At 47.4% G+C, this 288,358-nt stretch overlaps 2 protein-coding genes and 1 long non-coding RNA gene across 4 annotated transcripts; 1 reads left to right on the top strand and 2 right to left on the bottom strand.

Annotated features, from left to right (window-relative positions):
• Positions 1-141,762: 141,762 nt before the first annotated feature.
• LOC135918739 (uncharacterized) lies at positions 141,763-167,617 on the bottom strand. 2 transcript variants are annotated; one of them, XR_010569755.1, is made up of 4 exons: positions 167,106-167,617; positions 166,048-166,174; positions 164,243-164,376; positions 141,763-141,934 (listed from the first exon to the last, which is right to left on the bottom strand). It is a non-coding gene; the product is annotated as an uncharacterized lncRNA (long non-coding RNA). The 2 variants fall into 2 exon arrangements; XR_010569756.1 differs by lacking the exon at positions 164,243-164,376 and having other exon boundaries at positions 141,766-141,934.
• Positions 167,618-167,771: 154 nt separating this feature from the next.
• On the top strand, positions 167,772-173,292 carry mRpL15 (mitochondrial ribosomal protein L15). The gene is made up of 2 exons (XM_065452397.1): positions 167,772-168,295; positions 172,492-173,292. Exons 1-2 carry the CDS (start codon positions 167,858-167,860, stop codon positions 172,927-172,929), a joined length of 876 nt encoding a protein of 291 aa, XP_065308469.1. The 5' UTR covers positions 167,772-167,857; the 3' UTR covers positions 172,930-173,292.
• A 9,551-nt stretch (positions 173,293-182,843) lies between these two features.
• On the bottom strand, positions 182,844-287,634 carry LOC135918724 (uncharacterized). The gene is made up of 4 exons (XM_065452377.1): positions 287,281-287,634; positions 235,714-235,865; positions 229,478-229,676; positions 182,844-185,289 (listed from the first exon to the last, which is right to left on the bottom strand). The coding sequence occupies exons 1-3, from the start codon at positions 287,348-287,350 to the stop codon at positions 229,515-229,517; spliced, it is 384 nt and encodes a 127-aa protein (XP_065308449.1). The 5' UTR covers positions 287,351-287,634; the 3' UTR covers positions 182,844-185,289; positions 229,478-229,514.
• Positions 287,635-288,358: the final 724 nt, after the last annotated feature.

The raw sequence follows: 288,358 nt of genomic DNA, 5'->3' as shown, positions 1-288,358 counted from the left end.
GCCCATAGAAGCAGCAGAAGTACGTGAAGCCATCCTCGCATTCCGCCCTAACTCAGCCCCGGGACCTGATGGCATTACTAATAAAATGCTTCGCAACCTAGATGAGGATTCTATACTAGCCCTCACAGCTTATTTTAACGCATACTGGGAAACTGGAAACCTCCCCTCACAATGGAAAGAAGCCAAAGTTATTATGATTCCCAAACCCGGGAAGCGCCTCCTACTCGAAAACCTCCGCCCTATCTCCCTGACTTCATGTGTCGGAAAAGTCCTCGAGCACGTCATCCTCACACGCTTACACAGACATATGAACGACAACGACCTCTTCCCCAATACCATGATTGGCTTCCGCCCGAAACTTTCTGCTCAAGATATCATGATTCAGCTCAAGCACCAAATTATCGATGGCGACAAAACCTCCAGGCTGGACACCAGAGCCATCTTGGGGCTAGACCTAACCAAGGCCTTCGATAACGTCACGCATGAGGCCATACTGAACCAACTGGCACAACTCCAGGTTGTACATCGAACCTATAACTACGTAAAGAATTTTCTTACAGGTCGCACAGCCACCATTACCATCGGAGGGTTGCAGTCGCCAATTATTCACTTAGGCAGCAAAGGCACGCCGCAAGGATCGGTTCTATCCCCTTTTCTGTTTAACGTGGCCTTGCTCGGACTACCGCCTGCATTAGCTAGCATCCCCAACCTCAAGCATAGCCTATACGCAGACGATATCACCCTGTGGGTCACCGGGGGCAGCGACGGAGACATCCAACACACGCTGCAGCAAGCCATCAACGAGGTCGTTGCATACGTAGAACCGCGCGGCCTGGCGTGTTCCCCACAGAAATCGGAGCTCCTTCTGTACAAGCCTAATTGGGGAGGTCGACGTCCAGACCCTCACCCACCCGAGATTGAACTCCGCGTGCACCAGCAACGCATACCTACAGTACCTAGCATTCGTATCCTTGGCTTACGCATCCAACAAAACGGCAGAAACACGGACATACTCAAGCAATTAGATAATCATGTACACCAAACCACTCGCCTCATTGCACGCATCGGAAATCGACATCACGGCATGAAGGAAAGCAACCTTATACGCCTGGTAACCGCCTACGCCTTGAGCAGGATCACCTATGTCGCCCCGTACCTTAGCCTCAATGCAACTGAGAAGTCCAAACTCAATACCATGATCAAGAGGGCCTATAAACAAGCCCTACATCTTCCCATCACCACCTCTAACGAGAAACTGGACGCCCTAGGAATTCATAACACCATAGACGAGCTTATTGAAGCGCACCGTATTATCCAATACGAACGACTTGCCCATTCCACCACGGGCAGGCACATTCTAGGCACCCTAGGCATAACCTACACCACCCAATTCGGACCAAAAGTACCCATCCCTCCAAACATTCGTGATCAGCTAGTTATCCCGCCCATACCTCGCAATATGCACCCTGAACACAATCCGGAGCGACGTGCAGAAAGAGCTAAACAACTACAAAAGCGCTACGACCAAGCCGCTGACGTAACCTACGTGGACGCAGCAGACTACCCCAACCAAAACGCCATGGCGGTCGTCGCAGTCGCGGGTTCGCAGTACCACCTCTCCGCGGCCGCATCAATATTCACCACGCAACCCGAAGTAGGAGAAGAAACGGCCATCGCTTTGGCCTACGCGGCTACCAATGCACACTGCATCATCAGCGACTCAAAAACGGCCATTCGTAACTACGCAAGAGGACTAATAGCACCCCAAGCGCAGAAGATTCTCTCTGGGACTCCTCCCTCAAGGCAACGCCGCGTGCAGATCATCTGGGCCACTGGTCACTCGGGTCTGGCTGGAAACGAAGCCGCACACGATGCCGCCCGAGCTCTCGCACACCGGGCGCATCATCCTTCTCCTGCGTCTTCCGATCCCGACCAGCCCTCTGTTCTGCATCGCGGTCACGCGCGGGACCGAATGGTCACGTTCGGAGAAATTCTACTGCACTACCGCAGAGAGCGGTTACGCTACCCCCGAGCACACAAAACACTCACTAAGTCTCAATCCACCACTTGGCGACTCCTTCAGACACGAACTTTTCCGAACCCCGTGCTTTACAACCGCATGTACCCCGATACATACTCACCACTCTGCAAAGCGTGCAAAGCCCGCGCCGACCTCAATCATATTATTTGGCAATGCCCCAAAGCCTCACCCACCAACACCTCCCGCACTAACACACGCATCATTAGTACGGCCGAGCAGTGGGAGACATTGCTGCTCAGCTTAGACCCAGAGGAGCAGCTCTGGGCCGTCCGGATGGCCGAAGACGCCGCCAGAAAGCAAGAACTGGCCGCCGTCTGAGGAAAGGGGGGATCGGGGGTTAGTCTCCCGACCCCCGCCACCCCTTAACCCCATCAAGGACACAATAAAGTTTTATCTCTCTCTCGACGCTCTCCGTGTGATAGGTGGGCGCAAAGTCCGATGCGGGGCGCCTCGTAAGTGATCCCTGCGCCGTAGCGCATTGTCTTACACCCCTTGGCGGGTCGATGGGAACGCTGTCGCGTTCCACTCTTGAAGGCGAAGCTTAAGCGTCCTCCAATTTTTTTTTTTAACGACCCTGTACATGTCAAGTGAGCAAACTCTCGCCGCCGGTGAGGCACAAGCGAAAGACACGACGAGCAGTGAAATCGAGCTACGCCTCAGCTATCGTAAGCGGCCGCAAATAAACCGAGTTAACAGAGCACAACACTTCGCGGCGCTGGCGTCACTCCAAGGCGGTCTAGGCCACGCTGCGGAGCGTTCGTGTTAAGCGTGCTGACGGCTGTACTACATTAGTGATACAGACATATAATAAGGTTTGGCTGCGTGATGTTACTCGTGTTGGCAAGGTTAAAATGTTCGAGCATGCGTAAGAATACAGCAGCTGATTATATTCTCGTGTTATGGTATTTTCAGCCATCTATCCATGTTCGAATCGCCTAGTATGGCAAACATTTTGCCGATGCCGCTGAGAAAAGCTAGCACCTTATGCACAAAGGAAAAGTTCATTTTTGTTACCACAGGGTGGTCTGTAGACTACTGAAAACGGCCCTGCTTGAAGACGAATAGTGAGCAATTCATCGTTGTGATTAATTAGGGTGAAATCTGCAATTTTCACCGAGTTTAGGTAATTTCCTACATATGCTGCTAGACCGCCACCGCTTGCATAGGTACGGTTTAGTACGTGATGCCTATAGCTTTCGAGTCGTATGGGATCATCATCATCATCAACATCATCATAATCAACCTGGTTACGCCCACTGCAGAGCAAAGGTCTCTCCCATACTTCTTCAACTACCCCGGTCATGTACTAATTGTGGCCACGTTGTCCCCGCAAACTTATTTATCTCATCCGCCCACCTAACTTTTTGTCGTCCCCTGCTCGCTTCAATTCCCTTGGAATGCAGTCCGTAACCCTTAATGGCCATCGGTTACCTTCCCTCCTCATTACATGTCCTGCTCATGCCCATTTCTTTTTCTTGATTTCAACTAAGGTGTCATTAACTCGCGTTTATTCCCTCACCCAATCTGCTCTTACCTTATTCCTTAACGTTACACCCATCATTCTTCTTTCCATGGCTCGGTGCGTCGTCCTCAACTTAAGTAGAACACTTTTTGTAAGCCTCCAGGTTTCTGCCCCATACGTGAGTAAGGGTAAGACACAGCTGTTATACACTTATCTCTTGAGAGATAATGGCAACCTGCGGTTCATGATCTCAGAATGCCTGCCAAACGCACCCCAGCTCATCCTTATTCTTCTGATTAGTTCAGTCTCATGATCCGGATCTGCGGTCGCTACCAGTGCTTCGCTACCTATCATAAACTGCTGTTCTCTTCCGAGACTGTTAAACATTACTTTAGTTTTCTGCAGATTAAGTTTTAGACCCACCCTTCTGCTTTGCCTCTCCAGGTCGGTGAGCATGCATTGCAATTGGTCCCCTGAGTTACCAAGCAGGGCAAAATCATCAGCGAATCGCAAGTTACTAAGGTATTATCCATTAACCTTTATTCCCGATTCTTCCCAATCCAGGTCTCTGAATAACTCCTGTAAACACGCTGTGAATAGCATTGAAGACAGCGTATCTGCCTGCCTGACGCCTTTCTTTATTGTGATTTTGTTGCTATCTTCATGGAGGACTATGGTGACTATGGTGACTGTGGAGCCGCTATAGATATCTTTCAGTATTTTTACATACGATTTATCTACACCCCGATTCCTAATGCCTCCGTGACTTCTGAGGTTTTGACTCAATCAGACGCTTTCTCGTAGTAAATGAAAGCTATATATATAGGGGTTGGCTATATTCCGCACATTTCTCTATCGCCTGATTGATAATGGGAACATGGTCTATTGTTGAGCAGCCTTTACAGAATCCTGCCTGGTCCTTTGTTTTACAGAAGTATAAGGTGTTTCTGATTGTATTTGCGGTTACCTTAGTAAATACGTTGTAGGCAACGGGCAGTAAGCTGATCGGTCTATAATTTTTCAAGTCTTTGGCGTCCCCTTTCTTATGGATTAGGATTATGTTAGCGTTCTTCCAAGATTCCGGTACGCTCGAAGTCATGAGGCATTGCATATAGAGGGTGGCCAGTTTTTCTAGAACAATCTGCCCACCATCCTTCAACAAATCTGTCGTTACCTGTTGCTCCCCAGCAGCGTTGCCCGTTTGCATAGCACCCAAGGCTTTCTTTAATTCTTCCGGCGTTAGTTGTGAGATTTCAAATTCCTCTAGATTATTCTCTCTTGCATTATCGTCGTGGGTGCCATTGGTACTGTATAGATCTCTATAGCACTCCTCAGCCACTTGAACTATCTCATCCATATTAGTAATTATGTTGCCGGCTTTGCCTCTTAACGCATACGTCTGATGCTTCCCTATTCCCAGAGTGTTCTTCACTGCTTTTAAGCTTCCTCCGTTCCTGAGAGCATGTTCAATTCTATCCATATTATACTTCCTTATGTCAGCTGTTTTACGCTTGGAAAGTTCTGCCAGTTCTATTGTACCTGTAGGGTTGGAGGCTTTCATACATTGGCGCTTCTTGATCAGATGTGTCGTCTCCTGCGATAGCTTACGGGCATCCTGTCTAACGGTTTTACCACCGACTTCCATTGCAGACTCCTTAATGATCCCCATAAGACTGACGTTCATATCTTCAACTCAAAGGTCCTCTTCCTGAGTTAAAGCCGAATACCTGATCTGTAGCTTGATCCCGAATTCCTCTATTTTCCCTATTACCGCTAACTCATTGATCGGCTTCTTATGTACCGTACGGTACATAAGAACAGGTAGTCCTTATTCCGTATGGGGTAGTCCTTATCGGATAACCATGTCTCAGTAAAAAGAACATGGGAGTAGTGTTGGTATGATTGAAATATATTTTTGTAAACCCGCAGATATATTTGCAAATGAAACGTAATCATAATATAAAGATTTGTCGACTAAAGCCATATATGGACTTATACCCAATAAGAGTGCTTCTCATGAAATAAAGCTAAATATTAGGTTATCTTGCTGGCTTCTTCGGCGCTGAAAATATGTAGAATAGGAGATGTTGCATTGCGCCTTGCCATTACTTTCCCTCCAGTGGTCCAGACATATTTCCAACCAACCTCATTCTTCTTTTGTTTCGTAGTACTTAGTAACTGCTTACCTTGTAAAATTCTCATAAATGAATATAGGACGATTCTCATCAAAGCCAAGCATTCTAGTATTAATTTTTTTCCTTTCGTGATTTAGCAAGAAAACCGTTTCTTTTGACGCGGCGCACAAATCAAACAATTATGCTGTGTTCGTTATGCTTCGCTGTCGGTACTTTATGGCTTGCATCAGTATCAGAATCTTGCACTTCCTCTGCAAGAAGTTTGCCAATATTCTTTATAATAGTTATTGGCTCAGCATCAACAGGAACACCCATAATTTCTAAGTTGTTGGAACGCTGGTACGTTTCAAGCTCCTCTATTTTACGCGTAAGCTTATCATTTTGCACAGTAAGTACCTTGTTCACTGTTACAATGGCCCGGATTACTTGTTTCAATGCTCCTAAGTCTATAACTTGCTGTCTCAGTTCTTTTAGATCTTCGAGACTTTCTCTTTGCTGAGTTCATCAATTATTTCAACACGCAATTCTTCCACAACTTTTTTTTTAACATGAGGCTTCTGGACTACGACACTATTTCACGCTTGCGAAGTCTAGAATGATTCAGATGCAGTTTCGTGCAGCCCGGCGACAGTGCACAAATTTGAGAAGGAGGAAATCGAAAATGCATAGCGCTCACCTGCAAAGCATATAGACCTTTAGTTTTGGGCTCATGATTCCTTGCTGCCGAACTGCACTCCTGGTTGTCGATCCGCCGCTTTTTAACCCAGCCGTGCTGTCCTGCTGCCCTCTTGTGGTAGAGAAGGCGCCAAGGGGACCACGTAGGTGTCCGATAAGCGATACAAGGCCAGGGCGATGTAGCTCCGCACTCTTGTAGACGTCACATCACTGTTTCACGTGCGGCAAATCCAGCGACGAAAGCGATCAGCTGCAAAGCAGATAGATATTTGGTTGTGTGCTCAAGATGCACGGCTGCCGCACTGCTATGTAACCGCGAAAAACGCCTTTATCCCTCCGCAAAACACTTGCCAACTGTCACACTCTGGTGTGCATATAAGTACGCATTCGACACGTACGTAACAGTGCTAAAGAATGCCCTAAAACTAACTTTCTATCTAACGTACTTCCATCTATGTTAAATACTAACGTTAAAACGTTTTGGTGTGTAATCAACCCCTTGCATGATGAGAACATAGCCCTGCAAGACCAACTGTGCATCCTTATACCCAAGGAACAGTGCGCTGCCACCATTCATGACGCATTTGTGCGAAATGTTTCTGTCCCCTACAATGACCACCTACCTCCTTCTCGTCAGTACGATTATGTAGTTATGCCTCCAGTGATCGTGGCTACAGCTGGCGTTGCGAAACTAATTGGTACCCCGAACCAACATATCTCCTGGTTACGACTCCATTAACTCAAAATTCCTTAATACTGACAAGTGAACTCGTTTATCTTTTACGGCTGAGCGCTTTTAGCGTCTAAGAAATGTTATCGCTCAGCGCAGGACACGTCTACACGTATCGGAAGTTTCTAGAACGTTATCGATGCTTCTATCCACTGTCGTCGACGAGCCTTGTGTAATCTGATTGCACGTATGCGCGACGAGAATGGTGTAGAACTTCGTGGAAGGCACGCGGGTCCCATCGATTTCTCTGGAACATTCGACGACTGATCTATAAAAGCCGACGCGCTTGAACCGCCGATCAGATTTTCGACGATCGCCGACTGTGTTCGCCGCTGTCGTAGTGCTTTAAGTGTAGCCTGTTTTTGTGGGCACACGTTCACGCAATAAAAGTTAGTTTTGTCTTTCACAGTATCGCTACTGTGTTCTTTAACGTCACCACCACGTGACAATACCAACGCCCTTAGGTCAATTATATTAACAAAACTTTTTCAGCAATCACTGGGTAGGCCTACTCAACCTAGCCAATGGAAAATCGGGAAGGTAGTTCCACTGCATAAATCGGGTAACAAAAATTTAACAGTTAATTGTTGCCCCATCTCAGTCTCAAGCACTTGCTTTAAACTGCTGAAACATATAATCTTCAAACATCTTCTTTGCTTCCTGTAATTCCATGCATTTTTCACACCACTCCAGTATCATCATCATCATCATCATCATCAGCCTGGTTACGCCCACTGCAGTGCAAAGGCCTCTCCATACTACCCCGTGTTAAGAATGGCGAGCTACAAGGCAAAATTGCCACCCGATTACGACAAGGGGGGCAAGACGCGCATTCCGCACCCTCTCCCTCACTGCAGCTAGGAGGCGTTCGAAGAAGCGGCCTTTGTGCTGAAAACCGCCGCCTTCCGCCAGCCCCATCGACATTGTGACGGGACGAGTTCGGTGTGTGAACAATGGTTTCGGAGTTCCCCAACGTGGACCTGATATGACACGCATGGACAAGCTGCCGTGGGGAGGCCGTATTTTGGTGCTTCTCATGCTCGTCCAGACGCAAGACAACGAGCTACGCACGATGGGCGCCGATACTTCCCGGAACGGCACCCCTCCAACGCCGGCGTCGGGCATCAGAACGCGGTTGCCTTTGTGTACGTAAACTGATCTGTGGAGCAGCGGCGAGTTGGTGATGAGTAAACAAACAGTCGCCGCCTCGTATGGCCGGCGGACCGAGTGTATAAAAACTGTTGCTGTGCGAATGCTGGAGACACTTCTCTTGAGCAGTCATGTTAGACTGATTCACTTCTCTCATGCAGTCATGTTGGACTGATACTCTTTTTCTCAAGCAGTCATGTTAGACTGATTTAATTTCTGTAAATAAACCCATTTTCCTCGTTCTCGATGAGAAACAGTTCTTCACTTCATCAACGACCTCAGCGTAAATAAGTTGGACGACGGCATGGGCCAGCTACCTTCGAATTCATGCCGTACTCCAATCTTGGCAAAGGACCACGAGCAATGGGATTGAGCCCCCAATCCTGACACCCGGTCATGTACTAATTGTGGCCATGTTGTCCCTGCAAACTTCTTAATCTCATCCGCTCACCTAACTTTCTGCCGCCCCCTGCTACGCTTCCCTTCCCTTGAAATCCAGTCCGTAACCCTTAATGACCATCGGTTATCTTCCCTCCTCATTAGATGTCCTACCGATGCCCATTTCTTTTTCTTGATCCAGCCCTTGATTTTTCTTGGTCCAGCCCAGCATAGACTTAGAAAAACATTTTCATGTGAAGCTCAGCTTGCAATCTTTGCGCACAAATTGCATCGTATTCTCGATCATTCGTCATTTGCAGATTGCATTTTTTTTGTAGACTTCGCTAAAGCGTTTGATAAGATCTTTCATAACGTTCTACGTTATAAACTAAGTCAGCTGAACCTTGACACTAATATCCTGAAATGTATTAAATGCTTTCTATCTAATCGCTCTCAATTCCGGGCTGTAAACGACCACAACTCCCCACTTCGAAGCCTAACTTCGGGTGTACCTCAAGGTTCGGTACTAGGGCTTCTTATGTTTCCGATTTATATTACCGACTTCCCTTCGTCACATCATCTAACATTCCCTTATTGGCTGAAGATTTCGTCATCTTTCGTGAAATAACATATGCAGAGGATGCTAACCACCTTCAGTCTGATTTAATTAGTGTAGCAAACTGGTGCAAACATTGGCTAATGGAACTAAACGTTGGCAAATGTAAAGTGATTCGGGTATCATAGAACGCTACCGGAGTGAATTTTAAATATGTTTCTGCGGCCACACATCTGTATTTGTTTTAGGCGGTTATTGGTGAGGCGGTAATTGGTGGCACGCACGTGTTAGAAGCAAAATGCCATATTAAAATGCTGCTGCCACGCAAAGAAGTGACGTCGCAGTTGTGACCCCGTGATTGTGACGTTATTTAAACAAGTATGGCGTGTTCCGGTTCATAGTGTTGCGCGCGCTGCTATACCTGGAGCTACTTAGCTGTTCAGCTTAACGAAAACAAAATTGTATGGTTTCTTACCGTATTGTGAGCTAGAATGTTGTTCAAGTTAGTTGCGCTGTCAGAACCGGATGGTGTTCGAGTTAGCGATGCCGAGCGACCCTTGGGAGCAACGCTCGAGCAGTTCGTTTCCTTATGTGCCTAGGGGCGCGTTCATGGTTGGTAGTGTGGTCTTGTGCAGCTCCTGTTAAGTTTTTCAGTGCTGTTGCTCTTGTTTGTTGAATTTGCTATTATGAATGGGGCCCATGTGTGCTCTCAGCTTGGCAGCACTTCTTTCTCTTATGGCGAAAACCTTTAAACTCGTTCTAAACCCTTGTTGCTGCAGTGGCCGCTTAGTGTTGTGCATCGATCGCAAAAAAAAAATTTTTTTTCATCCTTCGTGGGATTGCAGTTGAGAGAGAGAGAGAGAGAGACAACTTTATTTATCCCATCTTAAAGGAAAGGAAGTGCGGGAAGAAGGCGAGGGAGGTTATCCTACTCGCGGTAGGCCTCCTCTACCACCTCAGCCCACCTCAGGATAGCTTCCTGAAGTTCGGGGTTGTAGCTGCGCATGGCAGCCTCCCACAGCTCCCTACTACTTAAAACTCTACAAAGGTTAGGGGGAGGGGAGTGGTTCTTGCATTGCCACATAATGTGGTCAAGGTCCGCTCTGCTAGCAGGACAAAACTTGCAGGCTGAAGTAGGGTATATTCCCGGGTGAATTTTGTGACGTAAGGCAGGAGATAGAAAAGTGCGAGTCTGTAGTTTACGCCATAGTACCTCGTGTATGCGTGACGACCGAATCATTAAAGGAGGGAGGGTTAGGCGACCTAGGCGGTAATGCCCGCAAATGTCGTGGTACGTAAGTAATCTGTCTTTGGAAGTGAATGCTAGAGGGAGATTATTGGCGTCTGAACCGTCCCCTGCCTGTGCTCGGTTCGTGAAAGCTCGAGCACTTACGTGGGCCGCTTCATTGCCGATTAGGCCTGCGTGAGCAGGTGTCCAGATTAAATTCAGAAGTTGGGCTGGCGGATTGTGAGATAGAATGGCCAGGGCTGTCCTGCAAACCCTACCCGCTCCAAAGTTGTGTATGGCAGTTTTGGAGTCACTTACTATGACAGAGTAATTGGGTATTGTTGCAGCGAGTGCCACCGCCGCCTCCTCTGCCTCCTCCGAGGAAGAGGCTATAATGGATGCTCCCGTCGCAATACTGCCACTGGAGTCAACGACTGATATGGCAAATTTATGTCCACATGGATACTCTGCGGCATCGACATAGAGCACGTCTTTGTAGTTAAATAACTTTTTCTGCAGGGCTTTAGCTCGTTGTTGCCTTCTATGCTCGTGATGAACAGGGTGCATATTCTTAGGTAGAGGAGGGATATGAAAGTGCTCATGTATCGAGTGGGGAATATTGAATTTCTCATTGGTCATGGGTGCTGGGGCAATACTTAGGGAGTTTAGGATGTGCCTACCAGTGTGGGTGTTCGATAGGCGCTGGTATTGAGCGGTCAGGTGGGCTTCTGCGAGCTCACTAAAGGTATTGAAGGTACCTGTAGCCAAAAGTCTCTCAGTAGAAACTCTACTTGGCACTCCAAGGGCAAATTTGTAGAGTCTGCGCATCAGTGAGTTAACTTTATCTTCCTCGGCCCTAGTTAAGTGGAGATAGGGTAGGGAGAATGTGATTTTACTGACAGAAAACGCCTGTACCAGTCTTAGCAATTCTGCCTCGCGGAGACCTCCGTGCGTATTGCACACCCTTCCTATTAGCCGTGTGGTATGACCTACGCTGGCAGTAACCGTTTGAAGTGTATACGTATTGAGTCTGTTAGATTGAATGTGCATGTCAAGTACACGGATTTTGTCTACTACGGGAACTTCCTTCCCGTTAATGTTAATCTGAATGTTCGGCGTAACACGTTTATTTGCGGATAGAATTAACAGCTCAGATTTGGTAGGCGAGCACTCGAGGTTCATGAACCCAGCTCTCGTAGCCACTGCGTCTGCAGCCTCTTGTAAGGTATCTTGAATGTAGCCATCCGAGCCACCCTTAATCCATAAGGTAATGTCGTCTGCATATAAAGAATATTGGAGATCCGGTATTTGTGCTAGCTTCCCAGCAATAGACCTCATAGCTAGGTTAAATAGAAACGGCGAGAGCACAGAACCCTGAGGAGTGCCAAAGCTACCTAGGGTGATTGGGGGCGAAGTTTGATCATTGAGACTTATGATAGCTGTGCGATTGGTAAGAAATTCGCGGATGTAGTCATGCATTTTTCTACCGCAGTTAATAACATTCAACTCACGTAAGATAGATCCATGATCTATGTTGTTGAATGCACCGCGAAGGTCGAGTCCTAAGATGGCTTGGGTGTCTTTACTAAACGTAGGAGTGAGAAGGTCATGCTTGAGCCTTAGCATGGCGTCCTGGCAAGAAAGCGACTGGCGAAAGCCAATCATCTCCGGCGGGAATAACTGATTGTCTTCCGCGTATTTATTGACGCGATTGCAGTTGAAGATATTGCCCGAGTGAAGTGAGCTTTGCATTTCTTTATGGCACTGGATGCAGCATTTACCTCTACTGTGTCTTGTCTTCCATGTTCATATTAGATAGATTTAGTTGAGGGGACGAAAGGCGGTGGGGCCCCTAGCGCTTAGATGCGTTTGCGTGTCGGTATGCAAGCAGAAATACGTTATATTGTCACGTGGTGGTGACGTTAAGAACACAGTAGCAATACTGTGAAAGACAAAACTAACTTTTATTGGGCGAACCTGTGCCCACAAAACAGGCTACACTCATAGCACAACGATAGCGGCGAACACGGTCGGCGATCGTCGAAAATCTGATCAGCGGGTCAAGCGCGTCCGCTTTTATCCAGCAGTCATCGAATGTTCCAGACTAATCGTTGGGACCCGCATGCCTTCTACAATGTTCTATACCATTCGCGTCAAGCGATGAAATCAGATAACACAAGGTTCGGCGACTTTCAGACAGCGGATAGAAGCATCGATAACTTTCCAGAAAGTTCGGATACATGCAGGTGCGTCCCGCGCTGTGCGATAACATTTGTTAGGCGGCTAAACGTGGTCACCCGATAAAGATAAGTACACGTGTCATTACCCCCCTCTTAAAAAGCATCGACCCGATGCTGCAAACAAACGAAAGTAATAAATAAGCATTCGTAGCAAAGAAAACAACAAAATAAGGGAAGTTCGTTAGCGTCCGGAAAAAACGTTTAAGACGCTCCACGTGGACCACTTCAGGTCGTGCGCGGGGCCGCTGTGAATGCGAAATGCCGTCTGGCATGACCTCATAGTCCAGTGCGCCAATACGTCGGATGACCTTGTAGGGTCCGAAATAGCGTCGCAGTAGTTTCTCACTCAGTCCTCGTCGGCGTATCGGGGTCCATACCCAAACACGGTCGCCGGGCTGGTACTCGAAGCGTCGTCGGAGGTTGTAGTGTCGGCTGTCGGTACGCTGCTGGTTCTTGATCCGTAGGCGGGCGAGTTGTCGGGCTTCTTCGGCGCGCTGGAGATAGGTAGGGACGTCAAGATTCTCTTCGTCAGTGACGTGCGGCAACATGGCGTCGAGCGTCGTCGTCGGGTTCCTGCCGTAAACCAACTTGAACGGCGTGATCTGTGTTGTTTCTTGCACCGCCGTGTTGTAAGCGAATGTTACGTACGGCAGGACGGCATCCCACGTCTTGTGTTCGACGTCGACGTACAGGCTCGTCCACTCTTAGGGTGAACACGGCTCACCGTGGCCGCGCTCCGCGGGGCGCCAGTGTGTCCGGCGCGGCGGCGCATCGAAGCAAAGCGGCGCAGGCGCACACGGACCCAAGGGAGGTGCCTCGCGTCGTCTGCTACAGCGCTGGAGCGCGCCGCCGCTTGCTTTGCTGTACACTTCGCTAGAACCAGGTGACTGAGTGCCCGAGGCGGCATTGCGGGAGGGCGCACTTCACTAACTGGAGCATTTTCCAGCTGGTTCCGTCTACAGCTTGTGAACAGCCTGCTTAATCAATATACATAAACAGAAGCAAGCTTCTCACCACATAAGTCACTTAGCATGTTTTTCATAAGTGATGAGGGCAAAAATACAGTCATTTTTTCGCGCTCTTCATTAGGCTGGGGCCCTCTTATTTTACTCTCACAGCACTTGGTGTAGTGCATACCGAGAAACCTATTAGGCGCGCTCTTGGTTGGAGTCATCATGGGATGAGCCTAGCGCGCCGTTTCGCGCATGTCTTGATGCTATAACGAATGTGCTTAATTGACTTAAGAAAACGACCGAAACCCGCTATAAATTTCGCAGAAAGTTAGAGAGCGATTGTTCAATCACGCATCATCATGTTTGCCATGGATTTTACCATTAAGGAGGGCAATACTATTACTTCGACAAAAACTAAGAAGTGATCTCAGCTGCTTCGCACTCTCTTATTGACGCGTTAATGTCGCTGGTAGGAGAGCATGGAGCGCTTTACGCGATGTAGGAAAGTGCTCTCCCCGGCATAGCAACTGATTTGGCGGTGATTTTACTCCCCCTTTTCATCGTTCTGCATCCTATAAAAAAACTAAATTCATTTTTGCTGTCACAGCTTGTGTAAAATCACCGAAGCGGTGCCGGTCCTCTGACGGCTACCTGACGCGAGATGTCGCATTCTCATTTTGAGGAATCGTCGGTCAATTATTTGATTACATTGATTAGGGGAAGTAAAACATATAGCGCCGACGTATTTTTTTGGTTGTTTTTTTTTCTCCTTGGAATCAATGCACGCCGCATGCGAATGCTGTTTCCGTCCATTTATAATAGGTAATTAAAATGGAAAATCTATAATCTACATGGGAGAGCACGTTGTTGGGCGAGTCGGTCGTACATACTTAAAGAAGGGAATTGCGCTAAAAAAGACACGGACGAGTAAGGACAACACAAATATATGTACCTAGATTCTTATTGCCTAATCATTGCCTAAGCGCACATGCCAAGAACGTTTTTTCTTTCTTATACAAATTTATACTGGAATCGCTTACACAATCATCACCTGACTTATCAATGTAAAAAGCTTCTGCGAGTTTACGTGCTACCTGGTTACGACTGCGTCTTAAGATTTTGGTTCTAGCCAGCAAAGGCTGGCATGCTTTATCAGGCGTAGCCAAAGGGCATGCGCCGCAATGTAAGGGCAAATTTGACCCTTTTTCGTTAACCATAGAGAGCTTGTGTTCCCTTAGTCGTTCATTTATACAACGGCCCGTCTGGCCAATGTAAACTTTTCCACATGTCAGGGGAATTTCATACACAACCCCGACCGAACACCTGACAAACTAGGTGGCGTGACGTTTGGTGCAGTCTCGCACGCATTCCTCGCCGGAGACAATCCGGGGGCACAAAGAGGCCAACTTGCGCGGGGCAGAAAATACCACCGGCACACCGTAGCGATTGGCTACATTCTTCAGGTTGTGGGAGACCCTATGAATATAGGGGAGAACCGCCGGTCTGGTCTTCGGTTGACCGCCACCATCTTGAGGTGTTCTAGGTTTCAAGCTTTGCAGAAGCTTCTCTGCCACAGCAGCCACGACGGAAACGGGAAAACCAGCCTTCTGCAACCTGCCAATCTGATTGTTGAGGCTGTCATTTACCAGGTGAACACATGATTTCTGCAGGGCTTCCTTCAGACACAGCATAACAATGGCGCGTTTTACCGTCTTAGAATGAGCGGACTCAAAAGGCAACAGGTCTTTCCGGGCTCGTGGTGAGTACATCCAACACGTGTGATCTGGTGTTAAAGTGATGTTAATATCTAAAAACTGCAATCTATCTTGTTCAGGTAATTCGTGGGTGAAGGTTAGACCCCTCCCGTGTCGTTTAAAGACAGATAAGGTCTCTTGCACGGTAACCGTGTGTGTCAAACCAGGTTGCTTCTTAAACATCACCAAATAATCGTCCACGTATCTAAAAACTTTAAGAACCATCTTGTCGTCCAAATAACACACCAGATCACGATCAATGCTGGCCAGGAAAATGTTAGCCAGTACCGGCGCCACACAAGACCCGATGCAAATGCCCTGACTTTGAACATGAAAATGGTTGTCAAAAGTTACAAAAGTGGACTCAAGATAAAATTCCAGTAGCTTCATGAAATTGTCCACGGTTAGGCCGCTAGTATTCTGAAAATCTACTACACCATTTTCGTCGATGCAAGACCTAACTGCACAAAATAGGTCATCATGCGGTATAGAAAAGAACAGGTTTTCTATGTCAATTCCCTTCTTTAAGTATGTACGACCGACTCGCCCAACAACTTGTCCTTACTTGTCCTTACTCGTCCGTGTCTTTTTTAGCGCAATTCCCTTCTTTAAGTATGTACGACCGACTCGCCCAACAACGTGCTCTCCTGAATTACGTTTCTTCTGCAGTGGGCCCTTTCTTTTGTGTTTCCCCGTCAAACTGTAATATACCTACTTTGATCAGCTCCATTGTGTCTGCGACCTGCCGTGCTCGTTTTTTCGGATATTGCCTCAAGAAGAATTTAGTACCGATAGAATTCACAGCTCTTTTTGGCCACGTGTTACCGTCTGTTGGTCATTTAAAGCGCCTCTGCAAAATTTTGAGATCGGAGCTATGGCGCCAAATCAGACTTTTAAATCACTGGCTGCGAGTGATCGCCTATAGCACAGACTCCGAGTGGATAGGTGAAGCCAGGTTACAGTCCTATCGGCGACAGACTTCCCAAGCGGTCGAATTTTGGTGGGGGTGCCTTTTGCTGCGGCTTCCAAAAGGCAGGCCTAGAGAAAAAAGTCTTGGTTGTGCGATTTCTCTGCTGGCCGACACGGTACTGCCACCCACGATAGCCGATGTGCTAAAGAAAGGACCTAAGTTCAGCATGGAGCCTAATGTACCAGCGCACGAGTTGCTGTCGTTGAATCGACAAGTGGCGCGCAAAACTGGTGAAGAGGACCGTGAAAGGTGTCTTCTTGATGGGGTCGAGTGCCTGCTGCGAACGGCCACCAAGCCTCGAGTGTCTGCGTGCCTAAGACAGTCAACTGTGAAAAGGGACGCCGAAGAAGTCGTCTCTTTCTTCAAAGAACATCAGCTGATGCTTCTACAGGCGGACAAGGAGGGAGGATTTGCCGTGCTACCAAAGGGGATGTTTCATGACAAAGCCGTTGAGGCCGTCGGAAGGAACTTTGTCACCAAGAACCTGAAGACTTCCAAGGTAAAGGCTCAAGCCATAGAACTGTGCAAGGACTTGGCTTTAGATAGACTTGCAAGAGCTATTAACAACTGTAAGCGCAATAGCCTAGAACTGTTTTTTACCGTGAAGACGCACAAAGATGACAAGCCGTTCCGGTGTATTGTGAGTGAAAGGGATACGTGGCAACGAGAGATTAGCTCTTTTCTCCAAAAGTGTTTAAGGAATTTAGTTATACAAGACCCTTTTGTTGTGAAGAATTCAGGTGATGTGGTTTCTTTCCTACAGGGTTCCTCATCTTTAGGTTACGCTGTCTCTTTTGACATAGAAAACCTGTTCTTTTCTATACCGCATGATGACCTATTTTGTGCAGTTAGGTCTTGCATCGACGAAAATGGTGTAGTAGATTTTCAGAATACTAGTGGCCTAACCGTGGACAATTTCATGAAGCTACTGGAATTTTATCTTGAGTCCACTTTTGTAACTTTTGACAACCATTTTCATGTTCAACGTCAGGGCATTTGCATCGGGTCTTGTGTGGCGCCGGTACTGGCTAACATTTTCCTGGCCAGCATTGATCGTGATCTGGTGTGTTATTTGGACGACAAGATGGTTCTTAAAGTTTTTAGATACGTGGACGATTATTTGGTGATGTTTAAGAAGCAACCCGGTTTGACACACACGGTTACCGTGCAAGAGACCTTATCTGTCTTTAAACGACACGGGAGGGGTCTAACCTTCACCCACGAATTACCTGAACAAGATAGATTGCTGTTTTTAGATATTAACATCACTTTAACACCAGATCACACGTGTTGGATGTACTCACCACGAGCCCGGAAAGACCTGTTGCCTTTTGAGTCCGCTCATTCTAAGACGGTAAAACGCGCCATTGTTATGCTGTGTCTGAAGGAAGCCCTGCAGAAATCATGTGTTCACCTGGTAAATGACAGCCTCAACAATCAGATTGGCAGGTTGCAGAAGGCTGGTTTTCCCGTTTCCGTCGTGGCTGCTGTGGCAGAGAAGCTTCTGCAAAGCTTGAAACCTAGAACACCTCAAGATGGTGGCGGTCAACCGAAGACCAGACCGGCGGTTCTCCCCTATATTCATAGGGTCTCCCACAACCTGAAGAATGTAGCCAATCGCTACGGTGTGCCGGTGGTATTTTCTGCCCCGCGCAAGTTGGCCTCTTTGTGCCCCCGGATTGTCTCCGGCGAGGAATGCGTGCGAGACTGCACCAAACGTCACGCCACCTAGTTTGTCAGGTGTTCGGTCGGGGTTGTGTATGAAATTCCCCTGACATGTGGAAAAGTTTACATTGGCCAGACGGGCCGTTGTATAAATGAACGACTAAGGGAACACAAGCTCTCTATGGTTAACGAAAAAGGGTCAAATTTGCCCTTACATTGCGGCGCATGCCCTTTGGCTACGCCTGATAAAGCATGCCAGCCTTTGCTGGCTAGAACCCAAATCTTAAGACGCAGTCGTAACCAGGTAGCACGTAAACTCGCAGAAGCTTTTTACATTGATAAGTCAGGTGATGATTGTGTAAGCGATTCCAGTATAAATTTGTATAAGAAAGAAAAAACGTTCTTGGCATGTGCGCTTAGGCAATGATTAGGCAATAAGAATCTAGGTACATATATTTGTGTTCCTTCTGAATAAAATCAGTCGCGAGTTTGCGCCCGTCCATGTCCTTACTCGTCCGTGTCTTTTTTAGCGCAATTCCCTTCTTTAAGTATAATCTACATGTCTGTTTTCCAGCTTAAATTACGTCTTGCCGGGTAATTAAGTAGTTATTCGCTTCTATTTCATTTCAGTACTTCCTCAGAATGGGCCATATGCATATTCTCACTAGCATATAATAATTTGCTAATTGTGCGGTATACGTCCCCAAGCGACGCATGGAGTTACGCCATAGAGGTGGGCATCGGATAAATTTGGAGATTAGGAGGAATTTATTTCTTTTTTTTTTAGGGGGTAGGCGGGGGTGGGCTATGCTGAGTGGGTAAAACCCAAATATGAATACGGCACAGGAACCCTTGCCGCGGACAAGCGATGCTGTTGCCGTCGTGGGGAAGTGGCCGGTCCGTGTGTTGTACGAAGGCGGCCACGACATTTAAACCGACGGTCATGAGACCGGCATGGTGTCGTCCGCCCACAGCATGCCGGTGGTCGGCAAACGGACTCGCCGTTTGTAAACGCTAAGCCCGGCCCAAGCCAGGTTGCTATGTTAAGGCCAGTCTACCTTTTAACTGACCATGGGCGTCAGCCCAATCAACCGCTGAGCCCCCCCCCCCTCTTTTTTTTGCGTAGGTTATGCTACCCCATACTAGCTTAATATGATGATGCGGTGCAGCCAACGACTACTCAACTGAGTGACTCGCCACTCAGGAGTTACAGATTCTGGGATGACTCGCCAAATCAAAAGACGCCAGAGGTGTTTCCATTAAACCCATTTCCGTCGACTTTCATGATGAATTTCATTTTGTTCGGTTGCTGTTTGCCATGGCCCTTCGGCGATAAAAACGCTGTAACAGTGCAGGATAATTTCATTTCCCCGGTGCGCTTTGTAAACTAGCCATGTCGCGGGTAGTGGAAAAAGAAAGACGACGCATTGTAGATCTGTGCCTACAAAACTATTCTCAACGCATTATATAGGAGATGACAAAAAGGCCGCTGAAAACTGTAAATAGAATCGTCCAGGCTTACAAGAAGGATAGAAGAATTGCGGATGAATTGCGGAAGCACGGCAAAGAGTGACCATTGTTGCGGCGGCTGCTGTAAACCCGACCGCCACCGTTCGAGAAATTAAGAACAGCCTCAGGCTGTCTGACGTCCCTGCCACGACTATCAAGCGTCGCCTCTACGCCCCACCCAGCCTAATAAAGAGCGCGAAAAAATGACTGTATTTTTGCCCTCATCACTTATGAAAAACATGCTAAGTGACTTATGTGGTGAGAAGCTTGCTTCTGCTTATGTATATTGATTAAGCAGGCTATTCACAAGCTGTAGACGCAACCAGCTGGAAAATGCTCCAGTTGGTGAAGTGCGCCCTCCCGCAATGCCGCCTCGGGCACTCAGTCACCTGGGTCTAGCGAAGTGTACAGCAAAGCAAGAGGCGACGCGCTCCAGCGCTGTAGCAGACGACGCGAAGCACCTCCCTTGGGTCCGTGTGCGCCTGCGCCGCTTTGCTTCGATGCGCCGCCGCGCCGGACACACTGGCGCCCCGCGGAGCGTGGCCACGGTGAGCCGTGTTCACCCTAAAGGGCCGTTTATAGTCCGACGTAACGCGCGCGCGCGCGCGCGCTCGCGCACGCTACGTTACGTTGGCGAAAACAACTCCTTCTATAGTCCGACGCACTGCAGCGCCGACGTAACCGGCGGCTTCCAGCGCGCACCGACGGGCCCGGCGCAAATTTGGCTCCTGCTCCATTCGCACGCCGGCGCCGCCGGCGCCGCCGACTGCGTCGACCCACAATGCATTGCGCGCGAAGAAAAAGGCGCCAACACAACTCCGCAGACGGCTTTTGCGGACGGCGCGCAACTTGGCGAAATCTCTGCGCATGCTCCGAAGATAGCAGCCGACGGCGCGCGCGTTGAAGTATAGAGGGGATGGCATCTCGGCTGGCGCAGCGCAACTGACGTAGCGTGACTGACTGCGAACGACACTCGCCCGCGCGCCGATAACGTCGGTCTATAAACGGGCCTTAAGAGTGGACGAGCCTGTACATCGCTAGCATGTCGGCGAGGGTCTTATTCAGGCGCTCCGTGAGACCATTCGTCTGCGGGTGGTAGGCCGTTGTCCTCCTGTGCCTTGTCTGACTGTAGTTCAGAATGGCTTGAGTGAGCTCCGCTGTAAAGGCCATTCCTCTGTCGGTGATGAGGACTTCCGGGGGCGCCATGTCGCAGCAGGATGTTTTCGACAAAGAATTTCGCCACTTCGGCTTCGCTACCTTTCGGCAGTGCTTTAGTTTCAGCGAAGCGGGTGAGGTAGTCCGTCGCCACGACGATCCACTTATTTCCGGTTGTTCACATCTGAAAGGGTCCCAGCAGGTCCATCCCGATCTGCTGGAATGGTCGGCAAGGAGGCTCAATTGGCTGTAGTAATCCGGCTGGCCTCGTCGGCGGTGTCTTGCGTCGCTGACAGTCTCGGCATGTTCTGACATAACGGGCGACGTCGGCGGTCAGGTGCGGCCAATAATACTTTTCTTGTATCCTCGATAGTATCCGGGAAAATCCTAGGTGTCCAGCGGTCGGATCATCATGTAGGGCGTGCAATATTTCTGGACGAAGTCCTGACGGGACAACAAGAAGGTAGTTGGCGCGGACTGGGGAGAAGTTCTTCTTCACGAGTAGATTGTTTTGAAGCGTGAAGGAAGATAATCCGCGCTTAAATGCCCTGGGGACAACGTCGGTGTGCCCTTCCAAATATTCGACGAGGCCTTTTAGCTCCGCGTCTGCCCGTTGCTGTGCAGCGAAGTCTTCTGCGCTTATCATTTCAAGGAAGGCGTCGTCGTCGTCGCGCAGCATTTCGTCGACTTGGTGTCTTATAGCTTCGTGTTCTCGCGTCGAAACTCGGTAAGGGCTCTGGCGGAGTGGTCGAGCGCACTCTTCGGTTATTATGCCATGCTTTGCAACTGGGGTTTGTCGAATCCTCGATGACGTCGAAAAGCAGTGTTTGTATCGTCAAAGCAGACTTCTGAGCTGTTGCTTCTTAATCACGGGGAGACTTGGATTTATGTCGAAGTCTGGCTCGGGAACTACGGTCGTCGGGGTAGATGCGACAGAATCCGAGAAGACAAACGCATCGCTGGTTTTCTGAATTTCCTCGATGTATGCGATCGTCGTGCCCTTGTTGATGTGCTTGAACTCCTGGCTGAAGTTTGTCAGCAACACCTTCGTGTTTCCTCCGTGCAGTCGAGCGATCCCTCTTGCGACGCAAATTTCACGGTCGAGCAGTAGACGTTGGTCGCCTTCGATGACGCCTTCTTCGTCAACGGGTGTTTCGGTGCCGACGGAAATAATAATGCTGGAGCGTGGCGCGATGCTCACTTGATCTTCGAGCACACTCAAGGCGTGATGACTACGACAGCTCTCCGGCGGTATCGCTTGATCTTGTGACAACGTTATCGATTTCGACTTCAGGTCGATGACTGCGCCATGTTGATTCAGGAAGTCCATGCCGAGAATGACGTCTCGTGAACACTGTTGGAGAACAACGAAGGTAGCAGGGTAAGTCCGGTCATGAACGGTAATTCTTGCTGTGCAGATTCCAGTCGGCGTAATGAGGTGTCCTCCAGCGGTCCGAATTTGGGGGCCCTCCCATGCAGTCTTAACCTTCTTTAACTGGGCGGCGATGTGTTCGCTCATTACGGAGTAATCGGCCCCTGTGTCGACTAAGGCAGTGACTGCGTGGCCGTCGAGAAGCATCGATAACTTTCCAGAAAGTTCGGATACATGCAGGCGCGTCCCGCGCTGTGCGATAACATTTGTTAGGCGGCTAAACGTGGTCGCCCGATAAAGATAAGTACGTGTCAATATGTTAGTGGCCCCAAACGCAAGCCGCACTGGAATCGAATGCGCTCGCAGCACCATCAAAGTCTTAAGGCCCGTTTATAGTCCGACGTTATCGGCGCGCGGGCGAGCGTCGTTCGCGGTCAGTCAGGCTACGTCGGTTGCGCTGCGCCAGCCGAGATGCCATCCCCTGTATACTTCAACGCGCGCGCCGTAGGCTGCTATCTTCGGAGCATGCGCAGAAGGTTCGCCAAGTCGCGCGCCGTCCGCAAACGCCGTTTGCGGAGTTGTGTTGGCGCCTTTTTCTTCGCGCGCAATGCATTGTGGTGCGAGAGTTCCGCCGACTTCGACGCGCGGATGGCTCCGGAGCCAAATCGGCGCCGGGCCCGTCGGGGCGCGTTGGAAGCCGCCGGTTACGTTGGCTGCGCCGGTGCGCCTGACTATAGAGGTGTCGTTTTCGCCGACGTGACGTACCGTGCGCGCGCGCGCGCGCGCGCGTGCGTTACGTCGGACTATAAACAGCCCTTTAGAAAGGAGTGCGCTTGTGTATCAGCCTTATCTTGAAGACAACCTGCTAGTTGCTCGACTGGCAATGAATCGATGAATTTGCTAGACAGCTTGCCAGACAGCTCGTCGGTATTCCGGGTGAGATGTCTGGCCGAGATAACGGCCCCTGCAAAGCTTCCGTTGGTTTTCCTTTCTTCATCGTTTTTTTTAATTATTATTTGTGTACCACTGCGGACGCGGGCTTCCGTATAGTCAGCGTTATGTTGCCTGTGTTTCCTTTGAACCGATGTGATGCAATAAGAGGAAGCTTTAGCTCGGGCCCTTCTTCGGTGCCGGCTACTCAAATCCACGTGAAACGCAGAAATGATTTTATCAGAAAATTGCTCAACCGCTCAACCGATCTGAATGAGAATTGTTGAATTCAAGACAGAATATTAGATCACAGTGATCACTGCAATAATAATTTTGATTAAGCGATGGCATTGAATGAGACTTGTTGCATTCAAGATAGAGCGTTAGTTCACAGTGATCGCTGTAATAATAATTTTGATTTAGGCCATGGCATTATTGACAAGCATTATCAGAAATTGGCAAATCTGAAAAAAGAACAGAAGTACTAAGTTTACCAATCCACCAGTTCGGATAAAAACTGCATCCCTTGGAGCATCTCAATCGGCGAATTCGATGTATGAATTTATAACTTATGTGAAGTTGTTACAATGCTTGTAAAGATTTTCCGAATGCCATATTCAGGCGTTAGTGGTGCATTTCATGGTTGCATACGATATATCATCTTTGTCCGCATTAAATGAAATATTAGGTGCAGCTTGCATAATTTTGATATCGTTTTTAGTTTCTGAGGTAGGGTAGTATATTTCAAGTATTGATTCTTGAAATTTCGCATTTTTTAGAACTTAAAGAAGTAGAAGCTAAATAGATATTCGCTTTCTGAAATCTCATTTTATCTCTTTCCTTTAAGTTCAACATAAATCATGAATAGCGGTGCAGTGCTTGTCAGAAGAAAGCATTGCTCATTTCCCATGTAGGAGCTAAAGCTTCCCGTTAAGTTCTGTTTAGAGTGATATTTTTTCTCAGAGAAGAAGCGAGACGGGTAGCGCATTTACATTATGCCGGCCGCACTTCGATGGGGGCAAAATGCAAAGACAACCGTGTACTTAGTATTTATGTACTTAGTATTTAGTACTTAGTATTTAGGTGTACGTTTAAGAAACTCAGGTGGCCCAGGTGAAAATCAGGTGAAACTCTCTTGGCACGTCAAACTCCATAATTTATTTTTTATTTACGGAATGTACAGTAATTTACGGTAATTGACAAAGCTAAGCATACAGCAGGCTAGAGATTGAAGCGCTCACTTCTTCAGATATAAGCTTATGCTCATCTTCCTATCTTCCTCAGCGTTATGCAGCGCTGCGCAACATATTTCCACTTGGCGTGGAAACGCCGTTCCACTGTTTTTAGGGAGCGTATTAGGCGCCTGACCTGAACGAAGTGATGGGAAGTCCGGATGAAGCGAATAGTAGGTGCGACCGGAGACATCTCGTAGGTTACGTCGGTTACCTGACATAGGACCCGGTAAGGGCCGGAGCAACGGGGCATCAGTTTTTACGAGAGGCCGAAGCGGCGGGTGGGAGATCACAGAGGGACAAGATCTTCGGGAATATCATCGGCGTCCCGGTGACGACTGTCACAAATGCTTTTCTACTTGTTCAGAGAAGCACAAACGCGATGGCGAGAAACTTGGCGTGTTTCTTGGGCTCGAGCAATGACATCACTTGTATACTGAGACACAGACTCTTGATTGGTAGGCAGTATTGTATTAAAAAGCAATACTGCGTTTCCGCCGTACAAGTAACAATATGGTGTGCAACCTGCAGTGTCGTGGCGTGATGAATTGCACGCGAATGTGACAAAAAAGAGAGAGCAGTATCCTAATCACGATGGTTATCAGAAACACACATGGAAAAATTGGTCGTTATTGTTCGAATGAGCCACTCCGTAAGACCGTTCGTTTGACGATGGTATGTTATACTACTTTTGTGTTTGGCAGAGCCGGAGCGGAGCAAGTAGTCCACAACTGTAGAGAGGAAGGAGTGGCTCCTGTTGGTAAGAAGTCAACGAGGAGTGCCGTGGTGAACAATGATGTTGTGCAACAGGAAGTAGGCAACTTCTGTTGGAAGGTCTGTGGTGAACGCGAACAAAGTTGTATAATCAGCTGCGACGGCAATCCACTTGTTACATCAATCATATGAGGGGAAAGGTGCCAAGAGGTCTACATCAACGCGATAGAAGGGTTCGACAGGAATGCCAAGACCAGAGTAAACTAGCAGTGAGCACAGATGGCTTCTTCTGGCGTTGACATAACTCGCAAGAAGCGACGTAGTGGTGGAAAGATCGGTACAGACCAGGCCGAAAGAATCATCGCCAGACATGGTCGTAGGTACTGAATCCCCGAGGTTAGCAAAAGTTGGTAGATAGTACAGCTTGGACAGAACAGTGGTGCAGAGATGCCGGAGAATGACCAGTACCATCTCAGATTCACTAGGGTACATGCTGCGCCAATGTACAGTGCCATCCTGGAATAGGAACATGCCAAGAGAAGGAGCACATGACCTAGATTTAAGGTTGTCCATGATATCGCGTATGCTTCGATTTTCGCACTGTTCGGTAGCGAGGTCAGCAAAGCAGATAGCGAAAATACAGAAGCGGAAGCATAGGTGCCAGGAACATCAGTAGCATCGTCTGGGTGGTAATACAAGCAGTTGGCATCTTGGTGTAAACTCGTACAAGCAACTGTGTACGAGTATTTCTGTAGGCGTAGCGCCCAGTGACCCAGGCGATTGGTTGGGTCTCTGGGGGACGAAAGCCAGCAGAGCGCATGGTGGTCTGTGGTGAGTGTAATGGGCCGACCACATTGGTAAGGGCGAGATTTCGCCACTGCCTAGAGAATTGCAAGGCGCTCACGTTTAGTAATGAAATAATTCCGCTCAGCTGGAGAAAGCAGATGGCTGGCCTAGACAATGATGCGGTCATGACGTCGTTGACGTTGGAAGAAAATGACACTGATTCCATGAACACTGGGATAAGTGCCGACTTCTGATGGAGCAGTCTGGTCGAAGGAGAGAGATAAGCTTCGAGAAGACAGCTGCTTGTTCAGGTACCCAAGAAAATGAAACGTCTGCCTTCAGAAGAGCAGAGGGCGGGTGACTTCCACAAAATGATGCATGAAGCAGCGGAAGTACGAGCGCATGCCCACAAAGCTCCGGACATCTTTATCACATGTTGGCACGGGAAACATCTGTACGGCACGAGCTTTGCCTGAGTCTGGGCGCACACTAGATGAATCAACAAGATGACCGATGATAGTAATTTGGCGGCGTCCGAAGTGACATTTACACGAATTAAGTTGAAGGCCAGCACTACGAAAAGCAGAAAGAACGAGCGAGAGGCACTCCTTGTGCGTGGCAAATGTAGGAGCAAGAACGACGGCGTCATTTAAGTAACAAATACAGATGGGCTACTTGAAGTCATGAAGCAGAGTGTCCCCATGCGTTCAAAAGTAGATAGAGCATTAAATAAGCCGAAGGGCAAACATTTTAACGTGCATCAACCAACGGGTGTTATAAAGGTGGTTTTCTCGCGGTTTTCTCGCGGTTCATGTTGTCGACGGCAGTCTGCCAGTAACCGGAATCGATGTCGATGGAAGAAAGTACTTCGAAGAAGTAAAACGAAGGACACCGACCAACATAGAAGTGCTAAAAAATGAAAAAATCTAAAAGACGTTTCGGCTTCGCTACGGAAGCCTTGTTCACAATGGGATGACGGAAGGTTCATGGAAGCTTATGTATGCCTTAGAACGTGACGTAAGGAGCGCGTGTATGACGGGGGGAGGGTCCCCTCATTTCGATTAAGCGTGTGACGTGTTTTTTGTATCTCCAGTGATTCCAGATACAGACGCGATTTTCGGTTTCTTTCTTGGCCGATAATTCTCGAGCGATCCCAGTCGATATTGTGGCCCGTTGCATCCGCGTGCTCGGCAAGGGCATTCGACACTGTACGCTTCTTTTCGACATCTTTCTGATGCTGTCTCAGTCTCTGTTTGAAGTTGCCCAATTCACCGATGTATGCGTAGTCGCAATCTGCGCAGGGTATCTTATATACCACGCCGGGAAACGATTCTCTCGGAAGCCTGTCCTTACCGCCGACGAGCGCTTGCCTCAGCTTACATACGGGCACGTGCGCCACCTCGACGTCATAACTGCGTAGAACGCGAGACAGGGTTTCGCTTATCCCTGGAACGTAAGGTATGGCAGCACGCTTTCTTGGTCGGGGATTGGTCGGACGTGCTGGATTGGACAGACGGCGCTCCACAGCAGTCAAAAAGGCGCTCACAGACGCTCACAAAAGGTCGGTTGCTGCCTCACTGCTCAACCGTACAAACCGCATTTGCACCACAGCAGAAAGCCGTTCCACTGACTTGGACCACGTGCGAGGTGATCTCTCGGCAAGCGGCTACCCCACATCCTTTTTGACTGCTGTGGAGCGCCGTCTGTCCAATCCAGCACGTCCGACCAATCCCCGACCAAGAAAGCGTGCTGCCATACCTTACGTTCCAGGGATAAGCGAAACCCTGTCTCGCGTTCTACGCAGTTATGACGTTGAGGTGGCGCACGTGCCCGTATGTAAGCTGAGGCAAGCGCTCGTCGGCGGTAAGGACAGGCTTCCGAGAGAATCGTTTCCCGGCGTGGTATATAAGATACCCTGCGCAGATTGCGACTATGCATACATCGGTGAATTGGGCAACTTCAAACAGAGACTGAGACAGCATCAGAAAGATGTCGAAAAGAAGCGTACAGTGTCGAATGCCCTTGCCGAGCACGCGGATGCAACGGGCCACAATATCGACTGGGATCGCTCGAGAATTATCGGCCAAGAAAGAAACCGAAAATCGCGTCTGTATCTGGAATCACTGGAGATACAAAAAACACGTCACACGCTTAATCGAAATGAGGGGACCCTCCCCCCGTCATACACGCGCTGCTTACGTCACGTTCTAAAGCATACATAAGCTTCCATGAACCGTCCGTTAACCCATTGTGAACAAGGCTTCCGTAGCGAAGCCGAAACGTCTTTTAGATTTTTTCATTTTTTAGCACTTCTATGTTGGTCGGTGTCCTTCGTTTTACTTCTTCAATGCTTCATCCCGACCAGACGGGCTTCCGTCGAACCCTCGATTTCAAGAAAGTACTTCGCACCGTGGAGGCAGTCGAGGCTTGCTAGAGGATAAACGACCTTATTGGTGATCTTGTTGAGGTGCCGGTGATCCACACAGAAGCACCAGCTGGCGTCCTTTTTAATTAGAACGATGGGGTACGCCCAAGGACTGGATGATCGTTCAACGATTCCTCGAGAGAGAATCTTCTCGACCTCTCTTTGAATGACTTGTCGTTCCTGCACGGACCAACGGTATGGTCGCCATATTGTGTGCCGTGAGAGAGGTCTGGCCTAAAGGGTGACCCAGCTGAAAAATGTCGCTTAACGCGGAGAGCAGCTGGCATAAGTAGTTGGCATGGTGAGGCGGAAGCAAGCCCATGACATTCCCATAAGGCCAACGAGGCCGATTTTCGCAGGCGACGCTAGCGCCGCCTGGATTCTAGTGGTAGTTGCACTGATACCAGAAAAATGTTTACTTACTAATGATAGATAATATTTTGAATATTATTCCCTTTCAATCTAAATTTAGAAATGAAAGGCGACGGCTGAGTAATTTCTAGTTGCTTAGAAAGTTGCATGTGTATCGAAAGCGCAATGAGGCTTGTGAGGAATACCGCACAGCAGACGACCGACACCGGCGTCGTCTGCTTCTGCTATCACTTTTGCGCTGCCCGCTTGCTTTGGCCAGGTATTGGCCTCGAGCTCCACCACTGGAAAAGCTGGCGCCACCGTCGCCGTGACGTGCTAGGAGGGATCACGTGGACATAGCGGCCGCGTCGGCTGCTTCGGGCGCGCCGAAGCAAGCTGAAAACAAGTTTAAATTCCCTCGTACGCTGCGGTCCTCATTTAGTGGTGAAATTTTCCCGCTTCGAGCGTCTCCTTTACAACGCTTGAAAGCACTACAATAGGTAGTGGCTGCCTTTCAAGGCGCGCAACATGGTAGGCTTCTGCTCGGTGCCGCAGGGCCGGACGCACGTAACGGAGGCCGGTGTCAGCCTTGTTCACACGTAGCCGCAGGACAAGAAGCTGCGTGAAGCTTGGATCGCGAAACATAAAACCGGCAAACAGTCATCGGCTACAACTCGGGTATGCAGCAAGCACAGACGCGAGGAAGATTTCTGCTATGGCACCCGGTCTGCAATGTTCTGAAAACGCGCACTGAGACGCTCGCCCGAGTCCGCTGCTCGACTAATGTCATGACGGTTTGGTCTATGAACTTGTCGATGCTATAGATACTGGCAAGTTCAGTGGAGTGGAAAGGCAGCGGTAAGAAGCACATTTAAAAAAAGCATGGCATATGGTCATGTTTATGTTATGAATTAATGCACTGGGTTACAAAAAAGGAGCAGCGGGAAATTGCACGCTGAGAACACCGATAAACATACAGTGCGACGCAACTCGAGAAATAATATTGAAAGTTCAAAGAATTTAGAAGAAAAAAAAGATTGAATCGTCGCGACGGCACATCACAGTCCCCGTAGGCGCCGAAGTCTCTACAATGAAATTATTTTTGAACAGCTCTGATAGCGCCCACGCAACAATGGTTGCTTGGATACTGTCAAATGCTCATATTCTGCGGCCTAAAGCTCATGACACGGTGCGAAAACGCGCGCGCGGGGAAACCGAAACAGTGCGCGGACAAGCATGCAGACGCGCAGTCGGTCGCTGCGAATCTGCGCGATCGCTGCATTGAGGCTTCGTTTTATTACACTCCATTTAGTTATACAAACACTATAAGAACATATTTCACATAGTTTGCTCTCAGCGTCTACCTACCTTTCACGCAAGAAGCCGGTTCGGGAGACTCCATCGCGGCGACCGCGCGCAGTGGCGTTCACTGTACGTATTCGGTAAAGAGATACCGTCTGTAAACGATTGTGTGCTTTCACAGTTTGCCCAAGATTATTATTTAGACAATAAGAAACTTCTCTCGTTTCGAAAGTAATTACAGAAATGTCCGGGATAGCTCGCGCGTGGTGTTTTCAGTGAGCGCTGACAGCAAAACCTACGAGGAGCGCGCCACGTGATCCCTCATACTACGCCAGCGAGGTGCTTCCGATAGATGGCGACTCCGTAACTCCTCGCCGCCAATATCCCACTATATATATATATATATATATTCTTATTCAGGACTCAGAATTATCTTGTACGTTTACCTTTGAATGTTGGCACTGCTGCACAGGCAGAGTGAAATCACGACGCTAATCACACTAACTTCTTGCCAACAAACAGCTTTATTAGAACATGATCGATGTTTACATGAAATAGAAAGCACGTGAATAGCGTTTCAAAAGATATACTGGTGCGTAACATGCATTGTTGTTTATGTACAAAAAGATACTACGCACAGTCTCGCCACACATTTCCGGTGAACACAGGCTGTCCGCTGCTGAGTGAAGAAATACGTCCGACCACATAAAGCCGTCCCACGCTGGTATGCTGCTAAAGTTCCTCCAATTTTGTAGGTGAAGACATCACGCCGCTTCGTTCACAATATTCATAAACTGCACCTTGATTTGAGCGAGTGCCTCCTGTTTGAGCAGAAACACATGGCTTTCACAACGGCGAATTCTGTCGCGACTGTTCGTCTTCTGATCCAGAATGCCTGTTCTCTCTCCCTCTTGCAGTTAACCATTCGAGAAGTCACGTTATAAAAATTTTAAGCGTTTAAGCTGAATTTGCTTCGAAAAGTTTATAATTTCAGATATAAATGTGTTTCTGTGCGTGCTGTTTTGATGCGTTGGAAATAACTTTTACATAATAAAGGCTTAGCTGGCATTTCGATTACCGCCGCCGGCGGTGCGCTATCGTCGTTTCGATGGTGGCGCCACCCGAAGGCTTGGACAAGAAACGCGCCACATGCCACAGGCTTGGCGGAAGTGCGGGAGCAATAACGTGCTTGTGGAGAGGAAGGACAGCCGGCAAAGAAGAAGAGTCAATGGGAGATGACGTAATATAAGCAGCCGAGGCTGAAAACAGGCAAGCTTGGGAGGAAGACCACGTACCTAAGACTATGACTTGTTGTAGGACGTGGTCACTGATTCCGAAGATGACGAGTTGAAGGCTGGTACAGTTGTTGGTGATACTGACGAAGGTTTGCGGAAGAGCAACGTGATGAGCAAGGAGGACATCCGCGAGAGGAGACACAACACAGTCACCATCAGGCACTGGTGGAGCTGTATAATGCAGGACGCTGGTCATGGCTTGCGGGGCAAGTCGAATGTGCTCAGCGAAGAAGAGCCTGTTGGGAGCTCTCTTAGGAGGGTCTGGACAAAGTAAATCAAGGGGAAGAAGTCCCGTGGAGCAGTAGATAAGGGCGGAATGAGCGGACAGGAAATCAAGGCCTAGAGTAACGTCACGGGGACATTCTTAAAGAACAGTAAGCAAAACAGATATTTGGCCGCCACAGACACCAACGCGAGAGGCACACATTCGTATTGGGGCCAGTGTTCTTCCGATATGCTTTTCATCTGTCAAGTACCTAAGCAAACTATCGCATGATACGGCACTAAAAAAGTAGCATTCACCAGATTTTTCTCGTTATCATTTGCAATAATGCGAATCTTTTATGCAACTGGGCTTCTTAACTTGTCTTCCCCGAAGTGAAGACTGCTTTGATTACACCGGGAATTGCATTCACCAGTTCATACTCATTCTTCAGAAGAATAAATGATAGCGCATATTGCAATGGCTATTCGGATAGAAACTTTGAGAGACAGGGATATAGATGCAAAAAAAGAAAGGCAGAGACGTTTACCGGAACAAGAATCCGACTCGCTGCTCGTCTCTTGGGAGTGGGGGAGGTGTACGTACAGAGATGAGGAAATGACACTTTCAGTGCTGTCGCCCATTCTGCAAAGGCGAAAGTTTCCCCCCGCTATCGCAAAACTAGCTAGGCTAAATACCTTTCTCACTGAGCAAGATCTTGGTGCCTTGGTCTCGTACGTCACAGCTTCAAAAGGCCACAAGTGTGCTGCGGCGATGGGGAAAGTTAACCATTCCATTACGCCGGCGACTCCAATACACATCAACAGTGGGATTTCTCTCCTTCTTTTAATCTTTCGTTTTCCATTCCTTATCGCCAGTGCAGGGCTTAGCCCTGATTAACAATCCCGACCTTATTGCTTCAATCCCGATATATTGATCCATGGCATGAGAGCCCACTTCAGACCAAAGGAGGGTGGATCAAGTTCGCACAACTGGACGTTGTTAACTCTCAATGGTGTGATTCAGATTTGGCATCGATAATAACCTTCCCCGGAGATAAGCGTTGCGCTTCCAAATTTTTGCAGCGCGAAAAACTGTCTAGATGCCATTCGACCAGCAACCAAGGTTAATGCCATCTTGTAATCCCCTCGACCATGCGTCTGAAATCCTGCGCGCCATTCATGATAACCCGGAAGGCGGACACATAGACCCAGGAGCTAATATTTGTAAGATCCAGGAACGTTTTAAGGTGTAAGCCTTTAGTGGCTCATTAGTGTCCGTGCACAGTCCGTGGTGGATGCATGAAAGCGGTGATCAATCACAGCCGGTGACAGCTGTGAAAGCGCATGATGTATTACCCTAGGTGAACAAAGGGTGATCAATCAGAGTTGACAGGTGGCCTTAGGTGAACAATGGGGGATCCATCAAAGTTGACAGGTGGTTCCGAGGCATGCGACAACAGAACAGCACAGAGCAGCATTGCCCGCTGCAGAACATCATAGATCGGCTGAGGAACAGCACAGCACGCAAAAAAAGAATATCCGAATCAGTCAGATGTCTCCAAAGGGCGTAATGGGTTCGGATTCCACCGGCGGCGTATGGGGAAGAAAGGAAAAAAAACTACAGTACGAAAAATATATTCAAAATGTTTTTAAAAAACACATAACAAGAATAAAAATAAACAAATATATATATATATATATATATATATATATATTGTAAGGAAGATGACGAACGTGCGCGCAGTCAGCAGCATCGGCAGCATCAAGCGCGCAGCAGAAGCTCGTGCTCGGGGACTGTGCTCGGTGCATCGTAGAACCAGCGGTCGCTGCGAACCCGAATAAACCTCCTTGATAAGTGGTGGAGCCGTGCGGGGTAACGTTCCACTCTACCATCCTGGAACTCCGTTCTCGGACGCTACCCTCTGCCATGCCGGACGCCGACCAGCAGACTCTTCCATCGCCACCCGTCCCTTGCGCTGGCACCGTTCGCCAGCGGGAGCCTCCCATCTTCAGCGGAACCGACGACAACGACGTTGAAGAGTGGCTGTCGTCCTACAAACGGGTGAGCGTTCACAACAAATGGAATGACTCGGACAAGCTGGTCTACGTCTCATTCTACCTCGCGGGCGTGGCCAGTCTCTGGTTCCGAAATCATGAAAGGGATATCCGAACGTGGTCGGCGCTCAAGGCGTCCATTACAGAAGTATTTGACCGACCCGCCGTCAGCCAACTCCGAGCCGAGCAGCGTTTGCGTACACGCGCACAGGACACTGGTGAGACATTCACCAGCTATATAGAAGACGTTCTCGATTTGTGCAGGCGCGTGAACGCTGCCATGACGGAAGCGGAAAAGATCAAGCACGTCATGAAGGGAATCGACGATGACGCGTTCCAAATGCTTCTGGCCAAGGACCCGCGCACTGTTGGCGACGTCATCAGCTTGTGCCAGAGCTATGATGAATTGCGTAAGCAGCGAGCTCTGACAAGGCGACATTCCACGCCAAATGCGGCATCACTCTGCAGCCTTACCACCGGCCCAGAACAAGCCTCCTTGATAACGCAAATCAAGGATTTTGTCCGCAAAGAAGTCGCACGACAGCTATCTCTGGTGTCCGTCACTCCGGAGTCTGCCAGCACTTTGCCGTCTCATATCCGTAACGTGATCCATGAAGAGGTCGCGGAAGCGCTGCCGGCTGTTCACCAGCAGGATGTCGTGACTACGCCAGTCACTCATGCTACGGTTGCTGCAATGGCCCCTCGCAGTGTGCCCGTGCGTCGCTTCCCGCAGCCTGTGCACCGCCCTCCCCCTCCCGTCCCCCGGACCACCACTGCCGTCGCTAACCCGTGGCGTACGCCGGACAATCGCCCTATATGCTTCGCATGTAGGTATCCCGGTCATGTCGCAAGGTTCTGCCGCCGCCGATCGCAGGCGTTCGACGACGATCGCCGAGCGCCCTATGTGCCGCCTGCTGCAAATGCGCCTTACGAACCCTTCGGCCCATCACCAGCTCGCTCCCCGACTGATCGCCGTCCTCGCTTCGAACGCCTACGGTCCCCCTCCCCACGTCGTCGATCGCTTTCCCCTATGCGTCGACGACCCGTCTCTAACGAAGAGGGAAACTAGACGACGCAGTTCCTGAGGCAAGAACTGCGCAAGTGTCGACATGCCGAAGTCCTCCTCCTTTACCTGCCAATGTCATTGATGTGTTTATCGAAGATGTCGCTACAGTCGCCTTAGTCGATACCGGTGCCGCTATTTCAGTTATGGATGCCAGGTTTTGCCGTTCGCTTCGCAAAGTGACGACGTCTCTGTCTGGATTGTCGCTCCGAACTGCGAGTGCTCAACCCATTCGCCCTACCGCTGCTTGTACTGCCCGTGTGATCATACAGGACGTTTTGTACACGATTGAATTCATAGTTCTTTCATCGTGCTCCCACGCCGTTATTCTAGGCTGGGATTTTCTCTCACGCCACAATGCCATCATCAATTGCGCTCGGGCTGAGATTGAACTTTTCCACCTTGGTGACCTGGCCTCAGTCGATGCTCATCCTGCCGCTAAAATTGTCGTGAGAGAAGACACCTGTATCCCCCCGTGCTCGTCAGCATTCGTACCAGTCTTCTGTAGTACCATATCCGATGGGACGGTCTTCTTCAGGCCCTCTCATCACTTTGTTAACCGAAAAGCGCTTCCTTTGCCCTTTGCAGCTCTTGACCTTGCCGCCGGTGTGAGCACGATGCCGATTTACAATCATCTTTCATCGCCGCTATCACTGCTCCGCCGCGAATGCCTTGGTTACGTCGAGTCGGTCGATTCCACACGAATTGTCTCCGTCCTCGACGAATTGTCTTCTACTGCCGCCCATGAACTGAGTGCCCTCTCCGTACCAGACTCAACATCGACTGGTGTGTTCAGCCCATTCATCGCCGAAGATCTGACGCCTTCGCAGCGATCTCAACTTGTGGCAATCCTTCAGCACTTCCGCCTTTCTTTCGACGTTGCGCAAACCTCCCTTGGCCGCGCATCGACAGTCAAGCATTACATCGACACTGGCACTCACTCACCCCTACGACAAAGACCATATCGCGTGTCCGCTACGGAACGTCGCGTCATTGCAGACCAGGTCGATGACATGCTCCGTCGAGGCGTCGTTCAACCTTCCCAAAGCCCATGGGCCTCTCCCGTGGTCCTCGTCACAAAGAAAGACGGTTCCATCCGCTTCTGTGTTGACTTTCGACGGTTGAACAAGATCACGCTGAAGGACGTCTACCCATTACCACGCATCGATGATGCTCTGGACTGTTTGCAGGGAGCCGAGTTCTTTTCTTCGCTGGATTTGCGGTCAGGCTACTGGCAGGTTCCGATGGCAGAGGCCGATCGCCCGAAAACTGCCTTTGTTACACCAGACGGCTTGTATGAATTCACCGTCATGCCTTTCGGACTTTGCAACGCGCCTGCTACGTTCGAAAGAATGATGGATAATGTTCTGCGTGGCCTCAAATGGCAAATATGTCTTTGCTATCTTGACGACATTGTAGTGTTCGCCCCCAATTTCCCAACCCACCTGCTCCGCCTCCAGCACGTACTCACTTGCTTGACCAACGCCGGTTTGCAACTTAACTTGAAGAAGTGTCGATTTGCTGTTCGTCAGCTAACAATTTTAGGCCATGTCGTGTCAAAGGAGGGCATTCGCCCGGATCCTGAGAAGCTACGTGCTGTTACTGCGTTCCCAAAACCTGCTACTATGAAAGAGCTACGCAGTTTTATCGGCCTCTGCTCTTACTTCCGGCGATTCGTTCGAAACTTTGCGTCAATTATATCGCCTCTCACGCAGCTCCTTGGTGGCGCCCGAGATATCTCATCATGGTCTCCAGAGTGTGACGACGCCTTCACAACCTTGCGCCGTCTTCTCACGACGCCACCCATTCTTCGCCATTTTGACCCACAAGCGCCAACCGAAATCCATACCGATGCAAGCGGTGTAGGCCTTGGCGCTGTGTTGGCACAGCGTCAACCTGGACACCCAGAATACGTCGTCGCATACGCGAGTCGCACGTTAACCAAGGCGGAGACCAATTATAGCGTTACCGAAAAGGAGTGTTTGGCCATTGTGTGGGCGCTTGGCAAGTTTCGCCCATATTTATACGGCCGATCTTTTGACGTAGTGACCGACCACCACGCACTATGTTGGCTGTCGACGCTCAAAGATCCATCAGGCCGCCTTGCCCGCTGGGCATTGCGAATCCAAGAATACGACATACCGAAAAGGAGTGTTTGGTCATTGTGTGGGCGCTTGGCAAGTTTCGCCCATATTTATACGGCCGATCTTTTGACGTAGTGACCGACCACCACGCACTATGTTGGCTGTCGACGCTCAAAGATCCATCAGGCCGCCTTGCCCGCTGGGCATTGCGAATCCAAGAATACGACATACGCGTGGTGTACCGTTCCGGGCGACAGCACTCCGACGCTGACGCGCTATCCCGTTCACCGCTTCCCCCGAAGGCCAGTCAAGACTCCCCCTGCGAGTGCACATTATCCTCTCTGGATGTTGACACTATCGCTGCTGCACAGCGTAATGATCCCTGGACTGCATCTCTGCTCGACCTTCTGACGGATACGTCGAAAGTTCCAGCGTCACGCACGCTTCGGCACCAAGTGCCTCATTTTGCGATTCGCGACCAGCTACTATATCGCCGCAACTATGCCCCAGATGGACGCACCTGGTTACTCGTCATTCCGCGAATCTTGCGATCAGAGCTCTGCTCCTGGTTCCACGTCGACCCTCAGTGTGGCCATGTGGGAGTCTTCAAGACCTACGAAAGACTTCGACACCGCTATTACTGGCGCGGAATGTATAATTTCGTTCGAAAATTCGTCCGCTCTTGTCATGAGTGCCAACGCCGGAAAGCGCCACCACACAACTCCACCGGTGAACTCCAGCCTTTACAATGCCCATCCCGACCCTTTGATCGCGTGGGCATAGATCTCTACGGGCCACTTCCGTTGACTCCTGCCGGCAACAGGTGGATAATCGTTGCGGTAGACCACTTAACCCGTTATTCGGAGACTGCTGCTCTACCAAATGCTACAGCGCAGGAGGTCGCCAATTTCCTACTTCGCCGATTTCTCCTTCGTCATGGAGGTCCACGTGAACTTTTAAGCGATAGAGGCCGTGCCTTCTTATCTGAAGTCATCGCACAACTGCTTGCTGAATGCGCTATCGTTCATCGTAAATGCACTGCTTATCACCCACAGACTAACGGTACAACGGAACGCTTTAATCGAACTCTTGGTGACATGCTCGCCATGTATGTCTCACCTGATCACTCTAATTGGGACCTAGTTCATCCGTTTGTCACCTACGCCTACAACACCGCGACTCAGGCCACTACCGGATTCTCACCCTTTTACCTTCTATACGGCCGTCATCCTTCGCACACCATCGACACCATTCTGCCCTACCGGCCGGACCCATCCGAATGCCTGCCGATCTCGGAAGCCGCCAGACAAGCAGAGGAATGTCGCCAGCTTGCCCGCCGATTCACCTCGGACGACCAGCACCGCCAAAAAGCCGTTCACGATGCCCAGAACTCGACTCCCACTTTCCTCCCAGGCGCTCTCGTCTGGTTATTAGTGCCACACCGCACGCCTGGGCTCGCTTCAAAGCTCCTTCCGAAGTACGACGGTCCATACCGCGTTCTCGAGAGAACATCAACCGTTAATTACCTGGTTGAGCCGCTAACGCCGCCGTCCGACATGCGACGTCGTAACCGCGAAGTCGTTCACGTTCAGCGTCTCAAGCCGTACCACAATTCTACCGTCCTTCCAGAAAACTAAGTCGCCCGGATGGCTCCTTTATTTCCGCGGGGCCATTGTAAGGAAGATGACGAACGTGCGCGCAGTCAGCAGCATCGGCAGCATCAAGCGCGCAGCAGAAGCTCGTGCTCGGGGACTGTGCTCGGTGCATCGTAGAACCGGCGGTCGCTGCGAACCCGAATAAACCTCCTTTATAATATATATATATATATATATATATATATATATATATATATATATATATATATATATATATATATATATATATATTGCCGCGACGCCATCAGCGCCCGACCACGTTGACGAAAAAGACGACGACCTCATCTGTGCAAGCGAGGCGCTAGAGAAGAAGAAGCCTGGCCTGAGCGCTTGCCCTAACTCTCTCGAATAAATACCGCTCTCCTTTCTTGTCTCCAGTGAGCCGTGACACTGGTGGACGTGCTGGGTATCGCATCATCACCTAATGATAGGGACGACTCCTGCGAGTAGCCCTGCATCCAGCCCTTCAAGACATCATCCACGCGTCGAGACACCTGTGCACCGCGCAAGCCGCCGCCTGCAAGGTCTGTGCCCGGAATTCGGCCTCTTCCAAGGCACGTTGTCAGCGACCTCACCGACTCAGGAAATGGCGCTTGCAAGTCCAACACAGGTGACTGTTCAAAACAATCTAGTCCCCACTAGCTTCCACGGTGACACGTATGAAGACGCCGAAGACTGGCTGGACCAGTACGAACGCGTAGCTAAGGTCAATCAGTGGCGTCCGGACCAGAAGCTTTCCAATGTGTACTTTGCTCTTGAAGGTAGCGCAAGGACGTGGTTCCAAAACCGCGAGGCACATTTCACAACGTGGGACGAATTTTGCCGTCGGCTACTTGACACCTTCGGAAGCACTGATCGCCGAGATAATGCACAACGCCTTCTCGAGTTGCGCATTCAGAAGCCAAACGAAAGTGTTTCGATGTTTGCCGAGGACATGTCTCGTTTGTTTCGCCGCGCGGATCCCAACATGCCTGATTCCAAGAAGCTGAGCCATCTCATGCGCGGCGTCAAAGAACAGCTATTCGCTGGTCTCGTGCGTAACCCGCCTACAACTGTAGACGAGTTCATTAAGGAAGCCACAGCAATCGAGCGGGCGCTGCAGCAGCGTTGCCGGCAATACGAACGCCTGACTAACGATGCGCCTGCAGGAGCCGCAGTATTGACAGCGACAGACGAGACCTCACTACGTGAACTAATAAGAGACATTGTGCGCGAGGAGATTGCGAAGCAAACTGCGACACCGAAGGAGTTCACTGTTGCTTCGGTCGCTGAAGTTGTCCGCCAAGAAATCCGGCAAGCATTTGCATCACCTGAGCCACTCCCTCAACCGTGTCCCGAGCCACGCTTAGAGCCGCGCGCATACAGCTACGCGGACGCTGTTCGACGCCCTCTTTCTACCGGGCCAGTACAGCAGTACCACCAGCGGCCACCTATTGCTGCCTGGATACAGAGGGAGCATTTCAGGCGACCCCAGCTTCGCAGGACCGACGTATGGCGCACTGCTGATCGCCGACCATTGTGTTTTCAATGTGGCGAACCAGGGCACATTTATCGTTTTTGCCCTCATCGCCAAGGTGGCATCCAGGAAATGCCACCTGCCACCCCACGACAGTTTCCTGAGAGACATCGACGCTTCGACGACAGTGCCACTCGGGAACAAGGCAGCTCAGCTAATCTCCGGTCGCGCTCGCCGTCTCCGTTGCGTTATTCTTCGCCGAACCGTCGCAGTTTCGCCGACGTGGTAAGAGGCCGCTCTCCAAGCCCACGGCGGGGAAACTGAAATCGGCGACCTCCGGGGGGAAGGTTGCAAGTCGTCGAACCGCCGAAAGTCCCCCAACATTACAGAGAAACGAGCAGAGCAGCCCGGAGAATCGGAACGCCGACGAATTTGTGAGTTCCGACCTACTTTTAACGATTGATGGGCACGACGTGACAGCTTTAGTTGATACTGGCGCAGACTTTTCGATAATGAGTGAGCAGTTGGCAGACCGGCTTAAGAAAGTCAAAATGCAATGGACGGGCCCTTATATTCGAACTGCCGGGGGCCAGATAATGACACCTACAGGAAAATGTACTGCACGACTCCAGATAGGAAATACAGCTTTTGTCGCCACTTTTATGATCTTAAAAGAGTGCTGCAGATCACTCATCCTTGGAATGGACTTCTTGAGGGAGTACGGTGCCGTCGTTAACATACGGGATGGCGAGATAACCTTGTCAACTAGTACAGAGACGAGCCACGACGAAGAGCGCCAACGTACATCGTTACGTGTCGCCGACGACGACGTCTGCATACCACCACTATCATGCAGTCTTGTCTCCGTCAGTTGCGGAGAACAGTTTGACAAGGACGGCGTAGCCGAACAACTAACTGCACTTCTGTTCCACCAAGGTGTTGCCATCGCTCGCGGTATTGTCAGCCTAATCGGTGGTCGCACAGAGATACTTCTGACAAATTTTACCAATGAACGCCGCCACATCAGTAAAGGCACCGCTGTGGCATACTTTGATGAAATTGACCACGTTCAACACTGCTTTGCTGTAAAGGAAGAATCGACCACCGATACGATGCCACATGCACCCGTCGTCGACGTTGACCCAGGTTTAGCGCCGCAAGAGAAACAAAGTCTCAGGGAACTGCTTGCCGATTTTAAGGACTGCTTCTCTACAACGTCCCGAGTGCGTCAAACACCACTGACGAAACACCGCATCATTACGGAGGAAACAGCAATACCCATCCGACAGCATCCGTATCGCGTGGCTGAGAAAGAGCGTGAAGCAATACAGCGGCAAGTCAAGCAAATGCTAGAAGATGATGTCATCCAGCCGTCAAAAAGCCCTTGGGCATCGCCCGTGGTACTCGTTAAGAAGAAGGATGGTAGCCTGCGGTTTTGTATCGATTATCGCAAGCTCAATCGGATTACAAAAAAAGATGTGTATCCCTTACCACGCATCGACGATTCCCTCGACAGGCTACGGCATGCACGGTACTTCTCATCGATGGACTTAAAAAGTGGATACTGGCAAATAGAGGTCGATGAGCGGGATCGCGAAAAGACTGCATTTGTAACGCCTGATGGGCTCTATGAATTCAAAGTTCTCCCTTTTGGTTTGTGTTCCGCGCCAGCCACGTTCCAAAGACTAATGGATACTGTACTCTCAGACCTTAAGTGGAAGACTTGCTTAGTCTACCTAGATGATGTCATTATTTATTCTGCCACATTTGATGAACATCTCAGACGGCTACGGTCGGTTCTTCAAGCCATACGGTCCGCTGGGCTTACCTTAAAACCTGAAAAGTGCCACTTTGGATATGAAGAACTACAGTTTTTGGGCCACGTAGTAAGTCACACAGGTGTCAGACCTGATCCTGAGAAAATCGCAGCCGTCGCAAAGTTTTCAAGGCCTACAGACAAAAAGGCAGTCAGACGCTTCCTGGGCCTATGCGCATATTACCGGCGATTTATTGCGGGTTTTGCACGCATCGCCTCACCGCTTACCTGCTTAACCAGAGATGATGTCACGTTTAAGTGGGGCGAGGAGCAGGAGGCGGCATTTAACGAGTTGCGGCACCGTCTACAAACTCCGCCTGTTCTTGCCCACTTTGACGTGGATGCGCCGACAATGATCCACACCGATGCCAGCAACGTAGGTTTAGGCGCCGTCCTTGTTCAACGGCAAGACGGCGCTGAGCGAGTCATCGCTTACGCGAGTAGAACATTGTCACGTGCCGAGTCGAACTACTCCACCACAGAGAAGGAATGCTTGGCTGTAGTATGGGCAGTTACCAAGTTCCGTCCGTACATATACGGCCGCCCATTTCAAGTTATAAGTGACCACCATTCTCTCTGTTGGTTGACCAACATGAAAGATCCATCTGCACCTTTGGCACGCTGGAGCCTACGGCTTCAAGAGTACGACATGACGGTGGTCTATAAATCGGGAAGGCAGCACTTAGACGCTGATTGCCTTTCCAGATCGCCGATCGAGTCGTCCGGCGGAGATGATGACGAATCCACTGGCTTTTTGGGAGTTGTTGATGCGGCCACCATCTCTCAACAACAGCAAGAGGACCAGGAGCTCGCGTCACTAATTGATTTCTTAGAAGGCCGCACCACAAACAAGCCCAGATTGTTCTCGAGGCACCTGTCATCATTCTGCCTACGCAACAGTGTTCTTTTTAGGAGGAACTTCTCTTCAACAGGGAAGAAATATCTACTCGTCGTCCCTAAAACACTCCGCAATGAAATTTTGCAGGCCTGTCACGACGAAGCTACCTCAGGTCACTTAGGCTACACAAGAACATTAGCACGGATCAAAAAGAAGTATTACTGGCCACGGCTCGCAGCACAGGTGAAGCACTACGTTCGAACGTGCCTTGACTGTCAGCGGCGAAAAGTGCCACCTACGAAACCTGCCGGACTATTACATCCCGTTCCAGTGCCTGCAACACCGTTTGCACAAATTGGGATGGACCTTTTGGGCCCATTCCCAATATCTGCTGCCGGAAATAAATGGATCATAGTCGCGACAGATTACCTTACGTGATATGCTGAAACCAAGGCACTTCCTAGCAGCACAGCAGCTGAGGCAGCAAAGTTCTTCATCGAAAACGTCGTCCTGAGGCACGGTGCTCCAGCGGTCATCGTAACCGACAGGGGAACCGCGTTCACGGCTGAACTTTTGCGAACTGTACTCACCCTCAGTGGCACGGCACACAGAAGGACGACAGCCTATCACCCGCAAAGCAATGGACTTACGGAGCGCCTCAACAAGACTCTCGCAGACATGCTTTGCATGTATGTCGATGTGGAACACAAGAACTGGGACCAAATATTACCCTACGTAACGTTTGCTTATAATACGGCTCGGCAAGAAACAACAAGAATGACGCCATTCAGTCTCCTCCACGGTCGAGAAGTGACTACAATGCTGGATGCTATGCTTCCTCATGACTTCAGCGATTCCGAGACTGACGCCGCAGATTTTACAGAGCGCGCTGAAGAAGCAAGACAGCTCGCGCGCGTTCGCATAGCTAGCCAGCAAGACCGTGATGCCCGACGTTACAATGAACACCATCGATGCGTCGTCTACCAACCCGGGCAAAGAGTGTGGGTTTGGGCTCCAGTACGCCGCCGAGGCCTCGCGGAGAAACTTCTGCGACGATACTTCGGACCGTACAAGGTTTTACGACGCCTTAGCGACGTCAACTATGAAGTCGTTCCTGACAGCCCATCCTGCTCGAGGCGCCGTCAGGACCTGCCTGAGACTGTGCACGTGGTGCGCATGAAACCGTATTTTTCTGAGTGACATGGACACGCTCTGGTTTGCTGGACACCAGATGCTACCCGCCGAGCATCGGGACGATGCTCTTTCTGCAGGAGGGCAAATGCCGCGACGCCATCAGCGCCCGACCACGTTGACGAAAAAGACGACGACCTCATCTGTGCAAGCGAGGCGCTAGAGAAGAAGAAGCCTGGCCTGAGCGCTTGCCCTAACTCTCTCGAATAAATACCGCTCTCCTTTCTTGTGAGGAAGGGTATGAGCCATGGTATTTGCTGACGTGTCTCACATGTGCTCCTCGATTTTTCGGCAAAAGGCCCGGTAATTCGCCCCAGCTCATGCAAGGTCTCACACAACGGCATCCGTGAAGTTATAAGGACCGTGTGGATACCGAAATCTGAGGTGCGACACCATTTCTCTCCGATTTAGGAGGATTTTTTCTACGAGAACAGTGTCGCTGCGAGCTAAGCCTGAAGAAAGCAGGACCTAGCGGCCGTGCATAGGCGTGGTCCGGCGGGGCCATCGACCTTGCCGGGGACCTAGAGGCGACGTGCTTCAAGAAAATGGCGTCCGCTATGCGTGTGGAAGTGGACGGTGAAGAAATAATGCCGGAGGAAGTTTCTCAGAAGTTTGGCTGGCGCGTCGCCGGTAAGAAGAAGACCCAAGAGCAAGAGAGCAAGCTAAGTCTAACCCCGGTCAACGGGGGGCCGGCGGCTGCCGGGCATCGTCGCCCGCAGCGGAAAAATTTCAAGAGCAAGCTACTCAAGGCAGCGAGGATGCCTGTGTTGCCGAGGCAAGATATCAAGATCGTCATGCGTCCCAGGGGAGGTCTGGACATTGGGGAAGTATCTAGATTCGAGATCAGCCGAGCCATCGTCGCAGCTGCGAATGTGAGTGGCGAGGAGGTGACGCAAGATGTTGTTTGCCCGAACAAACAGCAAAACATAGTTGTTGTCAGTACGCCTAAGCGAGAGAACGCGGACCGCTACTCGGCAGTCAAAAGCCTCACTATCAACGGCACGGCACACGAAGTCAGCGCCTACGAGACCGCCCCCCACGGCACCGTTAAGGGCGTCATCAGGGGTGTCCCGATGACGGACACTATTCAAGAAATCAACGACTACATCGTTCAAGAGTATAACCCCACTGCTATGCAAGCCAACCGCATCGGCAAGACGACAACGGTGGTCATCGCATTCGACGGCGACAAGGTCCCGAACTACATCAGATACGGCAACCTGCTGGTCGAGTGTTCGTTGTATCGCAAGCAGATCGATATGTGCTACCGTTGTGGTCGCCTCGGTCACCGGATGGACGTTTGTCCTAACCCCGAAGAGAAGATATGCCGCGGTTGCGGCATGAAGAATCCCGAAGAAAGTCATGTTTGCAGTAACCCCAAGTGCAGCCTCTGCGGGGGCAACCACTTCACCGCGGACAAGGAGTGTACAGCGAGGTTCAAGACGCCATACGTCGTTCGAAAACGGCGTTGGGAACGTCAGCAACGAGAACAGGTGCAGCAGCAGCGGCAGCAGCCGCGGGGGCCAGCGTGGCAACAGACAGCGTGGCAGCCACCGAGCGGGCGTCGCAGCCGCTCCCAGACCAGGCGAGGGAGAAGCACGAGCGATACCAGGTCACCATCGGCAGCTGGGGCTCGCAGGCGAGAATCTCGTTCGAGGTCCAAGTCGAAGACCCGGCGGAGCAACGGCGCCGAGAAACAGGTGGGCTGGGCAGCGGGGTCTCCCGTCGCTCTCGACAATAGCAATTTCCCTCCCCTCCCCTCCTCCCGCCCTTCCAAAGACAACGAGTGTAGACACTGTTTGGAACTCAAGGAGATGATAGAGAGGCAGAACAATCAAATCAAGGACCAAAACAATCAGATAAAAGCAATGATGGAGCATATCGAGACGCTCAGTAGAACAAAGAACAGTGATAATGACGTCATTGCAGTTAAAAGGAAAGTACCCAAGAGAGACACCACCAGCGCTACTCCAGCGGTGACGAAGCTGATCACGTCATCGGCGCAGATCACATCACCGGCGTTGACGCAGTCAGTGACGCAAACTCCACAGACAGAAACGGCAGTGGTTGCCATGGAGGAAGAGAAGGCTGAGGCCGCCGTTGCTCCGACAATGGAGTCGGTCATGAGCATGCTTACGCAAATCTCCAGCCAAGTTTCCCAAATGTCTGCGCAAGTGAACAATCTAACAGTAAGAATGGATAATGTGGAGGCCAAATGCAGCCAACTCTCCGTTAGAGTCATGACGATGGATGCGAGAAATAAGCATCTCACCGTTGCCAAGATGAAGTCACCACGGCTTAATCTACGGGTCAGGCCGCGAAAAGTTGGTTCCGTGCGCAAATCTACCGCTCAAAAAGTAGAAAATGACGAAGACTAAAGGAAAGCAGAAAGAGACTGCGGTGTTATTTCAATGGAACTGTAGGAGTATTAGAAACAAGATAGGGGAGTTACAACTATTCGTTGATAAATTGGACCAAAAACCGGATATCATAGCGTTACAAGAGACCAACGGCCGGGCCAAGCTCGCGGGATACATTACGTATACGGACCCTAGCGAAAAGGGTACTGCGATCTTGGTCCGCAGCAACGTGGCGGCCACACAACACGTGACCGCTCAGCGAGGCTGCGAACATACGCTCATCGAAATTCACAGCAGAAGAGTGGGGGGGGACAAGAACTTTTTCGTCCTGAATGCTTATTGCCGACCGTCCAGCAGGGTCATTGACTTTGAAGGCACCATATTGGACTGCATTAAAGAAGCAAAAACAAGACCGATTTTATTGCTAGGAGATTTTAACGCCGCCCACACGATGTGGGGTTATAAATATTCGTCCAAAAGAGGAAACCAATTGGTTAAAGCTATAGAGGACCACGACATGGAGGTGGTTAACGAACCGGGCGTACCAACCAGGACAGGCACTAGCACGGTCAGAGACACCACACCTGATCTGACGCTAGTTCGGGGGAACCTCGACGTAACTTGGCGTAACACGGGGGAAAATCTTGGCTCGGATCACGATATAATTTGTGTTACCCTCGGGGGGACTGACATCAAGGCGAAACTGGGTCAAGCCAACATTACAGACTGGGACCGGTTACGTAGAAGCGCAGACAGTGAAGGCGAGGACGAAAACCAAGACACCAAGACGTATGAGGCATGGGCCAAAAAGCAACGCGAATTTGTAAAGAAATTTACGCAGAAGATTACTACTACCACGCAAATTCCATTCGTAGACAGCAGGCTTAGTCACATGTGGGCGGCCAGGCACGGTCTTACTCGAAGGTGGAAGAGGCAAAGACATAACAAGAAGCTTCGCAGACGTATACACGCGCTCAACAAGCAAGTGACCGAGTATGCGGAACAACTATGCAGGGAAAACTGGATGAAGATGTGTGATGACCTGCAAGGCACACTGTCTACGAAGAAGACTTGGAAGCTGTTGCGACACCTCATAGATCCATTAAAAAGCAAGAGCGCATGCGTCCGAGACCTCACAAGAACGATCAACAGTTACGACGGGGACGGGGAGAAGCTCATTCGTGAACTCACAAGTAAATACCTCAAGACCGAGAAGAGCGGTAACCCGACTCACGAGTATGAAGGCGATAGCAACGTCGAGATGGACGAAGCCTTCACCGAACTGGAGCTGGTTGCGGCCATCGATGAAAGTAATCAAGGCAGCGCACCGGGAATTGACGGCGTTACATACAAGATGCTAAAAAATATGGGCGACAAAAGCCGAGCTGAACTGCTAAACCTCGTCAACGCGTCCTGGGAGAAGGGTTCGTTACCAAAAGAATGGAAAGAAGCGGAGGTGCATTTCATCCCCAAGCCGGGGAAACCACCCCACGTCGACAATCTACGCCCCATCTCCCTCACGTCATGTGTAGGGAAGGTGGTCGAGCGTATGGTGTTCAAGAGACTTCAGAGACATTTGGATGTCACTGATCAGATGCCACCGACCATGTACGGATTCCGGAGGCACCTGAGCACGCAAGACGTCTTGGTGCAAATACACGAGCTGGTTATCAAGCAAGCGAAGACCCCTACGCCAAGAGCTATCCTGGCGCTCGATCTCAAGGGGGCCTTCGATAACGTCACACACGAAAGTATTCTTCGTAACCTGCACCAAACGGGATGCGGAAAGCGGACATTCAAATATGTGCAGGATTTCTTAACCAATAGAACGGCAACCATCAAAATTGGAGAGGAGAAGTCGGAACCGATAGCCCTGGGAGACAGAGGCACTCCGCAAGGATCGGTTCTTTCGCCGCTTCTCTTCAACCTGGCACTCCTCCCTCTCCCGACTTTGCTTCAAGACATAGAGGGCATAGATCACGCTCTCTATGCAGACGGTATCACTGTGTGGACGTCGAGGGCAGGGTCGGAGAGTTGGATGGAGGAGACCCTTCAGAGAGTGGCAAAGACCGTGCACGAGTTCGCTAAATCGTGCGGCCTCAGTTGCTCACCACAGAAGTCCGAGTTACTCGTCATCAAGCCAAGAAGAAAGAAAGGAGACCAAGAGAACGTATGCATCACCATCGACGGGACGACCATAACACCAACCACGCAAGCACGTATCCTGGGTGTCATCTTCCAGAACAATGGCAAGGCGGGAGCGTCGATCGACAAAATCAAAGTTTCAACGGAACAAATTTCGAACATGATCAGAAGAGTCACAAACAGACAAAGGGGATTGAAGGAGGACGATGTACTGACGCTCGTCCACGCCTTCTTGACGTCGCGCATCGTTTACGCGGCGCCGTACCTCAAGTTACTGAAAAAAGACAGGGACCAGTTGAACGTCATTATACGAAAGGCAACCAAGATGGCGCTGGGCATTCCGAAGCATTCTTCGACCGACAAGCTTCTCGGCATGGCCAAGCACAACGTCGTCGAAGAGCTAATAGAAGCTCATCTATCTAATCAAAGAGTTCGGCTCAGTCAGACGTCGGCGGGACGTCGCGTTCTTGCCAAGTTGGGCTGGCAAGAGGCAGAGCGGAAGGAAACGGGGCCGTTACCTAGGTTGTGGGTGCATAAAATCCACAGTAAGCCACTGCCTAGAAACATGAGGTCGGGTCGTAACGACGGCCGCAGAGCAGCTCGTATAGCGGCCTTGACGGAGACTTTGGGTCAAATAGTAGAAGAGGAAGAGGGGGTCACTCTCTTCACAGACGCTTCGTTACCCAAGTTTTCATCGAAAGCAACGCTGGCAGTTACGACGCGGGATGTGCTCGTAACCTGCGCCTCCATCAAGACGTCTTTTCCAGAGGTGGCAGAAGAGGCCGCTATAGCGCTAGCACTCGCGCAGCCCAAGGTGGGAAGAATTGTCACCGACTCGCAGAAGGCGTATAACAACTACAGGAAGGGGTGGGTGTCTCTTGCGGCACTAGATATTCTCCAAAGTAAACGCGACGTACCTAAAAGGAAAGTTGAGTTAATATGGACACCGGCTCACTCTGGGCTGGAGGGCAACGAACTTGCCCACCAGTTCGCCCGAGAGATGGAACACCGGGTTGAGGAAGATGAGCCACAGTCCATATTTACTTACAGAGACATTACGAACCATTATAAGACGGAGAGGCGCCGTTACCCCGATCCTCACAAATCGCTTAGCAGAGAACAGCAAGCTATCTACAGGCAAATACAGGCAGGATCCTTCCCGCACCCTTACCTTCAAAACAAGATGTACCCGGAAAGGTACGAGAAGGATTGTAACTTCTGCAAAACTCATTTAGGCACGCTCCAACACGTCATTGGAGTATGCAATTTCATCAAGGCGATCCCCCCACCTCTTAACTGCCCCACTACCCTACCCCATGCCTCATCCACCCTTACCGAGCGATGGGAGACCTTGCTAACCAGCACCGCCCTGGAAGACCAGCTCGTCCTGATCTCCAGGGGCCAGGCGGCTAGGGAAGCATATGGGTCCCGTGAAGAGGGAACCACTTCCATCAACGGCGTCTAAGAAGATGTCGAGCTCGGCTCAATAAAGTTGTTTCTCTCTCTCTCTCTCTCTCCTTTGTTGTCTCCAGTGAGCCGTGACAATATATATATATATATATATATATATATATATATATATATATATATATATATATATATATATATATATATATATATATATATATATATATATATATATATATATATATATAGTCAGGCGGATGACTTCGAAGAGCGCGCGCTGACGGCGCTTTCATCCCATCCTCGCGGTCACGGCGGCGTCCGTTCGCAGAACAGTTGAGACTACAGCAACAGAGGCAGTCATAGATAGGCTTTCGTCTATCGCAGCTTGGCTCAGCAAAGTGCCCATAGATTTTAGGTGGCATAGGATGGATAAGAACATTCCGTCGTACGTCAGAAGTGGTGAGATGAGCCAAAAGCACAAATGCCGCCTGGGATGCCAACCTGGGTGGGGATGCCAACCCATTCCGCTCCCTGACACTATTCTTCACAAATCACATTGGCCCATTAGCAACTACGCCAGCGGGCACCCGGATCGTGGTAATCGCAGTGGACTGCTTATCGAAGTTTGTGGAACTCACTGCAGTGCCTTCTCTCGTTGCTCACTTTGTCACAAATTTCTGCAGGACAGGCGCTGAATGGAAACATGGTCTGCTCAAGGAACTCCTTCCAGAGAGAGCGACCTTTTACAGCAGTCGTAAACTTTAACATACCTCCTGAATGCTGGCGACGAAGACTGCTTCACTTTAGCGTAGCATCCACAAGCGCACAGATTAACTGAGAACCACAAGCAGACCCTATAGGCTCGACTCATTCCTGAATGCAACAAGAAACGAAGTGAAACGGACTGCGACCACCACATCGAAGCAGCACCTGCATACGCACTGAATACTGCGTTTCAATCTCCTATTAGAACTTCACCTAATGAAACTGACTACAGGCTTATTTCGAAACCACCGGCCCTCGAAAACTTCGACACACATGTAAACGAAGGCCGTACCGCTTCATGACAAACCCTCTGCCTGAACATTTGGGCTGAGGTACGCAAAAGGGCGACCGACGAGCAAAGGCCCAGAAACGATACTACGGCCGCTCTCACCGACCAGCGTCACAATAGCCGTGGCGAACCAAATAGTTGTACGCATAGTTGGAGTGGCCTTTCGTGATCGCCAAGAGAATGGGGGGAGATAGAGAATAAACATTATTGTAGGAAAAAACTCCATGGGGTTAATCTGGGGTGGCGCATTCTTGTAGAGCCCCACTGGCAACAGCGGCTCGCCGGGCCGGCTCCAGGGTCGCCAGTTGGTTTCCCAGTGCCCGCTCGGGAAGCCGTGCCTCCCAAGACCACGTCATTAGTGTTTGTGATGAGCTCACCAGCCTAGATACTGCCTGGGCTGGGCGCTCCGTACACTGGTAAGTAATGTGTGTCAGTGTGGCTGTGTGGTCGTTACACCAGGGACATATCCCTGTTGTGTATACCTCTGGAAAGATTGCGTGCAGTCTCGATATATGCGGGTATGTGTTTGCTTGAAGGCAGCGCCAGTCCCTGGCTTGTTGGCTGCATAAGTTGGGATGGGGAGGAGCGCACTTCCGTCTGGTCAGGCGCTGATACTCCAAAATCTGCCTGCTAGTGATGGTTTCCTCATGGTAATCTGAAGGGGGTCCCGAGGAGGGTTCTGCAGCTTGGCCAGCAAGTTCTCGAGCTACGCAGTTCGCCTCCTCGTTGCCCGCCCGTGTGCCCCAAGCACCAGGCGACGGCATGGTGCTCAGTCAGTCCGGGGCCCAGGATATCAGTGACGCACCTGGGAAGTGTGCCTCTGAGATATAACCGATAGGCGGCTTGCGAATCTATCAGGATGTATGCGGGGCGACCCCATCGTTCTGCTTCTCTTATTGCGAGGGCTATTTCTGCTGCCTCCGCGGTGGCGCTTCATCTGGTTCGTATACACGCGCAGGACACCACCTTGCTTTGGTTGGTTACTGCCATTGCGAATGTCGGTTTTCTGGGGAGTTTTAGTGTTGTAGAGTAAAGGCTAGAGTCGGTGTGGTAGGTATCAGGATCATTCGTTCTCTGGAGGAGTTTCCGTGCTCGCGCTTGCCGCCTCTTTTGGATGTAGAGCGGATGCATGTTCTTGGGGACCGGTTCCACGATGATACGTTCCCGTAGGTGCATCGGTACGATGACCGTTTCGTCTTCGCAGTATTGGAGGATGAGTGGGTACCCCAGTCTTCGCAGCAGTTTTCAGCCCTGGTGTGTGGTGTTGAGTCGTTCTCTTTGGGCGATTAGCGTGGCGGCAGCCAGTTCTTCATATGTGTTATTTATGCCGATCGACATGAGTCTGTCTGTGCTCGTGCCGTTGGGAAGTTACAGTGCAGCTTTGTGTGCGATTCTAATGAGCTTGTCAATGTGTTCGATTTCGGTATTCCGTGTAGCTTGAAAGGGTAAGGCGAATGTGATTCGGCTGAGGAAGAAGGTCTGTACGAAGCGTAGTGTCTCAACTTCTGTCATTCCATCTTCTTGCTATTGTGGCTATGAGGGTTGTAATACTCTTAACAGTGTGTTTGAGTGTGTATTGCCGTCTTGCGCTGTTATTTTCTTGTACGTGCATGCCCAGGATTCGCGCTACCGGGCTCCTGTTGATGCCCTGTCCGGCAATCCTCAGGTGAAGGGGGGGGGGGGGGGGCGCATGGTTTCACTTGGTGCGCAGTGGTCTTATTTGCAGGTATTCTTATTTGTTGTGGGCGCATGTCATACCTGCTGCCTGAAGGCAGCTTTGAATCTTGTCTATAGCGGTTTGCAGTATATCTTGCCATTCTCCATAGGAGCCATTGATTGCCCATAGTGTAATGTCGTCCGCGTAAAAGGCACAGCCTAGGTTTGGTATATCCTCCAGTTGTAGGACTAGTTTTCGGAGGCTGATGTTAAAGAGAAACGGGGACAGAATGGAACTCTGGGGCGAAGAATGCGCGATGTTGTCGAAGGCTTTTTCGATGTCGAGCTCAAGGAGTAAGTTGTCGAGGCTGCCTGGAGGTGGGTTGAGCACCTCCTCTTTGAGCAATAAGAATATGTCCTGGGCAGACATCCCTCGCCTTAATCTGTACATAGATGTTGGTAGGAGCCCTCTTTCCTCTGTGTATTGTTCGAGACCGGCGAGTATAACTTTTTCAAAGATTTTGCCCATGCAGGATGTCAGTGAGATTGGTTGTAGCTGATCAAGGCTTCTCCGCTTTCCTGGTTTGGATATGAGTACAATCTGTGCCAGTGTCCATTCTGTGGGTAGTTTTCCACCCGGTGTCCATATTTCCTGATTGAAGTGGTCCGTGATGGCTTGTAATGTGTCAGTGCTAAGGTTCCGTATCATGGCGTTTGTAATGCCGTCCAATCCGGGTGTTGTGTTCCTTTTGAAGCTTTGTGCTGCTACATACACCTCCGCAAAGGTGATGGGTGCGTCCAGCTCGTGGTTGGGTGTTCCTTTGTATTCTTGACTTGGTATCGGATTCGCGCCTCGCTTCAGTTCCCCCACGTACCGCTGTTTCAGTTCTTTTATTAACTGATCCCGTTCCCCTTGAAATTCCCCTGACAATCGTCGGAGGGTAGCGTTTGTTTCAGTTCTTGTGGTAGAGGGGTCCGAAAAACTCCGTAGGATGTTCCATGTCTTTTTCGGGCTTAATGTACCTCTTAAGGAGTCCCAGAATGTACGCCAATTGTTGTGACAGAATTCTTGGGCGTATGCGTTTGCTTCCTCTGTCATTTCCGCTATTCGGATTCTGAGTTTTCTGTTTAGCTTCTGTCGGCACCGCCGCTTGGTGAGGCCCTGACAAGCTTCCCAAAGGTGTGTCAAGTGGTTGTCAATGGCGGGGCTGCCTGCCGTAGTCTTATATATTATATTGTTTTGCTCATAGATTCCGTTGATGTAGTGAGTCCATTCAGTTATTGTTTCTGGTTCGGGCCCATTTCCTACTTGCTGTTGCTCTTGATACTTAGTACAGTTAGTGAGTTTGGCTTTTCCGAGCGGGCGTCGTAGTTGAGCTGTTTCGTAGGTTATTTCCACTATATTGTGATCGCTTCCCAGGGTGTCGTCTAACACATTCCAGTACATGGCTGTGGCATTGTTGGCGATTGTAAGGTCGGGTGTGGTATCCGTGTTTATGCTGTTTCCCATACGGGTTGGCCTGCCCGGTGTCGTGAGGAGTATGTAGTCATATCGCTGTATCGCCTCTAGGAGTCTCGTACCTTTGGGTCTGTCTTTGGCATATCCACATGTCGTGTGCTATGCGTTGAAACCCCCTGTGATGATTAAGCGGTCGCGTGGTTGAAGCATGGTGCTCAGATGTTGGAAGATGTGGCCAAGCTCTGCTTTCTGGTCTTGCGGGGGACTATATAGGTTGAATGTTACCTGCTTTGGTCGTCCCTTGTTGGCTGGCCAGATCGTGACTATGTGGTGCGGAGTTTGTTCGTGTGGTACCCTTGTAGGTGTTACTCCCAATTCCTTCCGGACGAGTGTCGCTACCTTCGGGTGGTTTGGCTCTATGTGTAATCTGTAGCCCGTAATCGCCTTGGGCCTAGCTCCCACCTCTTGGCAGATTATGTCTGGAGGTAGCAGCGCCGCCTGTATGTACAGTGTGAGTGAAGCGTGTTTGTTGTGCAAGGAACGACAGTTCCAGGATCATATTGTGAGATTCTCTTTTGTTCGAGGCCGCCTATTTGCCATGATAAGAGGTGGTGGTTGTGCTTTCAGCATCCGAGATTAGCATGCTTTTGTAATCGGACTCCTGAGAACGCTGTTTGGTGTGCTCACGTTTACGCTTCGATTCTTTGTTAAGGGTTTCATGAACGTATCGCTTTAGTTCCTGAAATTCTACCACGAACTGCTGCATTTGTACGTGAGTTTGCTGCTGTATTTGTTATTGAATTTGTTGTAGTTGTTGTTGTACCGTGAGGTTTGCTTCTGGTTATTGTGTCCCTGTGTGAACCACAGTATCTCCAGGTGGTGTAGGTGTGGTTGTGTGTGCCCGTTGTCTGGGTGGTTTTTCTTTTGGTCTACTTATTTGCTGTTGTGTAGCCTGTACTATGGATCTTGTTGTTCCCATAAGCTAGGCCAGCTGTTTTTTTAGGTAGGCTATTTTGCTCTCATATCTGTCTAGGCGTTGTTTAAGTTGTTCGGTTTCTGTAATTACTGTTTGATGCTCTACGTTTTGTGTGATGGGTGTAGTATATGCAGGTTTGGGAGCCACAACCTCCGCTCAGCTTACCCTGGCTGATGGTGTCTTTTGAGGGTGTCCATGGCTCCCGGCGTCTTTCGCGACCTGCTGCTGGCGAATTGTTGTGGTGGTTCTTCTGCAAAGTTGGGTGTTTGTGCCTTGTTCCTTGGTGGCGTTCGGGGTCGTCGGCCCGGGGACCGCGAGCGCGACCGGCAACGGCGCTTGTCGTCACCCGACTTGTAGGCTTCTTCTTCCTCTTGAGAGCAGAACCAGTGCATACTCATCGTCCTCTGTGGGTGGTTGTTGTTGTCCCGGGGGGTCTTATGGGCGTAGTTTGCCTCCTGTTGTGGCTGTCGAGGTTTCAGTTGCTTAAGTCTCTTTTTGCAAGTTGGGTCCCCTGTGGGAGGGGCGTCCCCACTCGAGGCGCAACTAAGAGCACATGGGTGTCCATCTGTTGGATCGGTCAGTCCACACAGCCAGTAAATAGGGCGGTCCGGATTTGGGCAGACGTCCGTGCAGTGTTCTTTTTCTCGACAGACCTTGCAAACTTGAATTGTGGGTCTGAAGGGGTAGCAACGGAGCTCCCCTCCATAATAATAGACTGTTCGAGGTAGCGTGGGACCGAAAAAGGCGATGGCTGCACTTTTGGCTGCGCTGATCATTCGGGCTGTGATGATCTCTACCCCTTGCGTTCTCACTCGGAAATGGGCCATGAGAGTGTCCGTCGAGGTGTTCATCGGTACACCGTGAATGACCCCTTTTAGAGTGTCGTCTCCGTTCGCAGCGTAGGCGCGGACGGCGTGGGCCCTGCCGTTCAGTACGAGCTCGCGTATGAGGCGTGCATTGTCCGCAATTTCCTCGTGTTTGGTTGATAGGATCGCTATGTTTGATCCAGAATTAATTCTAAGGATGAATTGGTCATCCTTGAAGCTTGCTTGACATGCCTCTACGATTGCTCTTCATATGCGCTCTTGATATCGGCACGCAGGTCGACACTATATTTAAAGATTTTTTTCAAGGCTATCGATGATGTAATGCATTCTAATCTTTTATTAAAGCTTAGTATAATCTTGAAAAATTCTCACTTGGTTAGCTGGATTGGCAGTTTCCTTTCTCATCGGTCACAATTCGTATGTTATAATTCAACTAATTCTTCTGTTGACGTGTCATCTGGTGTACCCCAAGGGTCGGTTATTGGTCCTTTACTATTTCTACTATACATTAATGACTTACCTCGAAACGTCACTTCACACATACGCCTTTATGCTGACGACTGTGTTTTGTATCGCGAGATTAACATACCAGAAGATCATCTTGAACTAAATTCCTCATTTGTCAACTTGCGCACCTGGTGCAACACTTGGCAAATGAAAATAAATTTTACTAAAACTGTGATAATGTCATGTTCTAATAATGCCTCTCCTTCATTGATCAATTACACTTTCAACGACTTATCCTTGCACAGGGTCCCAGAATACAAGTATATTGGCGTCATATTTACCACCAACATGTCCTGGTCAAAACATATTAATTTCATTTGCACTAAGCAATCCGGAAGCTTGGGTATTTGAGGCGCAATTTCAACAATTCTCCAAAGGAAACTAAGTTACTAATGTATAAAACTTTAATTCGCTCAATCCTAGACTATGCTTCTCCTGTCTGGAACCTTGATAAGCAGTGCGACATTAACTCCATTGAGAGCATACAGCGAAAATCTATTAGGTTTGTATATCCTCGCTATGATCACTATTTTTCACCCTCTCGTGCCTTATCTTCTTTGAACCTAACCACTTTATCCATACGCCGTCACATTGAGTCATTGAAGTTTCTGCATGGTATCGTCAATTTTTCTTATCGTGTCTCGCATTCCATATATATTCCTTCAGACATTCCTCGGTCAAGTAGGAGTCACCACAGCCTTAATATTAAGCCATACTTTGCTCGAACTAATAAGTTTAAATACAGCTTTTTCCCACGTACTATTGAATTCTGGAAGTTAATTCCCAGAACAATTAGGTCACTACCACTAAATGATTTCATGTTAAAAGTTAACTACACCTGATTTTATGTATTTTCTTGTTGTTACAGTGTATTGACTCATTCTCGTTTTGTACTGACTCTCAGTGTTGCTGTTATTTTGAGTTTCATTTGTGTCATCTGCCTTATTTCTTGTGAATTTTTAATATGTTATTGTTTACTGGCTTTTTGTATTACTTCTTTTTGTCTAACCCACTCCTGCAATAGCCCCTTAAAGGGGCTGCAGTATGTATAAATTAAAAGAATTGCTTGTGCAAGCGTGGGAGTGGGAATGTTCCTTAGAGGGAGGCCCTGGTTCGGGCGAATGACGATTTTGTAATCGTCCCTCGGCAATGGCGGTAGTTTAGGCAATTTCTTATAGGTTGACGTGCTCGTCTGAAATTGGTTTTGGGACCCCGCGTCGCCGCGTCTCCGCTCCAATGCCTCTTATTTACGTTGTTTGGCGGATTTCACTTCATGCCAGTTAGCGTTCTCTTCTTCACGAGAGTGAGAGTTAGCGTCTTGACTCAACGAGTCATAGTAGTCTTGAGCTTGGTCCTTTTGGTCGTCCGCTATTCCATCCTGTTGTAGGTGGCGGGATTCTCGCTCGGTTGCCGCGTCGAGAACCATGGCGCTTGACTTTCACACCTCCGACATTCGACACTCCACATTTCCGAAATCTCCGGCATCGGTGAAGCTGCCGTCGGCTCGCCGCGCCAGCGTTGCGTTAGCGTTCACGTGGTGGCGAGCTGTCTGGAATCCTCCTGTCCTTCCAAGAACCCGCAGGCCCACTTGGGTGACGTCCAGGTGTTCCTAGGAACTTCGTGGAGCTGGTGGTAAAGTTTTACGGGCGTTTTCAAGCGCAAACCTACTGAAAAAAAATGGCTGTGGCTTAGGTAAGGTTAAGCCCAGGATGCGAAGCATACTAGCCTTTATTTTAGTTGTTGAACCACTGTTTAGCCTGCTGAACTGCTGTTGCTTGGCTATATTTGGTTCGGCTAGACGAAGAAACAACTCATGCGTTACTCTGCTTCGCCTTGGACGCCCCGCATTGGACGCGGTGAGCGTCGAGCAACGCAGCGTTCGGCGCGGCAACGAAATGTGCGCCTGAGCAAGCGACGCACGCCTGAGCCTTAGAAACAGCTCGTTTCTAAGGCAACACCGCATTCACTAGAGGCGCTTTTCTATCGCTTTGAAGCATCGTACTCGTGGCTCAGTGGTAGCGTCTCCGTCTCACACTCCGGAGACCCTGGTTCGATTCCCACCCAGCCCATCTTGCAAGAGTTGAGCCAAAGCCACTTCTCCTCTGTCGTGACGTCACGGTGTCACGTGGTATTCAAGGCGACACCGCCGCGCCTGAGGAGCTGGGTTGAGCCCTCGTAATATGCTTCGCATAAAAATTATGAAAATGCAGAGCGCGAAGAGAGCACGCTGGTACTACTTCGCGCCACCCGGCGGCTCCACGAGAATGAATGGCCTTTACACGAGGGCTTTTCGGTACACGGCTAGTGAAACCGCTGTGGACCAACTCAGGAGAAAAGTTTCTTGCCGAAACTTCTGTACTGATTTTCTTGGGTGCTTAATAAAGATTATTATTATTCGATGTGGGAACACATATATTTCACAGAGATGGAAATGTTGCAAGAGCAGCTTAGCCACAGCCGCCCAGAGGCATAAAAAGGCTGCCTGCTCTTTAAGAAGGAGGGAATATAAAAAGAATTTGAAAATGGAAAAAAAATGTTGAGGGGAAAATTATACTTGCTTCGTGGAGATTTTAAGCTTTTCGTAGGTTACTTTGATTCATTTCTTCATTCTAATTTCTACTTTTTTTAGAATTAACTGCAATTTCGCCTGACACCATCCGAATCTTGGACGATCACTCGAAGGGCGTATGCTCCTAAGTGTAGGAAAACGAAAGGAAACTAGAGAAATAAAAAAAAATTACCGGCCATACCGGCAAAAGTAAAACAACGGCAAAGTATAGAGTGTTCCAGTATGAACCGAAACCATGCACGAGAATAAGAAGAAAAAGCAAAACAAATACAACAAACCTAGCAAGCCCCAGCGATTACAGTAAAATGTAAAATCAACGAAAACAAGAATAGAAAAATTGCGTCCCTCCGATAGAAAAAGAAAAGGCTTTAGGAACGGTAAAACTAAGTCAGTTTCTTGTAGGAAATAGGCAGGTCACCGTGGAGTCTGGTGGCGTCAAAAACCAAAACCACTCAGGGTGGTCGTACTTGGTCCGCAATGTACGAAATTCAAAACGATAATATGTACGTAAAACGGCACCGGTTTCAGTGTGCATTAAAGGATGCTGTTCTCGCAATTGAATTGAAGATTGCGGTCCATTACAGCGTACGCCACCACAGTCGATGCTCACTCCTTAAAACAAGGCATGTATATATTCACGTTGACAAGCTGCCACAGACCAAGGCTTCATATAAGATTGCGACAAGTGTCTAAACTTGCAAAAAAAAAAGAGATCATAGCACCGGGCGCATCTGAGACTCACATCGTTCTTGCGACGCTGGAACTACCCCTATCTCCTCCTTAAGCTTAAGCTGGATTAGATATCTAAATACGGAGTGATAATGTTTAAGTTTTAAGGAACTTTTTTTGATATCGCAGGTAGCAAGGGCACTATAACTCTGAGAACAAGTATAACTAGTATAACTCTAAGAACAAGAGTTCATATAAAAGTCGAGAGGTGTGGAGTCATTACACTGTCAGCGTGCTTTGGACGGCAACAGGATCAACAGTGCTTATCCGTGCTATACAATTAACGTACGGTTGCTTGGTAGACTGGGTGATTAGTTACCTGTGAAATGTTAACTGTTGAAACACATTGTACTTTAGCAGATAGCCAGCAAGATTTGCAAACTCTGGTTAATTACTGTGGAGACGAAGGAGACAGTTTAGGTTTCAACTTTAGTGCAGCTAAGTCTGGTGGGATGTTTTTCAACTATACAACTGATCAGGAGCTTACAATACAAGGCCATTAAATATCCCGAGTGACCGAATACAAATATCTCGGGGTATGGATAAACAAAGGGCAGATGCACACGGAAAAGCACGAACAGTCTCTCATAGCAAAAGGGCGACGAGATGCCGGGATAATGAAACATAGGGCATTGGGGGGGAACAACAGGTATGAGGTACTGAGAGGTATTTGGAAGGGAGTAATGGTGCCGGGGCTTACTTTCGGGAATGCGCTCCTGTGTTTAAGGGCAGATGTTCAGTCGAGACTAGAAGTAAATCAGAGAGCTGTGGGAAGATTAGCACTAGGCGCCCACGGAAAAATTACAAACGAAGCAGTGCAGGGCGTAATGAGCTGGGCATCGTTCGAAGCACGGGAAGCTCAGAGTAAAATTCTATAAGAAAGACGTCTGAGGAAATTGGACGATAACCGGTGGGCAGCTAGGCATTTAAACAGCTATACAGAAAGAGCGTTGACTCACAATGGCGGAAAAGAACTAGGAAACTAACCAGTAAGTATGCCAGACACGAGGACGAAGAAAGACAGAGCCTTAAACGACAGGTTAAAAACGCGGAAAGTAAAAATTGCATAGATTCAATAGAAAAGAAGCATAGTGTGGAACTATATCGATACTGGAAACAGCAAATCAGGAAGGAAGCGTTTTATGATAACTTAAGAGGCAGTGCCCTACTCTTTGAAGCTAGGTCAGGATGTCTTAGAACGCGGAGCTATAAAAACAAATTTCGCGAAGAAGACACATGTACTGTGTGTGATAAATATGTAAAAACAATAGAACACCTCATACTAAAATGAAATGGTATGAATCCCGATGTCGATGCCTATGCCACAGTCGCGCTTCCCGAGGCCCTCTAGGGTTCAGAGATAACAATAGTCATGCAAATAAATATGCGGTGGAAATTAGCAAAAGGCGATAGGAGGATTGGTGGTTCAAAAGCAGAGAGGTGACATAAGGTTAAAAGGGTAGGAAGACGTATTGAAAACAAATCGCGAATTTTAATAACACACAACACAGGTAAACAAAAATAAAAGGCAGAATAAAAAACTGAGCATGGTGGCAACTGCCATCACCCCGTTTCAAAGGGGACGCTCCTACCTTCCATCCATCCATCCAGCCAGCCACCACCGCGGTAACGCTAAGCCCAGCTGCTTCGACGTTCGCTACCAAGCTTCTTGCTGTTCGACGCCGTGTTTTTCATTAAAGCAATTCGCCGCTGTCAGCAATGTTATCGACTCCACCTTCGTCATCCTTGTCTTCGAAGCTCGTATTGCACGACGCGTTGCATAATGCCGGTTTCCGAAAGTCAGCTTCGCCTTAATACAGCAGTGCTGCGCGGTGAACCATAACAAGAGTGGAAAGAGGCAATTGTCACGGGACACAGTATGTATTCCTTAATTATACACGCGTGCGCCCGCCATCTCCTGTCACAGTACGAGCACCAATATGCCTAATAAACATACTGGCAGGCATTCAGAGCTTTATCGGATATGCCTCTGGTGATTTGAGTCCAAAAGGACCCCTCACCAGGTATGGCCATTTTGAGCTGACAAGCTTCACACCGCAGGAAGAGAGATGCACTTTCGTTTCATCTGCTTGTTCACACGTCGTGCAATCGCCCGCACAGAAACCGAAAGTGCGGGATCATGCTCTGTGATCCGCTTGTGTCTGCCTCAGTACTGGTGTAGCACTGACTTACACAGCTAGTCAGGTGCCCTCGTACACAGTGCGCAAAGTCGTGCTCTGCGCGAAACGAGACAATTGCAACAACTCGCGCGCGACACCGTCAGCGCAAGTGCACAGCGTCACAAAAAAGAAACGTGGAAAAAAAATGAAGGCGGGGCCCTTGTCGTATGTGTTACGCGATCCTCGAGGTCCGTGTGGGAGGACGCAGGGAAGGAATTTCGCTTGCGGAGGTTAGATGGGGTGAGTGGAGAGAGTGTCTTGCTTGGCTGTGGAGCTCACCTCCTGAAATCATGGGTTGGCGGCACTAAAATATTTCTATCTCGGCTATATTATTGAGCCCATGGGATTTTCTTGCCGCAGAACGCTTCCTAGAGGACACGTGACAACTTCTAACATGTCAAACAAAAATTTGTTAGGGGCCTGGTGAGGGGCAATTTAAGGGCAGTAAAATACATGAATTCAATTTTTTTCGAAATGCCCTATTTTTTGGACGTTTTCGCGGACCCTATAGGGAGTCTGAGAAATCGGACGTTGTACAACTGACCAAGAGGATGCTTCAAATGGTCTGTGGGGCGAACGCGTGGCAGAAGGAAGACGAGAACAGAAAGGACCTACGCATAGAAAAATGAACGGGAAAGGAAGCGTGCCACCGCTTCCTTGAAGGAGCTTGAGTTCACACACAAAAAAATGAAGTGTCGGCTGATGTCGAGATGCAGGTGCAACTCGTGCAAACAAAATAAACTCTTTAAAGCAGCGAAACGCAACACAGGCATTGTGCGCGGGCTGAGAGTATGTGAGAACTGTTGAGGTTTACTTAAAAGCTGTTGTGAGAGAGAATATTACTTGTGAGAAAGTTCTCGCCTCATACGAATGAGCTTGCTATCAATTGATAGAAATAGCTCACATTGAAAATATTTGCTTCCACATACATCTCATTTTTATTCGTGTTTTAAAATGTTCAAGTCGATTCGCAATGGATTTTACCTTCTTTTTTTCGACGGTATCTTATTTGCTATGCATTTCACAAACCCCTCCCTTCTGTTTTCTTTACACTACTCCTTACTGTTAAAACTGGGCTAAGTAGTTTTTCTTTGTTTTTAAGATACTTATTGGAGAGTGACAGCATCGGGTGACATGGTATCAGTCCGTCTTGAAATAAAACAGTTCTCTGTCACTCAGGGAATTCGGAAATGTCAACTTGGTAGACACCCTGCGCATACCTTCCAGGAATAACAACACTATTTGCGTTGCATATGCAGTCTGATTGACCACACAATGTCTACGTCAGCACAGACAAAAGATAAAATCAACAACAATCGAGACTGTTCTGATACATGCAGACACGTTTTGCGCTGTGCTATAACTTTCATCATTTGTTAGTCAGTGACAGAAAACTAATAAACATGAACGCATGTCAATGTTGCGGCATTTCAATAAACAGAATTAGCACTGAAAGCATGTGAATGATTTTTTTTCTTTTCTTTCAGGAAGAACCACGATCTGAAATGTTTTCAAAGCCTTATCCAAGTGTTAAATTTTTTTATGCAAAGCAAATGTGAACGATGTGCCAAAACACCATGTCATTTTCTCCTTTTGTAAAAACTTGCAGCTGCTACAGTTTCTTCTCGATGTTTAACCTTTCTTAAAACAGTGTTAATAGAGTGCATGACGCATGCTGCTGTGCCCCTACAGATGTTTCTCAGTAAGCGAAACTCATGTTAAATTGAACATTTTTATATATTCTCTTGAGGGTCTGTTGAATGCAATAGCACAGCGTAATTTACTGGGTGAGTCTACTCATTTTGTACAAAACCTCAAACATGCAAATCCAAGGCAGACATTTTTGCCAAAGTGACCAGCAAAAGGTCTCCTGTTGACTGTAATTGCGCGTCGCCTGTGCACAGCACAGGTTGGCAGAATAAGTGAATACTCGTTCGCACTGGCTCATCAATATTTCGATAGGCTATACTTTCACTCACACGCATGTGCGTTCGTAATTATCGGTATACACTCGGGTTCATAATTGCACCCGCTGAGAACCACCAACACTCGCTCGTGTCATAGTTGCTTCTACTGCCACCTCTTTGCACTCACTCACATACACGCTAACGCTCACTCACACTCGCCGAAATTCGCCCATGTTCGTACACACATCAAAGTCAAACTCACCATCGCTGACTTTCATTCATGCTCACGTTAATTGGCACTCACTCCTGTTCATAGCCACATCCACTTACCTCATAAATGAGTGTGGAGCGATCATGAGTTATTGTACTTGTGGATGAGTATGCCAGCCTAGTGTGTAGAGTACACCATGCCTATGCATGACAATATGTTGATTTCTTAATAAGTAACAGCTTCCGTGATTGGTGCGACCAGATGAAATTGGCATGTTGGCTTACCAGTTGCAGGTCAACTAAACCAAGCTGTTGGCCAAAACATGCATGTGCATCCAGAGCATGCCATTTACGTACAGTTAGTCTTGCCAAGTAGTTGACATTTTTCCTATGAGAAAACATACTTTAAAGAAACATTGATGGGAAGCATTAAGCCGACATGGACATGGATTTAACGTATATGCCATCACCGCCCTTTGCTGTTGTTGGTGAGTAAAACAGCACCCAACAGCCAGCGCTATGCTTTCTTGCATAAATTGCAAATTCGCGGCCAGAAACAGAGCCAAGAAAAAGCACAAAGTGCGAAAAAAGAAGGCAAAGTGCACACCCAATCATAAACATGATTTTCGACGCTCGTTGCGATGGACTTCGTTCTCGGCTACGTGCACTTTGTGCAAGTTTTGTGAGCCAGCCAACTCAGTGCAGCACCACACGATAACTGAACTGTTGAAACGCAAAAGCAGAGGTGGCACAAGGTCGAGCAAAACAAAACCTTTCGATAATCCGCATCGTCAAGAGTAACGTCAAAAAGTTGTTTTCTCTAAGAATCAAATAGAAGTCAATGCGTTGCAATTCCTTCCATCCCATGATGCAGTGCAATGATCTTTTCATTATGAGTGGCTGAGACTGGTGACAGAATTATAATGAGTCGCTACGTCAGCAGGTTAGCACTTCAATGTTTCGTTGGAGTGTCAAATAGTGTCCTGAATTTACCTCAATTTCTTGATTGCTTAAACTCTGTTCTCGGTAGTATTGACGTTCTGGAGCACCAATCTATCACTTTAGCTTGAACTGATATTTGTCGTTAGTGTCCCTTTAAGCTGCGGAGCGGACAGCCTTCCCTTTGCTGTAGCCGATGTTGCCTCAGACCATGCATTTACCGTTTCATATAGTAGCTGTAGAACACTCACTGAAATAAAGCATCACCAACCAAATTTTGGATTCACTTCTTTATATTTGATATTTTTTATATACGTGTCGGTTGTCTTGAAGTTTGACTTACTGAGTATATATTGTTTAACAAAGTTAAAGAAGAAAACCAGGGAGAAAATGAAAACCGATTTATTTCCTTTAACACAAGCAATGGTGTTTGGAAGTGTCTTTGATTGGGCAGCTTGATGAATATATCAGGAGAAAGTGAAAAGTTGCCAAAGCCACCGGCTTTCCTGCAACAGCCACTCAATGCATGTGGCGAACGTATCGACCTTCATGGGCCCATGGAGGTCCAAATTAATCTAGTTGGAAGTGCCGCCCAAGTTGTCTTTATGTGTCTTCCTTTTGTGTGTGTTAACTTGTGGCAAAAACATGTCTTTTAGCAAGCACCAACTAGGCCAACAAGAAGTTCTGTTCGCCCATCGAAGGGGCCCATCCATATGTGGATGGGCCCCTGCTGCATGGCGCACAGAATCCAACAGTATTAGTCTCTAGTATTGCCACACATACAACTGCAGCCTAATGTTGGAAGAAACTTTTCATTTAATTCCCAAATGTAATATTTAATCTGGGACAGCAGTACTTGATTCGTAATCGATATCTTGAATCTTGAATCAAGGTAATTATTGCGTGCAATCTAAAAAGGAAAAATATTCTTGCCTCGTTGCCGATGGAATGCGGCATCGACCACCAATTCTTCAAACAGGCTAGTGCATTCATACTGTGATTGTCTGTAGTAATATGCAGTACATTGAAGCAGACAAAAATAAGACACACTGGATATGCAAGGGGTGTTGAATTTATAAATATCCATGGTTTTTTCTTTGTAACCACTGTGCAGAGTTGGCATGATGAAGTAACGTACACGATTGTGTACGCCATGTCCGAAGTAGATATTATCGTACATAGGTACATTGTTTTGCTTTTTAATAAGAACCAAAGTTTGAGTGCCTTATTTGAATTTTTTTCTGTGTGCAGGCAGTTAAAGTCATAGCAAGCAACACTACTGATGAGTCGGTGAAAAAGCTCTGCAAGGCTATTGAGAACCTCGGCAAGAGGCTGTGGCACTTCTGCTCCAACGTCTCCTGGCATTTCCAATCGCCTTTGCTGCAGAGCATTTAAGCTCCCCTCTCACGGTCCTTAATTTAACATGTAAATAAAGCTTGCATTTGACATTGTGGACTTTAAACTGCAGTGTGTGTCGCTATACTTCACCACAGCATGGTGTGAAAAAACAGTTTTGCTGCTAAAATTAGAAGAGAAGGGTGATTATTATTATTATTATTATTATTATTATTATTATTATTATTATTATTATTATTATTATTATTATTATTATTATTATTATATGTGGTTTTTAATGGCGCAAGGGCCAGTTATGGCCAAAGAGCGCCATGACAAATGGTAATTTAAAGGATTTATTCTGAATGGCGTGGACAGTGAATTTATTATGGTATGTGTGACATGGCGGTATAAGGGCCTCTAAAAACTTTCGCTGTAAATGCCGTAAATATATAGCTAGTAAAACAATGATACTCATTAGTTATGGACGTGGATGATGGCAGTTGTGTTTTGATAAAAAACATACAAAAACGAGACAACAGTTACACTAAATCATCAAGACAGCCCTCGAATACAAGGGCTCGTAATGACGTGTTGAAATTTCCTGGCCAAAATATTTTCAAAATGTCGGTTTCAGCTAAGAAATCTAAGACTATTTGCCGTTTGAAAAGCGGTTCATCACTAAGAAAAAATCCAGGGTGAAGTGGTATATTTTCCCGATATGCAGAAGGGAAATACTTTTTGCAGGGCACTGGATAAGAACATGGAGAACTGTCAAGCTATCACCGCACCTACTACAAGTAGGAGAATCCCCCCCCCCTCCCAGTCAAGAGGTAGGAGTGAGTACTGTAAGTGTGTCCTATTCTTAATCGGCAAAGAAGCACTTCCTTGTACCGAGCTGTTTTCTCACTTATCCAATTCCGTAGTTTTGGTTTTATGATGTGTAACTTATTCAATGTTTGTGTATCCCACTTGGCTTGCCAATGTTTCCTCAATTTACGGCGCAGAAAGGGCTTTAGGTCTGTGGCAGGAATGGGGATATTTCCATCTGTAGTGCTAAAACTCACTGACGTAGCGTTTTCGTCAGCAGCTACGTTGCCTTTTATGCCTTTATGGCCAGGTACCCAGCATAGGATAATCGCTTGGTTGCACATATGTGCGGAGCACAACAATCTATACAGCTCATTCAAAACGGGATTCTTATGCTTTCGCAAGCTAATTAGGGCTCTCACGACACTTAATGAGACTGTAAAGACTAATTAAGTGTCGCCTGGCACTGGTAAGCCAACATGCCAATTTCATCTGGTCGCACCAATCACGGAAACGGTTACTTATTAAGAAATCAACATATTGTCATGCATAGGCATGGTGTACTCTACACACTAGGCTAGCATACTCATCCACAAGTACAATAACTCATGATCGCTCCACACTCATTTATGAGGTAAGTGGATGTGGCTATGAACAGGAGTGAGTGCCAATTAACGTGAGCATGAATGAAAGTCAGCGATGGTGAGTTTGACTTTGATGTGTGTACGAACATGGGCGAATTTCGGCGAGTGTGAGTGAGCGTTAGCGTGTATGTGAGTGAGTGCAAAAAGGTGGCAGTAGAAGCAACTATGACACGAGCGAGTGTTGGTGGTTCTCAGCGGGTGCAATTATGAACCCGAGTGTATACCGATAATTACGAACGCACATGCGTGTGAGTGAAAGTATAGCCTATCGAAATATTGATGAGCCAGTGCGAACGAGTATTCACTTATTCTGCCAACCTGTGCTGTGCACAGGCGACGCGCAATTACAGTCAACAGGAGACCTTTTGCTGGTCACTTTGGCAAAAATGTCTGCCTTGGATTTGCATGTTTGAGGTTTTGTACAAAATGAGTAGACTCACCCAGTAAATTACGCTGTACTATTGCATTCAACAGACCCTCAAGAGAATATATAAAAATGTTCAATTTAACATGAGTTTCGCTTACTGAGAAACATCTGTAGGGGCACAGCAGCATGCGTCATGCACTCTATTAACACTGTTTTAAGAAAGGTTAAACATCGAGAAGAGACTGTAGCAGCTGCAAGTTTTTACAAAAGGAGAAAATGACATGGTGTTTTGGCACATCGTTCACATTTGCTTTGCATAAAAAAATTTAACACTTGGATAAGGCTTTGAAAACATTTCAGATCGTGGTTCTTCCTGAAAGAAAAGAAAAAAATCATTCACATGCTTTCAGTGCTAATTCTGTTTATTGAAATGCCGCAACATTGACATGCGTTCATGTTTATTAGTTTTCTGTCACTGACTAACAAATGATGAAAGTTATAGCACAGCGCAAAACGTGTCTGCATGTATCAGAACAGTCTCGATTGTTGTTGATTTTATCTTTTGTCTGTGCTGACGTAGACATTGTGTGGTCAATCAGACTGCATATGCAACGCAAATAGTGTTGTTATTCCTGGAAGGTATGCGCAGGGTGTCTACCAAGTTGACATTTCCGAATTCCCTGAGTGACAGAGAACTGTTTTATTTCAAGACGGACTGATACCATGTCACCCGATGCTGTCACTCTCCAATAAGTATCTTAAAAACAAAGAAAAACTACTTAGCCCAGTTTTAACAGTAAGGAGTAGTGTAAAGAAAACAGAAGGTAGGGGTTTGTGAAATGCATAGCAAATAAGATACCGTCGAAAAAAAGAAGGTAAAATCCATTGCGAATCGACTTGAACATTTTAAAACACGAATAAAAAGGAGATGTATGTAAAAGCAAATATTTTCAATATGAGCTATTTCTATCAATTGATAGCAAGCTCATTCGTATGAGGCGAGAACTTTCTCACAAGTAATATTCTCTCTCACAACAGCTTTTAAGTAAACCTCAACAGTTCTCACATACTCTCAGCCCGCGCACAATGCCTCAGTGTTGCGTTTCGCTGCAGTAACCGTGAGAGGGGAGCTTAAAAGCTCTGCAGCAAAGGCGATTGGAAATGCCAGGAGACGTTGGAGCAGAAGTGCCACAGCTTCTTGCCGAGGTTCTCAATAGCCTTGCAGAGCTTTTTCACCGGCTCATCAGTAGTGTTGCTTGCTATGACTTTAACTGCCTGCACACAGAAAAAAATTCAAATCAGGCACTCAAACTTTGGAAGCGACATTTCTGCGCCTTATGTTTTTAATAGCCGAAAGTATGGCGTATGCTTCTGCCGTAAAGATACTGTTGTGTGGGTTTAGTCGCCCAGATGTTGAAAATGAGGGTCCGAGAGCTGCGTAAGCAACACCAGCAGGAGACTTCGAAGCATATGTGTAATATTCGTCACAGGAATACTTCTATTTAAGTTCACGAAAATGTGATTGTATGTGAGCCTCAGGTGCTTGTTTGGATATTTCTAAGAAAGAGATGTCACATTTGATAGTCTGCCACTCCCAAGGCGGTGGAAGCCGTGTAGGAGCCATTAGGACATTGTGTAAAAGATTGGCCCCTGTATTTTCTGAGAGTGCTTCCAACCGGAGGGACAAAGGAGGCCTAGTGGCTGGGCGGTTACGAAACAGCCTAGAAGTGGACAAGTCGCATATAGTAGAATGACAAGGGTGTTTAACATCTGAGCTAACTTTCAGGGCGTAGGAGAAAGTTAAATATCTCCTTTGGTAGTGCAATGACCATTTGTTTGATTCGAAGTAGAGGCTTTGCACAGGGCTAGTCCTAAAGGCGCCTATGGCAAGGCGGATACCCAAGTGGTGAATAGGATCTAGAATTTTCAAAGCGCTAGGTGCAGCAGAATTATAGACTATTGCTCCGTAGTCAAGCCGTGTTAATATTAGACTTTTGTAAAGTTTGAAAAGGCACTGTCTGTCGCTTTCCCAAGATGTACGTGACAAGAGCTTCAGCAGGTTCATAGTCTTCAGGCACTTTGATTTCAGATACTTCAGGTGTGGTACAAAAGTCAGCTTACTGTCTAAAAGTATTCCTAGAAATGTGTGTTCATGACTCACAGATAGCCGTTCTCCATTTAGATCTATTGCGGGGTCCTTCAAGTATGCCTTTCTTGTTGGAAAACAGGACGCATGTGCTTTTTTGTAGGTTGAGCTTGAAACCGTTTTTGTCCGCCCACATACATAATTTATTTATGCAAAGCTGTACTTGCCGCTCGCAGACACTTAGGTTGCATGATTTGAAACATATCTGGATGTCATCCACACATACAGAATAAAACATAGTATGTGGTATGGCAGTCTGGATAGAGTTCATTTTGACAATAAAAAGAGTGCAGCTCAGTACAAAATCTCGTGGAACACCAGCTCCTTGCGTAAATGGAGGAGACAGAGCGTTACCAACTCTAACACGGAACGTGCGATTGGAGAGGTAACTCTGAATCACGTTCAGCAAGTTGCCTCGAACTCCCATTTCAGACAGGTCACGGATGATTCCAAAGTGCCAGGTTGTGTCGTATGCCTTCTCCATATCTAAAAATACTGAAAGGAAAAACTGTTTGTGGACAAAGGCATCGCGGATATTTGTCTCGATGCGGACAAGGTGATCTGTTGTGGATCTACCCTCCCTAAAACCGCACTGAAAGGGATCGAGTATCTTGCGGCTTTCAAGATAATGGATGAGGTGACGGTTAATCATTTTCTCAAATAATTTGCATAGACAACGTGTCAGAGCTATAGGCCTATAACTGTTGGGTGAGGAGGGGTCCTTGCCCTCTTTGAGAATAGGGATTACGATTGCGTCTTTCCAGACAGAAGGAATGCAGCCGGCAGAGAACATGGAACTGAAGAGTGACAGTCGTGTTTTGGGGGTTTCAGGGTGTAAGTGTCTGATCATCTCATACATAAATCTGTCACTTCCTGGAGCGGACTTGCTGCAGCAGTTCAGTGAGGCCTGGAACTCAGCCATTCCAAATGGATGATTGTATGCTTCATTGGACGTGCCTTTCCGACTCAAATGCAGCTGTTCTGCTAGTCGCTGGTATTTTAGGAATGTATCTGTATGATGAGATGTACTGGAAATGTGCTCAAAATGTGCTCCTAGACAATCAGCTTGGTCCTCAAGAGTGTCTGCTTGTTTGTTTACTAATGGTAGAGGATGAGTTTCGCGGCCTTTTAATTTTTTTACACTCTTCTAGGCTTCTCTTTCGTCTGTATAAGAAATAATGTTGGAAATATATTTTTGCCAGCTACCCCTTTTGGCACGGCGGCGCGTTCTTCTGCCTTCTGATTTTATTTTCTTAAAGCTGATAAGGTTTTCGATAGTCGGATAGTCACGGAGCTGATTACAAGCCTTATTCTGTTTCTTTCGTGCTTCCTGACATTCATCGTTCCACCAGGGAACTCATCGTTTATTAGGCGATGCATTTGTTTGCCGGATACATATCGATGCTACGTCGATAATAAATGCGGTTAAACACGACACTATATCGTCAATACTAAGCGCACGAATATCATCCCAGGTCATATATGTCAGCTCTCCGTATCGCTGCCAGTTCGCTGAGTCAACTTTCCACTGGGGTACATGTGGAGAACATTCGTCCCGTTTCCTTAATTTTAAAACAATCGGGAAATTATCACTCCCGTATGGGTCCTTGTGTACTTTCCACTCCAAGTACGGTATGACTGTGCTTGAAACAACGGATAAATCTATAGATGAAAATGTCTTGTGCGCAACGCTGTAAAAAGTTGGCTCCTTCTTATTTAGCAAGCATGCACCTGTACTGAAGATGAAGTTTTCAATCAGACGCCCTCTGACATCACACCTAGAATCGCCCCACAAGGTATGATGGGCATTTAAGTCTCCAACGACAATGTAGGGCTCCGGAAGTTGCGCAATAAAGCTTTCAAATTCAGTTTTGAAGAGTTGATAGTTGGAAGGAATGTGTAAGGATGGAATTGTCAGCAGTTTACTAATGCCATCTTCGACTGGTCGTTTCTGAGCGCTCTGGAGCGCTCTCGCGAGCGGCATTGTCTTCGGCTGGTTGAAAGAGGGTGCCCGCCCTGCGTTCGGCAGGTTCTTCTCGACTGCTCTCCTCCACCTTCGAGCGCTCTGAGGCGCTCCGAGCCCTGTCGTCGGAGCAGTCGTCAAAATTGAAACGTCATCGCAGAGCCGCGTTGCTGCTGTTGGCGACGGCCCACCGTAACCTAGGCAACCTAGGCCACTGCGACGAACGCTCGTCCCGCCGGTGCATCCGCCGGTTTTCCCGGCAGCGCCGGGAGCTTTCGATAAGCGAAACATCGGACGTTGGTAGTAGTCACGTGGTTTAGCATCTGCCATTGCCTCCTCCGAGAGCGTGTCGCACGTTTGGCTTGCGCGCTCGTCCTCTACCTCTGAGCTCGGGGAACGCCGGATCTGCCCGACTCTGCTTCGGGGGATGGAAGCGACCAGCCGAAGATAGCATAAAAAGCACTGCTCTGACTGCAACTGCCTCTAGGGGCGTTTTAAGCTGTAACTGCCGGCAAGCAACACTCTTATCTACTATTACTGCCACACCGCCCGATGAGACAAGGGCCTCGTTGCGGTTTTTTCGCCAAATGGCATACAGTCTGAGGAAGCTTGTTTGTGAAGGTTTAAGATGTGTTTCTTGGACACACAGCACCTTTGGGATGTACCTATGTAAAAGTTCCTTAATGTCGTCTAGGTTGTGGAGTAAACCACTGACATTCCACTGTAATATCTGTGTCTCCATATTGTGTATGTTTTGTGCTGTGTGTCTAAGAGATATAGATTAGATTAGCTCACGAGGCCTTTCCAGGACCCGTGATACGGAATTTTTCTTTCTTCCCGGTGCACTCGAGAGAGCTGCGCCGTTGCTTGGGCGTCTGAGACGCCGGAGTTGTATTTATTGTGTCCATCACCTCGTCTGAGGCGGTGGATAACGCCCGCGGAGCGGGGATTTTCGTGGGAGTGGTGGGCCGATCTGCACGAGCAGTGGCCGTGGGTCCAATAGGCCCGAGGGTCTGCTGGTCCTCCTTTGCGGGGGCCGGTACAGCACTGGCTGTTCCGGCCAGGGGGGCTGATGGCGTGACCGCCGTCACACTCCGTGTGACTTCGGCGGCCGCCGAGTGATGTAGCGCTGCCCCCCGGCGCGCCACATCGGTGTAGGAAGGACTAGACTGATTGTGGAGAGCGAAACGTTGACGTGCCTCTTGAAAAGATAGGTTTAGTTTAACTTTCAGTTCTATGATTTGTTTCTCTTTCTTCCATGAGGGGCACGATCGCGAGTAGGATGGGCGATCTCCTTTACATTTGGCGCAGCACATTGCTGAAGTGCAAATGTCTGAAGCGTGTTCTGTTGAACTACATTTAGCGCAAGTATCACGCCCTCTGCAGGTTTGCGACCCATGCCCAAAACGCTGACACTTGAAGCATCGACGCGGATTTGAGATGTATGGTCTAACACGTAGCTTGCAGTAGCCGGTTTCTATTGTTTCAGGCAGGTTGCTGGTTCCAAAAGTAATGATTATGTGTTTGGTCCGTATTTTTTTGTCATCTCGCCTTAATGTTTTTCTTTGCACTTTTACTACGTTCTGGTCTTGCCATCCTTCTAGTAGTCCGCTTTCACTCAGTTCGAGAAGATCATCTTCTGAGACGACCCCGCGCACTGTGTTCATGGATCTGTGTGGGCCCACTGAGACTGGAATTTCCCCAAATGCTACAAGTTTCAAGAACTTGTCATATTGTGGTTTGTCACGAAGTTCGAGAAGAAGATCACCACTTCCCATCTTCGTTACTTTATAGCCTGGGCCAATTGCTTCCGTGAGGCATTTCGCTACAACAAATGGTGAGATCATTCTGACTGTTTTGCTATCGTTCTGACTGTGTACAACGTGGTACTTGGGAAAAGATTGCTTTGTTTGCATGAAAAACGTGAAAGTTTCATCGGTGCGCCCCCTCTTGAGGGAGCGATCAGGTAATGTTGGAAAGTTATTTGCCATATAGAGCAGGAAAATTCGGCGTCGATGGTGGCCACCCACCACCGAGCCCAAGAAGGGGACGCTACAAGGTTGGAAGAATACCTGCAGACGCCAGCCATGCATCGCCGCTATAACCTAATATATATATATATATATATATATATATATATATATATATATATATATATATATATATATATATATATATATATTGCAACGGGGGGGTGTTCGCCTAGCAGCACTAGCTCTAGGTTGCAGCGGTAGGCTTAAAACAGGTCGGTGATATCTCGAAATGGGGAAGCAAGCACACCTCGTCGTCTTCTCATCCACTAGCACCATGCCCACTGCCCAGTGCCTTCAGTACAATCACTCCCCACCGAAAGAGTATCCACTAGCACCATGCCCAATGCCCAGTGCCTTCAGTACAATCACTCCCCACCGAAAGAGTAGCCATCCTGGCGACCTAAGGGCAGGAAAACACAGAAGGGTCATGGCACTGCTTGAGCCGGGAGACGTGCACAATTTCCTAGCCGCGACGACGCTGGTCGGAAGGTGCTTCCGTGGGCTCGATGAGGTAGTTGACCGCGGATGTTTTTTTCGGTACCCGATAAGGACCGTGGTACTTGGAGAGCAGCTTGGAGGAAAGGCCTGGAGGAGTAGAGGGCACCCACAACCAGACCAGCGAGCCAGGAGCAAAGCCCGTAGCCGCAGTAGATGAATCATGGCGCTGCTTTTGGCGCCACTGGTATTGGGATGTCAACGAACGAGCGAGCTGGCAACATTCTTCGGCGTAAGCAGCCGCTCTAGAAACAGTCCTGCACTCCGAAGCATCTGGTCGGTAAGGCAGAATCGTGTCCATAGTGCATGAAGGTTCATGTCCATAAAGGAGAAAGAAAGGGGAGAACCCAGTGGTGCTTTGCGTGGCGGTATTGTAAGCGTAGGTGACGAAAGGCAGAATGCGATCCCAATTCGAGTGGTCAGATGAAGCATACATGGCCAACATGTCGCCAAGGGTGCGGTTGAAACGCTCTGTCACCCCATTAGTTTGAGGATGATATGCCGTGGTGGTGCGGTGAATGATGTGACACTCCTTTAGCAATGCTGCAATGACGTCGGAGAGAAAAACGCGACCGCGGTCGCTCAGTAATTCTCTAGGTGCTCCATGGCGTACAATCAGGTTTCGAAGGATAAAACTGGCGACGTCTTTTGCTGTGGCAGATGCTAGGGCTGAAGTTTCGGCGTACCGCGTGAGGTGGTCGATGGCGACAATAACTCAGCGGTTGCCACTTGGAGTGTTGGGAAGCGGACCGTATAGGTCAATGCCGACGCGGTCGAACGCGCGCGCGGGGCATGGTAAAGGTTGCAATGGGCCGGTGGCATGTTGGGGTGGCGTCTTGCGTCGTTGGCATATGAGGCAGGACCGGACGAACTGGCGAACGAAGCGGTACATACCGCGCCAGTAGTACCGAAGCTGGATGCGAGAGTATGTTTTTAAGACACCAGCGTGGCCGCATTGGGGATCGTCGTGGAACGTGGCGCAGATGTCAGGGCGCAGGTGTCGGGGTATAACAAGCAACCACTTGCGACCGCTCGAATTGTAGTTGCGGCGGTACAGCAGGTTATCCCGAATGATGAAGTGCGCTGCTTGACGACGGAGCGTCCGAGAAATTGGCGCTGGCGACTGGCTAGACAGGAAGTCAATAAGCGAAGAGATCCATGGGTCCTTGCGCTGCTCTGATGGCATGTCGGTAATGTTGAGGGCGAAGGCTCCATGTGTGGAAATAGGCGAGTGGACAGGACCGGAGGGCAGGGGTGACCGGGATAGAGCGTCTGCGTCTGAATGTTTTCGGCCGGAGCGATAAACAACGCGGATGTCGTACTCTTGTAGGCGCAATGCCCAACGGGCGAGCCGACCAGTTGGATCTTTTAATGAAGATAACCAGCATAGGGCACGATGGTCGGTCACGATGTCAAATGGACACCCGTACACATAAGGACGAAATTTTCCGATTGCCCAAATGATGGCCAGACATTCCTTTTCAGTAACCGAGTAGTTCGCCTCGGCTTTGGTAAGGGTGCGGCTGGCATACACGACGACGTACTCTTCGAAGCCATCCTTGCCTTGTGCAAGAACAGCGCTGAGCCCGACACCGCTAGCGTCCGTATGGATCTCAGTTGGTGCAGATGGATCGAAGTGTCGCAGTACTGGAGGAGAGGTGAGAACGCGTCGCAGTTCTTGGAATGCGTCGTCGCATGCCGGAGACCAGGCTGATAGGTCAGAACTGCCGGTGAGAAGCTGCGTCAAGGGGGCGATGATAGAGGCAAAGTTACGGATGAAGCGCCGGAAATATGAGCACAAGCCGATGAAACTGCGAAGCTCTTTCATGGTGATTGGTTTGGGGAACTCGGTTACGGTGCTCAGTTTCGTGGGGTCCGGGAGGATACCATCTTTGGAAACTACATGACCGAGAATAGTGAGCGTGCGAGCGCCGAAGTTGCATTTCTTCAAATTTAGTTGCAGTCCTGCAGTGGAGAGGCACGCAAGGACTTGCTCGAGGCGGCTGAGGTGCGTCGCAAAGTCGGTGGAAAAAACCACAATGTCATCCAAATAACAGAGGCACGTTTTCCACTTCAGCCCTCGAAGAATGCTATCCATCATTTGCTCGAAAGTGGCAAACGCGTTGCAGAGGCCGAACGGCATGACGGTGAATTCATATAGCCCATCAGGAGTTACAAAGGCTGTCTTTTGGCGATCGGCCTCTGCCATTGGCACTAGCCAGTACCCGGAGCGTAGATCCAGCGAGGAAAAGAATTCCACTTCCTGCAGGCTGTCCAAGGCATCGTCGATGCGCGGCAGAGGATAGACATCTTTGCGCGTTATTCGGTTAAGGCGGCGATAGTCGACGCAGAACCGAATGGAGCCGTCTTTTTTTTTTAACAAGGACAACCGGAGATGCCCAGGGACTGTTAGAGGGCTGGATGATGCCACGCTCCAGCATGTCGTCAACGTGCTGGTCGATGACACGGCGTTCAGCGGCCGACACACGATACGGACGCTGGCGCAATGGTGTTTGTTGGCCGGTGTCGATACGGTGAACGACTGCGGACGCCCGGCCCAAGGATGGTTGGCCAATGTCAAATGAGGCACGAAAACGCTAAAGGAGCTTGATGATTTCGGTGTGCTGCGCAGGTGTGCGTTCTGCGTCGACGGCACGAGCGAAGACGTCTACAGGGGCATCGGTCGCGGTGGGAGGAGTTAAGGCACAAATCGGAAGTGATGCCGTATCACCAAACATGGTGGCCGGGAGAATGCTATCGAAAGCTTCAGTGGTACCCAGGCACTCGTCGCGGAGTAGGGATGATGGGCAGACGGACGGATTGCACACGTAAAGGGCAGCAGAACCTTCGCAAAAAGTGACGACAGCAAACGGAAGCAGAAAGTTCCGGCGGCGCGCACAAGTGGTCGACGGCGTAAACAGGACAGATGAGTTCGCAGCAGAGCTACATAACACAGGAACCAGAACGGCGGAGAAAGGTGCAATATCGATGTCAAAGGCGGCAACAACTTTAGGAGAATACAGGTCGTCAGGGTCAAAACACGGCACTGATAACGTAAGTTCGCAACGAGCGCAGTCGATAAGAGCTTGATTGACAGATAGGAAATTCCAACCAAGAATAACGTCATGCGAGGAACGAGGCAGGACGACAAATTCGATAACATGCATAACGCTTTGAATGACAACCCGGGCTGTGCACGACGCTGAAGGCTGAATGCGATGCGAGGTTGCCGTACGCAGAGAAAGAGAGGTAAGGGGAATGGTCACTTTGTTCAAATTGCGGCAGAGCTTCTCACTAATAATAGAAACGGCGGCTCCGGTGTCGATAAGTGCGTGTACGGTGACGCCGTCTACGGACAGTTCAATTTCGTTCGCCGGCGCAGAATGAGGCCTTGAAATGTTCGACGGAAACGCAGTTCTTGCCTCTGGAACTGCGACTGCTAGTTTTCCTCTCGGGCTGGGCTGGGTCGGCGAACCATCGGGGAAATGGATCGGCGACGTGGGGAAGGCGAGCGGCGTGAATCGAAGGGGAGGCGACTGTAAGAGGTGTCAGGAGGAAGGTTAGATTGGTCCTGACGCGGAAGTCGAGCAGGCCTGTAGCTTGAAGCACTCCCACTGTCAGGTAAACGGCGGCTGCGACGGAGGCAGAATCGTGCTACGTGGCCCGGAAAATGGCATGAATAACATATTGGCCGGTTATCAGGTGTCCGCCACGGGTTGACGACAGGGGCTCCAGCAGCCGAGTAAGGAACGACGATCGGACGGGAAGGTGGCGGCGGTACATGGAAGGTGCCGGTGGCCCGGTAGGAATCAGGAGCAGGAGGAGCGTAAGGCTGCGCGACAACGTCAGCGCACGTTAGCGGTCCAGCTGCAGGCTGCGGAGGAGGGGCAGATGGCAGCTCCGCGGCAACTTGCGTCTAAATGACGTGACGAAGCGAAGGAGCCAGGGTTGTCGACGGCTCGGGTGCACTATTCGCCAGAAAGAGTTGGCGTGCGACTTCCTGGCGGATGAACTGCTTTATCTCCGGCATTAAAGCAGAGATGTCGGCAGCGTCGCGACCGAAGTCCAACGGGGATAGATCCGCAGTGTCCTGCTGAGCAGCGCGTGTTGATGCACGTTGCTTGCGCAGCTCGTCGTACTGCTGGAAAAGCTGTATGACCTCGGCAATAGTGCGGGGACTCTTCGCGACGAGCATCTGAAAGGCATGCTCATCGATGCCTTTCATGACGTGCTTGATCTTGTCTGCTTCATCCATGGATGAGTTGACGCGCTTGCAGAGCGAGAGCACGTCTTCAATATAACTGGTGAAGGTCTCGTCCTGGCGTTGAGCTCGACCACGCAAGCGCTGCTCAGCGCGAAGCCGGCGAACTGCGGGACGGCCGAAGACCTCAGCCAAAGTCGCCGTGAAAGCCGACCAGGTGGTAAAATCGGCTTCATGATTGCGGAACCGTAGGTTGGCCACATCAGTCAAGTAAAATATGACATTTGTGAGCTTGGCGTGGTCGTCCCACTTATTATAGGCGCTTACACGGTCATATTCGGCGAGCCAGTCTTCCACGTCGTGGTCGTCTGTGCCGCTAAATATAGCCGGATCGCGCTGGCGGATAACACCAGAGCAGACGATGGCCGGGGGCACGGGAGCAGCAGCCTGGGACGGTCCCGGTTCATCCATTGTAACAGCTGGTAGTAGCGTCCGACTGCGGAGTTCCAGGATGTTGAAGAGAAACCCAGCAGCTCCACCAAATGCAAAGGGAGGGGGGGGGGGTGTTCGCCTAGCATCACTAGCTCTAGGTTGCAGCGGTAGGCTTAAAACAGGTCGGTGCTATCTCGAAACGGGGAAGCAAGCACACCTCGTCGTCTTCTTCTCATCCACTAGCACCATGCCCAGTGCCTTCAGTACAATATGTATATATATATATATATATATATATATATATATATATATATATATATATATATATATATATATATATATATATATATATATATATCCAAGACAGGATATGTTACACACGGTTAACCCTTGCTGCCAGGAAATACGGAAGTAATAAGTGAAGAGAAGACAGGAAAGATGGAAAAGTGGGAGAGAAAGACGAAGATTGGGGAGGAGGACAGGAACAGGCGACTGCCGATTTCCTCCAGGTGGGTCATTCTGAAGGTGCCGTCTATGTAAAGCCGAGGCCGAAGAGGTGTGTTGCCTCCGCCGGGTGGCCTTAAAGGTCCAAACACCCAGCATCGGCTCAACCCCCAGGATCCCCCTTTCCCCAGACACGGCTAAGCCGCGCGCGGCTACACGCGGGAGGGTTCAACCCTCGTGTGCTCGGGTATGTGGTGTCGCAACACACCAAACGCCTGCTGACGAAGACGCCCCTGCGGGGAGAAGAGAAGGGTGGAAATTCGGCCTTGTTAGTAAGACATGCTCCAATAAAAGCATGAAAAACAGGGATGGATGCATGTAGTGTGCCCTCCGTTCGTCCCTGTTTTTCATGCTTCACTTGCAGTACTGCAGAGAACTCTAGTGCTCCCTAAGGAAATGATTGATAGCACAGTAGACTTCCATTAGTTTGACTCCTGTCAATTCAATTTTTCGATTAGTTTGATCCCGGCTGGTGCCCGTGCATTTCTATGAGTCAAAACAATGATTCTTTTTATCCTAAAATTGGCATTTGCTGGATAACTCGAACTTGACCACTCAGCATGCCCGTTACCTCTATCGTGATTCCGATAGCCAGACCTCATCGATGCCATCAAGACCAAGTGCTATGGAGATCCCACTCCCACACAACCATGTAGAACACCCTACACAGTACAACCCAACCCACTAATGGATGAACCTATCACCGAAAACGAATTGAGAGCAGTCATCGCAGCCACCACCCGTAACACAGCGGCGGGCACGGACCAAATCACGAATTCGATGATCAGAAACCTGAGCGACAAGTCTATCTCCGCACTCACGGCCTTTCTCAACCAACACTGGGAACAAGGTACGGTACCGGCGATGTGGAAACACGCACGAATAATCATGATCCCTAAAGCGGGCAAGAAATTGGCAATTGAAAACCTCAGACCCATATCGCTCACATCTTGCCTCGGCAAGGTGTACGAAAAAATTATAAACACGAGACTACAGAGACACTTGGAAGATAACAAACACCTGCCGGACACCATGTTCGGTTTCCACGCAGGCCTGTCCACACAAGATGTGCTACTCCAAATCAAGGAAGAAGTCCTCAGTAACGTTTCCCGCAGCGGCGAACACGTCCTCCTAGCAATCGACATCAAAGGGGCTTTCGACAATGTCAGCCACCAAGGAATCCTAGAAGGGCTGGCCAACACCAACTGCGGCAAGCGAACGTATAAGTATGTTCAGAGCTTCCCGAGTCACCGCAAGGCGGAGCTGAAGATGGGAGAGATCCAGACTCCAGTGTACCCCCCTCCCAACAAAGGCACACCACAAGGTGCTGTCATCTCTCCCACGCTGTTCAACGTCACCATGATCGGTCTCGCAAGCAAACTGCAGGACGTAGCAGGTCTTCGGCACGCAATCTACGCAGACGATATAACACTCTGGACCACAATAGGGTCCCTCGTTGAAAAAGAAGAACGGCTACAAACTGCAGCAAATCTCATCCAAGATTACGTCAGCCAACGGGGTCTACAATGCTCCCCCGAGAAATCTGAGCTCCTACGAGTCTGGTGAGGCCGCGGTAACCACACAGTCCCCACAGACCCAACAAGAAGACTCGTGGTACGCCTCAACGGGGGCCTCATACCAGAGAAGCCATTGCTGAGGGTGCTGGGCTTGTGGCTGCAGTCCAACCAGCGGGCCACACACACCCTGACACTCCTCAAAACCAGTTTCAAGGCGATATCACGCATGATATCCCGCGTAACATCCAAGAACAGAGGCATGAAGGAAAGGGACACCCTCCGACTGGTCAATAGCCTGGTGGTGAGCAGAATCACATCAGCCTGCCTTACTACCACCTCACACAGTCCGAGACAAAGCAGGCCGACACACTTTTGAGGATGGCATTGAAGACCGTTCTCCGCCTGCCGATGAGTACATCGACTGAAAAATTATTGGCGCTATGGTTGCACAACACCCTCAGTGAACTGACAGAAGCCCATCAAGCCTCGCAACAACAGAGACTTGCGCGGACTCGCACGGGCCAGCAGGTCCTACAAACCTTGGGGTTCCCAGCAATAGCAACACGAACCCAAGAAACCTGCTTGATACCTCGTCACGTCCAGGACAGGTTTCACGTTGCCCCGATACCACACAACATGGACCCTAACCTACACTCCGGCAGGAGGACAGCAAGGGCCCAGTACATGGAGAAAGCGTTCAGGTTCAATACCACGGCCCGTTTTACGGACGCCGCCATGTATGGGACGAACAACAAGGGCGCAGTTGCAGTGGCATGCGACCACCGAGGCCACGTTACCTCCGCGGCATCGACCCGCCCCTGCACGATTACGGAAGCCGAAAAACTGGCCATCGCGTTAGCCATCCGCGAGGGCCTACACGCAAACCAACCACTGACGATCCTCATGGATTCCCAGCAGGCCTGCCGCAACTTCCTACAGGGTAGAATTGGAAGACCTGCTGCACAAGTCCTAGCCGGAATACTCAAGGAGGACTCTGAGGACTTCACCACCCAAACCATCATCTGGATACCGGGCTACACTGGCGTCACGGGCAACCTGCAAGCCGACAGAGCAGCTCGAGGATTCGTGCATAACCGAGCACTCATCAGACCGGCTGCAGAAAACCTGGACCCTGTCGACCTCGAGTATTCAGCCATCGTGAACTACCACAGAGGGCGTCGCTTGCGATATCCACCTCCCCATCGAAACCTAAAGACAGAAGATGCCGCTGCCTGGCGTAGGCACCAGACAGGCACTTACACGAACCTACACATATTACATCGGATACACCCCACAGCCTACAGGGACGAATGCCCATATACCACATTACGTGGGAGTGCACTCTACACAACACAGAACACCCAGACACGAACACCACTAGGGAGCAATGGGAGGCACTGCTGTCCAGCTCGGCCCTCGACGACCAGCTCAAGCTGATAAATAGAGCTGAGAAGATGGCAAGAGCCAGCGGAGCCCTGGACTAAGGGCCCCGACCATTAGAGGTTTTTCTTATTATTCTTTTGATAAAGTTTAGCTATCTATCTTGATCTTTTCGTGTTTCCTTTGCTTCTTGATTCTGTGCGTTTTGATCGGTTGGTAAAGCAGGAGCTCCGACTTGCTTGGGGAGCAACGCAGTCCCGTACCTTCCAGGCTTTCTTCGATCGTGTCGACGGCCGTCTGTAGTGTGGATATTATGCGGGCATCACTGCCCCCGTCCACCCACAGCGTAATGGCGTCCGCGTATATCGCGTGCTTCAGTCCTTCAAGCTGGCATAGTCTTTTGACAACTTGAGTCGTAACAAGGTTAAATAGCATGGGTGAGATGATGGAGCCTTGGGGAGTGCCCTGGCTCCCTAATGTCTTCTCGTCCGTCTTCAGGTCGCCGGCTCTGAGCTCCGCCGTTCAGCCGGTGAGGAAGTCTTTGAAATATTCGTGCGACATCTCACCTACGTTTAGATGGTATACCTGCGCGAGGATAGCAGAGTGCGTCTCTTTGTCGAAGGCGCTTTCTAGGTCGAGCCCGAGGATGGCTTTGGTGTCCCTGGTTTCACCGTCGATGACCTGATGTTTGATAAGCAAAAAATCTCAGTGCCCTCCCACTCTGTGAAGAAAGATGATCAGCAAAGCTGTGTATGTGGGCCCCTTAATGGCCAACTGAACCTCCACCGTATGCCAGCCCCGCATTGCACTGTCTTCGGAATCGGCCTACGTATGGGGAGTGCTTAATGCCTGCTTCACATTCGCCGCAGGTCGGCCTGCCATGGCGTTACATTCGGGATCTGCCCACGTATGAGGAGAGCTGAACGCTTTTTTCACCTCCGCTGTGGGTCAGGCAGGTATTACGCTATCTTCGGGTTTGTGCTCTACACGCGGACGCGGTAGTGGGGAAAGTAGCCCTTAAGAGTAACTTTAGCTCTGGTGGTCCTATCTAAATACATGTAAAAAGAGAATTTAGTTTTCTCCACAACCACTGCATCAAATTTTACAAGGTTTGTTGCACTTAAAAGAAAAACTTAAAATCTGGTGACTGTTGGTTTAGAATTTTTGATTTATGTCATCATTTGTTTATTCAAAATTGGCAAAAATCACAAATTTTCAGAAAACGAAACCAACAAGTTTACAACTCTGTCTTTCGGCAATGAAAACTGATATCACAATTCTGTACATTGCATCTAACAGCACATCTATAGCGGACAAAAGTAATATATTACGCATGAATATAAAAAAAATTTAGTAATGTGGAAATACAGCTTTTCCACAACCCTTGTTCACAACGCAATGACTTCACGTAAGATATAAATCGGCATATTCGATTTGTCCGCTTTGAATTGTGTAAAGGATGCTGTTTACAGAACCGCGACATCAGTTCTTGATGCGGAGTTATAATTTGTAAACTTCGTGCTTCTGTATTTTTCGCACTTTCGAATTTTTGAAAATCTTTGACCAGATTTCAAGCCATAAATAGAAATTCCGCTCCCAATAGTCACTAGAATTCAGATTTCTCTCCCGAATCCAGTAAATTTCATTAAAATCTGCCTAGGAGTTATCTCAGAAAAGAGTTTCGGAGTTTTACATCTATTTGAATAGGCCGCGTCGGAGTTGGGCCCGAGTTAAAGCTTACTCTTAACGACTTCGTTGTAAAAAAAGGAAGAAAGGAATAACAGAAAAAAAACGCTTCAGCCGTCAATATCGCCGCCTCAGATTTCGTCATGATGGCACCGCCACCATCGGCACGACTCCGTGAGCTACCAAGCTGTTCACTTTCGTTGTCTTCCTTCCCTCGGGGGCAGCGCATTGTCTTGATGCCAGCGACGCGCTAAATCTGCACCATCATTCCGTCATGCATCGCTTCTGCGATGCAAGCAAGCTTTCGGCGGCACACGTTCACTGCCGTATTGACACTAAAACCATAGAGAAAGAAATTTAACTAGAGGGGACACTCTTCAAAAACTGGCAACAGGAAACACGTCACGCCTAGTTTCAACACCATCCGTTAGTTGACGCGAGCATCAGAAAAAAAGAATGAAATAAACTTCCAGACAACGTTTTATTTTTTTTATTCCTTCCCACAAAAAGTGCAAAAGTCTTGCGTGTAAATGAACTTATACTTTGCAACTTTTTGTTCCGTTACCTAGCAACAAGCTAGCGGCACGCCAGACGCGCGTGCATACGTCATGCGCCTGACAAGCCACAGGAGTGAGCGAGGCCGGTCGTAACTGCGAAGCTCGCGTGCTCGGCGACCCGTCTGTTTAGGATATAGCCCATTTTTGGGGGGGCTCCCGGCCTTCTCTATGCTTCTCTTGCGTATCGTCTGCATTTCGACACGGCACCCCTTCACTACTGAACTACGGCAAGGTGAGAAATTGTGTTTGACAGTGTGCGGCGCATTTTAAGCACATTTAGGCTTAGTTCGACTGGCGCAGTATGCGAAAAACAGCTCCGCCGTCCTGGCGCAGTTAATTTGAGTTAATGCCTCGTCCTGGGAGATGTTTGCGACGCTTTCTATGAGCCCCAACATTACTGTAACTTATTTCGGTAGTTTTTGGGCACGCTTGCCGCGCCCGGCTTATTGACGCAGTAAGCGAAAACCGGCTCGGCCGTGTGACGCATTTGCGCGAGTACAGTCGCGATCAATTTGAAGGTGATCGCTCGAGCGGCCACCAAAACTAGGAGCAGCGCCACGTTACGTCATCACCGTCGGTCAAGAGGGAAACATCGGATAGCTCCCCCTCTCTCTTTTGGTGTTCTCTGGAAAGCTGTCACTCCCGTCACCGTTCACGGCATAACCTGCGAATTCATTTTTATTGCGTTATGAGCGTTTGCACAGATGCGTCATTGTTAGCCAAGATATGCATGAGGAAGCGACGCACACAGATTATTGCCATGAAAGGGAAACAAACACAAAAATGTGGCTAGTTGGTCTTCGGGGTTATGGTTGCAGCCTGGAAGACCATAATAGGGGAAGAAGGCAGCGCAATCTTTATCTTCGCAGTTCCAAAATCGGCCGCTATGCTGCTTGGAAGGCCCGCCGGTCGATGCTCGCGCGATCACCTTCAAATTGATCGTGACTGTACATGCGTGTACTACGTCGTAGCGCCTAAGACAGACAAGTTTTCGCGCATTCTGTGGCCCCCGACATTATTGTAACTAACATCGTTATATTTGGGGTAGTTTAGAAGCATGGTTGCCGCGCCCGGCTTATTGACACAGTTAGCGAAAAGCAGCTCGGCTGTGTGCCGCAGTTAGTTTCACGTGTACTGAATCTTACTGGTAGAAGTTCGTGACGCATTCTCTGACCCGAAAAAGTATTGTAATTTATTTGGTAACTTTTTGGGATATCTTGAGGCTTGCTCGCCGCGCCTGGAGTTGTGAAGCTGTTAGAAAAAAAGCAAGCCGGCCATAGCGAGTTAGTTGTGTGTGTACTGAATTTTAGTGGGACAAGTTTGTGACGCATTTTATAGCCCTGCAACAACATATACCTTATTTCGGTACTCACGTCTCGAAAACGCGAAGAGCGATTGCCAATAGTGATAACACGGGAGTGTTGCATGCGCCGGCAGGACGCGTAAAAGATAACAACGTGAGAGTATGGAGGTGCTCCATCTTCATTGAGTGAATACTGGGAAACGGATAGGCCTTTTATTGCGTCTGCGTTTGCACATGTACCGCCGCAGCAATTTATTTTTCATAACTTACTTTTTAATTTAGGGGGCTGCAAAGCACAGCAACCTTTCATTAACAGGATGTATTAATAACACAGAAAATTTAAATGCTTATTAGTCGGCTTTCACCTCACGGTAAGGAACTTCAATAAAGATATACTTATGATAATTAAAAGCCTATCCGTTTGACAACGTTTCATCTGAGTTCCCCTTTGCAAGGTGATACAGACTTGCAGGTGGTTCGTATCGGGGACCCTCGACATATGTCCAACCGCCAAACAAAGGGTTATTCCGAATGTTTCATTTCAGGAAGGCGTGTTACCCTCCTGTCTTTCATTCCCGTTCGCAAACACGCTTAAGACGAAAGTGCTGCGTGAAGAGCGTCGTTAGTCCAAGCCAACGAGCTACCGTAACTCACCTCGCCTATATCGCTGTCATTTAGGCTTAGATAAGAAATATATATATTTTAAATTGACGCATCTCGAATCCAAAACGAGCTGCCCGCATCCAGCCCAGCTAGGATTCTGTCATTTCGTACTTCGTCGTAGCGGCTAATAGTAGCTCATGAAGCAGAGCACTGAGTGGGGATGTGGCACAGGATGTTTTCTATATGCTGTCTTGTCACCCACCGAAAATTGCCCGCCGTGCTACTGGCCATTCCTAGAAAATTGCCCAGGTGACGCCCAGCCCTTCGCAACACAGCAACGTTGTTTTGCGATGGGAGAGTCCAGGTGAGGGACAGGGTGGTTATAGAGATAAAGACACGCTATTTTCTGCAGTAACTTAGGAATGCATGAATGAATGCCTTCATTTATTGAGAAAAAGGAGGAGCCACCATCTGTGGCAGATTGGGAAAGAAGCGGGGGACAAAGAGCTGGGGCCCGGGTGGCAGGCGAAGTCGCAGCTTAGGGGCGAGAGAATATCAGCAAGAGTTGGCAAAACCAGTTGAATTCCAGTGTAGATGTGTGATGTGCCGAGTAAATGATTGGAGTCACCGCGCAGCATCCGTCCTTTGCGGCAGTATAAGCTCCCGCCGTTCTTGGTAACAAGCCTTTACTGAAAACCAATCTTCGCAATTACGTATTCATCAGCCATGCCTAGCCACGTATTCCTTAGTGGCAGGGTCTGTGGATTACAACTACGCTGCCCCGACAAGTTACGACCATAACGTGACGCTTGCGGTTACGGATGCCATCCTCGTGACTCTTACTATACTGCTACTATACTGCGCGAATACTATAAACATGGGTTTACTGCACAAGTTAGTGAACAGACACTTGAGAACCGCGTTTTTTGCCTTACATACGCTCAACGCAAGCACCATTGCCGCATGTTACGGTGCGCGTCCCTTCAAGACGGAGACGCAAACGCAAACATAAGAACGCGTTAGAAGACAAGGTCTTGGGCCTCCTGCCAAACATATCCAAGCCAACAATATGTTAACAATCATGCCGTCGTTTTTATGCAAGGAGGTTATGTATTTAAGCTTCTGGAGTGACAGTCCAATCCGCCACCTACGGGAGCGCGTGAAGCCGCCGGGGCCGCATCGTTCGAGGAAAAGGAGCACGGCCACAGTACGTGGCTGCGGTATGTGCGCGACGCAACCTGTGCTTGCGGTTGTTCGATGCAAAAATAAAATGAAATCCCTTTAGTAAGTATATCAGTCCACCACTGTGTGTCCCTGTTATCAAAAATAAAATGTCATGGTGGTGGGTGTCTTGTGTTCTGTGTACAATATGTTGCGAGAACTGAAAAACAGTCGTTTCCTGTTTTCTTCATTCAGTAACCTGCCACGTGCATCGGCACTGCGATGCCCTTTCGTCGATACGTGGTGCCGGCCCGTATTGACACGACATGACCTCGAAATATAGTATCCTTGTGCCATTTCTTTAAAAAATCACTATTTGTGTAAATGATAGTTTTTGGTTGAAACATAGAAAACAATAAAAAAATATTCAACGGTAGGTCTCATTTTTGTCCGGCGTTTCAGTTCTAGCTGAAAAGAGTCGGTGAAAGCAAACTTACAATAAAGCTAAGGCGACCCACAATCTGCACGCAGCCGCAAGCCCTACATGCGCTCCAATGAGAATAACCTGCCAATGTTAAGGTCATGTGTCAGCTGGCGGCTCAAGCAATCTTTACTTTTTTTTCGTTTCTGCATCCGTTCTGCCTGCGTCTGCGGCAAAAACGTGAAGTGGGAAGGTAGATAAACAGAAATGGGTGGAGGCAGATGGTAGCGTAATGGTTAGCGTGCCCTTCTCCCAAATGCAAGATGGTGCATTTGGGAGATGGGCTCGAATCTCGGTGGTTTGTTTGTGAAGGCAGTTTTCTGTGCCCTCTGGTGACTGCGAAGCTCAGAATGAGGCGGTAGCCTGACAACGGTCACCGTCAACGTAACAGAATAAGCGGGTGTGCAAGGTCAGCCCTAAAGCCGAAAGCACATTCAGAGGAAATACACTATGCTCTTGTCGACAAAAAAAAAAACGTGATGAGTAACGAGCGGTGTTGTTGAGTGAGGCTGTAGACGGATAATGTCACTATAGACAGGACCACGCTCCAATCCCGGTGCTCAGCGGAAATAGACATCGACACCATGTCAACTAGCGTGTAATTGATACTTCATTAAGGTCGTTGCGTGTTTGTGTTGTGTCTAGTAGGAGCGAGTAGTGTAAGAGATGACACTGGAGAGAAGGCGGTGAGCGAAGTCCGCGAAAAGTAATTGAGGATAGCCATACTGAACGTTGACGCCATGTTGAATAAAGCCTGCGACTTCAGTTGCTCAGCCGCCAGAAAGGCTTGAAGGGTAGCATACCGCTGGGCGTATTTGGTAACCACAGCGATAAGCACATACTTTGCGGGAGTAAACAGAGGAAAGGGACGTAGTGAGTTGGCCGCCCTTTTCGGGCTCTGGCATAGTTTGAAAAATAAATGTGGCGAAGTATGACGCACAAAATACTATAAGTCAACCCATATGAATCAGCGTAGTCATACTTGCGCGACACGCCATGGTGGCCTGCCACCAGGACATCATGAAGTTGCAGCGATGAGAGTTTTCATTGGGTACTTGAGAATAAAAACAAGCACATCAAAGACGTCCGAGGGACATTTCTAGGGTACAAGAGCACATCGCCCCCCCCCAAAAAAAAAATAAATCACGAATATAAGCTTACGAATAGAGACATCATAAGATCGAGCACTACGGCGCTTGTTGATCGTGTTTAGGATGACATCAGCATTTCATTCAGCCTTTATTTCTGAGAAAATTAGTTGAAGTTCCGTTTATTTGCATCACAATGGCAGGCGTAATGAGGCAAACATTGACAGCATTTCATTAGAGAGTGCCTGTCTACTCTGTGGAGATTACGTGTGGCCATGACAACAAACACAGAAAGCTTTGCTTACATCGATTCGCACATACATGGGATCCGCATAATTTTTTTTACTATCAGTTTAAATGCTTAAGAATGGCGCTCATTAACTCAATATTTCCATTCACAGTGAGCAAAAGCGGCTGTCGTATCCACAGTAGAATTGATTTAAATGGCTTTAATCCTATGGACATTATATCGTTGCCAACTTCCGTGGGACTGGAGTCGTCAAATTGGGATACAGTTGATAGGGAAATCAGGAGGTTGATCAACGGCAAGAAGGCAGAAGCTTGCACAAGACCTCAGGGATATAGAATGACTTCTTGAGCAGCTTGGTCAGGGGGGCACGCAATGGTTTCCACGTCTATTAAAAATCATCCAAAATATGAACAGAGGCCGACAAAAATGCGGGTACTTTGGGAAAGGTGAAACCGCTGGAAATTTCAGGACAGCATTAGCCTAAATATAAAAGATGACTTAAAAATAAGAAACCATAACGTTGACAGGGTGGCCAAATTTTGGCACAAATTGGCTGTTGAAGCAGTTCAGCTGAAACGCAATGGAGCGAAATAAGGCGAGAATGTCGGCAAGTGTTGAACAAAGGTCAAGTAGGTCCTGTGGCCGACGCCAGCGCTCGGCAGCTGTCAAGCGACTGCACGTATTAGCGAGATGCCTGGTCGTCAGTAGTTACAGTATTATTCGGGTCTGAAATATTGGACGCGGACTGCACCACATTGAATACAGTGCATTCTACGGTGTCATTCTTCGACAGATGGTGCCGATTCTCGCGCAATGAGAATGGGAACAAACTGTCTCACGTGCCGGCTGTCACCTTCCTCCTACTGCCAACATTCCTTCCCCTCCGTAGTTGCTTAGCTTTTATTGGTTTCGGCTGCTAATCACGAGGTCTCGGGATCGAATCCTAACCACGGCAGCCGTATTTCAATGGGTGTGAAATGCGAAAAACCGCCGTATAAGGGTTAGGCGCACGTTAAAAAAATCCCAAGTGGTCTAAATTATTCCTGAATCCTCCACTACGGCGTGCCTCATAATGAAATTAGGTTTTGGAAAGTAAAACCTCATAATATGTTATGTAACATTCGTTAAGGATGTCCTAGGCAGTCGCACAACTCTTGAATACAATTAAGTGTCATTAGTTGTGCGCGAGGTCTTTGAGTATGTGGATAGCCTTTATGGCGTTCGATAGCTGCTAGTCTACATTGCCGCTATATAATAAAGGCGGAACGGCAACATGGTGGAGAATGTGGAGAACATACAAATCCCGCATATATACTGCACAACAATTTTAAATAGCGTTCTTGTTTCACGCACGTAGATCACCGCCATAGGAGACTACTTTGGAAACTAACTGCAAGTACTGTATATGTCGAACCCAAGGGTGTACCTGGCCTGGTGGCCAGTAAATGTGACGTAATATTGCGAGCAGCTTCGGCCATAGCATGCTAACGGACGACGACACAGACTGAAGTGACTAGCGCAAGAGTGGGCAAGGGACACTAAAGAGTCTACAAGGACAAGTGCCCAGTTGTAAGTTTGAGCCTATCCTTGTCGCCTCTTTAGTGTCCCGTGTCCACTCTCGCACTAGTCACTTTAGCATGGGATACCAACTAGCCCGGTATCACACCCTGCGACGACACAGGCACAGTTTGCTCAACTCTTCTGTCGTGACTTTTGTGTCAAGGTGAAAAACCAACATATCCATGTATATGTCTTAATACTTAAGCACATCTAGATTTGCAGCTGCAGCGGTAGCCCATGCGTGCGCATTGCAAAGTCGCTAGTGAAATAATTGTGTGCACCTTAACGAATTCGATAGGGGAAAATCAAAATCCGTCCACGACGGCGTCTCTAGTAGACGTTGTGCGATGTTCGGACGTTAACAATGTGTGCCGACTGAAGAAAGGCTGCCCCGAAGTGTTTTTGACGGTTAGGCTAGCTTCTTTGCTCCGTAGAAGTAAAAAAAAGAAAAAGAAAAGGAAAAGAAAACAAACAAGAAGACAAAAGAACCGCATCAAAAGCCGAGAATCAACCATTGCTCGTCGCGACTAAACGCTTTTAGGATGGCGAGTTATTTCCAGGCGACGAGCGAATACGCTTTATCAAAAACACTGATAACGCCGGCGGGACAAGCATTGTGGCGAAGTTCAATGCACAGGGACAGCTTTTATTTTTTTATTTTTGTTTGGTTGACGTCATCACGCATCACCGCGGGAAGTTTGAAAAGCTTAAGGTCAGTGCGCCACTTGGTGGCACTCACGCGAACTAAACCCTTGTGTCCAGAAAAGCTGGATACGGGTACTGTTTCAGCCGCTTTCCACGCATATATACGCATGTATACTTATACATGCGTTTTTAATCGAATAGATCACTAAGTTTAGCACACCGTTAGAAGGTTCTTGATACAATATACTTAACATTGTATTTGCTATGCCATTAAAGCCAGGGGTTCCTGCTGGCAGCATTAAAATAATTTAATTGAACTACGATAATATGACCTCCCTGCAACTTGGCGCGGTAACGTGTAATAGCTGAAAGCTTGTCGTAAAGCGTCTTAACGCGATCAGCATTCTTAGAATATTCCCCGCATTTTGTGAGGTCTTGCTGTGTCTCTAACCTTTTTCGCGCAAACTTGCGTCAATGGGTAGTGCATGGTTTTAATGGGCACAGAATCGGGCTGCCGTGTTGAGGAAAACGCGTTCGAAACTTTTTTAGAGAACCTAAATTCATTCGTGTTTCTCTTGATGACGAAGCGCTTTAACTTAATTGATGTGCAGCTAAGGCTAATAACATTGCTTCGCACAGTCGTTTACATCGCCCCGGTAATTGATATGCAATAATTTTGCCTTTTGGTGTGAATCAGGAGCCGACACATTTGTTCCAAGCTTGGCAAGCTTACGTAAAAAAAAACGATTAGCAACCGATTAGAGCACGTGCGAGTGGCGGAACAGGCTTCAGCGATAGCTTATCGTGGATTATACGAAAAGTGTAGCATGAATGGTGGTCACGCTTCCTTAAGACTCTGCTCAGTATGCTTCACCCGTTTTTGTTCTGGTCGACGGCAAACATCGCTGACTAGACGAGATAAGGAGTTACACTCGTTGAAATACTTATGCGGTAATTGTGCTTTTAATGCGATTAGGATGCTTAGTATACCCTTAGCATTCTTCAAGCAATTTCTGCTGTCGACCTGCCTGTGTGTCAGCCGTGCGAAGGTCAATCCAAATAGGTCGCGAAACTTCGGGCAATAAACCGTTCAGAACAAACTGTCACCGACCATAGCAAGGGTGGCTATAGGAGCAGCCATTGAAGCGCGACTATCAGAGGAGGGAACGAACGTTGGGAAATGAAAAGGAGTGTTTTAGTTAAATCGAGACATAAATTAATTCAAGGAAAATAAAATTCGTATTCAAAAATAAATGCGCGTGACGAGTAAGAAAAAATACCATTCCATTTTGCTTCATCAGGGCTTTATCAGGCGCGTTCGTGGAAGTTCCCCTGTAACAATGCGCCTCCTTCACACATTGTGTTGTCTTGCTTGCCGACGTTCGTTCGAATTTGATGGCGTGGGTAGTTCCATCGTTTCTTAACCTGTTCGGTCAAAAGTAGGGCGACTAGTCGATAATTATTTACTTTGGCTGTTTTCGTCGGACTGCAATGGCCGACGGGCTTGGCGTCGGACGATGGGAGCAGCACTCTACACCCAAAGCTTTCGTCGGCCTCCAGAGAAAGCACGTGCAGCGGTACAATTTCAACACCCGACCTTTTACTGCATCGCTTTCCTTGCTGAAACCTCGGGACGCACATGAAGTCGATGGGCGCGGAATTTGAATGTACAGCTGTAATGGCAGGCCAGCAGAACAAATTTCGCGCCGACGTCGCTTCTGTTTTCAACGGATATGGCGTGACATTATTTTTTATTCCATCGAAAGTGTTCCCTCCTCACATAGATGGCGCTAAGCTCCATGAACCACTGGCCGCGTGGTTGAGCGCGTGTGAGAACGTGTCATACCTTCGGTCTCCGCGGCATTGATTGTTTTTTGAAACAGTGGTGAGAGTTGCTTTGCGGCATTTTGAGGATTTGGATCATGTGCGTATCGGTTTTTGCTAAAAGGCACGTGCTCTGTATTTATATAGTATTATAGTATTTCCATCAGTAGTATCATTATTACAGTATTATAGTATTTGCAAAAAGCCATGCTATACATGGCGAGAAAACCGGTAAAGCGGGCAGTACGCGAAGGGTCCCTCAAGGCAGATGAGGAGACGGATGAAAATGGAGAGGGCGTCGAATCAACTGGCCCACACTGTGATGTCGATACTAGACTGCAGAAAATGGAGGCTTTCCAGGAAGAGCTTTTCAAACAGGTGCAAGAGCTCAAAAATGAGCTAAACAGGGAGCCTGATGCACAGAAGGTAGTAGAAAAGAGACTTGAAGCAGCCGAGGAAAAGCTGAACAGGGCCGCCATTGTGACCGAGAATGTGCGGGACACTGGAACGCAGACCACCGACACGACAGGAGAGGGAGTGTCAGCAAATTACGCGGAACACATGCAGCGTGATGAAGGGTTAGCTGGAAAGAGCGGCACCTACATTGAGGCCGCCACGCGGAAAAAGCAGGAGCCCAGGGGACAATGCCCCTTGCCGAGTCCGAATCACGCGGAAAAGGACAAAGGGAAGCAGGGAGAGGTAGGAGAGAGTGGAAGGATGATTATCGCTGGCGACTCAAACCTGGCTGGGTGCACAAAAGCAATTGTGGAGAGGGTGAAAGGCGACAAAAGAGTGGCGGTAGGGACATTTCCAGGGCGGACACTTGGCTCTGTCATGGAGCGAGCAAAAGGAAAGCTCGCGGAAAATGCCCACGTGCGCAACCTTGTCATAGTAGCAGGTGGGCTAAATGACGTCCTAAACAGGAGAGGGCCAAGACTAGCCCAGCGCTTGGCGAAGGGGGTGGATGACTTGCGAGAGCTATCCCCTCAGGTGCACATCGTGGTGTGCACGGTCCCGGAGGTGCCTGTGCGTGACAGTCACGTACAAAGAGCCGTAGTGGCTGCTAGTGAGGCAATATGGAAAACGAGCCGAGAGAAAGGCTTCGAGGTTATCGAAGTGAACAGGGAAGTGAGAAGTTGTGGTGGTTTTAAACGAGACGGCATCCACTTCAATTACAGGCTAGCACGAGCAGTGGGCTGGTGACTTGGTGGTCGCGCTGTTGCTTCTTTAGGGGGCCCGCGGGCGCTCAGGAGGTCAGAATAGATAGTAATGAAGAAGGTCCCCTAGGGGAACATCAGAAGTGCATCGCCGTCGATAACAGAAAAAGGAGGAAAGCAATAAAAAAAGCTCGCCATGCAATAGGCTACATAAACATGCAGTGCGGCAGAAGAAAGGAAACGTGGGCAGAGATTGACGAGCAGTTACATAGAGAACCAATAGGGGTGTATGCGGTTACAGAAACGCACCCTAGAGACTCAGAAGAGCCGCCAGTTATTGAGAATTATGTTTGGGAAGGGTGCAACAGAACTAAGTCGGAAAGAAAGGGAAGGGGTGTCGGAATGCTCATACATCAAGGAGCCAAATGGAAAAGAGCAAATTCACAATGTCAAGAGCATCTTCGGTTATCAGGTACAATGAGTGGAAAAGAAACTTGGCACAGAGAAGAATAAAGATTTAGTGGAACGCATAAGCGCTGATGTTCTGAATGGTACTCAAATTGTCCTATTAGCTGACGTGAATGCCCACATACAGGATTTAGATAGCTATACCGACAATAACGGGAAGTCAATGCTTGACCTTTGTGAGCAACATAACCTCGTGATCTTGAATACAGGGCCTAAGTGTGAAGGACAGATCACGTGGGAAGTGGGAAACCGGCAATCGACCATTGATTACTGTCTGATGACAGAAGGAATTCATGATAAGTTCTGAGAAATGGTCATCGATGAGGAAGGGTTTAGCAGCATAGGGAGTGACCATAAACGCGTCATTTTGAAAATGGGATATGTAGTTGGGAAAGAGAGCAAGGAGAGCAAAATGGCCAGTCCAAATTTGAACGCTGAACAAATAGCAAATATAGTCACTAGAGTTGAGGAAGAACTTGACAAATGGCCAAGTAAAGAGTGGGAATATGGTGACTTCTAAGTGTAATAACGACAGAAATACGGAAAGAGAAACAACATGTTCGTTGGAAAGGAAAAAAGAAACCTAAAAGCTGGTGGAACAAGGAGATACGAGAAGCGATCGCCGAACGACAGAAAGCATCTCGAGAGCACAGGCAGGCAAAGAAGGCGCAGTTGCCGCAGGATGAAGTAACTAGTAAACGGGAAATATACCGGGAGAAAAAGTATATGGTTCAAATACTGGTGCAAGCAAAATTAAAAGGTGAAAGTGAACGTTGGTTGTCAGAAATACGTCAGAAAAAGAAGGCCGCACCTAGTATATTTTGGAATCACGTAAAATTATTAGGCAGGAAGTCAACAACAACACAACAACATATCCTAGACGAAGATGAAAACAGACTGGAAGAAGAAGCGGCAATAAATTACATCCGAAAAGTAACAGCCGAATATTTCCAAGGCAATGACAAGGTTCTATTTAAGGAAAAAAAAGCATGAAAGAGACCCAAGTGGAAACGGAATTGGTGCTGACAAATTTAAACTTGAAGAAAGCGGAAGATAAAATTCCTAAGCGCACAGCCACGGGGCTAGACGAGGTTCCCGTTAGGCTGATAAATGAACTAGGACCAAAAAGTAAGGAAGCTCTGGTGAAAGCAGTGGAAAGAACTTTAAAAAATAGATGAATACCAGACAGTTGGCGACAAAGTAGAATGAATTTAATTTATAAAGGTAAGGGGGAGAAAAACCGAATTCACTCGTATAGACCATTGACCATTACATCGGTAATATACAGGCTAGCAATGCAGGCAATCAAGTTAAAGCTTCAAGCATGGGCAGAGAATAATGGCATATTGGGAGAGCTTCAGAATGGCTTCAGAATAGGTAGGCGTTTGGATGACAACTTGTTTGTTCTTACTCAGTGTATTGAAATATCAAAAGCAGAAGGCAGACCGTTGTACCTAGCCTTTTTAGACATTGCAGGAGCATACGACAACGTAGACCGCAACATTTTGTGGGGTATTCTGGAAGGGGAAGGCTTGGGTGACGATTGTCTACAGCTTTTGAGAGAGATTTACCTAGAAAATACCGTTTGCACTGAATGGGAAGATTTGAGGTGCGAGGAGAAAGTGTATATCAACAAGGGACTGAGGCAGGGGTGCCCTTTATCCCCGCTGCTGTTTATGATGTACATGATGAGGATGGAGAGGGCGCTAGAAAGAAGTAATATCGTGTTTAATCTCTCATACAAACAGGCGGGTAAAGTAATAGAGCAGCAACTCCTAGGTTTATTTTATGCGGACGACATTGTGTTGCTAGCTAATAAGCAAAGTGATTTGCAACATCTGGCTAATATCTGTGGACAGGAAAGCAACAATTTAGGTTTGAAATTTAGTGTTAGAAAATCAGGTGTTATGGTATTCAATGAAAACAGTGAACAGACAGTGGAGATACAGGGCCATGAAATACCTCGAGTAACAGAATATAAATACCTTGGTATATGGACAAACTAAGGCAATGGATAGATTGAAACACAGGAAAAAAACATAATAGCAAAGGGGAAGAGAAATGCAGCCATAATGAAGCACAGAACGCTATGGGGTGTTAAGAATGGCGAGCTGCGAAACAAGATTGCCACACAGTTACGACAGGGCGACACGACGCGCACCTCCCCCTCTCCGTCGCTGCAGCTGGGAGGCGTTCGAAGAAGCGGCCTTTGCGCTGGAATCCGCCGCCTTCCACCCGCCCCATCGACATTGTGACGGAACTAGTTCGGCGTGTGTGAACAATGATTCCGGAGTTCCCCAACGCGGAGCTGATTTGACACGCATGGACAAGCTGCCGTGGGGACGACGTATTTTGGTGCGTCTCACGCTTCGGCGTGGCGCAAAACAACGAGCGACCCTCGATCGGCACAGATAATTTCCGGAACGCCACCCCGCCAACACCGTCGTTTGGGCTTCGGAATGTGTGTGCCTTTGTGTCTGTAAACTGATCTGCAGAGCAGCGGCGAGTTGGTGATGAGTAAACGAACAGTCGCCGCGTCGTATGACCGGCGGATCGAGTGTATAAAAACTGTGGTTGTGCGAATGCTGAGGACACTTCTTTTGAGCAGTCATGTTAGACTGAGTCACTTCTCTCATGCAGTCATGTTGGACTGATACTCTTTTTCACAAGCAGTCATGTTAGACTGATTTAATTTCTGTAAATAAACCCTTTTCCTCGTTCTCGATGAGAAACAGTTCTTCACTTCATCAACGATCTCAGCGTAAATAACTTGGACGACGGCATGGGCCAGCTACCTTCGAATTCATGCCGTACTCCAATCTTGGCAAAGGACCACGGACGATGGGATTGAGCCCCCAATCCTGACAACTGGCTGACAGCGGTGAGATGGACTTTGCGACATGGCGCTGTATCTGCGGTGAGTGCTTGGTTTTTGCTTTGACTCTCTAGGCTTCATTTTGTGGTTGTTCTGTTTAGAACAGTAGGGAAGCTAGATTGTTGTGTGTTAGCTAGGTTGTGTTTTCCTAGCTAGATTTAGAGAGCAGAATCAAGGCAGTAAAGCAGCAGTCATGGAATTAAGGACACTGCTGAGAGACGAGTTGTTGATTGTTGGTGAGGAACTGGGCCTAGATGTACGTAAGGAAATGCTAAAATCAGAATTATTGCATATCATTTCCGAACAGGCCAGCGAGGAAGAAGTTGAACTGGGGTTTGAACTTCTGAAAAAGAGAGAAGAACGAGAGAGAAAAGAAAGGGAGGAACGCGATAAAGAAAGGGAGGAACGCGATAAAGATCGCGAGTTAAGAAAAATGCAACTTGAACTTGAAAGCAAACGTTTGGAGTTGTCTCAAGGAAGTGAAGGCGCTCTGGGACGATCAAGTGAGGCAGAATCATACCGCATGGACAGGCTATTAAAGCCATTTGAGGTCGGCACCGACATAGGCTTGTTCCTAAGCAATTTTGAAAGGACTTGCGAAAAGATGAACTTCGGCCCGAGTACATGGCCACAGCGGTTGCTGTCTATGTTGCCGTGTGAGGCGGCGGAAGTAATCGCCAGACTGAGTGTGCAGGATGCATATGATTATGCAAAAGTTAAGGCTAGTCTCCTGAAGAAATACCGCCTTTCAGCCGAAGCTTTTCGGCAAAGGTTTAGGAGCACAGGCAAGAAAGATAGCGAGGGCTATCCGGATTTTGCATATAGCTTAAAGGCCAACCTAGTCGAGTGGCTTAAAAGCGCGGAAGCGTACGACAGCAGAGACATGATCATTGAATGCATGTGTCTAGAGCAGTTTTACAAAACCATCCCCCAAGCTGTGAAACTGTGGGTGCAAGACAGAGGTAATGTAAACACGGTGGAAAGGGCGGCTGATTTAGCCGAAGAGTACGCAACCCGTAGAAAGTTGAACGCCGAGGAGGGAAACTGGGACGGTCGAAATGGACCGCGGAAACCATTTCCGTTCAAAAAGGGTGCGCAAACTAGACGATCCGAGCCTGTAGACATGGCGGAAAAGCCCGCAGAAAAGAGCGAGGAGAAACTTAACGGAGAAACCGCACAAAAAGAACAGAAAAGAAAATTCGAATCTGTTAGACCAATTCGCTGTTACAAATGCCACAAACTGGGACATATAGCTGTAAACTGCGAGAAGTCTAGCGTAGTTTTTTCCTACGTGGAGGAAAAAGATGAGAATATGGAACTTTTAAGTCCATATCTCCACGACCTGCAAGTTAATGGAAAACCATGCCGAGTGCTAAGAGACAGTGCCGCCACGCTGGACATTGTCCATCCGTCTTACGTGATGGTAGATGACTTCACCGGAGAAGTAGCATGGATAAAACAGGTTGTAGAAGAACACAGCGTGTGTCTGCCCATGGCCAAAGTCAAAATCAGTGGACCATTCGGGGAGCTAGAGACTGAGGCTGCAGTTTCCAAATTTTTGTCACTGCAGTATCCCTACATCTTTTCGAATCGTTCGAATCAGTTACTGCGTGACAGAGGGCTCAAACTGGGAGAGGGCATAGTACAGGCATTGACCCGAGGCCAAGCTCGTAAGATCGTGGCGCTTTCGGCTGAAAATGCTCAAGCTCCTCCAGCGGAAGCAGAAAAGGGAATAACTTCAATACTGGAATCCGAGCTAGGCCCGAGGGACAAAAGAACAGTTGAGGAGAGCCTGCCAGCTGACCAGCTCAATGAGAGCGTAGCACTAGAGTGTCAGAGTTCTAGCCTGCAGGAAGAGAAAGCAGACGCGCTCACAAGCGAGACAGGGTCGTTATTATCACCGGCCTCAAAGAACTTTGATCAACTCTTACGCGTGGATAGAGAGTCACTGGCAGCTGAGCAAAAGAATGATGAGAGCTTAGCAAAATTACATGACACAGCTAAAGAAGGCATTGCTAGGCGCAACGTAACGATACATGAGAGAGGAGGATTGTTGTATCGGCATTACAGAGATCGAAAGGGTAGGATTTTAGATCAGTTAGTCATACCTACTAAGTATAGGGAGGACCTTTTGAGTCTTCGTCATGGAAATGGGTGGTCCGGCCACCTAGGCATAAACAAATCAAAGGAAAGATTGCTTATGGAATACTACTGGCCTGGCTGTTTCAAAGATGTAGAAAACTTTGTAAGATCATGCGACGCCTGCCAGCGTTCTGGTAAACCAGGAGAGACTTGGAAAGCTCCACTGAAGGTAGTGCCCTTAATAACAGAGCCTTTCAGACGACTTGTAATAGACACGGTAGGGCCTCTTCCAAAAACAAAATCAGGCTACAGGTACTTGTTTACCATGCTGTGTCCGGCTACCAAGTTTCCAGAAGCAATCCCTTTGAAAGAGCTCAGCTCCACCGAAGTAGTAGACGCGCTTTTGACAGTGTTTGCACGAGTTGGGTTTCCAGCCGAAATTCAGGCAGATCAAGGGTCAGTATTCACGAGCGCACTGACTTCCACATTCTTGCAAAAATGCGGGGTAAAGTTAATACACAGTTCTGTCTATCACCCTCAGTCAAACAGTGTAGAGAGGTAGCATTCGGTGCTTAAGCGAGTTTTGCGTGCGCTCTGTTACGAGCACAAGGAGGACTGGGAGAACTGTCTGCCGGCAACTTTGTTTGCTTTGCGAACGGTTCCACATGAAGCAACAGGGTTCTCACCAGCAGAACTAGTGTATGGGAGGACACTCCGGTCTCCACTGAGAATGTTAAGAGAGATGTGGGAGGAAAGAGGGGAGAGTCCAACAGTGGTTGAATACGTGCTAAATTTACTGGAACGGCTAAGCGCAACCCAAGAACTAGTCGGAAAGAACATGGCACTAGCTCAAAAGAACGCCAAATTCTATTACGACAAGAATGCGAGGCTTCGTACGTTTAACGCCGGAGACCAGGTAATGATCCTCAAACCTTCAAGAAAGAACAAGCTTGAAGTTCACTGGGACGGGCCCGTTAAAGTGTTGCACAAACTTTCAGATACCAACTATGCTTTGAGAATGCCCGGTCGCAGGAAGGAAGTGAGGATATATCACTGTAATTTGATGAAGCCGTACGTAGAGCGGAGCGGAGTCGTTAACTATACCGTCAAAGAGCCGGATGGCATTGGTACCAAGTTTAAGGAGTATAGGGCAACCTCCAACTCTGAAATCGGCCTAGAAGGAGTAGTAGAACACTCGGTAAGCTCGATGCTCTAAGACTCGAGCAGCTAGATGAGCTAAAAGGGATGTTAGGGGAATATCTCGACAGATTCAGCGATCGGCCGGGTAGAACCGAACTGATAACGCATGAAATTGAGCTGACCTCTACCGAACCAGTAAGATCAAAACCTTACAGGGTGTCTCCAAGACAAAGAGAGATTATGGAGGCAGAGATACAGCGCATGCTAAAGTTGGGAGTTATTGAGCCCGCTGAGAGTGACTACACGTCACCGCTAATACTCGTAGAAACCCCTAACAAGGACCCTCGTCCATGTGTTGACTACAGGAAGTTAAATGCGATCACTAGGGATCAGCTGTACCCGATACCCAACATTGAGGAACGAATTGAAAGAGTTAGCGCTGCTAAATACATTTCAACTATAGATCTCGTGCGGGGGTACTGGCAAGTTCCCCTTTCAGAAAGTGCCAGCCGCTATGCCGCATTCATCTCGCCTGTAGGCACTTTTCGCCCTCTCGCACTCAGCTTCGGGCTGAAGAACGCGCCGTTTAGCTTCTCTAAGTTAATGGATATTGTCCTAAAAGACTTGCAGGAGTTCGCCTTACCTTATCTTGATGATGTGGCCATTTTTTCGGACAGCTGGGAACAACACGTATCGCACCTCAAACAGGTGTTCTCACGGTTGAGGGAAGCCGGCTTAACGATGAAAGCGGAAAAGTGTAGGTTTGGTTGTTCGCAGGTTACTTATCTGGGCCATGCTGTCGGTCAGGGCATGAGACGGCCGGCTGAGCTGAAAATAGCGACGATTGGAGATTTTTCTCAGCCGCGCACGAAAACGGACCTTCGTTCATTTTTGGGACTTGTGGGGTACTATCAACGGTACATTCCGAATTACTCGCAATTGGCAAGTCCATTAACAGACGCCCTCCGAAAGGGAGCACCGAGTAACGTACACTGGGATAAGGACAAAGAGAACGCTTTCCAAAGTTTGAAAACGCTATTGGTTTCTCGCCCTGTGCTTCGCGCGCCAGACTACACAAAGGAATTCATAGTTCAATGCGACGCAAGCGACAGAGGTATGGGCGTGGTACTTAGTCAGGTCGGCGACGATAACGAGGAGCATCCTATCCTCTACGCCAGCCGTAAACTAAATGTAAGAGAGGAAGCCTACAGCGCTTCAGAGAAGGAATGCGCTTGTTTGGTTTGGGCCGCCCAGAAGTTGTCGTGTTGCTTGTACGGAGCGAAGTTCATCTTCGAGACCGAACACTGTCCTCTGACGTGGCTCAATCAAATGTCACACAAAAACGGCCGCTTGCTCCGATGGAGCCTCACTCTCCAAGAGTACAACTTCTCCGTTAGATATAAGAAGGGAAAGTTGCATAGCAATGCGGATGGTTTCAGCAGGCTAATTTGAATTCTGCGTTTGAGGGTCCCGCCTAAATTTTAGGGTTACTAGTGTTAGCTTTTCTTTAGGCGAAGAAAATCCCCTCTCATTCAGCAGAATTCCCTCCATTAATTGCTGAATTTGTCAGCAGGAATTTGCTTCAGAAATTGGCATAGTGAAATGTAGCATTTTTTTTTGTTTCTGCACTTATGTTGTTGTTGTTTTTTTGAAGCCTAGCGAGTCTAAAGTGAGAGCCAATGCACGTCATCTCGGCGCAGAGCCGTGTTGTGGGGTTCATTTTGCAGTTGCCTGTCCTTGTTGGATGTTTTGGGGCGGTGACATCAATGCACAAAAGGTCGCTGCGAGCCAAGACATCAATCCCCCCCTGACCAGCAGCCGTTCTCTTCCTACCTAGCGGTTGTCAGCGCTAGACAGTCGAGACTTTCCGGGCCATGGAGGCGCTGTTAAGAATGGCGAGCTGCGAAACAAGATTGCCACACAGTTACGACAGGGCGACACGACGCGCACCTCCCCCTCTCCGTCGCTGCAGCTGGGAGGCGTTCGAAGAAGCGGCCTTTGCGCTGGAATCCGCCGCCTTCCACCCGCCCCATCGACATTGTGACGGAACTAGTTCGGCGTGTGTGAACAATGATTCCGGAGTTCCCCAACGCGGAGCTGATTTGACACGCATGGACAAGCTGCCGTGGGGACGACGTATTTTGATGCGTCTCACGCTTCGGCGTGGCGCAAAACAACGAGCGACCCTCGATCGGCACAGATAATTCCCGGAACGGCACCCCGCCAACACCGTCGTTTGGGCTTCGGAATGTGTGTGCCTTTGTGTCTGTAAACTGATCTGCAGAGCAGCGGCGAGTTGGTGATGAGTAAACGAACAGTCGCCGCGTCGTATGACCGGCGGATCGAGTGTATAAAAACTGTGGTTGTGCGAATGCTGAGGACACTTCTCTTGAGCAGTCATGTTAGACTGAGTCACTTCTCTCATGCAGTCATGTTGGACTGATACTGTTTTTCACAAGCAGTCATGTTAGACTGATTTAATTTCTGTAAATAAACCCTTTTCCTCGTTCTCGATGAGAAACAGTTCTTCACTTCATCAACGATCTCAGCGTAAATAAGTTGGACGACGGCATGGGCCAGCTACCTTCGAATTCATGCCGTACTCCAATCTTGGCAAAGGGCCACGGACGATGGGATTGAGCCCCCAATCCTGACAGGGGATACAATAGGTACGAGGTCCTCCGAGGTTCGTGGAGAGGTGTAATGGTTCCAGGACTTACTTTTGGAAATGCAGTTATTTGCTATAAATAAAGGGTACAATCAGGACTCGACTGGAACCAAAGGTCAGTGGGTCGCCTCGCATTGGGCTCTCACGGGACGACTACAAATGAAGCTGTGCAGGGTGATATGGGCTGGACTAATTTTGAAGTGGGGGAAGCTCGCAGTAAAATTGGGTATGAAGAACGGCTGAGGAATATGGAAGAAAGTAAATGGGCTGGGAGAGTGTTCAGGTATCTGTACAGGAAAAACATTGATTCACAGTGGAGGAAAAGAACTAGGAAGCTTACCAGCAAGTATGCGGCCTGTAGGGTGGACAACACAACAACAAAGGTCAAGCGAAAAGTCAGAGAAGCTGAACTAATCTCATGGGTGGCGGCAATGGAAAAGAAACCTGCCATGAGTAACTACTTAAGAGGAAAAAACGAAATCAGGAAAGAAACCATTTATGATAACTCAAAGGGAAGCTCATTACTTTTCGAAGCGAGATCAGGACGCCTTAGAACACGCACCTATAAAGCGAGATATAACAAGGAAGAAAAAGCATGTGCTTGCTGCGGTAAAGTTAGGGAAACGACGGAGCATGTTTTATTAGAATGTGAAGACGTCTACCCAGCGGTCGAGTTAGGCACCACCGGCCTCCTTGAAGCCCTTCGGTTCAGCGGGAGCAGTGGTAAAGCAAACATGTCCGCAATAGACATTAGTAAGAGGCGATTGGCGGATTGGTGGAAGTAGGGAAACGACAAACGACGGAGACGTACAAAAGCACAGTTCGCAATATGGGATCAGAAAATTTGGGCGTGGTATTTCATAGTGTTTTTTTTATATTGTTTAACCTAGGTAGGATATTAGGCAGTACAGTACCAAGAGCTTGGGGGCGCAACCCACCGCCCCGTTCCAAAGGGACGCTCATAACATCCATCCATCCATTTACTAATCATGAACCACCGATGAACCGCCGTGTTTTGAGCCTATGGGCTTCTATGGAAGCTTCTCTAAAATGTGTAGTTATCTTGGTTTGATTATGTCTCTAACCGTTTTCCCGTCAACGTTATTGGGTCACTGCGTAGTAAGTAGTCCATGGTCGAATGGGTAGCATATCGGGTTGCTGTGCTGAGGGAGCCTGGTTCGAAACCAAGGCCTGGTAAAAGGCTGGCAGTACTTCATCATCATTTATTGGACCCTTAAGGACCCTTTACAGTGTATTACATAAGGGGGGGGGGGGTCATCATAGACATACATAAGTCAAAGATGTTACAACAAGAATGAATTCAAATAACGCAGGTTAAGTAATGCAGCAAAACGAAATAGGAGTACAGACGACTTCAAATGCAACAACACTTGGAATGAAAAGAGAAATCGTTCAATTGTAATTTCCAAAATGTGAAAGCAACCACTCTTTCAATTCTTCAGGATCATGCTCCCTGGCAATTGCACCTGAGTGCATTCCATTCCTGGATTGCTGTGGGTAAAAATGATTTATTGAAGGCTGAAGTTAATCCATACAGGCGCTGTAAACTGAGTGAATTGAACAGGCGTCGTGACGAACGTGCTGGTGGTAGAAGTGATTCACGCAGGTGTTGAAAATGGTAGTACAACTTGTGGAATAAGCATAGACATGCTATCTTGCATCGATAGACTAATGTGGGTTAATTGAGCGATGACTTAATACTACTGATACTAGTTTTGTATTCATATTTTGAAGATATGAATCGAGCAGCACGGTTCTGGACCGATTCCATTGCATTGATTAGATATGTTTGATGTGGACACCACATCGCGGAAGCGTATTCAAGTTTTGTTCTAGCAAAAGTTTCGTATGCCAGTTTACGGACGGAAGGGGGTGACAACGGTAATGCTCTTCTGATGAAGCCTAGAGTTTTAAAGCTGTCGGCGATCAGTTTCGTGATGTGTTCCGACTAGTTTAGATTGCTAGCGATTAGGATACCGAGGTAGCGATACGTTTGTACTTGCGAGATGTTGACTGTGCGTAATGAGTACTCATGGGTGATGTTAGTGTGCTTGCGGGAAATTTGAATAGATTTGCATTTAGATATGTTAAGCTGCATCAACCATTTGGTACACCAGTTATCTATTAAATGCAGGTCGTTCTGAAGAAGGGCCTGGTCGGACTCAGTAGAAATTTGACGATAAAGGACACAGTCGTCCGCGAAGAGGCGTATAGATGAAATACCACAAGGTAGGTCATTAATATAGATGAGAAAGAGAAGGGGACCAAGGACTGATACTTGTGGAACTCCAGAAAATACCTTGCTTGAGGCTGAAGAACATCCACCTATAACGGTGTACTGAAGGCGGTCGATGAGGAAGCATTTAATCCAGGCTAGAATGGGCGGGTGTAGGCTGAGAGAAGAGAGTTTGCAGATTAGTCGTAGATGGGGAACACGATCGAATGCCTTTGAGAAGTCTAAGAATACTACATCAGTTTGAAATAATGAATCTAATGGCGTTTTTCACTGGTCGATTCGGAGCAGGATTTCTTGCTCCGTGGCAACGAATCCGAATTTCGCTGGTCGATCTGGAGCGGGTTCGCGCGTTCCACTGGTCGTTTCGGATCAACTCACTCCGCGCCGGATCGCTCTCACTTGCTCCGCCGCCGAGGCGCGGATTCGGGCGGAAATAGCTCGCTTCACTTCCGTCTTAAAGCAAAATCGGTACCGGTTGGTACGCACAACATTGTGTTGCTTCGCAAAATGGCTGCGTTCGTTGCTGCTGCAGAGCTCGCGTTTAGCGATGAGAGCTCGGATGACAGCGATTACTAGGTGACGCAGGTGCTCTACGAAGCCTTCTATGCACGTTGTCCATGCATAATCCTTGCGGGCGCGACATGGAAATGACGGACTCTGCAATTTCCGTGGTCAAATTACGCACGGGGGACCAACGTTTATAGATACTTTTTTAGTTCCGTATCTCTCCGCCTCGCCCATAGAGAAAAAGCGGCCTGTCGCGATTCTCGCCACCGTGGCGCTGCGGTTACGGGTTGCGCTAGGAGAGTGAGCGTCGTCTGCTAGCAGGCAGCGTTCCGCTACGGCATCTCAGGTTCTCGCCAATTCTGGCCGTCTACTGCAGAAGAAATAACTGTTCTCGGGAAGTTGCTCGGCATTTTTTTGCGGCTATTCCAGTTCGCGATTTATTTGAAACGGGCCGTATTGTGCAAGGAGTAATGTGTACGCCCAGGTATTTTGAGCGGTGGCGGAAATATCAAGAATAACAGCGTTTTAAATGAACGTTCGCGCATCAGTGGCTGTCAAGCGTGCACACGAATTCGCTACCCATGCCAATCGCGCGAATCTATTGCAGCACGTATGATATTTCCTCACAGCCGTGCGGAACAACTCTTTTCTTTATGATACGCGCAGAGATCCACGTAGCTGAATTTATGCGCCTCAAGAGCAGGCTGCCCGTTTCAGCGACTGCGCAACTCGCAGCCATCGAGTGCTAACTTGTATTCTTCCATCCGAAATTCTCCACGCTCATTCTACTTTAAAGAAATATTCGACACTGGCTTGCTCAATATATGTGTATCGTGATGCACACGCAGTACACAGCGATTGTATGAGCATGATCCATGCAGTTACTGTTTTCAAAATGGGAAAAAGAGGAACTTTATTAACAATGGTTTTGCTGCCTGCTGCATGACTTCTGTGCGAATGGCGACCTTCTGTACTTCAGGTAGGTCTTGCACAAGCTCGTCAAGGGATGTTGTGAACTTCTCGCTGAGCCGCTTCACTTCCCGCTTTTTGCGCTCCCGTGCTGCAGTGGCGCGAATCAATCGCTTCCTCAGCACACAAGCTGCGACAGGGACCTTCCTCCTTGCTGGCGTAGATATCTTCTTCTTCAGGCTCTTAATCAAAGTGACGCACATATTGCAGACACCTTTGTCTGCGTCCGTCAAAACTGAGCAGTCCTTGTGGAACAATGTGCTTCCAACTTTCACCCCTGCTCTGCTAGTGGCAACATCACTGCAAGAGCAGCCTAGGCAAAATTGTTTGTTGTGTACAATCTGCAGCAGGGCTTCTAGATCTTGCAGAGAACGAATCTCTACATCAAAAGACGACTGTCGGAGCAGCCTCCCGTTTGCGTGGACAACATAGGTGATATCGTCCCGTACAACGACGCTCTTCAGGATTGTGTACGCCCCCGCTTTCATTCCGGCCACGCAAAAAACAATCTGCCGACGCTGCCCTGGTTCTTCTTCGAGTACTGCTGTTGTCCAGTTGGCTGGGAGCCGAACTGTCGCACTATTCTCGACAATCTGAGCAAAATCGGTGCACTGCAGGGGAACAGGCGCCTCTTGGTTAGTCAGCTGCTCTCGTCGCTCCGTGGGCAAGTGTGCTTCGTTTGTGGTCACATCGTGCGTAGATGCCGCAGCTCTCTTTTTCGGAGACCGCCGCCGAGTCTGCTTTCTTGACAAGTAACTGGGAAGGTTGGGAAAGTTAACGGGGACTGCACCTTCCTTCAATGCCCAGTACGCCCGGTCGATCTCGACGACTTCACCGTTGATAATATGCTTAAACGTCTTCGAAATGTCCGCTTCGTCAAAATGGAGGTCACAAACCTTGGACGTTTTGCTCAGCTCTTTGTCCGCGCGGGGAATAGCTCTTTTCCATTTGCTGAGAAGTTCCGGATCCGATGGCGGTGCAAAAAAAGTGACGCTTGTGAGTGTTGCTTTTGTACCCGCTCGTACAGCCAGGTGCGTAGCAGGTCGGCATTGCGCTAAGCCCAGCACATCAGAGAAAACACAGCGTATCGACAGTTACGAAATGCTTCCGTCCGCGGCCGCACTGTTCGATAGCCCCACAAACCGAGCGCACTGCAAGGTCAAGGTTCTCGCACAGGGGCGAAGACAAACGCAGGCTAAAAGAATCGTGCACAGAAAACACGCAACTGTGCCGCAACTTTTAGTTCAGCCGACCGGCACACGCCGTCAATGCTGCCGCCGGCACCGCGCAACCCGCGACCGCAGCGCCCTCTCAGCGCCTAGGAAGAAATCACGCCCGCCTGGGAAGGCGCAGTTCCGGAACTAAACAAGTATCTATAAACGTTGCGGGGGACGGTGAGTTTGGTTGCCGTGGAAACGTACAGAGCAGAAGTCGGGCATAGTTTCCGGAACCGGTTTGTGCGACGTGCACGCAGACTTCCTGTGTGATCCCCCACGGAGCATTTTTGCGCTCCGCTGGCCGATTCGGATTCGCGAAACCCGAGCCGCTCGCTCGAGGATTTCGGCGGCCGCTCCAGATCGACCAGTGAAAAACGCCATAAGTTTAAATGAAGCCCGGTGGTAAATTAAAAAAGTTGCGTTTCGCAAGAAAGACCAGACCTGAAGCCGTGTTGATTGGCGAAAAAGAACCCGTTGTTTGAAGGTGTAGGGCGACTTCAGAATAAATTATATATTTCATTAGTTTGCATGCAATGCATGTTAGAGATTGGACGATAATTTGAAGCATCAGACCGGTTACCACTTTTGAATACTGGAACTATTTTGCTGACCTTCCAGTCATCTGGAAGCGCGCCTGCATTGAGGGATTGGGTAAAGATTATTTGTAGTAAACGACTTGATGGGACTACGGTTGCTTTGAGCACTTTAGCAGATGTGTTATCGGGGCCGGGACTGCTTGATAGTTTCAACTTGTCGATCAGCTTTTCGATTGTAAAATAATTAAATAAATAAATAACCGTCGGACCAACTTGGGCCACTGGGCATCTGACACATAGCAGGTGCCGCTCATCAAAGAGCCCCTCACCAGGCCCCATAGCAAATTTTGGTTATACGCTGGAAGTTGTTACGTGTCCTTTAGGGAGCGTTCTGCCACAAAACATTTTCAAATCGGCTCAGTAATAGTCGAGATAGAAATATTTCAGTGCCGCGAACCCATGATTTCAGCAGGCGGGCTCCACTGCCGAGCAAGACAATCCAATCTTTCCAATCGCCCCGTTTAGCCTACGCAAGCGAAATTCCTTGCCTGCGTGCTCCCATACCGGTCTTCGGGGATCGCGTGTTGCATGCGTCACAGACACCGCCTTCATTTTTTTTTTCTCCTCGCTTTTTTTTTGGCGGCGCTACGCACTTCCGCCGACGGCAACGCGCGCGAGATGTCTCGTTCGCTAAGCCCACGATATTGCGCGTTGTGCACAAGGAAACATGACTGGCGGTATAGTTCAGTGCAACACTAATACTGAGGCAGAAGAAGCGGATCGCAGAAAATGATCACGCCGCTGGAACGCGGTAGAAAATTGCAAAGTTTCGGTACCTGAGCACGTCACCGCACGACCGTGGGAACAACCAGACGAAGCGCAAATATAACTCTCCTGCTTCGGTGCGAAATAAAACAGAAAACACGCCGACGTTCCGTTTGTGTGTTTTCTTATTTCTCTAAACTTTAATTCGTCAATTCAAGCAACAGATCGCACAGAAAACAGATCTTGTCTTGAATAATTCTCGAAGTCCCGTGTCCCCCCGAGCGGTGTCGCACTGCGGGAACGACTACGTAGTGCAGGGACACGATTACGACACCGTCCGACTTGGAGCGCGCCGGCCGCGAGGAGAAGGAAAAACAGCGTTCGGTTTGAAATTTCAGATCTTTCCGCGGCGCGTAGCAATGTAATACTTTGCAGACGCGATCGTTATCGCGCAACGTATGCAGTGCGCTTGTCAGCTCAAACTGGCCAGACCTGGTGAGGGGCCCTTTCACTGTATCTCTTTTGATGACAACATGGGCCATTGAGTATTAGCCACTGGATATGTGCTGCAATTCAACGACAACCCCTTCTGCCCGAAAGACGAAGCACCGTTTGCAAATTAGTAGATAGCTTTACGAAGTAAGGATAGCGTAGTTTTATCGGCCGCATAAACTTGTAAACATTCGCTTACTAACTGAATTAAAATTGATAGAATGTGTAAGCGAGACTGAATGAGGACGTACAAACAAACGGACACACAGAGACAGCGGTGTCTTTGCGTGTCTGCTTCTTCCTACGTCCTTGTTCAGTCCCGCTTACCCATTCTATCATGGATTTAACTGGTTTTAACTAAGCTAACCATCACGATGTCACGCGCGCACAGGTAAACATCAACACATCTTGCTTCAATGACGGCGGGAACTGTCTATGAAAACGGTGGAGAATAATCGCGGCACCAGCCGCGAGCCAAGTGACCTCCGTGCATCTGTCGCTTCAGCGCGAACGACACGTCGAAAGCACAGTGCATACGAAGCTACCGGCACTCCGCGCACTCTGCAAAGATTGCAGATCGTTTTGAAGATGAGGCCCGAGCGGGCGCGCACTTCAGCCACGTCGCTGATTGCTTTACGGCTGGCGATCCCTCAAATGAACTTCTCGCCCAGCGCTTGACCAGTTGGACCAGCAAACCTAAACATCGGCCCCGGGCTCCATGGTCGCTGCGCATGCGTTGGCTGAGCCTCTATAGCTGAGAGAAGGTGAAAAATGAGAACAACTTTGCTTTAATCATAGAGTTTTATATTAGTATACCTAGAGGAAAATTTGGCGCTGTGATCGTTCAACCACAATGGGGATGATGGGAAGTACAGGCTTCGGATTGACGTTCTGTTGACTGGCGAACTAGTCTACAGTTATTTTTGGGGCAGTTTTGGTTTCGCTCCCAGCGCAATTGCTATAACCTGCAGTGGGACAGTGCAACGCAAAGCTCTCTGCCTTTGTTATACTGCTCGAAGTGGCGATAGCGCGCTGGGCCAGCGACTGGGACGATGTTTGTGTCGCGGTATGGTGTCGAAGCCCTGACGAGAATGTGACGGCATCGTAAACGTTGATAGAACATGTTTTGAGCGTTTGAACCTTGGTTTGCTAAGTGTGTTAGGTTGCCGCTGTAGCATTACGTGCTTTATGAAACTTCAGAATAGGAAAAAGACGGCACTACTGATTCAAGACATGGACAGTGGCTTGACAATCAAATTTTATTGAGGGCTTCATTATGCATTGCTCGTTTATGTGCTCATTGAAATGCGTGTTTTAGGACTTTGAGAACAAAAACTTACTTGTGGTAGGAATGGTTGCTGCTTCCTGGCTGTAGTCTAGTGTCGCAAAATGGGTACGTGCAAAGCCATGCCGTAACGCTTCGGAAGCGGTACGTCAATATAAAATGTAATGAAGCATACTAGCGTCCTAGCTAGCACTACAGCAGATGTGCTTAAAAGTACTTGAATACGCTCAGAAATCGTGACAGTTGACGCAGCCTTTCGAAAGAGCGAGAGAGTTCGCAAGTGCCTGTCGTCTGCGAGAAAAGTCTCGCGTTTGCAGTGAGCAGGCGTTGTGGCAGATGACACTTGTAGCATTCCGCTCAAGGGCGCAACACTTTCTCACAATACATTTTTATTTCCATAAATACTTGATGAGTATTTTTCTATAAGTACATGCACAGTTGTTATTGCTGTTGCAAAAATAAATAAATAATTATTCTCTGGCGTTAAATCGGGAACAGAAGCGCACAAAAATACATACCCTGGTGTGTCCTGGTGATAAACCATAGTAAATCATGCTTCCATCTCAAAGTCATACAACGTTTATGTAGCGTGTTGTACATCTTATAGCATATTGTAGAAAGAAAATTAGATTTTGCGCGATAATATTTGAGTATAGCTTCGTTTACTGCGCCGCAAGCAAACACCACTAGTCTAAAGATTGAAGTCAATCCGAAGCCTGTACTTCCCATCATTCCCATGTAGTATGGTCACCATACATGTAGGTTGAGGCATAGGTATGGTGACTAGAGGGGGGTAGTGTGACGGGCGAGAGCGGAGAGGTGCACAAATTTGCGAAGAAATATGGCGGCCCCAGTAGATGGCGCTGGCTGTGCGACATGTGCCAGCGGCGCTGGGCGGTTTCACGTTGGGCCTCATGTTTTTACTCTCCACCTTGTTTCCAATAATTACACGCCGCGTCCGTGTTAACAGGACATGAACTAGTCATTTTGTTACTTCGTTAAAAAGCATGCGTTTGAAATTTTAAATGGTGCTACTTAACATAAACGAAAACCACAATGTTTCTGATAGACGCAACTGGCAAGCGGCGTTTAGTTTATAATTAACTGTTTCTCAGCATTGACCAGATTTGACATGTTTCGCCAACTTCATTTGAATTAACCCATTTACCTGAGCGCACAGTCAAACTGTGTCTTCAGTGTTTCTTCATGGGCTTTGTTTGGAGTGTAAACTGCTTAATATTTTCTCTTGTAATAAGCAATAGTTCGGGTGTAGCGTGTTTATTTTTCGCTCTCAAAGGTCTTGTTCAGTGTTGAAATCATTTAAATTTAATTTTCTCTTTTCCTTTTCCTTGGAGAGCTTGTATTTTTTAGAGTAGAAATGGCAATGCTACAGTCAGGGCTCTGTTGTACCGAACATCTGCATTCATTTTTTTTTTTACTGTTTCTCTCTCGTTCCGTCGCTTTCGTGAAAATTGATTCTCCAGCAGTTTTCTCAAGTATTTGCAATGAATGCAGGGGCTGTTACTTTCACATTCGTAAGTGCACTTGACAGAAAAGTAATACCCAGCAAACGATATATATCTTCCTTGCTTCTCTGGTTTCACACCGCAACCTCCACACAATACAAGTGCATGTGTGCTGTTGAGCACGCTTCCTCCGACGAAGCAACAGTGCACTGTGAGCGCAATTGGCCCCTGAGGAATACAGAGCAACACAACGATTCCGGTTGGTTGCTTTCCGACTTGAATTTCACTAAATTCGGCAGCGAGATGTGGTCAACCTGCTCGAACCTCGAGCTCACAGACTCCGAAAAACACACTGTAACGTTCACTTGGAAACATTACCTTATTCCATGTTGCATCAGGTAGGCAGACGTTATGACACACACGCTCAAGTTCCACGGCGTGATGTGTATCTGAGGCAATGATATCTGATGTCTCTGGCTCCTGGAGTAGCTGCGTGTGCGCTGCGCCGTCTTCTTGCTGGGCGTCTTGCCTGTTGATTGCGTTCAGCTTTTGTCGTTTTGCAGCAGGTCCACGCTCCTCGCATATATTTCTCTCGTTCCTTTTTATCGGAGCTTTCTTCGTGCAATCTTTGGTGCCTCAGGGAACACAGTGGGCAAGGCGTCTTCTTTCAGATGCGGACGATCGCGCGGCAATTCCACAACCTCACCGTTGATTGTGTGCCGGTAGGTCCTTTCAACGAATCTTTCGTCGAAGTGCCGTTCACAAACCACGCTGTCGTTGGCAAGCCCTTTCTCAGCCCGTTTAATAATTCGGGCCCATTGCTCCCTTTGCAAGACATCAGTTGGGGCTTTAAACACGTACAGAAAGCTTTTGCGAGCAAGGTCGATACCCGCATTTGCATCCAGGCACAAAGCACATACTTCAGCGGCTTGACGGCATGGTTCATTACATCCAAAAGTCTGAATCTGAAGAGTCCATTCCTCGTGTGGCAACGCGACGACCCAACACTGCAGACAAATTTCACAAACGACGGCAGAGGCGACAGCGAAGCGCCAACGCAGCCGGCGAAGCCTAGTCAGTGCCCGGCCGTCGCAAGCGTGGCACGAATAGTGGATGGATGTTATGAGCGTCCACTTTGGAACGGGGCGGTGGGTTGCGCCCCCAAGCTCTTCCTACTATACTACCTAATATTCTACCTAGGTTAAACAATGAAAAAAGACACAAAAAAACACTATGAACTACCACGCCCAAATTTTCTGATCCCCTATTGCGAACTGTGCTTTTGTACGTCTCCGTCTTTTGTCGTTTGCCTACTTTTCTTCCACCAATCCTCCAGTCGCCTCTTACTAATGTCTATTGCGGACACGTTTGCTTTAACACTGCTCCCTCTGAACCCAACGGCTTCAAGGAGGCCAGTAGTGCCTAAATCGACCGCTGGGTAGATGTCTTCACATTCTAATAAAACATGCTCCGTAGTTTCCCTAGCTTTACCACAGCAAGCACATGCTTCTTCTTCTTTCTTATATCTCGCTTTATAGGTGCGTGTTCTAAGGCATCCTGATTTCGCTTCGAAAAGTAATGAGCTTCCCTTTGAGTTATCATAAATGGTTTCTTTCCTGATTTCGTTTTTCCTCTTAAGTAGTTACTCATGGCAGGTTTCTTTTCCATTGCCGCCACCCATGAGATTAATTCAGCTTCTCTGACTTTCCGCTTGACCTTTGTTGTTGTGTTGCCCACCCTACAGGCCGCATACTTGTTGGTAAGCTTCCTAGTTCTTTTCCTCCACTGTGAATCAATGTTTTTCCTGTACAGATACCTGAACACTCTCCCAGCCCATTTACTTTCTTCCATATTCCTCAGCCGTTCTTCATACTCAATTTTACTGCGAGCTTCCCTCACTTCAAAACTAGTCCAGCCCATATCACACTGCACAGCTTCATTTGTAGTCTTCCCGTGAGCGCCCAATGCGAGGCGACCCACTGACCTTTGGTTCCCGTCGAGTCCTGATTGTACCCCTGATTTATAGCAAACAACCGCATTTCCAAAAGTAAGTCCTGGAACCATTACCCCTTTCCACATACCTCGGAGGACCTCGTACTTATTGTATCCCCATAGCGCTCTGTGCTTCATTATGGCTGCATTTCTCTTCCCCTTTGCTATTATGGTTTTTTCCTGTGTTTCAATATATCCATTGCCTTAGTTTGTCCATATACCAAGGTATTTATATTCTGTTACCCCAGGTATTTCTTGGCCCTGTATCTCCACTGTCTGTTCACTGTTTTCATTGAATACCATAACACCAAATTTTCTAACACTAAACTTCAAACCTGAATCGTTGCCTTCCTGTACACAGATATTAGCCAGACGTTGCAAATCACTTTGCTTGTTAGCTAGCAACACAATGTCGTCCGCATAAAATAAACCTGGGAGTTGCTGCTCTATTACTGTACCCGCCTGTTTGCATGAGATTAAACCCGATATTACTTCCTTCTAGCGCCCTCTCCATCCTCACCATGTACATCATAAACAGCAACGGGGATAAAGGGCACCCCTGCCTCAGTCCCTTGTTGATATGAACTTTCTCCTCGCTCCTCATCCCTTCCCATTCAACGCAAACGGTATTTTCTAGGTAAATCTCTCTCAAAAGCTGTATACAATCGTTACCTAAGCCTTCCCCTTCCAGGATATCCCACAAAATGTTGCGGTCCACAATGTTCCGGTCCAAAATGTTGGACTGCAACATTGTTGTCCATGTCCATGTACATGTCCAACATGGACATGTTGGAATGTCCACAAATGTTGCGGTCCAAAATGTTGCACCTTTGAACACAGCAGTGCCCCTAGCGGTAGCCAAATTTTCACCGCTTTCCGCGCGCTCCTCCTCCATGGCGCGGATAAGGCGCCCGGCACACTGCCCCCCTCTAGCCATCATAGCATAGGTATGGGGAACCAGCGCTGGAGTGTTGTAGTGTTCCTGTATATGCTCCCGCAGGGAGCATATACAGGAACACTAGAGTTTTGACACCTGCAGCGCCAACCTGGCGGTCAGAACGTGCACAACGCAGCCGCACCCGCGGAAGAAAATTGCTAGTGATAGTGGCGTTGCGTGCCCCGAAAATCGAAAGAAAACAAAAGCACGCCGACGACACTGTTGCGTATACAGGTGCCACAACTACGTCGGGATGAGGGAGGATATATCCTTCTGCGTCTTTCCATCTGAACGCTAAGAACAAGAACGGAGGCGGCGTTGGATTCAAGCAGTCAGGCGAGCGGAGTAAGTTCCCGTCTTGTCGCCCTGTCAAGCGGTGTCGAGCTGGCTTCTATATAGAATTTCGCGTGTGTGCTTGGTTTATTCGATAGTGAAAACGGTCAGCCATGGTAGACAGTACCAAACAGCAGAATCTGCAGTCGGCATTTCGCCGGAAACAAAATGAGCAATAGCATGCACCATCCGGCATATGTACTAACCATTTTTCCTTCGCAATACCACCGCCAAGCCCCTTCCAACCCCACCGCACCAAGCGAACGATACGAAAGGGAAATATTATCCATTCATTGCCAAGAATTATGTGGTAGGGAAGCTGCCTTGTAGTACGAGTTGTGTGCGCATACTGCCGGCGCACGTACGACTAAGCCGCCTATGTGTTTTTAAAAATGCGCTTGCGGATGAGGACTCGGCGCTCAGATGCATCCCGTAAATTTATTTAATTAGTGCTAAATGTAGCCAGCGTTGTTACGGATCCAGCAGCGGAGCACTCAAACCTTTGCTTGCGCGAGTCAGCTGATGCGATAAAGCTTTTTTCTCCATTGACTGCTGTGGCGAAGTAACATCAGAATTTTTTATGTCTAGCCAGAGAAGTATGGAATCTCTTCAGGCCAACTTATACTTCCGAAACCATAGCGCAGCACGACCGGAGCCGTAGTTGCTAGATTTGCGAGGCAGGCTGCCACGAAAGCATTGCAACGGATCACGGCGCAACCATATGGCGCAACCGTTAAAAAAACACACGTGCTCGCTGCGACATGCTGTGAAAAATACATAAAGCTTAAAAAGCTCCTTTCGAGATTTCTTCACTTGATGGCGCTAGCTTCTTTACGAAAACTGTCCGCTTGAAGCGGCGGGAAAACTGAAACATACGAACTATAATACGGCCGCGCACGTGTGTGTCGTCTGGCCGGGAGGCTGGAATATGCCACGTTTCGTCGCCAGGGCGGCGTGCAACGCACTCTTTTCGACGCGCCGCCTATCCAGCGCTGTTTCCCCATAGCATAGGTGTTATCTTAGAGTTAGTAGAACAACTCTAGAGAAAAAGCTGGGCAGGAAAAGTGGGAACCTCTAGGGCGCCGCCCTGTTGCTACTGGTCAATGTGGCCAGCGCAATTACTTTTGAAAGAGCTGAAAACATGTACAGGTCACCTTATGCTTTGTCATCTAAAAACGCATACCTGATGGCTTTATGAAGGTGGTACGTTAACATTAAGTTTACAGAAAGCGATCGCTAAGTCCGTGACTTATGTAAATCACGATGTACGCATTCATGCAATAAAGGATGACGCGAATTTCGGTTTCGAATCTGTTTTTTTGGATGCGTAGTAGTTTCGTACAGTTTAGGTTCGACATGCGATCGCGCGTCGACATCGGACGCTATGGCGCACTGGTGCCTTATGTGCCACCGAAGTCCCGAAGCGCTCTGGCATATACCTTCACATGTAAGTAAACGAATGTATCTTCTTGTGGAGAATATCACGCGAGTAGGCAGCTCTTGTGGTGCATCACGATCGTTTGAGAAGCGTCACAGTAGAGCATTTTTATGCATGCGGAGCGGTGTTTTATTTGCAGGTTTCCTTTCAGTAGGATCGAAATTGCTGGACAGGCGGACCAGCGCACCGGAATCGTATTGGCGAAGCCACAAGCAACTCAAAGAATCTGGTTAATTGTTGCACTTTGAACAATCATGATTCTACAAAGGCCACAGCAGAAAAACAGCCTGATGCCGAGTATTTCTGTGCCACGAAGTAATCAAGAGGCGAGTGCCTATAATGCGGACGAAATCGAGTGCATCGAGACTTAGAACGACAGAAAGCTGAGCTAGTTGGTAAGGATTCATTATGCAAAACAGAGGTGAGGGGTGCAGACAGGACACAAGAGTAGAGAAGTGGGCGGCGCTCGTGTTGTTTGCTTGTAAATACTCTACTCTTGTGTCCTGTCTGCGCGCCTCACCTCCGTTTTGCATAACGAGTGCATCAAGCCACATATTAATAGCGTAGGCGTTTTATTACCTGTGCAATGTTTTCAACACTTCCATCATATGTGTTGCGGTGATTACTGAATCCTGAGTATATAAGAGAATGTGAGTAATGCTGTGCGCTGCTGTAATGAGGGTTCATTACACTCAACGTATAAACTTTGAATAGGTAACGTTCTGAAGGCACCACTGGCCAGTCGCAGTCCAAGTATGGTGACTAGAGGGCCTCTAGCCACCATAGTCCAAGGTTATGTCCTGGATCAAGTCGTTGGATGTAGGATTGTCTGGCTGAGCCGTAAACAATGGAGCCGTAGTCTAAAAGGCTACGAACAAGAGACCGGTAAATACGTAAAAGACACGTTCGGTCGGAACCCCAGTGCTTATGAGATAACACTTTGAGGATATTCAATGCTTTATTTGCCTTAATCTTTAGTGCGTTAATGTGGGCAAGGAAGTTTAGTTTTTTGTCAAAAATTACTCCCAAGAATTTATATTCTTGTTTTACCTGCAGCGCAACATCATTCAATTTTAAGTCCGGGTCTAAGTACAACCCTCGTTTTTGCGGCAATAGCACTGCAACAGTTTTCTGAGTAGAGAAGCGGAAGCCATTTTTCTCAGCCCACTCCATTAGTTTATTTATTGTTATCAGCTGGAGCTGCCTTTCACATGTTGGTAAGTTTGAGGCGCGGCACGCTATTTGCAAGTCATCGACGTATATGCAGTGCATAACAGAGGTCGGAATGACTTTGTTGATAGAGTTCATTTTTACAATAAAGAGTGTTGTGCTAAGTACGCAACCCCGTGGCACGCCGTTTTCCTGGATAAACGTGCGCGAGAGCGCAGAGACTAGACGAATTTGGAATGTTCTGTTGGACATAAAATCTGCGATACAGTTGAGCATTTTGCCACGGATTCCTAGCGCGGCAAGGTCACGTAAGATTCCAAACCTCCACGTGGTGTCATACGCTTTTTCTAAATCGAAGAACACTGCCAGGCAGTGCTGTTTGTGTACGAATGCCTCACGTATTTCGTGTTCAAGTCGGACGAGGTGGTCTGTCGTTGAACACCCTTTGTTTATAGCCGCACTGATGAGAATCAATGGAGTTCCGTATATGAAGCGTGAAAGTTAATCTGGCATTTACGATACTTTCATATGTTTCAGCCAAACAACTAGTCAGGGCAATGGGTCGAAAGCTGCTTGGGGATGTGGGGGATTTACCTGGTTTTAAATATGGCACAACTATTGCGTTTTTCCAACTTTTTGGCATGCTTCGGAATTCAAATATTTTGTTAAAAATTTAAGTAGAATATCTACGAATGCTTGGGACAGGTGTGAGAGCATAGAATAATGGATCTGCCCCGTAAGCTTATGTCAAGTAAAACAACGTGAAGTCCTGAGAGATCAAGCTTTTTTTATTACACATGTTATAATAGGAACACCAACTTTTTTCAGGATGATAAAAATCAATGTAGATCAAAGTTCTTCATGTAGTGGAAACATGTTAAATCTGATGATGATGATGTGTGTTGTTTTGTGGCGCAAGGGCCAGGTTTGGCCAAAGAGCGCCATGACCGGTGGTAGTGTTAAGGATGTATTATGGAAGATGTGACTTGGCTGTAAAGTGGCCTAAAAATATTCGCTGTAAAGTGCGTAAAATCTACGTACTATAATATTATGGCGATGACTAATGACGAATACTATGAACATTAAAATCCATCGTACAAGAATGATGCAAAATATAAAATGTATAAGATGGTAAAATTACTTGGAGCACTGCTGCCTCGCCAGAGCCCTTGAGAACAAGGGTCTAGAGGCATGTGCTATACCAAGGAGCTATCACAGCGGCGTCCTCTGAAGAGAGGACCCGCTATGAACATGTAGGGCTAAAAACATGCAAGACAACATCTTTCAGAAAATTTAGGACTGCGTTGGTGTCAAACAAAGGTTCTTGGCCGAGTAACATAACAGGATGAAGGGGGATGCGCTGCCGGTAGGCTAAGGGAAAATGTTTCTTTCTTTCATATTCGGCTTCCCGACACTCCAGGAGGACGTGGAGGACGGTCAGCCTCTCCCCGCATCTACCGCAGGTTGGAGGATCATTTTCAGTGAGTAAATAGTTATGCGTGCCAAATGTGTGTCCTATTCTCAGACGACAGAATAGGACATCTGTTCGGCGTGATTTTGTTACAGAGGGCCAGAATCCTAACTGTGGCTTGATCACGTGGAGCTTATTATTTGTTTCCGCGTCCCATAGGCGTTGCCAGTGGTTGCGTAGTTTCCTCCGTAAGAAGGGCTTCAGATCCGTGACAGGAACTGCAGCGGTGGGATTAGCAGAATGCCATGCAACTGACGTGGCCATCTGGTCCGCCAGAACATTACCTTCGATGGCCCTATGACCTGGCACCCAGCATATAATCACATACTGGTTAGATGCATATGCTTCACATAAGACGGAATAGAGTTCAATTATTACAGGATTTTTGTGCTTGCAGAACGATATCAAAGCCTTCACAACACTTAGGGAGTCCGTATATATAACTGATTTTTTGAGTTTTGATTTCCTTATATGCTTCACGGTCGACAATATTGCGTAGGCCTCAGCCGTGAAGATACTAGTTTCCGGATGCAGTGCGTCGGATTCCGAGAAGGATGGCCCGACGGCTGCATAGGACACCCCGTCATGTGACTTCGATGCGTCTGTGTAGAACTGCGTGCAGGAGTGTTTGTGCTGGAGTTCCCGGAAATGCATTTGGATTTCGATATCTGAAGCGTGCTTTGTAACTTGAACGAAAGATGTGTCGCATTGTATCAGCTGCCACTCCCAAGGAGGTAGCAGCTTGGCTGGATGCATTAGGGGGAGCTCTAGGAGTGGGACATGCATTTGATCACTAAGCTCCCTCACACGCAGCGAGAAAGGCTGTCTTACGGAGGGACGATTGCGAAAGAGTGTAGCATATGTCATGTCATTAATGGTATTAAAACAGGGATGTTGTGGATTTGAGTGGACTTTCAGAAAATATGTTTGGCTAATGTATGTTCTCTGCAGATGAAGTGACCACTCATTTGATTCTACATATAAACTTTGTATGGGACTCGTTCTGAAAGCGCCTGTGGCCAGTCGGATTCCTAGATGGTGGACCGGATCTAGCATCTTTAGCGCGCTCGGGGCTGCAGAATGATAGATCACGGCACCATAGTCTAGTCGTGATCGAATGAGGCTCTTATAGATATTCATTAGACACTTCCTGTCACTACCCCACGTAGTCTGGGATAGAAGTTTCATTAGATTCATTGTTTTCAGACATTTTTGTTTAAGATATTTAATGTGGGGGACGAAAGTGAGTTTGTAGTCAAGTATGACACCCAGAAATTTGTGTTCTTTGTTTACAGGTATCTGCTGTCCACGCAGTTCTATGCAAGGATCTGGGATAAGTCCTCTCTTTCTTGTAAAAAGAACACAAGAGCTTTTGTTAGGATTGATCCTAAATCCATTCCTGTCTGCCCACGTTGACACTTTGTTCAGGCCATGCTGTACCTGTCTCTCGCAGACTGCGAGGTTACAAGATTTGAAACCTATTTGAATGTCGTCCACATAGACAGAGTAAAAGACGGCGGGTGGTAGTGAAGCACGAAGCGTGTTCATCTTCACGATAAAGAGCGTGCAGCTGAGCACGCCTCCTTGGGGTACACCCGTTTCTTGCGTAAAAGGACGTGAGAGTGCATTGCCGACTTTTACCCGGAAAATACGATTTGAAAGATAGCTTTTTATTATATTAAACATATTACCGTGGATGCCCATTTCTGACAGGTCTCTTAAGATTCCGTAACGCCACGTTGTGTCATACGCCTTTTCCATATCGAGAAATATCGATAGGAAGAACTGTTTATGTATAAATGCGTCCCGGATATTCCCTTCAACACGCACGAGATGATCGGTTGTGGAGCGCCCTTCTCGGAAGCCGCACTGATAAGGATCAAGCATTTTGCTCTCTTCAAGGAAATGAATAAGTCGCCGATTTATCATTTTTTCGAACACCTTGCAAATGCAGCTTGTGAGGGCTATCGGGCGGTAACTTGCCACCGAGGAAGGGTCTTTGCCTTGTTTCAAAACAGGGACTACAATGGCTTCTTTCCACGCGGTTGGAAGGTACCCTGCATCCCAGATGGTGTTGAAAAGTGTAAGTAGTGTAAGTTGCGTGTCATTGTGTACGTTTTTGAGCATTTCATATAAGATTCTATCAGATCCTGGTGCGGAACTCTTACATGCGCTCAAGGCCGCTTTCAACTCGGCAGCACTAAATGGGCAATTATAGGGTTCATTCTGTCGGCATTTATTGATGAGTGGCTTGCATTCTTCTATTTCTTTATATTTCAGGAATGTTTGCGAATAATGGTTGAAGCTTGATACACTCTCGAAGTGCTCCCCAAGTGAGTCTGCTTGTTCAAGCAGGGTATCGCCTTGTGGGTTTACCAGGGGGAGTGAATGTGTTTGCCGCCCTCTAATCCTATTTACTCTGTTCCAGGCTTTGGCCTCATCCCTAAACGAGTTAATACTTGATAAAAACTTTTGCCAGCTTTCTCTTCTGGCCTGCCGGCGGGTTCGCCTGCCTTGTGATTTTACTTTTTTAAAGTTAATAAGATTCTCTGCAGTGGGGGAGGCGCGTAGCAACCCCCACGCTTTGTTCTGATTTTTACGTGCGATCCTACAATCGTCGTTCCACCACGGGACACGCCGTTTGCAGGACAGACCATTTACTTGTGATATACATTTAGATGCGGCATCTATTATGAAGGCTGTAAAATATTCGACAGCAGCGTCAATTTCTAGCGAGGACATGTCATCCCACGGAATACAAGATAGAGTTCGAAATTTTTCCCAGTCGGCAGTGTCAACTTTCCACCTAGGAGCCTGTGGTGGATATTCCTTTTCTTCGGGTGTTCTAAGCAGTATTGGGAAGTGGTCGCTTCCGTAAGGATTGTTGTTAACTTGCCATTCGAGTTCAGACAGTAGTGACGGGGAGACTAGGCTAAGATCTATTGAAGAAAATGTTCTGTTTGCAAGAGAATAGTATGTCGCTTCCTTCTTATTCAGTAGACAAGCACCAGAAGAGAAAAGGAACTGTTCAACAAGACGTCCTCGCGCATCTATACGAGGGTCGCCCCAAAGGTAGTTGTGTGCATTGAAGTCGCCTAGAACCAGATAAGGTTCTGGCAATTCATCTATAAAGGACTGAAATTCATGTTTAGTTAATTTGTAATGTGGGGGTATATAAAGCGAGCAAATAGTGATGAGTTTGTTTAGCAGAACAGCTCGCACCGCCACTGCCTCAAGGGGCGTACGTAGCTGTAAAGATTGACATGCTATACTTTTATGAGTGAGAATCGCCACACCACCCGATGATGCGACGGCATCATCGCGATCTTTGCGAAACGTAACATAGGTACGGAGAAAGTTTGTGTTTTTGGATTTTAAGTGTGTTTCCTGTAAACACAGCACTTTTGGATTGTGTTTATGGATAAGTTCTTGAACATCATCTAGATTCCTAAGTAGACCTCTGACATTCCACTGAATGATTTGTGTATCCATATTTTAAATTTAATTGGTGCTGTGTTTACGGAAACGGAAGGGATGTCTTAGATTACAGAGCCCTTTCGAGGCCCTGTAACCGGGGTTTTGCTCTTTTTGAAGCGTTCGAGGGAACCTCGCCGCTCCTTAGGCGCCTGGGGCGCCTTGGGGATAGTTGTGGTGTCCATTGCCTCTTGTGAGGCGCCGGACACGTGCTCTTGCGAGCGAGAAGTTACCAGGGAAGGGCCCGCCTTGGAGGGCAGGACCCCTGCGCCCACCAGCCCGGAGGTCGGTGGGGTTCCCTGGGGGATTTGGCTGCGCCGGCCATTGCCAGCACTGGAAGGGACCTGGGAGGTTGAGGCAGCCTCGGCTGCGCCCACCTTCGGGGTCGATGGCCCCTTTTCCTCGGTTGGCGGAGCAGCGCTAGCTGCAACCACCGTGGGGGCAGATGGCGTAACTGCCGACTCACTGCGTGTGGGTCGGACAGTCGCCGGAGGCCGTTGTGACGCTGCCCCCTGACGCGCCACTTCGGCAAAGCTGGCCTTAGGAAGGTGTGCAACCCGCCTGCGTGCCTCTTTGAAAGTGATATTTTCCTTGACTTTAATTGTTACTATTTCTTTTTCTTTTTTCCAAGACGGGCATGACCGCGAGTATGCGGCATGCTCGCCATCACAATTGACACAGTGGAAAGCATTCTCACAAGCTTCAGAGGAGTGTTCGTGCGCACTGCATTTCGCACAAGTTTGGCGGCCTCGGCAGCTCTGCGAACTGTGGCCAAAACGCTGGCACTTGAAACATCGGAGGGGATTTGGCACGTATGGTCTTACACGGAGCTTGATGTACCCGGCCTCGATTGACTCGGGCAAGACACTTGAATTGAAGGTGAGTATTAAGTGTTTGGTCGCTAGTTCTTTACCATCTCGCCTTATCTTAATTCTTTTGACATTTGTAACATTCTGTTCGCTGAAGCCCTCCAAGAGCTCAGCCTCAGTGAGCTCCAGCAAATCATCGTCCGAGACAACGCCGCGGGAGGTATTCATCGTGCGGTGCGGGGTTACTACTACTTGGGTCTCCCCAAATGATACTAGCTGTGGCAGCTTCTCAAATTGCTTCTGGTCGCGGAGCTCCAAGAGGAGGTCACCGCTAGCCATCCTTGACACCTTATATCCTGGGCCAAAAACTTCGGTAAGGGACTTAGATACTAGGAACGGGGATATTGTTCGTACTTGTTTAGCCGGTTTTTCTGCGTGGATTACATGAAAACGGGGAAAATTGTGGACTTGACGTCCGAAAAACTGAAAAACTTCTTCGGTGCGCCCTCGTTTATGAGGGCGATCAGGTAGTTTAGGAAAAGCATGTTCCATAAGTAATGTTGGGTTTTCGGCCGCGATGCCGACCACCCACCATGGAGCCCAACAGGGGGACGTGACAGGAGCTTCTGCTATAGAAACCCTGCCAACGCCAGCCGTACATCGCTGCTATAACCAAATACAGCATAACCAAGGCTGGCTAGCTACACAAGGTTAACCCTTGCCGCCGGGAAACTAGGAAGTGAGGAGAAGTGATGAGAAGACAGGAAAGATGAAAAAGACGGGAGAGAAAGACTAAGATTGGAGAGGAGGACAGGAAAAGGCGACTGCCGATTTCCCCCGGGTGGGTCAGTCCGGGGGTGCCGTCTATGTGAAGCAGAGGCCAAAGGGGTGTGTTGCCTCCGCCGGGGGGCCTTAAAGGTCCAAACACCCAGAATTGGCTCAACCCCCAGGATCCCCTTTTCCCCAGACACGGCTAAGCCGCGCACGGCTACACGCGGGAGGGTCCAACCCTCATGTGCTCGGGTCCGTGGTGTCGCAACACACCAAACGCCTGCTTGCGCAGACGCCCCTGCGGGGGATGTTAAATCTGTTAAGAAGACGTGAACGTGTGCAAGTTGGTAATAAATTTCTAACTTGCCAAAGCGAATTACTGTCCTCATCGAACAAATAACTATAGTTTCTTGCACATGTGCCTTCATCACATTCAGCACAACATTATGTATCTTTATCTTTTTTCTTTTTAATACATTCTGTAGCCCTTCAATAAATTCCAGTTGGAAGTGGCACCATGTTTGTCTTGCATGTTTCTTTGTCTAAGTCATATCAGTAATGTGCTTTAGCAAGTTAAAATAGTCTGCTAAGCTTTTGTGTCCAATCAGCATGTTCCTCAAGCTTCAAGCGAGCTCTACTTGTAAACACCACAGTGTCACCCAGAGCATTGTGTGCTATGTGTGCTGTAGGGTGCCCTAGTTGGAGAGAGAGACAATAGAGCTCCAATGTGACAAGCTGAAAATATTGTATTTATATATCGATTGTATCTGTTTGTATATAAGTTTGTTGTTGTGTAGAGCATTTTCTCCATTGTGCAGCAACACAGGTACTCAACACAACATCGCAGTCAGGCTAGTTTGTCCAAATCTGAGGTTACAGACAGCACTGAAATGATATGAGGAACAGATTACAGTGCTTATGTTATTTGTTTCTCTTGTCTTCGTGAGTTTTTTGTTGTGTGTAAATAGCTTGGATGCAAGTGCAACCAAGTGGGAGCCCATAGCCATGGGTGTACCTACAATGCGAAATGGCAACTGAATATTGGAGAAGTTTTGGGTACCAGAAACAAAGCTGTCAGAAAAGACTCTTTGCTATAAAATCCCCATGAACTTTGACACAACATATCTTTGGACACATGCCTGCAGGAGCAGCTTCACATGCAAAAGTGTGACAAGGCCATGTGCATCTGTGGAAAGGCATATGCAACTGCGGAAAAGTATTGATAACTAAATAAGAACCAAGACAAATGTCTAGGTATTCTTGCATACTCCAAAGTACCCTTTGAAGCAGTGCACCTTTTCTTTGCCGATGTTGAGAACTGAAAATGTGTTACTTGTATAAGCTTGTCCTACTGTGTATGGTGAATGCACTACAGCATGGCCACCCTAGAAAAGAGGTCACGAATGCCGTTACTTCCCTTTAAAAAGGTAAAATCTTCAAAAGCACTAGAACCATTGCAACTGACAATATAACTGCTTTAAGTAATTATAGCTTGAATGGAGGCCTACAGGCTAACCTTTCAATAAAACATCTGCCAAACATCTATATTGGCCACTTTTCCTATTAATAGAACGAATGTTGGAGCTCCACCGGTTTGAATACTGTACAAAAAGAGGGAAACAGACCACAGCGCTGTCCTGTCGTTCAGCGCTGTTTTCTGCTTGTAATCATGAACCAACCAGCCCAAATGCGTACTCTTCTACTCTTCTGAATGCTGTAGTTGAATGTTCCTTATTACTCTGAATGCCAATGTACGTACATGCATAAAAGTTCCTCATATGTCTGCAGGCAATAACGATGCACTTCCTATGCGAGAATTACCCATTTGTCTTTTGTGAGGTGAAAATGTGAACGTAGAGTTCCGTATTACAAAACCCTAATAAAAGACTGTCACTTTAGCATACGCCGAATGGGGGGAAGGCGAAAGCCTGCATGCTCAAGAGACATGCATTAAGTTTCTTATCATTCTCATTCAAAAGCATTGTTACTTCTTATTACTTGTTTTCTCCCACTAAAGGTCGTGGGTTTGAGTGCCTTAATTAAGAGAGAGAGAAAAGCAAAGGAAAGACGGGGAGGTTAATCAGAGAGTATATCTGGTCGGCTACCCTGTACCAGGGGAGGGGCAAAGGGATGCGATAGGTGGGAGAGAAAAAGAATGACAAAAAAAGCACACACACACAATACAGAACTGCTTCTGTGGGCACTGTCACATAGTCTGCGAAGGCGTTCCTAGTGATACACAGTGTCATATGCACCTAACATGTTCACTGTGGCATGCTTTCTTTGGGTCTCCTTTTACGTGCGGAGTGATCCACTGGTGGGACACGCCGGCTATGCCTCTTTCTTTTACTCCAAAAAGATGGTGCTGCTATCTTTGCAGCTGGCGTTTGGCTCGTTTATTTGAAAGATGCAAAGCTGATTTCCGCTTTTTTCGCGTGAACATATGTTGAACTACAAAGTGCTTGCCACGAGAAAAGACAAGAAGTCACTTCCTGTGATAGAAGCATTTATTAGTTGGAGAAAAGGTAAAATTTAGTAGGAAGATTAACCATATTTTGAAGTTTAAATCCTACTCATATTACAGTTGAAGCAAGCTTGCTTGTCAGCTTACTTGTGCTTAGAATTAAAGCACGACAAACATGAATGGCTTGCCAGGACATTATCCACAGAAAGTGATCACTTTTCTCGCTCTCACCCAAGTGCCGTTTGGGCTGGTGCTGGAACTGTTGGCTGCATAGAAACCAATGCAATGCCACTGAGTGTCACGTGCTGAATGTGCCAGTTTTTTTAGCGTGTGGACATGCCTTCTCCCACAAGTTTCTTCGATGTTGTCTTGACAAGGGGCGAACAGTGAACGAGCCAATGCTTCTCGAAATTTTATAATTGGCGTAGAGTTTCCTTCAAGCATGCCACGAATGTTCCACGCATTTACGATGGCACTTCCAACAAGCAACTCAACAGCTACCTTTCTGTACCACTTGAGTCCTTTTCTAAGGCAGTTGTGGTATGACGCCATTTGGTCGCTATAGTCGATGCCTTTCTTTTGCTGCATTGTAATCGAGAACAGCCTGATGTTTTGGGATTGGGGCGCTGTCCTTTGTTTTCTTCCCGCTGTCCACCAAAGTTGCTTTATATTTCACCAAAGTTGCTTTATATTTGATGACAGATGCGAGTATCAGAACGAGCCTCTTGTCCATCCACTTCAGTACCTTCACTCCATTTTTGGACTGAAGTCCGGTCACACTGCCTTTCGCAACCTTTACTTCAGTGACATCTTTTGGCAGCCCTTTCCTGGTTAAGCGAACTGTGCCGCAAATGAAAGCGTCTTCCTTTAGAAGGCGAAGAGTGAGCGGCAAGCTTGTGTAGAAGTTGTCTGCGTACAGCGGGCGCCCGACTCCATTGTAATTTTGCATGAGTTTCAAACATACATCTTCAGCATGTCCGACGCCAACTTGTTAATCAGACTTTCCAGCATATACGTCGACCTTTAGCATGTAACCGTCTTTTGTACATGCCTTGAAGAGCCTGACTCCATACGTATGGGCTTTTCCTGGAATGTACTGTCTGAATGAAATTCGGCAACGCCATGGCACTATTGTTTCATCTATCATGACCTCCTTTCCTGGCTCAAGCACAGCGGCAAAATTCTGGTTCAATTTCTCTACTGGAGGCCGGATCTTAAAAACACGATCCTGCAACTCTGCAAGCAGTTCATTTTCCGCGAATTGCAGTTCAATGTCCGCAAATTGCCAGAACCTCAAAAGTAGGAAATAAGCGGTCATGGCTCATATTTTGACGAATGAGTTCAACACCATACAGGTCACTTTTTGCGCGGTAGCGACTCAGAGTAGGAAGACTGACGAGACCAATACAAATCAGTATTCCAACAAATGCTTTAGTTTCTTGGACATTGGTTTCCATCCATTTCTTAAACTGTGATTTAGATTTGGGAGTAGGAAGATGGAGGAGACCAATACAAATCAGTATTCGAATAAATGCTTTCATTTCTTGGACATTGGTTTCCGTCCAATTATTCAACCGTGATTTAGATTTAGGAGTAGTTGACTCCAACACTTGTTGTGTGAACCAGTTTGTTTCATTGACCATCATTTGCCAGATATCATCCATAATAAACAGTAAGTATAAAGACAGGGCATCATGGCTAGATGGCAATTCAATGATAGTGGGCGGCCTAGAGCCCGGCGTCGCACTAGGCGAAGTGGTTGCTGCCGGTGTCCATTTCTATACAGATGGGCTGAGAGAAATGAGAGCATCGTAGCCTGAATCATCCGCCTTGAAATCATTAGTCCGGTCCGACTCTCCATTCAACATGCTGGCTGAGGTCTGTGACAGTTCCTAAACACTATTTTCATCACTGCCTTCACTCTCTGTCCACTGCTGAACATCTGACACTGAAACACTTGACTCATCAGCCGGTGATCACAAAGCTGCTGGTGCATTCTTCTGGCCAAAACTAAGTTCGTTTGTTTACTCTGCGTTGTGCTTTTTTTTGCATCTGTAAAAGGCATGAGGATCCATTAGACATGCTGAAGAGTTTGGGACCAGCAAGAAAAATGCAGATACTTAGTCCAATGGCACGTATTTCAAGAACTGCGGCAAAAAGTTTGCAAGCAACCCAACTCAGAAACGTGCCACCACTCCACTCTTTGAAACAAATGTGCCACCCGACGTCCAATGTAATAAAAAGATATATTAGTTGCAATTTCGAACGTCAAACGGGAACACAAGAGGGAGAGTTCTCGCGCCTAGGTCACTGCGGCGGGCCATGCCGCACACAGCATAAACACGCTTTCATTGAGTGCGTTGTGGATCGCTGGTGGGTCATAGCATTTAACATCAGACAAGTTTTCTTCTGGCTATTTATGCCCTCGCGCAACAAAAATCATACCTCTGCATTCAAGTGTCGTAAAGTTATCCCAGCAGCAAGCAGATGAATGCCCGTAGCTTTGCTGCTGCATTGGAGTAGCATAGGCTGCGACACACCGGTGTCTCACAATGCAGTTAACACGTTAATTAAAACCACCTTAATTAACTGTGATTTAATCAACTTTGCCCTAATTAACACCATATGTTGTGAATAGGAGTACCTTAATGAACTCTATATGAATTAAATGTGCCTTAATCAACTTTGCCCTAACATCAAATGTCGTGGGTTCAAGTGCGTTAATTAACTCTATATTCATTAAATGTACCTTTCTTTTTTGCATGATTAGCAGCATCGATGTGGAAGACGACAACGAACGCTCGAGCAGGGTCACGAGAGCTCCGATTAACCGTGCCTTTGTTTGGCATGATTAGCAGCATCGATGTGGCAGTGATGTACTGGAATAAGACAAACGCGCGAGCGCCCCGATTTTCTGTACCTCACAAAGCAACCTTGAAACATAGAGATCTAAGACTTTCGCCTTAAAGGGCCTCTATCATGTCTGGCCATTTTGAGTTGACAAGCGCAGTGCATACGCGCTAACGATTGTGTCTGCTAAGTATTACAACCTTACGTGCCGCGGAAAGAGCTTAAATTTACAAACCAAATTGCCTCCTCCTCACGGGGGCCGCGCTCCCAGCCGGACAGTCGACGTCAATCGCACAAGTGCGCCTACGTACATGGGAGTGCTGTGATGTCACTCACAGTACGTGACACGTATAGATAATTAGTCAAGGCAGCATGCAGTTATTTGTTGAATCTGCTGCTTCAATTAATGGACCAATTAAAGTTTAGAGAAATAATGCAACACACGAACCGAATGTCTGGGTGCTTGTGTTTTACTTCGCACTGTAGCAAGCGAGATGAACTTCAGTTTTGTCTGCTTTTTCCGACCTTTGCGCGCATAGAACGAAACTATATGTCATTTTCTACTGTGTTCCAGCGCTGCAATCATGCTCTTTCATCCTCTCGCGTCTGCCTCAGTGCTCTTGACTGGGGCACCACTGACTTATACCGCTGGCAGGTACGTGTTCCCGTGCAGAGAGCGCATTATCGTCCGCTGCGGGAAACGAGACAAGCGCAACAGCTCGCGCGCGACACCGTCATCGGAAGTGTGCCACTCAGCAAAATCTCTCTCTCGAGAGAGAGAGAGAGAGGAGAGAAAAAAACAGACGGAGGAGGAGGGTATAACCGTCGCGTGAGAACGCAATGAAGGAATTTCTCTTGCGGAGGCAAGACAGGGAAAGATGCAGAGAGCGTTCATATGGGGAACCAGCGCTAGTTTTCACGTAGTGTTCCTGCATAGCATATACAGGAACACTAGGGTTGCACTAGGAGAGTGAGCGTCGTCTGCTAGCAGGCAGCGTTCCGCTGCGGCATCTCAGGTTCTCACCAATTCTGGCCGTCTACTGCAGAAGAAATAACTGTTCTCGGGAAGTTGCTCGGCATTTTTTTGCGGCTATTCCAGTTCGCGATTTATTTGAAACGGGCCGTATTGTGCAAGGAGTAATGTGTACGCCCAGGTATTTTGAGCGGTGGCGGAAATATCAAGAATAACAGCGTTTTAAATGAACGTTCGCGCATCAGTGGCTGTCAAGCGTGCACACGAATTCGCTACCCATGCCAATCGCGCGAATCTATTGCAGCACGTATGATCACAGCCGTGCGGAACCGTGAGCCGCTTCACTTCCCGCTTTTTGCGCTCACGTGCTGCAGTGGCGCGAATCAATCTGTTCCTCAGCACACAAGCTGCGACAGGGACCTTCCTCCTTGCTGGCGTAGATATCTTCTTCTTCAGGCTCTTAATCAAAGTGACGCATATATTGCAGACACCTTTGCTGCGTCCGTCAAAACTGAGCAGTCCTTGTGGAACAATGTGCTTCCAACTTTCACCCCTGCTCTGCTGGTGGCAACATCACTGCAAGAGCAGCCTAGGCAAAATTGTTTGTTGTGTACAATCTGCAGCAGGGCTTCTAGATCTTGCAGAGAACGAATCTCTACATCAAAAGACGACTGTCGGAGCAGCCTCCCGTTTGCGTGGACAACATAGGTGATATCGTCCCACACAACGACGCTCTTCAGGATTGTGTACGCCCCGCTTTCATTCCGGCCACGTAAAAAACAATCTGCCGACGCTGCCCTGGTTCTTCTTCGAGTACTGCTGTTGTCCAGTTGGCTGGGAGCCGAACTGTCGCACTATTCTCGACAATCTGAGCAAAATTGGTGCACTGCAGGGGAACAGGCGCCTCTTGGTTAGTCAGCTCCTCTCGTCGCTCCGTGGGCATGTGTGCTTCGTTTGTGGTCACATCGTGCGTAGATGCTGCAGCTCTCTTTTTCGGAGACCGCCGCCAAATCTGCTTTCTCGACAAGTAACTGGGAAGGTTGGGAAAGTTAACGGGGACTGCATCTTCCTTCAATGCCCAGTACGCCTGGTCGATCTCGACGACTTCGCCGTTGATAATATGCTTAAACGTCTTCGAAATGTCCGCTTCTCCGCTTCGTCAAAATGAAGGTCACAAACCTTGCACGTTTTGCTCAGCTCTTTGTCCGCGCGGGGAATATATATAGCTCTTTTCCATTTGCTGAGAAGTTCCGGATCCGATGGCGGTGCAAAAAAGTGACGCTTCTGAGTGTTGCTTTTGTACCCGCTCGTACAGACAGGTGCGTAGCAGGTCGGCATTGCGCTAAGCCCAGCACATCAGAGAAAACACAGCGTATCGACAGACTTACGAAATGCTTCCGTCCGCGGCCGCACTGTTCGATAGCCCCACAAACCGAGCGCACTGCAAGGTCAAGGTTCTCGCACAGGGGTGAAGACAAACGCAGGCTAAAAGAATCGTGCACAGAAAACACGCAACTGTGCCGCAACTTTTAGTTCAGCCGACCGGCACACGCTGTCAATGCTGCCGCCGGCACCGCGCAACCCGCGACCGCAGCGCCCTCTCAGCGCCTAGGAAGAAATCACGCCCGCCTGGGAAGGCGCAGTTCCGGAACTGTTGCACAAGCATTGCTGTTAAGCCTGTGGCAGAAATAGAGTTTATGAAATCAAAGGACTGCATAGAGCGCGCTCTTGTGGTGTGCTACGTGAATGAAATCATTCGTTGCCTGCCTGCACAAATGTTTGCAATCATATGGTTAGCATCTCCAGTGAATTTCGAGCACACCATAATATGTGCAGTTCCGTCCAGCTTAACAGCACTGTACGCAAGCACTTCCGTAAAACTAGTGGCAAAAGTACGATGTCATGAAACCAGATGAATGCATATACCTCGCTCTTGTGGTACGCTGCGTGAATGAAAGCATTCATTGCCTGCCTGTACAAACGTTTTTGCATGTCGAGTTAATATCAAGCGAACCGTAATATGTGCAGTTTTGTCGAGCACTTCACCGCACTCTATGTAAACATTGCCGTAAAGTCTGGAGTAGAAATAGGGTTTCATGAATGAATGCATAGACTGCGCTCTTGTGGTGTACAAGGTGAACAAAGGATTCATAGCCTGTCTCCACAGCAATTGGTCACGTCGATTTGTGTGAGCACATAGGTTCATCTATGTGCCACATCTATCTCTGTAATGAGAAAATAAGCAACAATGTCAGCATGTCGACGCACATGTGCTTTTCCTAGCAGAAAATCTGATAGGATAAACTGATAAAAATTCTAACAGTTTTCTTCTATTGCATTATGGAACGATACAACTGATACACTGATAAAGTTTCTTTTAGTTCTATTCTGGACGTATCTGTGCTATTCTGCTTGTACAAGTCTACTAGCGTATTCTTTTTATTAGTGCACGTAATAGTGTATTCGTATTAGCTTTGCCAGATCTATAGTCTTTCTATGTGTGTTGTATAGGTGTAATATATGTGCTTCAAGAAGAAGCAATTGGCTTCCTCGATTGCCCAATAAATGAGTCAGAAATAATGTATTTTATTATCACGAAAGACAATACATATAAATCTTATTATCACGAAAGACAATACATATAAATCAAATATAAAGCCCAGATTTGCAAAGGAAAGATAATTGGAGCAAACCTAAACAACAAAAATACACCATACACCACCTTAAAGAGAATAAGAATGTTATCATATTTCAAAGAGAAAAGATGTTTACATTGGTTCACAACAAAGTTTAGCCTCTTTAAACAGGAGGTTATTGGCAATAGAGCTACCTAATTGGTTCGCACGTACGTACACCACGAAGGTTATCAAACTTCACACTCTGGAAAGCTAGTTAATGGAAGTGGTGGGTTCTTCATTATTCATTACCATGCCTTCATGGCTGCTGTGCACGAGGTCGCGGGATCGGATCCCGGCCACGGCGGCCGCATTTCGATGGGGGCGGAATGCGAAAACACCCGTGTGCTTAGATTTAGGAGCACGTTAAAGAACCCCAGGTGGTCGAAATTTCCGGAGTCCTCCACTACGGCGTGCCTCATAATCAGAAAGTGGTTTTGGCACGTAAAACCCCATAATTTTTTTAAATGCCTTCATGGCTGTTTGGCGGATAAGTATGTCAGACATTTCAGTTTCCTTGTGGATGCTGTACCAAACAGACTGATAGAAATTTCTACAAGTCTGTTTAGGAATATGTATAGGTTGTATGGGTCCTTCTATGAATCTGATATATATTCCTAACCGACTCATAGAATTCTTTACCAGACTGGTAGGCAGCAGATAGATCTCACTGTGCTGCCTACAAGACCAAATAGGATGACGTATCAGTCTTTTAAACCCAGATAGAGACCATCATGCAACATACAGAAATATAATTGAAGCACTGATAAAGCATGTTAGAAACAGCACACACCGGTGCCCACATGCCTGAAGAAATGTTTTTAAAGTGAACTGAATATACAACCCCGAACACATTGCCTGCCACGGGAAGCACAGTTGGGATATTGGAGTATAAAATGAAAATGAACTGTGTAAACTGTGCAATTATCAAAACTTTTTACAGCTTGTATACAGATATATTATCCTAAACATGTTTCAATATAAATTAAAGCACACGTTTTCAAAAGCCCAGCAGTGTTACTTAGTCTGTGAAACTACATTGGGGAAGTTGCATGAGAGAAGTGTCAGTCCATTTTTGTAGCAGGTCTGCTCCAGTTCTTTGAATACAAAATTGCATTTACAAATTTGGAAGAGGAATGTGCAACATTTAACACATATCCAAAACAGGATTACTGTTGCAGTAAAGTTTATTTACAAAGGCAAAACAAATCACTTTCAAGACTGGATACTAACTGCAGCTCTAACATATGTCAGGCTAAGTTTGTGAATGCCAGAAATTAGACACTACCAACGTGATTTCATTAAAACTTCTTTCTGGGCTAGTTGTTGCAGACTTGATTTGAAAATTATAAAAGCGCTAACACATGCATCCACAAAGGAACAAGGACAAGAAACAACACGACTATCAACATGACAAGGGTTTATTTTACACTCCATTATCTAAACAATAAGCAAGCAACTTTAGCCACATTTAAACCAAACACATAAAAGGAAAAACACAGACTGAAGTACCAACATCACCATGCCCATTTGTGCTCACAGATGCTGCATAGAATGCGATGTCCAATTGGCAAATGTTTTTATCATATTCCAACTTCATACGTAGCCATTTCCTCCAGACTGTGTGCTTTTGCATTCCTCCCAAAAGTGTTGTAATACGTGACAGAACACCAGTGAGCTTGTGCAAAAAGAACAAACTTGCATGGCACGCTAACAGGAAGCAAGGAAACAGGACAAGCATCGCTATTGGTACAAGATCTACAGCAACACATCAGAACATGACAATACAACAATATTATTTAAGCAAAAGTGAGTACAGATCTGAGAACTTATTCAGGTAAGAACATCGATTTACCATGTTTAAAACCACATATTCATGAACAAAAACAGCCAAACATCAAGCGCACATATTACAAAATCAGAAGACAGAATTCTTCACTGGGTGCTAGTTTAACCACCGCATGTCGAAATGTGTAAGAGCAGTTTAACCTGTGTAGCCTTTAGCACGGGACAGCAGAGAAGACTATCAGCAACAGGCTTCATATATTGTAGTGTTTGGAGTCTTTGATTCAAACCATAATACACCGTTCAAATAAAATTTTAGAGTTTGCTTGTTTCGTTCATAAAAAAGACAGTGTCTTGGTAATGCTGCCACAGTTAACGGATAAACTTGCGCCAACTACATTGAGTCAAAGGAGAAAATAGCGAAGTGAGAAAAACAGATGCATGGTGTGAAAGTGATGCTGTTGTACGAAGTAGCATAACTGCTCACTTAAAGGCATCATTCAGCTGCTTTACATGCCTCTGCATACAGAATGAGAAGCTTTACCTCTTCACCATCTGCTAGTGAAGCACTGTGTGTTCACTGTGATCACCCACTCAAGGCAGTCACTTGGATAAGTAGGTTCCTTCGCTACATATGTAAGGACACCGACCCGAAACCATGCATAAGTCTTGTAAAATATTGTCATGTTTGTCATAATTCTGCAATGCGAGAAACTATTTTCTGTTGAAATTCTCCATGCAAAGCCAGTCTGCGTCAGAAGAGAAGAGCCACTAGCTTATGTAACACCCGGCAAAGTTATGCGCCTTTGGGTGTTTATGGACCACAATATTTTTGTATCGGCAATACCAAACCTTTATGAAAGAGACTAATTCCCATGCTCAAGACATGGTAACGATGAACAGTACGTATTCAGCAATGGTGCATTCATGTCTGATAATAACAGCTTATAGCTTTAAAAAACAGCAGTTGGTAACAGTGCACCAGGCTTTACGGTAAGAATCAGCTTTTTGATGTTTGAATGTATTATAAACAAGCTAGAGCCATCCAAATTCTAGAGCTTCTATTTTTTCTTGCGATAGGTTCTTGTTTTCCTAATGAACCAGCTAGCCCAATTTGCCACTCTTCATTAGTGTACTCTTGTTGAGCAAGTGCTTGGGAAATTGCATGGTCTGCATGTTGGCAGTACTGATGAAGCTGCTGATGAACAGTCGCAGTATCCAAAACATGACTTATTTTACGAGACATGCATGGTTTCGGGTCGGTGTCCTTACATATGTAGCGAAGGAACCTACTTATCCAAGTGACTGCCTTGAGTGGGTGATCACAGTGAACGCACAGTGCTTCACTAGCAGATGGTGAAGAGGTAAAGCTGCTCATTCTGTATGCAGAAGCATGTAAAGCAGCTGAATGATGCCTTTAAGTGAGCAGTTGTGCTACTTGGTACAACAGCATCACTTTCACACCATGCATCTGTTTTTCTCACTTTGCTATTTTCTCCTTTGACTCAATGTAGGTGGTGCAAGTTTATCCGTTAACTGTGGCAGCATGACCAAGACACTGTCTTTTTTATGAACAAAACAAGCAAACTCTAAAATTTTACTTTAACAGTGTAATATGGTTTGAATCAAAGACTCCAAACACTACAATATATGAAACCTGCTGCTGATAGTCTTCTCTGCTGTCGCGTGCTAAAGGCTACACAGGTTAAACTGCTCTTACACATTTCGACATGCGGTGGTTAAACTAGCACCCAGTGAAGAATTGTGTCTTCTGATTCTGTAATATGTGCGCTTGATGTTTGGCTGTTTTTGTTCATGAATATGTGGTTTTAAACATGGTAAATCCATGTTCTTACCTGAATAAGTTCTCAGATCTGTACTCACTTTTGCTTAAATAATATTGTTGTATTGTCATGTTCTGATGTGTTGCTGTAGATCTTGTACCAATAGCGATGCTTGTCCTGTTTCCTTGCTTCCTGTCAGTGTGCCATGCAAGTTTGTTCTTTTTGCACAAGCTCACTTGTGTTCTGTCACGTATTACAACACTTTTGGCAGGAATGCAAAAGCACACAGTCTGGAGAAAATGGCTACATATGAAGTTGGAATATGATAAAAACATTTGCCAATTGGACATGGCATTCTATGCAGCATCTGTGAGCACAAATGGGCATGGTGATGTTGGTACTTCAGTCTGTGTTTTTCCTTTTATGTGTTTGGTTTAAACGCGGCTAAAGTTGCTTGCTTATTGTTTAGATAATGGAGTGTAAAATAAACCCTTGTCATGTTGATAGTCATGTTGCTTCTTGTCCTTGTTCCTTTGTGGATGCATGTGTTAGCGCTTTTATAATTTTCAAATCAAGTCTGCAACAACTAGCCCAGAAAGAAGTTTTAATGAAATCACGTTGGTAGTGTCTAATTTCTGGCATTCACAAACTTAGCCCGACATATGTTAGAGCTGCAGTTCGTATCCAGTCTTGAAAGTGATTTGTTTTGCCTTTGTCAATAAACTTTACTGCAACAGTAATCCTGTTTTGGATATGTGTTAAATGTTGCTCATTCCTCTTCCAAATTTGTAAATGCAATTTTGTATTCAAAGAACTGGAGCAGACCTGCTACAAAAATGGACTGACACTTTTCTCATGCAACTTCCCCAATGTAGTTTCACAGACTAAGTAACACTGCTGTGCTTTTGAAAACGTGTGCTTTAATTTATATTGAAACATGTTTAGGATTATATATCTGCATACAAGCTGTAAAAAGTTTTGATAATTGCAGTTTACACAGTTCATTTTCATTTTATACTCTATTATCCCAACTGTGCTTGTTAATCTATTCACGTGGAAGCAATGTGTTCGGGGTTGTATATTCAGTTCACTTTAAAAACATTTCTTCAGGCATGTGGGCACTGGTGTGTGATGTTTCTAACATGCTTTATCAGTGCCTCAATTATATTTCTGTATGTTGCATGATGGTCTCTATCTGGGTTTAAAAGACTGATACGTCATCCTATTTGGTCTTGTAGGCAGCACAGTGAGATCTATCTGCTGCCTACCAGTCTGGTAAAGAGTTCCATGAGTCAGGTAGGAATATATATCAGACTCATAGAAGGACCCATACAACCTATACATATTCCTAAACAGACTTGTAGAAATTTCTATCAGTTTTTTTGCTAGGGAGTCATCTGCTGCCTACGAAATTTCAAGTTGTGCACATGTTATGTGGACTCCATGCCAGACTAATAGTACTGCATGCGTTTGTGCAGTTAGATCTAGAGTTATACAGAATCACTTGTGGTAGCTTCTTTAGTTAGCAACTGTAGCCTTGGATCAAATATGTGCACAAGAGAGTGCTTAAGTGTTACATGTCAAGACTGGGAGCACCAAGGAAACTTGTACAGTAAAGGCATGGGCAGCACGAGCCCACAGATTTTAGCAAGTGTGACTGAGTTGATGTAGACTTCCTTATGAAGAGAGCCAAATATAAGGTCACCTACCCATCATACCTATTCTGGAGCCTTTTCTTGAGCCTTTCTAAAGCATTAAACTCAGCGTCTACGCTTTATCACAACATAATTATTACAGGTGGTGTAAAAGATTCTATTGTGCAGTTTCTCCAACTGTTAATGAAGGCATCTATACATAGATTAAACAGGAATTGGTTCAGTATGTTGACACATTTCCTTGTAGTGTCTCCAGGACATCCTACTGCCTACTGTCATAATGCATCACAGACATTATTTAAGTGGACTCCAAAAGTGAAGCCCTTCATCAACATTGGCTGAAATTGGTACTTTTAGCAAAGTGATCATGCATAAATCTGTATGTCATGACAGAACACTTCATCATTTCTCACGGACTTTGGTTCACAATTGTTTTCAGGTCAAGAAAAATTGCGTATTGGGCCAGTTGGTTCGACATACTTAGCACTGTTGCACAGAGCGACAACGGGCCGGGACTTGAGCCAGAAAACAACACATGACACCTGAGCGCAAACTATCAACTGGCGATTATCACAAGACGGCGATTCTGCTGAAGAGTAGGAACCAAAGAAAGACGTCGTGGAAGCATACAACATCAAGATGGACCCACAGGGCTCATGTGTCAGTGCGCCGTCTATTGTACTCGGCAATAAAGAGATTAGCATAATCACTGACAATAGAGTGTGTAGGTAGACTGGGAAGAGCACTCCTGTGCATGTGTGAAGGCTATATGTGCGCTTCGTTTGCAGGAAAATAAATCAGTTGAAAGTTTGCGCTCAGGTATCGTGTGCTATTTTCTCACTAAAGACCTGTCCCTTCGTCGCTCCGCGCAACAGCGTTAAGTTTTCAGGTTCACTATGTGATGTAGGAAGGATAAAATTGATGGGAAATCCCAATATTCTTGGGCAATTGCAAAAAATATGGCCCAAGTCAAGTGTCATTTTAGGCTGCACTGTCCTCTTTATGGGGCAAATAGTAATAGTTTGGATTCTAAGGAGGTCCCACTGGTTGCTTTTTCTGACTTAACCTAGGCCATGCTCAGCTCTCAGCGGAAAGGAACAGGTAAACAGGAGGACTTGCCACATAAGCTGGAGGTAGCACTCCACACAGATTTAAGCTTAACATACTGCGTGCTTCCACAGCCCTGGGGGGCTATTCTGTAAGGGTTGACCAAGTGGACTGTCCATTTTAGCACATACTGAATGAATAGAGCATGAGCGCCTGCACTTATGATTGCTGCTTGCTCTACCAGCTTAGAACTCTAATCAGTGTGCGCTGAAGTAGACGGTACACTTAGTGAACCCTTACAGAATCCTTCGATCACTGGAGTGATCTTTGTGTTGGTAGGTTGCAAGTGTTGCACTTTCTCTCCTTTCACATAGGCAGTTCCCACACATGGATGTCATTTCGCAAATTGTATTCATATTGCATTTGGTCTACAAATTTTCAATTCATGCTATAACCAGGCTCACCATCTCTTGTCCTGCATATTTACAACCTTATCTTCTAATTTCTGCATCGACACTGCACACATTCGTAGCAAATTGGAGTCATTCTCCATTATTTCCTCAAGCACTTGAAGTAGATACTGCAATAACACCAAGGACAGTCACATGCAAACCTTGGGCTTGTAGTGCTGCTGAAGGGCGCACACATACTGTTTATGCTAAAATTCTCAGCAGACATTCCTAAGTCTGTACGAGTTCAACTTTAGCTGGCTAAACTGAACGAAACTGGACAGTGCAGCTAGTAGTGTTCATCTACCGATTATACAACTGCTGCCTTGAGCATTGTGCCTGTTGCCTTTCGTTTCTGTATTTTCAAGTTCAAGTACAGTACACATGTACTTTACCACTGTACAAGTAGAAAGGCTTGAAAGCTTTTCCTGGGCATTCAGCAGTCACTATTTATTCCTATAAACCTTCCTGCATGTGAAAGCAAGAGAAACTTATTAATTCATGCTGGCAGCATACAAACATAGGTACTTGCACAGAAAATGTTTATTTTCTGCACTGATGTTCTTGCTGACGTAGATATGGTGCTGGCTCCCTCCTTGCCCAAAGCATGTGCTTGCTGTGCGACCTAGGAAGCCAGTTGACGGCTTCCTAGGTCAAAAGATCAAATTGAATTAAGAGGCATTTTGTTTTAGCTCTGGAAAGAGAAAGCAGGATTGAGACATTAACATGTAAAAAAATACTTGCCTAAAGAAAAAGGAATACACAAGCAAATTCACTAAAGAGGTTCACTTTCAAGAGCAAAGGTATGGTTACGATGACAGGTACAAGGAAGCTCCACAGCTTATTGAGGTTTAAGTTCAGTAGTTGTTGAGCCACGAGGGTTAGCATGCTACATGTTGCACATTATGCCTTGTAGAGCAATATTGCACTATGAACAATGTAGTAACTATTTAAATGAACTGACAAAGAACACTGAAACTCCAGGCTAGTTGGGTCTGCATAAGATATGTTATAGACACATTACTGCATTTAGTGTTTTTGTCACTGATCTTGTGCACCACGGTCATTCACTCCTATCCAACATGAAATGCGGTTACTTCTTTGAAACTTCATCTAGTCCTTGAATTTGCAGCATGCTTATGTCTAAGGAAGTTCATTTGGTTCCTGTTAATGTGGTACATCTAAGCAACTACTATCAATTGCCTGTAGTGTTCCCTTGCATGTACAAGAAGTCCTTAGCCCTTTCAATGCATGATACTCATTACATTTGACACTTGGGACTTGTGCAAGGTGCCATTTAGGATTATAAATGCCTTTCCACATCTGATAGTTACCTCCAGGGTTGGGTCATTCCCATGCCGAATGCCTTGATTATTACTGAGATCATCTCACATTTTCCTTTAGAATATTCTTGCCCACTTTTAAGGAAGCATCCCACAACACAGTGTCACCATCCTGGTGGCGCGTTATGGAGTTAACGCATGCGCTAGCTGTACCAGATGACATCAACTGAAGGCCACTGAAGATAAAACTCTCTGCAAGAGTTTTTTTGCACAAGAAATGCAAACAATACAGAATAGTCAAAATGCAGTTATCTGGCAACACTGGCTGCATCCATCATGTTTGTTTGGTGCAATTCTGAGGTGGCTCCATGTTGTGAGGCTTGGCGAACATTGCCATGTGACTGTTTGGGACTCTAAAATGCAAGAATTGCCTTCATTCACCTGTTAATCAACAACAAACTTGAATGCGCTGCCATGAATAAATGAAGCCATGCCAATGAGTTTTGTTCTTTTGAATATCCCTCTGAATGGCATTTTCAATAGCCATACTAATTTGAAACTGAAACCTATGCTTAGCCTTTTTCTGTTGTGATGTGCACATTGAACTTCAGCTAATTGTTTTAATATATGGCTAATTCGCTCTTGAACTTTCACAGCAGGCCTCAAACACCCTTTCATTGCAATACAATGTTTCAGATACATTTTTTCCACAAGAAAATGTCGCACGAGAAAAATCAAAGCAGTAGTACAAAGGTGATGTTTGTTAAAGCTGTTCTGAGCTCTATGCCCATGTGACAGCTTCATTCACACTGGATTTGCGCTTTGAGTGTGTGAGCTGAAATTGTGCAAATCAGTGATTAAAAGTTTGGCTGGACGTAGAAATTTGTTGCAGACTAATTAGCTGCAGTTCCGTTTTAAATATTACACATGCTGGATGTCATTATGATCAAAACGTTCATGCAAGAAAAAAAAATGGCTTTTATAATACAGTTTAAATTTACGTACTAGGGATCACAACCTTAAAAGCTCTGGCATCTCCCAGTTGGAGAGTCGACACATATCGCACAAGTGCGCTACGTATATGGCAGAGCTGTAGGCGATACTTGAGCTCTGGTATGGGAGAACGCAGGGAAGGAATTTTGCGTGTGGCGTCTAGACACAGAAAGTGGAGAGAGTGTCTCTCTTGGCAGTGGCGCTCGCCTCCTGAAATCATGGGTTTGCGGCACTGAAATATTTCTATCTCAGCTATTAATAAACAAATCTGAAAAATTATTGCGGCAGAACGCTCCCTAGAGGGCATTTAACAACTTCCATTGTATAACCGAAATTTGTTATGTGGCCTGGTGAGGGGCTCTTTAAAAGGTTTAGCTGATTTGCCTGCACCACTGTAAACTAGTTCAAGGTGGTGCATCAGAAGTTCAGAAATTATCTGAGGTCCGTTTCATTCGCCTGCACCACGGTGAACCAGTTCAAGGCAGTGTGTGAAAGTTCAGCAATTAGTGCAGCTCGATATCTGCGGCGCAGGCACAATGGAATACTTCAAATTAATGCCAAAGCGCAGGCATCATGTTTTGTGTGATTAATGTGCACCGTAATTTTCAGAGCTCCTGAACTGTGGGTATGATCAGTTTCCGAGGTGTAAACACACCGCGCATGTACGTAGACACAGCAGATGCGTGAAACAGGGTCTCAATAGCACCTGTGTGCTGCACCTATTAAGCACCAACAGTACACCAGATACAGCAAAATCGTTAATCAGTCCTGCATGTTTTGAAACAAATGGTGGGGTTCAGAGCGCACCGCTGCTGCACCACTAAAATTAATGGAAGAGTGAAGCACCTCATAAACTGTTTCAGGTGGTGCAGGTGAGACAAACCAGACCTCTACTCTAGCTCGAGTTCATCTGCGTAAGCTTGAGAGGCAGAGTACAGCACAGTGACGGGTCCTGAACTACAGATATAAGTCGATGTCTTGAGGTCATTGGTGATAAAAATAGTGGAAAGCAATGTCCCATTTGCACTGGACACAAAAAATAATGTAGAGAAATGAGCAAATGTTTGGGATGGTACGGTTAGTTCTGCTGGTGACAGAAGTAGTTTCAGTATGTGCTGTATGTTAATAAAAAACCATTCTTTCGGTACAGATGATCAGACAGCATTTTTCTAAAAGCAAAGTACACCCTAGAAGTGAACATCAGTGTCTTGGAATGAACTAGTCATGCCTTTGTTAAGAAGAATGCAGACAATTGTTTCTTTTCTGTATTCAATTTTACAAGGCAATAATAGCACAAGAAAACTACCCAATGCAGATGTATTGACAGAGGCATATTTAATCTGAAGTAGTGTCAGTACAGACCCCTGACTCGCAGCCTAATGGCAAATACAGAACATGCTAGTGTATATGCATGCAAAAGCACAACAGACAGAGCATAGCGTAGATGCAGCAGATGTGTGTAAGTGGGGTTTCGATGGTGTCTTGTCTGCTGCATCGTCTGTTGCAATGCTGATTAACACCTGCATTTCTGCACCAAGGTGGCAATGCATGAAACGTGCTCCACCGAGGAAGAGTGCTGAAACACTGCTAACCAACAAAGCACCTTTTGAAATGAATTGCAAGGTTTAGAAGGCATTATCAATGAAGCACTGAAAAGAATGGCACGGCTCAGCACCATGTGAACTGTTTCAAATGGTGCTGACGAATCGAACAGCCATAAAATGACATAGACACAAAAATGATCACAGGGCAAATGTGGTCAATGAAGATCAACCGAAGTCCAAGTAAAATTCTGTTTCTGATCACTTTTGACAACATGGAAAGATTCAACAAAGCACTCTTTGAAACAGTGGCACCCTGTGTTGACTGCAGAGGTGAATGAGAAAGCTGTCAATGTAGACATCATTTTGATGCAATAGACAATTGTGCGGTACACAGAACAGGTGCTGCAAAGGCGGAGTGGTACTGGTGCAGCAGATAAACAGTGCCATGGATGCTGATACGGCATGTTGCACGTACTTTTCCATCAAGCGATCAGGTGAAGGACATCTTATTCACTTGGTTGGATCACTCAGTGGCCTTGTGCATATGGCTGCTTTTATGAATAAGTGCGAGCTTCTTACATTTTCTGTAAAGTTCTAAACCAATTCCACAAAGTTGCGCCATAAACAACATTGCCTGCTCAGTCTGAAGCATGGACAGTCAAGCAAATCTGCCAGGAGTTTTAAAAAAAATAAATGAATAATAATAATAAATACTACCATTGTACAGAAAAACTTTGTTAATATGTACCCACTTAATAAGTAATTACAATTTAAATATAGTGGTTGTGATGAATCCCCTGCCATGTCACCATTCAATCTGATGTAATGGCTGACCACTTAAGCCGTAGTCACTTAATGCATGCCAAATGGTTAAAGCATAGTATTTACTTCATTTTCATTTTTCGGCGTGTACAAGTGTGACATTGGCGAAATGTTGTGCTTGCAGACCATAGATAGCAAAATTATGGCACACGGACCTTTCCCATACTGCAGTTGCCACCGACGTCAAAACATGGTAGCCATGATGTTTCCTGCTCCCATAGCTTCTACATCATCATCATGGATGACGACGTGGATGATGGCCCTTCCGTATCCGACATGGTTAGCGTTGACCATCATCACGGCATTCGCAGAGAAGTGGGGACTGATGGAGAAACTGGCTCGTGGACTTGCCAAGTTTTAAGATGCCTTCATCACAGCAAGGCCACTACGGCGGCAAGTGAAAATCGAAAGCTTTTTGTTGCCTACCCGCAAATAAAACTTGTCTGCCTATATGTTTGAGTGAGAATTAACATGTTTTTTTTGGCCGGTAAGTTTACAGCCACTTATCTGTGATTGTCGGTTAATTAGTACATCGCTTAGTGCATACCTGATCCACATTCTTCGCCAATCACATATTAACGAGGTTTTAAAGTAACAGTGCCCGCAACAAATTTCAATGTGCTGGACACTTTTCTAGCTGCATGTTGAAACCCTGTCGAAGAGGTTAGCAAGCGTATCTACGCCCAGTGGAAGTGCCCACTGTCTGGAAAGACCACCCCTATGAGCATCGTTTCCATGGTGTTGCGAACCTCAGCAGCACCAGCTAACCAGCAGATGCAACGGTTCCCTGCAACGCAGTGGTACATCAACTGTGCCATGCTACAACTGAGAACTGTGGTGCAGCGGCATGATTTTGCACCAAAGAATTGAAGGCTATGGTACAGCACACCATGACTGGGGCGCATGGTGTGGTAAGCTGTGCATGAATCGGACACACTTTATTTAGTACACCAACCACCATGTCTGCACCATGCGAAAGTGCCACACCCACTTCAGCCACAGCTGTGCACATCACTGAGTGACATTCCACGACAAGGCTATCAAAGCGGTCTGCGCACTGGGCTTCGGGGAAGATTTTTCAGCTGATATTGAATGTGCACCCAATAGCAAACAAAGGCATATGTGCTACAAAGTGTAGACATCAATTACCATAGACGTTTAACATTTTGACCAGATGGAAAATATCCGACAGTGATGTTAAGGACTCAAAGTGCAACAAGGCAAGGACAACCAACGTATATGATGGGACCTGCACTGTTCTTTTTGTGTAAACTCGTCATCCCACAGGTTCTTAGTGTCAATATGTAAAATTTACCAGACCCAGTTTCTCGTGTCAGTCAACAATATACACAATAGAATTAACCTCTAACATTATCACTAAAATGAGTGCTAAAACCCTTTAATGCTTACATTAGGACCAGAATTCACAAGTGGCTGTAATATCAACGTGTAAGCACTCAGAGGGTTCTTGAAGCAAACATTGTTGAGCACAACATGAACATCACTTCCAGCAGCAGAAGTACACGTGATGGGAGACAATGCCACACTCTTGAAGTCACTAGTTGCGAAGCAATACACAACACTCTTTCTTGCAAAACCTTATTACACTAATAAAATTGGTCGGTCAAGTTTTGATTTATCCCACTTTGAAGCAAGCACATAAAGAGAACATCCCCGTCTTTCATCCATGATTAAATCACCAGTATTAAATGGACCCACCTTAAAGTTTATTTGGCAGCAACATGTGTATGTCCATGCTTGCATCGTTTATTGATTGTCTCACTCTAGTAGAACAGATGACCACGCAGACTGATCATGCACTTTATGATGCTTTTTTTTCTCTAGAAAATCACACATACCGACCACACACACAACCTCCATCACACCTGCACAGAGCACTCGAGTGTTATGCTGCAGAGAAATGTTATCAGTGAATGGCTACTGACAGCGCAGCAACATTACTTTGGCTGTAAAACGAGCGCTGTTTCCCGCGCGTTCAGTGAGGCCGCAAAGCACTCATTTAGCAACTTCATTCACTAACGCCTTTAGTCGGCAGACGGCAGATCTGAACCATGCGTAAGAATGTGCGTTTCCACTGGGAGATAAATGATAAATACTCTTATTTTCTCTAAACAAGCACGCGTACATGCTGCACTTCGGTCATCTGCCATTTACAAATTCTGCCATGTAGCAGCACCATAACCAAGTAATGTTACGTTTGAGTGATTCTGAAAAAGGCTCTTAATAAGTCTGAAGGGACCTAAGATAAACAGTTTCATCTAATATGCATTCTTGGCACTAGTACACAGTAGCACTGGTTGGCTGGTGCGGTGGTCCATAGGATGCGTCACAAGGAAAATAAGCTCGCAAGTAACCTGGCAATGAAGTATCAGGCAGCTGAAAGCATAGGTTTGCATAGCAGATGCACATTGGACAGAAAAGTGAAGTACTTGGGATAGCTTACGCTCTACGTTAACACAAGCCGCAAAAAATAAACAATCCACATCTTTATTCACTTGTTTGAGCGTAGCTCCTCTTTGAGCTTGCCATTCTGCCGCCAAAACCAAAGACGGATGTGACATCCTGGATGCGAAAAACAAAGAACGGATGTGACATCCTAGACGTGACATTTGGGTGAACCTAACACCTGTGTTCTGTCGACCGGGTGAAAGCAGACACTTCCTAAATTATTATACAAAGCTTTATGCCACAGAGTTTCATACAATAATTGCTAAGGCCTGAATGTCGCCCCCGAGGGCTCCGTAGTCGCTGTGCATGTCTGAGCCGAGAGAAGGTGAGAAAGGAGAACAACTCTTTTTCGCAGGATGTGATGTCATATTGCTGCTTGTTTTTGCTTTTTTGAAACAGCTACTCTCGAACGTAGATTAGCCATTGCCGTCATGTTGGCTGCAAGTCGTTTTGCGCATGTTGAAAGGACCCAAAAATGCACGATATTCATGCAAGCGCAGTTTGACTTGTGCAGTCGTGGGCTTTGACTGTGACATTTGCTTTCGCCATATGTGAATTAACAGCTTGCCGACAAGTAAACCGCCATTGTACTTAGGTGAATACCTTGTTTTTCGTTGTCCTGAAATAGCAAGTAGCACGTCGCCGCACTAGCGACTTCAATGGGGTGCGATTGCTGCGCATAGCGGGCAATTTAATTGCACAGTAGGCGCGGCATTATTGGTGTAGATAAAAACTTCTCCTGTGAGCCTTACTTTCGTCAGTCAGTCGGTTACCATATGTTTCACCGTTATCCACTGCACATTTTTTTATATCCACTAACGATCTGCTTCAAATATCGACTAAGTGTGTATTCATCTTGCAGCTTATTTTACGGCTTAATGTTTTCTCAGTGTGGCTTTTTTTTTTTTCTTACAACTCGCGATAGGCAGCAGGGTTACAGCCGTGAAAGTTTTCCTTTTGAGCAAACCTTTTCGAATTGGAGTTTTTGCTCGTGTTCACGATAGCAATTTTCAGTGTTACATTCGCCGCTACATTTTTCAATTCCATGCGACCTAGATTTAAGCTATCTCAGGTTGTATTCACGCGCAGACTTTTAGCAAAAATAGTTGCAGCATGCCAGTTCTTTTGGAATTGTGCTATTTGTGAAATTGATTATATTATCCCCTAGTCATGCTAAACTACTTACCAGTCAGATGCTTGAACTACTGAAGAAGTGTTTGCAGTTTTCCTTCCAATTCAGCATTGTAACTTATGCTTCTCAGAAGTGGGAGTGTGGTATTTGTCTCTGCAGCACTGCCACGAGTTCAAGTCAAGATCCAGAAGTATGTGTCGCATGTAATTGTGCCCACCGACTGTCTCTATCCGTATGCCACTAGAAAGTACAAAGAACTCATTTCTCAATTGTCGCAACATTTCTTTTTCATTCCATCTTCAAGAAATGTGTTTACTTCTTTTCTTGGTCATTGTGGACTTGCACACATTGAAGTTTCAGATAGTTTGGCAAAAGCATTGCATAGTGGGCTGGCAGGTCTTTTTTTTTGTATTTAGCGTCTTGCCCTTCTGACTGGCCAAATTCTGTCGACACCAGCAGTGCATCCCTCCTTCCCCTACTGGATTACAAATATTTCGCACTTCCTTGGAATGTCTGTTATATGTGCCTCATAACAGTACACGGTGCCATTTAGTATTCTACAATGTTGAATTCAGCACATGCACCTTCATATGAGCAAGTGTAGGTTTGTATTGCAATGGGAATAGGAACATGAATGCTTCTTCAATTGTCTCCATCACATTGCTAGTGCCTTAAATGTGCGAACATGGCTTGTAACAATATTGCTAAGTGTTTCATGTGAGGATGTGGAATAGACTAGCTTCCTCCTTTTCTGCTGAAGGTATTCAGCACAAAAAAAAAAGAAGAAGAAGATGATGAAGAAGAAGAGATAGCTACCCCTTTTGCATGTTGGCCTTCAAATCTTGTAGCTAATGGTGTGAGCAGCCTGGGGTGTCCCTGAAGAGTAATGCTAGTTCGTGCATAATCATACTGTTGCTGCAGGGAGGATGATATCTTAAGCACATTTTTTTTCATACAATTAACACAAATGTTCCCATCTTTCCCCTTGTGGCTCAATCACAGAAGACCTGTTCGTTTTTCAGTTAATTTGTTGTTCACTTTGTTACATATCAGTATTATGTACTATCAAATTAGTGGGAATGTAAAGCTATTTGATGTATTCATGGAGAGCCCTAGCTGATCCCTCGTCATGGGTATGTGCCATATATCACAGACAAGTCATTCTAGTCTCTCTTCTTGTGGTAAGAGTATCCCAAAGCCCATTTTGTATGCCTGCAGAGCAGTTGACATTTAGACATCAAATGCCAGCTCACAAAGCATCTCACATGGCAACCAGCCAGGGAGAATTCTGCAGTTTCCAATCATACCATTTCTATTGTCCTTGGCAAATATTTTGATTGTACACAGCGGGAATAAATTGTATGACCATATAAAAAAACAAAAAGGGATGACAATGGGCATATATGGTTGAAAGTATAGTACATTATGACCAGCATTAGCTCAAGCCCTGCTAAAGGTCTGCGGTGTGTAAAAAATTTAAGTGCTGCTTTTCATACGCTACAGCTGCTGCGTGCATTAAGCTCACAACTGCCTTCTTGGCAGCATCACCCAGGATTGCCCACTCTGTCACATGCACTTTGACAGCATCTGCTTTGATCTAATTAATTGCATGTCAGTAAAGATGGGTGTAGTTCACTAAAGACTGACTAAGCTGCATTCGAATGCAACCAAACCATTCCCGAAAATTTCTCGAAACCAGCCTAGCAGGTTTCGAGAACTTTTAATCTGGAAAAGTGACAAAATAAAAGTTATTTGAAGTAAGTGATGCAATGCTGATGAGGTTTGGGCATGCATTTTAAGGTGCTTGGCCTTCATTATCTCTAGTGATACTGAACCTGCCAAATGGCAAGGGTCTTGAATTCTTCAGCTGAACTATTTTGTTGCCCTATATTGTCTTTATACGCGTAGTGCGCACCAATGGATGCGCCACTGGTGGCGGCCTTGCACAGAAGACACGGGAGAGGAGTCAGCCGCACGCCGCAGTTTGTTGTGTCATTTCTCTGTCTTATTTACTACCCGCCGTAGTTGCTCAGTGGCAATGGTGTTGGGCTGCTGAGTATGAGGTCGCGGGATCGAATCCCGGCCACGGCGGCCGCATTTCGATAGGGCAAAATGCGAAAACACCCATGTGCTTAGATTTAGGAGCACGTTAAAGAACCCCAGGTGGTCGAAATTTCCGAAGTCCTCCACTACGGCGTGCCTCATAAACAGAAAGTGGTTTTGGCACGTAAAACCACATAATTGATTTTTTTTTGTCTTATTCACGTTTTCAGAGCAAAATAGGCAACACCCTTCGCATGTGTGGTGCAGCCAAAGCTCCAAGGAATGTCGAAGAGGAATTGTTGCAGTGTGGGGGGCTCCAATACCGGCAATACGGTTCTAATCATTCACCGCAAAGCCTCATCAGCAGGAGCAATGGATCGTCGCTTTGGCAGGAAATTTCTTGTTCTCATCCTTTCCTTTGTCGCGTTGGTGTTTTTTCCCACTCGATCATAGACGCACAAGCGACGAAGTTCGTCTGCAGTGTAGCATGCGATTTAAAGGCATTTCACTAAAGTTTGGAATGCCGTTTGCCACTTATATTGTTTTCCACTTCTTTACTGCGTTGCACTAGCTAGGCAGCACGACTGCATGAGCACATTGTGTTGTATGTTAAAGCTACTGAAGTTTGCAAGAACTGAAATTGTTGGTTTTATGTGGCCCAGTAAATTCTCACACTAGCTGTCGTGCACTTCATGTTTTTACATATATTTTATGCGTGCCTTCGCACACGTTTAACTGTTGCTAGTTGCTTCACGCATAACTCTTGCCGATTCTTTTGAACTGCGAGATTGTCAACCTGCCTCGTTTGTAAAGGGTATAAATCACGCTGTGTCTTATCGGAATGATACCAAGCAAGTGGTTCTTCAAAGGGAAACTGAAAGGTTTTCCAGAAAAAATGAGTGAAGAGCAGTACGCCGTAATTTTCAACCCTCTGAATTCGAATATCGCATCGAAATTGAGTGAAAGAAAGTGCAAACATATTTTATTTCGACGAAAAGTGCAGCAGCAGACACGCCCAGCTTGCGCACCTCGTTTCCGCTTGTGATTGGTCGGGCGCCTCGTGACGTCAACAATGGTTCGGCTTGCAGACGACGAGTGAACGCGACAGCCATCGCCTCACTTGCAGCGCTGTTGCTGTCGTGTGCAAGATCACTTGTAAGGGGTTTATACTTGTACATACTACATGTACGAGCCGATTGCGAAGAGCCGGCCTCTCCAAGAAGCAAAAGATGCTGGTGCAAGCACTGCTTTCCACGCGAACGAAGGCGAAGTGTTAGTATCTCTTAGTGTTGGAAATGTGCTTTGGCGAGTATGTTTTTTGCTAAGCTGCATTCAGCGTTCCAGTGAGTACGTTTCCGGGCAAACAACTGTAGTGTTATGTTCCTGCATGCCTTCTCGTAGAACGTAAGCGGTGATGCGATCTTCAGCATTTGTGCGCTGCCCCAAAGCTGCCGGCAATCTACACAGACGGTTTAAACGCGGGAAAAGTTTACCGGCTGTTGTAGCACGTGTAGTATAGAACCTTCATCAGCGCGCCATCCGCGCGCTACTCGTAACCGGTAAATTCCGTCGCCTACATAAGATGGACGGTTTCTTATGTGTGCGAGAGAAGGGGGAGTGCAGCGTCTTGGCATGAGCAGGCTTTCCAACACATGCAAACTTTACGCTTGCACTGCGTTATGGTAGCTGCATGCACGCTGTTTCACAACACACGTGCGAATAGAAAATTCGCGGCGCTTGGCGATGAAACCTGTGTCAAGGGTGGGCGATAAACATGCACCTTCCGTTCAGCGTGCTAAAATTTTTTTTTTAGGAGAACTCAAAGCACGCATTATTGATAAACTCTGGTAGTAATCGTCATGGAAGTGGTTAGAGCACAATACTTGTTCTTGAGCGCTTGAAGTTGTTTCGCTTCACAGCAGCCTCCCACTTAGCTGAAAGCTTCTTGTCTTGCAGGAGCTAATGGAACATTGTCGCGGCCGCTGGTGTTCGTGCAAGCGTAGGCTGCACAGAACGCCGGCATGATCGGCCTACAAGTTCAATTGATGCTGTGCACGGCAACTACCACTCCTATATACACACAAATAAAGGAATGTAGGGTAGAGCGAAGCAGATTAGGACGGCACGCAAGCAGAAATAAGCCCGGTCAGGCATGGTCGCGGAGACTGCGAAGGAGCGGAACACCAGTGTTGACGTCACTAAGCCGCGGTTTCCGGTCTCCGCTCGCATCGTCAGCGTCAGCAGCAGCGCGCGCCGCTCGACAGGGGGCTGAGCTACAGCGCAATTTTAACCGACGATTGCGTCGCTCCTAAGTGAAAAATCCCCCCCAAAATGTTACCTTCATGGTTTATAAGGTTCCCACATCCATATATGAGCGTCTTATTGAATTCGACAGACTCCTCAGCTTCCCTTTAACCGCTTTATTCTTTTCGCCCAAGGGCATCTTAGATAGTGTGGTTTCTGGGGAAATGTGTTTAGAAAATAGGTAGTTCAGGGCGAGAATCGCTAATAGTTGCTGCATACAATATTTTTGTTCCATTTTTCGCTGAAAAGTTCGCATCACATTTGGGAAGTGATCACACCTTGATGCCTGTCTAAGCAGATTTAACACGATGAGTGATTTGTTTGTTTCACAACATAGTCCCTTCTTACATGTGAATTTTGTACTCAACTGAATTCTTTCTTATTATGCTTACGCCGCAGAGGGCTAAACCCAGCCTTGCCGCCAGCGCTCATCTACTTTGACTGGTGCTGCTTTGCCTTTAAATCTACCATATGGAACCTCTCTCGAGTAACATTAAAAAAAATGAAATGTTGGTCAGACTTCAGCTTTGTAAGTGTCCAAGCAGCTCCATTGGGGAACTAAAATTGCAAAAACTGCAGCGGGAACGGCAGTTTATTGGCGTATGCAGCAGAATTGCATCGGCGGTACAGTGCTAACATGTGCTCTCATTAATACGTGCGTTTGGTAACTTCGTTGACTAGTGTGCGCATTTCCATCAATAAATTTGCAATTACTCTTCTTGAGGCGACTGACTGCACTTATTCGGCGATGTCACTTGTATTCATAGGCGGAAAGATCACACAACATGTGCAGACATCGCACCGTGCGGATATGTTTGAGAAGTCTGCATCAACGACAGGTGATTATGGAAAGCAGCAATATGGCAAGGGTAGAATTTAAAAAAAAAAAAACTACGATCGAGACATCGCATTACTTAACAAAATGTATCGGCTAGTTAACATGAGCTCCACTTCATGTAAATGGGGTTCATGGCGTTTGTCTGCAAGACGCACCTGGTACATATGTGGACCATGTTGTCCCAAACACCGGTAACATTGTGCTCGTACCCGCTCCCACAGAGGTCAGCGTCTTCCCTACAGCTGTCCACTGCAGTAGAAGCAGTCTGGCACCCGAACAAAGGTGAAATCGCAGCCGCGAATTTAAGCCATCCTTGCTGCAAAGGGTTGCCGTCTGCTACTGATCCCGTGCATACTGTTGGAAGCACCCACTAGGTAGCTATCAGTGGTGCCTCTATAGGCAGTGCACTAGGCGAATAGGAATAGTATACAACAAACATCTTGTGGCTTCCTGTTGTCTTAACACCCTATAACTTCCTTAGATGTAGGGCCATTTGATATTCATCAATATTTATACAGGATTTAGATTATGCCTTTAAAGACGCGTCCCTCATGCTTACATGTAAAGGAACACTGATGTTTAACTTTTGTACTGAATTTTTTTTATATTAATCTGGTTCCACATGGAAGCTTTTACAACCACACCTTGCCACTGAAAGCTGGGTGTGCTTTGAGCGATTCTTAATGTGTGCCCAGACCTGCTTCACTAAAGAAAATTTCTTTTGAATCTTCTCAAACATCTAGGTTAATTTAATTCTGGTGTTCCATAAGTCACAACCACACCATGTTAGTAGAATAATTTAGAATTTCAGTAAAATGGGGTTGCTCCATGTTGAGGTGCAAAGCAGCATGTCATTGTAAATGGGAGCCAGAAGCAGCAGCATTCTAAGGTATTGTGCCGCACCATGCAAAGTCCAATTATTGTGCCCCTAGCAACTCTCGCTGGAAAACGTGCTGGTGAAGCACTGTGAGGGGGCTCTTGAGGTACGCTGCAATCTTCCCAAAACGGCGTCCGAGGCGGCCATCTATTTTGCCTACAGGACGAAAAGTCCGTGGCCAGGAGTGCATCAAGCATGCAGAAATAGCTGTCGATTGCGCTACTGAAGTTCTGGAGATGATTTGTAGTCCTGCCCTCAGGTTGCAGAACACAGCAATGCTGAAGCAAGCAGTGTGGTGAAAGCTGTTTCAGGGCTCTACCAAGGCACAGCCAGCACTGCATGCACATACAGTACTATGCACACGCATGAGGTTTTAGCACCAATACTTACAGTAAATTGTATTTGTGCAATTTAACTTTGTTTTTAACATTGCCAGGTTTTAATATACATGAGAAGACGTCAGTCTCTTAAATTTGATTCGTTTATACACAAAAAGTGTGTGTGCATTGAAGGGGTTAAGGCTCCTTTGTCAAGCCAAAATGCTTCCTGGCATGATAAAGTGAAGTCTTGTGCATTTCAGTCTGTAGTCACACACTGCACTTTCAAAAGTGCAATCAGAATAGTGCACAGGAAAACACACAAGCAATAGTTCAGCAACTTATTTGAAACAAATGCAGCTTTGTTTTACAGAATGACCACATTCCAAAAAAGCAAGCACATGCTATGCAGACAATTCAGCCAACTTATGTTAATCGGGCAGCTGTTAGTGTGTCTTGCCTTTATATATGCAAATGTTTCAAGTCTCAAAATGTGCCCCTACTTTGTAACTTGTCCTTTTAATTAAAACAATGGATGATTTCAATAAATGCTAAATTTAGCAGCATTGTCACACTGACACAAGAAAACTACATATTAAAATGGCAACTGGGTGATTCCACGAGAGATCAACACGAGTAAAAAATTTCATATTTTAGATTTCCTTGAATATTTTATATTTTATGAGCATATCACTAGGTGGCACTAAAGTGAACGTGGCTTCTTTGCCAAATGAATATTTTAGGAGGAAAAAAATAACGAGATTCTTCAGTGTGCAGGTGCCTATTTAACGTGCAAGGCATTTTCACAAATTCACAACGATGTGAAATACATTAGGTTACAGCTACAAAGAATACATTCTTGTGTGTAAAACCTAGACGTAAATAAGGGTCAGCTAGCACTGCTTCAGGCTTCCTTGCAAAACGGAAGTGTTTTAGAAAAATTGCTTAATTTCCTGCAATCTTCAAAAGTTGCTATATTTACGATTTTTTATCAAATAAACCAATACATTTAGACTTTTGAATTTTGCTGGACTGTGAGACCTTAACCTATGCAATAATTGTGCTGAATGTTCTTGCTGTGTCACAAATTACCATATCTACAATTCGCCTCAAATTTGAAGTTTTGACGAAAATGAACGCTATTTAAAAATAAAAATAAAAAAAAACATCGTAAATTTTTCTCGAAATCTCATAAACAACTATTCACAGGCGCGTGAAAAAGAATATTAAAAAACATGTTGCATTATTTTGTTTGTAATCGCAATACAGGTGGTATAAATGAGAGCTTTGCCAGAATGCAGCAAGGTGCTAAGAAAAAGGAACATCAGGGTAAAAAGAGCGTGCATAAGGCTCTGACTTGCCTGCGAAAACACCCATGTGCTTAGATTTAGGAGCACGTTAAAGAACCCCAGGTGGTCGAAATTTCCGAAGTCCTCCACTACGGCGTGCCTCATAAACAGAAAGTGGTTTTGGCACGTAAAACCACATAATTGATTTTTTTTTGTCTTATTCACGTTTTCAGAGCAAAATAGGCAACACCCTTCGCATGTGTGGTGCAGCCAAAGCTTCAAGGAATGTCGAAGAGGAATTGTTGCAGTGTGGGGGGCTCCAATACCGGCAATACGGTTCTAATCATTCACCACAAAGCCTCATCAGCAGGAGCAATGGATCGTCGCTTTGGCAGGAAATTTCTTGTTCTCATCCTTTCCTTTGTCGCGTTGGTGTTTTTGTGCCTTCTGTTAATGCAGGATTTTTATTTCTTTGTGTGCTACAGAATTAACAGTTAACTCTGTATAAATGTACACAGGTAACAGAATGTACGGCAGGTAAATGCCTCTAAAAATGTCGTACTGGTCATTACATGAACGTCATTATACAACCTAAGAGGCGGTGGTGGGAGTGACGATATGGTGTTGGTTAAGGCAGGGTTAGCTGGCAGATAGTTCCAGCGATTGCTTATTTTACCGCCCCTGAAGAAAAAGAAAAAGAAAGGAACTGTTAGAACACTATATAATAAAAAGTTCACAGTCCCTAAGGATCACCACTCGTCGGAAAGTTCACAGTTTCTTAGAAAAGCTGGAAAGGAGCACGAGACTTCCTCTTTCAGATACTTGGGTCTTTTGCGAAACATCACCTGGTCCGCGCACTCTTGAGGAATTTGCCTTCTGTGCAAAGCCTCAAGTAGAGCATTTATTTCTTCATTGAAGTATTGGCAGGACCAGATGAACTCTAGGCCAAACTTGCTGGTATACAACGTATTGGATAGTTGTTGAAGCACCACTGACGAATGGTCAACGATAATAGCGTGTTGAGAACACGTCCTAAGTTAACGAAGTGCTGCAGTACTGGCAGCTCTTTCCGCATTTTTCTATAGGACCAGCTGATCCAGAGGGCCAGATCACGCAGTTCTAATGGAGCGAATCCAATCTAAGTGGCACAGTTGCTTGCCTGTTGACTTACGGACCTGTCAGTGCACACTTGTTGATGATCCGCACATGCCGCATGGAGGCAGGGAGAGGGCACAAGGAACTTCGAGCATACCCGCTGTATACACTCAGAAAGGCTCGATTCTTTTCCAATTACCTGCAGCAGTGCGAGACACTAATACAACGCGATCGAAGTTCGTGGTGTCAGGCTCGCTTAACCAAATGTGCCAAGACAGTATGCCTGGAACACGTGGCAAAGATTTCCACTGGTTCTTTTTGAGGCGGCGAAAGTTCTCTACTTCATCCACATCTGCACAGAGCAGTCTTACGGTTTTCAGCGTTGCGGTCATCTGCGCCACCATTTCAGAGGCTGACCTAATGACTGTCTGCTCCGAGATTGTACAGCGAGGCTTGGTGCTTTATTAAGCCACCAACACCATCGCAAGCGTTTTTGCCATGTCCTGTGGCCGAAAAAAGCCACTTTGTTGACACGTTCTGGTTCTGTGACAGCTCCTAAAGCTGATACTTGTTTTCGAAATGGCTATACTGGCGCCGTCAGACACGTATGTAGCATGTTTGCCAAGCTGACGTTCTTCCTTCATGCACTCATAGATTTCTTCCAGCGCAAAGCAAGCGTGTGCAGTATCATGACATACGTCATCACTGATGACAGCAAAACATTGAATGGATCCTCTACTCGTGACGACACACGTAAATAGCGAGACCTGTTTTTTTGTGCCAATGGTATGATTGTACGACGTTCGGTATAACAGCTGTCCAATTCTCTGCAAAGTCAGACACAGGATCCATGCTGTTGATTCCGTTTGGCGTCGTGTATTGCTGATGTTTGAATGCCCTTATATAATCATGGGTGATCCACTTGACAAGCCATGCACCAAGCTCCTGGAGAAAGGTAGTAGCCTGTGCTGTCTTTTTGACGAGGTCGCCATTTTTCCATACCGCATTGTTTACCTCTGTCTCTTCAGGGATTCCCAAAGTTGTAGTAGTAAAAGCATCCTCATTTGCACAATAATCACAATCGCCCAGGTAAGAACCGGTCGTGGGCGAGGTGCAAAGACATAGTTCTTTGAGGTGGGTAATTGTGTAGGCACCTTCAATCAGCTCTTCTAGCGCGGAAACACACTGTGTGGCGTCGGCGCAATACATGCAAAGGTACACTTCCTGTAGAGCAAGAAGAAACCATTTCGGCCGGAGAGAATAAAGCTTTGAGCCCAATAGATGTATCTGAATTGGCTTCCTTAAAGAGACCATATATCTCCCGCATCGAGCGGGTCATGAATCTCTTGGCAGCATACTGTGTTTCCATCAAGCGAAAAAACAGATACTACGTCCTTTTTGTTGGGACTCTGCCGAGCACATCCATGCTCGTCTTTGGTATAATATTCCACAGTGGTCTAAACGTCTGTTGGGTTCAACTGTGTTCTCTCAGGTGCGTCTGGTGCTGACCACATTCCACGGTTCTTGTGCCAGCGTCAGGATTTGTATGTCATGTAGGCTGACAAATTTGGAATGAGAGCTTGAACTTTTCCACACTCCAGTTGGTTTGGCAGCAGAGTCAACAAGTGCATTCGCTTTTGGTACGAAGAGCACATGTCATAGGTTTTCTATAAATTTGGCAAACCATTCGGTGCACATGCCGCATTTGGTACCTGAGGGGTCCAAATGGCGCTTGCACTAAACGAAGTAAGATTTGGGCGTTGCAGTGCCACCGAGTTGAATTCGTTTTAGCACCGGGCGAAAGTTCCTTCGTCGCGAATCCGACTTCTGCTGATGAACGCGACGCAAAGTTTCAAGTGGCACTTCTTTCTACCTCCCAGTTCGTCTTTTTTTTTTTTCAATTCAATTCTTTATTTGCAGACATAGAACACACAGAAATACCAGAACTGGTTGGACCCATAGCCACAGGCTAGTGTCGGGTCCAATGAAAAATGAATAACAATTGCAAGTACAAAGCAATTAAGATACATCACGTGCATACACATATTTGTCGCATACCATTAAGTTGCACGAGCATACACAATGAAATGTGAAACAGTGAAAAGCATCTTATACTATTAAACATTTCTAAGTAAATACAATACACTAGTTAGGAGGATTGCAGGTAAGTTTCTGCATTATTATGAACACACAATATTAACCTAGACAAAATCGAAACACTGCAGGTGTCAGCGAGTTACTAAAGAAAAGAAAGGACATCATGATTGTTACCATTGAAAAGCATTATTGAGGCTAAGCAAGTATTTCTTAAGTACCGATGAAAAATTATTTGCTTGTTTCATTTCTGCTGGTAGTTTATTCCAAAATTTTTTTTTGACCCTGAAAACTGTAGCAAACGTTGTTCGTAAATATTTTTAGTTGGAGGAAGATTAAAATTACCGCACGTTTGATTTCTGGTCGCACGACAAGATGAGTAAAATATAGAAACATGAAAAGGGAGGTTGTGTTTAACAATGTTGAAGACACACGTGGCCATTTTTAATTCGTGTATCTTGTCATACGGCAACACATTCATTCTATTAAATAAAATCAGACTTGCTTTATCGTAACTTGAATGGGCAATTATTCTCAGGGCGCGCTTTTGAAGTTTGCGTACAGGTTCAAGATAAGTTTTGTATGTCGTACCCCATGATTCATTACAATATGTGATATGGCTACGGATGAGTGCAAAATATAAAATACACAGTGTGTTAGTATCGAGACTATGCCGTGCTCGTGAGAGCGCATAGCATCCTGATGCGAGCTTTTTACAAACTGCGCTTATTTGTTCTTGCCAGTGCAGATTGCTGTCGAAAATCACGCCAAGATATTGAAATGAGTTGACTTCGTCTAATGGAAAATCGTTTATTTCTAAATTTAATGATTTAGCAGGAAAGGTATTGTTACGCATTTGAAATACCATATACTTGGTTTTACTGACGTTAATCATAAGTTTGTTCATTGAGAACCATTCACTTGCTTTTTTCAACTCTTCGTTTGCTTTAGTTTCAGGATCACAAGTGTTATCGGCTGTTACTACAATACAAGTGTCGTCAGCGTACATAAGGGTTTCACTCGTACCAAAAATAAGTGGGAAGTCGTTAATGTATAATGAAAATAAAAGGGGTCCAAGGACGGATCCTTGAGGGACTCCAGTGCGCATATGCTTAGGCGATGATGCAATATTGTTCATTCTTACTACTTGTATTCTTTCATGAAGGTAATCAGTAAGAAGATCTAATGAGCGACCGTGGAAGCCATAATGTTGTAGTTTATGTAAGAGTATGTTGTGATCAACTGTATCGAATGCTTTTTTTAGGTCCAGGAATATGACACATACAAGTATATTATTTTGCAAAGCTTCATTAATCATTTGAGTTAACGTTAACACTGCTGACGAAGTTGAATGATTCGGACAAAAGCCATGTTGCTGTGGGCACATAACCTTATACTTATCAATAAATTTGTGGAACTGATGCGTTAGAATTTTTTCAAATATAGTATTAATGGTACTGAACACGGATATCGGCCTGTAATTGCAAGGGTCATTTCGGTCTCCCTCTTTGAAGATAGGGACAGATAGGGACCCTTAGCTATCTTCAGCTTCTTCCGGTAAGAATTCATCGCCTCCCATGGATTCACTTCCCAGTCTTCTACACTCCATCAACTCGATCAAAAGAGATGATTTTTACAGCAGCCGGATCTGAAAGCGTGAACTAAATATGGGAGCCAATGATGGCCGAGGAGAGGCATGACTCGACGAATTTATGTAGGAAATTCAGACATTTTAGAACGGCGTGGTTGAAATAATTCTAGTTTACCAAAACTGCCTTTACGTCGCAATTACGGTAAAGTTTAGGCAAGTCAGAGCCTTATGCACGCAGTTTTTATCCCGATGTCCCTTTTTCTTAGCACCTTGCTGCATTCTGGAAAAGCTCTAATTTCTACCACCTGTATTGTGATTACAAATAAAATAATACATGTTTTTTAATATTCTTTTTCACGCGCCTGTGAATAGTTGTTTACGAGATTTCGAGAAAAATTTACGATGGGTTTTTTTTCTTTTCATTTTTAAATAGCGTTCATTTTCATCAAAACTTCAAATTTGAGGCGAATTGTAGAAATGGTAATTTGTGATACAGCAAAAATATTCAGCACAATTGTTGAATAGGTTAAGGTCTCACAGTCCAGCAAATTTCAAAAGTCTAAATGTATTGGTTTATTTGATAAAAAATCGTAAATATAGCAACTTTTGAAGACTGTAGGAAATTAAGCAATTTTTTAAAAACACTTCCGTTTTGCAAGGAAGCCTGAAACAGTACTAGCTGACCCTTCTTTACGTCTAGGTTTTACACACAAGAATGTATTCTTTGTAGCTGTAACCTAATGTATTTCACATCGTTGTGAATTTGTGAAAATACCTTGTGCATTAAATAGGCACCTCCACACTGAAGATTCTCTTTCATTTCATTTCATTAATTGTACCCTCAGGGCCGAAGCATTACAGAGGGGAGTGGCAAAAAAAAAACATTTCTGTGAAAAGATACTTATACATGGAGTTATATAATGTACCAATGCAAATACAAATACTCTAATTAACAAATCAAATCAATACAAATCACCAAACTACGAAACAATGTAAAATGAGTAGATGATACAGGCAAGCACAAGCAAACGAGAAAAAACGAGAAATAACATGAGGTAAAGAACTAATTAGTTACTGTTAAAGCATTTTTGAAATGTTGATGGTCTGTAATTTCTGCAGTAGTGGTAGGTAGGTGGTTCCACTCTTCACAAGTCCTGGGAAAAAATGAATATTGAAAAGTAGAAGTCCTGCAAAAAGGAACGGCTACTTTATGTCGGTGGTCAATGCGTGGTGATACGTACTGGGGAGGAAAGATGAAATCAACGTGTAGAGAACGATGCTGAAATATGCGGTGAAAAAGACACAAGCGATAAAACTTACGGCGAGATGCTAGTGATGGTAGTTCAAGGCTCGATTTCATATTAGTCACACTTGCGGTTCGAGCGTAATTAGACATAATAAAACGGCGTTATTTTTTTCCTCCTAAAATATTCATTTGGCAAAGAAGCCACGTTCACTTTAGTGCTACCTAGTGATATGCACATAAAATATAAAATATTCAAGGAAATCTAAAATATGAAATTTTTGACCCGTGTTGATCTCTCGTGGAATCACCCAACTCCTTATTGAACAGAAAAGAGTACACAGTAAGCTTTCATTAATACGACTCCACTTAATTTAATTTTTTCACTTAATTCGATCCTGGCCGCCAGCCCATGCATTTCTATGGGCCTAAACATTCGTTATTTCGATCCAAAAATTTACATTCACTGGATGATGCGAACTTGACCACACCCCAGCAACAACCGCTTTTAGTGGCAGCGTCTGCCTGAGCAGAGCTTAGCGGACAGTGAACAAATGCCATCTCCTGTTTGAAATGCCTATTTTTGACCCACCCAAGGAAGATTTTCAAGCAATAACGGTAGCTGACAATGTCCTGTTGTGGTATGTATCTGATTCTAATGGCCACTTTTTGTTTTCGAAGGAAATTGAGCCATAAATTGCCTAGCTGTACAATTGTTTGCGAAACTAAAACCACGGTTACGGCATTCATATGCTTTACTGCATATCATGGCTGTAGTACGGTGAAGCTGACTTTAGAAAATCAGCTGCCAATCTAAAAAATCTGGTATGTGTTAGGTTTCTACTTTGGTTCGAAGTTTAAGTCCTTTCTGCTTTAGTTTTACAGTTTGGACAAACAGAAAGTTGGTGCACGTTCCTTTCGGAGGCATGTTACTCAAGCACATACTGCCAAATGAATAAACAGTGTTTCAACAGGTTTTGCATTTTAATTCGACCCGTCGGTCTTGTGAGGGTAGAATAAACGAAAGTCGAATGTACAAATCACATGATGAAGCACCAGGAAAGTTACCTGCACTGCTTGTAGTCTTGCTCAGGTAGTGAAAAAGCATGGAAAATGTTCTTCACACAACATTTTGCTGCAGAGGCAGTCATCCATTTTGTTCGCTCTTCACAGTGTTGCTACATCACCATTTGCTTAGCCTCCTATGCCCAAAAAAAGTTGTTGCCAAATATAAAATAATCTCATTCACATGTTTTTCACCATCTAAGCAGTGTTTGCTGTCAATTATTAGTGCTTTCTGTAACCTAACCTGTATGTTAACACTGCATGTTAGTGCTAAGCTTACCAAAAGTTAAGGATGCTGAACGTTTATTTCTTTTTTCTAGACATAAAAAGTTGGGTGCTTAAAGGCGAGCCACATTTGCACAATGCTTGCAAGAACAGTAGCTTACATTGCCTTTCACAAAAATGGAGATATCAACCATCGCCGAGGCAGCTACTGCATATCTACTTGCCTGTGGGCAGGAAGCTGTGGACCTGTTTATTGCTGCCTTCTTAACAAGGGATTCAGTTATAAAACAAAGAGGGCAGGCAGAAATGAACTATTCTGTATCATGTGCACTTTCTCTCAATTCACATGCTTCTGTCATACTAGTCCTAGGGTTTTAAAGAGAACTTACAGAGAACTTCACGTGACAGGAAAAAGGTACCTGTTGACCTGAAATTCCCTGAACTCAGCAGAAACCGGATAAAGAACAGCCAAACATTTGTCAAAGATTTGTCACAACTCACTAGAACTTATCAATATTACCAAAGAGTCATGCAACATAACATTTATCTTGCAGTTGCATTACCACAAACATGGCTCCACACAATATTTTTGTTTGAAAACATACGTGCATGCATGTGCTTGTATCGGAGAGCTAGATAAAAAAGAGTTAGTAAGCAACGTCAGATAGATGCAATTTGTTTGGCTTACAAAACAAAAAACGGGTCACTACTTAGCGATAGTTTTCTTTTGTGCGTAACAACTTGACTCTTGAAAAGTTCCTCAGTCTATAAAGGTTTATATAGTGAAACATAAAAATATTTGGACGCATTTGAGGTATCACCTAGCCCAAAAAGCTACCAGTGGCAGCCTGTCTCGATCGCGCAATTCCTGGCACTCTCCAATATACAGCATGTCTGACTGCTGCAGTGCTCAAGTGCTCTGCAGCTGCAGGAAATCGAGGGATAAGGGTTGATTGCGCGATTTATGGCATATCTAGGTTTTTAATTTAGTACCTCCTCTATACGAGGTCGACACTATGCCACTAGACCACTGCTGTGCTGCAGTCATCATAATATTAATTACTCATCGTATACACAAACTATACAGCTGGTTATGCAAAATTTTAAACTGAGCAAAGAAGACAGGACGTGAACTGAAACATAGATGCACACACAAAGCACAGACTTCCAACTGGTTTTGTTTCGTGAAGGCAGGGAATTTATAAGGTACCTCAATATAGCAAAACGAGGAGCAATCGCAATGAAATCATGCATGAGGCAACGGATGAAAAATAGCAAGGCCATGTTTGCATTAAGAGTGCAGGAGAGTCATAATGTGCCCATCTTCTTTTAGATTCTTGTTCTACTATCTCTTTTGCGACAAAAATTTTAAATGTGTGTAATACTTCGTGGCAACTTAGAACATTTAAATGATTAAGCATCTCCATACCTTAAATTTGTGGACAAGCTTTTCCACCTCTATATAACAATAATTCTCTGGTGTCTAGCATCACTCAAACCACTACTAATTAAATCCACCTTTAGACAAGCAGTATGTGCATTAGAAGCAGCAGCATACCTTTTTAGCGAATGGATATACATACCAGGTTCAGATTGAGCAACACAACACGAACCAGTACTTGTGTCCATTTGTCTTCAATGACGCACTGACAGGCCAGGTCTTGATAAACACAACAAATATACGGTGCGGGCAGATGAAATAAGCAGAAGCTGTGAAGACAGCAATACAGTGAAACAAATTAGACAAATTTGCACACAGCCAGCGATCTGGGAGGAGGACAATTGCCAACTTTACTACCCCAATTATAGGCAAATGCTCCTCATGCAACAAGAAAAAAAAAATGTTTTAGGTGTAAACAGCACGAGTGCATGGAGTTGGTTGATATTCTAAAAACAGCACAGACGACAATTAAAGCAGACACACTATTTCTGTCATCCGCCTTCTTGCTGTTTTTACAATGTCGATCACAGTTGCAAAGCTACGCACGTGATCTATGAATGAAAGCAACGCACGTGTATAGAAAGCTTGGTGAGCAGATTCATACACCCATATATGTTTGATGTTGAAAGTTCCCGTAAAAGCGACAGCAGCTCAGTAAAGTGGGTTCGTTTACCAGCTCGCTCACAACCTACACATTGTGTGATTTAACTCCACGGCTCACAAACGAGCTGCTAAGCAGCTTTAAGTACGCTTTAACTACGCTTTCCTTATCTCACTGCAACGAATGAAAGCCTCTGACGCCCCTGTTGCTGTCAGTGCAAGCAGTGAGAAAGGTCATTAAATGTTGCCATGTGTTGCATGGGTAAATAAGAGGTGCACAGCGTAGCCATCCCATAGAGATGGAGAGAAAAAGACCTACGCACGAGATAAATATCACAGGACGACATCCACACTAGTTGAGTGCATGCATTGCTGGCGCGTGGAAGCTGCCGCCGTTCTTTTTACAGCGGTGCAACGCGTAGGAACTGCAGTAGTAATTGTTGAAGGCACGAACGAATCAATTATCCCGCGAATCACTGCGAGACCTGCGTCAACCGTTTCGTGTTCTTACGAATTTCGAGATCACATCGACCACAGCTCGAATGTACAACTGGTTTTTACAAGTGTCAGCGAGAGAACGGGTAATCGCACGACACTCACCTGTGCTCCAAGTGCGTCGCGGTAGCACCAGCAGCTGGGCAGCAAATGTCATCAAGCACTGGCCCATCGCAGTGTCCGCAACTTAAGGCTTCTAAACATCCGCCAAAAACAAGAAGCAAGCCACATCATGCATACGGTGCGCGTGCGAACGAGACGCGAGCCATGACGTTCCAGTTCCAGAGTGGTAGTCATAGAGTTACTATACTTAAAAATTCCGGTAAACGCAGCGGGTGCCAACGTAAAAGAACTAAGAACGTTGGCGGGGGCAGCAACCTATGGCGCCCATGCCAACTTAGTGAACGCAACACGTTCGCTCGAACGACCGGGTGCGCGCAACGCCGGCTAATTTTGTGATGCTTAGATTGTGAATTTGTCAAGTAAATCTCGATAACGAAAAAGAATCCTGCCTTATAAAGAGACGCGGAGTTCCCAGCACCTTAGAACATTTTAGCTATTTCCATGCCATTGCTGACAGAGCAGTAGAGAAAATAATCTGATATATAATTAAAGCGCCAGCCATCGGGCAAGCATCAGTTGTTAAGTTTTGCACTCTATTGCAAATTAAGCGAGTTCGTTATGGTAAAAGTAGCTCAAAAATAGCGCCGGTTTTGTGTATTTCTCTATCTTGTGCTGCCGTCATTTTGCGCTTTTACCATGTTCGTGACGGAATCCAAGACAGGCCAGTAGCCGCTTAGCGCTGTACCAGACCGGTCAGAGGTTATAACCATGCGGTAACGTGCATTTCGGAAATCATGTCGACAACAGAGAAAGCGCTGCAAGTTCTGCGGTATCTGCCTCGTGTGAAAATATCTAATCTTCGTGACACGCCTGGCAGCAACTATGTAACCAAGAGTATGCTGACAAGAGGGCCGCGGCAGCGCCCATTCTGGAAGAAAGATGGTGCAAAACACCACATGAGCTGGCCCCGCCTAGGCTTCGAAGGAGGTCAAACGCCGTTTTATCTGAAGATCCCTATGGAAAACTACAACGAAAAGCATTTCCTTCGCCGTCAGTACCCTCCGTTGTCTCTGAAGCAGCTGCAGCTCTTTATCGATCTCGGACGCGTCGATATTACGCGGCCCATAGACCTCGCTGCCCTGTGCAACACGAAGCTGTATTTCTTGGACCCCCGCGACCGCCACTTCGGCGTCCACTTGACTTCCGAAGGCATGGATGATTTCAAAGCCAAAGTAAGCGGACCGCATTCTCAGTAGTTCAAAACAGGCATTCTACCACCGCAATTTTTTTCGTCGTTTTTCAGTACGGTCTTCAGGACCACGGAAAAGCTGGCAGTGGAGGGGTGGGGGTGTGCTGTAAGTGTCCAATAGACATGTTGGACATATGAATTTCGTTTACTGCAGAAGTGCTGATTGGCTGAGGGCACCTGCCTCGTGCTGACATGTACCCCAGCCCAGCCAGTCGTAACATCAGAGCAGACGAAATGAACATGTCCACTAGGTAGGCACTTACATAATAGTACACCCCCCCCCCCCCCACACCCTACGTATTGCAGACTTTATTGCTGTTTTTTTCATGTCCCGTTTCATTTTCAACGAAATTGTTGGGCTTCACCTACGCTAAAAGCAGTTACAAACAGTTTGAGAGTGCACAGGGGCCTGTCTTGGCAGCATTAGACTGTTATCAAACGAACGCATTACATAGTTGATTGTGTAACTAATCAAATATAGCCTAAGATGCAAAGCAGATTACAAAACAATGACGCAGATACTAAAACAGAAAATATTTATAATAACATTGAAAAAAGTCATGATTGTCATAACATTGCCTAACAATATATGTAGTGCTTGCACAAGTATGCTTTGAAACGCACCACAAACGTGCGAGCAGTTACGAATGCTTGTAGAACACAGGGAGGAAGGCATTGTTGGTCATTACACATTTGTGGGATGCTCAGCATACCGTTCACTACTGTTACTTTTTTAAGGATACGTCTCTGTATCATGGAAGACCTGTACATCAACTCCTCCTCCCTTAGGAAATGGATAATAATCTAAAAAAATATGACTAAAGCCCATTCACACTTCACATGAGTAACAGCTTATATTGACTTTCATGCAAAACTTCAGAGGCACGGTGGACACCAAAGCTACCTACTCATTGTATATGATAGGCATCAGTGATTTTCCCTGGTTGCTGTTATGTTTATGCCAAATAAATCCATCTCTGACAACTTCGGAGTACACTTGTACTCATTGCAATGCAATGCAAGATTGAAGCCAGCAAAAGGTTTCAAACTGTTGCAGTGCTTTTGCAGCAGAGTGACATCTCGACACCTAGTTCTGTGTGCCTTTTCTGAAATGAACCGATACCAACTCACCGAACTTGCTACCATTCTCATCTTTGTGTCATAGAATGGTTCGTCAGGCTCTCAAATTAAAATTTTGATTGCCAATGTGTTGGCTTGTAATATTATGACCAAAACTGACTTCTTTAATTCCTTCACTGCCCATGATATAACTCATCACAACGAGCATCCTTTGGTGCTGATGGGGGCACTTACTCATGAAATTATGGCAATTTTCGGGGAAAATTGCCAGAAATTTTGCATAATATTTATAAAAAATCGGCACATAATATTCAGGTCGTGAAGCGATTCCAAACTTCTAAAATTTTGGGGGGAATTTGTCATGGCAATTAAGGGGTTAAGTAAATTTAGATATTTTAATCGAACCAAGAAGTTGTGTCAGAAAGCAGAAAGAGAGGTGGGAATGGGAACTCATTCCGTTCATATCACCTGTAGAAGTAGACAACTCTCGTGTCAATGCAAATGTTGTGCCCAAGGAAGTGGGATGTCACCATGTCTGCATGAAATAATTGTATCGGAGGAATGACACAGTTTTATAGGGGGGTAATGTTTAACCACTTGTAGCTCTTTTAGTATGGTGTACTGGCATAAAAGTCTTCTGAGGAAGCTTTTGAGGTACTATGTCTGGGCTCCGAGGTACAAGAAAAATAGTTTTGAGGACCCTTTATACGGGTCCTAGAAATAAGGCTACATGTAGCTCACAGTGCCCATTAATTCTTTGTTTAAATACCCTTTCTTGTTTTTTTTTTTAAATAATATTTGATGGGCCACACATGGGTGACTGTGTGTCTTGTATTTTGTTTTGTTACTGAGATGGCCACTTTGACCGTAGAGGTTGATTGCCTCGTTGAAAAGATTAAACCACATCTCCATTGTTAGCGATCTATGAAGCGATATGGTTAGCTTTCATGCAGACTGAGGCAAACTAAATTGGACCAAACCATACCAAATAGTTTTTGAGAAGAGGAGCCAGAGAAGTAGACGGAGTAATCACTGCAGAGGAAGAATTCCGACTAAAGAATATTGGTAATATTGAGTAATTCTGCTTCACCCTCCTCGCATTTCATCATTAGCATCCTCAAAGCCCTTGAATAGCCCTTGTGCAAGAAGAACCGTGGGAACTGAGGGGCACACTTCACACAGTGTATGAGGGCTTATTAACCAGTTGTCTGCTTTTAAGATCGTGCACTACATGGCACCCCCCTACCAGCTTACTCCCGCACGTCTTGCCCTCTTCCACCCCGGGACGGCCTCGCCGGCTTGCCGCTTATGTGACGGCTCCCGTGCCGATTACGCTCACGTCCTATTCTCCTGCCCGGCACACTTGCCCCCCGCCTCTTGGCGCCTAACCAGTCCGCAGCAGTGGGAGGCTGCTTTCTCCAACACCGAGCCGGATATCCAGCTCCGGCGGGTGAACTGGGCGGAGGACGTCGTGACTAGGCCTGGACGCCACAACCGGCAGCCTGAAGGCCACCCACAACGCTGCTTTTTAATTTCTTTTTACTTTTGGCCTTCTCATCAACAAAAGTTTTTCACCACCACCACCACCACCCGCAGTTCAATTAAGGTTCCAGTTCTGCTTCCATGATCATGAATGGTGCTGGCTAATATTCTTGGGGTTAAGTTATCGATACATGTGCAAAAAAGTGAATGGAGGAACACTTGACACCTTATCTTTGTTGACAGAGCACACCACATGTGTAATGTGAAAGTTGTGGGTACTGCTCCCACTGGTAGCAGGCCGTCTTCCCTTCCACCTTACCCCCCTTTTCTTTTACTACAAATGTGACGTGTATTGCAAGTTTAAACCTCGTAGAAAAATGATTATGCAGTTCATTCAAAAAAGTTATTTTTCCTAATGCTTTCCTTGACCTTATATGGTTGTTGAAAGCCCCCTTGAATCGCAAGTCAAATATGCTGTTCTAATTCTTATACACGCACTATCACTCTACAGCTCACAACCAAGGCTCTGAGGCAAGCATCCACCACTAGGTGTACTTATTTCGTGCTGAATATGCCTTGCTCATGCAGCCGTCAGAAAGTGTGACTCTCACCATAGCATTAAAAGAAGTTGTTGAACATCTGTCATCAGCATAAAAGAGTAATCACACTTCCTGAAGTTACTTTGTTTCCATTTACAGTGTGCCTGTGAACCCTTAATCAGCCATCGTTTTTTTTTCTTGTTTTTTTCTTTGCTACATTCTGTTTTTCTAGGGAGCTTTTATTCTGCAGTTCTTGATTAATTTGGAGATTTTGTGTATGTGATCAAGTGAAGTTGTTGCTGCTCTTTTGTTCTGAGTTCACCTATAAGTTTGGCCTCTTTGACTTTAATCATCTGCTTAACACAATCTGAGTGGTAATGATACCTTGAAGTTCACTGCATTTTTGTAAACATGCATGGTCTTATGAAACATTAAATTTATATTGGTGGCATGTTCAAATTTGTAAGAGAAGCACTCGTAAAACTTGGAGTATGGATTGGCGTAACTGACAGTGCCTCCTTGTTTAAGTATTTTCTATCAACCCAACTTTTTCACTGATGGCCTCAGAGTGCCAGATATTCTTTATCTTTTCTTTTAGCTGTACAATTACCTGAATATGTTTACATTAGGTAAGGCTGACTAAACCTGCACAGGCTAGTTTCCTTCTTTTTTTTTTCCCCCCCCTAATACAATTGCATGCACTGTGCTGTAATGATAGGTTACAGTGCAGCAATTTGGTTGCTTGCCGTTTCGTTCATTTCTTGATCAGCTATGTCTCACTGTTGTCCCTTGGCACGCATTGTGGTATCATCTTCATCAACCTTCAAATCTGCTAAGTGAGAACAAAGCAGTGTTTTTATCTAAAAAGTTGCACTTAGATTATCTACTTTGTTTTTCCACATGTTTAGATGTGCACTTTATGACTTACTGAATGTTAATGACCCCTACCAGTCCTGTGACATATGCCACCAGAATGTCGTTCCAGGACTGTGTCAGTTAAGCTCTTGCTCTTTTGCAGGCCAAGGTGCAATCATGACTATGCTCCAGCTTTCACACATTGCTCTTTGTTTCTGTGCAGGTGAACATTGAGGTTCAGCATGCCAGAGAGCCTGTAATTGCTGCCATTGAGCGCAACGGAGGCACCATCACCACAGCCTACTTCGACATACAAAGTGTCACTGCCCTCATGAATCCTGAAAAGTTCTTCAAAGAAGGTCGCCCCATCCCAAAGCGCCAACTGCCACCAGAGGATGCCATTCGTTATTACAGCGACCCAGAATTTCGTGGCTACCTGGCTGATCCACAGGACGTGGCCAAGCACCGGTTTCTCCTGGCGCAGAAGTATGGCTACGAGCTGCCAGACTTGGAGAGAGATCCCGATCATGAGATGTTGAAAGAGCGAAAGGACCCACGTCAGGTTTTCTATGGGCTTCAACCAGGCTGGGTCATAAACCTGAGAGATAAGGTTATTCTAAGGCCAACTGACCCAGAGTACAAGAAATACTACAATATCTGAGTGCCAAGTGTAGCGCGTTATGGCTTTTTAAATGCTACCTAGGCACAAAAATTTCTGAGCCATGTGTAGAGATGCCTATTCATTGTCACCTTCATATCACATTATTATTGCAGTAAATATGCCTTAGATGTCCTTTCTTCCTTTTAATGAGTATAAAAAGAAATCTAAGATGTATGGTTGCATCTCTAGGAAGCCTTTGCCTGAACCTGTTGATTTCAGTATAAAATGGTGTTGCACTTTTCTGTGTATACTGGCTGGTCTCACTATTAAGCTTGTAATTTCATGCGCGCTTTCTTCTGCCAGGCTACTGTTGTTAATGTCAAGAGCAGTACCAATAAAGCAATACTTGCTATTTTTGTTTAATTTTGTTTCATTATTTGCACAAAGAAAAAATTGAGTTCATTTGGAAGTAACTCAGTATGGGATAAGTTTCATTAGTAGCTTCCTTCTTAAGGTACACATTACTTTCATCACCATGCTTCTGATGCCTATCTTTATCAAGGTCCATTGACTGAAATAGCTTTTGACCTGGTTACTTATGTTCCACTGTCGCTTATGTTCACCGTCTTTTATCACCATCTCACCTTCTTTATGATGATTTTTCATTTGTAGGTAGTTACATAATTAGCTGAACTCATTCATTACTGCTTTTTGCACACTTTTTGAACAAGCTGAACACGGTAAAAACTAGTGTTAATAAAAATCTCAATCATTACCATAGAGCGGGAGCTTCAGACAGCTCCTTATGGCACCACTGAGGATGTTGCTTTGAGCAGATCCAGTCTGAATTTTCTCCAAGCATTTCTTAACCTTGTACGCTTAAGCTCACTTTGGACGAACTGCTACATGTTTCAAAAAGTGTTTGCTATGAGATTATTTCATACTAATACTTACCCTTAAAACTGTCTACAATTTGCATTCGCAACCGAGTGCATGAGCTCTGCATGTCATGTGTTGTTATGGGTGCTAAATTTTGCATATTTACACCATATTTGTCAAAATGTTATAAATGCTGAATGCTTCTTGTTCAAAATTCAGCCATTAAGATTGCCAGGATGACCTGCATGGAATGTACAGAAGGACATCGCTCACTTAGTTTGCTCATGCAGCCACTTGGCATTCCATTTCATGGCCCTAATGCTCACTTGTCGTAAATCATGCCTTGAGCTACAAGCTTGTCTTGAACTATGGACAAGCAGCACCTGCGAGTCCCACACTATGAAGGTGTTTTTAAGTTTCCTGCAAGAAACTAGTCCCGATGAGATACTGTGATCAGTTTTCAGTGTGCCTGAGTGTGTATGTTGTGCAATGTAGTGTGCCCTATATGTCATTCCACATGTCATACATCATGACATGTGGAATGATACAGCACAGACTATAGCTGTTGCAGAACCATTTCACATCTGTAAGAGCACTATGCAGTTGTCATGCTGTTGTCTCTGCAAAGTGGTTGCAGTCTACTGAGAACACGAGCACTTGTCCTGGTGCAAGGAGAAAGTTGTAAATACAGATGTGAAGCATGAGGTGCCACCTTTGTTTGTGAACTATGGGCCAATATTCAAGCTCTACCGGTGGACAGTGATGATATGGGAATTCAGAGGTGAACTTGTATGTTATCAGAACTGATGTTGCCTATCCATTTTTGTATGGGCAGTATTCTTTGTAATGTCTGGCAATTCCCAATGAAATGAAGTTAATCGCACCCACCGTGGTTGCTTAGTGGCTATGGTGTTGGGCTGCGAAGCACGAGGTCGCGGGATGAAATCCCAGCCACAGTGTCCGCATTGCGAAAACACCTGTGTACTTAGATTAGGTTCACGTTAAAGAACCCCAGGTAGTCCAAATTATTCTGGAGTCGCCCACTACAACATGCCTCAAAATCAAATCAGGGTTTTGGCATGTAAAACCCCATAATTTCATTTTTTTTTATTGTTTAGGGGTGGGACTGCTGTGCCAGAGCCGAAGATTTGCGACTAGTTGGGCCAAATATGTCAAATTGCCTCAAATTCCACTCTTGCTTTTCCAAAACGTGGTGTGAGAACCAAGGGTCAGTTTTAGTAGAAAGTGGCAACCGCGTAAATGTTGTGGGTTTTGTTAGCTTCATCCTCAGCATATCAGGAGTTGCCATATTTAACACTTCTGCCATTACAGCCTGCGATTCACTGCATTCATGTTTGATAATGCGTGACAATGTATCGCACTCTGTTAGTGTGCTCGTGAATCTATGTACACCTTTCGTCCTGGACCTTTCAATAGCATACCTTCGAACTTATCCCATGCGACACCAACAAACACACAGCAGAAGGCACACATTCAATCTGCGAATCTGGCCATCGGGGCCGACAAACCAAGTGCCAAGCTCTGCTGTTGTTGGCTCCGTCACCTGGCATTGGGAAATAGCTTTGTTCCTATAGAAATGACTTTTCAAGCAGTGACTGTTAATGCTTATTCAAATCAGTCAGTCTGTTTATTTAACTTGTGAATGATTGTTTCACTTATAGTGTCGTGAATTCATGGAGTTGGGGTATGTGTATGCGTTATAAAATGCAAATGCTAAAGGTTTAAAAGAGTTGCATGTCAGTTGCCAGGAACATTGGTGCAGCATACAAGCCACTCTATTATCTGTTAAGAGTCTAATGACATAAAGTTTAAGTCGTTTGATATGCCTGTCACTTAAAGCATCTGTCATTAATTTGAAATACTGCTCACTTTGGTCTAGCTTCATGCTGGGTCTTAGTACCAAGGGAGCGATAGGTTAGTTGAAATAAAGCATAGCTTGACTAGAAGTTTAACTACAAAGTTGTGCTGCAATATGCAAGTTACTGCATTGCAACATTGCTAAAAGCACTTGAATCATGCTACTAGTGGCCTCACTGCAAATTTTTTCCAAGGGCCACAGTCCATTCTATCTGGTAAGCATTAGCAAGCGAAACACAGCTGATGTTTGCATCAACTTCACCCTCTATTTGTGATATATTACTCAACTTTGATAAATGTAAGGGATTGTACCAACCTGGTCTACAGGACCTTGTGCAGTGATTGAAGTTAAAGCATAGTTAATAAGAATAAAGGTTACCGTGCTAAGCAGACAAGGACAAAGTGAGACACAAACAACATATCCGGGCATTTGTGTCTCGCTTCGTCCTTGTCTGCTTAGGGTTGTAACCTTTGTTTTTAAGTCACGAACGAACTAGCTCAGCAACAAGTTTTGTTAAATCATAGTTGATACATTGAGGTCAGTTTTTGATAACCGTTGAGAAGTTTTTAAAAATTCCCGAGATTTAATCCTAAAGAAAAGGAAGACCCACTGCAAAAAAATGTGTTTGTGTGGCCCAATGTAGCAGCACAACTGACGACCGAGCAGGTCAGAGCAAATGTCAAAATGTTGCGATGCCCTGCTCCCACGTGACCACCTTCTGCATCATGACTCTGCAACCCGAGATGTTTCAGAATAATGCTACCATGACTGTCAAATACCTTTAGTTTTGTGGTGCGGAGGGTGCAGCACCAGCATGCTACATTCTATGTCAGGCCCCTCATAATCATTTGTGAAAAATATTGGTGGTCATGAAGGCCAGCAGCCACGAAAGTGTAGTTTCAGATGGTGTAGATGTGGAAGAGCCTCCTCTGTGAAAAATTTTACATAAGTGGATGTGTATCAAAAGATTCGCAAAAGTTAAAATTTTTTATACTGAAACTGGAAAGAAACCTCTATTACCACCCGCCAGAAGCGATACATGACGTGAAACACACAAATCCTTGATATGACCTCCAAGATTAGGTGCCGCCCCCAGCATTCTGGGATTTTTATGTCTGCTATCCACCAAGTGCATGCGTTGTCTGCTTTGGTGCCATTTAAAGGCTGCTAAAGAAAATTAGGTAATTACCAACCCTGCAGCTTTGCTAAGGTAGCTTGAGTAGTAAATAACTATTGCTTGTTTGTTCCCAACTTTGCCAAAGTCAAATTTTGTTACAGTTGGCCTTTAATGTAGAATGCCACTTTGAATTACTACTCTGTAGGCACACAAAGGCTGCAGTTTGTCGTCGAATTCTGCTTCATTGAAATTTCAACGCTGTTACTGAGTTTAAGAGGAAGCTTTAGCTCTGGCCTGACTCCGATTCCGCGTATTCAAATACATGTAAAATGCAGAAATGCTTTTCTGAAATAATCCCCTGGGGCGATTTTAATTAAATTTGTTGCACTTAAGAGAGAAAGGTAAATTCTAGTGACTGTTGGAAACAGAACTTTGCTTTTGGGCCTGAATCCTTTAACATAACGTTTCAGAAATTGGTAAGTTTGACATAAATAGAAGCATGAAGTTCCCAATTTCATAGCTCTGCACCAAGAACAGATATCGCAGTTCTGTGAACTGCATCTGTTAGAATATCCAGAGTAGAGAGAGAGATTTGATATGTCAATTTGTACCTTGCATGAATGTTACATTGTTTACTGGAGTTTTGCAAAAGTCCTACTCACATATTAATGGCTTACTTTAGAGCCATGTATAGTACAATCAATTTTCTCTGCTTTAGATGTACTATTAATTGCAATTTGCAGAATTGTGATATTGTTTTTCATTGCCGAGTTACAGAGTTGTAAAACTGATAGTTTTGTTTTCTGAACATTTGCAACCCTTGCCAATTTTCATTTAAAAAATGATGACCTAAACCAAAAATGTGCCGCCATCAGTCACAAAATATTAACTTTCTCCTTTAAATGCCACAAACACAATCAAATTTGGTGCACTGATTGCCGAAAAAAATTATTCCTCCTTTCCCATGTATTTAGATAGGGCCCCTGAGCTAAAGCTTCTTCTTAAGTCACAATTGCCTATCTCATGGCCCTGAAGCAATCATCAAGCATTTTTGTGATTGTGATCATATAGAAACTGTGGCATCCTGATCAGCATAGCAAAAAGGTCACATTGCTCATTTGTTTTTTCGAGACAAATTTTTGTCATAACTTTTGCCTGATTTTGTTAAGTCCACTTGTTGCAAACCCTCGTACCTAGCAAACATTGTTACAAGTATGCTTGACTTTAGCAGTAAGTGTTCATAAAAAAGGCATTTTTGCCTTGTAGGATCCTGGGGAAACTTTTGATTTCTTTTCTGTGGTAGCTGCAGGTACTTATCTGCTGCATACTTGTGTGCGTGTTCATGTTTGTGTGTTAGACACATCCATGTCAGAGCATCGACTTCAGAAGGAATTCAAACAGACTAGAACTGTGGATCAGGTCAAATGTGTAGCCGATTGGGCAAGCGGTTTGTCAGTATGTGTATCAGGTGCCATGTGTGTTATTACTCGCATGTCCTTACTAACCATTTCTTCGTGCTTGAACCAGGCAGACCACAAACTGCATTTGTTCTGAAAGTACTGAAGTACAACAAGTAGACTTATGGCATAGTTATTTATTTGCATATAGTGGAACAGCTGTGTACAACAGGACACTTGCAACAGTATAATGAAAACTGTGCCACATTAGATGTTCAAAACATACAAACACCACATGTGAGTAGGCTGGGGCAGCCTTCCTAGCCTTCAAGTTTGTGCTTTGTGGAAGGGAAGACTAGGAACTACGTTAGTCCTTGAAAGGCAACAATGTGTAAATTATTTTCTACAGTGCTAGTTGCAACAGGTGCATGAGGATCTAAGTATACCTGTATACCTAGGGGTTAATTGTATCAGTGGCACACTTAACAGAAGTAGCTCAGTGTTTGTAACTGCAGAGCAGCATGTGGACCTAGGGCACTTCATAATTAACTTCTGCTTGAAGGTTATATTTAAAGTGGGGTCACTGCTTTGTTCACTAGCATACCACATTTTCTGTCCTATTCCTACTTTGAGTTGCAGCTTGGTAGGAGCTGTATCACAACCAATTACTCTCCCTGTGCTGCCAGGGCAGGTTTGCAAGGCATAAGCGATTCTCGAATGATCAGTCCTTTGCACCATAGGCTGGTCATAGATATTTTCTTGCCAGTATATTCTAGGACCTGAAATGTAACCAAGCTGAATAGGAAAAAACGTACCTATGATTGTCACTATTTGGGCATTACATAAACTGGTAATGGATGTTTATTTTCTATCGGTACCCAAACCGTTTAGTTAGAATAAGAAACAATTAAATACATTTTCTCCCATCTATAATGTGGAATAACATTTGCATGCTGCAGCATTGCAATATGCTATAATAGCAGATTCAGTTGTGGTCAAGCCATTTCTCATTTTGTACACTTGCAGAACAAATTAATATTTACCAGTACTTTACAGGATCTGATATTTAATGTGTGTATCAGCACTGTTCAAGATAGCTGAAAAGTTGTTACTGGCATTCTGTCTGATTACATGTACTGTAAAAAGAATAAGTAACTGTGTTGTGCTCTAACCTTGTGAGCCTAAAGTTCGTAGAACCGTTTTACTGATCTTTTCTTTTTTTACATTCAGCTTAAACAGATGTGAGAAAAGAAAAATTTATTTCTTACCGCTGCAGCTTGTTCCTGATGAACTGCATATGGTTAGTTTGTAATTTAATAAGCCAATGTCTTAGTGCCTGATTGTGTGCCTGAGTGCATTGAAACTCGTACATGAGCTACAATGTGTTGTAGGCCTGTTGAAGCGTTTGCAGCACAAGCTAAGAAGAGCCTATAAAGCAGTGTGCCACTGCAGTCACTCAGAACAAGGCTGCTGCTTTTACGAACCAACAAGTGCATTGCTACTTGTTCAAAGCTATCAGATGAGTTACACACGCTGCATACAAGTCTGCAGACCTTAGAGTGGGGAGGAAGAGAGTGGGTATATTGGGTGCACAGCGAGTTTTACTGAAAAACACTTCATACAATAGGAATCGGATATGTTGGAATACTGTTGAATCTCTTCTGAGAGTTAAGCTAATGTTGCAATTGCAGCATCGCAAGAGGAGTAGCGAGAGTCATGCCGCACTTGCACTGATGCAAAGTAGAGGAAAAATTACGCAAATTGGTATTTTTTTTTTTCATGGCATTCTGCTCATTGCAAATGACCTGTCCTGGACTGCGAACCAGGACTACCAATGAGTTCATTCTTTGCATTCTTGTGCACCACCTTTCTCTGATGTCCTCATGACTGAGTGTTCATCATGCGTAGAATGGAGAGGAATTAGCCAGAGCCACTGCTTGCTTTCTTTGTATGTTCAATGAGCCAACAATATGCCTGAAGGTTTGTAACTGTTGACTTGTCATGGCCACATGTGAGCCACCTGACAACTGTGATTGGCTAATCTTTGGCCTAAATTTGCACATCTGTCCACTCTGAAAAGTAAAATTCAAATTTTGTATTGAACTTTTTTCATACATGGCTCAATTGTCATGCACCTAAATGCTCATTATGTTATGCCACAAACTTCATTCACCCATGCTTCCCAAGAATCTGATCCAACATGTCACTTCCTTGCACATTGCATGTGGGGTACACAGCACCAAAGTGAAACTGGGCAAGCTTTCATGCGGGCTACCCATTTCCTGTTTGCATTCTATGTGGTTGATGAGAAGGTTGTGTATGGGATCTGGAATGCGGAGGCCCCACAGCTTGTAGAGTACATAAAGTTGGCTCTAACATTTTTCACCAGTGATTTGAATGTATATATGCTGCCCTCTGTTAAGAATGAAGACTTCCTGAGTGCCTGTTTTGTCTGTACGCAGATGTGAGAACTGTCAGTAGTATGGAGGTGCATTGCTGTTTGCAGTTTTGAGCACAGTCTGCTGCACTCTTGTATTTACTAAGGGTCACTGATTCATATAGCATGGCAATTGGCATGGGCAGAAGAGTTAGCAGCACACAGCCTGTAACCGTAAATATTAGCATGCATTTTTTTTTTTATTTCAGTTTTGGGGTTTCTACATAGTTATAGAATGCCTCGGCATTCTAACTGAGATTGTGCCGAATTGCTAGAAGCACGCTTTTGGCAAACTGTTAATTGGAATGCCATTGTGTTTTGTAGCAGATTTCAAAGTTGCATGTCTTTAAAGTGCTGCACAACTCCTCAGCCTCAATTTCACCATGTGCCCTAAAGTTAGTAATTCAAAAGTTAATTGGCGAAATTCTCGCTTAATTAATTCTTGCTGCTAATGTCTGCCTAGTCACTGCGGCATAATGGACTATGAACATGCCGACGCAGCAGCACGATCTGCACATGAGGAGGGCTTGCAAGACTCCATTCCGTTCTCAAGAACAGACGCAGCAATGAAAATTTGTGAGCTTGCAAATCAAGCTATAAGATCTTTATGGAACACACCAAGCTTGAAGCACACATGTCTACACCGATTGAACCATCCCTTCATCTTCGACCTCCATCTAGACTCTCTCGACTCGAGACAGCAGTACTTTGCTGACTGTGGCTTGGTGTCGCCTTACAAGATCTTTCGCTTTCCGAGTCGGTATGGACGAGAGCGTGGCTTGCAGTCACTGCGGCAACGAGGAGACTATAGAACACATACTTTGCCACTGTCCGATACAGCGTGCAATGGCTGTCACTAGTGGCCGTGTTGGCACGCCTTGATGACAGGCCACTTTCAGAACACAGTCTTGGAATGCCAACACGAACTCTCATTGCACCGTAAGTCGGTCAAGACTTTGTTGACATTTTTACATGGCAGTGGCCTATTAGAAAGACTATAATGATCCCATCCCATCCCCTTTTTTCTTTTTAAAGATTTTCTTTTTGTCCCCGCTCTTCTATCCGTCTTCCCCTAGTGCATGGTAGCAAACTGGAAATTTTAACTCTGGTTAACCTCCCTTTCTCTCATTTGCATCTCTCTCTCTCTCTCTAGTCTAATGCACTGACTAGTACTGAATCAGGTGACATAGTGTTTATCCTTTATTAGTTGCTGGCTGCATTTATACACTTTATTTTATGCTTATTAGTATTTCACTGTTAATAAACAATACAAAACAAAAATTTAGACTTTCAAGCAGTTGTTAGTGCATTGGGTATATGAATAGATTTGAAAATGTATGCTTGGAGCTACTTTTAGCAGAGGAGGGGTGCACTTTGCATACGCAACTTTAAAGATAAAGATTAGACTACGTAATGTATTACGGGAGCCTATCTATTGCTAAAAATATTTCTAAAGATTTGTATGTATGAATGCAAAACTTTAATAAGACCGGACATGGCATCCGAACTTCTCAATTTCCTTGACATTTCCACAGGGTTCTCACAGTGATAGTACTGTTGCCTGAGTCATTAATATTTATCTGAAAAATCGGTATTTTTATTTAGCCTTCATACACTTGTTCTATGGCTTAGAAGGAGTATAAGTGAAAACTGACTAGTATAGTAACTGTCTACTTTGAACTGCTTGCAGAAGATAGCTGGTCAGCTTTTGTACATGCTCAGCGTTTACTATAGATTTTCAAAAAGACCTGTAGTTTCAGCATAGGGTACAGAAAGCAAAGACTGAAAGTGAGCTACGCCGCACTAGAATGTGTAGGTGTGACTGAAACTTAACTTTTATGCAGTGGGCCCTTTCTGCATTGTCTTATTGTATTCAATGTGAGAAGAAAAATTTACTTGCAGGATGCCGCTGTTGTTGCTCTGCTCTTCTACACCACGTTGTTTGCTTTTTAAAGTTTTTATGTTTTCAAGTTGGTAGCTTGCCAAGATGCAGTCACTAATTTATACTATCTGCCATGAGTGGTAATAATGCTTAACCAATTATTAATGCACATTCTTCTGTGGTTGCACCAATTCCTATTGCTTTTCCACCCTAGCAGTATCTTGCAGAGAAAACAGAAGCATGAGGCGTATGTGGCCATCATCGTGGCAGGGCAGCCCTGTACAATTCTTTTTTTTTTTTTCAGGTCAGCGCTGTCCCACCAGGAAGAAAAGAATTGTACAGGGCTGCCCTCACATGATGATGATGGCCACATACGCTAATTCTTGAGATGGTGGCCTCACATTTGTGGGAGAATTAGCTCATCTCTGAAGTAAGTATATCTTGTAATGCAATGCAAAAAGTCACCACAATGAGAAACTGAAGAAGGGATGGTTCACGCTATATCTGTCCTTCTTAATCGACACTTTCTGTGCTGCATTACAACATAAATTTACAGTAGCTCCCCTAACTTACTTTTGATCATTTCTTGTTTTACCTACAATCGAAACCACGGTTACGTTAGGTATATGCCTGTTTTCTCCCGTATCTCGCAACACTTGGGAGCAGCTAGAAGTAGAAATAAAGAAAACACTGCCTCGCGTGCCTTTGCATTGAAGTTCATCTGCCAAGCCAGTGGCGGTAAAATTACCGTCTCCGATTATAACGTGGCAAAGCGAGAGTTGAGCGGTGGTGCCTGCGATCTCCTTCAGCTGAGCCAAACACTATTGCAAACACTGTGCTCAATAAAGGCAGGCAGCAATAATAACGCAGTGCATAGAGATAGCGACAGCCAGGCAGAAACCACTATGGATAGCCTTTTTAGACATTAGAGGAGCTTATGATAATGTAAACCGAGAAAAGTTATGGAGCCAGTTGAGGGAATATGGTCTAGAGAGAAAGATGATTGAGTTCCTACAACAAGTTTATACAGATAATGAGGTAGAGATAACATGGGAGGGGGAAACTACAAAGCCAGCTAAAATAAGAAGAGGCCTCAGGCAGGGCTGTCCATTGTCACCTCTGCTTTTTATGATCTACATGAGCCAAATGGGAAAGAGACTAGAACAGAGCACAATAGGAACCGACATAAGCTATATGCTGTAAGGGCAGAAGGTAGTTCAAGTACTAGCCGGACTGATGTATGCAGATATTGTACTGCTTGCTGACACCCGAGTAGGGCTACAGGAACTAATGAGCATATGTGGAGAGGAGGGAGAAAAATTGGGACTGCAATTCAGTAGAGAGAAGTCTGGGATAATAGTATACAATGAAGAAAGGGGGGAACCATTGGAAATACAAAGCACTAAGATTGATCATGTTGAAAAATACAAGTATTTGGGCATATGGCTAAACGAGGGCAAAAAGTACTTGGAAGAACAGGAAAAAACTATGATTGAAAAAGTGAAAAGGAACTCGGCTGTAATGAAACACAAGGCACTTTGGAACTATAATAGGTACGAGGTGGTTAGGGGCGTATGGAAAGGGGTTATGGTACCTGGCCTCACATTCGGAAATTCAGTACTGTGCATGAAATCGGAAGTTCAGACATGCATGGAAACGAGACAGAGAAGTGTAGGCAGGTTGGCCTTAGGAGCACACGGGAACACCCCTAATGAGGGAGTGCAGGGGTACATGGGATGGTCGTCATTTGAAGGTAGAGAGGCAATAAGTAAACTAAAATTTGAACAGAGACTCCCAGCACTGGAGGAAAAAAGGTGGGCAGGAAAAGTGTACAAATATCTGTACATGAACAGTTTGAACACAAAGTGGACACTCAGAACGAGGAAGCTGAGGAATAGATACCTACAGCCGAGGGAGGGGGTCCAAAGTGGTTCTAGTGTGGGAAAAGGAGGTGAAGGAGACGGAAAGAAAGTTGTGGGAAGAAAGAATGCTCGGAAAGCCATCGCTATCAATGAATAGGTAACAAAAACAGGAGATTAAGAGAGAGCTCTTATTTGATAACTCGCGGGGCAGCTCACTATTATTCGAGGCTAGGACGGGGGTTTTGAGAACGAAAACATACAGGGCTAAATTTGAAGACGTGGACCTTCGGTGCACAGCTTGCGGAGCCGAAATGGAGACCACTGAGCATATAGTGCTGAGATGCACAGCCCTTCGCCCGACCATGGCAGAGGGAACAGTGGCAGATATGGAAGGGGCATTAGGTTTTCCCGGGGACCGAGGGCAAATAGACGAGAAAATAGTGGCAGTAACGAAGGGGAGGCTAGAGGATTGGTGGAGGAGGTCAAGGGATAGATAATAACATAAATCGGGGACATAATGTTTCCTCTACTGTTTTAGATAGTTATCTTGGGGGGAGGAGGGGAGTAAAAACTAGGTTGAGAAAAAGAGGGAAAAAAGAATAATAATAAAATAGGAGGGGGAGCAAAAGGCTAGGTGGCGCCAGCCGCCGCCAGTTAGAAAGGGTATAGCCGCCATCCATCCATCCATCCAGGCGCCTTTGCATAGAGGAGTCAGGCGCCCTTCAGAGGGCTCTGTCACGTGTCGGCGATCAGCAGACAGCGCAGCAGAGACGCGTGGCGAGGAAGGCTGCGGCGACAGTGGCCGATGGCAGCCACCAGGATTTGCCAGCAGGCGAGGAGGAAGGAGGAAGGCTTGTGGCGGTCCCTACGGAGCTCGGAGGCTGGCCCGGCGCTGTCTGGGGCCCTGACGCCCGCCTCGGCGGCAGCGCTGGCTGGCCTACTATGCGTGCTGGGCTGGATGGATGAGCTGCGTTAAGAGAGAGAGAGAGAGATCTAAACGGCGCTTCTTATTTGGCACGTCTGGTGCGCTCCTAAACCAATTGGCCACACCCATTTTTAATGCTGCTTAAACATCTATCGCTTCTACCTTCAGCAGGTGCATAAATTCGATCGTGGGTGGATACAGGAAGCTAGGATGTTTTACATTCTTCCGTGTATCTCCTAAAGTGTACAGATTACATGGAACAGTTCCTTGCGTGAATTCTTTAAATATTTTTATTCTAGAGTTTGAAAACGCAGTAAACTCAACCGCCCGGCAAGTGAGCTTTGCGGGAAAGCCGACCTGTGTACAAATACTTGGTAGTAAAAACATGTCGCTATTAAAGGAACCGAGGTATTTTCTGAGTTGAAAAACGTGAACGGCGTCACTGTAACAGTAGGGAACACTATACATGCGAGATAAATGAAAATAAAGGCGCTAAAGCCACACCTCGCTGTGACTTCAGTGACCGCTGCTCACTACCAACAAGGTAATACCGGGAGCACGCCATGGCGATGTGGCCAGTGGAAAACTCGTTATTTCCGAATCCGAATCCCAAAATTTTATAGGGGACCCAGTCAGAACTACAGCAAGTAGCATTCAAGCACAATAAATCCCGGTATTAATTGTTGCTAGCTGCTTCAAGTGTGGAGATTCCATCGTGAGTCATACGTAACCCGATTATCCTACCCACTACGCCGAACATAATTGAAACCATCAGTTAATAAAACTCCCGATATAATAATATATTATGACCAAACACGTTAGATCTGCGTATGAGCGCCCATCATTGAAAGTTCAAATACGGATCAATATATATATATATATATATATATATATATATATATATATATATATATATATAGAGAGAGAGAGAGAGAGAGAGACAGACAAAGAATTTTATTAATGGTCCTGAGGAACCGGCGTTAGGGTACCTCCCTTTTCAGGGAGTCCCCGTAGCCGTCGCGGGCCGCACCCACGTCGGGGTCGGAAGATCGTGGTCCTCCGCCCTGTCGCAGGCCTGCCCTCTGGACAGCCCGTAGTTGCTCTGAGAGGTCACCGCTTTTAAGGGCTGCCTCCCATATTCGGTTAGAGTGGTTAGCGATGAGCTGCGTAACGCAGGGCATTGCCAGAGCATATGGGACAAGGAGCAGTACGCCTCCCCACAGTCTGGACAGTAGGGTTCTACATTAGGCGCGAAGTGACTGAATCTGCCCCTGGAGGAAAAGGACCCCGTTTGAAGCATGCGAAACGCCGACGATTGTGGTCTATTAAGTTTAGGGTGTGGTAGCGGAAAGGCCCGCCGAGCAAGTTGATAATGTGTCAAGATTTCATGGAAGGTGAGAAGCGAATCCCTGTACAGCCCTAAGTCGCCGCCCGTGAGTCCACCTGAACCGCCGGTGTGTAAGACCTCGCGCACAGTCATGGGCCAACTCATTGGCGTTAACAAGCTCAGAGTGTACATTGATTCCCATATGGGCCGGGAACCAAATTTGGTTCTATGAAAACCAGCAGCCCCCTCGCTGCCGAGGATGGCCGCCGCCTCCTTTGAGATCGAGCCGGAGGCGAAAGCTCGGGCTGCCGATCTGGAGTCTGTAAAGATATTGGAACGTAGAGGGTCCTTCAGTGCTATAGCTATAGCAACCTGCTCGGCTACTGTTGAAGAAACCTTCCGCACGGATGCTGAATTAATGAGAGTGCCATTAGAGTCAACCGAAACTACGGCATAGTGATCAGAGCACTCGTACTGGGCGGCATCAACGAAACATGCCAGATTCGGAGTGGCAGCAGCCGCTTTTAACAGGGAACGAGCCCTGGCTACCCGGCGCCCTACATTGTATTGAGGGTGGACGTTACGTGGCATGGGATCTACCTTGAACGTATCTCGGACCATGGGTGATAGGGTCACGTTGCGCTCCGTGATTTCCTGGTGACCGCATCCAACGGATTCGAGGATGCGTCTCCCCGCTCGCGATGATGATAGTCGAATTATTTGAGCCACTCGTTGGGCCTCGATCACCTCTGATAGGGTGTTGTGCATGCCTAGTTGCATGAGACGCGCGGTGCTGGTAGTGAGTGGTAAACCCAGCACGCGCTTGATGCTTTTGCGCATGAGGGCGTCGATTTTGGCCTCATCCCCTTTAGACCAGCGCAACGCGGAGGCTACATAGTTAATGTGGCTCATCAGAAAGGCGTGGTAGAGTCTGAGTAGATTGCTCTCGCTTAAACCCCCTCTGCGGTTCGAGAGCCTGAGGATAAGCCGAAGCATATTCTCCGTCTTCGAAGTAATGCGGGCTATAGTCTGTGAGTTGCCCCCGCGAGATTCCAGCAAGAGTCCGAGGACCCTGATGGTATCCACTCTGTGAATTTGTTGTCCGTCCTTCGTATAGAGGGCTATGGGAACTTGATCTAAGGGTGTGGAGCACCTAACTCCCCGTCGGGTGGGCCTATACAATAGAAGTTCGGACTTGGTTGGTGACAGACTCAGGCCCGTGTCTAGTAGGAAGTGTTCTGTGATGTCGAGCGCCTCTTGGAGCGCACTCTCAACTGCAGCGTCAGACCCTCCCAAGCACCACACGGTAATATCATCCGCGTAGAGGGCGTGACCCGTTCCTCTTACTGTGGCCAGTCTGTCCGAGAGGCCCTTCATGGCGATGTTAAACAGTAGGGGAGAGATGACCGCCCCTTGCGGGGTGCCTCTCGCTCCCAATGTAAATTCCTTCGATTTGATTTGCCCTATTTTGACAGTGGCCTTGCGATCCCTGAGGAAGGAGCTAACGTACGCATGGAATCGTGGCCCCAGGCCCATATCTGAGATGGCGTCTAGTACGAACCGGTGCGAGATGTTATCAAAAGCCTTGGACAAGTCTAGAGCAAGGATGCCCCGAGTGTCTCTAGTGACGACATCAATGATTTGCCTCTTTATAAGTAACATGACGTCCTGTGTGGAGAGTGCCGGCCGAAAGCCGACCATGTTGTGAGGGAATAACTCATTATTTTCTATATGCCTAGATATACGGTTGTGAATGACATGTTCGGCCACCTTACCCACGCAGGACGTGAGCGAGATGGGCCGCATGTTCTCCGGCACAAGAGGTTTGCCTGGTTTCGGGATGAGCACCACTGAGGCTGTCTTCCAGGAGTCGGGGACTAGGCCCGTTTCCCAAATTTTATTGACCTCCCCGGTGAGCAGCGCAACTGATTGTTCGTCCAAGTTTCGGAGGAGCTTATTGGAGATTCCATCCGGGCCCTGTGCAGAGCGACCGTTGAGCGTTTGCAGCACCTCCCAGATTTCGGATTCCGTGAAGGGGGCGTCGAGCTCCCCCACTGCTCCCCCCCGATAACAAGGATAATCCCCGTCACCGGAGTGGCCCAGCGGAAGATACTTTTCGGCCAACTCTTGCAAGAGGACGTGTTCAAATACGCCCGCCGCCTTTTGATTATGAACTATGCGATCGATGGCTAGTCTCTGATTGCTTTTGGTTTGCGAATCGTCAAGTAAGTGTTTGAGCAGGTTCCATTTGCCCCCCGTTCTCATCTGCCCATCAACCGAGGAGCACACTTTATTCCATTGTTGTTTGGACAGTTCGATGGAATGAGTTTCAATTGTACGATTGAGCTCCGCAATTTTCTTACGAAGCCGGCGGTGGAGTCTGTGCGTTCTCCAGCGGTGCAGGATGGAGTTTTTGGCTTCTAGGAGGTGTGCAAGGCGCGCGTCCATACGATCTACCTTTAGGTCGGTCTTAACCACCTTGGTCGCAGCTTGTACGTCCTTCTGTAGTCTTGTGAACAGACTATCGAGATTATCGTAGTCGGTCTGGTCCGCCTTCCGTATTTTCCGGAAGGCATCCCAATCCGTCACTTTAAATTCCCTGGTAGGGGCTGTGCTAATCGTTAGGGTAATCTCCACAATGAAGTGGTCGCTGCCCAGGTTCTCTTGCAAATTTTGCCATCCTGCTCCGGGGGCGTTCTTGACGAACGCCAGGTCCGGAGTGGTGTCTCGGACTACCGACGTGCCGGTTCGCGTCGGGTATTGAGCATCCGTAATCAATTCCAGTGAGCAGTCAGCAACTGCCTGGACAAGGAGATTGCCCTTCGTGGATTGGCGGGGGTATCCACAGGCATTGTGGGGGGGGGGGGGGGGGGGCATTGAAGTCACCCGCTATCACTATGAGGGCTCCCTTGCTCAGGGCCACCGCCTTTGTCATGATCGTGGCGAATGCCTGCCGTTCATCCGACGGCGAGCTGTATATGTTTAAAAGGAAGACACTGCTCTTAAGCCAATTGTTAGGGATAATTTCGACCATAATGATTTCCGCCCTAGTTCTGCCAATTTGTAATTTATGTACTTGAAAGGAGCACTTCCGTGCGACCAAGGTTGCTAAACCCCGCTTTCCTTCCTCCCGTATCGATACAACCCGGTATCCCGGGAAGGTGGGCGCGTCATCGAGAGTTTCTTGTAAAAGAATTACGTGCGGTTTGACCGCCTGTGCCGAAACGAATTGCTGCAGCGGAGCTTTGCGCCGTTGGAAACTGGCACAGTTCCACTGCAACACAACCAACTTATTGGGATTGACCGCCATGGTGATTGCCTTGGATTGGCCATTCCACCGTCTTGTTGACGGGGACGGCGCTTGCGGGTAAAGGTGCCCGACGGGGCTCCCTCGAAGGTTGTCTAGCCGTAGCTAACGCGGCCTGTGTACTTGCCAGGGACGCCATCCTTTTAAGGAGGACAGTCACGCTTTCAGCGAGCTGCTGAATAGCCCGCTGCATGTTATTGGACTCAGTCTCCATAGAGTCAGCGTCCCCCTCTGGGGGCGCGGCCCTACGTTTACCCGAGCGCGCCTGTGGCTCCCCTGAGGGGTGCACCTGTTGCTTCTCGACTTGCGAGGGGTACGACTTACGGAAAGACTCAAAGTCGGCCCTCATCTGCTGCATTTCTGCTTTGAGTCGAGCGTTCTCTTGCATGAGTTGAGCGACTCTGGGATCAACTTAATGCTCCGGCAATGCTACCTGCGTTACCTTTGAAGCCGGCGTCGTCTGCTTCGACTTGACACGATCGGCCCAGGTTGGCGTTTCCTGGATCCGAACCCGGGAGTTAGAGCCGCGGCCGTTGACTTCTTTCTTTTCAAGCTGACGCAGGTAAATGCGTAACCTCATTCGGGCATAGGTGGAAATGAGAAGCTTCTGAACAGTTGCACTGTGCACTTGGCAAGCATTCACGTTGAACTTAACCATTTTGCTCAAGTACGTCACAACCGCCTGTAAAGGAGATTGTACAGTAAGCAGGCTTTCGGTCCATTCCGTGATTCCCTTGAATAGCTCCTCGCACGACTTCAGAATACTCATTACTTGAGCACTGGGGTAATGCAGGTTGTCGCCGTTCCGGATGTATTCTTTTAGCCTTGTCAGGTAAGAATGCTGACTGTCTGTCGAACCTAGCAGAGCAGTTTTGCACTGCTCGCAACTGCTTATCTTTTTGATAATGCCTTTCACGAGGAATCCGGCAATATGAAAGAGGGTGCTACATTCTGTAGATGTCAGCTCTTCAATGAAGAGTATCTCAGAATCATCGATTTCAGATCGGTCTGGTTCAGCTAGCTCACGCTTGCCATCTGTCAGTAGATCAACCAGATACTCCGAATCATCGACAGCATAGCTGGTTGTCTTCGGCGTGCGCCAAAATTGGCTAATGCACACAACTTTGAGAGCATATTTCATGTCCAATGCATCTGGAACCGGCTTCTTCAGGCGAACAACAGAGAAAAGGTTTTCCAGGCAATCTTGCAGTATTCTGCCAGTTAGAAAGAAAGTGTAACCTTCAGAGCTCAAAAGAATGTCCTGGAGTTGAAGTACAGCAGTAGTGGTGATTAGAAGGCCTGCCTGTGATGGCTTCCACTGCGAGGTGCTGCCCATATTCATGCCTTGAAAAGTATTGATGGCCAGCTTGAGAGTACAGACAGCTTCATAATGCTTCTCCATGTCTTGAAGACTAAGAGAAACGGAGGGGTGGCGCGATGACATCAGAGTATACCACCTTGATACAAGTTCTAAAAACCATGCTGTGGTTTCGGCTTCTTGCTCCAGTATTTTTTCTTTCACCAAGTACCGGATTGCAGCGGGGGGCTCTTTGAAAAATTGCACTGCAAGTCCCACTTTCATCTTTGTGAAATGTCCCGAGGAAACATGTGCTTCAGAAAGCTTCGGCGCGAGCTTCAGCTCCCTTTCTTTGTCGAAATCTAGGACATCACGTACGTGCTCTAGTTTCACATCCTTTGAAGGTAGGTTGTGCTCGCTGACGGTTGCATCACTTAATGTGAACACGATAGAGTTTAGAAGCTGACCCTTGATATTCTTGAGCACATGGGCAGCATCTGCATTGAAAACTAACTCCATTTAACTGAATGACGGATGTGTTATAGAGCACGTAGTCTTGGAGTTCCGATGGCTGGAAAACCCGAGATCACGCCACATCGCTTGGTTTGATGCGGCCATATCTGACGTTACTGCTCGGACTCTGAGCGAAATATCTGCACACAGGCGGACAATTTCGAGAACGCAGTCCTTGAGAGTACTGCCGTCGACGTGGCTCCCAGTAAAATGGTATGCGATCACCTGTTTCCATCGGTTGTTGAGGCCTCCTACCATGAACACCAGTGCATGACTAGCGGGATTATCTGGCTTAGGTGGAAGCGTCACACCTCCGAACACGGCGTCTTGCGGCCAAGAAAAATTGCAACCGACGGGAAACAGGCCGCCGCACGTGCAACTGACGCAGGCGGGACGGGGAGGGGGCACAAATATGGAGCGCGTCCTCGCCGAGGCGGCACTGACCCTTTCAAAGGATGTCCCCACCCTCCACGGAGCGGCGGAGGGGGGCGCGCGCATCGAGGCACCCTAATACTTCCTAAAATGCTGCCCTCACATGCCAGACCGAGCTACGCGTCGAGGCCCATCGAAGCACCCTAACCGATCCGTCAAGCAAGAGTTGTGCGATTTCCGTCGTGTTGGTTGCAGGTAAGCGTATGCGTTTTGCAACAGCAGCATGTTTATATATATATTTTCTTGAAATATCAGGGATGCATGACCGAACTTGTAAGCAGTGTACACAAATGAAGCGACCGTTTGTTTACTAGATTTTCCGCGACCACGTGTTAGTTGTTGGCGTTGTTGCAACGTGTATTGCTTTACTAGTGTAAGATCAGTGATTTACGATGCACAGTTCTTATCGTTTCCTTGCGTTACTTTCTTTTTTATACCCAATCAGTTCTCTATCTGCAGTGTGGAATCGGTTGTGGTGTCCTGCACCCGACAAGATGCCGTACTGCTGTGTGCCACGCTGCAAGTCATCCAGTAAACAACGGACGCCGGGCATATCGTTCCACGAAATACCACGCGATCCGGAACTGTGCGCAAAATGGCTGAAAGTCATTTCTCGTGAAAACTGGGTACCGAATACGACGTCGTGCTATTCGACTGTATGCAGCCGACACTTCAGTTCCTCTGACTTTAAGGAAGGTTGAAAAATTCGGAAACTTAAGAAAGACGCTATTCCCAGCATTTTCGAAGAATATCCGGCGTACTTGAAGCCTCCTAAAAAAAGAGAGAGAAGCTACGCGTCAGTGAAAAAGCGCGAGGCTGCTGCGCTAGCCAACCCACCACCGCCGAAGCGACGAGCAGTCATTGATGACAACCAAATGGAGTCGTGTCCGCATCCGCTCTACGAATTGCCGGTTGTCGACGTCGTCTTTGAAGATTTGTCACCTGTGGACTGCACCGCTACCGAACCGTTGCCACCCGTGAAAAACGGCGCTAGCGAGCGCTGCATCACCGCGACTTTGCAGATGGACAGAGCAGTGCAGGTGTCCTCACAATTCTCGGTTTCGACAGTGGACAAACGAAAGTGGAGACGCAAAGAACGAGACTTAAACGCGCATATTGAGCGGCTCAAGAATACCGTCGACAATTATAAACAAGAAATACAAAAGCTCAAGGAAGAGTGCTTTGTTCATGCATTCCTCCAAGTTGTCGAGAAAGCGAAGGAGAAAGACGAAACCAACGTGGTCTGATCTGACAGTGCGCCATGCTGTAGTTTTACGTAACCTCTCGACTCACGCATACGAGCACATAAGGCACATACGAGCACATTCTCCGGCTGCCCAGTCGAAGCACCCTGGAGCGTTTTATGGGCACATCACGTGGCGAAGTCGGCGTGACGGAACTCGCGAAGCAAAGGCTGTCAACCGAGCTCGCTTCTCATCGCAAGCCAGAGCGTGCTCTTTAATTGTCGATGAAATGCGCGTGAAACAGAGGCTACTTTACCACAAACAAAGGGACGCCTTCATCGGTGAAGTAGACTATGGTGGGAGCTTTCCTAAGGAAACAACAAATGAGCCTGTGCTAGCCAACTCACTTCTGTGCTTCGTCCTCAACGGCCTTTCAGTTTCGTTTAAAATACCCGTGGCATACTTTTTCACGAGAAATTGCACTGGCCGCGAGCTGCACACGCTCATGCGACACGTCCTGAATGAAGTTGAAAACATAGGATTTTTCATCGTGCGCATTGTAACCGACAACCACAAAATCAATGTCTTAGCGTTCCAACTTCTATGCAACGGAAGCCTCACGCATTGCATTGAGCACCCAGGAACACCGAATCGAAAGCTTTTCTTAGCATTCGATCAGTGCCACTTGGTCAAAAACGTGCGCTCGCAGTTTTTATCGCGTGACATTGGAAAAAGCGGCGAAATAACGGCAAACCACTTGAAGAGCCTCTACAAAATGCAGCAAGGCAGCCTTGTAAAGCCAGTTCGATTTCTAACGAGAAAACACATGTTCCCCACAAACATCGAAAAAATGAACGTAAAAAGAGCAATCCAAGTTTTGTCTCCTGCGGTGACAGCGGCACTGAAGCTCCTGCAAGAGCAAGCGGGCCACACATGCGACGCAAGTTTCGCGGGTGTCGGACCGACGGTTGAATTCATGGACGCCGTGCACCGCTGGTTCATGCTCATGGACGTGAGCAATTGTACGCAGCACATACACCAGAACAATGCCGATTGCAAGCAGTTCGAATTTACAAGCGATGAACGGTTAATCTGGCTTGAAACAAGCTTCCTCGACTACCTGGCCGATCTCAAAAGCCAGTGCCTGGCGAAGAACTTCTTAACCAAGGAGACTTACGAAGGCCTGGTGATGACAACTCGTTCAAATGTTGAGTGCATTCGATATCTTCTTGAAGAGATGCGCTTTCACTTTGTTTTAACGAGAAAAATGTCGTCTGACCCAATCGAGTCGTTTTTTGGCTGGCTGAGGAAGTCAGCAGGTTCAAATGATCAAACGGATGCCCGAGCTGTTCTGTCAGGTATTGAGAAGACACTGAAGACTGGCATCGCGTCGGCGGCTGGTACGAGCAACGTAATGGCAGCAGAAGGCAGCGATTACTTGTCAACGCTGCCGCAACAGAAAAACACAAGGGAAGGAACCAGCGAGGAATTCCCTGCAGATGCATGTAGAGAGCTCACAGAACGACTCAAGCGAGGACAGCCTCTGCTTCCTACTCCAGATGTCGCAGCATTGGCTATGGTCGGCGGCTACTTGGCAAGAGTTGTACAAGAAAATATCAATTGCGAGGAGTGCGTCAGCCTGTTAAAAAAGCCAATTGACGCCTCGGCGCCCTCGGACTCGCTGATAAAGCACCAAGACCGCGGTGGACTCATCTACCCATCTGGACAACTTTTAGCGGTTCTCTACGCATTAGAGAAATTTATCGACGTTCTTCTCGCAAGAAGAAGGCACATGAATCAGCCTTTGAAGGAGGCTGTGAGTAATATGCCGCTGCAATACTCCGCGAGCACAAAACCTTGATGCGCTCGACGCCAGGACACCAAGAGAACCTGCTGCAACTGTTGCTGACAAAGTTTTTTCGCCCAATATTCACAAATTTTGCAATGAAGGCGACAGACAAACACGACATGGCTAAAGTGTTTGAAATAAAACCGCTGTCACGAAAGAACCCTCAAACTGTGAGCTATGATCTCACAGTTCGGCGCTTTTTGGTGAAGGGCTGGCTCTCCACAACATGTTTTGTGTTGCTTACTTCCACTGCACATTGTGTACGAACATCAATTTAACGTGCGATTATATTTTATAATTCCATCTCAAATACGAACGCCAAACTTGCCTCCACGAGCGCGCGCGCAAGCGGCGGCGTCGTGTCGTCTGCTCTGGGACAGGGTATGGGAAGGCAGCGTGGTCTGGTGGCGGGCGCATGAACTAGGCGGTACGAACGGCGCGCTTTGTTCCCCCACTCAGTGGGCGGGCATGAAAAAATATAGGAGGCTATGTCCGATTTCTATGCGTTTGTTGACATGCTACACAGCAAATTAAGTGCATTTTCACGTTTGCTTCGTACGCCTTTGCGAGTTGTCAGTGCTAGGAGGTGTTCGATCCCCAGCAGACGACGAGGTCGTCACAATGTTCTTCTGTTGAGTAGCATGCAAAAATCGCGCTTACGGAGCAGCTTGAATTATTTCAACCTCGGCAAGGGCAAATGACAAGACAGCAAAGTACCCGAAGTTTCAACGTTGCGCTGAACGCGGTACCGTTCAGTTGCATTTTCTTGTCGATTTTCAAGCAAGAATTTCCCGATGCATCTTGAAAGCTTATCTTTCCTCTTATTAAATTTCACAGAGCAAAAGTGTAGGCTATCGTAATGAATTTGCTACGATAGCATTAAATCCGTGGCTTGAATAAAATATTACACGCACGTTAAGTTGCAACTCCAGAGAAATTCTCCAGAGAAGAGGTGCACGCACCTCTACACTGGAGAATTGTTTTTTTTCTTGCACAGAAACCAATAAACATTGACTATATTGCGGACTTTGTATCCTTACTGCATCTGTATGAACACTTGCTCTGCAAGGTAAGTAACTGTACAGCTAGTAAATTAAGTAAACTGACAACGTACCCTCCTGCACAATCATGTAGAACTCGTGCAACAATGCGAAAAGCAGGCAAACGGCCTGTTCTTGTGGGGATAAAACAGTATAAAACGACACGCTGAAGAAAAGTAAATCAAAACTGCGCAGTGAAGTCGGCCAGTACAAGCAGTTCTTGCACGTTCACAGCTGATCAAGTGTGCAGAAACATTCATGCCCTACATGTTTCTAATAAGTTTCTAATAAGTTTGTGATCACTTATATTAGTGTGTAAACCCATATAACGATATCCGCTGCGATTACTATCTTTATAAGTAATGAAATACCATGCTACTTGCAAGAACATATATCACCCAAGGATTTTAGAACAAATTTCTGCATTTCAACTATACGCAATATGTGGTTTATTCAATAAAAGACCACAAACTGGGCTTTTTTGCAATGATAAGCTTATTCCAAACTTTACCATACAGGCAAGAAAAAAAATTATAGACAGAAATATCGTTTTTCAATTTGTTCACCTGCCACTGTGGCTATAGCATTCTGCTGCTAAGACAAGGCGAGGGGTTGATTTGCCAGCCATGGAAGTTGCATTTCGATGGGAGTCATACGTGAAAAAAAAAGCTCTTGCACTTGGATTTAGTTTATCACCTTTTATTGAACCCTTCCACTTCAAAATACTATTTCATAGGGGGGCATGCTTATGCAAAATTTAACACCAATAGAAAAGCAATAGAAAGCAAAGGGCAGAATTGTAAAACAACCATCTTTCGTGATAATTCGAGTGTGTAAATATTCATTCCATCAATATGTATTGTTCAACAGCACTGCACAAATAAGCATGATCAGGTATAGCAAGTACTCTGTCAGGAAGCTGGTTCTACAGATGTACAAATGTCAAGGCATGAATGCTCATACTACGTTGCACACATGGTACAAAGAAAACCTTTTTCAAGAGTTGTTCCTTCTGGCAGATATGAGTGGGTCATAAGCAGCAGAAACTTTATTGCAGGACATTGTGTAATACCGCTTATGAAAGAATGAAGAGAGTGAAGAGGCTTTTAACAGCAGTACCTCATGCTGCTCTAATAAGAGGAACGATGAGCAAAAATATTTCTGGTAGAGCACTTAAACAGTAACTTTCTGAAAGACAGAAAATTCCAGGTGAGAGTTGGAGGTACATTTGGCCCACACACACCAACAACAAGGGCATACTACAAGAAACACTACATGGTGTTTACAGTCTATGGGAAAGCTATCTTATACAGAAATCAAGAATGATGCAACAAGCCCTCGACAACACTGCAGACTTTCTTGGCCAGTCTGGCCTCTCGCTTTCTGATAAGCCAGCTCATATCGATGTCGGAAAAAAAAGAAAGACTAGAATCAAGAACTACCCCAGATTGCACATTGTGATCCACATAGCTGGACAAATATGCCCGCAAGTCAACATCCACAAATCCTCAGCTAGTGTAAGCCCATGACGGCAGAGCCAGCACGTGGGTGAAACAATTATGCAATGCCTGGACGCAACTTCCACACCTGGTGAAAAGAATAATCTCGAAATAATGGGGGTGGACAAGTGGATACTATAGAAAATCGCAGATGCTGTGCTTGTGTCCAAGGTATGGTACGGTATGAATTACTAGCAGCACATAAAGACAACTCATCGAATGCAGGCATCGGGTAGTAATAACAGGTCTTTCCAACTTTACCATGCTTGAAGACCTCTATGAGAAAGAGCTAACGAACGAGCACCTAGACAGAGTAGAGTTGCAGCCTGCAGCACAAATTCTTTGTCTCAAGAGCTCAGAACCTCGTCCCAAGATACTATGCCAGCTAGCATATGAGATGCAAAGACGACTACCCCTCCCTTCACAAACACAACCTCGAGAGTACCTGAACTTGAAACACAACCGGCCCATACCGTGAAATATGGGGTCAAAGAATAAGGCCAGGAGACTATATGCAACTGCCAAACGCACAGAGGAGGTTGCTAATCATGAAGATGCAAGCAAACATAAGGCACATATAGTACACTGATCTGGCAATAGTAGTGTAACAGTAATATGACACTACATAAAACTAAACCCCATATAAGTGAGTACCATTCCAGGTCATCCTACACCTAGAAAAGCTGAAATGAAAGCAATGAAAGCAGCACTTGTAGTGCAGATTACACCCTGCACAACACCCTGCATGGATTCACCAGAAACTGTCTGGGCCTGCACATCATACAAGACTGTCAGGAAAATCAGGAGATTGACACGCGACTTGCAAGCACATGGCCAGAAATTAAATTACAGGATACATAGCCATGCAGATATTCCAGGACACAAGCGGGCTTATAAGCCCGACATAATAACTGAAAACTAGATGAGTTTGTGTGTGTTCATTATTAACTAAAGCGCCACAGATAGACAACAGACAAGAACGAAGCGCTCTGTGTGTTCACTTCGTTCCTCTCCATCACATTTCTGTTGCACTATAGTTAATGAATTTATAAGGCTGCACAGGAGAAGAATGATATCTCTGTCCAAGGGCCCGATCTCACATCCAAATCCACGCGTGCGTGCACACACACACACACACACACAAATGTTGCAAGAGTGCACAGCATGAAGTAGTATCATCAGGATGACACTAGATATGGATGAGGACTAACTTTCAACTGAGGTTCAGTTGTAAAATGTGGGGAGTTATATAAATTACCAGAAAAAAAAGGACGATGAGCAAAACGAGAACAAGGTGAAAGCAGGAGCCAACGTTTCGACAAGTGGACTCGTCTTCTTCAAGCTCCACTTGTGGAAACGTTGGCTCCTACTTTCACCTTCTTCTCATGTTGCTCATCGTCTTGAATTTCCATCTCCCGCCTTCCTCGAGTTTTCCCCAGAAAAAGAAAGACATCTGTGAAGGATAGATAAAAATTGGTGCTTGATGCAGCCAAACATAAATAAAAATGCTACAGAAAGAAAATAGAGAAAAATTTCAAGTGCAGGAAAAAAATAATTACAATCGCCAATCCTGCATGCCAGCACCTTTCAAGAAACACTGTTGTTATTCCAGTAGACAGACTGACAGCTTGTTTATGCAAGCACATTCTTCCAGTTCCATGTCATTGGGAAAAAAAATGAGTTTCCTGGAAGGTAGCCACATGCACACTTGGTGATCACGATGTTTTTTCCCTGGACTTGTATATCTTATATGTATTTTCTCCCTTTCCCGCGTTTATGTTTGGTTTCATCAAGCACTAGTCTTTATCAGGTTTTATTGCTGTACTACTTTCTGGTAACCTTTATAGATCACTGCATTTTCACAATAAACCTTTTAATTAGAAGTTAGCGTACCCTACACTATACATTCTTGCTACATTGGCCAAATAAAAGATTTTATAAGGTACACAGAAGCATCATAAGGGCTATTACAGTGACTTGCTGAAGACTAAAAAAAAAGAATTAATAGCCTGGCTGCAAATGGCACCAGAGAACACATAGGACGAACAAGAAAACCGAGATGATCTAACAACCAAAACATTAATGTACACACTGAGTAAATGCTCGCTGACAATAGACTGAACATACACAATAAGGAGAAGCAAAAATTCATGTGCGTTTCCTGACAGGAAATGCATCCATTTCTCATGGAGGCCGTGCTGGCAAGATTAACCCAGCATTTTTAGATCTACAGCTTCCGTAATTTCTCTAGGCAGCCGATCTGCACAGAATGCTAGCTTCTTCCTCTACAATGCACGCTCAGATGTGGAGAGTGCATTGTAGAGGAAGCTAGCATTCTGTGGAGATCGGCTGCCTAGAGAAATTATGGAAGCTGTAGATGCAAAGACACTGGGAGAATCTTGTGTCAGCATGACCTCTGTTACACTTTCAGAGATGGATGCGTTTCTTGTTGGGATCTGTATGGACACACATCAGATCTTGCTTCTGCTTTTTGTGTAAATTCGATTTATTGCCTGTCGACCAGCATTTACTCGGTATGTTCAATAAACTTTCACTTGTTAATACCCCTCATAATTGTCTTGGTCTCTAGCAGAAAGGGGTTCATTCTTTTTACAGTGAAGCTGTATATGCCTATGCGAAACACTCATGGTCCGATCACAAAAACCCTAGTGTGGGGGTGTGAGCCATTGTTTAAGGGAATGTGAGCCATTGCATTCGTCTTGAATGATGGACGGAGAAATTTCTTGTTGGGTAGACATAGAAATGCTTATGCATTTCAAACATACATTTATTTACGTATTATTGCAGGGAAGGGACACAGAGGGGGATAGGGTTAAGACAAGATCATGATGTCATTATTATCTCGCAGCAAAGGTGTGGTGGGCCATTCACTAGACCGATAGTGACGTCGTTTCTCTCTAGCAGCAGAGCGCGCGTGCAACAGTCTCTCTCAGACTTCCCAATAGGTTCAAAAATGTGTCCCTGTATTTAATTAAATGAAATGTGCAGCCCGGGTACGTCACTTGGTAACAACAGTGCATAACTGAGTCACAAACATTATGATTAACGCATTACAAAACACAAGTGCGTAACATAATTCAGAAATACTTTGATGGACCCGCTGGATTAACACAATGAACCACTCATTGCACTTTCCATGATGGTGATCTTGCAAAGTGCAATGTGTGGCATTCCAAATAAACAATGTGATAAACCCAAGCCAAACAAGTGCATAACCTCATTAAGAAACACGGACATAACCAATAATATAGAAAGACTTGAATAAACCATTGGAATTAACTCAGTGATAAACACCGGGGCCACACATTTCAGCTTCGCAGGTTTACCGTCTGTACAGTGTGCATGGGCAGTAACTTTTTCTGTTATTGTTTGTTAAGTATTGTATAATGTTGTGCCAGTAAAACATGTTGGGCTAGTTGGTGCAATGTATTGGTACTGTTTTTTTTTGCTGGTTTTTTTCTTAATGTTGTGCCGTTCTTCCTTTTGTAACAACTTTTTTATTCCTCCTTGCATAATACTCCAGCCTTGCAGCCTGCGAGGTATATAAATAAATAACTACATAAGCACGACATTCATTCATCTGCATACACCTCGCAACATTCCTTGCTCAACAAATGTCACTGTATTGATGTCTCGCAGCATGCATCTACATTAACTGTCATTTGCGTTTCGGTATGGTTTGTGAACAGTGTAATGCACAAAGATTACATGACATTAAGGTTGTGACTTATGCAGGGCATAAGCAAACCTTGCAAAAGATGACATGTTGGATTGTTGAAAGTAAGACAAATTGTATATATCGCAGTTACTTTAACCGCATTTAATTGACCACTTGACAAAAACTTCACTTCGCATAGATTCCAACACGTACACTGAATCTGCAGGTTTCTTTTTTTGCTTATTAATGTAGTTGTTACTGCATGGCCACATTGTAGATTTGAAAAGAAAGTTAAATAAATTTGTTTGTTGCAATATAACAATATGTGTAAAAAATTAAATTATGGGGTTTTACGTGCCAAAACCACTTTCTGATTATGAGGCACGCCGTAGTGGGGGACTCCGGAAATTCCGACCACCTGGCGTTCTTTAACGTGCACCTGAATCTAAGTACACGGGTGTTTTCGCATTTCGCCCCCATCGAAATGCGGCCGCCGTGGCCGGGATTCGATCCCGCGACCTCGTGCTCAGCAGCCTAACAGCATAGCCACTGAGCAACCACGGCGGGTAACAATGTGTGTAGATCACTGCGATTGTAACACCAGAACTTGATACAAACATGCACACTATAGGATGCAGGCAAATGCTCAGGACAAACTCCAGAATGTTTGCATCCTGATACTTATGAAAGTGAACGGTTTCATTCCATGGCTGTGAAAAGAGGGAGAGAGAAAACTTAATTGTGTTCGTGGAACAAAAACGAATTGATAAGCCCACGACGACAATGGAAGAGAAAATAGTCTAGAGGAATTCGAAATCCCACAGGTAACGCCGGAAGAAGTAAAGAAAGCCTTGGGAGATATGCAAAGGGGGAAGGCAGCTGGGGAGGATCAGGTAACAGCAGATTTGTTGAAGGATGGTGGGCAAATTGTTCTAGAGAAACTGGCCACCTTGTAATCAACGCCTCATAACGTCGAGCGTACCGGAATCTTGGAAAAACGCTAACATAATCCTAATCCATAAGAAAGGGGACGCCAAAGACTTGAAAAATTATAGACTGATCAGCTTACTGTCCGTTGCCTACTAAGGTAATCGCAAATAGAATCAGGAACACCTTAGACTTCTGTCAAGCAAAGGACCAGGCAGGATTCCGTAAAGCCTACTCAACAATAGATCATATTTACACTATCAATCAGGTGATAGAGAAATGTGCGGAATATAACCAACCCTTATACATAGCTTTCATTGATTACGAGAAAGCATTTGATTCTGTCGAAACCACAACAGTCATGGAGGCATTACGGAATCAGGGTGTAGACGAGGCGTATGTAAACATACTGAAAGATATCTATAGCGGCTCCACAGCCACCGTAGTCCTCCATAAAGAAAGCAACAAAATCCCAATAAAGAAAGGCGTCAGGCAGGGAGATACGATCTCTCCAATGCTATTCACAGCGTGTTTACAGGAGGTATTCAGAGACCTGGATTGGGAAGAAATGGGGATAAAAGTTAATGGAGAATACCTTAGTAACTTGCGATTCGCTGATGATATTGCCTTGCTTAGTAACTCAGGGGACCAACTGCAATGCATGCTCACTGACCTGGAGAGGCAAAGCAGAAGAGTGGGTCTAAAATTAACCTACAGAAAACAAAAGTAATGTTTAACAGTCTCGGAAGAGAACAGCAATTTACAATAGGCAGCGAGGCACTGGAAGTCGTAAGGGAATACATCTACTTAGGGCAGGTAGTCACTGCGGATCCGGATCATGAGACGGAAATAATCAGAAGAATAAAAATGGGCTGGGGTGCGTTTGGCCGGCATTCCCAGATCATGAACAGCAGGTTGCCATTATCCCTCAAGAGAAAAGTGTATAATAGCTGTGTCTTACCAGTACTCACCTACGGGGCAGAAACCTGGAGGCTTACGAAAAGGGTTCTACTCAAATTGAGGACGACGCAACGAGCTATGGAAAGAAGAATGATAGGTGTAACGTTAAGGGATAAGAAAAGAGCAGATTGGGTGAGGGAGCGAACGCGAGTTAATGACATCTTAGTTGAAATCAAGAAAAAGAAATGGGCATGGGCAGGTCATGTAATGAGGAGGGAAGATAACCGATGGTCATTAAGGGTTACGGACTGGATTCCAAGGGAAGGGAAGCGTAGCAGGGGGCGGCAGAAAGTTAGGTGGGCGGATGAGATTAAGAAGTTTGCAGGGACGGCATGGCCACAGTTAGTACATGACCGGGGTTGTTGGAGAAATATGGGAGAGGCCTTTGCCCTGCAGTGGGCGTAACCAGGCTGATGATGATGATGATGAAGCTTAGACATATAGTCATTGCTTAACACTTTCGAAATGAATAATTATAGCTTGCTATCGACATTGAAGCAGCCTTTCGTCAGCAAGAAAAGGAATCAGTTTTTCCAGCTCTGAACATTGAATTGCAGGAAATGCAAGCAGGCATAAAAGTCTGCCAATATAATCTATTTAGGAATACCAAATTCGAATAAACATTGAGACTTGCATTTGTACTTTCTCTGGCTGAGCAATCTAGTTTGAAATGACTCCCATAAGCATGTCGTAACAATGTTTATCTAATACAGGTTAAATGCATGATGCATGACTAGCTTAAGAAATCTGGATGATTGTATTAAATTACAGTGAAAAAACTATAATATCTAATAACATTATTAATATAAGAATATTTATTTCCACAAAACAGGCTAACCGTGAGAGAAGTGCGAGGCTGAGCAGAAAGCTGAAAAATTCTACGGCAAGTGCACCTGCCGCAGGCCTACGATCCTGCATTATGAATAGCGCGTATTGATATGGTCTTCTTGTTAGAAGTTCCGAGTATACTGCCAGCGCGAGACACAGAACAACAAAGTGGACGAGAAGCGTGTCTTTTAGAATGCTATGTTACAACGTACAGGTTTCTACAAAAGTGACGGTAACTGCTCGAAACATTTGATGCGTCGGCTTTTGCGCCTTTAGAAATATTTAGAGAGGGCTCCCATATATATATTCGCAGCGCAAGCACGGCGATGGACGAACCTGGATAGCGGTAAGGTTGAATTTCACAACACAATTTTCATTCCACGTCGTAATCACACAGATCATTTGAGGCTTCGTTCAGTGGCACACGCGTGCTTTCAGGTTGGTGCTTCTGGTTGCGTTTGGCGTAAGAATATGGCTAGGAGCAGGCACCACATATGCGCAATCACGGGCAATATACACGCATCATTTCTTCAGAAGCTGGCGCTGAGCACGGGTAGCGTGAGGATCTTGTTGGGCTGACACAACTTCGTGGCAGCCGAATTCCGAATACTGCATATGCGGTGAGGGTAGCAATATAAACTGGTCGATAGGTCATCTTGGAGATTGTTGTAGCGCAGGCAGAACGAAACGGTCATAGAAGGCAGATGAGACAACACACGGCGCAGAACCACCTGCGAACAGCTGTTTACGTGCGCGATGTCGCACTGAACTACCGAAACGGCCGTCGCGCACTCCAAGACAAACCTTAACTAACGTTTTTAAATTAGTAAACGTACATATTATTTGCTTTTAACCAAGAGAAGTCAATAATATTATAGTGTAAACGTTTTATTCACTACAATAAAAGAATTATGCAGCGTGTGCCAGAAAACCTGGCAGTAAGCAACCCTGGGCGTCGCACCAGTCGCATTGTTGAAATCGCAGTCATGTGAAATGAGCCCTCTAAAAATCGCATTGCGACGCGTGCGACAGCACCGATTTTCGTCGTTGCAGTCGCAGCATGTGAAACAGCCTTAACACGCTACGGGAGGAAATCCGCGGAAAAGCTTGTTCGAGCACTGCGGAGCAGTTTTTCCAATAGAGATCTTGCTTCGTCAGTCGGTAACTGGCCTTAAAATGTCGTGTTGGAATTGTGGAAGAAATAGAGAAAAGGACTATTATTCAAGGCGTACTTAAGGCGTAAAGTGCGCGCACGTTGAGAGTTCGTGTTGCTGAAACACGACGCAAGCACGCGGTGTGCTCAAACAGGCGCGTAATTACCAAAGTTTCAGGTTTTGACAGTGTGAAAGTCTGTGTACGTGGTTTCGTAGGTTCATTTACGTACCTGCAGGATACTTTTGTTCGGCCGGCGCATGAGAGATTCCGACTGTCTGCGGTCAGCAATGCCTGGCAACAGGGCAGCTTTTTTCATTGCGGGTTGCTTTGGTAATCGTGACGCTAGATTTTTTTTTTTTACAAGTACTGCGTCAGGAGGGCACATGTAACGGCTAACGGAGGCCTCTGAAGAGCACGTGACATTACTATAAAGCAGGCGGCGCAGGGAGTGTTCGCATACAAAACTGGCTGTCCGCTATAGCGGACTTGCAGCCTATCTTGTACTCCCTTAGCATGCACAGGTTTCGGCGAGCCCCATATCCAGCCCTGGTTCTAGCTTTGGTGCTCCCGTTGCAGCTTTGGTGCCCTGGAGGCGCCGTCAATAGTACGAAATAATGACACGTTGTTACAACTAGTAAATAAAATATATTGAAGAAATACAATCGCGCCGAGGCGCCAGCGTCTAAAACAGCGCTAGCGCGCCCGCGCGAGAATTATGAAATGCCAATGAGGAATTTACCGGCCCGCGTACGACTCTACGATCAAAGTGCACGTTAAACATCCCCTGGCGATCTAGATAAAGTTATCCGGAGCCATCCACTACGACCTCCATCATAGCTTTAGTCGCTTCGGGACGTTAAAAACGTTAATCACCACAAACCAAATCAATACATGCGGGCGTACATTCGAAGGTAAAAGACTGCATCCACAAGTCATAGGGAGCCTTGCAAAAGCGTCGAGAATGTGCTAACTTTTGGTGGAGCTCAAAACACACCCTGAATAAAGTCGCTTCTATGTCACAGGCCAGCTGCAGATGCGTGCACTTTCACCGCAAGACGAAACTACATGAAACAAAGAGCACAATCGAAAAAAAAAAGTCAACTTCAACGCGCTAAAAACCACGCAGACCATGAACACATACACTTTTTCGAAGCGGCAGTTGTCAATAGGCTCAAAAGAAGAGGTTGTGAGGAGCCGTGGCACTTGGTTCACAAAGCCGTGCGTTCTTTGCCACTTCCTCGAAGTCAACCCGCCCGATCCTGTGAATCTACACTTTTCTTTTTACGTTGCGCCCACCGGATGGCAAAGCAAAAAGCTTTTTGCCCTCGCTGTGTCTGTTGCGGCAACCCGAAGGCGCAGCACCACGGCATCGCAATTAAGTTCTCGGCCCTAACACATTCTATTACGCTAACGCATTCTGTCAGTCAGCCTGCCGTACTTTCGTTGCGCAGGCCCAATAATGGAGGTCGGAGCGCGCTGGAAAGAAAAAAAATATACAAAAGCGCGGCACCTGCTCCGCTATGGAAAGAAAAAAATATACAAAAGCGCGGCGCATGCTTTTACGTGACACGTGGAAGCAGAGCGGGTGGCGGAAAGAAGAATGGTGCTACTTTTGAAAAATTGAGGGGCTTTAGTCGCTACTGGTCAATGTGGCCAGCGCAGTTACTATTGAAAGAGCTGAAAACAAGTACAGGTCACCTTATGCTTTGCCATTTAAAAACGCATACCTGATGGCTTTATGAAGGTGATGCGTTAATATTCAGTTACCGAAAGCGCTTGCTAAGTGCGTCACCTAGCGCTAAGCGCTTGCCGATTATTTCTGTGCCACGAAGCAATCAAGAGGCGAGTGCCTAATACGGACGAAATCGAGTGCATGAACCCGCATATTAATAGCGTATAGGCGTTTTATTAACTGTGCAATATTTTCAACACTTCCTTGCATGCCATTTCATGTGGCATATCTTTTCTGGTGACAAATTTGGGCAGCCAATCTATTTGCATGATCGATTCCAGGCATGTGATCCCGTTCACTTGATGCTGAGTCTTTTACACGTATCCATAAACTGTAGACATGCACATGAAATCCCTACGAGCATTTTCAAAATTCAATTGTTTTAGGCAACACGCATATATGCAATACTGACATAATCTCAAATACCACTAAGCAGCTGGGACACACTTTTGTTGAGTGCACTCGCAGGTAAAATAAGTAGATCATGAGGACAGCTACAGCTCATTTTCCTTAAATCAGTGTGTACAAGTGGTATGCAAAAATAACTTTTTCTCGCGCACCGATAATTTTGCTGTATAAGCAAGAGAACCCACCACGTTAGTGTAACATATGTTGTACATCACACTAATAATAATAATAATATTTGGGGTTTTACGTGCCAAAACCACTTTCTGATTATGAGGCACGCCGTAGTGGAGGACACCGGAAATTTTGACCACCTGGGGTTCTTTAACGTGCACCTAAATCTAAGCACACGGGTGTTTTCGCATTTCGCCCCCATCGAAATGCGGCCGCCGTGGCCGGGATTCGATCCCGCGACCTCGTGCTCAGCAGTCCAACACCATAGCCACTGAGCAACCACGGCGGGTATCATCACACTAATATGTGCTTTAATTTACCAAGTGAGATGAGTTACTTTTATTGCTCATTCAGTCAAATCACACTGCAAACTGCATTCATCAATCTTCTATTGGATATTGCAAATATTTAATGAAACATGCTTCCGTTATGCAGATATGCAATGGCAAGCCCTTCTGTGTGTTCCAAAGGTAAAATTTAAGCTCTAAATTAAAGAAGACATTTCTAGTCAGAAACAACAAACAAAAATGGTGAATGCATAGTATCAGAAGCCCAAGGTACAGAAATTATTAGAAGTGTCGAATGATTTTAAGGAAAGAATGGTATTCGAAAATGCAAGACTCTTTAGTGGAGGTCAAGAAAGTCAATATACGTAGAATACTCTGCAAAATTATGCGAATGATGGGATGGCAAACAATGGGTCAGAAAATGCGTTGTTTTTCTGCAAAACAAAAGCTGATGAGCGTCATTACATAAGTCACTTTAGCATCATGAGGCTGCTGCTTGATAAATTCAGAAACAAACCAAAAAACAAGAGACGCAAAAATAAAAAAAAACAATTTAATGATGCTCTATCCACACTGAGATAAATAAAAAGAAACGTATCACATCTAATTTGGACATATCAGACGCCTTGTGAAACACTAAAGAAAAAATTCAGTTTTGAGCTATGGCACTTGTCACATAGATGTGGGAGGCCTTGCACTAATAGTGATAGTTACCACTTCATTTAGAAATTGAAGGCATTCATGCAGAGAAGGATAATTCCTTATATTTTTGGCTATCGCTTCAAATGCCTCCACCAAGTGTTACAATGCTGCACGCAGCCATACTAAGCATCTCACAGCAACACCTACAGATAAAAAGCAAAAGCAGTCAAAGTGCCGGTGCATTCTGGACACTATCTTTGAAAACTTTTAGGCAAGAACAGTGCAAGAAGCAGACATAAGAACTGCATTTATTTCCATAACTCCCCATTTGAATGGCCTCTTCTTTTTGCTTAGACAATGCCTACGCCTAGCCACAGCAGCTCCCTCATGCAGACTCCGCAAGCCAAGACGCCGTTAAGGCAAATGTAGGTAAGAGGCAAGAAGCAATAGCACCGGTATTGACATTCATCTAATTTCTTTCTTTTTCTTGCATTTAGGCAGCCAGCACACCTCGAGCAGCCACTTTGACTGTGGGTGTGTCACCCTAGTCGCCAAGGAAGCATTTGAGGGAAAGCGACAGGCAGTGTGAAGAGCCACTTCTCCATGTAAACGATAGTCTTTCTCTCGGATGACTCCTACACCTGGCCGCGCCTGCTCATCTGTGCAGACTCCAGCAACAAAGATGCTATGGAGGCACGTGCAGGTCATAGGCATGAAGCAGCGGCAGTGGTGTTGACATTCACCCAATTTCTTTCTTTTTCTTACACTGAGGCAGCCAGTACACCTCGAACAGCCACCTTGACTGCGGGTGTGTCAGCAGATTCCTGTTGTACATATGCTCATAATAAACTTCAGTAAACTTCAACTTGAAATAAAGTTGAAGGCAAATGGGACATTGATGCATTGCTTTTTTGAACATTAGTGTACAGGTGCAATACATTTTATACGTTATACTTTGCAGTGCTACAGAGCGTATTTTGACGCTTCCCTCTATATTTTGCACATTTAATTACATATATGTTGTGTGGCCCTCAATGCAGTTCATGTTGCAGCAGCTGCTTTGTCGGTGTATTGCACACTGGATTAAGCTTGTGATATCCCTATACTTCTCTCACATATACAAAATAAGGTTCTAGGTTGTAGTCCTCAGTGTTACAATAAAAACAAAGTAAACAATCCGATCGTGGAATTGTGTTTATCACAATAATTCCTATGACAGTTATTGACAAGTTGACAACATGAACTGGTCAATCCGTTATAGGAAGGAATTGTATGTATACATATAGGGAAAAAAAGGGGTATGTGTGTGTTTGTAGGGGGGGGGGTACAGGATTAGGGCGGTACGAAAAAAAAACGTACCTACACCGTCCTCTAGACCCATTCCTTTAAGGCACCGTAACAAAGCGTATTATGCATAAAGTTCATACTACTAACTCTGATATTACTACACACGCCAGGCGACTGCACCGGATGACCTCTATATTATTCTGGTTAATCTTGCTCACTGCACCGAAGCAAAAGAAAGATTATGGGTGCAGGTGCTTCGAAAGTATCTCGACCTTGCGAGGCACCGCTGCACGTGCCAGGGGAGCTGTCCGTGCGAACACTCCCTGGCACACACCTGCCTCGGCGGCCCGAACATACGTACCGTTCTGCTTCGAGCTTTGACCCCTGTTAGGATCAGCCTGCAGCTATTTCAGCCCGTTGTATGTGTTCCGATCCAACCAGAGAACTGCGGATAACCGGCAGCCACGCGGCGAGGGGTCAGCTCAGGGGAGTTCTCGAGGGGAGGTAATTGGCGGAACCTCCCCATGCGCTTTTTGAAACAGCAGACAATGTGCTACCCGGACGCGCTACCCGGGTGGGCTCCGAGTTCGACGAAGCAGCCTTTGTGCTGAAACCGCCACCGTTACGCTCTAGCCTCGTCGCCTTTGTGACTGAAGGAGTTCGACGAAGCAGGCTTTGTGCGCAACACGACAACGCCTCCCTGTTCTGCTATGAGTGGGGGAGTCGCCGCGGGAACGCAGACGAAGGCTCCTTCCCAGGCGCCGTCCAAGACGCAAGACAATGTGCTACCCGGACGCGTTAAGGCTGTTTCACATGCTGCGACTGCAACGACGAAAATCGGTGCTGTCGCACGCGTCGCAATGCGATTTTTAGAGGGCTCATTTCACATGATTGCGATTTCAACAATGCGACTGGTGCGACGCCCAGGGTTGCTTACTGCCAGGTTTCGTGACACACGGTGCATAATTCTTTTATTTTAGTGAATAAAACGTTTACACTATAATATTATTGACTTCTCTTGATTAGAAGCAAATAATATGTGCGTTTACTAATTTAAGAACGTTAGTTAAGATTTGTCTTGGGGTGCGCGACGGCGGTTTTGTTAGTTCAGTGCGACATCGCGCACGTAAACAGCTGTTCGCAGGTGGTTCAGCCAGCGATTCTTTATTCTATGGTTCAACGTTCTGTGTTGTCTTATCTACATTCTATGACCCTTTCGTTCTGCCTGCGCTTCAACAATCTACAAGATGACCTATCGACAAGTTCATATAGCTACCCTCACCGTATATGCAGTATTCGGAATTCGGCTGCCACGAAGTTGTGTCAGCCCAGCAAGATCCTCGCGCTACGCGTGCTCGGCGTCAGCTTCTGGAGAAACGATGCGTGTATATTGCCCGTCATTGCGCATATGTGGTGCCTGCTCCTAGCCATATTCTTACGCCAAACGCAACAAGAAGCACCAACCCGAACGCCCGCGTGTGCCCCTGAACGAAGCCTCAAACGATCAGTGTGATTAGGACGTGGAATGAAAACTGTGTTGTGAAATCCAACCTTAGCGCTAGCCTGGTTCGTCCATCGCCGTGCTTGCGCTGCGAATATATATATGGGAGCCTTCTCTAAATATTTCTAAAGGCGCAAAAGCCGACGCATTAAATGTTTCGAGCAGTTACCGTCGCTTTTGTAGAAACCTGTACGTTGTAATATAGCATTCTAAAAGACACGCTTCTCGTTCACTTTGTTGTCCCGAGTCTCGCGCTGGTAGTATACTCGGAACTTCTAACAAGAAGACCATATCAATACGCGCTATTCATAATGCAGGATCGTAGGCCCACGGCAGGCGCACTTGCCGTAGAATTTTTCAGCTTTCTGCTCAGCCTCGCACGCCTCTCACGGTTAGCCTGTTTTGTGGAAATAAATATTATTATTATATTATTAATGTTATTAGATATTATAGTTTCTTCACTGTAATTTATAGCAATCATCCAGATTTCTTAAGCTAGTCATGCATTTAACCTGTATTAGGTCAACATTGTTATGACATGCTTATGGGAGTCATTTCAAACTAGATTGCTCAGCCAGAAAAAGTACAAGTGCAAGCTTCAATGTTTATTCCAATTTCGTATTCCTAAACTGATTATATTGGCAGAATTTTATGCCTGCTTGCATTTCCTGCAATTCAATGTTCCGAGCTGGAAAAACTGATTCCTTTTCATGCTGCCGAAAGGCTGCTCCAATGTCGATAGCAAGCTATAATTATTCATTTCGAAAGTGTTAAGCAATGACTATATGTCTAAGCTTATCAATGCGTTTTTGTTCCACGAACACAATAAAGTTTTCTCTCTCCCTCTCATTGACAGCCATGGAATGAAACCATTCGCTTTCATAAGTATCAGGATGCAAACATTCTGGAGATTGTCCTGAGCATTTGTCTGCATCCTATAGTGGGCATGTTTGTATTAAGTTCTCGTGTTACAATCGCAGTGATCTACACATATTGTTATATTGCAACAAACTAATTTATTTCACTTTGTTTTCAAATCTACCATGTGGCCATGCAGTAATACCATGGCCCATGCATTAATAAGCAAAAAAGAAAACTGCAGATTCAGTGTAGGTGTTGGAATCTATGCAAAGTGAGGTTTCTGTCAAGTGGTCAATTAAATGCTGTTAAAGTAACTGCGATATATACAATTTGTCTTATTTTCAACAATCCAACATGTCATCTTTTGCAAGGTTTGCTTATGCACCGCATAGGTCACAACCTTAATGTCATGTAATCTTTATGCATTACACTGTTCACAAACCATACCGAAACGCAAATGGCAGTTAATGTAGATGCACCCTGCGAGACATCAACGCAGTGACGTTTGTTGAGCAAGGAATGGTGCGAGGTGTATGCAGATGAATGAATGACGTGCTTATGTACTTATTTATATACCTCGCAGGCTGCAAGGTTGGAGTATTATGCAAGGGGGAATAAGAAAGTTGTTACATAAGGAAGAAGGGCACAGCATTAAGAAAAAAAACCAGCAAAAAAAGCAGTACCAATACATTGCACCAACTAGCCCAACGTGTTTTACTGGCACAACATTATACAATACTTGACAAACAATAACAGAAAAAGTTACTGCCCATGCACCCTGTACGGACGTTAAACCAGCGAAGCTGAAATGTGCAGCCCCAGTGTTTATCACTGGGTTAATTCCAATGGTTTATTCAAGTCTTTCTATATTATTGGTTATGTCTGTGTTTCTTAATGAGGTTATGCACATGTTTGGCTTGGGTTTATCACATTGTTTATTTGGAATGCCACACATTGCACTTTGCAAGATCACCATCATAAAAAGCGCAATGAGTGGTTCATTGTGTTAATCCAGCGGGTCCATCAAAGTCTTTCTGAATTCTGTTATGCACTTGTGTTTTGTAATGCGTCAATCATAATGTTTATGACTCAGTTATGCACTATAGTTACGAAGTGACACACCGGGGCTGCACATTTCATTTAATTAAATACAGGGACACATTTTCGAACCTATTGGGAAGTCTGAAAGAGACTGCTGCACGCGTGCTCTGCTGCTAGAGAGAAACGACGTCACTATCGGTCTAGCCAATGGCCCACCCCACCTTTGCCGTGAGATAATAATGACATCATGATCTTGTCTTAACCCCATCCCCCTCTGTGTCCCTTCCCTGCAATAATACGCAGATAAATGTATGTTTGAAATGCATAAGCATTTCTATGTCTACCCAACAATAAATGTCTCCGTCCATCATGCAAGACGAATGCAATGGCTCACACCCCCTTAAACAATGGCTCATACCCCTACACTAGGGTTTTTGGGATTGGACCATGAGTGTTTCACATAGGCATATACAGCTTCACTGTAAAAAGAATGAACACCTTTCTGCTAGAGACCGAGACAGTCATGAGGTGTATTAACAAATGAAAGTTTATTTAACATGCCGAGTAAATGCTGTTTGATAAGCAATAAATCGAATTTACACAAAAAGCAGAAGCAAGATCTGATGTGTGTCAATACAGATCCCAACAGGAAACGCATCCATCTCTGAAAGTGTAACAGCGGCCATGCTGACACAAGATTCTTCCAGTGTATTTGCATCTATAGCATCCATAATTTCTCTAGGCAGCCGATCTCCACAGAATGTTAGCTTCTTTCTCTACAATGCACTCTCCACATCTGAGCGTGCATTGTAGAGGAAGAAGCTAGCATTCTGTGCAGATCCGCTGCCTAGAGAAGTTACGGCAGCTGTAGATCTAAAAATGCTGGGTTAATCTTGTAAGCACAGCCTCCGTTAGAAATGGATGCATTTCCTGTCAGGAAACGCACATGAATTTTTGCTTCTCCTTTTTGTGTATGTTCAGTCTATTGCTTGTCAGCGAGCATTTACTCGGTGTGTACATTAAACTTTTGGTTGTTAAATCATATCGGTTTTCTTGTTTGTCATATGTGTTCTCTGGTGCTATTTGCAGCCAGGCTATTCGTTTTTTTTAGACTGCAACAAGTCACTGTAATGGCCCTCATGATACCTTACAAAATTTTTTATTTGGCCAATGTAGCAAGAATGTACAGTGTGAAGCAGTTCGAACAGGGTATGCTAACTTCTAATTAAAAGGTCTATTGTGAAAATGCAGTGATCTATAAAGGTTACCACGAAGTAGTACAGCAATAAAACCTGATAAAGACTAGTGCTTGATGAAACCAAACATAAAAGCAGGAAAGGGAGAAAATACATATAGATATACAAGTCCAGGGAAAAAAACATTGTGATCACCAAGTGTGCATGTGGCTACCTTCCAGGAAACTCATTTTTTTCCCAATGGCATGGAACTGGAAGAATGTGCTTGCATAAGCAAGCGGTCAATCTGTCTATTGGAATAACAACAGTGTTTCCTGAAAGGTGCTGGCATGCAGGATTGGCAATTGTAATGATTTTTTCCTGCACTTGGAATTTTTCTCTATTTTCTTTCTGTAGCATTTTTATTTATGTTTGGCTGCATCAAGCACCAATTTTTATCTATCCTTCAAAGATGTCTTTCTTTTTGTGAGGAAAACTCGGGAAGGCAGGAGATGGAAATTCAAGATGATGAGCAACATGAGAACAAGGTGAAAGCAGGAGCCAACGTTTCCACAAGTGGAGCTTGAAGAAGACGAGTCCACTTGTCGAAACGTTGGCTCCTGCTTTCACCTTGTTCTCGTTTTGCTCATCGTCCTTTTTTTTCTGGTAATTTATATGACTCGCCACATTTTTACAAATGAACCTCAGTTGAAAGTTAGTCCTCATCCATATCTAGTGTCATCCTGTTGATACTGCTTCACGCTATGCACTCTTGCAACATTTGTGTGTGCGCGCGCACACAGGCATGGATTTGGATGTGAACTCGGGCCCTGGGGCAGAGGTATCATTCTTCTGTGCAGCCTCGTGAATTCATTAACTATATTGCAACAGAAATGTGATGGACAGGAACGAAATGAACACACAGAGCGCTTCGTTCTTGTCTGTTGTCTATCTGTTGCACTTTAGTTAATAATGAATACACACAAACTCATCTAGTTTTCAGTTATTATGTCGGGCTTATAAGCCTGCTTGTGTCCTGGAATATCTGCATGGCTACGTATCCTGTAATTTAATTTCTGGCCATGTGCTTGCAAGTCGCGTGTCAATAACCTGATTTTCCTGACAATCTTGTGTGATGTGCAGGCACAGACAGTTTCTGGTGAATCCATGCAGGGTGTTGTGCAGGGTGTAATCTGCATTACAAGTGCTGCTTTGATTGCTTTCAGTTCAGCTTTTCTAGGTATAGGATGACCTGGAATGGTACTCACTTATATGGGGTTTAGTTTAGGTAGTGTCATACTACTGTTACACTGCTATTGCCAGATCAGTGCACTATATGTGCCTTATGTTTGCTTGCATCTTCATGATTAGCAACCTCCTCTGTGTATTTTGCAGTTGCATATAGTCTTCTGGCCTAATTGTTTGCCCCCATATTCCACGGTATGGGCCTGTTGTGTTTCAAGTTCAGGTACTCCCGACGTTGTGTTTCTGAAGGGAGAGGTAGTCGTCTTTGCATCTCATATGCTAGCTGGCATAGTATCTTGGGACGAGGTTCTGAGCTCTTGAGACAAAGAATTTGTGCTGCAGGCTGCAACTCTACTCCGTCTAGGTGCTTGTTCGTTACTTTCTCATAGAGGTCTTCAAGCATGGTACAGCTGGAAAGACCTGTTATTACTACCCGATGCCTGTATTCAATGAGTTGTCTTTTTGTGTGCTGCTGGTAATTCATACCGTACGATACCTTGGACACAAGCACAGCATCTGTGATTTTCTATAGTATCCACTCGTCCACCCCCATTATTTCGAGATTATTCTTTTCACCAGATGTGGAAGTTGCGTCCAGGCACTGCATAATTGTTTCACCCACGTGCTGGCTCTGCCGTCATGGGCTTACACTAGCTGAGGATTTGTGGATGTTGACTTGCGGGCATATTTGTCCAGCTATGAGGATCACAATGTGCAATCTGGGGTAGTTCTTGATTCTAGTCTTTTTTTTTTCCGACGTTGATATGAGCTGACTTATCAGAAAGCGAGAGGCCAGACTGGCCAAGAAAGTCTGCAGTGTTGTCGAGGGCTTGTTGCATCATTCTTGATTTCTGTATAAGATAGCTTTCCCATAGACTGTAAACACCATGTAGTGTTTCATGTAGTATGCCTGTGTTGTTGGTGTGTGTGGGCCAAATGTACCTCCAACTCTCACCTGGAATTTTCAGTCTTTCAGAAAGTTACTGTTTAAGTGCTCTACCAGAAATGTTTTTGCTCATCGTTCCTCCTATTAGCACAGCATGAGGCAGTACTGCTGTTAAAAGCCTCTTCACTCTCTTCATTCTTTCATAAGCAGTATTACATAATGTCCTGCAATAAAGTTTCTGCTGCTTGTGGCCCACTCATATCTGCCAGAAGGGACAACTCTTGAAAAAGGTTTTCTTTGTGCTATGTGTGTGACATAGTATGAGCATTCATGCCTTGACATTTATAAATCTGTAGAACCAGCTTCCTGACAGAGTACTTGCTATACCTGATCATGCTTATTTGTGCAGTGCTGTTGAATAATACATATTGATGCAATGAATACACACTCGAATTATCATGAAAGATGATTGTTTTACAATTCTGCCCTTTGCTTTCTATTGGTGTTAGATTTTGCATAAGCGTGCCCCCCTATGCAATAGTATTTGAAGTGTAAGGGTTCAATAAAAGGTGATGAACTAAATCTAAGTGCAAGAGCTTTTTTTCTCACCTATGACTCCCATCGAAATGCGACTTCCATGGCTGGCAAATCAACCCCTCGCCTTGTGTTAGCAGCAGAATGCTATAGCCACAGTGGCAGGTGAACAAATCGAAGAACAATATTTCTGTCTATAATTTTTTTTCTTGCCTGTATGTTAGTAAAGTTTGGAATAAGTTTGTCATTGCAAAAAAGCCCAGTTTGTGGTCTTTTATTGAATAAACCACATATTGTGTATAGTTGAAATGCAGAAATTTGTTCTAAAATCCTCGGGTGATATATGTTCTTGCAAGTAGCATGGTAATTCATTACTTATAAAGATAGTAATCGCAGTGGATATCGTTATATGGGTTTACACACTAATATATGTGATCGCAAGCTTATTAGAAACTTGCTAGAAATATGTAAGGCATGAATGTTTCTGCACACTTGATCAGCTGTGAACGTGCAAGAACTGCTTGTACTGGCTGACTTCACTGCACAGTTTTGATTTTTTTTCAGCGTGTCCTTTTATACTGTTTCATCCCCACAAGAACAGGCCGTTTGCCTGCTTTTCGCATTGTTGCACGAGTTCTACATAATTGTGCAGGAGGGTACGTTGTCACTGTGCCACTATAGCAAGTCATTTATTTAATCTACTAGCTGTACAGTTAATTACCCTGCAGAGCAAGTGTTCATACAGATGCAGTAAGGATACAAAGTCCGCAACATAGTCAATGTTTATTGGTTTCTGTGCAAGAAAAAAAAAATTCTCCAGAGAAGAGGTGCAACTTAACGTGCATGTAATATTTTGTTCAAGCCACGGATTTAATGCTATCGTAGCAAATTCATTACGATAACCTACACTTTTGCTGTGTCAAATTTAATAAGAGGCAAGATAAGCTTTCAAGATGCATCGGGAAATTCATGCTTGAAAACCGACAACCAAATGCAACTGAACGGTACCGCGTTCAGCGCAACGTTGAAACTTCGGGTACTTTGCTGTCTTGTCATTTGCCCTTGCCGAAGTTGAGATAATTCAAGCTGCTCCGTAAGCGCGATTTTTCTATGCTACTTAACAAAACATTGTAGCGACCTCGTCGTCTGCTGGGGATCGAACATCTCTAGCTAGCACTGACAACTCGCAAAGGCGTACGAAGCAAACGTGAAAATGCACTTCATTTGCTGTGTAGCGTGCCAACAAACGCATAGAAATCGGAGAGTGCAATCTGCGGTACAAGTTTTGTATTCTCCCTTCGCGTACGTACCGAATTCGACGATCCACGTCTCCGCGCATTGCACTTGTCGGGTGAGACGCCACTTTCCAAAACAAACCGGCGAAATAGCTCCGTTGACAGCTCTCCCCGCAATTTCGACGGAAAATCGCAGCGATCGCTGCGACGGTGCGACTGTGCGACCAACCGGTTGGTCGCAGCCGAAAATCGGGGGGTCGGCACTGCGAGTGCGATTTTCATCGCAAACGACGGAAGTCGCACTTCCGGTGCGATGAAAATCGCATCATGTGAAACAGGCATTACCCGGGACAGCTCCGAGTTCTACGAAGCCGCTCTGACGTCGGCTCCGGACCATTGCACCTGTGTGTGTGTGTGTGTGTGTGTGTGTGTGCGTTTGCGTGTGTGTGTGTGTGCGTCTGTGTGTGTGTGTGTGTGTGTGTGTGTGCGTGTGTGTGTGTGTGTATGTATGCTTTATTTCCACAAAAACTAAATACAGCTTTGCGGGGATAAAGTGGGGGAAAAAGCTGCCCGTAGCAGCTTGACTAGCCCCAAATACCCTTAAAAATACAAAAAGAAAATAAGGGAGCAGCAGCGCGGAAATACAGTTTTCCCAAGTACACACATATTCAAGCATTACAACATATCATGCACACGCATCGCAAATCAGGCGAGGAAAAAAAATACAAGAACAAGATGTGAGCAAGCAAGCAAAAACACGAAATCTCATTGCACTTCAAAAGCACACAGGCATTGTACAACTCACATATGAGAGAAAAAATCAAGAATATCAGGAGGAGAACAAGTTGCAATATCAATTTTATTAACAATAAGATCGTTTAATAACCGAGGTAGTCTGGAGCACAGCATTTGTGATCCATAGTTTGTGCGCGATTTTGGTACGTGCCAGTACTCTGGCTTTCTTGTGCTGTATGGAGTTTCGTGTAGTTTTAAGTTAGCCATAGAAGTAATGTAGTTGATGTTCTTTTTCTGTTCATTTTTATACGCAAGCACTAAACGATACTTTAAAAGGGCCTGTACTTTCGGTGTGTTAAGTTTATGAAATAAATAAGCTGAAGGGAAATCGTATGGTTTATTGCAAATAGCGCGAAGAGCCTTCTTTTGCAGTATGTACAGCCTGTTGATATTTGTGTCAGAAGTGGTAGCCCAGACCGAACAACAATAACTTAAATGGCTGAGAAAAAGTGAATTATATAACAAGCACTTAATAAAGCGAGGAAGATAGTTCAAGGAATAAAATATTCCAGTGATTTGTCAAAGCTTACTAGCAAGAAAATCTATATGGCTCTGCCACGTCATAGTATGATCGAAAAATACACCTAGCGATTTTACCGAGTGTACAAGTTCAATTTTAGAATTGTTCATTAGCAAATCTTCCTCTAGAGTAATTTGCGTGTTCTTAGTGTGTGTGTGTGTGTGTGTGTGTGTGTGTGCGTGCGTGTGTGCGTGTGCGTGTGTGTGTGCGTGTGTGTGTGTGTGTGTGTGTGTGTGTGTGTGTGTGTGTGTGTGTGTGTGTGTGTGTGTGTGTGTGTGTGTGTGTGTTTGTGTGTGTGTAACCCGTCCCGGGGAGAGGCGGCCTGTTTACAATGGATGGACGAACGTTTCCGTCCCATTGGAATCAAGGGGGGACCAAGTGCTTATAAAGAGCGATTGTCGGCTGCTAGAGGGTGCTCGTTGTCGTGCTCAAAATGTACTCGCTAGCTGTGTGCTCGTTTGCTGTATGCGTCGTCTTGCGGGCTCCATTTGGTAGTCACGCTAGACTGTCGATGTATGTCTCGTTTAAAATGTTAATATGTAAATAAACCCTGCTCGCCAAGTCCTGTCGCCCCAAGTTCCTCCGATGGTGCTACAGGCCCGACGCCAAATCCTACACCCCCCACTGTCCCTTGGGTGCCCTGGAATTCCTGCGCCGCCTGCTTTATTATAATCTCAGGTGCCCTCCGAGACTTCCGTTTGTCGGTTACATGCGCCCTACGGCTGGATCAGTGCTTGTAATAGTAATAATAATTGAAAAAACGATCGTCGCGATGATAGATCGCGACAGCAGCTTCTGCAACATACCGCGCCCGTGCGAATAGAATTACGGAAAGCCAACGAGGAATCTGACCACAGCTTCGAGCTCCTAACTCGTAACCTCGTCGAGTGACACTCCTGCAACAGGCGTGACCGCTGAAAACCGCATACCGCCGGAAACTTCAACAGAATCATCCTTCGGCTGATTAACTGCCACCTGCACGGCCAACATGGACCACACCCACACCATCCCGCAACATAGAATAAAGAACCAACTTGTAAAGCCCAAACACACGGCTGCACGCACACCACATCACCACACTACAAGCGAGACGCCATGCTGCTACGCTGCTACGGTTGCCAGATTAAGACTGACTACTGTCACCAAGTCTAGCAAGCGTCTCAGCAACTGGCAACTTCGGCGCGTAGCAACATGGCGGCGCTCTTGCGGTTCCCGATTTCAATGCATGGGCCCTATGATTACCTTGTCCTCTAGAGTCAGTATAGTAACTCTATGATTGCAAGCGACAAAAGTAGAAAAAGCACTCTGCTGGCTGTACCGCTGAAACACAGCACATTTATTACTCGTTTTCCGAGTTTAAAATGAATCAGTTGCTGTTGAACAAGTACTTATAAAAACAATACATTTCTCGCAACCATTACAAACCTGGGGTGAGAACACGGTCGAGCGAGGAAAAGTAAAAAAAAATGCTTCCTGCATCGTTTTAAAATAAATACTCTTGGTTTTAAATAACATACAATTTATATTTTTTTGATTCTGTGTTTTCACACATTCTTTTCCTTTTCACTTTTTTTTTTTGCAAGCCTACAATCCCGCCAGTTCGCGCAGGTGTTTTCAAGGTGTTCTGTGGTTTTCCATAGACCAGTGCCTCCTTTAGAAGATGCCTGCCGCGTGAGCAGAGAAGCTGGTTCCGGCCCCTCTCCTATTTCCTCCTCTGCACCAGGGTCGGCTGCAAGTGCTTGTTGCGGCGGCTGCTCCAAACTGGAATCACGTTCCTTTGCCTACGAGATTTTAGCGGCGTCTGTTGCGATCCCTGAGGCAGGACCCACGGTCTCTCGTCAAGCCATTGGTCGAGAACGCGCTAGCTTAGTAATCCTCAGTTCCTCCGCAACAGGAAGTGGATAGATGGATGGATGTTATGAGCGTCCCCTTTGGAACAGGGCGGTGGGTTGCGCCATCAAGCTCTTGCTGTTATGCTGCCTAATGTCCTACCTAGGTTAAACAATGAAAAAAAAAAGAAAACACCATGTACTACCACACCCAAATTTTCTGATCCCCTATTGCGAACTGTGCTTTTGTACTCCTCCGTCTTTTTTCGTTTCCCTACTTTTCTTCCACAATCCTCCTATCGCCTCTTACTAATGCCTATTGTAGACATGTTTACCACTGCTCCCGCTGAACCCAAGGGCTTCAAGGATTCCAGTGGTGCCTAAATCGACTGCTGGGCAGACGTCTTCACATTCTAATAAAACATGCTCCATAGTTTCCCAAGCTTTACCGCGGCAAGCACATGCTTCTTCTTCTTTCTTATATCTCGCTTTATAGGTGCGTGTTCTAAGGCATCCCGATCTCGCTTTGAAAAGTAATGAGCTTCCCTTTGAGTTATCATAAATTGTTTCTTTCCTGATTTCGTTTTTTCCCTCTTAAGTAGTTACTCATGGCAGGTTTCTTTTCCATTGCCGCCACCCATGAGATTATTTCAGCCTCTCTAACTTTCCGCTTGACCTTCTTTGTTGCTGTGCTGCCCACCCTACAGGCTGCATACTTGCTGGTAAGCTTCCTAGTTCTTTTCCTCCACCGTGAATCAATGTTTTTCCTGTACAGATACCTGAACACTCTCCCAGCCCATTTACTTTCTTCCATATTCCTCAGCCGTTCTTCATACTCAATTTTACTGCGAGCTTCCCTCACTTCAAAACTAGTCCAGCCCATATCACCCCGCACAGCTTCATTTGTAGTCTTCCCGTGAGCGCCCAATGCGAGGCGATCCACTGACCTTTGGTTCCCGTCGAGTCCTGATTGTACCCCTGATTTAAAGAAAACAACCGCATTTCCAAAAGTAAGTCCTGGAACCATTACACCTTTCCACATACCTCGGAGGACCTCGTACCTATTGTATCCCCATAGCGCTCTGTGCTTCATTATGGCTGCATTTCTCTTCCCCTTCACTGTTATTGCTTTTCCTGTGTTTCCATATATCGATTGCCTTCGTTTATCCATATACCAAGGTATTTATATTCTGTTACCTGAGGTACTTCCTGGCCCTGTATCTCCACTGTCTGTTCACTGTTTTCATTGAATACCATAACACCTGATTTTCTAACACAAAATTTCAAACCTAAATTGTTGCCTTCCTGTCCACAGATATTAGCCAGACGTTGCAAATCACTTTGCTTGTTAGCGAGCAACACAATATCGTCCGCATAAAATAAACCTGGGAGTTGCTGCTCTATTACTGTACCTGCCTGTTTGTATGAGAGATTAAACCCGATATTACTTCCTTCTAGCGCCCTCTCCATCCTCACCATGTACATCATAAACAGCAGCGGGGATAAAAGGCACTCCTGCTTCAGTCCCTTGTTGATATAAACTTTCTCCTCACTCCTCATCCCTTCCCATTCAATGCAAACGGTATTTTCTAGGTAAACCTCTTTCAAAAGCTGTAGACAATCGTCAACTAAGCCTTCCCCTTCCAGAATACCCCACAAAATGTTGCTGTCTACGTTGTCGTATGCTCCTGTAATGTATAAAAAGGCTACATACAACGGTTTGCTTTCTGCTTTTGATATTTCAATACATTTAGTAAGAACAAACAAGTTATCATCCAAACGCCTACCTATTCTGAAGCCATTCTGAAGCTCTCCCAAAATGGCATTATTCTCTGCCCATGCTTGACGCTTTAATTTGATTGCCTGCATTGCTAGCCTGTATATCACCGATGTAATGGTCAACGGTCTATACGAGTGAATTCTGTTTTTCTGCCCCTTACCTTTATAAATTAAATTAATTCTACTTTGTCTCCAACTATCTGGTATTCGTCTATCTTTTACATTTTTTCCACTACTTTCACCAGAGCTTCCTTACTTTTTGGTCCTAGTTCATTTATCAGCCTAACGGGAACCTCGTTATGGTGGCTAGAGGGGGAGGTGTCGGCATCGGAGCGCCGGAGAGGCAGCATTTTTTCAGGACGATGCGGCAGCGCTGCTGTCGGCTCCGAGATGCCTCCCGTACGCTGGCTAAGGTCCGCTGCGGTTATTTGGTTCCGCTGTGAAGTGCTTTCTCGCTCCGCGGCTTCTTCGGGCGCAATAGGCGCATCGGAAATATCAATGCAGAGCACGTGCCTTTTAGCAAAAACCGATACGCACAGGATCCAAATCCTCAAAATGCCGCAAAGCAACTCTCACCACTGCTTCAAAAGCAATCAATGCCGCGGAGACCGAAGGTATGACACGCTCTCGCACGCGCTCAACCACATGGCCACGCTCAGTGGCGTAGCTAGGTCGTCTGGCACCCGGGGCCCTTTGCTCTTCTGTCACCCCCCCCCCCCAACCCCCTCCGGGTGTAGTCGAGGAAGGCGAGGATATCGACAATTTTCGGGTGTCTTCAGACGTATATGACACCCCCCCCCCTCCCTACTGGCCCCGTGCACCCGGGGCCCCCGGCCCCCCGGCCCCCCCTGTTGCTATGCCACTGGCCACGCTCTTACTTTTCTACCAAAACACACACAGTAAAACCACTAATAGCTATTAGTTTTGCCACTTCCAAGCTACCATTTAAAAAGACTAGAAACAATCAACGTCTCACCCGGCTGCACGTGTACAAGCACGTGACGCGAAAGGACGCTTTAACCATCCTGCAAAACCAAATGTACACGAAACACACCCGCTCACCCGAAATACGAGAGAAAAAGAATAAAAAAGAAAGGAAAAGAAAACCACCCAATTACTATTAGAAGGCAAAAGAAATCTGCAAATAAAAAACAGAAGGAAGCTCAAAACATGTACAAAAACGTATGATTTCGTCGCCGCCCCGGAGCCCCGGAAAGCACGTCCATTCGCCACAAAATCCGAAAAGAATAGGGCGGCAGTAGGGTCAGAAGTAGGGTGGGCAGCGAGCGCCGTCTCTTCGCCATTACCCCGAACTACAGGAACCTCCGCTCCAATACCCACGCAGGTAAGTCAGTACCCACGCAGGTAAGTCAGTCAGCCACTCCGACACCACACGACAGCCATGTTCCCAACTACATTACTGACATCTTGCGCAGACTCGACAACGTAGAGAAACGGGAACGCGACCGTGAACACGCACATGAACTCATCACAAACCAACTCACAGTGAGCATAGAACAACTGACCTCACGCTCTGAGCAACCTTATACCGAACTAACTTCACAAATGAATATGCTAGTAGAGAGCATTTGTACTCTCAGACGTACGGTAGAAAGCATGCAGCAATCTATACACGCACTCGAAACACAACAACGGCACCTTCGCAAGCGTACAGACACAACACCAACCGAGGGCCCCAGCAAGAAGGCCACACATGACACCGACAGTGAATCCACACACGAATATGGCCAGCCCTAAAACAGAGACGCCCCCCAACACATTCAATTCAACCTCAAACCACGTGTCACCCCAAATAACAATCTGGCAATGGAACTGTAGAGGCATTCGTCGAAAAAAGAACAACTTCGCTCAATTCATTCTCACAGCACCACACAAACCAGATGTTATCACCTTGCAGGAAACAGTTGGCCCAATAACCCTTCCAGGATACACCGCCTACTCGAGCCCAAGCATTACACAAAAACTAAGAAAACGCTCTCTCGGCATGGAAACAACACCGTCGACTCACACGCCCACTATGACAACCACACTTATAGCGAACAAACACCCTACGACCCAAATCTCCACAGACTCCATCAACACGGCCACAGAAGAAACAGTACACACTCGCAGCTGCTTCTACGGATCGTACAACCTAGATGTAATAAACACCTATCGCTCCCCAAAAGCACTGAGGTATAACCCACAATGGCGCAAACACCTCAACAATTACAGCAAATGTGATACCATCTGGTTGGGAGACTTCAATAGCCAACACATAGAATGGGGCTACACCTGTAACAAACCCAATGGAAAACAACTCCTACTACTTTCCGAAGAATTCCACTTCAGCCTAGCTAATGACATCACCCAACACACACGCACGGGAAACTCAGTAGAACGCGACACCAACCCAGATCTCACCTGGACACGAATAACACACGAACCGGAATGGGAAAACAAACAGGAAACACTCGGTAGTGACCACTGCATCATCACTACAAGCATCACAATACCAAAAAAGAAACGCAAACGCACAAGCAATAAAGGATGCCCAATTGGCCCTGCTGCACTGACGGACTGGACAAAATTCCGAGCTACTCTTGAAAACCTTACATCATCCACGTGGGATGAGTGGACGCGGAATGTAACCTCAACCTGCACCAAACATACCGCCGCCATACAACGGACAGAAGAGCTCCCCGAAGTAGATGGTCATCTTCTGACCCTCTGGGACAAACGACACAAATTAGTGAAACAGTGGAAAAGAAACAAACACAACAAGCAACTACAGAAACGCATACAGGAACTCACAGAAGAAGCTGAAACATATGCCGATAGCCTTGCCGCCCCCAATTGGATACACACATGCGAACAGGCAGGGGAATCACTACACACAAAAAATCCTTGGACACTTTTTCGCAGGCTTCTGGGGCAACCCCTGCGAAAGAACCATCTTGCCGAAATCCAACTCACTCACAATATAACGGATGAAGAGCTTGCCAAACAGTTTGCAGACGTATTTTTTCCGACGGCCAGCTCACAGCCAAAAACACCACACTTACAAACCCAACAAAACAACCTACCGCACGAAGCAGATGCGCCGTTCACAATGCAAGAGCTTCTCACGGCAATTAACAACACCAAACGCAACACAGCCCCTGGAACAGACGGCATCACTAACAAGATGCTGGCCAATCTACCGGCGAAACAACAGAAAAAACTTCTCGAATACATAAACACAGTTTGGGAAACAGGCGAGATTCCACCAAGCTGGAAACACGCCTCTGTTATACCAATCCCTAAACCTGGCAAATCACCCAACAACCCAAAACATTTCCGACCTATATCACTGACCTCATGCGCAGGCAAAGCCATGGAAAAAATGGTTGTAGCACGTCTTCACTGGCTCCAAGAACGAGACCAAACATCGGACCCGAGAGTCATAGGATTCCGCCCTCATATGAACACACAAGACGCTATGTATATGATATACCAAGATGTATATGCCACAGAAAGTATCAACCAAATCAGAGCAGTTGTGGGACTTGACGTCAAGGGCGCCTTCGACAATGTCGCCCACACTGCCGTACAAGAAGGCCTCCGAAGACTTAAACCAGGCCCGCGTATGACACAATACATACACAATTTTCTTCACGATCGCACGGTCAGCGTCAAGGTAAATGGAGAGGAATATCAGAAGCGTTATCTCACGTGGGGAGTACCTCAGGGATCAATCTTATCCCCGATTCTCTTCTCCATGGCCTTGGACAGTGTCAGCGCGCAGCTGCAAAACGTACCTGACCTAGGATACAGCATCTATGCAGACGACATTACACTATGGGCACATATAGGGTCTCCAGGTGACATCGAAAGCACACTACAACAAGCGATCAACGTCATCCACTCCCATCTCAAAGAAATTGGTCTTTCCATCTCACCGGAAAAATCAGAATATATCGTAGTTACGAACCAAAGAGGTCACTCAGCAAACCACTACCGTAACCTCATCCATCTCCGAATTGAAAATGAACCAATTCCAAGACGCAAAACAATTCGCATTCTCGGATTCCACATCCAAGATGATGGCAAGGCCGACACTTGGATGCAAAAAACTACACAAAAACTTCACCAATTTAAACAACTGCTATACCGCATCACACGGAGAAACAAAGGAATTCGCGAGCACCATCTATGCAGAATAGTCACGGCATTTGCAGTACCCACTATTCTATACCAGCTGCCATACCTTCACCTCACAAAAACGCAGCGCACGAAACTGGATAACCTGTACAGGCAACTCGCCAAAATCACTTTAGGACTTCCAAGATACGCGCCAAATCACAGAGTAAGCCAAACCGACATACTTCCAAATCTTAGCAGACTATTGGACGTCCACACAGAATCACAAATAAATAGATTAAAACGATCACACCAAGGTCAAGCTCTGCTTAAAGATCTCGGACATTCTCAAGACAACATGCCTGAAATAATGCTGCCACCTCCACCGTGGCAAACGCTTAACAACATTCACACGTTGCCGATTCCCCGAAACATGGACCCGCAAACAGACCAAGGAAGAAGACAAGCACGCGCAAAACGCACCCAACATAATCCTCCGGACACCACTGTGTACTACACAGACGCATCCCCGGGTACAGACCCCACAACACACCGCACGGCGACATACAACGCCGCGACCAATGCGTATACCCAAGGCCTGTACGCAGGCCTTCCTAGCCAAGTAACGGCTGAAATAGTGGCAATAACTGAAGCAGTCACAGTACCGCAGCACACACACACCAGCATCCTCATTCGCACAGACAGTCAAGCAGCATGCCGAGCGTTCCTCACCGGAAACCTGCCCAACCCCATCCGTGAAATCCTGCATCGATATACGACGAATAATCCTGCACACCACATCACTATTCAATGGGTACCTAGCCACTGTAACATCGAGGGAAACGAAAAGGCCCACGCTCTATCCCGCGCAAATATTCCGGGACCTCCTCTTCAGTGGACAGACGCACCCAGTTCTACAGAGTTAAAACAAATATCTTCAAACATGCGCCGCCTAAAATTAGAGGAATGGCATGAACAAGATACTACTCTCCCAGCTCCACCACACTCCTCAACACGCGAGGCCGCTGCCACTTGGCGCCAAGCCCAAACACACTGCCTACCCACACAAAACATTCTACACTACATAGCTGGAAAAGACGGCTCCCCCAAGTGCACACATTGTGGAGGATATCCCAATACACCCCATACACTCTGGTACTGCCCGGGAAGTCAACACGCACTACAGTCTATACTTAGGACGCTACCAAAAAGACCACACACATTAGAGGAGTGGCTGGCTGACCCAACACCACGTAATGTGGCCGCGTTAACGGAGCTCACCATGGCGCTTGGGATTGGAGTACCCCAAGAAGCGGACCCAGCCCAATCAAGAGTCGACGCCACCAACGTCGCACCTTCGCCCCCGTTTCCGGCAGCCTCTCACCACCACCCTAACTCCCAGTAGCCCCGGACAGGGGGCCGAAATGAAATAAATGTTTCTCTCTCTCTCTCTCTCCGCTCCAATGCTAAAACTATCGACGCGGCAGGCGTCTAGTTATAGCGAACTATTTCTTATACACTGTAGTCTAGTAAATGAGGCATTGCCCAGGAATTGAGGAGAGCGGGACAGATTCCTGACTCTCTTCTTGTCCGGCCGCGGCCACACGCACATTCTATTTGGAAGGTAGTCTGCGGTGTATACAAAGGCTGCTCGAGCCGAAATGGAGTGCGGCTTCGTGCGCGCTGCGTTCTGAGGTCGCGCAATCTCATGTTTCGAAGATGCGTTGAAGCTGGAGGCAACGGGAAGCGTTCGCTCGCCGTTGCCGCCGCTCTTCATCGCGCCAGCGTTCCGACAACGAGTGTCCGCTGTCATCCAGTGAGATGTCTTCGTCCTTGCCTCTGCGTGCGTTGCACCGTGCTTATTAGTTCAGTTGGTAAGCGAATGTTTACTGCCATTTATACAGCCGATAAAACTGCTAACCTTACTTTGTATGGATGTCTAATAATTTGCTATGGCAATCAATGCTTCGTCTTTAAGAGGAAACTGTGACTTCTTTTGTTTTGTTGTAAAGATGTACATTTCCACGTCGGCTATATACCACCGTCCGGATGTTACCAGTGACTTGGCCCATCCCGGCAATATCAGAGGCCAGGCGATGCAGTGGTCAAGTTCGAGCAGAGTTGCAGATCATTGCACGTAGTACACAATGCCCCCCCCCCCCCCCAGCTATACATGCACTCACCTGTGGTGGCGGCCGTGGGTGTGCCGTGCGGCGGGCGTCAGGGCTTGCGCTTCTCCCCGCAGGCGGGGTTGCGGCGGCAGCAGTATGTGCACTGCTCCCTGAGCATGCCGAAGCCCTTCTCGTAGCAATTCGGGGAGCATTTATCGGCACACCGCCGCGAGTACGTCACCAGCACGCCGTTGAGGCGCGTCACCTCCACCTGCGACGATAGCCGAGAAGAGCGCTCATTTATTTGTCTATAATGCGTTAGCATTACGCACTTCCGGGGGCCAAGTATCTATGTGTATCTAACGTTTTCTCGCATACCTGTCACTGGTTAGTTCGGGGTCGTATGGGTAACGCATTAGGCTGCTGTACTGAGGGAACAGGGTTCCAGACCCACTGTCGGAACAACTTGGGTCACCGAGTGTGTGGCATTGTGTACATATGTGCTGCTCTTCAACGAACCTCTTTCATGCCGACATGGGTCATCGTAGATGCGGCGCTGGGTAGGTATTAGCCCCGAGAAAGAGGAATGGCGCCCTCTCGCGAGTGACGTCACGGCCAGGACGCCGCTCGCTCCGGCTCGCTCGGCTGCCGCGCGCGCTCGTTCCCTTCGTGTATGCTTGGGATATGGGTGGCTCGAGCCGTACGTATTGAAGAACACGTCGGCTTCTTTCAGCTGCCATACCTTAACCACAGTTTCTTCTTCAAAAGCGTGTGAGTCGAGAAACTTTGCGGCTTGGATATCGCAAGCTAAGTAGCGTTAAAGGGGTCTACTAGTTTTTGCAATGCATGTATGCGCCGTGTCTATCGGTAAATTTTGACTAAAAAAAGAATATCTGCAAATTCAACGCGCGAAGTTGTGTATGATGCTTCGCTAAACACTTAACATTCCTTTAGTATTTAGCTATGAGAGGCATTACATTTTACGTGGAAGAAAAATTTGGTAATTGGCGTCAACATGTTATCCTATGTTAGAAAGACACTGCCCAGCGAAGCTGTCATCATGATTCCTATTACTCTGGTGTGTTGTTCTATTCAAATATGGCCATTCATTAATGCGTAAAAAAATGGTTAGGCGCGCATTTCTTATGAAAAAGTTTGCTGCTACTTTCATCCCCCTCTGAAACAGGCCTCCAAAAAACGAATTGCTCATGGCTGCTAACACGACGGCGCGTCATGTAGAGTATTTACATAGTTAATTCACAAACACCATAGTAGCAATCACCTGAGAGAAAAGTTTCGTTGTTTAGATCGAGAGCCACTCAATTGAAAGTGATGAAATGTATCATAGTGGCCCTCAGTAGCCTTTATCGACAATATGGCACACCCCTGATCACGTAACGGTAGCAATCGACTGTCCGTATGGCGAGGCACGCTATGTTCGCGAAACCCATCAGTTCACTTCAACTTCGAATTAAAACCATAAAGCATGTTTTTTACAGCGCCAACTGGAATGGCTAAAGTATTCTCGAGCTACTACACCGCAGCTTAGATTTCCTGTATACAAAAGGAAAATTCAAGCACCTTTTGTCTCACCATGTCACGATCCAGCGTTATTTAATTATACAAGCGGATAACTATTCGCTTCGTCGGTACATAAAAGAGAACCTTGCAGGCTAATTTAAGTTTGCTCCAATCCAATCGCAAACATTCATAAAGAAAGCACCACAAGCCTTGCATACACTTTCACTTGATTTCTGACCGAGGAATTTCGATATCTTCAATATGTCCCATACTACTAGTCATTGACGCTTCGACTGCTTTCTGGCTGCAGCTATGCGGTCCAGCAGGCATACTTCACTAAAAAAATTGGGCCGAGCAGCCTGTGTCAGTTTGCCAAACAGATTCGTCATGTATATTCCTCAAGCAACAAGCACCATTAAATTTCTCAAGTGAGTTTGATTTGATTTGATTTATTAATTTCCATTTACACACACACATGTACAGAGGAGTGGTAAATAGAGGTGGATGAGGGAAAAAAGCCGCACAGACGCGGCTTGAGGTAACCTCACCCTCTTAGGTACAATATGGCTGCATGGGGTAACACATCAAGCGCCATATAAATTACATTTATATGGTGGCCATAAAAGATTGCAGTTATACAATATATGAAAGCACAGTGAAATATTTCCACGATAACAATGCAAAACACACTGCGGCATTGAAATAAATAAATGATATACACTTGGTAACATAGACAAAAAAGGAGGAATATAACATGCATTATTAATCATTAACAAACGCGCTCTAAAGAGGTGAGTTGAACGAGTAGCACGGAAAAGGGAATATATATTGGTACATTCCTATTTGTACTCTGTAAATAGCTGTAAGCCTTCATTAACTTTACTTCAACTTTCCGCCGCTTAAAAAAAATAAACACGTGAAGAACCGCCTAATGTTGACAAGCAGTTAAAGAAGCAAGTGAGGCGTGTAGAATCTAAGCTCCAGTATTAGTTAAGTCACCGTGCTACTGCCGAGCGTTTCTGTGAGGAAATGCAAAAATTCGATATTATACCATGAACTACTCGTCGTGAGCAAACCTGTTTTAGCGGAATAAAATCAACGTAACTGCTGTAGAAGTCATATATAGCCAGCTTTGTGACATACTTGTTGCACCGCGGCAGGTATGGTATCATAACTGGATTCCTATAGGCTATGCTTTTGCGATTGTCTATCCGCGCATGAAAAACCCGCAATGGGCTGGTCTGCGTCGCTTCGGCTGGCACTGTAGCGTTGCCAACGAGAGCTGCATTGTTGTCTAAGAAATTAGCTCTTTGAATAAATGTTCGCAAAGGAAGACGTCGTAAAAATATATTTGAGACGACCACCATAAGTATACAAGCAGAGAGAACGCGGGCGAACAAACGAAAACACCGCAGAAAGCGCCCGGACAACGCCCGAACTGTAGCAGACGACAGGCGCGAGTCCGTGCCCTGACGTCACGCGAGCGGCGCTCGCAGCGCCGCTCGCGTTCGTTCTCGGGGCTAATACCGCTGTTCGAAGAAAATATTTGACGCCGACTATGGAGAACTGGGTATGTGCCACTCAGTCTACGCTACAGCTCTACAGACATCAGTGAACCTCTCTGACGCCAACTTAGGTCACTGGGTATGTGCCAGTAGGTGCGTGCGGCTCTTCAATGAACGCCTTTGAAGACAACATGGACAACTAGATATGTGCCACTGGGAATATGGCGCTATACAATGACGAAAAAGATCCCCTAACTTTCTCCCTTGCGGAAGGGAATCGAGCCCATGTCTTGAGGGTTCCTTAAGGACATCAACCCGACGCTTTAGCAGGCTGCGCCACAGGTGCACTGGGTGTATGCCACTCTTCACTGAACCTCTCGCCAACTTGAGTCACGTGAGTGTGTGCCACTGGGTGATCGGCAAGTGAGGGAACAATTCTCAGCGTTCGCAGGCACCATCGCGACATGTTTCGCGTCTCGAAGCCCGTGCGCTTATTTCTCGGCAGCGCCATGGCGCAACGTGTCCAGAAAGAACAAAGAAGCGCGACAGGGGAGCCCGGTTTCCGCGTTTCTCAGCATTCGCACGCACCGGCGCGCCAGGCATTTCTGAGGTCACGCGTACGCTTCGCGGCTGCGGCGCTAGATGACGCCGTTTGCGCTTACGCCGAAGAGGAATCCCGCTGCAGTACACGTACACTCTAAGAACAGTTTACACCCTTTGGCTTGCCCCTTCTGCCACACAAAAATAATCGTCATCTGCCTTGATGCGTTTCCTTTCTTTATCGCTGCAAGCCCGGAACTTTCCAGTGACGAACGGCACGCGCGTTATCAGAAGAGGCACTCCAAAGGGTGTAAACTGTTCTATGCTGATAACGCGCGTGCCGTTCGTTACTGGAAAGTTCCGGGCTCGCAGCGATAAAGAAAGGAAACGCATCAAGGCAGATGACGATTATTTTTGTGTGGCAGAAGGGGCAAGCCAAAGGGTGTAAACTGTTCTTAGAGTGTACGCCTCATACGTAACTCGTTTCGACGGTGGCAATACGTTCTGTCGCTATATTGATTCAATGCGAAACGCATTACCGTCGACAGGAATCGTGAGATGGGTTCTGCCTAATTTTTACTTATTAAATTATATTTCATGGGCTTTTTTTCGAACCAGCAATGAAAAAAAAAGCAGAATGTTGTCTTGAAAGGATAAAAGAAAAATTCACCGACGATAACGATACTCCGTAATTCGAAATTTGAGCGCAGCTCTATACATGTTTTCATTTCGCGATATATTGAGACAAATAATTTGAGAGAGACATGTTGCAGAGTCGAAAACCTTCGAAAACCTTATTTGCGGGTCAAGGGTGTCGCCTTCTATACATGACTCGTCGAACGTTCCAGTGTAATCACGTGGCTCCCATAAAGTACCGCACAATTCGGGTCGCACGTAGTACAACAATTGCAAACCATGACAATCCAAAAGTCGCGAACGAGACCAAACCAAGCAAACCAAACAAGCGCGAGCAGATGGTAGTACGAAACGAGCCGTCCGGCTAAGACCAGATACGAGTACGCATCGAGCGGTCGCGCGGGTCCTCATGACACCAGTTTCCCGCGCGCACGTCACTGAAAGGGCCGCTCTCATTGGTCTCCGCTGTATGCAATTCGCGTCTTTCGTCTCCCACTCCGCGTTCGCTCTTTCATCCTTCTCTGTGCTCGTTCGCTCAGTTACGCCACCGCTGACGCTCGCCGCAGGAAAGAGCTGCGCTCTTCACCGATGATTGCGATACTCACTAATACGGAATTTGAGCGCCGCTATATTCGTGTTTTCATTTCGCGATATATTGGCTGGGGTGAACAATCGGTCTCGTTCAGCACGATGCAAACGGAGTGAAGTGTGGCGCTACTGACTCGCTAATCTGCAGATCGCGAGAGCCAGCGCATGAGTGGCGCGTGTGTGCGATTCACAGAAGCCGCGGTCGACGTACCTCCCAGGCAAACCTCCCAGCCGCCGTCGCCACCTCACGCTTTCGCCATGTCCTCCTCCGCTTTCCGCCTCATGGGTTTGCTGCACTCTCCTTTTCGCATTCCTCATCGCGCCTTTTCTCTCTCACCGCTTGTTTCATCCCGACTGCGCGCCGCGTTCGCTCTCGTCTTTCGTTCTGCTCGTTCGCTTCGTTACGCCGGGAACGTCGACGTTTGCCGCAGGAACGGGTGCCAGAGAGCTGCGCTCTAAATGTGCGAGTAGTCAATCTCGCAAGAAATCATCATCAGCCTGGCTACGCCCACTGCGGGGCAAAGGCCTCTCCCACACTTCTCCAACTACCCCGGTCATGTACTAATTGTGGCCATGTTGTCCCTACAAACTTCTTAATCTCATCCACCCACCTAACTTTCTGCCGCCCCCTGCTACGCTTCCATTCTCTTGGAATCCAGTCCGTAACCCTTCATGACAACCGGTTATCTTCCCTCCTCATCAAATGTCCTCCCCATTTCTTTTTCTTGATTTCAACTAAGCACGGAGTTGTTTGGTGGCAAAGGAATTTTGGTGGAACGAATTGCGAGCATTAAAGTGGTGGTGTAACTCCGTTAAACCTAAGTATTGGCGACACACGACGCGACAGACGAGAGGCGATGCGCGCTATGCTTCGCCAAGAATATGCTTGAACTTCCTGTTGCTTCTATTCAAATGCAGTTGAAGAGGACGATGAACAAATCTCAGCTGTACAACACACCCTCTTCCGGGACACCGTGGTATCTTATATCAGAGTCGTCCTGTAGCTATAAGACACCGGACTGGGTGTTAAATAAATATGTTTAATTTTTTCTCTAACTTTTTCTCTAAGAAAAACAAATCTACAACAATGAGCAAGAAAGAGGATCCTGAACATAGCGAATACAGAGCCCATGGTTGGTAAAAAAGTATACAGAAATCGGGGTTGGGGCAGTAATCGAGCTGAGAGAAATGCACAACACTGTGTACACAACTTGTCGATAGCCATGCATTAGGACCCGCTCCGCGCACGCATGCATATGTTTATTTTGCATAGACATGACACGCGAAACTATAGGTGTGTCGCGCTCCATGCCTGACGCGCTGTGATTTCTCTCTCTTCGGCTACGCATTCAGTTAAAGAAACGAAGCTGAAACCCACGAGAGTTGTCTGCGCGGCCGCGTTTGCGAAGGCAGCCGCGAGACCTGATTTACTCGAGCCAATTATTAAAAAGCTGTCGGACGACGTCGTCACTGTAGTACGCAGTGGCCTGCGTGGTCGGTTATGCGGAACGTGCCCACCTTACAGAAGTTTGAGTTGACGCTGCAGTAGGCCACGTCCCTCTCTCGCTGTCCAACCAGGCAGGGGTGGTCCACCGAGAACTTCTCGATGGTAAAGTCGGCGTCGCACGTGTGGCAGCGCACCCTGGTGCCGAAGTAGAAGTCCGTGTCCCCTGCGCCGACACCACGCGCTCAATTTGCACGCGCTCGCTGCGATAGCGGAAGCTAGTTAGCGTTAAAGATGACGTGGGAACAAACCTTTCGTGCACCACATTCACATGGACCACATTCACATGGACGGTTCAGTCGCGACAGATACCTGCTCATCACCGGGGGGGTAGAATCCATTCCCCATTGAGATGGATTACTTGCGCTGAGCGATTCAAGCACGATCCAAGTGCGAAGCATGTGATCGAAGTCAAACGTGCTGGTCAATGACTGTCTACATGTATATACCACGCACGCGCGCGCATTTGTGTGTGTGTGTGTGTGTGTGTGTGTGTGTGTGTGTGTGTGTGTGTGTGTGTGTGTGTGTGTGTGTGTGTGTGTGTGTGTGTAAGCATTTCTTGCTTGTTCAGGTAGGTTTGACTACCTGAAAAGGCGAGCAATACTTGCACAACCAATCGCAAAGTTAATTAAAGAGATTCACTAAATAGCATTCTAATTACTAAATGTAAGACACACGTTGCAAATGCGAAATCGCAGCCCAGCAGTAAAGGAGGCATGCATGCCTGCTTAGATTAAATCGTAAGTATAGCACCACTTTTGAGATATCCGTCCCTACAACGTACTCCGAAATACACTTACGTTCCTGTTAACAGTTAAGAAAGTTCCGGATCGTTGAGGCACCTAACAGAGCAGCAAGGATGCGCAGTCGGCCGCGCTTGGACGCGAATGCTCCGCGATCGCGGCTCGGCGCCAGATGTTGCAATGGTGTCCGACACACCGCGGTGTATGAAGCTGGTTATAACAATTGTGATAACAATGGCAGTCAGACCAACAAACAGCGCTAAATACAGGTCGAAATATCAGGTAATTTGATATGCCGAAACTTTCGTACTGTCAACTTATACGAACATTAGTGATGCGTTCATCATACGTATTTGTTGTCTACCCGCCGTGGTTGCTACGTGGTTATGGTGTTAGGCTGCTGAGCACAAGATCGCGGGATCGAATCCCGGCCACGGCGGCCGCATTTCGATGGGGGCGAAAACACCCGTGTACTAAGATTTAGGAGCACGTTAAAGAACCCCAGGTGGTCGAAATTTCCGGAGTCCTCCACTATGGCGTGCCTCATAATCAGAAAGTGGTTTTGGCACGTAAAACCGCATAATTTTTTTTATTTGTTATCTCCAGTGTAGAGATGGTGCAAGCAGGTTCATTGAAAACAAAACTACGCGTAGTAGGCAGCAACATTTGTCCACATGCATTGAACTGTTTCTCGGCGTCACCGAGAATGTGCGAGATTGCGTAGACCTACTCCCTCAGCGCAGTACGGACGAAGCAAATCGGCCGCGTAGAGTGTGCGTCCCGAAGCGTCGGGCGAGGCGGCTATACTCACCTTCGAGGGCTTGACTGCGCTGGCAGTGGACGCCCCGTCTTCGAGTCTATTCAACGTACAGTTGGTTATGAGAGAGTTAATTAATACTTTCTTTACCTCTTTCGCCCGTTTTCGTGGTTGGTTGGCGGTGGATGGTCGGACTTGCGATGAGGCGCCGGAGCCAAAGGATCGTGCTCTCGCGCAACAGAGTTGCCCGGCGTGTTCGTCGCCGATCGCCAACATTGTAGCTCTTTGATAGGCACGTGCTATCGCGTGTCAGCTTTGATGTGTCTGAGGCTTAGATGCAGTAGTGGAGCGCCTGGCAAGGAAAACGTTCGTTCGTTCGTTCGTTCGTTCATTCGTTCGTTCGTTCGTTCGTTCGTTCGTTCGTTCGTTCGTTCGTTCGTTCGTTCGTTCGTTCGTTCGTTCGTTCGTTCGTTCGTTCGTTCGTTCGTTCGCTCGCTCGCTCGCTTTCGGGGGGGGGGGGGGGGGAGAAGTGCGGTTCCTTGGCTTTTTTGCTTAATTATTGTTCCTCAGGGCCCTTCCGGCCATGATTGCTTCCCGCGCGGCAACTTTCGCCGATATGTGCGTGTTTGGAGATTTACATCATAGTTTGCTTGCTGATGCGAGTCCGCCTCTGCTGCAGTGTCAATGAAGCTTTGACGCTGCACTGCCACAGTTCTTGCACCGTGCTACCATTTTCGCCCTGGTTCTGTTGAAGCCGTCAGCTTCATTGTAACCACCGCCATCCAGCAATCTAAATATCACTCCACGCGTGGGCGAAATTGTTCATTTGGCTGCTGTAATGTTTGGAGTCGGGCATGGAATAGATGGTAGCTGGCCCATGCCGTCATCCAACTTATCCACGCTGAGGACGCTCTTGAAGGGAGAGACTTGTTCTCATCGAGAACGAGGAATATGGGTTTATTTACAGTAATTACATGAGAACGTTACAGTTCATCAGTCTAACATGCCTGAAAGAGGAATGCACTCTCAGCAGCCGCCCAACAGCTGCTTATATATACTCTGTCCTCCCTGATCCCTAGGTGAGGGAAAAATGGCCGTTCAACCTGCCACAAACTCTGAGCGTTCAAAGTCATCGTAGCCGACCCGCCTTTAAGGGGGTGTGTTACACAAACTACCGCACAGGTTTCACTGACCACGCCGAGGTGAGTGGGTTCCCGGAGACACGGTGCTTTTGCCCGAGCAGGCGCCTCTTCATCCCAGTGTTGACTCTGCACACAATGGCCGCCGTGTCTGTCCCTGACTTCTAAAGCCCGTGAGACGGCTGCCAGGCATCTTCTCCCAGGATTTCCACAACTTCTGACAAGCCGTGGCGGCCACGGCGAATCCAATAACAATAGTTGGTCCGCCGACCACGTTTAGTCATAGCAGCGGCGCTCGCTTGGGGACGCGGCGCATTGTTGTTTTCCCAGAACGAGTCATCGCAGCAGGCCGGGCGCGTTCCAAGGTCTGGTTCTCCGAATATCGCCTCCCCCACCGCTGCGGCTGGCTGGGAATATTTTGTAGGTCGGTACCCTTGCAGGCCGTTCGTAACATTGCGCAGTAAATCTTCCTGGCCTTAGAGCGTCGAAACTGTCCTCCTCAATGTGTATTGAGAAGGACAGAAGGACAAAGCTACAAAATGCCGCTCACGTATGACCCAGCACAGTGCTTTAAAGATCTGACACAGTCGCGGCACATCTGTAAATGGTGAAAGACGTCTGACGACCGCTACGAAGAGAACGTGCTGCATCTGCGTAAGGAACTGACAGTGATACCATTTTTCAAAACTGTGGCGTCAACAACATTTCACATAGTTGTCTTACTAAATGCAGTAATATGGCGCTCATACCACAATCTGGAAGATTTTAAGCAAACGCTTTCTTCTACTTATTTAGCGCTCGGGGGTGCAATACACGGCGGGGCGTCACTGTTATAACCAACCAACGCATCGGGCGGTTCGATACACAGAAATATATTGCTGCGATACGCGCAACGTGATATATAGATTTAGAGTGGTAGCATGTCGGAGAGCACCAACCATTTGAGTCTCCATCGAGCTTGAGAACTTGCTTAATCATACAAAGTGAATTGAAGACTATCAATTAGGCAGGGCGGCGTTTTGAGGTAGTACATGTTCGCACGGACTACTTAGTTTAAACTATAAGTTCGTATGCGCTGCCAAACAGCGGTGACTCCACATCCAGTGTGAGCACGACGCATTTTTACTGGCACCATATTGTGCCTTGGATAGTAAACACCTAGCGCAGTGTTTCGTTTCGTTTTCCTTTACCGGTGGCACATATCGACTATGGAGGATTGGCCAGGATTTGGATGGTATTAGGAAAGAAGTTGGTCTATTACTCATAACAATCGAAATGTTCTATCAGTAGTTCTCCCTCTTTTTCATGAAGGTATACTTGCGCACAAGCGAATTATAAAAATCCACCGCTCACGTTGGCATCTATGTGAACATCGCATGGACGACTTGTGCACTCATTCCTTAGGCATGTGTACCAACGTAAGCGCGAACATAGATAAACAAAATCATTGTACGAATCTTCGCTTCACATGTACTCCAACATGTGCGTTGGATCTTGTTGATTTTTCCAACGCACCAAATACCAACTGCGTTAAGAATGACGAGCAGTGCATCCATGCTTGTCGTCGCATGATCATTCGAAAGCCAGAAAGGGAGTAAATGCGCTTGTTTTTAGTGAAAAGTACACCAGGATAAAATAAAACGGTCGTCGAAAACGTTACACGCTCAGAAATAAAGATAAATAAAATACGTTAGCACACACGTGTACGCAAACTCTAGGCACATACCAACAGCACTGTCAGCCTGAGAGTTCATTGCTAAAAACCCGCTAGTATTTCTAGATGCAAGTTTTAGCGGATGCTGGATTTTTACCGCACCTTCACACGCACGTACACGTGGCAGACCCGCAGGACGGAGGACACCAAAGAACGTAGATTATCTCTAAGTAACTGACGCTGCCACTAGCACGGGTTACGTGTGCACACGACCAAAATATTGAACCTGAACAGGACGGACGCGAACGTAGCTGTTGACAGATGGCGCTGTAAAACTATGGCAGAAAGCCCCGTCGCGTCCTTCTGCCCTTGTCCTCGCATCACTGTAGCGATACTCGAACACTTCTAAGCAATACAGTTTAACTGTGCTTAGATTATGCCACTTTAATTCGACAAGTTCCTCATGCCGTCGGGTGACCGTTATTATTATTATTATTATTATTATTATTATTATTATTATTTTAGAATAATAATATTTGGGGTTTTACGTGCCAAAACCACTTTCTGATTATGAGGCACGCCGTAGTGGAGGACTCCGGAAATTTTGACCACCTGGGGTTCTTTAACGTGCACCTAAATCTAAGCACACGGGTGTTTTCGCATTTCGCCCCCATCGAAATGCGGCCGCCGTGGCCGGGATTCGATCCCGCGACCTCGTGCTCAGCAGCCCAACACCATAGCCACTGAGCAACCACGGCGGGTTATTAGTATTTTAGCGCGTGGTACTTTCGCACATGGTTCATGCTTGCGTATACGCGTATTTCCTTAGAAAGCGTCGGGTAAACCTGGCTTTTCCACAACAAGACCCTTCGTGAGAACAGGGGGGCGTGTCGTGCCACGGCTGCATAGTTTGCGGCCGCGTTTCTTTCGAGCGGCGAAAGGGGGCAAGAGGGCAAGAGCAAAGGGCAAGAGGGTTAGCAAAGGCAATGGAGGACCAAGAAATGGCGCTCTTTAATGAACCGGGCGTCGTCACCCGAAAGGGAAACAGCGTCAACAGGGACACCACCCCGGACTTGTCGTGGATGGCGGGCTCCCTGGAAGTGGCCTGGCGGAACGAAGACGTAGACCTGGGCTCCGACCACAGCATCATAAGTGTAACGATCAAGGGACCAAGGTACCGGGCAGCCCTCGGCAAAGCCCGGATCACCGACTGGGACCGAATGCGCAAGCACACGGACGAAGAAAACGAGACCTCCGGAGAAAACGCGGAGGAGGGCAGACATCAAATGTACGCAGAATGGGCGCGAGAACAAAAGATCGCGCTCGACAGATTTACCCAAGAAGTTGTGACAACGATGCAGACGCCCTTCGTCGACGCCAAACTAGCACACATGTGGGAGGCGCGGCACTCGCTCACGCGAAGATGGAAGCGTCAACGACGAAACAAGAAGCTCGTCAAACGCATCGTGCTCCTCAACAAACGGATCGCTGAATACGCAACCAAGCTGTGCCGAGAGAACTGAATGAGTACGTGCGACGGGCTGCAGGGAAAGCTGTCGGCGCGCAAGACCTGGTGCCTGCACACCTGATCGACCCGTTGAGCAGCAAGACCGCAACCAACCACAACCTCACCAAAGTTCTGAACGCTTACGATGGGAACGGCCAAAGGCTCATTGAAGACCTCAAGGCGATCTACCTCAAAACGGAGAGAGGGCGATTTCCGATACCGGAGGAGTACGGGGGACCAGAAAATCCGGCATTGGATGAACCGTTCACCATCACGGAGTTATTAACAGCTATAGACGAGAGTAATAAGGCGAGCGCACCCGGAACGGACGCCATTACATACAAATTAACTGCTCAATAACATGAGTGATGCGGCGGCACGCGGGCTCCTGGGTGACATCATCAGAACCTGGGAAAGCTCGAAGTTGTCCGCAGAATGGAAAGAGGCCGAGGTACGGTTCATACCTAAACCCGGCAAACCTCTGACCATCGAGAACATGCGCCCTATCTCGCTCACGTCCTGTGTGGGCAAGGTCATGGAACGCATGGTGCTCAGAAGACTTCAAGCACACCTGCACGAGACAAATCAGATGCCGGCGACCACATATGGATTCCGCCAGCACCTGAGCACCCAAGACGTCCTGATCTAATTACACGAACTAGTGATTAAAAGAGCAACGAGGCACGCACCCCGGGGTATACTGGCTTTGGACCTCAAAGGGGCCTTCGACAACGTGTCCCACGCCAGCGTGCTCGAGAACCTGCGCAAGACGGGGTGTGGCCGCAAGACCTACGGTTATATTAAAGATTTCCTAACCAATAGAACAGCAACTATCCGGATAGGAAATTAACGGTCAGAGCCTGTGGAGCTCGGAGACAGGGGTACCCCACAGGGGTCTGTCCTGTCGCCTCTGCTTTTCAACCTAGCACTCCTGCCCCTGCCCGAACTACTCAATCAGATCGAGGACGTGGACCACGCGTTCTATGCCGACGATATAACGGTGTGGACGAACCGCGCGGGGTCCGATGCCTGGGCGGAGGAAGCCCTGCAGAGAGCGGCAACGACCGTCCACGAGTATGCCAGGACCTGCGGCTTCAGCTGCGCTCCACAGAAATCGCAGCTGCTCATGGTACAGCCCGGAAGACCAAAGAAAGAGCCGCCGCCGAACATAATCATCACCATCCACGTCACAGAGATCAAACCAACGCAGCAGATCCGGATACTGGGCCTGCTGTTGCGCAGCGACGGCAAGGCGCACGCAGCCGTCAACAAAATCAAGGCCACATCCGAGCAAGTCCTGAGCATGATCCGGAGAGTCACCAACCGGAACAGAGGAATCAAAGAAGAAGACGCACTGCGCCTGGTGCAGGCATTCGTCGTGTCACGCGCAACGTACTCCGCCCCGTACCTCCAGCTTGTGAAGGTGAACCGCGAGACGCTGAACACGACGATAAGGAAAGCAGTCAAACTCGCCATGGGCATCCCAGTCTACTCGTCAACGCAGAAGCTGCTGGAAATGGGTGCCCACAACACGGTGGAAGAGCTGGTGGAAGCACACCTATCCCACCAGAGAGTAAGGCTGAGCCGGACAGAGCACAGTTGGACCGTCCTACGCAAGATAGGATGGCAAATTGAACAGCGACCGACAACGGAGCCGCTCCCCACAACGTGGAGAGACATTATTAAGACCAAGCCCCTCCCCCGGAACATGCAGCCGGGGAGGAACAACGAGAGACGCTCTGCGCGAGCCGAGGCACTGGCTCGACAGCTGGAAGAGGACCCCGAGGTCCTCTACGCGGGCGCCTCGCTTCTCAAGCACGGAACCAGAGCAACGGCGATCGTCACCACCATCGATAAACTGGTTACAGGCGCGTCGATACGGACGACGAATACAGCCGAAGCAGAAGAAGTGGCCGTGGCCCTCACACTCGCACAACCGGGAGTGAGGACCGTGGTCACAGACTCCCAGACCGCCTACGCAAGCTACCGCAAGGGGACCATCTCTCCCGCGGCACTAGCGATCCTCACCAAATGCAAATCACCGGGACGGGCCGTTGAGCTCATGTGGGTCCCGGCTCACTCGCAAGTGGAAGGCAACGCACTCGCCGACCACTATGCCCGAGAACTGTCGATCCGGGCCGAGGACGAGCCAGAGCTACCGCACCCCGTGACAAGCTACAAAGAAATCACGCAAATGTACAGAAGCGGCAGATGTAGGCTTCCCCGTCCGCATCCGCAACTCAACCGAATTCAGCAAACGATCGTGCGACGCACGCAAGCGGGGTCGCTAGCGCATCCCGTGCTCTTGCACAAGATGTTCCCAACAGAGCATGACACTTCATGCCCTTTTTGCAGACGGTCAAAAGGCACTCTATCACACATCCTTGCAGAGTGCAATAAGCTCAAGAACCCCCCCACCATCCCTACTCCCCACCCTCCCCAGCCCCAACCTCCCCCCGAGCGATGGGAGACCTTGTTGTCCAGCCCCGACCTACCGACCCAGCTCGCGCTGGCGGCTAAGGGCCAGGAACTGCTGGACACACACATGGGACCTGAGAAGAAGGTTCCACCCCATCTGGTGCCAGCGCGCACCAACCGTCACTAAGGGCTCAGCACAAAAGTTCATTCTCCCTCTGGTGGTGGTGGTGAAAAACATTTATTGATGAGAAGGCCAAAAGTAAAAACAAATTAAAAATGGCTGTGGCTTAGGTAAGGTTAAGCCCAGGATGCGAAGCATACTAGCCTTTATTTTAGTTGTTGAACCACTGTTTAGCCTGGTGAACTGCTGTTGCTTGGCTATATTTGGTTCGGCTAGACGAAGAAACAACTCATGCGTTACTCTGCTTCGCCTTCAAGAGTGGAACGCGACAGCGTTCCCGTCGACCCGCCAAGGGGTGTAAGACAATGAGCTGCGGCGCAGCGACTACGCGCCCCGCATTGGACGCGGTGAGCGTCGAGGAACGCAGCGTTCGGCGCGGCAACGAAATGTGCGCCAGAGCAAGTGACGCACGCCTGAGCCTTAGAAACAGCTCGTTTCTAAGGCAACACCGCATTCACTAGAGGCGCTTTTGTACCGCTTTGAAGCATCGTACTCGTGGCTCAGTGGTAGCGTCTCCGTCTCACACTCCGGGGACCCTGGTTCGATTCCCACCCAGCCCATCTTGCAAGAGTTGAGCCAAAGCCACTTCTCCTCTGTCGTGACGTCACGGTGGCACGTGGTATTGAAGGCGACACCGCCGCGCCTGAGGAGCTGGGTTGAGCTCTCGTAATATGCTTCGCATAAAAATTAAAAAGCAGCGTTGTGGGCGGCCTTCAGGCTGCCGGTTGTGGCGTCCAGGCCATGCCTAGTCGCGACGTCCTCCGCCCAGTTCACCAGCCGGAGTTGGATATCCGGCTCGGTGCTGGACAAAGCAGCCTCCCACTGTTGCGGATTGCTTAGGCGCCAAGAGGCAGGGGGCAAGTGTGCCGCGCAGGAGAATAGGACGTAATCGGCGCGGGAGCCGCCACATAAGCGGCAAGCCGGCGAGTGCGTCCCGGGGTGGAAGAGGGCAAGACGTGCGGGAGTAAGATAGGTATGGGCCTGAAGGTGGCGCCATAAGTGTTGGTGGGGTTGGGAAAGGGATTGGTGCGGAGGGGGGAAGGTGAGACGAGAGAGGCGATAGTGCTGCGTGATATCGCGGTACGTGAGGAGCGCGTCTCGCGTATCCATTCCCGGCGGGGGCGGGCTTGTTCGGTCAGTCGAATCTCGAGCGATGGAATTGGCCGCCTCGTTACCAGGATGGGCCGCGTGAGCGGGCACCCACATGATTTGGATGGGGCTAGAGGGAACGACATCGGAACGCAAGATTCCGATGGCCGGGTGTGCCACCCGTCCAACCGCGTAGTTGTAGACCGCAGGTTTGGAGTCGCTGAAGATGTACTTCGCGGAGGTTTGCGTGATGGCAAGGGCAATAGCTGCCTCCTCGGCCTCGACAGAGGTAGAAGTGTAGACTGAGGCAGTAAGAGGGGGTCGGAGAGAATTGTCAGTGACGGCAAGGGCATGTGCTGGGTACCGGCGGTACGGGGCAGCATCTACGTAAGCCACGGCGGCCTGCCGTTCGTACTGACGCCAGAGCGCGGAGGCTCGCGCTGCTCTACGGGAGGGGTGGTGTTCGGGATGCATATTTTTAGGGAGGGGATTAATGGTTAGGAGGGGGAAGACATGGGAAGGGATGGGCAGTGTGTGGGAAGAGGAATAAGAGGGGAGAGATTAAGGGTGGAGAGAAGTGCGCGACCCGAGCGGGTGCGGGAGAGACGGAGGAGCTGGGCCGTGCGATGGGCCTCCGTCAGGGAGTTGTGGACGCCCATCGACAGTAACCGAGCCGTCGACGTAGATGTGGGAAGGGACAGGGCTGACTTATATGCGTGGAGAATGAGGCTGTTGACTTTGTCTTCCTCGGTACGAGAAAGGTAGAGATACGGAAGAGAATAAATGAAGCGGCTGAGAACAAAGGCCTGGACCAGGCGGCGGAGGTCGTGTTCGCGCATGCCGTGGTGGCGGTTTCAATGCGGCGTATGAGGCGGACAGTGTGGTGTACAGTGTTTGTGAGTCGAGTGATAAGGGTGGTGTGCTTGCCATTGGACTGAAGAAAGAGTCCGAGGATGCGGAGGGTAGAGACGAGAGGAATGGGTGTGCCGTCAAGGTAGACGGTGAGTGGAGAAGGCGATAGGGGGGCCATCCGCCCAGGCCGAAGGAGCAAAAGCTCCGATTTGGTCGGGGAGCAGCTCAACCCGATGGCCCGGGCGTGAGCTGCTACCGCGTCCACACCTGCCTGTAGAGTGGTCTCCATGTCGCCAAGATTGCCGGTGGTCACCCAGAGGGTGATGTCATCGGCGTAGAAAGCGTGAGACAGAGCTGGGATAGCTCGTAAAGCACGTACCAGCGGGAAGAGGGTGATGTTGAACAGAAGAGGAGACAAGACAGAGCCTTGGGGGGTACCCTTGTTGCCAAGGGAGAAGGAAGGAGAAGAAAGTGGGCCGTATGAGATTTCGGCTGTGCGGTGGGCGAGGAACGCAGTGACGTAAGCATGGACACGGGGTCCGACATGGAGGGAGGAGAGAGCGTCCAGGATGGCGGTGTGGTGTACATTGTCGAATGCTTTAGTTAGGTCCAGCGCCAGGATAGCTCGAGTGCGTTTGTGGTGGGAGGGGTGTAGGACATCCTCGGAAAGTTGGAGTATGACATCCTGGGTGGACAGCTGGGGACGAAAACCGAACATGGAGTCCGGATAAAAGTCATGATCATTCAGATAGGTCTGGAGGCGGGCCAGGATGACATGCTCGAACAGCTTGCCGAGACAGGAGGTGAGAGAGATGGGGCGGAGGTTTTCGAGGGCAATAGGTTTGCCGGGTTTGGGGATGAATGAGACACGTGCATGGGTCCAGGAGGATGGAAGAGTGCCAGCCTGCCAATGTGTATTGAGGAGATCAGTAAGGGCTTCGAGGGAGGGGGTGTCTAGGTTGCGGAGTACCTTGTTGGTGATGCGGTCTGCCCCCGGGGCCGAGGTGGTGCGGAGTGTGAGTAGCGCCGCACGGACCTCGCCCACGGAGATGTCTGCCTCAAGGTCAGGGTTTGGGGAGCCGGAGTAGGTGGGAAGCGGAGTAGGTAGGTCGGTGCAGAGGTAGTGGTCCCGGAGGGCCGCCAGGAAGTCAGTATCAGTGAGTGGGGAGGAATGAAGGAGATGGGATATATCCTTGCGCTGGGAAGCTTTAGTGTGTGTAGGGTCTAGCAGCACCCTGAGAAGCAACCACGTGTCGCAGAGGCCCAGGTTGCCTGCCATGCGGTCACAGGTCTGGCCCCACTGTTTTCTAACGAGAGAGGCGCAGTGCTCCTCCATGTCCAACGCGAGTCGGGCCAAACGGAGGCGCAGGCGGCGATTGTATTTCTGAGCCTGCCACCGGCGGTGAACAGCATGATAGGCCTCCCAAAGGTGCAGCAGACGGCTGTCTGCCGTAGTGGAGTGTGGTGCTGTAGGGAGCGTGGATGTGGCAGTGTGGACGTCCGCCAAAAGGGTCTCGGTCCAGGCAGAGAGATCGGTGATAGGAGCAGAGGAGAAAGTAGAGAGACGAGTGGAGCGAAAGCGGTCCCAGTCGACTATCTGGGTGAGACGAGTAGAGGCGCGAGCAAGGGAGGTGAGTGGGAAAGTTGTACAGAGGACGTAGTGATCGCTACCGAGGAAGACCCCTGTATTAGTCCAGGTCGGATTGGCGACATTTTTGGCGAGGGTAAGGTCCGGATTGGTGTCTCGTTGAACACTAGATCCGATCCTGGTGGGGCAAGCGAAGTCATTAAGGACCGAAAGGCACTCGTTGTGGATGAAAGTCCAGAGTGAGTGGCCTTTGCGAGTGTTCTGAGGGTAGCCCCAGCTGGTATGTGGGGCATTGAAGTCGCCAAGAACGACCAGGGCATTGCGGCCAGCGCAGGAGAGCGCGCTCGGCGGAGGACGAGGAGGAGAGGAGCTGAAGGGGCTTTGGGAGGGCTGTACACATTGAGAACAAAGAGGCTTGTCTCAGTGCGACGGCGAGGAAGGATTTCAAGGAGGAGATGGGCAGAGTCCAAAACGTCCAACTGGTGCTGCACGGCAGCAAGGTGTTACGAACTTGTACCGCTGCACCACTATTACGACTTTGTGGTCCCGTAGCGCTCGTCACCCGTTTCGTGACAGAGCGTTGGTAGCGAAGACTCCGAGCCTGGCGTCGATGAGAATAACAAAAGGGACTTTATACATTATATACAGGTTATCATACAGGACATGAACGGGTCGGCACTGGGGCCAAGTGCTCACAACAAACGCGACTGTTCTCGCACGGCGACGTCCGGCGAAAACGCGTGACACATCTCACCCCAGTCGGGAGCGACACTGTCTCCCGGTGGGTCGGCGGATCCCGTTTTCGAGGCGGCCTCCTCGCCGCTTTATAATCCCCGAGAACCATTGTCACTCAAACGGCCCAATACAAAGTCAGCACACGACGGTCGTCCGAGGGGTCCAACCAGCGACCGCGCTGGCCACCCGGTTCAAAGTTCGCGCGCGCGGAGACCTCCATGCAAAAGGAGGTGCGGCGCCGGGCTGTCTGGCACACGCTGACACGTCTAAACACGTCGCCTGCCGATGCTTCTCCCGCAGGACACCGCTGCCTGACGGCTCAGCATCTTGCCTTTTCAAGGGAGAATTTGGGCGCTCGCAGGATAAATTCTGCATCTTGCAGATTCGGAATCCGGGCTTGTGGTAATGGCACAACAGCATCCCCGCCCTCAGATAAGGCGTCGGGAAGACGAGCTGCCTCCACGTGGCTTGGATGCCAGGCGCGCACGTTCGTCAGGCTCGTCCAAGTTCACGTCCAGTGTCGGGACGCCAGGTAACTTCACGTGCCCAGGTCCGACTCGCCAGGACAGGAGCTCTGCTCACCACGTTGTCGCCAAGGCACCTCGACCAGCTCCGCTCGGGTCGTTCCTAAGACCTTGCTTCTCGCCACTGGTCCCGGTTGGTCGTTCTGCAGCTTGCAAAACCGACCGGCAAAAGGCAACACCCAACACGAACAAGTGCCCTCTGTCTCCCGTCAAACACCAGACAAGGCCATAATCCAAATCAACCTAACTAAATTGCTATCCCCCTTTTTCTCCCGCTGCAACAAGAGGCAGGTGTACGATCTAGTACACAAGGCTGAAACAACCAGTTTTCAAATTAACAACACAACAAAATAGAAACAATTATTAATCAGCAATAATAATTACAAATGGAATGGTCCCCTTGAAATCACTTGGACCGAAAACATACCACTGAGGAAGCAAATGAGGTCATTCATTTTTCCCGGCGATATTTTCGCGGAATCCGAAGCTGCTTATATTTGCGACCCTGCTTATCCGTGTAGCGGCGGTACAATAAGCCAGATTCTTTGCCAAATGAAACCCTCTTTTTTTTCACTCCCCGTTTGACGCTCTTCCTCAGATCGGCTAATGAACAGTCTTCCTGTTGCTCGCGAATCAGACTTTCTCTTTCAAGTGCAGCCTGCTCCTGCCGGCTGGCGGAAACCGGAGCGAGTGTGGAGCCCGCGTCGCCTAATTGCGGCGTCGCGTCTATATCGCGGCTAGCACTGCACGCGTCACTCCCACTCACTTCCAGGACCCGCTCGTCTAGGCCAGCGTCCGAGCTCTGCCTCTCCCGTGACTGCTCGCCACTCAAGTTACCTTGATCAGTCCGTGTGCCGCACCGCCTTTCGCTCACCGACGCTAAGTCAAGTTCCCTCGACAGCGGGCGCGCTTTGGATCGCGTGGGGGCCATGTACGCCACGTCGGCAAAGAATGATTTGCCCTGATCCCTCAGCAGCTGCTCCGAGCTATTTGAGAAGAGGTAGGAAAATTGCTCCGGGAGGGCGGCTGACACAGCGGCTTCGGTGTTAAGTTTCCCAAACTCTCCTTCAATGATAACCGTTGCGATCGGTAAACAGACACTCTCCTTCTCGGCCACTTGCCGTATCCTAACGCACTCTCCCGTAAAATCACTCGAGGAGACGAAAGACGGGTGAACAACGTCCATAGTTGCTGCAGAGTCCCGCAGTGCTCGGCACTTCTTGCCGCTTACCTTAATTTCCTGCACATAGGGCTCCAATAGACGTATGTTTTTGCGAGTTTCCTGTATCGTTGCAAAAGCAATTCTCTCTGGGCAGCTTGCAGCGATGTGCCCTTGCTTTTTGCAATTGTAGCAGGTTAACGGTTTCCGTTTTTCAAAAGAACGCGTCATTTCGTTTCGCTGTTTCGGACCATCGTCATCATTCTGAGATGCATTCTGTCCATCCCTTACAGTTTCTTTGGGAAGGGACTCGTCTTCCCGAAACTCGCGACGCGTGATTTCCTTCCGTTCGTCGGGCTTCCCGTAAAACCCATCTCTTCTATCTGCTTTTTCTATGCGCACTGCCTTGCTGTGCAAGCTGCGGCGGGTGTAATACTCTTCCGCTAACTCTGCTGCCTTGTTTAGCTTAACCTCCTTTAGCCTATCTTGCAGCCAGAGCCGGACATCCTCATCAATGCAACGGTAGAACTGCTCCAACGCGATGCATTCGACAATTTTGTCGCGGTCGTCGTAAACCTCTTCGCCCTTCAGCCATTCCACCAGGTCGGCTTTTAGACGAAACGCGAAGTCAACATTCGACTCCTTGAACTTTTTTGCATACCGGAACCTCTGCCGGAAAGCTTCGGGCGACAATTTGTACTTCCGCAGTAGCGCTTCCTTCACATCACTGTAGCTCTCAAACGCCTCTTTCGATAAGCAAGTTATTACGTCTGATGCCTCCCCAGGAAGCAACGCTAACAGATTCTGTGCCCAGAGGGATCGCTCAATGCTATTCCGTTCGCACACGTGCTCAAATTTCACGAGGTATTTGGCCATATCCTCTCCGACGACAAAGGGTGGAAGTTGATCGCGTATTCTTGGACCGTTAGAAGTTAGATTAGGCGCCGGCGAGTTATTTCGGATCTCCAACTCTTTCATTTTAAGCTCGTGCTCACGTCGCTCCCTCTCTCTCCTTTCCTCCTTTTCCTCTTCGCGACGTTCCTGTTCTCTCCTTTCCTGCTCGCAACGTTCCTTCTCCCTTTCCTCCCTTTCCCGACGTTCCTTGATATCCGCCCAGGCCTCAGCGGCTTCCTCAGCCGTTACGTCCCCAGTCCTCATGACCTCAAGGATCGCATTCTTTCTTTTGGTTGAGCCCAACTCAATGCCCAACTCCTCACAAATTTCGAGAAGTTCCTTCACCTTGTACTTCTCCATCGTTCACACTGTCCTCCTGCTGTTTACCCTTTTTGAATATACCTGCCGTACGCTACTATAACACTACTAGTAAGACATATGCAAGTATTTCACACACTGCCCTGTTTACCCCCTCAGCATCCCCTGGTTTTCAAAACACTCTTACTAGGCTTGAAACACACAAGGTTATCACAATGCAACACCAAATCCTTCCCTAAGCTACTATAACCTGTGTCAGAGAAAGTCTGGTGTTTGAGGTAAACTTCAGGCACTCACCGCGCCGAGGTAGCTGATGCCGGTCAATCCCGTAGCTGCCATCCAGTGTTACGAACTTGTACCGCTGCACCACTATTACGACTTTGTGGTCCCGTAGCGCTCGTCACCCGTTTCGTGACAGAGCGTTGGTAGCGAAGACTCCGAGCCTGGCGTCGATGAGAATAACAAAAGGGACTTTATACATTATATACAGGTTATCATACAGGACATGAACGGGTCGGCACTGGGGCCGAGTGCTCACAACAAACGCGACTGTTCTCGCACGGCGACGTCCGGCGAAAACGCGTGACACGTCTCACCCCAGTCGGGAGCGACACTGTCTCCCGGTGGGTCGGCGGATCCCGTTTTCGAGGCGGCCTCCTCGCCGCTTTATAATCCCCGAGAACCATTGTCACTCAAACGGCCCAATACAAAGTCAGCACACGACGGTCGTCCGAGGGGTCCAACCAGCGACCGCGCTGGCCACCCGGTTCAAAGTTCGCGCGCGCGGAGACCTCCATGCAAAAGGAGTTGCGGCGCCGGGCTGTCTGGCACACGCTGACACGTCTAAATACGTCGCCTGCCGATGCTTCTCCCGCAGGACACCGCTGCCTGACGGCTCAGCATCTTGCCTTTTCAAGGGAGAATTTGGGCGCTCGCAGGATAAATTCTGCATCTTGCAGATTCGGAATCCGGGCTTGTGGTAATGGCACAACAAAGGTTGCGCTGCACCAGTGTGGCAATGTTTGGGCGGACCTCAGAAGAAGGATGGAAGGAGGTGTAGTCGCGCAGTTTCACGGGGGTTAGGGGTTCCTGGAGTGCTAGGACGGCGGGGAGAGTGTCGGGAGGGATATTCTGGAGGTGGAGCTGCAGGGTGTTCCGCTTGCTGCGGAACCCCCGACAGTTCCACTGCCAGAAATTAAGGCGCGTGGGGTGTCTGGCCATGATGGATGGCGGAGTCCCCCGACAGAGTTGGGGTAGGTGCCGGGGTGAGCGGGGCAGGGAGCGACAGGTGTGCGACGGTGGCCTCAGTTGCGTTTTGGCGGGTCTCTAAGGCCGCGACCCTGGTGTCTAGGGCGGTAAGGTGGGATTCGATGGCGGCCACACGGGTGTCGATACTGGCGACGCGCTCCTCAAGTCGCGCAAAGCGGGCCATGACGCGCTTCTCGAACGCCTCCAAGAAGGAGGTTGTCTGGCGAATAACGTCACGCTCGGGCGCGACGGGGTCGGAGGAAGGTGATCGGGGTTTGAGCGGGGGACTGCGGTTGGGAGAGGCGGCGCGCGATGATGCAGCAGAGGATGCCGTATTCATCGGCTGCTCAGCTAGCGACGGCGGCTGTGGAGGTGCGGGAGCTGGGGAAGTAGGAGGAGGAGCGGGGGAGGACAGACGCACTAGCGCGGCCTCCAGATGGCGCGACAGCTCCTGAATTTGGAGCTGCTGGGCAGCGATAGTGGCCTCGAGGGCCACGGTTTGGGGGTCCGACGTGTGAGGCTGCGGTTTCTAGCTTACCGGTGATGTGGTGGTGCTGGCGAGGGCGGTGGACGCCTCGGACCTAGGCAGAAGCGGGAAGGTGGCGGCTGGCAGACGTGGCACCACGGGAGACAGAGTGGCGGCGGGGACGGGAAGGCCGGGAGGTGTTGAGTATGGGCGCGGTGGGTGGCGCTGGTGTAGGAGGCTGGTGCTTGGAGGTGGCCGGGGGCGATGACGGGCCGTTCCGCTCGAACCGGAGCCCGCACGAGCGCGAGCCCGTGACGTGGGCTCCCTTGCACGGTGTGGCAGCGGTCCCGTGGCAGCGGTAGACCCCGCAGTTGAAGACGATGGTGGAGGGAAGAGTAGAAGCGCCGACGAAGGTGATGAGGATGGACTGGGAGCGCCCCATCTGGCATGCGTCAGCGATGGCGTAGGGGGTGTTCACGTTCATTGACTGGAGGTCTTGGACGATCTCGCCCTGGGTTTGGGAGTCCACTGCGTTGTGTATGATGCCGCGGAGGGCATTGTCGGGTGCGGCCATGTAGGCACGCAGGGAGTAAGATATGGCACCCAGGTGGAGTTCCGAGACCCGGAGGTAGACGCGAGCGCGTGGCTCAGATGGGGTGCTTACATTAAGGGAGTTGTACGGATTTATCCGTACACGGTCGGCGGTGCGTGCGGTGGCGTAGTCGATGGTGGCATGAGTGCAAAGGATTTGGAGCAGGGCTTCGTTAGTGGTTGTGCGGAGGTCAAGCCCTCCTCCCGGTCTGTAGATGATCTTGAAGTCCTCCGCTGGGAGGCGAGGTAGGGGAGCGTGACGACGGAGAGTGGTAGTGCAGGCAGTCTTGGATGGTGGCGAGGCAGGCGGTGGCGAGACGACAGGCTGTTGGGCCGCGGCTGCACGGTGTGCTTTCACGGCACGGACCCAGCGTGAGTCAGCTTCAAGCTCGGCAGGGCTGATGGAGGTGTCTGCGACTTGATATTCCATGTCGGCGTGTGAGCTCTATCGACGTAGGCGGCGAAATCGGGCGGCGTCGGCAGCAGGCGTTGCGCGGAACGCAGCTCCCGCGTAGGCAGAGTCCGCTTCAAAAAGGCGGTCGGTGGAAAACGGCGGGAAGGCCGCTTCCCATCTGACTCCCGACGATAGCGGCCCGGGCAAGGGCGGTCGGTGAAGGTCGCGTCGTCTCGGTGGTTACGGAGCGCGCTGACGACACGTCCGTTCACCTCGGCTGTCTCGGAAAAACTCCTTGTCCCTCTCTCTCGAGCGGTGACGCCCAAGTACGCGTACAGAGGTCGAACAGAGAGACAGAAAAAAAAAAGAAAGGCAATGCGTTTAGCACACATTAGAGCCTACTTTCTTCCTCTTCCTTTTTTTAAGGCGCATACAGTATTAGGTTTTTATATGGCTCGTGCCAAATAGCGCAATTCCGCCTCTTCAGATGAATTACTTGAAGCAAAGGACATTACTTGCACGGCAGCTCGCAGCGTTGACTTAGCTGTTTGAAATGAATTAACGGCATATTTTTAGTATTACTGATGGCGAACGTCGACGTGCCAAATCCCACTTTTACTCGGGCCAGCTGCGCTCTTTAGTTCATCTGTCTTTGAAACAAACTCTTTCGGCGCGAACACGACTACTGGCTAGGGAAAAAATGTTGGCGCGAACTCTCCTTTAAGTTTGCTCGCGCCCTTTTTAGGTTCGCAAGGGCGCTTGGTATGTTGCAGTGGACAAATGCCGGTAATTGCGCGTCTCGCACAACGACGTTTCGGGTCTGCAACAACGGTCGCGTGACCTCACCACCGTGAACGAGAGTCTCTGCGCATTATCTGTCTGCGAGCTTCAAAGTCACGACGGAGCTCGAGTTCAGGAATAATGTTTCATCGGCATCTTCGCTTGTCAGAGAGAAAAAAAGAGAGGGCATATTTCCACACAGTATAACGTTCTGACAAAAGCCATGGAATTTGCTTGACTGCCGTGAAACAATTTGAACATTGCATACAAAGAAAAAAAGTATAGGGGAAGGTGCTGAAAACTAGGCGCACATTGCGCATCAGCGCTTGCACGACGCCGTGGCCAGGCGCTTTTGCCTGTTAGTTGCCGCTGTCCAAATTCGTATGCGCTTTGCTAGATTTCAGGGCCTCAATATCAAGGAGTCAACAGAAGTAAGGTCGATGTGTGATTATTATGTATGATTATGATGTACCGTGAAAGTTTTCGAAGCAGAGAATTCACGAAAAAAATTATTCGCTTCTTGGCACACAAACACGCGCACGCACGCGTCGTGACGTTACAACTACCGCGGACAGAATAAAATGGACCACGGCGAAGGCGGCCGGAGCGGCTGCGGGGCCGGCGCTGCTATCGCGCTTCGCGAGAGGGACCTTTGCTTCGCGCGCTCACGACGAGAGCATAGAATAAAGACTAACTTACGAGAGTACCTCGAGTGATGTCAAACTTCTCCGTACCCTCGCTCTCGCGCTGCTACTTGTCATGCTTGATACATTTCTAGTGCGCCGTCCGGCTGCTCTGCTGCTGACGGTCGGGACGAAGGGGCGCGTGAATCGCCAGTCGTTCAGCGCTTTGCGCTTTCGCGCAGTAGTGGACGGCCGCATGCCGTCACACCGCCGCGCTTTGAAAGAACCAGAACCCGATTGTCTTTTTGTCGGCGATTTGCAGTCGCGGAAACATTTAAATGAAGCACGGCTTCGGTTAAAAAACGCGGACCAGTGCCAACGTGTGAAGAAGGTGCCCGGTGTCTAGACGTCTTCCCTCGCATACGCGTCCCTTTTAGCTCGCAGCCGCTCAAAACTTTTAGCATCGGCTTAGCGGTCTTTAATGGTAGGGAGCAGCACGATATGACGCCGCTATAGCCGCAACGTCTGATGCGTTGCCGGAAGGGGTTGTGGGGAGTGCGGTGTAAGAGTTGAGAAGGACGTCTGGATGAAAAACTTGGGAGATTTATTTAATTTATTTACAGTGAGAGTCAATTAGGAGTCGTACAGTCATTACGGGCCGGCAGCAACTCGGACGCTGCGGCCCGCCCCTATGAAAATGGTCATATCCTTTATGTTTCCTTTATGTTTCCTTCTTGTGCCCTATGTGACCTTTATGATTCCTTGTCCTTTGTGTGACCTCCGGGACGCCAACTTTGTGTGTACCACATGTTTACTCATCCTAACGTATACCTCGAGGATGTGACCTTTATTATGCCTCTAGGATGTGTCCTTTATGTTTACCGCAGGATGTTAACTGGATGTGCACTATGTGTTACCTGAGTGTACACTTGAGTGCACATGTAGGTGACATAGAGTGCACATAACAACTGTCTGTACATATAATACAGGCAGATATACCTGAACTTTGTGACAGCCGTTAATACACTCTGCAGAGTCATTGTAAGTACTAAATCTTGACTTATCCTTTCCTTTGCCCCAAGAAAACAACCCTTATTATAATTATTGTAGTATGTGCCCTTTGTGTTTACGGCGGGATGTTACCTAGGTGTGCACTTCAGTGCACACGTAGGTAACATAGAGCATATAGTGGGCGAGTTGGTTACGATTCATCGTACCTTTAGCAAAAGCGCAAAAGCAACGCGGAAACAAGGAACACTCCGAAGAAACAGCGCCGTCTTGTTGTGTTTCTTCCTTTTGTCCGTGTCGCTTTCGCGCTGACTACAAGTACGAGTAACTGCTGTGTCGATATTAGCACGCGTAGAAGCAGGGCAGCGCGGATCCCGTAAATGCTTGCTTGGGCGTACAACTGAACAATTTATAATTGTGAGTTGGCTAAGTATGAAAGTTGTGTGCGGAGTATGGCCGTATTTGATTAAGCGAGCATGCAAGCAGTACGCCTGTTTCACTTTGGCCGAAGTTCCGCTGCCGCTGCAAGCCAGCCATCGCCACATTTTGTCGCCTTCATTCCTTACGCTACGAGCAAATATGGTTCCACCTATGCAAGATAAGGCCTGACATACTCAAAAACACGCCACTGGGCACCATAAGAAGCGTGTATATGTGTGGCAATTCCGAATTTCTGATCGGTAGGCGTCACAGCTCTCGCGGCTGCCCGCACACCGTGTGCCATCCCAAGCAACGGAACAGCACATGATGCGCGCTGATTGGCTCGTGTCCGCCGACAAACCACAGGACAAGCGTTCGCGCATAGTTCGTCTAAAATCTCTGCATATACTTTAAAAAAACAAGGCAGCGCACCAAGACACTTTAAAATCAATAATTTGTGTTTAAATACCAGCCTTCCTTCCAGCAACGACGTTTTTAAATCTCGAAGGCCGTGCTTTTCCAAAATGCACGCCCTAAAGGAAAATGTAGATCTCGGAGGCTAAATTCACGTTTTAACCGCAGTGCGGCGCTGCCGCAGAGTAACGGTTGACGGTGAGCTGGGCCACGTTGTGTTGCTGTGAGCGGTGAGAGTTCGTTACACAGTAATTTAATCATATTTTCGAAGTGCCTAAACTAACTGTGATCCGTACCGTGTGCATTAACCATCAGGAAACCTCTGGGCTCGTGTAACGCCATTAGTTCGCCTTATGTTTCGTGTGATACGCCATTGTCTTGTGTACTACAGCGCCCGTCCGAGCTGCCTTTGTTCTCGCCTGTCCGCGTTCGCTGGTGGAATACCTGATACTGTGGCTTCGAATTATGGTGCGTGAAAGAATTTGTTGACAGTTGTGCTTTCGTGCGCTGGTGTTCATCGGCAATTCAACAGTGTTCGCGCCGGAAAGAGCGTCGTCGCGTGGTGCCTGCGAGACGAAGAAGCCGTTTGCTGACCACATTGAAGGTAAGCAGGTCTGACGCTTGCGCGCATTCTCGCAGCTTTTGGTTCATGTAGTAAGCTTTGTGGAACGACAACAGAACACTTTCTGAGCGTACGTTGACCATGTTGCTGTGCACATTTAGCAAAGCGTTTCACGAGGGGAGTTTCCGTGAAATGTATCATTTCTTACCGCTTACTTGCTTTATGGAGTGATGTGCTACCACCGCTGATTGTTGGGACTTAATGGGCAAATATTTACGTAAACGCTGAAAGTTACTGTTTTCTCGGTAGTTTCCCGGCAAGAAATTCTTCCGTAGATATGAATTTCCGCAAGTTACGTTTGTAATGCATGTCGATGTGTCACGGGCATCGCGAGTTGGCACGCGACTGCGATGTTTGACACTTGAACAGGTATTAGCTTGTGTGAAGATTACTTTATTGATAGTGTTCAGATTGAAGTGCAGCTTCGCGAGAACTTGTCTGCATTGTTTGTGTTCTTCGACGTGCTCGTGTATTTGTCTTCTATATTGTAGGGCAAATGTAGACCGACATTACAACAGCGAAATTTCTTTTTAATCGAGGCATCTCAATCAGACGCTCGTTTTCATTAATATTTTCATCCGGAGAACGGGATGTGAGTTCCTGCGATTGTTAAAGACAGTGGCTTGTAGCACTGCCTAATAAGGGATGCGATTTTCTTGCGATGCTTTGCGCTCGATGTTTGCCACTCTTATAACCCACCTTTCACGGCTGGCTGTTATAGTTAATAACGATAGCGGAATGTCGGTCAGATCAATCAGCAAAAGGAGTAGCATTGGAAAAGGGATCGCTACAAAATCGCGGTCTAGGTTTTAGACCCTTCGTAATCGATTGTTCATTTGATTTACTAGATCTTTAAGTTTTGGTGATAATTTCCCATGTAGTCTGATGTTTGCGGCTGGTTTTATTCCCGCCTGAATTTTACCATATAACAGTGTAACCACTTGAGATATAACTATGAGACATCTGTACAAGCAGGCACACAAAGATTTGTTGGCCAGTTGCCTACTCCTATAGGTCATGTACTACTTAGCAGCTGCTGCAGAAATGTTTAAAAAAATTTGTGAGCAATTTAATACCTGAGTGGACTGGCAGCTCAGTCTCTTTCAAACAACAATTAGTTAAAAGCTTCTGTGTTGCCCTGATGTTTTTATGATCTGTTTTTGACTTCTCCACGTTTCTTAGCTGTGTGCATACAGGCCAGGCTGTTCTTGCTTATATGAATATTTTTGAATAAGTGAAAAAGATTGGCTTTTGTTTTGTTTTTCAGGTGCCTTGTGAGCTCTCACCCAAGCAACACATTCCAGAGGTCTGCTGTGAGCAGACGTGGCAAACTGAAGTAACATTCAGATAGTCCAATAAACTGTTCGTAGTTTCAGACAAACATTTGCAAAGTATAGTCAAAACTTCCTTTTAAAAGTGCAAGCACTGACCCAACCTGATCTTTCCATCCAAACATTACATATTATATTAGTCACAAAGACATAACTAGAACAGCAGCACTGCAGTGAGGAACGTACAGTGGTTCTCCAAGTGTTATACTGAAATAATCTATGAAGGCTAATTAGTTTGTAATTTTAGAACAAATTGGCATGAATTTCTGTGCCATAGCAGAGTTTCAATCCATGCGCTGCATCATGTAGGGAACAGTAACCTTACAATGAAAACCAATGCAAAACTTTTTAACTCAGGAAAAATTTATAAATATAAAATGTGTACACGGAACTCTTCATCTATGCATGTCTACGTAAAATACAGTATTTAGTCACTGCGGCCACATAAAGGATGCATAAAGGTAGGACACTCGAAGGAAACATAAAAGCATTGGCCAAATTTCAACATGGAGGAAACATAAAGTACGCTAACATAAGGGATACATAAAGGGAGGACACACGAAGGAAACATAAAAGCAGTGGCCAAATTTCAACATGGAGGAAACATAAAGTACGGTAACATAAGGGATACATAAAGGGAGGACACACGGAGGAAACATAAAAGCAGTGGCCAAATTTCAACATGGAGGAAACATAAAGGATATTTCCTCATGTGAACTGCGGGAAACATACAGTAAACATAAAGGACATAACCATTTTCATAAGGGCGTGGCAAGAAGCTCGAAAGAGATGGCAAGAAGCTCGAAAGAAGCTCAAAACTTTTAGTATCGGCTTAAAGGTCTTTAATAGTAGGCAGCAGCGCGAGATGACGCCGCTGTATCCGCGACGTCTGATGCGCTACCGGAATCGGTTGTCGGGGGTGCGATATTTATCTGCGCCCAGCTCACGCTGCACCTGACGGCTGCCACCTTAAAGCCGCAGGCCTTATACATTATTATTTTCTTTCCGTCGTGTGACCACGATACCGCGTAGGCAAAGGATCGCCGCGGCGTCTCATCTGCTAGGCTCAGAATTATCCGTGCGCGACAGGTTGTCGATACATACGCAGTATCGTAGTCACACGACAGAAAAAAAATGTATAGGGCCTGCGGATTTAAGGTGGCAGCCGTTAGCTGCAGCGTGAGCTGGATGCAGAGAACTACCGCTGTTAGATACGGGACCTTTTCCTGAGCCTCCTTCGAGTTCACCAGACCACATCGAATCGTACCACAGCTAATTAAGGAGCGCAGAAGCACGGATCCCAGTTGAAAAACACAACAGGAAATTTTAAGAGTCTGTCGTATTTTGGGACGTTGTTTCTGTAGTTCTCTTGCCTGTAGTTCTGTTGCCTGTAGTTCTGTTGTCTGTAGTTCTGTTGTCTGTAGTTCTGTTGTCTGTAGTGTGACGTCCTGTAGTAGAAAGTTGTGTAGTTCTTGATCAATATTTAATTAAAAATTGACAGAGACGTCCGTAAGGTTATGTAAATTTGTTAGTACAAAAAAGAGAAACATAAAAGTAAAAAAAAATTAAAAAAAAACGTCTTCGCCTAGGATTCGAACATGCGACCTCACGAATCCGAGCCCGGCATCTTACCACTGCACCACCCCTGACAATTTTTTTTTTATTGCATGGAATTATCGTTACTGTCAAACCGCTACAGTTGCATCACATATGATCATACAAGAGAAACAAATTCACAGAAAGTATACAGTCCAATGACAGTTCAAAATTCTGGTAAACAAACACAAGCGTCCAGACGCGAAATCCATTCAGGGACGGGATCATATGTAGCCACCACACTCCGGACTTGAGCAGACTCTTCTCGGAAGATAGACCTTGTCGAGCGAGGTGGCTCGGCATGTCTGTCGATCATTCGACTTCTCCATAATGAATAAAGTCCTAATAACATAAACAAATCATATGGTGTATTACTGGCTGTCTTTTTGAAAGGAAGGAACCGGATACCATAACATGTGAGAGGAAAGTCTTTTTTGATAGTTCTTTGTAAAATGTCCCAAAAAAGAAATGCGTCACGACAAAGTATAAAGCAATGTTCTATTGTCTCGGGTTGATTGCAAAGCCTACAATTTGTATTCCAGGGTACATAGAGTCCTTTTTCCTGAAGCCACGTTTTAACTGGCAGTGTGGAGGTGTGCAGCTTAAAGAAAAACGTTTTTGCTGCTGGCGCAATGCACATTCTACGGACACGGCAAAGAACATCTTGACCAAATAGAGACAGATACGGCTTGTACACCCCTGACATGCTTTTCGTGTGTACGTTTTGGCCATGTGAACAGTGCGACAAGCCGATGCGCTGATGTTTACATATGCATTTTGAGAGCCAAGATCCGCTATCACTCCACCGCGTCAAGTGCCGCATCTCTAGAAGAGCAAGAGTGTTCGTACCATCGACAGGTACATCTTGCAGTGCTAGAACATCGATTTTGATGTACGATATCCTTATTAAATAAGAAATTCAGAAATAGACAACGTTGACTTTTAGGGTTATTACTGCTAGTTTCGACAGTTGTCTCTCGTTCTTTACACTTTTGAGCGCGCATATAATTCGTGTGTTCAATGCAAAATAGCTACATGAACATTCGTGGATGAGAGTTCTTTCTGACAGCATACTGGCTTCTCACGGCAGCACTGTACCAGATTAATGAGACCCGAGCGAGACAGCTTTTCACGCAACTTTGTGGAACAACCCAAATCTTCTTTTCCGCTTCGCATAAGCTTGTGAAATATTCCTGGGAAATTAACTAATGTGTCAGTGTAACAGCACATGTAAGTCCACAGGTCTGTGTGCCACATCTCACCAAAAAAAAAAACGGATACGCAGCCATTCCCGCAGATGGTATGATTTTGATCAGCGGCCGATTTTGAGGAGGCCGGTAGGGCATTGCTGGTGCCGCGTCGTCACGGCACAATTGTAACTATTCGCCACGTCGACTTTATTACTGGTGTCGGTGCCATCAGCATTGCCGGCTTCAGAGAAGCGCGATTGAATACCGCGCAAGAGAAAAGTACAGTGTACACCACCGATGCGAAAACATACAATTTTAAAGGACCGCGACGGAAAGCGCTTCTGTTGCGACTTCGGAACTCTTGGCCGTCGCGACCGAATGTTTCTGCTGCGACATCAGAATTGGTGTCGTAGCGTCGGAGTCGCTGTCAGGATAATAAAGCTGTTGTTCCGACTTCAGAACTCTTGTTGTCGCGACAGAATGCTTCTGTTGCGAAATCAGAATTTCTGTCGTAATGTCAGAAATGTCTCCCAATTAAGAAATGTCAACAACTTCTGTCGTACAACAGAATTTCTGTAGTTGCGACAGGAATTCCTTTTGTCTTTTTCAACCGGGCACTACAGAAGCTTGTCGCATCACACAATTTCAGTGCACTTCTGTTGTCATCATTGGGTACATGTTGCGGCGATAGGTTTCCGTTGTGGAACAGTTCTCTGTAGTACAACAGCAGTTTGTCCATTAGTTCAGGAACACTTCTGTTATGACAACTGGGGGCCTGTTGCAATGATAGGCTTCTGTCGTACAACAACATTTTTCTGTAGTACAACAGAAGTTGGTCGCATTACTTCAGGAACACTTCTGTTGTGACAATTGGGGGCCTGTTGCCACAATAGGTTTCTGTAGTATTTCAACAGCTCTCTGTGGCACTACAGAAGTTTTTCGGGTTACTTCAGGAACATTTTTGTTGGGACAACAGGGTGCCTGTAGTGATGACAATTTTTTCTGTAGTACTACAAAAATCTGTTGTAGAGCTTCAGCTTTCTGTTGTAACAACAGACATACGACAGACTGTACTTCTGTAGTAGCAACAACAAATGTCTGTTGTACATCAGAAAAGTCTGTCGCTCCATCAGGAATCTGTAGTTACTACAGAAAAATCCTGTTGTACAACAGAAATTTCTGTAGTACTACAAAAATCTGTTGTAGAGCTTCAGCTTTCTGTAGTAACGACAGACATACGACAGACTGTACTTCTGTAGTAGCAACAACAAATGTCTGTTGTACATCAGAAAAGTCTGTCACTCCATCAGGAATCTGTAGTTACTACAGAAAAATCCTGTTGTACAACAGAAATTTCTGTAGTACTGAACACAACCTCTGTTGTCATTTTCAACTGGGATACCACATTCCTGAGGCGCGGCACGTGCAAACAAGTTGGCGGCCCCCACCTCGTGTGCCGCAGGTGGAGCTATTCACTGCTTGACTCTTCCCGAAAGTGAAGCGAGAGCCTGGCACTGTTCCAGGTAACTTGGGTCCAGGAGGCAAGACGGCTGTAAGGCACCGTGAAACCCTGCCCGCCTTGGTCTGCCGTCGCCCCCATGCGCCTATTGTGACGGCGCATTGCAAGTCAGCAAGGCAAGACCGCAGTTAAAAGTAAACCCTTGGACAATGGGGGACCAAGCAGCGACCCTCTCCGCCGGGTGTGACACCATCGCACGGGCGCCTACCATTGGCCGAAAATGACGACACCTGAGCGGGCTCTCCCACTGGCCGAACGTGACGTGTCTTCGAGACACCGAAGGGCTTAAAAGACACAGACCGGGAGCATTCCTAAAGCATTCCTTGATTCATCTCTTTCGAGCTTCTTGCCACGGGCCGCAGCGTCCGAGTTGCTGCCGGCCCGTAATGACTTCAAGACTGTTAATTGACTCTCACTGTAAATAAATTAAATAAACCTCCCAAGTTTTTCATCCAGACGTCCTTCTCAACTCTTACACCGCACTCCCCACAACCCCTTCCGGCAACGCATCGGACGTTGCGGCTATAGCGGCGTCATCTCGCGCTGCTCCCTACGATTAAATCCGCTAAGTCGATGCTTAAAGTTTTGAGCGGCTGCGAGCTAAAAGGGATGCGCATGCGAGGGAAGACGTCTCGACACCAGGCGCCTTTTTCACTAGTTGGCACTGGTCCGCGTTTTTTAACCGAAGCCGTGCTTCATTTTATTGTGTCCGTGACTGCAAATTTCCGACAAAAAAAAATAATCGCGTTCTGGTTCCTTGACAGCGCGGCGGTTTGATGACCTACGGCCGTCCGCCACTGCGCGATAGCGCAACGTGCTGAGTTACTGGCGATTCACGCGCCCCTTCGTCCCGACCATCAGCAGAAGAGCAGCCGAACGGTGCACTAAAAATATGTCAAGCAGGACAAGCACCAGCGCGAGAGCGAGGGTGCGGAGAAGTTTTACGTCACTCGAGGTGCTCTCGTCGCAAGCGCGCGAAGCTTACGCGAAGCGGGATAGCAGCGCCGTGGTGCGGCCCCGCAGCCGCTCCGGCCGCCTTCGCCGCGGTCCATTTTATTATGTCCGCGACTGTACGTGACGTGCAGGGTAAACGTTGCAAACTGGTTCATGTACGAGAACATCAGTTCCGATCTGTCTGCTGTAGCTCGCCTTTTGCTATGCAGTCTCATGCCCGCTCTTCCTCGCAGGCACGTACCCAGGATATCTTTTCGGGGGGGGGGGGGGGGCACCACCTCCATCATCATCATCATCATCATGTTTTATGTCCACTGCAGGACGAAGGCCTCTCCCTGCGATCTCCAATTACCCCTGTCCTGCGCCAACCGATTCCAACTAGCGTCCGCGAATTTCCTAATTTCATCGCTCCACCTAGTGTTTTGTCGTCCTCGATTGCGTTTCCCTTCTCTTGGTACCCATTCTATAACCCTAATGGTCCAACGGTTATCTAACCGGCGCATTGCATGACCTGCCCAGCTACATTTTTTCCTCTCGATGTCAATTAGAATATCGTCTATACCCGTTCGATCTCTGACCCAAACCACTCTCTTTCTCTTTTAACGTTATGCCTAGCAATCTTCGTTCGATCGCTCTTTGCGTGGTCCTTAACTTGCTCTCAAGTCTCTGCCCCATATGCACTGGCAAAATGCACTGGGAAATGCACTGGCAAATGCATTGGCACTGGACATATTGCACTGGCCAAATGCACTGATTGCACACCTTACTTTTCAATAATAATGGTAAGCTTCCAGTCAGGAGCTGGAAATGTCTGCCGTATGCGATCCAACCTATTTTTATTCTTCTGTGAATTTCCTTCTCATGATCAGGGTTCCCTCTGATTAATTGACCTAGGTAAACGTACTCCTTCACAGACTCTAGTGGCCGACTGGCCGTCCTGATCTCTTGTTCCTTTGCCCGGTTCTTTATCATTATCTTCATCTTCTGCATAATAATATTCCACCCCACTCTTACACTCTCTCTTTTAAGGTCTCTAATCATTTGTTGTAACTCGTCTGCATTGTTGTTGAATAGAACAATGTCATCGGCAAACCGAAGGTTGCTGAGATATTTTCCGTCGATCTTTACTCCTGAGCCTTCCCAGTTTGATAGCTTGAATTCTTCTAAGCATGCAGAAAATAGCTTTGGAGAAATTGTGTCTCCCTGTCTGACCCCTTTCTCTATAGGTATCTCCACGCTTTTCTTGTGTAGAAGTAAGGTAGCTGTAGAACCTCGTAGATATTCTAACGCGAAATACGAGTCAGCAAGACGAGAAACTATTTACAGATTATATTTACAATAACGGTTGCAGCGCTGACCGGTTAGATTCACAGCGCGAGCCCAGTTCGTTCTTCCTCCTCTTTTCTGGAGTGATGGCGCCTACGCGCCTCGTTCAAACAAAGAAATACCTCACGCATGTAGCAATATTTTCCAAGCTTTTTACGTAAGCGTTCTGTACTCCTTCATTACGTAGTGCCTCTACGATTCGTGGTATCTCTACTGAATCAAATGCCTTTTCGTAATCTATATAAGCCACATAGAGAGGCTTATTGTACTCTGCAAATTTCGCGATAACCTGGTTGATGACATGGACGAGATCCATTGTAAGGTATCTCTTCCTGAAGCCAGCCTGTTCCCTTGGTTGACAAAATCCAGTGTTAACCTTATTCTATTGGAGATTATTTTGGTAAATATTTTATATAATACTGGGAGCAAGGTAATGGTCCCATAATTGTTCAATTCTTTAACGGCTCCTTTTTTTGTGGATTAGTATAATGTCTGCATTCTTCCAGTTTTCTGGGATCCTTGCAGTCGATAGACACTTCGTATAAAGAGCCGCCAGTTTTCCAAGCATTATGTCTCCTCCATCTTTGAATAAATCGACTGTTATTCCACCTTATCCTGACGCTCTTGATTGTTTCATGTCTTGCAGGACCCTTCTGACCTCATCGCTAGTTATAGGAGAGTTTCTGTATCCTGTTCATTACTGTTTCTAAGTGAACTATCGTGACTCCTCTGGGTACTGTATACAGGTCAGCTTAGAATTTTCCCGCTGCTTTTACCATATCTTCGAGATCGCTGATGATATTATCCTTCTGATCTTTTAGTGCATACATCATGGTTTGTCCTATGCCAGGTTTCTTTTTTACTGATTTCAGGCTGCGTTCATATTTTACGGCTTCTTCAGTCTTTCTCATGTTATAGTTTCGAATATCAGTTATGTTCGCCTTGTTGATCAGTTTTGACAGTTCCGCGAATTACGTAACGCTGTGCGGCCGCCAGTCCCATACAACCACGTAGAGCGCAGGACTCTGCGATTCTAGACGTACTGCGCTCACCGCGAAAGGTTAGAAAAACACCCACATAAGCACAGCAGAGAAGTGGCTACGTGAGGCGGTTCGACCGATAACTGTAGAGGCGTCATTCAAAGCAAGTAATTATTCTCCACTTCCGGCGGCGTTTTCCCTACTTCCTTTTAAAATAAAAAGATGTTGATCCATAAATATTGTCATAAACAACGGTTAACTTTTTTATTATTCGCTTTTGCTTTTAGTTTGGTTGTTGCCTTGGCTCTCTCCCTTAGTAGATCGCTTAATTTCTCAACTCCTTGCGATTTTTGTTTCCATTTGCCAATTTTGCACGAAAAGTGCTATACAATTAGGGAAAAACAGACGAGGTAACAGGCGACAGTCATCTTGCTTATGGGTTTAAGGGTTATTGCAGGGTTTCATGATGGACGCTCTTTCACATTATTTTATTTCCCACCTTATCTAACCCATATCACGTGTATATGGTTCCGGGCATCTGCCACCGTTGCGGCGAGCCGTAACTCAAGGAAATAATGAAGCAAGGGATAAGTTAAACGCAATTGGCGTTTTCTCCGGCCGCAAGTCGTTCCATGAGAGTACAGACCAGCTGAGTAACAGCCGCATCCCTCTCCTGGTCCCAGGATCAGCCTAAACAAAGAAGGTTGAACTAACAAATGCAACACCTATGCGCGTGACGGTTGAATAGATGGTGACAACTGAACGCATCTCGGTTTAATCGCGCGGGTGCGGAATCTACGAGAAAACTGTCCTTCACATTACAAGAGATGCCGATAACTACCGCCATCTAAAACGAGTGAAAAAGGCAGCATAATGCTGACTGATGAACAGCTGCGAAGTCTCAACATTGATCTGGCGGCGCTTTAGGAATGTGTGAGGAGTGGTGGCGTGGGTGGAGAGGGGGGGGGGGGTATGCCACTTCATTTTTTTTTTTTGGGGGGGGGGGCCCGGGCCCCCCCGGGCACCCCCCTGGGTACGTGCCTGCTTCCTCGTCGTCTCGCTTGCCTGTCGTGTGCGATCATCTGATTTCATCTGTTGAGGCGTCTTTTGCGCGTGCGCGTACGCTGGCACTGGCGTCTAGGCAAAAAAGCACCGAGTCTTGAGGCTCTATTCTCGACACACATGGCGGCTGCACGGCCGCCATTATTCACCATGTTGACTCTCTGATTGGCTGTTGAGAGCTCACGTGCCTTGAAATTTGTGCCGGGAAACGGAAGTTTTGCGAAATGCAATTTTGCGTTGTCATCTAGATGACGAAACGTGACGTGAAGCTGCAAATTTTATGGACTAATACATTTTTTTGGTCCTTGGCAGATATATTGTGATGTTAGCGCTTCAAAAAGAATGTGAGCGGTAGCGTGCAGAAGTCAGTGCAATGCATCTGCAATTGCGCGAATATGTGGTGGTGACCCAAGATGTGCGCCATGCCAGCTTGCTGATTGGCTGAAGGAATATCTCGTGAGGAGCGTCACAGGAAGGGCTGTTTCGTAAACGTCATTTTGACGATGCGTGACGTTGCGCTGGGCCGCCATTGCTGAGATTTTCCGCCATAATTTTTTCTGCGACGAGCCGCGCGAATTATGCTAATGAGCAGCCATAGGCAATGGCAGCAGAGAGGAATGCGTATCGCCACATTTTCCCCATCGTTTGGCGCCACGAAAATCTTTTGTTCATTACGCGTGCTCATAGTATTTGCATCGCTCCCGTGTGGTGTTGCATTGTGTTTGGGCCATCATTTTTTTAAAAGAACGCGTTTATACGAAATAATATTGTTTAAATATAACAAACTTTCGGCAATGCTGTCCACTTTTCACTGCTGCATTTGTATTGTAATCAAGACTAATGCCTTTTCGCACAATCAAAAGTTATGACAACACCTCTTTCTAATTTATAAAAAGAAATGTACGCAAGGCGGCGCCTTGAAGTTTCGATTGATTGATTGAAACTTTTATTAGAAGGGATGGCCCGTGGCCTTAGATAGGGGTGGGGGTTAGGTGAAAGGAAGGATGCCTGCCTCCTTCGCAAAGGAGGCAGGCATCAATTTATAAAAAGAAATGTACGCAAGGCGGCGCCTTGAAGTTTCGATTGATTGATTGATTGATTGATTGATTGATTGATTGATTGATTGATTGATTGATTGATTGATTGAAACTTTTATTGGAAGGGATGGCCCGTGGCCTAAGATAGATCAGGAGCTGAAACCAACAGGCATGAGGCCTTCGCCGGAGAAGACGCACTACATCACGATACATGACAAACATGGAAGTTCCGACGTAACCCTTTACTTCGATGGCCACCGAATTCGCCAACCGGAAGAGGGATACCTCAGAATATTGGGCATCCCAATCAACAAGGACGGCACGGCAAGCACATATGGCTGCAACATTTGAAGCAGCAATGGAAACCGATGGTGCACCTTATCAGGAGGGTAACCCACCACAGCGGAGGGGCAGGAACAGAGGTTGCACGGCGGCTTACGATAGCTGTTCTCATCGCCAAGATAAGGTACGGAGCGCCACATTACGACCTGACGGCCGCAAACTACAAGCAACTTGCCAAGCTACACAACATGGCTATGAGGGCAATCACCGGCCTACCAATACATGCAAAAATAGAAGACCTGCACAGATACTCCGGCCTCCCGACGGTGGAAGCATTGGTTAAAACCCACAAGGATAACCATGAAACGAGGCTGAAGAACACGTGGAATGGTCAGCGACGGCTATCTGCACTGCATGGCACCAACCTGCACCTGCCAGAGCTGGATCACCTTTTTCCACCCTGGGATGAAATACGGGTTACGGAACCCAGACCACTACCTAAGAACACCAAAGGTGAAGGCAGGGCACACCCACAACAAAGTGTACTACAGACGGAACAAAAGCATGAAGGAACAAAAATATATACTGATGCTGCGTTACAATACGATGAACATTCCCGGAAAATGTATGCTGCTACCGCTTTTTGCAGAGAAAACGGGCAAGCACACGCCGTGAGCCACAGCGGCTATACTTTCTGGACAGCCACCGATCTTGAACTACTGGCCATCGAAAAAGCCATTCAACTCTGTCAGGCGCGCACCGAAGACACGGTTCACAGCTACACCGACAGTCAAGAGGCCGTCAAGCAACTGAACTCCCGATCCTACACGACTACCATAGCGCACCGCATAAAACAAGCCTGCCGCCACCTGCGGGACAATAGACATGCACGCATTTTCGTACACTGGACACCTGGTCACAACATGAGGGGAGCGGGGAACAGGGCGGCCCATGAAGCTGCAGGCGAGAAAATTAGAGAAGACCGCCATCGCAGCCGTCTAGTGAGCCCGTCCCTGCTGGACCATACCTATAGCTCCCCGTCATCCGTCGTTGTTCCAGATCAACAGATTGCCCGGTTGAAACACGAGAGGGAGGCTCTACTACGGGAGTCCATTCATAGCATACTTCCTCCCATTCCCACTCGCCTTCCTAGAACAGCCCAGGTCCTCAACCACAAAGCAAGAGCTAAGGCATCTATTACACCGGATGTCCTGAGCAAGTGGAGAAGAACAGAAGTGGAATGCCCCAGCTGCCCTGCTATCAACGTCGATCTTAAACATATTATCTGGTCCTGTCCTGCCACAGCCACCCTTTGGGACAAGCACACCCGACCTCTAAAGGTGGCATCGTACGAAGACTGGGTCGCACCTCAAGCAGATGCCACCAGAAGAATCAACGCTTTGCTCTCCTTTGCGAAAGAGGCAGGCATCCTTCCTTTCACCTAACCCCCACCCCTTGAAGTTTCCTCCTGCGGTGCGAGTAACCAGCGAAATGAACAAGAGATGGCAGCGCCGGCGCTTGCGTCGCGCTAATCGATATCTCTGGCGCCCGCAACACTGTCGGTAATATTCGGCCGTTTCTCAGCCAGCCGAGTCGGGGTGAGTCACTTGCGTTTCACGAGATAGCGATAACGTGGCCTAGAACGTGCGCGCATCACCACTGGTATGTCGCGTATGGTGTCTCAAGCAAGAAAACAAGCGCGTTGGCACCAACATGCGATGACTGATTCCATCTTCCGGAGACACGAATCCTAGCTGTTGAAGCAGACGACGGCTTGTACGCAGCAGACGACGGAAGCGAGAAGCGTTTTCGACGGAATAATCATACGCTTTGAGATAGCTGCTTTATTTTTACTGCGGAGGAAAACTGTTTTGCTTTACCGATAACGCTACATTCAGTGCCTTTATTTCAGTTTCTTAGGCGAAACGTCAAGTTGGCGTCACGTTACGTAAGCAAAACTGGGCCACCAGCGCCATTTTGTTTGCGTCGCGCCTACGTCACGCACCGAAGAAAATGGCGGAATGTCCAGAATAGCGCCCTAAGTGAACAAGAGATGGCATGCAGCGCCGGCGCTTGCGTCGCGCTAGTGGATATCTATGGCGCGCGCAACGCTATCAATATTTGTGGTTTTACGTGCCAAAACCACTTTCTGATTATGAGGCACGCCGTAGTGGAGGACTCCGGAAATTTTGACCACCTGGGGTTCTTTAACGTGCACCTAAATCTAAGCACACGGGTGTTTTCGCATTTCGCCCCCATCGAAATGCGGCCGCCGTGGCCGGGATTCGATCCCGCGACCTCGTGCTCAGCAGCCCAACACCATAGCCACTGAGCAACCACGGCGGGTACGCGCAACGCTATCGGTGATATTCGGCCGTTTCTCAGCCAGGCGAGTCGGGCTGAGTCACTTGCGTTTCACGAGATAGCGATAACGCGGCCTAGAACGTGCAGGCATCACCATTGGTAAGTTGCGTATGTTGTCTCAAGGTAGAAAACAAGCGCGTTGGCGTCAACATACGATGACTCATTCCGTTTCCCGGCGACACGCGTCCTAGCATGGAGGAAGGAAAAAGATAGGAGGGTACATTACGTCACGTAGCCAGCCTTGGCAAGCGAACGCTCCGTAAAGCCACAGTGGTGGCCCAACACGTCACCTCTTGCGTCGAGATCACGGAGGAAATTCGAGATTTGGCGATACGTTCGGCTACCGGTAGTTTTATTGCGAAAGCAATACTGGGGCCGAATCCCATAACGGTTTGGAATACAAATCGTTCGCTTCGCCACTTACGTCACTTGATGTGCCACTCCCAAGCCGGCGGTGCAAGAAGGGGAGGACGCGACCAATAGATAAGAGGGTGCCACCTCTGAAGTGTACGGCACTATATGACGAGCTAATCGAGGAATTGCAGAATGTTTCTGCTTGCTAAACAAATGTAAAATATAAATTAAATATTATACGCCAAGTTTTGAAGTATAAACTTGTGGTGCCTTGCGTTTACGCACTGCAGAAGTAATTTATTAATGAGATTCTTTTTCATTCTCAGCCCACAGGCGGTATCGTAAGCGTAAATGAGTTGGCCACGGAGTTGGCAGAGCTCAAGGCTATGTCGTCTGCTACCAGGAGCTCGCACGATGCATGCAACAGGAACGCACTGCCAGCACTTCTCAAATAGATAGCGCGACAAAACCGTGAACTGGTTCTTAGGGACAGCTTTACTAGCCGACTATATCAATTTTCCTTCTTCTTTCGCCTTCCGTCATCGGCTCGGACATGACTCGCTCGCCGCCGCGCTGCCGCTATCCCTGCGATCTGTCCCACGGCGCGTCGCGTAATAGAAGCAATGGAACTTAAATCGAACATACGGGCCCTGCATTGCCTGCGCGAAGTCAAATCAAAGAGTGTGGTGCTGACGGTGCGCGCTGTGCCGTGAAATTGAGAAACAAAGTATGGCACTCCCGAACTAGAGAAAAAAGGGCAGCCAAATAAGAGAGCTCCACAATACCTTCCCGTCCTGACTATATAGTTTTATCAGCCGAACGAAGGAAGCGCTGAACCAGCCTAGGTTGAACCCTTCTGACTGCTGAACGGCGATCTGCGAGCTATTCACACTGGCGATAGCACTGGGAATTCTATCTCACCATGCAAATATCTCCTTGGCATTGACTTTGAAGCTGAGGTCACGGGAAAGCTGACCCAGCCCTTCAACTGCCCAACACAGTAATTGCGAGAGCAACTTTGTGGACAATGTCGGCAGCAGAGATCTAGGCAATTCCGACGAATGCTTCGCGTCCGACTGAGCTCTGGGAGCTGGGAGCTGCAGGCCGGTGGCAATGAACCGCAGCGCGCAATATTCCTTCCTCTGCGTGGAATGGCCACTCGTACGCTTGCACCCGAGTCTCCTCCATTTGATAGCGTAGCCTGCAAAAGGTCTACTTAGAAAGCCAGCAAGGGCGGTGCAACTCATTATCCGTCACTTCTTCGAAAGCGTATCGCATTTCCAGCCGTGGTCGACACCGAAAGAGCAACGCCAAGCAGACGACGAAGGCAAGTAATAGCCTCCGAAGCAACCAACGCACGAGCGCGCGACGCCCGCGTGTCTCCGGGGACGCGCGACCGGCGCGCGCGGCCAGGGTCACAAACCAACAGCCAAGCCACAGCAACGGAACCCAAAGCGGACTACCCCTTCGCCGGTTCCTACGACCGGTTCGCTTTGAAGATGATTGACAGATGCGTGACGTATTCGAAAATTGCGATACCGCCCCGCTACCTCTGACGACCTGTGACGTAATCCAAATTTTGGCCGATCAGGTAAGGCCAAAGGAACGGTTCCCCAACCGAACCGTTATAAGATTCGGCCCCTGCTCGCACTTTCGGCACATCGGTGGTCGTGGTGCCTCCTTGCACAGCTGCGCGTCACGTGACCATGTGACGTCACGACAGACCGAGAGACGGGGCTCGCGGCATCGATGGTGGAGGCGAAGCCTGGCGCGCCGCTGCTGCGGCGCTACCGAGAGAGGGCGCTCGCTGGTGTGACGTCACGCCAGACCGAGAGACGGGGCCCCAGCTCGCGGCATCGATGGTGGAGGCAAAGTCTTGCGCGCCGCTGCTGCGGTGCTACCGAGAGAGGGCGCTCGCTGGTGTGACGTCACGCTAGGAGGATAAATGGCGCTACAGCTCGGCTCCTCGCAGTGGTCGGCGCGCTGCTTGTTTCTTTATTCTATGGCGCTGCCTTGCGCTATGTCGGATGATGTGTACAAGGCGAGGCTGGAACGATCTGCTGCGGCCAAGCGACGGTGCCGTGCTGAAGAAACAGAAGAAGGACGAAAAGAACGGCGAGCTAAACAACGTGCATATGCAGCAGCCTGGCGAGCACGCCGATCAACATCGCTTGATGCGGGTGCATCTACAAGTTCAGGGCCAAGTTTAATGAGTGGTGTTAAGGGTAGCGAAACTATGGAGACAACCCGTAGTTCGGAGACAAGTTTCATGGACGCTCTTAATGCCGTAGAGACTATCATGGATGCTTCAAATTGTGACGATGCTGCATCTATGCAGAAGGGTTGAAATCTGGGCCAGTTGGTACATACTTGAACGAAAAAAAACAGTCAAAAAAATTACCGACGATTACGTTATTTCCTAATGCAAAATTTGAGCGCAGCAAATAAGCTGTTTCACCTTTTCGATAGATTGAGGCAAAGAAATCGAGCAACACATGTGTGCGCTATCACAGAATTTTTTTTTATTTTTCACACGTATTCCTTTAACAAAGACTCCACTAACAGTTCTTGACAGTCATGAAGGAAGCTTTGTGGTCGGAGAAATAGACTGATATATGTTCGACTTGGTACACCAATGCTTGATTCTCAAAGACGAGATCTATACAAGTGCCTCGCGAGGTTGTCACAGCCGTGGGACGCGTTACGAGCGAGAGGAACGGGATGTTCTCCCGCATAAGTGTTAGGAAATTGCTGTTTGTCTTTATGTCAACATTAAAGTCCCTCACTACTAACATCGGTGTGGATCGATGGACGGTTAATGCGAGTTGCAGGAAGTGCACACGACGGCGGCGACGGTAAGCTTCTGCTTCGGCGGCACGCACCTCTGGATTCTGACGGCGATGGCGCTGGGCCTCTGCTCTGGCAGCTCGTTTAGCAGCAGCAGCAGCAGACGGAGGACTTCCATCGGTCGTCTCGCTCATGGCTCAGAAAGAACTGGCAGATAATTTCGCAGTGGCGAACGGCAGCGGCAATTTCGGCTCGGGCGGTGCACATATACAGATCCGCCGCCACCGATCTGGCTCTCTGATTGCCACCGCACAGGGCGAACGGCAGCGGCAATTTCGGCTCGGGCGGTGCACATATACAGATCCGCCGCCACCGATCTGGCTCTCTGATTGCCACCGCACAGGGGTTGCATTGGAGGAGGAGCGAAGAAAGGAATTAAGTTCGAGCCGGCGCTTTGACAACCGGAGACTCGCAGGAAGAGGGGGGAGGGGGGTGGCGTGTACACCCAGCGGCAAACGATGGGGGCAGAAGCGCGCGCAGCAAGCGGACAACACGATAAAGGGAGGAGGGAAGAGATAGCAGCGACTGACTGATGCCGCTGACGCCGATAGTGAGTCAACCCCAGCTGCGGAGTTGGTTTCAGGGACAACGCCGCCGATGCCGACACAAACAATATGATACCCTCGCTTCCGCAGCGCTAAGAACCAGGTCTAGCCGTGGGAAGGTGGTCACGTATTCGTCGACGTGCCAGGGGGGGGGGGGGGGGACCCTTTCCTCCTCTTTCTGCATGGCGGCGACGGTGTTCTATGCAGTCACGTTATCTTGACTCTCTAGCGGCGTCAGCGGCATCCAGCGGTATCAGTCGGTCGCTGCTAGAGCTGGGGGGATGAAAGGGGGGCGGAGCTGGTTACGAGGCCGACGACAACGCCGACGACGACGCGAAACCCAGGAACGGACGCCAAAGAGCTGCGCTCTAAAACACAAAGGACAAGAGGAGAGGTTCACACCACAACGACTGGTGAACCTCTCCTCTTGTCCTTTGTGTTTTTGACTGGTTCTTTCTTTCTACATCTATGAATAGTACGGAACGCTACAAATTCAACAGAAGAAAGCGCCGTGCTGAAGAAACGCTGGAACAGAGAGTAGAGCGGCTTGCTAAAAGAAGAGTGCAGTATGCAGCCAAGAAGGGAGAACGCAACGAGGCGAGACGAAAGCAGAGAGCCCAAGAGAAGGAGGAGCGCTTGAATAAGAATCGCGTGAAGTCTCTCATCACGGCCGAACCAGACGGTGACATTTTGGTCCAGCGACGTGAAGAACATGAGAGAAGAGTTGGAGAGTTCGAGTCTGCTACTCGTGAATTCCACAAACGCTTTACGAACAATCCCTTTGGTTACGATTGTTTTGTGTGTGGCCGCTTGTGGCATAAGGACAAACTTACTTTGGTAAGTGACCTCATGTTTCCTACCTTGCGAAAGGTGCGAAAGTTTAGATCTAGTCATGTATAGGCATTCCGACGACTATGTCCTCACCAATGTACAGACCAAAAGCCATTACTTCACGGATCACGAAAGCGTATTCATAGGATTAAATGAAGCAACATCACACTAATACCATGTTGTGTCCAGTGTGAATCCATGTATAGCCATGCATAACATAGATAAGTCATAGGTGTACCAAGGATATCAATAGCAGAAACCAAGCAAAACAATGTATAGCCATAGGTTTAACAAAGGGCAACCATGTCCACACCATCAGCCGAACCAAGGCGCAGCCAAGGGTATTGCTTTCGCAATCTTCCAGGCTTAACCAAGCCTTCAGCCAATTTTTTTATTTGGTGCGCACTCGGCCGGCCGCTGCTAGCTGCGCAGATGGAGCAGCCTCCGTGGCTGCTCAGTTTCTCTGCCTGTATCTCTGGTCGCATTTTTCTCTGGATGCTTGTTACGCTTCGGTCGTTGCCTGCAAGGCATGTATTCTGCACTTTGGGCGAGTTGTGGAAGGTGCACAAACCAACGTCAGTGCATTAAGGCTACAGGTATACATAGGCCGAAGTAAACAGACCGTTGTTAGCAATAAGAAGCGATATGTATTCGTCACATTTTTTCACCGAGGCCTTTCCCGTGTGTACTTTGCCCTGTTATGCGAGCATTATTGATTTGCATTGTAGCTGGATCAGTCGCACCTTACGCATGGGGGTTCACATGCACGCGATTGATCGCACTGCGGGAGCGGAGTCATCGTTGCAGGCCAAACGCGGTGGAGCTTGTAGCGGCAGCAGCATCGGCGTCGCACGAGGGATGACGTAGACGCTCGCGTCTACACGAGGCACGAGCGGCAGGCACGCTCCGGCGCGGGCTAGCGTTCCGAAGGATTAATTAAAAAGAATGCTACGCTAAGCGATCGAGTGTTGGTTCTTCCTCTCCTGCGAGAGCCCGACATTACCGGTCTACGAGGTCGCTCGTCGCCACAGTTTGGTGACTCCGGACGTGATAATACCATACGCTCCTGTGGTAGAGACGACCATGGACCAGACCGACGCTACGAGTGCTCAAGGCCAGAACCCTTCCGAGGAACGCGGTGAGCCCTCCTGTTCCGTCATCGCTGTCCGCCTCCCATAGTACTGGGACCAGCATCCTTCGGCGTGGTTTCTTCAGGCCGAAGCGCAATATCAAGTCGCTGGTATCCGCTCTCAAGCCTCGAAGTTCCATTACGCCGTCGCAGCGCTCTCGCCCGCCGCCATTGACGAGGTAGCAGATTTGTTGAACTCCCCATTGTCTGCCGCCGCCTACGACGATCTCAAGGCAGCACTGCTACAGCGCACAGCAGCTTCGCAGCGTTCTCGCATCCAGCAGCTTCTGTCCGCTTAAGAACTCGGCGACCGACGCCCTAGTCAACTTCTTCGCCGAATGAGCCAGCTGCTCGGAAACAACGCGAGATCCATCGACGACACGCTGTTGCGCGAACTGTTTTTGCAACGACTTCCGGCTAACGTGCAGATGGTCCTGGCGACAGCCTCTACCATGGACCTTACCGGACTTGCCGCTTTGGCCGACAAAGTCATGGAAGTAGCCACCCCAACCATCGCAGCCACGTCACCGTCTCCCGGTGACAATACAACCACTCCGCAAACTCTTCCCTGCTCTTCCGCAGCGCAATCTCCGCTCGACTCCTTGTGTGAGCGCCTGGAAGGCATCATCTGTGGAGCGGAACATCGCCGTGCGTCTCGTCGCCCACGCAGCCGTAGTTCCAGAAGATCAAGACGCACGGGCACCCAAAATGAAACCTCAACTACAGCGCCTGGCGTTTGCTACTACCACCGCCGTTTTGGAAACGACGCTCGTCACTGTCGGCGTCCCTGCGCTTGGCAGGGAAACAGGCCGGCCGACCTCTAACGGCGACGAGTGGTCCGGCCCAACACACAAGTCGCCTTTTCTACGTGACGGACAGAGTTACGGGAGAACGATTCTTAGTCGACACAGGTGCTGACGTCAGCATTCTACCCACCCAGCACTCCGGCCGAAAAGCGACACCTGTGTCGTTTTTGCAAGCCGTCAACGGCACCAGGATTCCAGTTTTCTCGTCACGCTCCGTCATGCTAAACCTTGGCCTTCGACGAGCGTTCCGGTGGATTTTCCTGGTTGGAGACGTCCGTCATGCAGTCATTGGAGCAGACTTCTTGCATAACTACGGACTCCTTGTGGACATCCAACGACGCCGTCTCATCGACTCCGTCACCCAGCTATCCGTTCCCGGCGTCCCATCATCATGCACATCGCCCATAGCGCCTATTTCTGCCATGTTGGACGAACCTTTCGCCGCGCTCCTACGCGAGTTTCCCACTTTGACGCGCCTGCCGGACTGGACGCAACCGGTGCAACATGACGTGTGCCATCACATCGTCGCCTCCGGCCCACCGGTCTATTTCCGACCCCGGCGTTTGTCCCCGGAGAAACTCAAGATCGCTCGCGCGGAGTTCGAACACATGCTGCAACTTGGCATCATCCGCCCTTCCTCTAGTAACTGGGCATCACGGCTTCACATGGTGCCTAAGAAGACGGGAGACTGGCGCCCATGCGGTGATTACCGGTCAATAAGTCACAGTTCCTGATCGCTACCCTCTACCGAACATTCAGGACTTCACGATAGCGTTGCACGGTGCGACGATCTTTTCTAAGATCGATCTCGTTCGCACCTACCATCAACTACCGGTCGCTGAAGAAGACATTCCCAAGACCGCCATCACCACACCCTTCGGTCTTTTCGAATTTCTCCGCATGCCTTTCGGTTTACGGAACGCGGGCCAATCCTTTCAGCGTTTCATCGATTCCGTCACCCGAGGCTTGCCTTTCGTTTTCGCATACATTGACGACCTTCTCGTCGCAAGCTCTTCGGCAGAAGAACATCTTCACCGTTTGCGGTTGTTGTTTTCACGCCTTGCCAGTAAAGGAATTGTCATCAACGCCGCCAAGAGTGAATTCGGTCAACCCGAACTCGAGTTCCTCGGTCATATCGTCGACGCTAACTGCATTCGACCTCTGCCGTCTAAGATTCGCGTCATCGAAAACCTTCCCCGACCGACCACACTCACCAAGCTTCGCCAATTTCTCGGATTTGTCAATTTCTACCGCCGATTCATTCCCGAGTGCGCACGACTTATGGCTCCGCTAGACGCTCTCCTGGTAAACAAACGCAAACAAGTGCTTCAGTGGACTGAAGATGCCACCGACGCTTTCACAAGAGTTAAGTCTGCCCTCGTCGACGCCACGCTGCTTAGACACCCAAAGCCAGACGCACCCACTGCCACCATGACCGACGCTTCAAACACCGCCATTGGTGCCGTTCTGCAGCAATCCATCGACAATGCGTGGCATCCACTCGCTTTTTTCTCCAAGAAACTGAAGCCTGCGCAGTCCCGCTACAGCGTGTTCGGCCGTGAATTACTAGCTGTTTACCTGGCTATCAAGTATTTTCGCCATTTCCTCGAAGGCCGTGCATTCAATGTGTTGACGGACCACAAGCCCCTTGTGCACGCAACGAATCGTTCGGCGTCCTGTTACTCGCCCCGCGAGATTCGACACCTTTCCTACATCTCCAAGTTTACAACAACGTTCCGCCACATCAAGGGCACCGACAACGTTCCAGCCGACGTTCTGAGTCGTGTCAATGTCGTTTCCACGTTGACATCGGAACCTTTCATCATCGAGGCCGACTTACTCGCCAGTCAACAGCGTGACGACACTGAACTTCGTACACTCCAGAATTCGTCAACGTCCCTGAAATTGGAAGACGTCGTTGTGAGCCCAGATGGTACGTCCATCGTCTGCGACACTTCTAACGATAAACCCAGACCATACATTCCGGCATCCCTTCGCAGACGTCTATTCGAAACCGTGCACAACCTGTCGCACCCTGGCATACGCGCGACACAGAAGCTCCTTTCCAGTCGTTTCGTTTGGCCTCGGCTAAACGCGCATGTTCGCGATTGGGTTCGCTGCTGTTTGTCGTGTCAACGTTCGAAGATCCAGCGTCACCCCATTCCGCCTGCCAAGACTTTTTTTCCACCGGATGCTCGTTTTGACACCGTACACCTGGACCTCGTCGGCCCTCTCCCACCTTCGAAAGGTTACTGCTACATACTGACATGCATCGACTGTTATACACGGTGGCCAGAAGCTACACCTATATCTGACATCTCAGCGCGCACTGTTGCTGCAGCTTTCGTGTCTACGTGGATCGCAAGGTTCGGCTGCCCATCCACTGTAATCACAGATCGCGGTCGGCAGTTTGACTCGGCACTTTTCAACGAGCTACTCAAACTACTCGGAACGACACGTTTTTGCACAACTGCTTACCACCCGCAGTCCAATGGACTAGTTGAACGTTTTCACCGGCATCTCAAGGCCTCCCTCACGGCACATGAATCACCGGAGAAGTGAGCCCTGCATTTGCCCCTCGTCTTACTTGGCATCAGAGCCGCACTCAAGAGCGACCTAGGTTGCTCCTGTGCTGAACTAGTTTAATTACGGCACTCACCTCCCAAACGCCTATGCCATCACCTGCCGACTACGCTGCCGAACTGCAAGCTTTCTTCAGCCAGATGCGCCCCGTGCCTACACGTTCACAAGAAGCAAGGTCCCCGTACGTTTCTCCCGCACTCAGCTCTGCTACCCACGTTTTCGTGCGTAACTGTGCCGTGCGGAAGCCTTTGCAACCACACTACTCCGGGCCATATTCTGTTCTACAGGGTCGTCCGACGACGTTTGTTCTCAATATCAACGGCCGATCAGACACAATTGCCCTGGAACGTCTCAAACCCGCCTACATCGAAGCACCCGCGCCATCAGCTCCACCAGTATGCGACGCGACCCTGCTGCATCCTTCGCCGCCGCCTGCGCACGTGACACCCAAGACCAACGCCAAGACACGCCGCGTCACGTGGACTTTCCATCGTTCGTCGAACTTTCCTCCTCTCTAGGGGGGGGGGGGGGGGAGCCCTCTGTAGCGGCAGCAGCATCGGCGTCGCACGAGGGATGACGTAGACGCTCGCGTCTACACGAGGCACGAGCGGCAGGCACGCTCCGGCACGGGCTAGCGTTCCGAAGGATTAATTAAAAAGAATGCTACGCTAAGCGATCGAGTGTTGGTTCTTCCTCTCCTGCGAGAGACCGACATTACCGGTCTACGAGGTCGCTCGTCGCCACAAGCTTATTGCCTCATGACGCTGACTCCCGCAAGAAGCGGTGAGTTGCATTTGCTACGTATACGTGCTATGCTGTCCTCTCGTGAAACGCGGTGTGTTGTCAATTTATCTGCTCCCAAGAAAAGCAGCAGCTATTGCAAACAGCGCTTGTTCCAGCTTTTGGCGTTTGAGTCAGATATACGGCTGGGTCATGCAGTCTCCGCTATGTTCCCAAGCACTGGCCCTGCTTCGAACACGAACAAGCGGTAGGTCATCGGACGCATACGATCTTATTACGAAAAATTTTGGGGTTTAACGTGCGAAGACCACAATCTCATTATGAGTGACGCCGCAGTAGAGAGTACTCCGGAATAATTTGGGCCACCAGCAGTACTTTAACGTGCACGTAAATGTAAGTACACAGCTGCTTTCGCATTTCGCCCCCGTCGAAATGCGGCCGCCGTGGTCGGGATTCGATCTCGCGATCTCGTGCTTAGCAGCCCAACACCATAGCCACTAAGCAACACGGCAGGTAAAACATAACATGTATCGGCGAACGAAAGAGAACGGTGCACTCCAACTCAAACTTTGCTTTATCCCTCACACGAGAACTTACCAGCTTACAAAACAGTTTTTAGCCTCCCTTTATAAGTGAAGGATATTCGTGCTTAGCTTCTGAAATTTCAACAGATATTATACTATGCAATTTACTGCAAAGCGAATCGCAGCTCACACTTGCCACAAAAGCAGTGAGCAGTGTAACAACGCCGCGCACCTTTCGGAGAGGCCTGCAAACATTTGCCTTCAATTTCCGACGCGCTGGGGCTCTTGCATTGCCCAGGGGGCGCTGCGAGAAAGGTGCCATTTTCTCTATGAAGGTGCTAAAAAGCGCCCTCGGTCCTAAAATGGGTCGTACCAACCTCGGTCGTCTGCTTCGGAAACCACGTTTACAATATAGACCCGCCACTTTCGGTTGTGTTGTAGCACGGCCTGCTGCGTATATCGGGCGCCGAAGATTTTTTCAGGGGTGGCACGCTGCGTATAGGCAAAAAATTATGCAGTGCCGAATACGTGTACGCCGTTCAAGAATTAGGCGGCGAAGTTTTCGCACGGTGTCAATCGCAAGTGAAGCGAGTCGCGTACGAAGTGGAACTACAGGTAAGGTTTGCACGCTAGCTGCTATATTCAGGCTCACAAACGCGAGGAAATGCGTGCTATAAATGAATCCACAGCAGCGATAAGCAGACATCATGTGTACGGAACTGCTCGAGCACACGACGGTACGCGCCGCGATGTACGAACTGCTCGAGCGCACGATCGTATGCGCCGCGACGGCAGCGGTCTTTCGACATGCCGCCAAACGGCGGGCCTCCTGCAATCTTTGTTGACTGCATGCCGCTAAACTGATGCAATGGATATGAGCTCGCACGTACGTGCGAATCGCGCTGTAGCGCGAGCTTTATGTAGCTTTTAATGACAGCGCTCGAACATCGATGTGCTGCAATCAATACTGCCTTGCTGCGCTGCCTCAACGTGCTGGCTTGAGATCAAGGATGAGCGCATTTGACTCTCTTAACCTGTGCTGCTCGTAGTGGAGTAGTGAATTGTCATCGAATGAGCCCTACCATTTGTGCTCATTTGCACACACTTCATCACTTCGCATCGGTCCAATTGTTAACTGTCGCTGTGGCCGGGTCTCGAATCGTGAATTACCAGCCATGCCTGCTGCTATGTCGGTCTGCTGTCGGCACTGTAGGCGCAAAAGACCGAAATTTCGAAAGCAGATAATCAAGCAAGCTTCAAGACAGGCGAAGCAGTCAGCATGGCATGAAGTTTCGCTTACTCAGCGCGACGAACTACAGCTATGCAGCGCGCCCGACGCTCCACTTCGTGAGGCCTTGAAGGAAAACGGTAGAATCTGATGTTGGGATTCAGGCCTTCTTGTTCATGGCAGCCCACGACGCAGAAGTAATGACGGTGACGCCTTTTCGAGGCTGGGCTAGGTCTCTCCGGATCGGCATCACGGATTCCTTCTGCTCCCAGCATTACGTCGCACGGCACACGGAGAGTCCGTTTTCGTTAAACTATAGGCTGCGGCGAGCTCGCAGCGTGGTCTGTAAGTAGTGACGAGCCTTTTCGCACTCGCAACAGGGCATAAAAAAGTGCGAATCGACGCAAAATTCGGCCTAGAAACGTGCTTCGCCGCAGCCAGGGCTCAATACGACCCAAGCAGGTACGACCACAGATGTCGTTTCCCGCGCCGCCACCAGGCGCCGCTACTATACCTCAAACTCCAGCTCAAGACGCCCCTTGGGAGGCCGTCTCACTGATGCGGCTCGCCGAACGGACACGCATAGCGCAACACCGCGATTCGATGCCACAATCCACAAACTTGAGCGCGGCATTAAGCGAAAGTGCCGCGGTGGTAGCCATGTTTTCGTTCAAGAGCTTCAAATTATTTCGAATGTGTATCGAAAAAAAAAAATCAACCGGGGGTACTAAAACCTACCGCGTGCTCTGACGTTTTTATCACGTGTGGGCCGTCACAACAGATTCAATCGCGTTGCGACATGCTCCCTCCTATTATTTCCTTCCTCCACGCATCCTAGCTTATGAAGCAGAAGACGGCTTGTACGCGGCAGACGACGGACGCGAAAAGCGTTTTCGATGGAGTAATCGTAGGCTTTGAGCTAGCTGCTTTATTTTTTACTGAGGAGGAAAACTGTTTTGCTTTACCAACAACGTTAGGATCGAGTGGCTTCAGTTAAGTTTCTTAGGCGAAACGTAAAGTTTGCATCACGTTACGAAAGCAAAACGGGGCCATCAGTGCCATTTTGTACGCGTCGCGTCTACGTTACGCCTCGAAGAAAATGGCGGACTGTCCAGAATAGAGCCCCTGATAAACGTAAGTTCATGGTGATTTCAAACAAGAAAAAAAGTGTCAAGTTCGGCACTGAAGTAGCGCCGATGTATGTTCTAAAGAAGTGCTTGGCCACGAGGACAGAGCGCCCGTGGAAATAGCAGTGAAAGAGAGAGCAACCGCTCAGCAGCGGAAAGCACTGCTCATCGGTGTCCCGTGGGACTACTGAAGCGTCGGTGTCATTAGCCATAACACAACCGATAAAAGAATGGTCTGGAGCAGCTTCTTTTGGTTTTAAGTTCATCGCAACCGACACGAAAGATTAAAAAAAAAATGGAAGGCGATTCAACCCACAGTTGAGGTCGATGAAATACGAAGTCTTCCTAGATGAGTTTTTAGACTGCACTATCTTCGGGATCGATCAGCTTGCATTTTCAGACAGCAACATTTTAGGAATCGGCCCACATTTTGACTTATGATGACCTGTTAATTAATTTTAAATAATTTCCGGGGTTTCGCATGTCAAAACTACGATCTGATTATGAGGCATGCCGTTGTAGAGGAAAAGCGTCCGTGGCGTATAATGGTTACGGTGTCATGCTTCTGTGCTAGAGGTCCTCTGTTGGAATGCGGCCGTCGGACACATTGATTGATTTATTAAGGCGAAAGCCTTTGAAGGCTAATGGGACGCAAATTTGACCATCCGGCGTTATGGCAGCACCATTCAATGACACCCAAATTGGGGGTCGAACCCTCAACCTTTGGTGGGAGTCGAACCGTGGCCCCGACCTATGGTGCTAATTTGAATTAAGGCACAGTTCATTAATGGCGTTTTTCACTGGTCGATTCGGAGCAGGATTTCTTGCTCCGCGGCAACGAATCCGAATTTCACTGGTCGATCTGGAGCGGGTTCGCGCGCTCCACTGGTCGTTTCGGATCAACTCGCTCTGCACCGGATCGCTCTCACTTGCTCCGCCGCCGAGGCGCGGATTCGGGCGGAAATAGCTCGAGTCACTTCCGTCTTCAAGCGAAATCGGTACCCGGTTGGTACGCACAACATTGTGTTGCTTCGCAAAATGGCTGCGTTCGTTGCTGCTGCAGAGCTCGCGTTTAGCGATGAGAGCTCGGACGACAGCGATTACGAAGTGACGCAGGTGCTGCACGAAGACTTCTATGCACGTTGTCCATGCACAATCCTTGCGGGCGCGACATGGAAATGACGGACTGTGCGACTGCCACGGTCAAATTACACACGGGGGACGGCGAGTTTCGTTGCCGTGGAAACGTACAGAACGGAAGTAGGGACGGTTTTCGGAACCGGTTCGCGCGACGTGTACGCAGACTTCCTGTGTGATCCGCCGCGGAGCATTTTTGCGCTCCGCTGGCCGATTCGGATTGTGAAACCCGAGCGCTCGCTCGAGGATTTCGGCGGCCGCTCCAGATCGACCAGTGAAAAACGCCATAAGATATAGTTAGTTAAAGCACTCGAACCCGCGACATTTGGCGGGAGAAAACAAGTAACAGGAAGTAACAATGCGTTAAAAAAAATGTCAAGTAATGTAATGGATGTCTCGCGAGCGCGCCGGCTTTCGCCTTCATCCTCGTTAGCGTATATGCTAAAGTGACTGTCAACTTTTTATTTTAAAGAGCTGGCAGTTTCGCCCGAAGGGCGACGCATTGACAGCGATAGCAGGGTTCAGCGTTGCGCTTGGACTACTCGCAAAATGCTCAAAGTAAACGCGGGTGCGACATCTTGGCGCGACGCAGCATGTATGGCAACACCTGCTAGATTAGAAAGAACAGCGCCTTGACTTGCACGCGGAGAGAATTCTTCAGGGTGTTCTATTCCTCTTATTGCTAATCCTTTTGTTGGCGCAATGGTTAGAGTATGTACTGAAGGTACCGTGATGGAATCCGACCAGCGTACATTTTTATTTATGTTTATTTATTTCACTTCAGACATATATACGTATATATATCCCGAAGAGCATGGCGACTGGCAGACAAAGGGGCACATGTGCAGTAGAACATCTTTGCCCACATTTTTAGGTTGCACTATCTGCGAGATCAGTCCACGAAAAAGGCTAGAAACATACCCGATACGGAAAAGTGGTGGTAACTCGCTAAGAAAGATTTTGTCTTTAAAAAGTCAAACAAGCATTGTTTCGGACAGCAGTGGAACTGGTTATTTATATTATGGAAGTGCTGTTTCTATATATCACGCTGAAAAAAAAAGTTATTAAATTAAAAAAGAAAAGTTCGTCGATGTTATTTTGTTCGTCCTTTCCTGTAGAGTGGGTGCGAAGCTGTGGCGGGGAAAACATTGTAACGGGCAGAAATCCTGGCTGTAATTCGGTTTTGACACGCAGGTACATACACCTGCGTGTTAAAACTGCTAATAAAGGCTTTCCAACAGCAATATTGTCAGCGCGATGAGCCAGTATGCTGAAATTTGAAGACAATGACTTTTGTATAGGCTGCTGCTATTAGTTTTTCGCTTTCTGTGCGTAGGTATTCGATATTTTTCAGTTTGACACTATTAAGACAACATAAGCTCTTGATTCAGTTTCTTAAATGCTTCACATACGCATTCACCTGCTGCTTCGCGCCAAAGCCATAACGATAATTATCGTAGTATTTGCGCCTAAGCATCTGCTCTTTCTCAGTTTATTATGGCATCGCACATACCCGGCAAGCTTGAAATGCTCGTAGAACAGACGGAACACCCTTCACATTGAACACTTTGAAGTAGACTAAGTATCTAAGGACGGACACCATACATGTATTACCCGAGCAGTAAACCATTAAACAGTGCTTCACTGTCACTTAAACAACATGCACGGTAGCGTTTATTTTTGCTTATGCGGTGAGAGTTTCTTTGATAATCTTTAATTGTACGGGTTTGAAATTGTTTTGAAGCAGAGACCGACGGCTGCCACTTAAGGTACCGCATTTCTCAAGGCATGCATACTCGTCCTGTAATGCCGTACGGAATTTCTCATGAAGAAAAATCGCACAGCATAGCAGATCACAAAGAACTATTGCGCCATAACGAAGGTTCAACCAGTGAAACCAGCAAGGGATCTCTATAAGCTGCTAAGAACTATACATGCGCTCGGCAGAGAGGCATACAACTTACTTTGCGCGCGGACAACCGTAGAAGTGGCCACCAGAAGACAGGCGGAGACCAGAAGACAGGCCCGTCCCATGTCCCGACAAGGACTGATGGGTGACCAGTGGCATAGGGAACGCTTTTCCAGCACTCTTCCCTTTCTGACCTTTTCCACTTCCGTCGAAAGGCCGCGCCTTAATTACAGCCCTAGCAATCACGCCGTACGTGCGCAGACGACACAGAACAGTGGGCGAGGCAGGGTATCGCAGACGGCACAGTGCCGCCAGAAGAAAAATAAAGGGGAGAAAAAGAACAGGAAATCACACTGCAGGCAGAATCCTCGAGGGACCTCTGACAACAGGGTGGAGTTCTTGGACGTGACCGAGCTCCGACGCGTTGTGTCACACTGGCCACCGCGAGCACAGCTGGCGAGAGCGAGACTCGCGGCCCAATCGCAGGGCTCCCTCGCGTGACGTCACGTGGGCGAGCGCGAAGGCAGCTCATCTAAGAGCGCATCGGCTCACTCTTTCTGGTTTCGTTTTGAGTCCGTGCTCTAGGGAAACACAGATCCGACAGCAAAAGAGGGAGACATTTTTTGTCTGTTTGAAGTGCGCTCGTGACTCAACTGGGTTACTGCGCGTGTCCTCGTTTCATGCTCTCTCTGTAGTCGTCCGTTCGCGCAGTTAAAAGATGTTTGCTAAGATGCACCAGTTCGCCCAACAAGTTCTAGACCATTGCGTCATGGCTGTTCGAGCTACCTAGAACGTGGGTAGCAGCGCAAGAAGTAGGAAAAGAAAGAAATCAAGCATCATCAACTGACTCGCAAATACAGAACAAAACCAAAAGGTGGTACGTCTATTTATTGCTTGTAAGTACAGGGCAGCGTTTCAGGCAGCTACAATGCACGAAAAAAAAAAGAAGAAAAGAACGCGAAAACAAACAAACTGAAGACAGCAAGTAAAGCGCAGGGATCACCCGCCTGTCTAGCTTAAATGTAGAGGCGCGGGTGAATGCGGTCCTACGGCGACACGGCATGGAGTCAAACGGACCACGCGAGAGACGCAGTACCACGACCGTCAATCTTCTTCCGCCCAGTGCCATTTTT

This window comes from Dermacentor albipictus, unplaced genomic scaffold (assembly GCF_038994185.2).
Source record: "Dermacentor albipictus isolate Rhodes 1998 colony unplaced genomic scaffold, USDA_Dalb.pri_finalv2 scaffold_21, whole genome shotgun sequence".
NCBI lineage: Eukaryota > Metazoa > Arthropoda > Arachnida > Ixodida > Ixodidae > Dermacentor > Dermacentor albipictus.
Note: the sequence above shows the minus strand (reverse complement) of the source record. Positions and strands in the feature narration are given on the sequence as shown.

Bases quoted from the DNA above. Each gene is read 5' to 3' on its own strand.
- LOC135918724 (XM_065452377.1), bottom strand. From the start codon at position 287,350: ATGGGACGGGCCTGTCTTCTGGTCTCCGCCTGTCTTCTGGTGGCCACT. The intron at 235,866-287,280 runs GTAAGTTGTATG...GTGTCGGCGCAG, and splicing joins TACGGTTGTCCGCGCGCAAA to GGGACACGGACTTCTACTTC. The intron at 229,677-235,713 runs GTGGGCACGTTC...CTATCGTCGCAG, and splicing joins TCAACTCAAACTTCTGTAAG to GTGGAGGTGACGCGCCTCAA.
- mRpL15 (XM_065452397.1), top strand. From the start codon at position 167,858: ATGTCGACAACAGAGAAAGCGCTGCAAGTTCTGCGGTATCTGCCTCGT. The intron at 168,296-172,491 runs GTAAGCGGACCG...GTTTCTGTGCAG, and splicing joins TGGATGATTTCAAAGCCAAA to GTGAACATTGAGGTTCAGCA.